Genomic DNA, 288,358 nt, shown 5'->3' on the forward strand with positions numbered 1-288,358 from the left:
CATTCTTTTTACCATAAATGTCCTGGGCAGGCATTGGGACATTGACTCAACTGCAAGAAAACAATCAGGAAGCCATTGCTTATTTCGGTCTGTTGGCCCGTGTGTATCCACCACCACATGAAAGCTCTACTAGCAGAGCTTGTGAATATTTCAACTGATTTAGTTCTATTGTCTCCTCGAATATGATGACTCCCCATAATGTGCAGATGTCAGTAATTCTCAGCTAGGTACCTTACTAATATTCAAGGAAATCTTGTTAGTTTCCCTTTTAAATATCTGTATCCATTGCTATAATCCCTGAAACCCAGCAACACTCCTTTCTCTACCTAAGGAAGGAAAATCCCATAATCTTTGACTTTTGTAGGAAAAATTATTTTTGGAAACTCCCTTAGATAATCCTGATTTAATTTTGACGGTATCCAAAAATAAAAAATGGAAAACGTTACACAGGTTATATTATCACAGATCAAACTTCACCATTAGAGTATGAGTTTCTACCAAAAGTTCAATCTGCCAAATGGCTGAATTGATCACTCTCCTCTGAGACAAGCAAGTTACACAAGTTAAAGTGCAAATATTTATACCAATAGTAGGTAAGGGTATAGGATGGGCTGTGATGTAGGTAATGCTTCAGAATCAAAGAGGCTTCCTGAACTCTGCAGAAATAACTAAAATTATTGCACCCATACCCCTCAAAAAGAAAAGCCTTGGAGAATTTCAAAAAGGTCATGCATTGCCAAAGGTAAGCCCCTGGTTCAGGAAAAGAGAGAAAGAAAGAAAGAGAGAGAGAGAAAGAGAGAAAGAGGAAGGAAGGAAGGAAGGAAGGAAGGAAGGAAAGAAAGAAAAAGAAAAGAAAGAAAGAAAGAAGAAAGAAAGAAAGGAAAGAAAGAAAGAAAAGAAAGAAAGAAAGAAAGAAAGAAAGAAAGAAAGAAAGAAAGAAAGAAAGAAAGAAAGAAAGAAAGAAAAAGAAAGAAAGAAAGAAAAAAAAAAACTTTGGCAAAAATCATAACACACACTGCTTAAAGATAATTGTGGTTCACAAAACTGTTGTCTGATCATGCAAAATGCTCTTCTTGGGTTTATAAAAAAATGCTTCATTTTCTAAAGGGTATTGCCAAGGATGTTTCCATTATATGTCTTACTTGCCAATAACATAATCCCAGGAAGACTGTAAAGATGGGACACGGACAGGAATCACTGCTTCAAAGCTCCATTATATTCCTCCAGCCCTCTTCACCCCCACAAATGGGCAAAAAGTATCTTTTGGTCATTATTTGCTTCTTCTCAGGATGCGTTGAGGCTTGTTGGCACTGGAAAGGAAGTGGTGGTGAAAAATCTGTTTGATTTTTTTTTGTTTCTGATATGGGGAAATCTAACTAGCCCATCTTTCCAGGGACAGGGCACACCTTTTACTAGGACTCTTATTAAATGAACTTTGCAAACCTTGGCTTTTATTAACAAAAAATTCACCCTCAATCTTCAGGAAAAGTAGAATAAATAAATAAAATTCTAAAACTAAGATTAACAATGCTTTCAGCGATACTCAACTTCCCTTGGCCTAAGGTATTCCATTAGCTTTATTTTAATTTATTTGTTTGTTTGTTTTAAGTAGGCTCCACGGCCAGTGTGGGGCTTGAACTCACATCCTGAGATCAAGAGTCTCCAGCTCTACTAACTGAGCCAGTCCAGGCACCCCTCATTAGCTTTAATGACAATGAAATGACTCCTTTTGGGATTCACCAGCTTTCACCTTATACATTAGTAAGAGACCACCACAGCAAAATTATTTCTAGGATTTCATATAAATGAAACCATACAAGATATACTCTTTTGTGTCAGGTTTCATTTGCTCAGGATCATGTTTTTGAGATCCATCCATGTTATTATATAAATTGGTACTGGGTAGTAATCCGTTGTTGAATATACCACAAATCTATGCACCTGTTGATAGACATTTGGGTTGCTTCCAGTTTATGGCTATTAGAAATTAAGCTGCTATGAATATTTATATTTAAGATGTTTTGTGGACCTATGTCTTTACTACTCTCAGATAAAGACCTACAAAGAAAATTGCAAGATCATGGGGTAAGTGTATTATTTATAAGGAACTACCAAGAAGTTTTCCAAAATGGTGCTATCTTTTTATACATATACCAGCAATGTATAAGAGATCCAGTTGGTAGCCTTATACATACTCACTGACACTTGGTATTGAGATTTTTTATTATATGTTAGCCTTTTGGTGGGTATGTAGTGGTACCTCATTGGAACACCTTTTTTTGCGATAATAGGCCATTTGTATATCCCTTTTCTGAAGTTTCTGCATAAAAATCTGGTCTGTTTGGGGGCACCTGGGTGGCTTAGTTGGTTAAGCGTCCGACTCTTGATTTCAGCTTAGGTCATGATCTCAGGGTTGTGAGATCAGGCTTCGGGCTGGGCATGGAGACTGCTTAAGATTCATTCTCTCCTTCTCCCTCTGCCCCACCCCCAAAATATCTGGTCTGTTTTTATTGGATTGTTTATCTTCTCATATTATATTATAAAAAGACATTATATATAAACATATATAGATAAAGACCTAAATGTAAGGCCTGAAAGTATAAAACTCTTAGAAGAAAACATAGGGGAAGAGCTTCAGAACTTTGGATTTGGTAACAGTTTCATGGCCATGACACCAAAAGCAGAGCTAACTAAAGCAAAAAGGGACTAACTTAAAAACTTATGTTCATCAAAGGGAACAATCGTCGGAATGAAATGTGAGAATGCAGAATGTGAGGAAATATTTGCACATCATATCTGACAAGGGGTTAATATCCAGAATAAATAAGGACCTTCTGCAATTCAACAACAATAAAATAACCTGATTAAAACATGAACAAAGGACTTGACTAGACAATCCTCCAGAGCAGATATATAAATGGTCAGCAAGCATATGGGAAGATGTTCAGCATCACTAATTATAAGGAAATGAAAATCAAAAACAACAAGCAGATATCACCTCCCATACATCAGGATGAGCACGAGCAGAAGAAGAGAACATAACAAGTGTTGGTGAGGCTACAGAGAAATCAGAAACCTGTGCACCATGGATGGGAACGCACACTGGTGCACACATATGTTTACTGCAGCATTAATCACAAGAGCCAAGACGTGGAAGCAACCCAAAGGTCCACAGAGAGAAAAATAGATGAAGAAAATGTGTGTGTGTGTGTGTGTATAGAATATCATGCAACTTTGAGAAACAAGGAAATCCTGTCACATGCTACTACATGGACAAATCTTGACGACATTATCCTAAGCAAAAGACGCTGTCACAAAAGGACGCATACTATATGATTCCACTCACACGAAGCATCTAAAGGAATCAGTCATATTAACAGAAAGTAGAAAAAGCGTTGCCAAGAGCTGCTGGGGGAGTTACTGCTTACTGGGTATGAAGTTTCAGTTTTGCAAGATGAAAACATTCTAGAGATCTGGTGCACAACAATATGAATATACTTAACACTACTGAAGGTACACAAAAATGATCGAAATGGTAAATTTAATGTCTTTCTCCATCTCAGTAAGAAATTAAAAACAAAACAAACAAAAACCAAAACATGAAATTCTGTACCCCACGTGAAAATGTAATCACACTTTAATACAGTCACCGACCTCACAGGACATCCTGCTGGTCAACTCTGTTGATGGTATTATTACGATAGGCCATCACGAGCAAGAAGTGGCAGACAGTCTAAACACCTTAGTAAAATAGTTACGTGCCTGGAAGATATATAACGTGGGAAAGTGTCGTCTTTCTACCCCGCTGATTTTTTGCTGGAGTCTGAGACATAGCAGAGTGCGATCTCCAAGATGAAAGTATGAGATATAAATTGTTGCACCTTGCTCCATCTCCGCTACTGCCAGTAAGGAAAGGCATCAGGCTTGAAGGACCTTTATAACGAATTTACGTTTTGCAAGGAGCATATATCACATTTGTGATGATTGTGTGTGTGTGTCTGTATACATACATACGTGTACATATATACATACACATACATACAAATATACATGTTTCTCTCTACCAGATAAGTCATAAAGCTGCCAGCTTTAATTGGCCCTGGGCATGAGAAGTCTTTTCAGCTGGTTCAGTGTAACCTTTTTCAAAATCAATGGCTGCATACCATATGCTAGGAAGGGTGTTGTAAATAGAGCACATCTGGAAGAGCAGTACAATTTGAGTCACCACCTTATTAATTTCAGAAAAATCCCTTTTTATTCTCCAAAACAAAAAACCAAGTTAAAAGGCAATTTGATAGGAAACACCACCTCTACTTATTTCACGTGTTTGAAGATGACACTAACATCTGTAATCCTTCCAGAAAAGCAATACTGCTTTGGGTTAACAATTTGATATGGAAGAACGGTTACAAATGCTTCCTCTTGGCATTTTCATTGGAATAACCTTTACTTCATAAGTTAGTGAGTCAATGCTATACCCTGCTAATTGCCAAGTATTCCTATTTAAAATCTACATTAATAAATGGAAGAGGGGCGCCTGGGTGGTGCGTAGGTTGAGCTAGCGACTTGATCTTGGCTCAGGTCGCGATCTCTGTCTGGGTCGTGAGATCTAGCCCGGAATCAGGCTCTGCACTCAAGCTTGGAGTCAGCCTAAGATTCTCTTTCCCTCTCCCTCTGCCCCTCCCTCCCCCCCTCTTTCTCTCTCTCTCTCTCTAAAATAAATAAACAAATAAATCTTTAAAAAAATAATAAATGGAGGAAATAACTAAGGTATGATTGTGGAGCCATTATGTCCACTATGAGACAGTCTCAAGCCAAAATTCCTTGTATCACCTGAGCTTCATATATTGATTTCCAATCAACTGTCCTTGGTAGAACACAGTGATAATTAAATGATAAGGCTTAGCATCAGAGTAGAGCCCAGGGATCCCTGAAAAAGTTTAGGTACACAGCAACTTCAGTAAATGGTCACAGGTCCCTTTAGTGAAGTGCAGCATAAATATCTACAAACCAAACTTTAGGCCTTATCACAGTGTCGTCCCTTAAATGCACTCTTCAGTAATGGACCTTTGGAAATTGCATGAGAAATCATATCTCCCTACTGTGATCATTCAAGTCAGACTGTTGTGTTTGCTAGATATAGGGTATTCTAGAACCTTAGATGCCCTTTTTTTTCAGTTGGATGATCCCCATTTATCCAGTAGCTATCACCAAAGTTCTCTAGAGGAAAGGTCAAAACTTTCTGATTACCATTCCTTCCCTCCTACCTACTATGATAACCATGTCTGTCTTTGCTCTGGTGATTGAGAATTGTCATTCAGCCAAAAGCCCATTCATCTCTCAGGAAAAAGAGGGGAATCATCTCTTCTTTTGAAAAGCAAGGTGCAGTGAAGCCTGGGCTCTGGGTGCTATGATTAATCTAAATTCCTCCAAATGTCTCCATTCCAATTCTCAGCTTCCCTCTCTCCCGATCAACATTCCAAATTTCATATAAAAGACCAAGAAAGCCTATGAATGAACTGCCCTTTAATGACCTAAGAATTTAAAACCCTGCACTTCACACTTCTTTCCTTAAATTTCTGTAGAAATCAGAAGAAACCACCTTGCCCTCAAGTCCTTGTATGCCCCCACATAGTGGCCCATCACAGGAACCCCAGCCCACCAAGCCTTGCCTTCAAAGGCCTTTATTCCAGGAGAAAATTTAAATAACTATTTTGCTCTTGTCATTTCCCATTTTCCATTAATAACTGGATTGTCTCTAATCATACAAATGCAGGGATCCGAAGGGGTACATGCACCCCAATGTCTAGAGCAGCAATGTCCACAATAGCCAAACTGTGGAAAGAGCCCAGATGTCCATCGACAAATGAATGGATAAAGAAGAGGTGGTATATATACACAATGGAATATTATGCAGCCATCAAAAGGAACGAGATCTTGCCATTTGCAATGGCGTGGATGGAACCAGAGAGTGTTATGCTGAGCAAAATAAGTCAATCAGAGAAAGCCATGTATTTTATGACCTCACTGATATGAGGAATTCTTAATCTCAGGAAACAAACTGAGGGTTGCTGGAATGGTGCGGGGTGGGAGGGATGGGGTGGCTGGGTGATAGACACTGGGGAGGGGATGTGCTATGGTGAGCGCTGTGAACTGTGCAAGACTGTTGAACCACAGATCTGTACCTCTGAAACAAATAATGCAATATATGTTAAGAAAAAAAAAAAGAAGATAGCAGGAGGGGAAGAATGAAGGGGGGAAATCGGAGGGGGAGATGAACCATGAGAGACGATGGACTCTGAAAAACAAACTGAGGGTTCTAGAGGGGAGGGGGTGGGGGTATGGGTTAGCTGATGATGGGTATTAAAGAGGGCACGTTCTGCATGGAGCACTGGGTGTTATACGCAAACAAGGAATCATGGAACACTACATCAAAAACTAATGATGTAATGTATGATGATTAACATAACATAATAAAAAAACAAGTTAGATAACCAAGCTAGTTTCCCATACTTCCCATTGAGTGGCCTGCAACTCTTGAAACTAACAACTGAATGAGTCAAGTTTCAACTGCAGGAAATTTAAAACCGTTCTAGCATTCATAAAGAGAAAGAGATCTAGGTGTTTAAAAATCTAAAACAAAACAACACAAAACTGAGGAGGGACCAGATAAGCACACTTCAGAGCAACGCTGCTGAACCAGCCTGCCAAACTCTTATCATCGTATAGATTGGAATCAGGGGCTGTCAGTGCAACTGTTGACTTCAAAAGCACACTGCCTACCCCAGGTTCACAGCAGCATCATTCACAGTGGCCAAGAGATAGAAGCAACACAAATGTCCATCAACGGATGAATGGCTAAAGAAAATGTGGTGCATACATATAATGGAATATTATTCAGTATTAAAAAGGAAGGAAATTCTGACACATGCCACATGGATGAATCCTGAGGACCCTATGCTAAGTGAAATAAACTAATCACAAAAAGACAAATACTGTATGCCTCGGTACGAGCTATCTAGAATAATTCAGTTCATAGAAACAGAAAATGGAATGGTGGTCAGTAGGGGCTATGGGGGCAGGAGAAACAGAGCATTGCTGTTTAGTGAGTATAAGGTTTCAGATTTGCAAGATGAAAAAGTTCTGGAGATTGGTTACACAACAATATAAGTATGTTTATCACTACTAAAGTGTATACCTAGAAATGGTTAAGATGATGAATTTTGTGTCCTGTATATTTTATAACAATTACAAATAAAAATTTTTAAAAAGCATATTGCCTTAGCTGAGACCCAGGGATGAGATTTTGACGCTGTTACTGCCATCACTGCATCTGGCCACTAACAAAGGAAGTGACTGGATACTTACTTCTGATGAAGAAAAATCCCAAGGTCTCAAGGATCGTGCTTCTTAGCAGAAAAGCTGAACAGCCGGCAGATGATCTCTGTCCCCATGGTCTTCAAACCCTGCATGACTCTTTCCAATAGCCAGCACCTCCAGCCAGCTTTCGGACACTCTTGCACAGAGTATAAGAAGGAAGGCTCACCAGAAGGAGGTTCAATGGATGCTAAGTGCTAATCTACTGTCCACCACAGAAAAATGTTGTTCTACAAAGAAAAAAATACTTAAAATACATTTTTAGGACTTCTGGTTCTACTAAGAACATGGGGAATTTAGTTCTGAAATTTCCCACTTTCCCTGAAACCTATACAGAGAAATAAGGAAGAAAAATGGAGGGGGGTGGGCAAAAAAGTCCTACAACCTACATTTTGTATAAAACTACAAAATGTAGAAACCCCCTAAACCACAGATTATGTGTAAGAGATGTTACCAAAGGCAGAGGTGGGACAACAGCAAGGCCAAAGAACAGAGTGCTAGGAAGCTAGTAGGGACAGATTTCAGAGATCTCTAGAAAATATCTATTCCCAGCAGATAGTATTGTCATGAGAAGGAGATGTGGAGAGCAGTGTGGAGATTAAACGGGGCTCAAATAATGCTCATATCCAGCCCAAGAATAGGGAGAGAGGCAGAGAAAAAAAAAAAAAAGGTGAAGACTATAGCCAAAGGAGCCTATAGATGGCAGATCTTTAAAAGATCTAGCAAAATACGCATCTGAGAGTGCATGCATTCTCAGACGGCAGTGATAGCTCTTGATGATGGTCAAGAGGAGGCTTCTGGATGGGGAGAAGGGAGATTGAGAAATCCATGAACTGGTGGCAAAAGCCCTCTTGAATCAGATATGACACTGGCTATCAGAGGAGGTGTGATTACACAGATTAAAGGCAAAGTCTTTAACTCAAGCACAGTGATTTTCAAACCTGGGCGATTTGAGCAACATCAGGAGCCATTTTGGTTGTCACACTAGAGAACCTCCTGCAATGCATAGAACAGCCCTACAAGAAAGAATTATCAAGCCCCAAATGTCAATAGTTACAAGGTTGAGAAACTGCTCTAGTAACAGAGAAGGGAGCCCTTGATCTGTGAGTTTTAGAATGCTACCTTGGGTCACCCCTTCCTCCATTGGAACCTCCTGCTAATGGTCCAGGAAAATCAAATAAATTCAAATTTTTTTTTTTTAAAGAAGCAGCACAGATCCTATGAATTATACTATTAAGGAAACAAAGAGGCTCATTTTTTTTCCATAAATAATGAAAATTCTCCTAAAAATATTGCCATTGAAAGAGGTGAAAGTTATAATCCAACTGTCCTACAGAAATTTGGAAAACTGATAGAAGACTACACAGAACATAAATACCATAACTAAGGGAGGAGACAGACAGGTGAAGGCACTGGGCAACTATGATTTGAGAATTTGAAGTGGACCTGGAGACTATAGGTTATTTAGAAAATGCAGGAGCTCAAGAAACCACTAGAACAAAGATAGAAAGTTTCTAAGATTTAGAACTATATTTTTTACAAGAGCAAAGAGGGGCACCTGGCTGGTTCAGTCGATTAAGTGTCTGATTCTTGATTTCAGCCCAGGTCATGCTCTCAGGGTCGTGAGATTGAGTCCCATGTTGGGCTTTGCGCTGGGCTTGGAACCCACTCAACATTCTGTCTCTCCCTCTTCCTCTGCCCCTCCCCCTACCGCTCTCTCTCTCCCCTTCTCATAAATAAATAAATAAATAAATAAATAAGCAAAGAGATCACATAATGAAAAACATTTATTGACAGAGAAAATAATACAAGACTAAGATCAGACATATAAATAAGTATAAACGATTATTCTCACTTATTTTTTTAGTATTTAACAACTGATTCACAAAACTGATTCAGAAAAGCTAAACATAAAAAAAAATCAGCAACGGTTAAAAAGGCAAATAAAAATCCAAATAAATTAAGAGTTAAGATATTCTGTTATACGAAGAAAGCTTTACAAGACTCTTGCAGGACACAAAGTGATCTGAATAAGTGGAAAGACGTGTTTTTTAATAGGAAATTTTAATGTTATAAATATGTGATTTTTCCCTGGTTAATTTATAAAGTCAATGAAACCCCAATTAAGTTACAAATGTTTGCAACCAAAGAAATTAATCCTGAAGTTATTCTGTAAGAATAAACTAAGTAAAAATACCTCAGAAAACTGAAAAATAGGGGCGCCTGGGTGGCTCAGTCGTTAGGCGTCTGCCTTCGGCTCAGGTCGTGATCCCAGGGTCCTGGGATCGAGCCCCACATCGGGCTCCCTGCTCAGCGGGAAGCCTGCTTCTCCCTCTCCCGCTCCCCCTGCTTGTGTTCCCTCTCTTGCTGTCTCTCTCTCTGTCAAATAAATAAATAAAATCTTTTAAAAAAAAAGAAAACTTAAAAATAAGTAAGTTCAACGCATGTCTTAATAAATAAGGTAACATGATGCTAGTGCAGGAACAGATGGACAGATCAATAGTGCAAAGTAGAAAAACCCAAAATCGACTCCAATCTGTACAGGTGTTTAGGATGTGTCAAAGGAGGTATCTTCAATTAATGGCGTAAGACAGACATGGTTTTGGAACAACTAGATAGCATTTGGCAAAAAAAAAAAAAAAAAAAAAGGCAAAGTTGAAGCTTTCCTTCATAGGATTCTATGGGATAAATTTCACATGGATTTTAAATGTAAAATAGGAAACTTCAAAGTATCCTATATAGTGAAAAAGAAGAGAAGTGAGGAGAGGAGAGGAGCGACAGAGAAAAGAAAGGAGTATAGTCACTTTCTTTTTACTGATATGGAAAGATTTCTAAGATACATTGTTAAGTGAAAATAGTAAGGTAGGGAAATGAGTACCAGTGTACTACTTTTTATATAGGGAAGAGGGAAAATAAGAATATATATGCATAACTACTAGAAGGATATATAAGAACAAATAATAACAAATAAATAACAAAGAGTGATTAGCATAGGGAATTATGTGAACTGAGGATGGGAGACAGACTTCTCTACATAAATCTTTTTATAGCGTTCTGATTTTGAAACTTGTGAATATGCCTGTTCATAAAATAAACGAAAATTGTTAAAAGAAAAGGAAAATACTCACTGGTGTCATCTACAAAACATCAACTTATACAAATCTTCCAAATGTACTCTAGATTCCAATTCACAAAAAGAAGGAAAAAAGAAGTCACGGTCACTCTCTACAAATACTCATAGTTCAGGTATTAGGAGGACTGTTTAATGTATATGCAAAGAAAACTAATATTTCAAGAGAATCCAACTGAATTTAATTTTTTAATTTTTAGTTATTTATTTAGAGAGAGAACGTGAGTGGGTGAGGGGCAGAGGGAGAGGGTGAGAGAGAATCTCAAGCAGACTCCATGCTTGTACTCCTCACAAGGGGCTCGAGCTCACGACCCTGAGATCACGACCTGAGCCAAAATCAAGAGTCGGACACTTGACCCACTGAGCCACCCAGGTGCCCCTCAGACTGAATTTATAATGATGCTCTGAGGACCTGCTGTGTGTGGTAGTCTGCTGTGAATTGTAACAGAACTAGAGGTGTGCTCTTGGTGAGGAAAGAAAATTCAATATACCAAGACATACCAAATCTCCCCTCCCACAGAAAGGCAGCAAGGGGATGGAAGTATTATGCATACTGAACAGGAATAAAAACAGTAGGCAAATTGGGCCAAGTCAAGTTAGAGACAACCATAAGTTAGTTTCATGATTAACTATGAAGGGAAACTAGAGGTCTGTGGGTCACAGATAACGCTGAGTTGGGAGTCAGGCTTCACACAGAGAAATTCACACTTCATCTACTTCACTCTTTTATCCGTGAGGTATTTGTAAGTTAAATTTGATTAAAAAGAATGATTAATAATATCAAACTTAAAAGAGAAAGAGACCTCCAAAGGGGATGATTCAGAAGGGCATCCCCCCCTCTAAGAAGGGTGGGGGACATGGACAAAGCTTTGTAAATTGGGCACTTTAAGTTTTACATGCCATTCCCATGGACATCAGTCCCTAAGGTCTTTTGTTAACACCAACTGCTCTCTCCCTTACTTTCTTCCCACCCACTGTCTGGATGGTTTCTATAGCAGCCTCACTTCCCTTGTCTAGCAAAGAGTACATGACCCTGGGCTATTGCCCTAATCTATCAAACCTTAAACACAGAGCCATCTAAGTAAATCTTCAACCTCTCATAGACCACCCTAAGAAGAAACTTACCCTTCTGGGGCATATCCATTGTTCTCTAAGGAATGGGTTAAGGTGTTTGCTGCAGCATTTTCAAATGGTTTTATGTTCTGTATAAGTCAAAACAGCATCTTGTGTATCTCAGAAATTTGGATGCCAACAATGCATATGTGAAAATGAGGCATTTTGCTGTAGGTATGTATGCTAGAGACATTATTTCCAAAGAAGGACCAGATTTTAGCATCAAGTAATTGGCTTTTACTGAGACATGGTGGCTTCTTGGACACAACTTTATGCCTGAAACTTTACAGAAATTGCAAAGATTTGTCCCCCTCAGCCTGCCACCATCGGGTTCTTCCATACTAGATCTGCCCTAGGTCTTTGGGAAGGTAATATTCTTTCTGGGTGGGGAAGGGGGTGTAACTTTATCTAGAACCATCCAGAAGTAACTTTTCACAAAGGGCCATTCAGATGCCTGCAGGGTTATATTATTAACTACATACATGTGTGAAGCAGGCCAAGTGTGAGAGAAGAATGGTAAGCTGTATGTATTTCAGAATAAGGAGGAAGACAAGAAAGTGCTCCAGGCAGGGACACAAAAGTATGAGCAAGGATCCTGGGGTAGGAAAATGTTCAATATAATGAAGGTGAGGAAAGAAGGCCAGTATGGGCTAGAGCAGGGACTGGCTAGGGATTGACTTTGCGCTATAACTGAGAGTAAGCAATTGCAAAAGAGACTGTCTGGCTTGGAAAGCCTAAAATAATTTTTATCTGGCCCTTTAGAGAGAAAGCATGCTGACTCTTTTTTTTTTTAAGATTTTATTTTACAGAGAGAGATAGAGACAATGACAGAGATAGCAAGAGAGAGAACACAAGCAGGGAGGAGAGGGAGAAGCATTCTCCCGCTGAGCAGGGACCCAATGTGGGGCTCGATGCCAGGACCCTGGGATCATGACCTGAGCCGAAGGCAGCCCCTTAACCAACTGAGCCACCCAGGTGCCCCAACATGCTGACTCTTGACATAGAGAATGGAGAGGCCGTAGCCAGGACATGGCTGGTGAACTAGAACCTGAATCATGCAAGGCCTTGAAGGCTCGAGTTAAACTATTTTGATTTTACGTTATGGGCCATGGAAAGCCACTGATGTGTTTTAAACAGAGAGTGCCATAACCAGGTAAATATTTCCAAAAGAGCACACTGGTTTTATGTATGTGAGAGGAGGACAGAGACAGAAATGGGAATGAGGAGCCTGGCTAGACAGTTATTGTGGTAATGCAGAGATGAGAGTACTTTGGGCTGGGGTGGTGTCAGTGAGTGTAGTCTAAGAAGAACTAAGTGGGGGGCACCTGAGGGGCTCAGTCGGTTAAGCATCAGCCTTCAGCTCACGTCAGGATCCCAGCATCCTGGGATCTAGCCTCACATCAGGGTCCCTGCTCAGTGGGGAGTCTGCTTCTCTCGCTCTCTGTCTGCCCCTCCCCCTCCGTTTGTGCTCTCTCTCTCTCTCTCTTTCTCTCAAAATTAATAAAATCTTTTAAAAAAGAAGAAGAAGAATGAAGGGGACTCATACATACAGAAAACAAACTGGTGGGTGCCAGAGAGGAGGGTGGGACGATGGGCGGAATAGGTGAAGGGGATTAAGAGGTACGAACTTCCAGTTATAAAATAAATGTCATGGAGAGGAAAAACACAGCATAGGGAATACAGTCAATAATATTGTAAAATGTTGCATCATAGCAAATTATAACTACTCTTACCCTGGTGAGCATTGCATAACATAGAGAAATGTCAATTCACTATGTTGTACACCTGAAAACAATGTAACAGCATATGTTGACTATACTTCAAAATTTAAGAAGGAGGAAAGGGCACCTGGCTGGCTCAATTGGAGGAGCATGCAACTTTTGATCTCAGGGTTACAAGTTCAACCCCCATGTTGGGTGTAGAGTTTACTTAAATAAATAAATAAATAAATAAACTTTAAAAAATAAAAGGTGGGATGGGGGAGAGAAGTATTAAGGGGTTAGAATACCCAGAATTTAGGGATTTATTTGCTGTGACGATGAGGGTGGGAGATACAATTTTTTTTTCTTCGCAGTTATCTTGCCTCAAGAATATCAACTGAAATTAAGAAAAACGGAATGAGAGATCCTTGAGGTCTCAGTTCCAAATGTCTTACTTCTGTAATGTTAAGTTTACACACTGATAACTTTGTTATTTCCAGTTATTTTTATTATTTTAAACTTAAAATTTAGGGTATGTTAAATATAATTATCAGTTTAAAATTATACTATTAGTCAAACATAAAATGAACATGTATCAAATATATTATTTAACTCATTAATAAATGAAGGACCAATAAAGAGTTGAAAAGAAATATCTATCTGAAATTTCACAAAGAAATGTTAGAATAAAATTGCTGCATTAGATACTAAACTGGTTATTATCTCACATCTGTGGTTATCTGTTCCACCAGACAGAAACTATTTATTTATATCTCTAATGGACAAAAATCTGTAAATTCACCTTTGCTTCTACAGAGTTGTAATATACCCCTGACAACCAAACATATCAAGCCCAGTACTACAACAAAAGAACACTCAATAATCTCTTTTCAAGTTTCATGTAACTTTTCTGGTAGGTACATTATGTTGTCTATAGTGAAATAAATGGCATGGCTCATTTCAACATAATTTAGATTTATAACAATTCCACTTCTGCTCTGATTTCTGTCATATTCAGGTCCAAGTAAGGGATAATCAAAAGACATCTTGGCCATAAGAACAATAGCAGGTGAAAAGTGAGTTTTATGTAGAATGATGGTTAGAAGACTTCTTTTGGACTTTAAGTGCAAGTTTTCCATTTCTGGAATACTCACTAAAATCTTAAGTCCAAGAGTCTAACTTTAAATACATAAACTTGAATTTGTAGTATGGGGGGGGGGAAGCTCTTCTTAAAACTGAGAGCAAAATTAATGATAACTTATTGCAGCCAAAAACAAGACTTAAGGATATTTTCCTTACTTGTTTCATATGACTTTGGCTTGCCTAGTTGGCAGTTTCATAATTTGAACATGGCCAGCTGTGAACCGAAAAGCTGACCAGAGTTTTTTGAAGAGGGTTATCAGGTTTGCAGTTTCTAGCAATTGTACTTTATGTAAGCTTCCTGTTCTTCTTATCTAATAGTCACACTTAACAGAATGATTTTCTGTCATAGGACTAATTATGAAGCATATATAACTAAATGTTTTAATACTCCATATTTATTTTATTTTATTTTTTAAAGATTTTATTTATTTGACAGAGAGAGACACAGTGAGAGGGGGAACACAAGCAGGGAGAGTGGGAGAGGGAGAAGCAGGCTTCCCTCGAGCAGGAAGCCCGATGCGGGGCTTGATCCCAGGACCCTGAGATCATGACCCGAGCCGAAGGCAGCCACTTAACCAACTGAGCCATCCAGGTGCCCCAACATATCATATTTTAAACCTATATGTTTTCTCAAAGCAAATCTTTGTGGGCAGTAACTTGTATCATTATTCAATTATTCATCTCACTTGACAGTGGGAAGTCAGAGCCATGAGAAGGAAACATCATACCTGTAATGTCCCACTAAACAATTTGGAGAAACTTAAGAATATATTTTCCTGAGAAATTGAAGGCATCCAATCATGAGGATTTAGTATTGGCCTGGAAATGTATTTTGAATGTCAAGAATAAAAATTCTGAGAAGAATAATTTTATAGAGGAATTCTAAGAATCTTTGGCTTTTTAATAGGTGGTATTCATGACTAATGAGGTGTTCTATTGTGAACTTGGATAAGCTAACTCCCAAAGGTGCTTTCATGCAATAAGGTGGGAAAGAGGCCATATCACTTGTAGTATCAGACTTGGGAAATGAAAATGGAATTGCTCCCAGGGCTACGATTTGTCTGTCATTTAGTACTAAGTAAGCTCAAAGGCCCAATTCTCTTTCTATTCTTGGTAAAACTTATGCAAGAGGCAGAAGAAAATTAACTATGTCTTACTGAATTCAGACAGTTCTAGAAATAACCCAAATGGTCAAATTATTTCTTTGGCTTGGGGCATGCATATCCTTTGCCTTCATAAGTTCATTCATTGGGTTATAGTCCTATGTCTCTTTCATTTTCCACTGGCCATTCAGGAAAACAAAATGGTGCTTTCTCACATGCGCTTGGGAGAACAGGAAATTTGGAGCAATCCCATAGTGGTGAGGAAGCATTCATGTGCTTTATACCTATCATAAAGGTAAAAAGTAGAGTTTTCAATAAAAAACGTTTTCCATTATCTAAAACAAAATTAAATTTTTCGTTCAAACATAGAAAGTATTAATTAAATAAATAAGAAGTTTTCAAAATAATTTGTTTTAAAATGTCATGGATTCTTTTTCAAAGAGTAGAAATACTTTTCATATCTAGCGAGGAAAGCTCCAAAAGCAACTTTGCTTTCTTCAACAATATCTGTAACCAGAAAGAATCTAACACATATACATAAGTATTTCACCGTTAAGGTAGGCATACATCCGGGCAACAGTCATACATGTTAACTTGACTTCATTTTCCTGGATATATTTACTAGGGAAAATTCTCTTTCTGTTCTGAAGGCTTAAGAGAATACATACTTGGATCCTTCCAAGTTTAACATGAAGCTACATCACCTATTGTGATATAGTAAAATCCTATTTATTCCCATTTTCTTCATCTTAGACAATTGTGAGGTATTACAAGAAGTGAATGGGTAATCTCAAAGAGAATGGAAACTTCCCTCAGTGGAGACTGAGGAATGACCATGGTAAAATCTGCTTTGGTATTACTTTTTTCTACTTTAATAATGGTTTGACAGTTTGATAAAAAACTGTCCTTAACACTGTGCAACTGAAGATGATGATGATGATGATGTTGATAAAAGTAATAGTAGTAACAATGACAGTAACAGTGACTAAACTTAACCAGGCACAGTACTAAGTACTTAGCATTACCTCATTTACTCTTAGCTGTTATCTTTCTGTGAGGTCGCCTACATAAAGGAACACTCAGGTAAACACAAATTATCAAAAAACCCACTGTTGGGGGATCTACAGACATACTCCAAAGTGGCTCACTATATTACAAAAATTCTTTTTATTTCCTGTTTCATCATAATCATATAGGTTAATTTTACATTCTACTTTGTAGTGTATATGCCTTTATTTTACTATTAAAGTAATATGTTTTAAAAGTTAACAATAGAAAATTTATATAAATAAGTGTTTATATAAATAGAAAATTTATATATATATTACCTATAATCAATATTGCTTACTTGATATTTGAACCTCACTTTCATTGAAGCAGTCTGTTTCATGAAGTAAAATACCATTGTAGATTTTTTTAATGATGTTAAGTCAACTTAATAAGCTAACCATTATTGGGGCACCTGGGTGGCTCAGTCGGTTAAGCGTCTGCCTTTGGCTCAGGTCATGATGCCAGGGTCCTGGGATCGACCCCTGCACCGGGCTCTCTGCTCAGCAGGACTCTGCTTCTCCCTCTCCCTCTGTGCTCTCTCTTTCTCTCTCAAATAAATAAATAAAATCTTAAAAAAAAAAATAAGCTAACCATTATTGTTAAGACAACAATGAATTAATTCACCTTATCCAAGATTTTTGCCTCTATCTTTTCTTCTACCCTTGAAGCTTTCCCCACGCCCTCAGAAACTTTTAATCAGTATCTTCCACAGCTTATTCACAGAGAGTAGCCCAAGGCTAACAAAGCAGCAAAGGATCTGAGGCCACAGTTCTCTGTCTTCTCCCAAGTACAGTTCTTCGGGTCATCCACTGCATGAATCTGTTTGGTTAGTTCCTCTCTCAGGCCCTGGAAATAAAGTCATCCTGGACATGACACAGTTTTGGTCATTCTGACATTCACCTTCAATTGCCCTCAATTTAGAGGAGCAGAAGAAAGTGAGACTATAAGACAAAGGCTGTGCACATCCTATTTTAAGGTTCATTGTCTTCATTTACAAACTCACAAAAATAAGTCTTCATGCCCACTCCACAGAGCCCAGGAAAGGAAAGATGTAGATGTGCCTGTACTAAAATTTCTTGGGAGTCTCCAACATCAGAACAGTTTTTCTTCAAACCTTTCAAAGAAAGGGACACTCCAAAAGGATTTGGCATGTTCCATTGACTTTTTGTATCCCAGCGCTTCACTGCAATGTCTTGAAGGTTCTTACAGGCCAATTAAGAAGTCTTAGACCAAATTTCGTTCAGAAAATTGTCAAAAACAGCTGCCAAGCCTGGGTCAGTTGGAAGGTAAGAGGATGTAGGTTAAAAAAAAAAAAAGGAGATACTTCAGGAGAATTCAGTGGAATAAGAGCACTTACATTGTTGACCTACCTCCTAGGACTTGGGACAAACTCAGCCACTTAACAAAATGAGGCTCTTAGAGGTGGTCTTAAAGCCTTCATCCTCTTGCGGCTAGTACGCTGTGGGTGACTATAGGAGGATCTTAGGCTATGTCGACTTGTTGTCATATGTGAACTTACTGCCTTCAGAGATGAATCAGATAATAATTAGTGAGGTGACAGCCCTGAAGTGCTTTTGAAAAGATGACTCTAGTAAAGAAGAGTGAAAGGAAAGACGGAGTGGGGTGTCTTGTAAAAGGCCCCTATATGTTCAGTCAGGGTCAGTGACCTCTCAGGTCAAAACAGAAGGAACCTAGGTGAGATGAGAACCATTACCGTTCCCCCAAGATGATTTTCCACTGTTTTGAGACTTACATAGCATTCTTGGTGGGCTAAAAAATTTCCCCGTTGCCATGGAAAGAGGGAGAAGAATGACACCAAGGAAAATAGAGGCAACGTGAGTTTAAGTCACGCTTGGTCTTTGGTCAAGTTTGTAAGCAAAGCTAGAGCAAAATATATCTTTTTCCTCAGTCTCTCCTTTCTCCTCACTCCTCCTCCCATTGACTGACAATTTTGAAGTCCACGCTCCAAGCACATTGACTGGACATCTCAGTCAAAGGATTCATTAGGACTAGTTTTGCTGGTATAATGCAATTGTCCTTGTCACTGTACGTTTGTTCTGTTACCTCTATCTTTTGAACTTTACAAATAATGAGTAAGCCCTGCATGAGATGGTTTAGAGGAAAATTAAAGAATAAACTTGTGTAGTAGAGGATTTTAAGGCACACCATCCCAGCTGAAGACATATTCCCTGTGCATCCAGAGCAATGAAAAACTGTCCTTAACACTGTGCAACTGATAAGCTTGCTTTTCAACTTCAATTCTTTTTAGAATTAACAACCACTCCAAGGTTGTTACGGAGTTATATACAACATTTTCAAAGAATTTCATTTTGTCAGGATGCAGTGACTCTACACTTCATCTATCATCGAGAGATATCTGTCTTGGGGTCAATTTTGCATGATACTCTTCATCATGTGTAGACGAGAATGCAAAGTTTTGAGGTAACTTTTTTTACATAGACTACATCTTTGAAATATTTTTCCCAATATACTATTAGTTATGAAAACACTCAGAATGTGTCCATTCTTCTGCCAGTAAGAATATTACCTCGCTGGCAGTTACTGAATATAGTCTCTTAAGAGTTCTAACTATCCTCCATAGTTATTTATCAACTTTCAAATATAATTTAATAAATGTTGTGTTGATCGAAACACTTAACACTTCACATCGAACATAGGTCAATTGGCAATTACCCATTAGGAAAGCTTCAGTTGTAAAATCAACCCACTTCTCCGGGAAATTACCAGCATGGAATTTAAACTTCCATGTCCTGTTCAAGAGCATTACAAAAACACTTAAGACTGTTGAAACTCTTTCAAGAGCTCATGATTAATTTATTGTACAGTTGTACTGCCAAAAGTAGAGAGTTAATTGATAGACCAAAGTAGTCCCTACATCAGAACCGAATTTATGGAGTTTTGCAAAAGGACAATCCCTGCATAGGGGGAAATAAACCAAGGCTTCTAAAACACACTGGAGCCGCTTAATCACTTGGTTAACTCTTCTGCACAGTGAATAAATTCTGTGACTTTCAAGATCGCACGTGCTCTTTTTGTGACTTTTATCCCCTTGCCTGCACCTGCACTTCTGTTGTGCTTGGATGACGGAGCGGATAGCTCTGATTCAAATCATCAAGAGCTCTGTGCACTGGAGTTCTCTTGTTTTCTTTTCTACTCAGTTTTGTTTGGCCTCAGTGACCCAGATGTAAGGTAACACCAGATTTAACGTATTTTATTAAAACTCAGTACAACTGAAAGAAGACCCCAGCTAGGTTTGACTCTTACAGACGTATTAAGAATTTGAATAACCTCTGATCATTGCTCACCATCCTTGAAGTTATTGTACAGAAACTATTATTTTTTAAAAATATTTTATTTATTTATTTGACAGAGGGGGAGAGAGGGAGAGAGAACACAAGCAGGGGGAGTGGTAGGCAGAGGGAGAAGCAGGCTCCCTGATGAGCAAGGAGCCCAAAGTGGGGTTCGATCCCAGGACCCCAGGATCATGACCTGAGTTGAAAGCAGATGCTTAACTGATTGAGCCACCCAGGCGCCCCTGTACAGGAACTGTTATATCCTCTGTTAGAGCACTAGCTTTCAAATCTCGTTTTAAAATACTATGCCTCCATTTATCTATCTATCATCCATCATACATTTGTTAGGCACCTCTTATGTTTAAACCATGACGTTGGGTGTTATGGGTTTTACCATAATGTAGAAGATAACCAAAGAGAGTGTGATTCTCAGCTCACAAACTCAAGTAAGCAAAATACAAAATTTTATTTCTTTATTTTATTTAAAGCCCTCATCCTGTCAACCTGGAAGGTAATTCAGCTGCGGTCGTCACTAGGTTCCCTGTGCAGTTTTATATATGCTCTGATACATCAGAGAGGTCCTGTGGCTACAGCTGGTCATTTTTTCACACTGATCACTGAAAAGACACTGAAAAGACAACAGGATTGTTGGCTTATTCTGATCCTGCTATTCTGTCCTTGGCCATGGATATTCTAGTGGCTCAAAACTGACCGCTTTCAGTGTGCTATGCATCCATTGCTTTCAGGGGCTCTCTCAGGGAGCAAGTGCTGTTCCCCTGTGCCCCACAGATCTCCATTTTCCCCCCAGGCTAGAAGGATCACTTGCTCTACTCTCCAGGACACTGTTTCCTGGCTTAAGCTTTAGGAAAACAGAGCCACAAAATGAAGCATTGAGTGGACATCTTGTGCTTTTTGCCTTATGACATCAATCACAAGGAGAGATGCCAGAATCCCCAGAAATTTTCCTGACTTTTACTCTGATGAGACCATCCTTGAAACAATCTCCATGGCCAGGCAGATGTCGTGCAGTCAGCTGGGCTGAACACAAGTTACCTGCTCTGTGGCAAAAGAGATGGAATTAGCCTGACTGACTGAGGAATTAGGATTCACCGCTGGAGCTTGGAGGTAAGCCCACCCAAAGTGAATAGCTACTACATAGTGAAGTTGGGTAAAGAGTCTTAATGTGTTTCATTACATGGTTTAACAAACTATTTTCACCCTCAAACCTTCATTATTATTTTCTGGTGACTCTGTATATAGAACCTTTAAATGCCAATTTCAACTTTGGTAGTTGTCCTAGGATACTAAATAAGTGCAGGAGACAGCAAACCAAGAAATCAAAGCTGTGATTACAAACCATTCCATTACTGACCAGGAACATTTCATTTATTTGTCATTCACTGGGCACCCTGCAGTTGCCACATTGTGTGCTGGGCACAGAAAATAAAAAGATAAAATAAATAATCCCTGCCCTCAAAGAACCCAAGGTTGCCTTCTTCTCACTGATAGCCTCATATTGAGGATACCGATTAAAAAAGATTCCCTACATACCTCTCTCTGTGAGTCTTGCACTTGAAGCAAATAAAAATGTTAAAAGGGTGGTAAATTTGAAGGCTAGAAGGGCATTTAAAAGCTTACATAACATCCCTAACGTAGTTTCTGGCAAGTGGATTTTCAAACCCCTTTATTCTCAATGCTTAAAAGCCCAACATTACAACGGCTCTGACCACTTCTTAAAAAAATTCAAATGTCTCTTTCTCAGTCTCCATCTCTGATTCTTAGGCATTTAGGTCTTTGGACCACTTGGACCTTCTTGAAATTTCTCTTGCATTGGCTTGGCTTCCAGTTCTCACCATTTAAATTTCTCCTGTTTTCACTCTTAGTCTTCTCTCCTCTTTACTGACACTTCCTCCCCACCACCACCATTGTCAACTCTGGTTCTGCCTCACATCCTGGCTTTGTACCCACTCATATCTGGGAACATCTCTCCATCTTTCTGGAACCTCCTATACTCGATGCACTCAGCTAATTGCAGGGCTTCGACCATTATTTCTTCGGATAATTCCTAAACGAATATCACATTTCCTGTTCTTTGCCTATATTCCTGGTACCTATTGCCTGGCGCCATTAGGACCCCTCCCCAGAAAAGTTTCAGTATTACCCGGACATCACTGGAGCCCAAGAGCGGATGCCAACTCTCACCACTTGATAACTTTGAATAAGTCACTCTACTATCTAGGCCTCAATATCCCTCCACTACAGTCTGAGGAGGTTGGGCCAGATGATCTCAAACATTTCATTCAATTCCAAAGACGTCATGCTAATTCATTTCCAAATCCGAATAGATGTCTACCACAAAAAGCACATTTTTAAATCTCACTTTCTAGTTTCCGTCCCATTTTACTTTTGAACTCTGTTCTGTCTTTCATATCAACTGTCGCCAATGTTTTTCTCTCTTCAAAATGTGTCTTTCTTTTGACTCCTAGTGTTCTCTCCTCTGCCACTTCAACTATGCTTTCATTTAGTCTCCTTTTTTCCCCCTTAACCCAAACCTTATTTATACCTTTCCTAAAACAATATTTTTATCATGTCATTCCCGGTGCAAAAATCCCCAATGCTTTTATTGTCAATGTCAGTCTCCATAGATAAAAATAGCGTGTGCTTACCATTTTCAAGGGATCTAGGCGCCAACTCTAAGCATTCTCTGCAAGTGCAAAAATTCTTTTAAAATATTTTAAAGTGGGTTTGTGGTTTAGTTCATTATATTTCCATGTAATAGCCATGTATGATGTAAGGATATTGGGTGTGTGGGCATTGCTGCTGAAGTGGTTAAGTGTGTGGACTCTGTAGACAGACCTGCATTTGAATCCCACTCCACTTCTTACCAGCTGGGTGACCTTGGACAGATGACAATCTCTTTGCTTCTTGATTATCCCCATCTGCCAAATGGGGATAATAACAATACCTATAATATAATTTTGTTCTGAGGATTAAGTAGTGAATGTAAAGTGCTCGGCATAGCTTCCGGCCCATGATAAACACTCAGTTTTGTGTTTGAGCTCCATACTCAACAATTAGGACTAAATTCTTTTTCCACTCCTTGCTAGTTCTATGACTCTCTGCAAGTCTCTTAACCTTTCTGAATTCCCTCATCTGGAGGTAATGGTAGTACTTACTTTGTAGAACTGCTTTATAGATAAATAATCTGAGGTGGATTTACCATGAAATGAATAAAGCTTAAGCTTCAGAGCCTCTTACTTTCCCAGGTTCCTCCCACAACCCCAATACTTAGCAGGGTGGGGGTGTGGGGGGTGGCTAGAAATCCACTTGTATGGTTATATGTGTTTATAAAATTTATAAAAATAAGATGTTGCATCCACACTTGGTTATGACTGGTGGTGCTTTCTACTCCAACTTCACCTCCATCACAGTTCCCCTCTGGGTGGGCGAGGTTGGGGTGGCCTGTGGCATTTTGGGGATGTCGCCAAGGTAAGACTGAGTTGGGGATTCATTTAGTCTAGGTTTATGGGACATTTGTCTGATTCACACAACTTTTTGTATAAAGTTACTTCTAGCTGTCCCTCTTGTAGATGGGATTTCCAGAAATACTGCCACCCAGCCTGTGGCATGACTAAACACCGCAGGGCCAGAGGTCATGGTATGAGCATGCTCTGCAGTGTCCAGTGCTGACGTATGTGGATAATGGTGGAGAAACTAGGTATGCAATGCGCAGAACCAGGAACCAATACCTGTATTTTATTTTTGATGCCTGCAGCATATTTGATAAAGTTCTAATCCATCATTTTAGCTGTAAGTTAGAAAGACACTTTGGAATATTTCAATAAAATAAGTAAAACAATTGTAGACTTTTGATTTGGTCATATCTTTTGTCATCTTTAAATCTACTATTTATTAAGGAACTAAGTGAAAATTCAGGTAAAAATTAATGAAATTCGAAGTGGAAGTGTTAAGGTAAGTGATGAAATCAATGTAAATTATTCTGCTGTTAGAAGAAAATTATAAGAAAAAATAGATTATTTCAAAGGCTGCAATTAATTAAAAGGAAGAGACAAGGTTTGAATACAACAATAAATAGGCTCTTGGATTGTTTGATAATCAATTCATGAAGAGAAGTGAATCATATACACACTAGAAAAAGATTTGTGTATTTTTTTGAAAGATTTTATTTATTTATTTCAGAGAGAGCACAAGCAAGGGGGAGGGACAGAGGGAGAAGCAGACTCCTTACTGAGCAGGGAGCCTGATGCGGGGCTCGATCCCAGGACCCAGGGACCATGATGCAAGTGATTTGCATTTCTTCATGATTGCATGTTAAATAATGGCAGTGACAGAGATCTATAAAACACTCATAACCGCCATGACAACCAAAGACAGCAATTAAAAATTGGCTAATTGTCAATTTAATGAGTGTGAACACTCCCTGCATGCACACCCACCCCTGCCACACACACAGAACTTGAAATGCCCCAAAGTCTTACAGTTTATTAAAAAAAAAAAAAAAATAGTAGGAGCCTTTACTGACCTTGACAAAAATCTGGAATATTTCTGTAACTTTACCAATAATGATCTGTGAAGCTACATAATGCTTTTGTAACCTGTTAGTAATAACAATAAATTTTAAGTAGGAGAAAATTTAAATTAGCTTCCGCTTCTCTCTGTGGAAAAGGTATCACTAAATCTTTATCATCAGAAATGCAATCAAGGGGCACCTGGGTGGCTCAGATGGTTAAGCGTCTGCTCCTTTGGCTCACCTGGGATCGAGCCCCGCATCGGGCTCCCTGCTCAGAGGGAAGCCTGCTTCTTCTTTTGCCTCTGCCTGCCCCTCTCCCTGCTTGTGCACGCTCTCTCTCTGTATCTCTGTCTCAAATGAATAAATAAAATCTTAAAAAAAAATGCAATCAAAAGGTATTGAATACACCAAAAATGAGGCAACAAAGCTATTACAGAAGTGTGTCCAACATTTATACTTCTCCCCTGGATTTCGGAATGTTTGTGGTTAGTTTTTTTTTTTTTTTTTCATTCTAAGTAAATTCTCATTTTCATACTCAATCTTGTGTCTTGATTTTTTATTCTTTTTCTTTCATGTACCAACCCCCCATCCACTCCCCCCCAAACACACACACAAACAACTGCCTAAGCATGACATCCCACAAAACCTGGATCCACTCCTGGCATTTCTTGGAGGAGTGCCTGACACACAGGAAGCTCTCAGTCAGTGTTCACTATGATTGCTGTCCCTCGTGTTTTATATTTCCGAGCTTTGGGAGAAATCACGCTCTAAGAGATCAGGGCATTCAGGTTTGTAAATGACAGTTTCACTTATCAAACTCAAATTCTTTTGCCCACTATTCAAAGCCTTCATTTTCTTGGTTCTAGACTACCTCTTATGCAAACATTTGCTGTTGTCCTCAAGTTGTATCCTTGGTTCTATTGTGACTATTTTCTGTTCATTACTGACACTTTGCCTTTGCTTCAATTGAGGGAAAAATTAAGTTGACGTGAAAATGTTGTGTATGTACTGTATATTTTAGTGAAAAAATTTCTAAACTCAAGCATACTCATAACTCTGAAATGAAAGTAAATTTACGTACAGAAAACACACATCTACACACAAGTATACTGCTGGCTGCCTCTGAATTTTACATGGTTATTATTTTATTTTTTGTATATTTCTGTAAATGCTGACTGTTCTATAGTAAACATTTATTCAGAAAAACATACTTAAAATGAAGTGAATGAAGTAGATTTTATTTAGTTATTTTTAAAGGGCAGAAAGTGTCTTGAGTAAAATGTGCCTTTATTCAGACTTTTCAATAGGCCATTCTTAGGGACCTGGTATTCTAATTGGAGCTTAAAGGCAGGAACCTGGCATTCCTGTGATCTACTCCCAGAAATGGTATTAACTTATTCAGTAGCCTTAAGCTCTTCACTTAACCTTTTAGTTTACCCCTTTATAAAGAGAGGATAATAGCCATTCTTGGCAAATTACAATGGCAAATTAGCTTAGGTTTGTAAAGGGTTTTAAAGACGAGTCTCTGTATTAAATTGCTTTGTAATTTTTGGTATCAGTCAAAGAAATAATGATGATGGTAATTAATTATCTTAAGTGTCTATGTTCCCATGGTAAAAGAAAAACAGAACTTTAAAATAATGTATTGCGTAGAAGCTTGGGATGGAGGCAAAATGGCTTGGGGAATGAAAGCAGGCAGGCTTGACAATAAAAGTCAGGCGAAAGCATCAGTGTGTGTCCTTTCTCCAGGACCCACGGAGTTGGTTCTTTATAAAATTTTATTTATTTATGTACCTTTGAGTCTGAGGGGTAGTCAGGGAATCTGGGTTGAAAGACAACATTCTTGGCAATGTTATTTTAATATATGAATAGAATGGAGGAAAAAAACTATAAAATTGAGAAATGATTTTAATGAAACCTCTTCCATGTGAGGTAGCAAACTGAGAGCATAATGTCACTTTCTTAAGCTGTTTTCTGCTGATCAAAAATAAAATTCTCCAAACCTAACTCAATCTAAACTTAACTTAATGGGGAGGGGGGGAGGGTGATGATTCTCCTGTAATTTCTGAGGTTTAAGAAATTAATGGACTAAATTGAAGTACTGATTAAAGTCAAATGGTTTTGAAATATCTTCTAGAGGCAAATGTTACCAATTTTTATTTTTATAAATCATTTGCTCATAGTAAGTCAAAAAATATTAGAGGAGAAAAAAACATGTTTTTTACATCATCAAAAGTGTAGGCAAAGAAAACAACATTATGGAGTTGGGGAGGGGGAAGGGTAGCATTTTCCCTGAGGGTGGCGGGGTCTGCTTAAATACTGACAAAAGGCCTGTTTAATTGTTTAAGAAAGTAGATTATGTCTTTGATTTCTTTTGAGGAACACAAGTTCGAAATCAGTAGTGAACATGTGGTTTGCGTTGAGTTCATGTCAATGCGATTTGTTCCAGGTCTTCTATCTCTAACTGTCCTGGTCCTATCAACACCAGACTATGAAGGAAAAAAGGTGAGTCGTGAAGCTCGATCTTTCAGAAGCAGAACGTAGTACAGGAGACATCATATGACCTTGCGCAGTGCCCTGCAGTGAGACCACATCCTCGCCTTAATCCTCATCCCTCCCACCAGTGTCGCGAGGGGACTCCCCTCCCCCAGCGCCCGTGCTGAGCTTTGCTGTGCAAGTACAAAAGCTGTCAAAGGCAATTTTTATAAAGTAAGGTGTCACCTTCCAGACCCAAACCCTAAGACTCAGCCGAAAACTGGCCCAGCAGTTTCACAGCACCCAAGGAAACGTGTCGCCCATTATAAAAGCTTAGCGGGGGTTGGTCTTGCAAGTTCTGGCTCTAATTTTGTTCTTTGAACATTATCTTAAACCTTCCAGGAGTTCCTTGCAGGTTTACAATTTTCTTGATTTTACTTGCTTTGCCGTTCTGATGAGCAGCGAGTAAAAACATAACTCAGTGCTAGGAAGTATTATTCATGGATTTGCTGAAGACGTTATTTACATTGTTCTTTTAGATGTCAGGAAAGAACACACTGTTTTAAAAGTCATGGACTTTTTGTTGTGTTGTGAAAGAAACACACATATCCAAGGGTCTCTGCCTCTGTTTCAAGTTACTCCCTGTCTGATTTTCTATCTGTAATGTCTCAATCGCTAAAATAAAAGGAAAACATAAGTATGGAAGGAAAGTTTGATTCCAAAATTTCTTATGGTTCTTGAGACTAAATGCTTTGTCTCTGGGGTACATTTTTGGTCAGTTAACTAACAAAGAGAGTCATTATTATATAAGGAATATTAATAATAGTAAAAGATTAAATGTCATAAGGTAATATTAGAGTACAGTATGATGTGTATTTTAATAACCTAACATCTTTCACAGTTTGGCATTTATACTAAAGATCTTCACCTTCTGAGATTTTGGTATTATCTTTTTCAGAATAATTTTTATGTGTTTTGCATAAACAAATAAATTTGAATAGCAATTTAAAATTGAAGTGAACTCTGGAAATTCTTCACAGTTTTCTTTAATCACTAATTTGCATTTACTAATAGACTCCTTAAGAACTCGGTTGGGAAATCAAGGAGTTAGAATGACTCAGTTGCCTGAATAGAATTCAGCAAGAGAGGACATAAAGAGCCCTTGGTTTTAACATCAACTCTCTCAGTTTAAGAGGAGAAAGCTTGCTTTTGAAGCAGGCAGGCTGGGTCTGACAACCCACGGGAGGGTCCCGTAGGACTAGCCACGAGGGTCGTGGCTTCATGCAGGATAGAAATCAAATATGAGCTGGAGAAAGTGAAAACAGAGCTTATTTAATAGCCTGAGTGACAGACAGAATAGCAGACAGAGTGCCTGGGAGACTTGGAAAGGAAAGGAGGATGAGTCTCATCATCATTTGAGGCTAGGGGTGTATATTGGAAAGGGCTCTAGGGTACGTGTTCCTTCAGGAGTCCAGGCTAAGGTCCAATCACAGGTGAGTGTCCAGTGAACAGTAAGTATTATTCTATAATTTACCCAAGGCAGTGATATTGATGCCAGCATCAGTTTTGTTTGAAGCTGAGTTTTGTTTGAAGCTAATGTCCCGGAACATGTTCGGAATCTGGGTCTTCTTAGGTGATAGCAGGTGTTTGGAGCCTTAAATAGAACTCAGAGAATGATTAACTTTCTCTCTCCCCCCTTGAGGTGGGAACATAGCTCCTTTGGCTTATTCAGGGGTAAACTATGGAATATGACTAAATGGGGCCCAGCTGAAAAACAGCAGAGATGGGGCCTTTCTAAAATGGAGTCCCTTCGGCTTCCCCATCTCACTTTCACTGGCTCGAAGATGCAATCTTTAGACTCTTCCTTCCACCTTATTAATTCCCTTAGTGTCATTACCACGTATTCATTTAGATGTAGTCCATTGGCCGTAGGTCCTAAAAAGGGCAAGAAAGTTGAGGTTCTAGGGGTTTTTATCTCATTCAGCTTCAAGAAACATCTTTTGAAGCCAAACATTAAGTATTGTGCCTTATCTATCCTGAGCACACTTGTCCAAAGGGTTGACCACAAGTTTGGAGGCCATATGCTTCTTCTAATGGTCTTCTGCCAAAGAAGGATCAGCATATGGCCATCATACTTTGATCCAAACCTAAGTAAAACTGAGCTTTCCAAGGGGAAAATACAAATTGTTGTACATTTTTCATTTTAGTTTCTTATTTACCCATGTGGTTATTAACGATTGCCCATATCTCCATTGAGTTCCACTCAGTCACACTCTAACTTTCCCTGGGTAACTTGCAGTGGACACTGTGAGTGAAACAATGGGCTACTCATGATTAAAGTCCTTGAGAGTTTTCTCAAGTAAATAATATGAATCAATTTTGAAAAGAATACAACGCTATCACAGTCATATACTCTTAATTGAAATACAAATCTTGACCACTGATTTACCTTATAGTTATAAGTGTTCCTTGGGTAACAATATTTTAGGAAATAATAAGAATAACTAGCATTTATTGAACACCTAGTACACTTAGTATATACTAAGCTCTCACTCTATGTTTCACATTCGTCATCTCAAATGCTTTCTACCACAACCTCAATAAAGAAAATTTAGGTTAAATATTTTGACATTCTACTTGATAATCAGAGTTTACTACGAAGTAAAACAATAATATGGAAACTCCAAGCAATAACAAGATAATTTAGGCAAAACACCTAATTTGTACTTTATTGAATTATGTAAATCTAGGTAAAATAAGTTATTTTCCATGTAGATGTATGTGCACACCTTTAGAAGTGTTTGGATCATTCAGGTAGTGCTCTGGTTCAATATTTTATATCTGGATAGTTTTTCTAAGTGATCTAAAAGTTTCTTGCGTTTGTTAAGATTAATGAGAAAGTCCCTGTGGGAATTCAACCAGTGTTTTACTAGTAAGTGCTCCATAAATATTAGCCTGTCTTGTTGCTATTGTTTTGTTATTCATTCATAAATTTATTCAATAGTATTTATTGAGTGACTTCTATGTATCAAATATTGTTCTAAGCAGTAAGAATACAACAGCAAGCAAAATAAACAAAAATTCCTATCTGGTCATCAATAATAAGAAAAGATTTTGTAAGATAGGACTAGGCTGGAAATGAGTTTTATAATAATAGCAACTTCTGAATAATGCTTGCTGTTATTTCTTACTATTATATCCCTCTCCTGGACATTGTGACAGTTATTGAGATGTCTGTAATTTTAGCCAATTTGACAGTCCTTTTAAAATTTTTACTTTTTTTAAAATTCATTTGGCTATACTTATAGAGTGCCTCCTATAAGATAGCTATTCCTCTGAAAACGTAACTCAGAGACATTTAGCACTGAAGCGCTACAATTTTGCATTTACCTTTCTTAAGTACAGAAAAATCGTGCATAGACACACAAGTAAAAGATACAGGAAGGGGGAAGTATCAGAATGTTAGTATCAACAATTTACAACCAAAAACGGAGACAGTGACAACTTTTCACACTTGTCACCTATCATGGGTGGGATAGTAGCGTAGGTCAGATATTTGTCCATCCAAGAATTGTTAGGAGTTGAGTAGAACTCCCGGGGAATCTGTGGTGGTGCCTTCTTTTGGACCATTGAGCAATGCCTCTTGACCCCCATCCTTCTATTCCTAAAAGAGTGAAGGTCAGAAAAGGCATCTTACAGATGTGACAAAGACTCTGAGCCTAAATACCTTGATTTATGGGTTTGTGGCCTGAGGCGCAGAAAGAGGTGCATTAGATGCAAGAAGAACTGAGGAGGGGGCTAGGAGAAGAAGGAGGGGACAGACACAGACCTACTTCCTGATGGGCATTAAGTGGTGATTGGTGGTGAAGGGGCATACCCACTGGGTGACACTTACACAGGACTGTCCCCACGTGGAAAACGGATGAAAGGAAGATTTTGGATAAATGAATTACTCATCCACTTTTTTTCTTGCAGGAGCATTTTTCTTTTGTTTAAACTCTTTGGAGGTGATAAAATTGTATCTATCATTATACTAAGACACTAAAATTCAATTTGAAATTGAATAGTTTAAAAAGAAAGTATAAAATTCAGCCATGAAAGTAGCCACCAATTAGAGAAGAGGGAGGGAAGAATCTGTTTTAAAATAAAATTTCTCATTGTTTAAAATTACAGCCAAAGTGATGTTGGGTTTCAAATATATGGAGACATTTGAGAAATTGTTTACATGCGACAGTAACTTATGTAAGGAAACATGGTATGAACTTCCTTTTAGAAGGTGTATGAAAAATATTTGAGTCTTAATCTGAATAGAAGTGCAGTATTTAAATGAGATTAGTTGGGGGGGGCTTTGTTAATGTTCTTAAATGTTAATAGATATCATACATAAATATATTGCACCAATAAGCCAGCTGCTAGCTTAGTACACAGCAGGGTCAAAAACTAATTAAAGAAGCAAATTTTCTGTTAGAGTATGCTGTTTCTCAGAGACCTCTATAATTTCCTTTATTTATGAAAAATTGTGCAACATCCATGTAAATATAAAATACTTATAATCAAAATGTTATTGGTTCATGGAAATCTATAGTAGAACTACAATAGTGATACAATGTCCACATCTCAGCAACTGTTCTAATATTAAAACAACTTGTGTGTAAAGAAGGGGATGTGGTCTGATGAATCAAGGAAACTTCAGGGTTCCAGATGGATGGATTTAAATGAGCAAGGACAAGAAGAAAAGAAAGACTTACATGACCATGAGAAGATGGATTTGAGGAAAACAAGAGAAGAAATGGCAAGTGGGTGTTGTTTAGAACCAATTACAGAAGGGCTATGCCTCCTATCATATTAATGTATGAATCTTTTGAAGTTGTTAATATTTAATATTTATAGCTACTGTTTGTAATAGTTTAATTGAAGAAGGATGGAATGAATGAGTACTTACCATTTATTGAATAAAAATGTTGATATAACGGATGAGTTCACCTTTGCAATTAATTTTCCACAAAATTCTTATACTTGAACATGTGGAAGCTGTGTTTTCCTCAGGTTCTGGGCAGTGTGTTGAATATCACTGAGTATGAAAGCAATGTACAGTTCTAGAAGACCTGTGCTTCCTAGGGTAAATAACCTAGAATGGTACACTGTGATGTGAGCCACAAGGAGAGCCCTTGGGGTGGATGTTTAGATGGACACCCATTAAGCCCTATATTTACTAAAATTGCTTCCTTTTGCCTGGAAGGAAAATGAGGAAGACTTTAGTTTTAAAGTGATAAAATCTTGTGTAAATCTGGTTTAAATGACCTAACCTAATGAATAATTTACTTCTAAAAAAAGACCTTTTATATTTGCTCACTGTAGAATCAAACATAACAAAAACTTTAATCACTGCTTTTGTGCACTATCACGCAAACACGTATCTATAAACAATTACTCTCTACAGTGTACCACTTCATTTAAGGATGAGCAATTTCTGTAGTTGAATAGTAAGAAATAGTTGACTCTTGTGTTCTTCCAGAGGGGGAGGTTACTGTTTTGTGTTTTACCACTTTTAGTAAAAAGAAAAAAAAAGTCTGAAGATGAGTAGAAGAGAAAGCAAGAAAAATTATGGGTAGCTTTACTTGTAATTAATAGAATTGGTGATCACTTTCAAGTTCTCTCTTTACAAATGCAGAATGGAAGTGAATTTTAAAGTTGTTACACATTACATATTTTGCAAGGTTTTAATTAGTAAAGAAAACCAGCCTTAAAATTGTCTTCAGTAAGCTAATTATATCATTAATTAACAACTTGAAAATAGATTTGGACAATGATCTTTAAAAGTCTAGTTGATACGTTTCATGGATCCTGTGATTTTTATAATTTAATATTAAAATACATTTATTGGAAATTCAGCAATTTGAATGAAAGGCTATGCTTTTTTTTTTTAAGATTTTATTTATTTATTTGACAGAGAGAGAAAGAGAGAGCACAAGCAGGGGGAGCTGCAGAGGGAGAGGGAGAAGCAGACTCCCTGCCGAGCAAGGAGCCTGACAACGGGCTTGGTATGGGCTTGACATGGGGACCCTTGGATCCCAGGACCCTTGGATCACAACCTGAGCTGAAGGCAGACACTTAACTGACTGAGCCACCCAGGCGCCCCAAAAGCCTATGCTTTTTTACATTTTTAGTACTTCAAGTAATGAGTGACTTTTATGCCATTTTAAAAGATCAATACATATTTATTTGGTTAGTAAAATTGAAATGCCGAGTTATATATTTATGCATGTGAGAGTATGTCTTTTATTTTTTATGAATGTCTTTGAATCCAGGGTGAACGATTTAACAAAGATAGCCTGAAGGAATACTGGAACTTTGGCCAACCAGCTGAGAGGACAGAACTTTACTTGTGTGGAGTATGGCAAGAAAGCACCTCTTAGTTTTCTGTGGGAAAGTGAGGAGTAGGGTGGGAGATGGGGTGGGGTGTGTGATGAAGGGCAGGATTCAAGGGAAGAGCTGTCCTGAGACAGAGGTTAGTTAGACCGTCGGGGTCTCCATACTTGTGGAGCCCAGCCACCTCTCTTACTGGTCTCATCTAGTCTCTCTGGCACCTCAGAATTCCTAGGGAAATTCATTTTCAGAATTGGACTATTTGATTCAGAATGTAGATTTTTTCCCCCTAGGAAACACTGGCAATCTGTGTAGGCTTCAGTAAAAGTTTCATACCACTTCCTGAATTTGACATTAGAATTTGCCTGCGTTGATACAAAGGTTGAGGGCTGTAGGAACACTGGCAGACACCAGTAGGCGTCTTGGCTAGGTTTCTCTAGGTTTAGAACTTAATGTGGATTTATTAAATCCATGATCTGAGATGGGCTTGAATGATTTAGGAAGGAGATGAAAGACAGAAACCATAGTATTCTGACAATAAGTTTATTAAAAATCCATCAATGTTACGCTTATTACGTGAGAAATGTACTTCATATTTGTTTTAAATCCACTTTCCAATCTTCATCACCAGATTAGCTCCAAAAGATATTGCATTTTACAAATTCCAAGAGATTAAAAGGGGGCAATCAACTTGGAAAAAGAAATGCAATAACTTGACACTTGTTTTTCATAGAGGATCAGATTTTCAAAAGGATTTTGTTATTAAGTATCATTAGGGTTAGCCTTAATATCAGGATCCATATAACGAGTCCATGTTACATTCACATTATGGTCTGAAAGGGCCAATATGTTTTTGAAATGTGAATAGTTTAGCTCCTATTTATTGGTAGGGCTTGATAAATAGCCCCCAATGTGCTGTAAAATCTTTCTTCTTATATTGTTTTCATGACATTCTTTTGAGTCAGGAGATTACGACCAACTGTCAATTATACTTAAGTGATGGAAGGCAAGGGTAGCAGAAAATTGTGGTACATTGTTACGACAGCCCTGGTGAACTAAAACAATGAAAGAAGAATATAAAATCAAGAAATAAAAACTTACAGATTCAGGTATCAATTTTTAGAATTCAGAGGTATCTTAGAGATTAATGGGCCCAATTACCTTGTTCTGCAACTGAAGAAACTGAGTTATAGAGAGAACTCTGTAGCTCCTAGGATGGGAATAAGACAGGCCCTTTCCATAAGGTCCTCATTCCTGGTCCTCCTGGTCTCGCAATTGCTTGCTATGCTTGGAGAGAAAGGATCTCTAACCAAAGTTCAAAAAGGCTGCAAGTAAAAGGGACCATATGGATGAATGCATCTGATGTTCAGATTACACAAACATCATTTTTCTGAGACGATCAAGGAAGGTAGCAAAGAGGAGGTAAGGGGTATATGTGTGTGTATGTGTCTGTGGTTCTGTCTGTGTTTTGTTTTAATTTTTAGGCTTGAAGGATAAGCAAATTGGAAGGCTGGGTGGTGAAAGGAGAAATTTCAGTTAAAGCGAGTAGGTGCACCCCAGGTGTAGCACTAATGCAGTGGGTGTGTTTGGACAAAGTGAGGGATCAGTTTGATTGCTGGAATTAAAAAAAAAATTAAAACGAAGGTTCCTGTGGAGGTTTAGTAGCAAATAAAACTGGAAAGGTCGCAGAGGCCACGTTGCCAAGAGTCAGCATGGGGAAGGAAGGCCATTCTGTGTGGATAGCGGCATTAGGCCTTGCTGGGTGAGGGAATTTGCTTTGATTTGGGGCCCAGGTGTCCCATCTGTCAGGATTCATTACTCTTCTCCCTGGCAGGAGGTACTTGCCGATGGGTAATTCAGATCTGATTATAACAGCATCTGGAAACTACTATAATTTTCTTCCTGCTTTTGATTTCTCAAACCTGGTCATTTGAGTAAATGCATGTGTGCTTTATATGTATAGGCACAAGAGAGGGACCCCCAGGTGAAGCCCCAAATTATTACACGTTTGTTCAGAAAGTGTCAGCCTATTCTAGCTAATCTCATGCTTCTCTGGGCATTAGAATGCCATGAAAATCCCCCACAAGAAAGTGAACCATAGCTCTTAAGGCCATATGTTTTTTGAGATAGAACGTTTGTAACTTGCACTATTCCCAAGAGGTGGAAGTGTTTCTTGAGGGGGATTAAATCTATTTATCCCTGTACATCTCTGAGGGGAAAAGTATTAAAAGAAATTTTATGTTGTGCAAATACTCATCAATAGCCATTTTTTATTACACATGCATTAAGAATTCTTGCAATGTCGATGGACAAATTTTATATTTAGTGTACTATTCTTGCAAACGTTCCTTACAAGTCATTTAGCTCATGTGGCAGTTACTGCAGAAAGATGGTACCTTATTTTTTCATATTTATATAGGTTGTCACAAGGTGAGGTGTGACTTTATGATACTTAGGTTGTTGTGTTAGGCAAATGACTAATTTTTGTATCAAGGACAAAGCAAACTCAAGGTGATACAATAATACTTAATCTTGATAAGTAACACCTCTCTCCCCCCTCCTCCCTCTGACCCCAAATGGTCAAAGATTTTACAAATATCAATTTATTCTCATTGTTTTCAGATTATTATCCTTTTTTAAAAGAAAATATATGGGTTGACTTAAACCAGTTTTTTTTTTTTTAATCTTGCATCAGTAATCGCATTTGGACATGCAGTTCTTAAGGCCAAATATTTTTTAGACGTATTATCTCCATTGCTACTTAGGCACTGGTACATTGTATTTTAAAGGTAGATTTTATTGCTCTGCGGAATTATGCACCTCTGTGCTTGCATCTAATTCAAATTAAAATAGGTCACAAATAACTAAGAATCCATTTAGTCCCAAATGTTTATTTCTGAGTTACAGATGTTTACTTTCTTCATTTTTCTATGTTAGGTGCATTAGATTCCTTTTTAACTTTATAAACGAAGTTAAATAAATAAACGTTTCCATTGGGAAAATTGGGAAAAAGAATTTCATCAGCTGCAAGCTTCACTGCATTGGTAAATTTATGTTTATTCTATAGTAAAACAATAATGCATGGCCCTGGCCTGAATTCACAGCTAAAATTTAATCTGTTTAATTGGGCAAGTTCAATCTGAGGTCCTTCTGTCCTTCATAAAACTGTACTCTGACAGTTTACGATTCTAACAAACCTCTAAGAGTGAGTTACGGTTTGGTGCTCAAACTGGGAATATCCACAGGATTATTCAGAAAGTGATATCCCATTTGGGGGCACTTTATCTTTTTACAATGGGATATTTAATTTTACTGTGCCTAGAAATATTTGTCAAAGAGGCAAAAAAAATGTTTTTTTAAAGACCTTTGGTTCTTTTCCCTCATTTTCTAAGGTAATTAGTGCAATAATGTTTTAGTTCCCTTGGGGAAAATAAAGTGTTTCAAAGCTGTCAAATGAGTTTTAAAGAGAAGTCAAGGCTGTATACAGGTTAATGAATCATGTCTGAATTTAGGCCTTGAGTTCTCTCCCATCCCCTTGGTCAAGTGTTTTTCAGATAGATTAAATATAGACTGTGAGTCCACAAATTAGGTGTACCCTTACAAAAGACTTTAAGCACCATTGTGCATGCTCTGTTGTCATTTAATGGAAAGAAAATTGGCATTTTTTGAGTACCCACTATAAACATAGTGCTCTGTGTGTTATAAACGTTAAATCATCCAAAATTCTCTCCATATATACACATATATCTCTATATACTTTATATATGTATCTATATATAGTAGTATCCCCTTTTAGTAAAAAAGGAAACTGATTTTTAGACAGATAATTTTTCCACGTGGACCTGGAAACTAAAGCATAATCTTTCAGGCTCCAAAGTCCATTCTCCTTTTAACTTCATTTTTATTTTTTAAAATTAAATGAGTACTACAAAGATCCATTCTCTTTGTAAAAAAACTAGAACACTGTGTTTAAAGCTAAAATACCTTTAAAAACCACCTCTGATCCCAGTCTCCCCTTTCCCTCCACTGAGACAGGCCATTTTATGTATTATAATGTGTGTTGTTCAGAACTTCGGTATCTTTTACTAACATATAAGTATCCGTAAAAATGTATAGCATAGTTTAGTATGTTCTGTTATTTTTACGTAAATAATACTGTGCAAAAAATTATACAGGTTGCTTTTGTTGTTCAACATTATGTATTTGAGACCCACCCATCTTGAGACACACAGATCTAGCTGATTCATTGTTAACAGCTCTATCTGTGACTATATCATATTTGAATTTATGTTTGCAATTACAGTGAATATTGTGACAACGTTCTTTTACAATTCTCCCTGAGCATATGGGCTAGTGTTTCTGTTAGAGTGGGAACTTCCCTATAAGTAGAACTGCTGAGTAAAAGAGTATGTGCATATTTAGGTTTAACACATACTACTCAATTTCTCCCCAAAGTGGATCTCACACTTTATCTTTGTACAGTGTGAGAGCACCCATTTCCCCACACCTCGCCAACTTTGGGGTCCTTGTTCAGCCTTTAGAGTTTTTGCCTCACTGGTGGGACTTAAAATGTGATCTCACTGTGGCTTCAATTTGTCTTTCCCTGAGGACTACAGCAGTTTGCCATCTTTTCAATGGCCATTTACATTTTTACTTTTATTTACTTTTTCATTTTTGCCCACTTTTCTTTTAGGTATTTGTCTTTTTCTGCCAGTATGTTGTGTTGCCTATATTGCAAATATTTTTCTTAGCCCACAGTTTGTCTTTGCACATTATAATGGTCTCTTGGTTGGGTCAGAAGTTTTACATTTTGATGTGTTCCATTGTTTCAATGTTTTACATTAAAAAAATACTCTTCAGAAGTTTTCTCCACTCCATAGTCATGGAGATATTCTTCTGTTTTTTCCTCTTGTAATTTTAAAGTTTCCATGTTTATGCATAGTTATGTTAGATGATTGAAATCTGTCCTGTCTCAAGGTTTCCAAATAGTGTAAGGCTAACAGCGGAGACAGATCTCTATGGAGAAAAAAGTTACTAATTTCTCTGAGGTCGAGTTCAAAGAGGTCCTTGGCAGAAGATACCCAGTCTGACCCCAGGTGCCAGTAAGATTAACCTGTTTTGACAGTTTTTACCAATGAGAGAAACAGGGAATTTGGAAACAAAAGATACTTGCTGGAAAGCGTTCAATATGCTTACAAGTACACTATTTTGTTCTCATTCCTAAAGGTTGGGGGTGGTGAAAGAGATGTATGTCTATAGAAATTTAAGGGTGTGCTTAAACATAAAGACTAGAGCCAGATTCTTGTCTGAAGATTTCTGAAAAGGGGCTAGCTATAGTGGTAACTCATCCTTGCTGGTCACGAAGGGAACAGATTGTAGTCTGTGAGAGTCCAAAGTTACATTCTGGAAAAACCACACTAACACCCTATTTCCTTGTGAGCCTTAGAGTATCTGGAAGTGGACTCCAAGGGTTCCCTGTGGCTTCACCTAGAAGAGCATGGAGAGTAACAAAGGGAAATTGAGGCCACGGGACTGGCCAGCTGGACCCTCGGCTGAGCTGTTGCTCTCCATATATACACATATATCTCTATATACTTTATATATGTATCTATATATAGTAGTATCCCCTAGATACTGGAGATCTCTATTGGCAGGGGAACCCCATGTGAGCGCTGCAGGGAGTAAAGTTGCCCCTCAGGAGGGAGGGGGTCGTCTGCGACAGTGGCAACTCAGGTAAAGAAGAATGTCCTTAAGAAAATCAACCTCAAAGCAGACAAATCAGAGCACAGACACATGGACCGAATTTCTGCTCCCTCTTCTCCTCATTTGCTATAGGCAAGGAGGCTATTATGAGCATTTAGAGGGGGGTGGGGAGAGAAGAGGGCTATTCAACTAGAGAAAGAAAAGGGGAGTAAGGAAGATGATCACATCCATTTTTTCCCCTCCCTGATGCCAGAAATATAAATCCAACAGCTCGGAAGTGGGTCTGTTGGGTTCAAATTCAGACAGGCCGACTTCAACATTGACCTCTTGATGACCTCTTAATGTTTCTTCGCAGGTATGATATTTGCTCCTAATTTCTGGTTTATATCCATTTTCAGATTCTGGAGATTTCTTTTGAGTTCCAATTTGCTAATAATTTTCTTTTTAAAGATTAATAGATGGGATACCTGGGTGGCTCAGTCAGTTAAGTGGCTGCCTTCGGTTCAGGTCATGATCCTGGGCTCCTGGGATCAAGTCCCGCATTGGGCTCTGCTCAGTGGGGAGTCAGCTTCTCCCTCTCCCTCTGCTGCTCCCCCTGCTTGTGCTCTCTCTCTCTCTCTGACAAAGAAATAAAATCTTAAAAAAAAAAAAAGATTAATAGACATTAGCTTTTATTTGAAAACTTCGGGGCAATTGTTAAATTATTTTTCTGTTAACATGTTAATATAGGGAATTAAAATAATAGGTTTTCTAATATTGAATCATCTTGCAGCCTACTTTAAATCTGGCATGTTGCTAGGTATTTGCTAATATATTAACATATCATTAAGGCATTTTTAATTCATGTTCAAAAGTGAAATAGAACTATTCTTTTCTTGTGGTATTATTTGTCCACTTTTTAATTCAGAATATTATAGGCTGTGAGATTAGATGACTAGATTTAATATTTTTCCAAATTATGGATCTGTTCATATAAAAGGAGGATTGTGGGCTCCCTGATCTTAAATTTGTCTTGAGCCAGGTGCCTTTTGTAAATTATCTATTGAGCTTCTGTTATTGTTGTTCTATCGGGTTTTCCATTACTTCCAGTTTGGGTGATTTGTATATTTCTAGAAAAATGATCCGATTCACGTAGAGGATGTCCGAATTCGCTGGTGCAAGATTACTGATGGTAGTAACTGAAATCTGGTAATTTTATAAAACTCTTTGAATCACTAAGGGTCCCTTTTATGGCCCAATTGTTATTAGTTGCATCCTCACATCTTTCTTGATTATAATTGCCCTTAATTTGTCTTTTTTATTAGTTTTTTTCAAATACCACTTTTTGTTTTAATCAATTTATTTATTCTTTTGTTGTTTTCTGTTTTATTAATTTATTCTCTTACCATTGTTGTATCTGCCCTCCCACTTTCTTTGGGTTTGTTTTGCTTTTTCCACTCCATTGTTTTTTGATTAAAAGATATAGTTCATTTATTTTTAATACTTCTTATTTTTTAAATAATCAAAGCTGTATATCTTTTCAATTAAGTACTACGTTGTTTATACCCTGTGGGTTTTTGTTTTGTAGGGTTTTCTTTCTTGTTGGCAAGTTCTAAGTATTTGATTATTACTCATTTTTAATTGTATTGTTCTGTTCAGTATATTCAGTCTTTGTGACATAATTTCAGTTTGTTTTTTTTTAATTAGTATACATTCTAGTCAATTTAGCTTGTGTGTCCTTGCAAGAGGGATTCTGGGAAGCTGTGCTGTAGAGGGCTATGCTTTGGCTTTTATTTTTTGAGTCCAATCAGTGACTCTATCTTGTAGTTTTTTCCTTCTTTTTAATAATTAAAAAAATTAATTGTGATAAAAACACATAAAGTTTATCATCCTGATTGTTGACAAGTCCAGTAATGTTAAGAATATTTACACTGTTGTACAACAAATCTGTTGAATTTTTTCATTTTGCAAAACGAAACCCTATACCCATTCAAAAACAACTCCCCATTTCTCCCTCCCCCTAGTCCCAGGCAACCACCTTCCGTTTCTAGAATTCAACTATTCTAGATAGGTCATATGAGTAGAATCATATAGTATCTATCTGTCTTCCTGTGACTGGCTTATTTCATTTAGCATAATGTCCTCAAGGTTCATCCATGTAGCAGTTGTCAGAATTTCCTTCTTTTTTTTAAGACCAAATGGTATTCCATTGTATGTTTATACCACAGTTTGTTTAAACAACATCTTTTGGACATCTGCATTGCTTCCACATCTTACAGATTATTTTAAACCCATTTATATTGATGGTATTTACGTCTATGTTTTGATTTTTTCTTCTTATTTTGTGTTTTCTCTTTATTATTCTTTTTTTTTTTACTTTCTCTACTTCTTCAAAAAATCTTGAAAATTTTAACACATATTCCTAACTTTTTCTCTGACAATATCTAGAGCCAATCAACCAAACTTAGGTCCAAACCTTAACATGCTTTTACTCACTTCTGCTTTCTTCTGCATCCTCTGCATATATATATATATATCTTCTTTGCCATGTCAACAATGTCTAGAATTATAGGTTTAGGTTGATATTTTAACTGATTTTTGAAGTTTTGCAATCCATAATGATGTAAATTTACTTATTTTTGTTAATCACTGTTCATTATATTATTGCCTCAACTTACTTTTATTTCTTTTCTTGCTGGATCACATCTTTCAGAGTCTTTCAGTTTTGGGGGCAATCAATGTTGTGAATCCATCTATATCTGAAAATGTCATTATTTGCTTTTAGGTTTGAATCGTAACTTGGTTGGTTATAAATTCTAGGTTCAGTTCTCCTTTCCTTCATCAGTTATGTGTTTTAAGAGTTTGATCGTTGCTTTGCTGTGTGTGATATTGCTAATGAGAGGACTCACGAGAATCTGATTCTCATTCCTTCCTGAGCCTTGTGTTCTGTTCCTTTTTTAGTATTATTTCTTCATTCATTTCCTTCTGAATTTAACTATGATGGTTTGCGGGTTCTCAGTGGGCCCTTTAGATGTGAGATTTTGTGGCATTTACAAGATCATCCTGTTAGCTACTGACAAAATCAACTCTCTTGACTCAACCTTATGCTCTTTATAATGGTCATATAAGGGAGGAGATCTTACAGCTTCCATTTAAAAATTTTAGTCATCAGACAGGTACAATAATAAAAAAAAACCCACTAGTTTATAAATAAAGAACAATTGGATCCAAATTGTGTTTCTGGCAAATGAATTAAGTTGAAGTTACCTGCTCAGATGGCTAAAGCTTTTTACTAATATTTGTGGAGACTATGATTTTCCATTTATCTAGTTTCCAAATAGCACTTCCCTCTTTTTTTCCTTCTGATGTGAACCATCTCCCTAACGTTTGCATTTCCTAGAGATGGTTCTCAGGTCCTAGAGAAGACAGTAAAAAATTTATCTCAAAGGCACAGAGAAAGGATGTTGTTTCCTCCAAGAAGGAGTTTTGGGCATATTAGCCTCTTATCTGAGGTCTGGGTAATTACTATGTAAATTTTCCTTCTTTCTTACATGCCAGACAGTTCTGTTTCCAGGGTCCTGTTCTTTTACAATATCTGCAGTCTGAATAATATCAAGGGGCTGACTCATCCACTCAACTACATTTTCTTCAATTTCCTTCTTTTGTAAGGCTGAAGATTTCCAACTAAGATGGAAATCAAAAGAGTCTTATGTTTTAGATTTAGAATTGCGTGTCTTTGAAATATTTTAAGAAATCATTCCACAAAAACTTCCGACTGTTTTCTTTCCTTCTGGGTATATAGTTCCATTTCAGCTTACAAGAGAAGCCCGCTTCCTACTCCCCCAAAATTTCCTACCAGGCTCTGAATATCAATTTCCACTTAGGCCAACTTCTAATTGTAGAGCTTCTTATAAAAAATCCTTTCAAATATCTTATTATCAAGTTTCAGTCGGGACAAACAATAAATATTCCTGATTAGCACTGACCCCCTTTTAAAAGTTCTTTTTCCCTTTATCTTTTAAAACAAAAGTATACCTACAGGTGACTCAAAATCAAAACCAATCATCTTTTTATGACTTAACCATGGATGCAAGAGACATTCCCAAAGAAGTTACAAAAGATACAGTCCTCCCTCGACCCAGGGCCACTCTCAGGGACAGCCAGAAGAAAGCAAGACAATTTCTGAACTGTTAGCAGTTGGTAGGACACAAATCTGGACAAACAGGAAAACAATAGCCATCCCTGGGAGGAAAGGAGCGATAACCACTAGGTACCCCAAAACCAAATTCAGAAGAGTCACAATTCACAGAACTAATTCTTACAAATGTTTTTCTCCTGCTATTTTGAATTCAAAAGAGAAAGGTCAAAATGAAATGTAACCCTTCTCTGTGGACTGCACCCTACAGATAGTGATCTCCAAGAGCTGACTTTGGTAAGAATTCTTATCCTTCACAGGCTTCTGCTGGTTTCCCAGGATCCCATTGTTAAACTAGTTAAACAAGGAGACCATTACACTGAGGTGGTTCCAAAGCTGTGGTGGCCTACATAAGCAAACCAAAATCTAAGTCTGTAAATGTCTCAAGCTTATGAAATCGAAACACCTAGGACAAGCAATCGTTAGCAGCCAAATGGGTTTTAAGCTATTGCCACTCAGTGATTTCCTTACTTTGTGTCCACCTTTTCTCTATGAGAAGTTTCTCTCCACCTCCTATCATTGAAGAGCTGCTCACCACTTCCCATGCGAGGCTGCCCGATTTGAATCGATTTTTGCCCAAATGAAGTCTTAATAATTTTAGTATGTTTCAGTTTATTTTTTAATACTATCCGCAGGCTTTGGACCAAGTGGGGTGTTGCAATGTGTCCCTTCCTTGTCACCAGAGTTGTAGGGGAGGAAAAATAATATCTGGGCTCTTGCCCGAGACTCCCAGTAATAAAACACAGATTAATTAAAGAAAAACAAACTGGTTTATTAACATACATATCTCATCTTTTTTTAAAATTTATTTTAATTTTTATTTATTTTTAGTTTTTTTCCAAGCCACCATCTTAAATACCATCTTCAGGCAAAGACAGAAGATGTTGAGGGAAGTGGGATGAAGCCAGTTATGCGAAGTTAGCAGGAAAAGCATGTTAAAGAGTAAGGTTCCTTATGTGGATTTTAGTCACTGCTTCTCCATAAATAAGCTTCTTGTGATTTACAATCACCCTTGTCCTCCTGGCACCTAAAGGGAGACATCTTACAAATGAAGATTTCCTCTATAAATGTAAATTTCTCCTGCAGAGGATAACTTCTCCTCTATTTTCAGAGCTTCTCCTGGGTCTGCTGTTTCTCGAAAATAATCAGCTCAAAATAATCCTTTACGCCTAAAACGCATATTTTGAGGTGGCGTATTCTGCTGCTCCTCAAGAGTAAGAAGTCAAAGGAGTCCCATCAACGCTTGAGAAACTTTTGTTATAAAGAATTAAAGAAATGACACAAGTGAGGTAGAAAACGTGCAAATATTAAGTTTATGCTCTATGCCAGCCAGTTGCTGTTTATATATAGCACGCAAGCTGCGCACTGCTCAGCCTCGGAGGGAGACATTGTCACCGACTGCGCTCTGACCGAAGCCCTTAGAGGCATGGCATGTACGACGTGATCACGCTGCGCTCCGGCACTACTTTTAAAGTGGGATGCTAGAAAAATAAGGATATAAAATGTAAGACACAACATTCTCCTTCGAAGACCTTAAAATCTGAGTAGGCAGATATGAGAAAGAACCCCCCCCAACACACACACCTAACAATATAAGATAGTTATTTTTAAGTGCCAAATTAATGAACAGACAACAAAAATATGGCTCCATAAAAGCAGGAGAGATCGCTTCCAATTTGGGGGCTCGGAGATGGTTTGATGGAAAAGATGAAACATAAATTGGACCGGGAAGGATGGTAGAAGTTAAACAAGAACTTAGGAATGAAAAGGACGTCTCAGGCGATGGAAAAAAGGTAGGCACAGCATTGAGCCAGGTGTGATAAAGTTTGAGGAAAGAGACAATAAGTGAATATGATTGAATGAGGGGTCTAAAGGAGTAGTAGTAGTTCAGGTTGGAAGGGGGAGATGGAACAGGTTGTGAACAGCCTTCTGACTGCAGGATAGGATTTTTGGACTATCTGGTTGGTGTGTGGAACTATTCAAGTTATTCAAGAAAGAGAATGTCAAGGTAATATTTAAGGAATCAGTCTAGCAATGATGTCTATAATGCATTCAAGCAAAGAAAAGCTAAAGTAGCAAAATCGAATGTAGGGCTTTGAGGGTCTAGGCCATAGATAGTGCCAGTCCTATGGGAAGAGGCAAGACAAGAATGAAATGAATCTAGGTCTAAGGCATCTATCTGTTCATCAGGGAGTCAGTATTTCAAGAACAGACACTGGCAGAACTGTTTCTAGAGTAGGAAGATCAGAGTGATTAAACATATTGAGGTCGTGTCACAAAGGTTTAAAACAAACAAAATAAATAAAGCCAGTTTGTTTTGGTTATTTAGTTATTTTAGCTATTTACTATTTGTCACTGTCTATTCTTCCTAGAATGAGTGTTTGACTCCTATGATTGCAACTAAATATATTACATGGATCAAAGAGGTTCTTTCTTAATATAGTCAATACTTAGAAATTTTTCGGATTTTACATTAGAGCTAATTGTCATATTGAATATTATTGAGATAGGAAATAGTTGTCCTTTGAAAGAAGTGATATTGGTATGAATAAATATTTTTTAAATGAATGAATAAAGCACTCTTTATTCAGTGTATTCTTTAAAATAAGTTAAAACTCTTCAAAGCTAGTTAAATTAACAATTTTTTTTTAAGTAGGCTGCATACCCAGCATGGAGCCCAGCGCAGGACTTGAATTCACAACCCTGAGATTGAGACCTGAGCTGAGATCAAGAGTCAGATGCTTAAGCAACTGAGCCACCCAACAACTTATTAATTAAATTTGCTATATTATGCTATATTTTAAATTAAATTGCTTTAATTATATTATGCTATGTAGTTAGTATAAATTTGCTATATTTTAAGTTAAATTTGCTGTATTATGGATTTTTAATGTCTTCCTTTTGGAAGTTCCACAGCTACTATATAATCATAAGCCTAAGAAATATTTTACTTACCCTGCAATCATTTTAAGTTTCCTGGGCCAAATTCTTCCCTCAGATGTACTTTTTATAACTCACACTGAAGTGAGTGGAAATTTAGCTAGACTATCTGAGGGCAAAATTTGGAATCACATTTGCAAAGATACTGACTTTTCCTGCATGTTTTATTGAGAAATTGGACATCTAAATAAGCTAGGATTATCTGTAATAACGTATTTGAACTTGATACCATTTAGACATACTGGGAAAAGGAGAAAAATAATGTTTTACTGCAAGTTGCTACTTTTCAGATTTTGACTTTCATTTCCCATGAAAAAAAAATATAAAACTGGAGAATTAAACACCTTCATATTTCTCCCTACTGAGCTGGAAAGTTAAAAAGCACTGCAATTGCCTGAGTAAAATATTTTTTATAGTGTACAATAACACTGGAGCTGCAGGAGATTGTCAGAAAAGGGGAAAGGAAATCGAAGTGTAGAAGAGGAGCGTGTATGTGCAATATTGGACCCAGGAATCCAGAATAAGTGAACCAAATAGTTTTAAGATTAACTCATATTATTTCATCTCTATGTTCTCATTGTGCAATCATTACAAAGATTTCCTATGGTTCTGGGTTTGTTTTGGGTTTTGTTTTGTTTTGTTTTGTTTTTGGTGTTGACCTTAATTATCTTGGCTAAATATTAGAGGAATGCAGTGTACCCAGATGAAACTCAGTCCTGTGCAGACAGAATTCTGCAAGGGATCTGCTTCTTGTGCCTTTGCCCACTCTGGGCACCAGACTTTTGATGGCAAAGCACAGGGAGAAGTCATTCAGTTCTACTGCTGATATTTTAATTACTTTTGGAGGAACTTTTTTAGTTCTTAATGAAAAATTTGTTTAAGATGATTGTGCCCATCCCCTTAATGAGAATGACCTACAGTTTATTCCTCACACCAATTTATAATTTGCTATGTGCACAGTTTACTACATGAACTATCTACATGTGTTGGGTGTCATTATTTGTGCCGTGTCGGCCCATTTCCCAACCTTGTGTGTAAAGAATCACTTCTGGCCCTTGTGAATCCTCTTCTGTGTCTACCTTGTTTAATATGTCCCCACAACTGTTCTTCCAGGTTAAAAATATCATATCAGGTTGTACCTTCAGGAACCTTCCTGCCGAGTTTCATATTTGCTTATGCACCTCCTCAAACATTTTGTCCATAGATATCAGTTGTCATCAATTGATGTCTAGAAGAGGCTTTACTTTTCTCCTGTGAGCTCGGCAAGATGATTTGTGTGTTTGTGCAAGACCATAGCACTCTTGTCTCTAAGGTGACTGCTCCATATTTGTGTTCCCTTCCTATTAGTAATATAAATACGAGCATGACAGAAATACTATTAAAGCCTCCTTGTAAGAAACGCTGTATTTCCCCACAAATTCACTCTGCCTCCAACTGGACAAAACCACAGATTGCATGGGACAACCTTTGAAATACATTAAATAGACTCTTTTTCTCTTCTTCCCATCCTGAAGTAGAAGTATTGGCTACTATATTATTTTCACGTGCTGTTGAATTTGCGAAGTCTCATCGCTTGTATTGCTTATTCTTTGTGCTTGACACATTATGAGTTCTATAAACACTTCTTGCAGGAGTCTACCTTGATCTCAAAGATTTATCTTTTAAATAGATAACATGTAATTTGAGTTAAAAACTGAAGACCACCTACAAAGTTTTAAGTAAATGGGGAGTATAATCAAGGACTTCAAACTGATAAAATTAATACACTTTAACTTGTGGAAGTTTTATTTCCTCCCCCATTGAGAGACACAAGTGGTCTATGAGCCCAGAGAAGAACTGTTTCCTACAAGTTCTCATTGGAAAATTTTAGTATCCTGCTGATCTCTGTGGAAGCATCGTTGTCCTCTAGCCAGCATTATGCAGGTATTAGAGACACTGTTCTTGTCCTGGAAGGATGACTGGGGGCCGCCATGTGCCACGGTGCAGATTAATAGACTCACTTCTGGGTAATTAGAGCAAAACCTAGATGGCTTGGTTCTGAAGAACACTAAAGTATAGCAATGAAACATAGTCCCAATCCATGGTAATAATAACAGTAACAACAATTTCTGTTGATTTTTAACCTATTTTGTGTCCAGGGTTCTGCAAAGTTGGCAGTGTGATCCTCACGGTAGTTGTAGAGTGGCTATTAACCTTTCCTATGGCCTCATGTTAATACTTCTCAGCTCCGTGACTCAAACTCATACTCTGATTCCCGAATCCTTGCTGTTTCCATGGCTCCCTACTACTCCAGCAGAGACTGGGAAGCACTCCTAACAGAAAGGAGTTCCCCATGGTGGAAACAAAGGAGGGAGACTATTTTGGCAGTTTGTCTGGGGAAGAGGTTTCCAGAAGCTATTTTTGTGGGTAGCCTATATAATTTACCACAGACTCTACTATGGTCTGTGTGATTTAAAAAAAAAAAAACAACAACAACTCTTTTTGCTTCCTTCTGGCCTAAGATTCCTTATGGTGAAATTTTTCAGAAACGTTCAGAACTGATGACTTGAAGAATCAGCATGATGCCAATTTTTTTTTTTCACAGCTGCATAGTGGCCTGCAATGAAGAGAGACTTATAATAACTGAATTCCTCAGACAAAGAGAACAGCAGTGCAAGGCTGGCTGGGTGATAATTCACTGAGGAAACATTTGACCCAATGGTATGAGAGGATCTGTTATTTTTGCCATACTTGATTATTTAAAATTTTTTGGTATCTTTTCTCCAGAGAATATATCTGTCACATAGCCAGAAGTCTTCCAATTTGGTTTTCTGTATGTTGACAAGTTTCTTATAATAATGGGTTTAAGTTACCTTCAGGGCAGTATTGGTAACTTTCAAAATAATATATTGTTTCTTATTTCTGTCATGTATACAACTTAAATACTTCCCAAATTAGGTTTGGATATAAAAGCTTAAGATCTATAGACCCACTTTAGCAACAGAAAATTTTGTTGGTGTGTTAGAAATAAGTGACGTTAATATACTGTGGCCTAATCATGAAGACATTTTAAAACACAGTAAAATAAAGTTAATGAACATTACTGTCTTGAACTCACCTGTGGGACTAAATAAAAAACAATATTCTTCATTCATATGTAAAATATGTTAATATAGTCCTCGGTTACAATTGGAAACAACTGAGAGAAATTTTAATATTAATGATTGACAGTGTTAACTTGCTATGATCACACACTCAGCCTGAGAGGATGGAGTTAGAAGCTTACCTTTCTCGTGATGAAATACTCTGTGAAACTTCAAGCTGTCGAACATAAGAAAGAAACGGTAGAGAGGAGGCCTTATGGAGACCTCGATTCAGTGGGAATTATATCATTGGTTGTGTATGTGCCCTTTCTTATGGAGAGGTCACCAAGACATCAGCACTCAACTGTGATGTTTATTTGAAATAACATTTTCTAAGAAAAGGATGGTTCATGCCTCTCTGTGCTAAATAATTAGTAAGACATTATTATAACAATTATTATTTTACTCTCTACATAGTTTCTAGAGAGTTTATAGAAAATGATTACTTTAAGATTTCTCCTTACTCATTTGGAATGGTATTCTATGAAGGTGCCCCCCTCCCCAGTCCCTTTAATAATAGTTCAGCTCTGAAGTCACCATTTTATTTCAATAAGGGAAAAGGGAAACCAGTAGAACAAATTGTGAGGTTCTGACAAACATGGGAGCATTGGTATTGCTTTTTGGTTAATTACTGATTCTTCTTAATATTATCACTTCTGTGGATTAGAAATATGTGGATGAGCTAGGTTGTGGTTTTAAATAGACCAAGCTTCAAAATATGTATCAGGTTCAGGAAAACTTTCTGTAAAAGCAGTGTCTTATCTTACAGTCACTCTCTGCAGAGGAAATGTCCTTGGAGAATCACAGGACTTGATCTTCTCTTTATACAGTTGATTGAACCCAACTGGAGCATCTGACAACAGAGTAAGTATTTTATGGACTTTGGCCAATCAAATTTTCTGCCCAGTTCTAGAGGAGGAGTTGGAGGGGGCATTGGGAGATGAGTTGAGAGAGGGAGAGAGAGAGAGATAAGTGGAGAGTTCCTCCTCTCCTAAAGCCTCATGGGAAGTGTAACTGGAAAGTGAACCAGACCAGAATGAGCAGGAGACAGAATCAAGGACATAGGAGTCATCAGTCCTGAGTTTGAATTACCTCCACCACTTCATAGATGTGTCAAATTGACTCATGATTGATCACTTCTCTGGGATTCAGTTTCCTGGTGTGTAAAAGGGGGCAAATAAAATTTACTTTACCAGACTGTTATGGTAGGGCTGTTAGGGTTTTAAGATAATGGATACCAAGAACCTAGTCTGGTTTCTGGTATATACTAGGCTCAGTGCGTGGAAACTATTATCCTTGGTTTCCTTCTGTTAGTTTCCTTCAGCTTCCACATGCCGCTCCATGAACAGCATTGACTTTTGGAGCCATGACCACTGATTTATCCTTTGGCTTTTCTTTTTTTCCCCAGGGCCCAAGGCATCATTTTTTTTTTATTATTATTATTATGTTATGTTAATCACCATACATTACATCATTAGTTTTTGATGTAGTGTTCCATGATTCATTGTTTGCATATAACACCCAGTGCTCCATGCAGAACGTGCCCTCTTTAATACCCATCACCAGGCCCCACCCCCCCCCAGAACCCTCAGTTTGTTTCTCAGAGTCCATAGTTTCTCCTGGTTCGTCTCCCCCTCTAATTTCCCCCCTTCATTTTTCCCTTCCCTTTGGCTTTTCTTTTTACAACATTACTCACTCTAGTCCTAATAACTTCTAGGATTTTTCATGTTTTTGTTGTTGTTGTTGTTTGTTATTTGTTTGTTTTTTGTAATCTCTACATCTATGTGGGGCTCAAACTCATGACCATGAGATTAAGAGTCGTGTGCTCTATGGACTGAGACAGCCAGGTGCCCCTAGGTATTTTCTAATTAAAGGATTTAATGATTATGTTCTGGTACCGCATATAAGTCTTTGGTATCATCACTTAAAACCAAGAGATTAAGGAAAAATAAATATGCAGACTTTTTCAGGTTTCAGGGTCATCTTTTCATGGTGCTGTTGCTATTGTAGAATCAGTGCTAAGGAGAAATGATTTTAGAGCAAGAATCCAACAACCCCACTATGGATTTTATTTTCAGAATTTTTTTTTTTTTTTTTTGAGTCACACTAAATAAATCTTTATTCTTTTCTTCTCAGGAAACTTGGTTTCATATTCATTCACTACAAAATCCTTCTGACTCTCAGGAAACTAAAGACAAATAACCCTCAGTGTTTTGTTTTGTTTTGTTTTTTTTCTATTAGGTTTTTATTCTATTATAGCAGCTGGAAACAATCAGTAATAACCAAGACACAATCAAAAGAATTCTGGTAAAATAATCAATATAGAATCATCATTCAAGTCTTTCCTTCTAATGAAAAACAAGGCCTGCACCAGCACACAAGTTTGAATTCAATAAGTAGAGTTTGCTTTAGGCATATCAATGAAAAAAATTTCCTCCAGAAGCAAATTTGAAAATAAGGAGACATGTTTTTAGAGTCATTTATCTTGCATCAGAATTTTCTAGAATAAGTAAATCAGGTGCATGGTAGTACTTAGACGTCAATATTTTGGTTTTCTTACTTATTTTTTAAAGACTGGATTTAAACTCATGATATAAAGCAGACATTTAATTTCCCGTTTTTCTAAAGATAATATTGAAAGGTCACTTTCTAGCTTTTAAAGTTCTAAGAAGTGACTCATGGTACAACTACTGTCTTTACAGGCTTCAAAATCAAATTTCCGGTCAGTATTATGCATTTTGATTTGGCAAACATGTATCCTTTTTTATGTGTTGTAATAGAGATTATTATTAAGAGCTTTTTATTACTGATTTCCATCTTTTAGGCAGATCTTCTGAACACTCCATCATATAGGTAAAAAGAACACTGTAGTCTTTGATGAAATCTACTGTTTGTGCCAGTTATAACAAAATCTCTGACAGAGATTCATAAAAGATCTGGAAAGTTTCTCATTTTATTACTTCCAGACTTATCTTTACACACATTTATTTTTTACTATTTATTGATTAATAAAGATACATACATTCAGAAAAATGAGCATTCTCAAGCTGACAACTTTGCTCCCCGAAACATAACACACAACAAAAAGGGAGATATGCCAAACAAGGGTCATCAGTGAATGAGGGTTGTGTCAGACCAAGACCAGAAAACATTTCTTTTTCTAATGACCAAAAGCTGTGGAAACTTCTGTGCCCAGAGATATGGCAGAGCATTTGACTGAAAAGCCAGTATGGCTGAGGGGCCAGAACTGAAAGGCTTGTGTCTGAAAAAGGACTGAGTGCTCTGGGGAAAATGCCATGGCCACCCTCTGCATTGTGATCTGGTTCCAGCTGGGCTCAGGGGACCTGGTGTGGCCTGGGTGTAGCACTGGTTTAAAGGACCCCAGGAAAACTGATTTAGTCCAGATTCTTTGGGGCACAAGTGAAATCTAGGCATATCATTCATTCACTAGTTTGAAAACCTGATTAGCCTCAGAATTGACTTTTAAAGATTTTATTTACTTATTTGACAGAGACAGTGAGAGAGCACAAGCAGGGGGAGCAGGAGAAGGAAAGGGAGAAGCAGGCTCCCCCCTGAGCAGGGAGCCTGATGCGGGGCTCCATCCGAGGACCGTGGGATCATGACCTGAGCCGAAGGCAGACGCCTAACCATCTGAGCCACCCAGGTGCTCCCAGAATTGACTTTTAAACAAGAAATATTTACTGAACACCTGTTATGTGTTTCAAGGCCATTTAATTTCAAATTCCATTCAAATAAACTATTGATTGATTTATTTAAATGATTGTATTTATTTATTTTAGAACGGAGACAGAAAGCCTGTGTACATGCACGAATGCAGGGGAGGAAGAGAGAGACAAGCAGACTCCACGCTGAGTGTGCTAAGTGAGGAGCCTAACGCCAGGCTTGATCTCAAGAGCCTGAGATCATGACCTGAGCTGAAACCAAGAGTCCGAAACTTAACTGATTGAGCCACCCAGGTGCCCCAAACTGTATTTATTTATTGATTCATTTCCCCTCTAAAGATTAGATAGTATCTTCAATGGTGGGTCAAAGGGATGGAAACTCAGAGAATAATTAAGACATCCTTCTTCTCACCCCTGACAAAGCTACTCTTACATTTTTCCAAAAAAGAGGATCATTTATTCTGTTCTTTAAAATCTGCAAATATTATTATATGATTTTAATAAAATGCTTCCACTTAAGAAATGAGGAACTATTTTCATTCCAAGGCTTTTCTTAATCAAGAAATAGAAATCATTTCCATGATGTGTGTTGCTAAAAACAAGACAACAGGCTCAAAATGGAGTCACTTATGCTAAGCTCCATGTTATCAAACTGAGATTCAAACTAATTACTTCTGGTTTTTGTGGAAATGTAATTTTCAACCAGTCAGTGGGGAGTTGCCTGATGAATACTAGATAGGTAATCTGCCAGATTGGTACCTGCCATCACCTAAAAGAAAGTAACCTTGCAACAGCCAATCTGCTTTTTTGTTTAGTATAATTTCCTTGTTCCTGCTTTCTTCTGCCTGTAAAAGTCTTTCATTTAGTACAGCTCCTCAAAGCTCTTTTGTTTGCCAGACTGCAGGCTGCCCCATTCATGGATTGTTGAATGCAGCCAATAAAATCTTTAAAATTTATTTAGTTGAATTTTATTTTTTAACAGTGTGCTCTTTAATGTTATTTTTAATGGTTTATAAGCAACATCAAATATGTTTAGGAACACCAAATGAATTCCAAAAGACCTCAGAATAGAAAATTATCAAGAATATCAAGAGAAATGAATACAAACCTCCTAGCTTGTCTTAAAGGAGAAAATAGCCTTTTAAAATTTCTTCTGAGAAGTACCAAACGTTATTAAAACCACTAGAACAAGGCTTCTGTTGTTTCATTGCTGTGATACAGGATTCTACTGTTTGGGCGTTCCCTCCCATCTCCCCCACCTCTCCTGCTTATGTCTGAAGATCTGACAGGTCTCGTGATTTACAAGCAAGAGAGGACTCAGGAATGGTGTATCTTGGGAAGTGTAAGAACTTCCCCTGGGTTACAGCACCATACAAGAACTAGTTTCCGCTGGATTTAAATATTAAATTGTTCGCGACAAATTTTGAATTAACTTGAAATCGATTAGTTGCAGACTGTGTACACCCCCTTTCCGTGTACGTTAATCACCATACTTACTGATCCCCTATGAATTCAAATCCCTGAAACAAGTATTAAAAAAAAAAAAAAAGACGCATAACTTAGATGTGAGAAGCACCCAAAGTTCCTAGTCCTTAGGGTTGGCTTTCAGTAGCCGGGCAATAAGCATCCTTTCAGAGTCTGGAATTCCATAAAATTGTTTGGGACGATACCCCCAGCTGTGTCATGGCCCATTTCGTTTTGCATCTAAAGACAGTAAAATTCCCCTACTAGGAATACTACTAGCTCAGCGGGGCAAAACCCAGACCTGGACAAGGGCGGGTCCGTAAGCTGTAGCGCCCGGCGCGGTGAGCAGACGGGTACTCTCCTCTCGCCGGTCTCTGGGCTTAAGGCCCCGAGGTCAGCTCCGCTCCCGGCGCCGTGCCCGGCGCGGGTCGAGCCGCCAACTTCGGGCCAATCAGCGCGCGGCGTCTCTGAGACCGCAGCGCCCCGGCCCGCGCCCCCCGCGCCCCCGCGGCAGCAATGGCAGCGGCGGCCGCGGCGGCTCCGGGCTGAGCCAGACCCGGGACTAGGAGGGGCTGAGCCGCGGGGGATCCTGGAATCGGCGGAGAGGTGGGGATTCTGGGAGGAAAACTCCATTTCCTCCTTCCCCGCCGGCCTCTCCCCTCCACCCCAGCACCCCAAATTTCGATGTGTCGCCGCCCGGGCGCAGAGCGCTGGTGCTGAGCGAGGCGGCGGCGGCCGCGGCCGGGAAAATGCTGGGCATGTACGTGCCGGACAGGTTCTCCCTGAAGTCCTCCCGGGTTCAGGACGGGATGGGGCTCTACACGGCCCGCAGAGTGAGAAAGGTGGGTGACCCGAGGGCAGCCTGCGCGCCCCTGCTCCTGCCGCGCTCTGTGCGCCTCCCGGGGTCGCCCCTCCGCCGGGGCCGGGGGCTCCGCGGGCGTCGCTGCCGTCGCCCTTAGCCGGGGTCGGCCGGAGTCCGGCGGGCAGGCCGGGGCTGGCGGGGCGGCCTTCGCCTGCCCGCGCCTCCCGAGCCGGCTGCGCCACGTAAGTGCCTGCGGGGCGCGCTCCGCTGCCGGCCGGTCCCGGGGCGGAACTGCCGCCGGCCGCCTTGCGGCAAAGATGTCTTTCCTTTCCCCTGCAGGAAGTGAGTCCGGATGGAGCCTCCCTCTTCCTCGGTTCAGGGAGTGAGCTGCGTCCCTGCGTTGGCGGAGCCGCGCGTGGGCGGGTGTCTTCATAGGCGCGCACGCAGCCCCGCCGCCGCTTTTCTTCCTTTAGGATGAGGAAATGTGGCCAGAACCGCCTCACTCTCCCTATAGGGATTGGGAGGCGGTGCCCAGGGCGCACTTCAACACAGGCCTTAGAATCTCATTCAGACAAGCGGAACTTTCCCTCCTTCCAAAATGTGTTTTGTGGATCCTGGGAGGTGCCAACTAGATAATCTTAGAATCTCTGATCTTTTTTCGCTGCTTTAGGATTTTCTCTGACTAGATCTCTCCTTCCAGAAATTTAGAGGCAAGTGAGCAAGGCAGGCACATTGCAGTGTACATACGGGAACGGCTTGGAAATGTTGGATGTTGAAAGCAAAGGCCTAGGAGGAGAGATAACTGGAAAATTCCAGACCTTTGGAGTTGATGAGACCTGTGTTATGGCCCTGTCACAGGATATGTAAAATTTGGAACCACGAAGGCACTGGTAAAGTGCTCAGGGTAATGAGAGCTACCGTTTATTGAGCAGATACTTTGGGCCAAGGCCAGTACTTGGAACTTGACCTACTTTAGTAACATCACCAGCACAACTCCCTTGAGAACAGCAATCCTCATGTAAGAGATGAAAAAACAGAAGTACTGCAAGGTTAAATTTCCTGCTGAGTTAATAAGTTAGGCTTCAAATCCATGGCTTCTGGGTCCAAAGCTCATGCTCTTTTCAGATCTGTCCCTGCCAGGTACCCCCCCCCCCCCCCGCCCGGTGCTCTCCCCTCAACAGAGATTTTGAAAAATAGAGGTTTGGGCAAGGCAGGCTTGTTTCGGAAAGGTATGCTAGCAAGGGGTTTCACAGAATGCACCCAGAGACACTAGGATGCCTTTCGTATGGGTATAAATCTCCACCCCCTCACCCGAAGAGCAGGACGGTGGACAGGTGCTTTGGGGCTTCCTTGACAGCATGACCTATAAGTATCTCCTAGGATAAGACTGGAAGAAGCAAACCCCATATTTACTTTTTCAAATGGGAGTTTGGAAGAATGCTCAAAGTTGAAAACCAGGAGTAAACCCTTTATCTGAATTCGAGATGAACTGAATAGATGTTTTTGCCAAATAGGTAAATGTCAAAGTCAACATTCTTTCAAAGCAGAAGTTGAAATTCTGCTTTTAATCTTTTCTCACAGGATGTGAAAATTCCCAAATGGGTTTTCTTGAAAGTCTCAGGTTTAAGTGTAATCACTTAAAAATTAAATACAGTTCTTATTTTGTTTATTGTTATTAATAGTTATATATTAGTTATATAAATATTAGAATTATTTCATAATCCCTAGTTTTTGTCTTATATTACTATTTAGGTGTTTAGAAACAGCTGGCGAATGTACATTCTTTTGATACTTTTATAAATTCCAACTTATTTTTCCATGTACTTGATTATTTGGAAGTTTTTTATTATTTTTGGATATAGAATGAACTACATCCAAAATCACCATATAATTATTCTATTGCAGTATTAGATAGACACTTATCTTTTCTTGGCTTTTGTAATTTCAACATGTAAAACACATTGAGATTTTCATCCAGATCACATCTAGAATGCTAATCTGTATTTCAGGTGAATATGCAGATGTTTGCATTGAATTCAAATGACACACTATTAGTGACATAATTTAGTTATGATCACAAGATACTCAGTCATAAGGTCATTGATCATGGACAGGTTCACTGATGCCAGAAATGATTCGGAGTTAGGCTTCAGCTCCTTTGCCTTCCAAAGGCCAAGGACCACACTGAAGCTGAATAGCAGATTTTAACTGAGTGGTAAGGATGAAGCTAAATGTCCATGTATCCCTTACCTGTTTGCATGTAGTTTCTTGATTCTTAAATATTTTCCAGGTTACCTTTAATAGGCCTACTGGCCTTAAATCAAGGATCAAGGGGTCTGAGAAGACAGTATTTCAGCAAAGACCTTATTTTAAAGCTTTCATGTTCTCCATTCTAAATAAATTTTTTATTGTATCACGTTATATATATATATGTTGGAAGTTACAAATTTTTGTCACACTTTTATGACACATATTCTCATATAACACTTATCTTTTAAAAACATAATTGCAATGCAAGCCATCTACTGATTTCAAATTCAGAGAATCTAATCCAGACTGGTACTGAAGTTGGGGGATCTTTCTAGATACTCCACTCCCACTATATTGATCATGTCCATTTGAGAATCACCTAATGCCCTGGCTCCACCTTAGCCCTACTAGGTTTTTCCTTGGCGGTTATCTTTTTTTTTTTTTTTTTTGCAGGCCTGCTGCCTCGTTCTTTCTCTCTCTCTTTTTTTTTTTGTAGAAAGTCTGCATGATGATAATAAAGTGAAAAGGAAAGGAAAGGACCTTCTTTCCTTTTCTTGCCATTATGGAAATTAGAGGTTAGATGAGGAGAAAGTCCTTTGGTAGCTATTTCTGTGTAAGCTATGAATTGTTCTTGGAGAAAGAATGGATTAAGACTGTTGGAAGGTCCTTGAGTAGAAAAAGGACGCCTGAGTTTCTTCATGGTTATACACATTGCGATTTGCTAATGATGAGGATAAGGTGGACACTTTTGCTTGCCAGGTGCCAGACCCTGTTCTAAGTGTCTCCTGTGTGTTACCTCATGAGCACAGTTTTAATTCTTCAATAAAGATGTGGAATTTTAGATTATAAAGTACTATGCAGATTAAAAATATTACAGGTAATACATTACATATACATACAAAAAAAGTTGAGCAAACAAATATTTTACTACATTACATTTTTTATATCGTGACCATTATTCCCCTTCACAGCTGATGAGATTCATCAGTGGATGGTGGTGGTTGACATTATGCTTGGAACCCAAAAAGTGGAAAGGTGAACCGCAAAGTTCCTTCAAGCTTTCAGATTTTATTATTTTATGGAAAGGGTTAAGGCAGGAAATACAGTACTACCAGTCTTCCTTCCCTTTAGGTCTGTTGCAGGCAGTTGGTTTTTCTTCCCCTCTGGCTTTCAGGCCTTTAGCCATTCATATGTGGCAGGCGCTATGCTAGGGTCTGGGGGTACACAGGTGAGCAAGACAGACATGTTCTTCGTCCACAAGGAGCTTGTTTTCTTGTGCGGGGAGATAGGCAGTAACCAAGTAAAAAAGTACAAATTATGAAGATTATCATAATTTGAGCCTGTTTATCTGTATTGATTTTGCTAGGTACTATATTAGGCGATGGAATTGCTGAATTAGAGTAATTTTTAGTCTGCTCAGGGAGACAGCAAAGGAAATAGTTTCCATCCGATCTGACTGCTGCTATGATATTCAACCAAACGAGGTGGTGAAACTATGGGGTAAGAGATGCTGCAAGATTTCAGAAGAAGGAGAGACACCCCCTGTCCCATCATTACAGTAAGTGATCAGAAATTCCAGGGGAATCAAAGAGGGCTTTATGGAGGAGTTGAATTTCTTGAGGGTCCTGTCAAATTATTGTTAAAATATCTTTATTGTTGAGCATTTTAACTTCACACATCTGTTGGTGTGACACCTCAAGTATTGCCTGGGTAACACAGACTAAGTGGTGGACCTGTGATACCAATTTCTGTGAGTCTGATCAGATTTTGTGCTCTTAATCCATTTGCATGGAGTTGAACAGTTTGTAGGTAGAATTGTTGGGAATAAAATGGAAGCAGTCCTTTAAGGGCTAGTAGCCCTTGTGACATACCATATTGCAGACGAAGGGAGTCGTTTAAACATTTCCACTGAAGCACCACCTTGGAGACTGTGGCAGCCTGAAAGGGTCACACAACAATCTGAAGTCTGGATTTTCTGTTTACTATGTACTTGTGTGCCTTCTCTCATTTTACTGTACGATTGTCTTTGAAGGTTTATTATTATCCCCATTTTACAGATTACATACTTGATGGATCATTACTTTTTGTCAAAATTTTTGCAGTTGTCCTTATGCTGACCTTTTAAAAGTTTTTTTCCTTTCCAGTTCATTCTTCACTAGCAGACCTTACCTGATCAGATATGTAGTTATTTTCCTTTATATCTAGAAGCCCTTTAACTTGCATAAGCTGAGCTGGGTTTGTAATTTTAAAAAAGAACCAAAGATTAACAGGAAAGCTGAAAAAAAGCTGAAAAGGAAATAACTAAATATAAATGAAATAAAATTATGTCTCTCCCAGATTTCTGGTCCCCCAGTTCCAGAAGAAGCAGTAAAGAGCATCGCTCTTTTTACACCACCTGCAGTGAATTGACCCCACTGGGGTAGCTCTGTTCCTGGCTCCCTTCCCTCTCAACCTTGTGCTGTTTTGCCCAAGTGGCTCCTAAGTAGCATCCTGTGCCCATGAACCCTAGGGCAGTGTCCCACTCTACTTTGCCTTTCTCATGGACAAACGTAGGTTCCTAGTTCAAAGTGTCAGATATCCTGGGATTTTATACACAGCTACTTTTCAGGGCAAAATGTATTAACAGTGCTGGGGTATGAGTTTCTTGTTACTGCTGTGACAAATTATCACATTTCGTGGCTTAAAGCAATACACGTTTATTACCTTATGGTTCTGGAGAATATAAATCCAAAATTAGTGGGCAGAGCTGATTCCTTCTGGAGGCCCTAGAGTCTACCTCCTTGTCTTTTGCAGTTTTCTAGAGGCTGCCCACATTCCTGTGCTCATTCCTTTACCCCAAATCATTCTGACCTCTGCTTTTGTGGTCACATTTCCTTCTCTGACTCTGACGCTTCTGGCTTCTCTTATAAGGACCCTAGTGGTTAGATTGGCCCGACCCGGGTAATTCAGGGTAATCTCCCCATCCCAAGATCCCTAATGTAATTACATCTGCACAGTCTCTTTTTATCAGATAAGGTAACATACAGATTCTGGGGATGAGGATGTAAACATTTTTGGTGGGCCATTATTATCCTACCTGGCCTCCAAAGTATAATTGTTCCTTGCCTAGATTATGTGGAACATTGTACGGTGACTAACGGGTGGGTCCTTCCCCACATACTGGTCCCGATAAAAAGTACCCATTGCAAATCTACCACGTTGATGAATATTCTGCCTCATTTTCAGTATTGATTCTGGAGAAGATCTTCAGAGTTGTCATTCATGCAAGAAAACCAGGATGAGTGGTTCCCTTATAATGAGGAGGAAAAAGTATGTTCTTAGAAGTAGAAAAAGAACTTCAGAAGTAATTGAATGTACCCATTCTTATTTTACAAATAATGACACTGGAGCCCAGAGAAGCTTTGCACAGAGCCTTGCAGCTAACAACTGTGCCTTCCATAATACCAACTCCATCTCTTTCAAATCAAGGCAAACACCTTGGTTTTCTTTGAGGGACTTGAGTAAAGATACAGTGTGGTCAAATCCCAAGTGAAGAATACCGGAAATAAAGGTTCAAATCTGAGTTTATGAAAAGAAAATAAGCGGAAAAAAAAAAAGCAAGTTGTATAGGGCTAGAAAAACATATGGGAAAGAGGTATCCTGAAAAGAAAAGTAAGTAAAAGCATAGAGGAAAAATCACCATGCATAAATGTTAATATAAGGAGACTGAATTTTGTGGAATCAAGTGTTTTGTTGATCAGCTTGGAAGGTGAATCTAGTGAAGAAACAATGGATCTTTATGCTAGGGCTAAAATTCTGCCAGTGAATGTTTGCTTAGATTTCCTGGTGGCTGATGATAACTAATTTGGAAAAATAATCAGAGGAAAAATCATCACCATTGATGCCTGCCATATGTGCTATCTCTTTTTTATGTTTACACATTTTATACTCTAGGATAGTGACTCAATGCAGCTTTGTATTTCCTGGTGTTACAGATTTTAAAATGTATAACTAATCCACTTAAACAGGTTTTCTCAGAAACTTCATATTTTGTTTTGTTGTGTGTGATAGTAACAGCGACAGTTAATTTTTTCAACAAATATTTATTGAGCATCTGAAGTTGTTAGGCACTGGGCCAGTTGCTAGTGACAGAAGGGTGAATGACTGAGACCACAGTCACTGAATGCGTCCCACAGTTCATATGCAAGTTCTTCAACAAGCCTACAAGGTGGCCATTATTATCCTCGTTTTATAAATGAGGGAACTGATTTTGAGGAAGGTTATATCAATAATAAGTGGATTAATCAGAATTTGATCTCAGATCATTCCATATATTCTTCTCACTGAAAAAAAATTTTTTTTCTCTATACTTATAAAGTGTGTCCATGCTCATATAACACAATATGGACACACATCCACTCACACACTTAAACAGTTATTTTACAAAAATGAGAAAAGAGTAAACTCCTTTCATCATCGAGCATTTCTCATTCAACAGTATCTTATGGGAATCGCTTCAAGTCATCTACTTTGGCTGTAATTTGTTATTTTTAATGACTAAATATATTTTATGCTGTCAGTGTGCCACAATTTCCATTTATTCAGATTGTGTTTTACACAGTTATTCAAGATTTATCTTCATGACCAAAATCTGTACTGGGCATTATGAATACAGTAGTGAACGAAATAGAAATTTTGGCTCTTGTGGAGTTTGCATTCCAGTGAGAAGAGACAGAAACTAAACAATGAACATATTAGATAAATTTTATACTATGTTACAATGTGGTAAGTGGTACAGAAAAAAGAAAAAGTAGGGCCAGGTATGGATGACTCGGCACAGTGCATGGATGTGGGTGTGGGGTTGTTATTATAAATAGGTGGTCCAGTGAGGCATCATGAAGCAAGGGAGGTTTGGGCAGTGACTTACAAGACGGGAGGAAAGTAGACTTCTAGGGAAAGAGCATTCTAGGCAGCAGCTAGAGTGAAGGCCCTAAGATGGGAGTTTGCTTGTTGTGTCCCAGGCCAAAGAGGCCAATGAGGCTGGAAGGGAGTGAGCAGAGGCCGAGACGAGGGGAGGAGGTCAGAGAATTAGTGAAGGGAAGTGTACTAAGAGCCACATTTCTTTCTTTCAGGCCAATGTAAAGATGTCAACTTTTCTTTGAGTGAAAACGGAGCTGCTGCTGGGTTTCGGGCAGAGGAGTGACATGATCTGACTTGAGTTTATCAAGGGTCCCTCTGACCGTTGTGTTGAGAATAGTCAGCCACAGGGCAAGTATGTAACCTGAAAGACTGGTTAGTACTCTGTTGCAGTGATCGGGCTGAGAGATGATGGTGCTTAGACCAACATGGTGGCAGTACTGGGGGTGTAGTTTGAAGATAGCAGTGACAGAATATGCTGATGAGTAAGGGGGAGAGAAAGGGAGGGATCGAAGATGAGTCCAAGAATTTTAGCCTGAAGAAGCTGGAGGGTTGGATTGCCCATCAACACCTGAGATTGGTTAGATTGTAGGTGGAGCAGGCTTGAAGGGGGGGATCAGGAATCAGATGAAGGCAAATTGATTTTGAGGGTTCTGTTTGACAACAGGGAGAGATGTCAAAGAGGAGGTGAGATACAATTGTTAAACTTGCAAATCCTCTTCCCATCCTTTATGCCATTATTTGCATCTATTTTATTTTATGTTATAAACCTATAAACCTATATGCTATAAACCTTTTTACTCTATTCCCTTTAGATCATCAGTTGACTTTTAGAGCAATTAAAAATAAGATGAATTGTCTTCATTATTTATTTATTTATTTTTGACATTTCTGGAGCTCTTAACTACTTTGTTTTGAACTAAGTTTCTGTCTGGCATCATATTCCTTATACCTGAACCATATTCTTTGAACATTTCTAATATCAAAGGTTGCTGGCAATGAATTATCTCAGCTTTTGTTTGTCTGAAAAAGTATTTTCCTATGTCCTCGAGGTTGACAGTTCATTTTTTTTTTTTTTTGCATTACACTATAGATGTTGCTTATTTATTTATTTATTTTTTTGGCTTACATAGTTTCTGACAAGAAGCCTGCTATAAGTCTTACTTTCCATACATAATATCTTTTTTCCCCTCTACTTAAAAGACTGTGGGCTGTGGCCCCCTCCCCCATCTCTGACTTTCAAAATTTTCTCTGCATTCCCTAGTTTCCAGTCCTCAGTGATGGCTCTTCTGCTAGTTTCCAGTTTATTACTGAGTCCACTGGAGAAGATGCCTCAAGCCAGTTTTTTGCCAGAACCTAAGGCTTCACTTATGTTTGGTTGGCCGTACACGCTAGTAGCAGTTGTTTTGCTCAAGAGAAGCAAGTAGCTTACGGTTGGAGTTACCAGGAAGGTGCTCTATGCAGGTCACCATATACCCAGAATCTCTTCTTCCTCACAATTCTCCTGCATTTCCCATTTCAGGTTTATTTTATAAGGGACTCATTTCATAAAGAATGATTCTGTTATGTCTTGGGCACTAGTACATTTCTTTTCCTTGACATTTGCTCTGTCAGCTGAGTGTGATAGAGACAACTACAGTAATCTAAACCTTGGGGATTAGGTTCTCTATAACAAGAAGTTGGCATGTAGGCATCTACTGCTATCAGTTCAGTGGCTTAAGATTTTGGGGTGGGAGTCTTTGCATTCTCCTGGCCTCCATATGGCTGCTTTAGCTCCAACTATCATGCTTTTATTCCGGGTGGGAAGAAAGATGTAGTGACCAAGGCCCTAGGGTATACTTGCCAGATGACTTAGGCCTCTTGCTAAGAGACTTTGTGGTAGGTTCATATAATGATTTCTGCTTGCATATGGTTAGCTCGCTTCCCTATTTAAGTGGGAAGCTGGTAAATGTAGTTCTTCTACCTACATACATTAGTGCCTTCAACAAGTTCAGCATTCTAGTACTAAGGAGTATGGTTATAGTGAGCCGATTTGTCTCTGCCCCTACAGTCATAGTAGGGAAGAAAGATTGGATATTTTTCATTCTGAACTTTTTAGTAACGCACTTTGTTGAAGGCCTACTTGTACTGTGAGAGCAACACATGCATAGTAGTTTAACATTGAAATATAATTATGTTCTAAGTGGGACCCTAGACTCCTTTTGTGAAAAATTATCATTATTTCACATATGAATAATTCAACTGCAGACTGATTCACTTTAATATAATTTATTTAATTTATATGTATATATTTTATTATTTGCTCAGCCAGTTCAAAGTAAATTACAGACATTAGGACAATTTCTTCCCTCAGTATTTCTGTAGGAGGACATTCTCCTAAATAGCCATAATATCATTTTCACATCCAACAAAAGTAACAGTAATTTCCTAACGTCTTCTAATTCCAACCCATATTCAAATTACTCCCGATTGCCTCCAAAATGTTTTTATAGCTATTTGGCTTTTGAACCAGGATCAAATCAGGGACCACCTATTACATTTGGTTATGTCTGTCAAATCTCTTAACTGTCTCCCCTTTTCTGTTCCCCTTTTTAATAACAGTGACTTTCTGAGATCAGGCTAATTGTATAGTATCTCGCAATCTGGCTTTATCTGATTGTTTTCCCAGGGCTTTATTTAATGTGTTTTTCTCTCTTCTGTATTTCTTCAAATCTGGAAGTTAGGTATAGATTATTCTACTCTTCTTCTTAGTGCACTGACACTGTATATTAAACACTTCTCCCTACCCTCAGGATACTTTTTACATTGCAATCAATAGTGCAGTTTTAGCAGTAGGCACCACAGGAAGCATCCACCTCCCTCTCCTATGTGTTTTATCGGTGTGCTCTCTTCCTAGGTAGCACGGATCTCCCCAGGTGCTGGGTGAGAGACAGGACAAGGGGGAAGAGATCCACTCACGTTCGCTTGCCCTTTCACCTCTGGAGGTGCCTGGAGAGTTCAGCAAACACCCGTCTCACGTTCCTGTGACCGACACTGGGGAATGAAGGGCTAGAATGGTTTACCTCAGACTGCGTTATAGCAGGGGGTGTATACTGTCTGGTTTTCCCACTGTTAGTAATGCCAACACTAGGGTAACGTAATTTTTCCCTTTAAGGGGACCTTATGCTTAAACCAGTAATCTGTAAGCTGATACTGTATGAATATCTATTTCACTATCAACATTTTACCTAATGGTCTTAGCATCCATTGATGACCCCTGCCTGAATCAGTTACATTTTTAGGGATTTCAAAATGGTGATTTTATTCAAATAAATAGTGCTTCTTTATTTATAAATTAGCATTCCTCTGTAAAAAAGAGCCTTTCCTCTATTTGCTGTTATCTGGCTCTCGTGAACTAGGGTATTATTGAAAAGGTAGGGTAAAATGTTAGTTCCTTCCCTCTACTAATTTTTTTTAAAAGATTTTATTTATTTACTTGAGAGAGAGAACATGGGAGTGTGAAGGGGCTGAGGGAGAGGGAGAAGCAGGCTCCCCACTGAGCTGGGAACCCAACATGGGACTCCATTTGAGTTGTCAGCTTCTCTAAAATACTTGCCGATATCTAGGAACATTAGGTTCCCATTGTGATATAGCAACATTCAGTTGCAGTAGAAGAGCTTAAGTGGGCCTGCCCTTCCAGCTTGCCTCCCAGTCCCTTCCTAATGTGTCCTTTACATGTTCATTGTTGGATGACAAATGTTGTGCTGCTTTCCTGCCTGACCTTGTAAGCATTTGAGATAGTGACCCCTTGGAGGGTGACCCCTTGATGTGAAGAATTCTAGGAAAATTCTAGGAAAATTCTTTAAATGAAGGTAACATCAATAATGTAGGCACACACGAACTGCAAGAAAATAGTACAACTGACAGTTTTCCTGCTGCTAATAGGAGATCTTCAGCAGCTTAATCACAGAGAGTAAAACCAATATGTCAGCCAAAAAATTTTGAAATTTTCAAGATTGTTTGAAATAGCAGTTTTCTTCCTGTCATTAGTTGTAAACTTCACCTTAGTGTTAATTATGCTAATGTATATGTATATATAATTTTTATTATAATGAATCATATGAAAAATTTTCATTTTGTAGGTTGAAAATGGTCAAATATTGGTAATTTCATATGGTTCAACTAAAAAAAAGTAATTACATATATCTGGGTTGTGTCCCCCAAATCTTCCTTTCACAGGTATGGTACCCAAGCAGGTTTGAAGCTCACTGAGGTAGAAGAGGCTTACTCTTTAAGTTAGAATTCCCATGGGAAATGGTTAGTGAATAAAGCAGAATTTGCAATAAAATTACAATTAGAAGAAAGTGCTGTTTGTGTAGTAGAAACAAGGACGAACAAGGAATTAGAGAAAGGGTGTATAGCGGGTGGTAGGATCCTTAGGGGAAAGCTTCAGAGTGAGAGTGGGTCCAGTGAGTACAAAATCTTCATCTCAAGTCAAATATAAATTGTTTTAATTATTGCACTGTTTCATACCATAAGCACTAAGGATAATTAAGAGTTGGCTATTTACATTTTTATAACCTTGCAGCTACAGAAACTCAAGTTTAGTTGATCATATCATGCTAATATGCTCACTGGCATACTTATAAATTTGCCTTCTCTTTGTATGTTTTCATGGCAATGTTTTTCAAACTGGATGGCAAGCCATTAATGAGTTGTGAAATCGACTTACCGGGTCAGAGCTAGTATTTTTAAAAAAGTGAAGTGAAAATGTATAAAGTGTATGAGTGTGTTGTACAGAGTAACGATGGTATTGTTTCAAGAAATTTATATTTTAGTTTTAAATGTGTGTTTCTATGTGTACATGTGAATATGCCAAGTTGAGATGCACCATGTATTTCTTACTGTGGGTTGAAGAAAAAAGTTGAAAGCCATATTATTCTAGTTTGGTATTTTGAGTTTATGGTAGAGTGCTTGTTCACTATTAATAGTGAGGCTTTAAAATCAGAGTCTGATTCTTATTTTGAATTTTCAAATCTGTAATTCTTTAATAATCTTGCTAGACATGCAACCAAACAGTCCTTTAACTGATTCCAGTGTATTTATTTAGGTTTCCATCCCTCTTCTTCAGTCCTTTGAACACTGCCGAATTGACTGATTCATTTTTTCCGCCCTCCCGATTTGTACTGCAGAGAGAAACTGCCTGGCATGGGTAGATCAGTAGCCTTGGAAAGTGTGTACTTAGATTATTACCTTCTGCAATGATTGAGAAACACTAAATATGTGGCTAAGTAGAGTGAAAAGGTGAACTACATGCATTAATACCAAATCCTCAGATTTATTACCAAAAACACACCTTATTTTTTGGTCTGTCTTCCAGATTGGGCTTTAGCAACCGTTCGTCAGTTTTGTCATTCAGTTCAACAGTCCATGTGTTGAGTGACTACTGTGAGCAAGGCATGGCCCACATAGTTGCTAAAGGTTATAGTCAATGGAAAGTGAGAAGAGAGGGGTGAGCTGCCTGGGCACTGGGTCATACAGTTGTTGTGAGGGTTTTGAGTGGTGGCATAGTGAAGCAGACAGTGCCTGAGCAGAATAAACCACTGGTTCCTAAGCTCTTCTCGGATCTTTGCTAGGTGGTTGACCTTAATCAAGCAAGTTATTTAACTGTTTGATTCTCCATGTCCTTCAGTGTTAAATGGGGAAATCCTCACATAGGGTTATTTGGAGTATGACACATATTAATTCTCCCCTCTTCTTTCATTTCTTTTTTTTTTTAGATTTATTTGTTTATTTGTTTTGAGAGAGAGAGAGAGAGAGAGCGTGTGCACGCGTGTGTGCGTGCCTGCACTAGCAGGTGTGTGTGCATGGGGGGGTGATGGAGGAGGGGTGGGGGGAGGAACAGAGAAGGGAGGGAGAGGGAGTGGGGCAGAGGGAGGGGGAAAGAATCTCAAGCTGACTCCACTCTGAGTGCAGAGCCTGACACAGGGCTCTGTCTCAGGACCCTGAGATCATGACGTGAGCCTACATGGAGAGTCGGATGCTTAACCGACTGAGCCACCTGGGCGCCCCACTTCTTGAATTTCTTATACAGCTTTTCTTAACTGCCATTAGATACTGGTAGGGTCCCATGTTGAGGTGAAAAATGATTACTTTTTAAAGGAAAGCATTTTAGGGGCTGCTGTAGCTGCCTGAGAAGTGATGCCCAGTGCCTAGTTTTGGCATGAAGCGGCTAGTGAGGCAGGGAAGGATGGAAGAAGCAGAGCTGGCTTCTAGCCTCTGAAATTTGCTTGCTAAACTTTGAATCAGTAACTCTATGTTACTATAAATAGCAGTCTTCCTGGTTCTTTCGTGTGCTTGTGCCTGAGTTATTTAGGATTATAATCTTGATTTGAGGAACCTCTGTACGTATTTTTTTTGTCCCTAAATTATCTTTAAAGAATAGGTCTTCTGGGCGCTGCCATTTTTTGCAGCTTTTCAGGACCTCTTCTCTTTATTTGTAAAATGAGGGGCTGGGCTAGTTAGCTTCAGTTCCTTTAAGCTTTAACATGTTACTATTTCCAGGAGTTGGGTTTTCTGTTGTTCATTAAGTAATTTATATCCCTCAAAACATTGCTTTTGTTGCTGGCTGTTTTTCCCTCCAACAGTGTTTATCAAAGTTCCCCTGGAGGTTTTGTTGGAATTTTCTTCCTTTTAGGAAGGGAAGGGTTCCGCTGAAGACTAGGCACAGGCGGGTTCGGAGGACTCTCACAAAGGCACGCATGGCTCTGTGTCCTCTCCGCATACTTTTTACAGATGCTCTGGCTGGACAAACCCAGCCTGGCTCCCTGGCTGTCCAGTCTCTGCTTTGGTTGCCTTTGTTGAGAAAACAATGTCTCTTACCCTGGAACCCTCCTCACAAGTAACTTGCAGGGGCCAGCCACAGGTGCCTCTCACCTGGGAACTTGTCAAAATGCAACTCCCCACTCCCAGCAATTCTGATTTTAATAAGCCCAGGATTCTGAATTTGAAACAAATGTCCTTGTTGATTCTCATGCCAGGTAGGCTCTGAAGCCTGCACTTTGAGAACCTCTGGTTTATAGTATGCTGCCTCGGCTGTTGGAAAGATGGGCAGGGGAATTTAATTTATTTATGAACAGTCTTCCTCTGAGAATGACAAGCCTACTTCTTTCTTGTTTATAATTGGGATGACTTTATGATTTTTATGGAAACCACGTGATTTTCTGCCTGGTGGGCTTGTCTCTCAAGTCAGGCAAAACTCAGTGCTTGTCATTTTAAGACCACTTGCCAGAGGCCTTGTCAGATTTGAATGTTATGCAATTTAACCCTTTTATGTTGGCTCCTGTCTTGTGGATTCAGTCTCTTAAGCTAAAAACAGATTAAGTTGGATTTTAAATATGTAAATATTTTGTGTTGTGTAAATTAGTTAATACTTTAAATGTGTCTCACTCATAGGGCATGAAGGTTTAGAGAAAAAAAATTTCCAGGAAAGAGATAAGTTTATTTTAGTAACTTGATTATTGCACTAACCCCTTTTCAATGTAATCATCACTACTCAGGGTGAAAAGTTTGGACCCTTCGCTGGAGAGAAGAGAATGCCTGAAGACTTGGATGAAAATATGGATTACAGGTTGATGTGGGAGGTGAGGATGTCATTGTTATTTTAAATATTTAATGTTTTTCTTTATACTATTTCATGCGTTTACAAGGCTAAGTTAGTACATATTGATTCCAGTCGACTATTTAAACACTGGAATGTTTCAGTTTTAAGGGACCTGAGTAGCTTGAAAGTTTAGCATTAAAAAATATACTGTTGAAATATCTTACGAGACAATTCTTCTAGAACTCAGAAGTTTATAGTTCATCGTTGAAAAAGGAGTTTTCCATGCATTAAGGATGTTTGGATTTTAAAATAAGCGTGTTCTTATACTGGATTAAGAATTCAATTTCTGTAAATGAAATTATACTTTTCCTTTAACTTTTATTTCCCAGTTGTAGTTCTGATTTCTTAGAAACAGTTCTGAGCTCTTTGTTGGAATGAAAAATACCACTTTAAAATGTACCTTACCTATATTTCAAGAACTGTGACTTTGTAGACAGTCTTTTGCAATCTGAAATTTCCCTAATGCAGGGATCTGTATATGCAAATGTACATCTGTATGAGAATTTTCATCCTAGTTTATGCCAAGTATATTTGTTGCTGAGGGATAGAAGTAGAGAAGTAAAGGCATAGAGATTGTTGCAGCAAAAACTTGGAAAAAATTCAGTTCCAAGAATTGTATTTGGTGGGTTCCATGATTAGGGTGGGAGCTGAGTTCTGTGTAGGTAGGGCTGAGAGAGGTAGGACCAGTAAATCAGGAAGCGGTAGAATAAAGGGGTAGAGAGTTACACATAAAAAGCCTCTGAATGTGTATTTATCAGTTCGAGTCTGCAGAGCAACAGAACCAATAGGATGAGATATATATATTTTTTCCAAAGAATTGGCTCACGTGATTGTTGGGGTGGCAAGTCGGAATCTGTAGGGCAGGCTTACAGGCTGGAAACTCAGAGAGGAGTTGACATTGCAGTCTTGAGGCAGAACACCTCTGGCAGTCCTCAGTTGGCAGTTAAGGCCTTTGAGGATGAGAGCCGGCCACATGCTGTATTGGCCTTAATCTCCTTTACTTACAGTCAACTGACTGTAGGTGTTAACCATATCTGCAGAATACCTTCACAGCTACACTTAGGATAATATTTGATAAATACCTGGTTACTATAGCCTAGCCAGCTCGACACAGAGAGCCATCATAGTGTATTATCTGCAAACAAAATACATTTTAATCATCATCCATATTGCTGAAACTGCTGGTAGTAGGGAACGGTGTTTGAGGAAGAGATTCTTGAAAGGTTTCTACAGTGCGGGTGATGGAAAATGGAAATTCATAATACAGTCCTCACTGGAAGTGGAAAATGTTATTGATTTGCCTAATTTAACGTGCTGTTTTGGTTGTTTATTTTATGAATGTAAACATATTTTCAGTGGCTTTCACTATTTTTCTATAAGGTCTTAATTTTCTCAGCAGTTATTTATTTATTTATTTTTTACTGTGAAGGTTTTCAGAAATCAAACATCTATGTGACAAATAAAAAGATAACCTAAATAAGTCACAAATACACAAATACCAATTATTTAAGAGGTTGTTCCTGGCTTTTGATATTTGTTCTGAAAATTTTAGTGTGGTGGGTTAATGTTTTGCACAGCTGGTTATGAGGCATTGTGAAACAGATAATGATTGTAATTTTTTTTTTAATTTTTTATTGTTATGTGAATCACCATACATTACAACATTAGTTTTTGATGTAGTGTTCCATGATTCATTGTTTGCATATAACACCCAGTGCTCCAGGCAGAACGTGCCCTCTTAAATACCCATCACCAGGCTAACCCATCCCCCCACCCCCCTCCCCTCTAGAACCCTCAGTTTGTTTCTCAGAGTCCATCGTCTCTCCTGGTTCATCTCCCCCTCCGACTTACTCCCCTTCATTCTTCCCCTCCTGCTATCTTCTGCTTCTTTTTTTTTTCTTAACATATTTCATTATTTGTTTCAGAGGTACAGATCTGATGATTGTAATTTTTATTAAAGAAAAACTTGCCTATAGGAAACGTAAGCAGGCTGTTTCTGAACTGTTCTGTAGCTGACAGTGCAGCAGCGGATCATCTAGTTTTATATGACCTATTCCCATGGGCCTTCAACGTCTTTACATTAGTACTTGTTTTCACACACCCCTACCCCCTGTCCTCTCGCTCCACGGCCCAAAGAACTATTGATTTTATGTGTTGTAGGTTCAGGTAATGTTACATTCACTTAGTGATTGCTATTCTCTATTTTATTTTACTTCTTATTTAATATCTGGGTTTTGAATAAGTAATATTCTTATTGCTTAAAAAAATACTTTTTATGCAACTCAGGAGAGTATTGATGAAGAGTCTCCCCTTGATGAGCCTGCTCTTTTCACTTAAGTCCTTTGATCCTTTAAACCCCTTAGTTCACATGTCCTTCTACTCCTTCCTCTAGTTCTTCTTCCTCATAGTCGTCTGGTTTTCAGTTTGGATTGTCAGCCAGTCTTTTCTCTGCTGTGCTGTCGGGGGCGGGGGGGGGGGGCAGTGCAGGACAGGGGAACACCTCTCTCAGTGGTTTGCCTTTTGGGGGGGATTATTTAAAAAACAATCAACACCGTTTGAATTCCAAAAGTTTGCTGCCTGCTAGCTTTAGTACTATTAAGTGTTATTATATTAAGTTAACTGAATGAGCGGCTTCCCAGCCTTGAGTTATACTAGTGAAGTCCACTTTCGTTATTTAGCTTTGGAGGTTGCAGACTCAGAAGGAGCAGAGAGAAAGGAGAAAGACTCCTTCTGCAGTCTTCCCCTCATGGAGCCCTTTGAGTCCTCTCTGAGGGAGGTAGGGAGCTGCCCCTCTCCGGTGGGTACTTTGGGGCTGGTTATTTAAGTCATTTCTAATTTGGCCCATAGCTACAAATTTAACCCCCTGCAGTTCTCAGATAGGTTGTCCTTCTCAAGCCAAGAGTTAACTTGGTCTATGTGTGATTATGGAACGTGAACCAGATCCTTAGGACAGTCTGGAAAATGGTGTCATGTGAGAGAGCATGTGGCATAGCTCTTCCTCAGTCTCTCTTTGCACTTTGCTTATGGCCAACAGCTCTGGTGGACAGGGCCAGGAACCCCTAGGTGGCCATTTCATGCCAGAGAAGTTGGAGGCACCAGTTAGGAATGAACCTACTGGTATGTGTGAGGCCCTGTGAGTTTGGGACAGGATATAAAGGGATCTGATGGGACAATTGATACTGTCTGCTGTGACCTTCTCCTCTCCCTCTAGAGGTACAGGTTGGAAATTTATTGATGCCCACTGCTTCAGAGAATTCACCAGCACCTCAGCCTTGTTCTGTGTGGGCCACCAGAATTTGAGATTCAGGTCTGAAGAGACTAGTCTCATCTGTCCTTCAGGCTTGTTGGTATCCTCAGATTTTTGCTTTTCTTTTGGAATTACGCTCATTGGTAGAAGATTCCTTTATTTCTTGGGCCTGAGGCCAATCATAAAGCTTGAGGTTGGAAACCCGTGCCTGATTGTAAATACTTCCCGTGGATAATTTAGTGGCATGAGCCCAGTTGTCTGTATTGTATTCTATTATGTAGAACAGTCTTTTTGTCTACTTTTTTCCAGGTCGTTTGGAGCTTGAGGTATATTTCCTTCTAGTCTGTACCTGCTCAAACTTGCTCTGAAACCCAAATCCATTACTGTACTGCGGCTAAAACTCTCAATCGTCCTTTGTTTTTAAATCTCCAAGAGCTTCTTTTTCTATAATACTTTCTTCAGTATTTCAAGGCACAGTTAACTCAAATTCCTCCTGTCTAGGCTCTGGGTCTTTATGCTTCCTGCACATACATACCTTTAAGTTTTGGCACCTATAGAATACAACACAGATTGTACTTTTTCCTCGCCCAGCCTATTATGCAGGTATTCCAAAGTGGCCGCTGGTGTCTGCTTGAATCCTCCAAACAGCTCTACTCTGTTTGCAGTGGGTCTTCCCTTGCTTTTCCAAGACATCCTTTTGCATCACCTGTAAGAAGTTTTTGTCTAGAAACTGGTCTGGTAAGTTGTCAAAACTTGGTATCATCCTGACATTGCCAGTGGAGTCATTCATTCCTAAACTTTACATCTATTGTGAGATCACAAAGGTCTCAATCCCATCCCTCTCTCTCTCCCGCTCATGCTGGGTCCATGTGCCTCTCCATCTTTGAACAGTTCAGCAGGTGTAGTTGGGTATTTGGTGGTGTGATCTGATGCAGGTTGAGCAGAATACCATGCTATAATTTAGTAATATCGGATGGGCCTCTGTGGACAAAATGTTCTTGCTGTCAGCTAGTTAAGAACTCACATGCAGAATCCCAAAGAACCAGGTAAAACCTGGAGAGTCAAGTGAAATATCTAAATTCTGAGTGTTGTTTTTACAGGAAAAAATAAAATCTCTCTTACTTAGATACATGTTGATTTCTTGCTATTAAACCTTAGAAGAAAAGTGTCTACAACTTTGTAGAAAAGTAATTTCTGTACATTAAGAATAAAACAACACAAGACTTAAACTTTGCTTTTTAAAAAATCCATGCTCTTAACTCTTAAGGAGCTTGTGGTCTTGTAAGGATTCCAGAACTAACACATTGTAGGGTGCATAAAGTACGATGAGAGAAATCAACTTTACCTGTATGATTGTGACTTAATGGCATTTAAAAAATCTTACATTTGTTTACTTTTTAAAATCTATTGACTTGAGGATTGATGAGCAAAAACTACATTTTTTTTTTTTTTCTTTTTACATCTGAGGCTAGTGGAATTACCAGGGCTATTAGTCATTACATTCTGCTAGGTACCTGTGTATTAAAAAATGCAAAATATCAAATAATCAGTTTTATTTATTTTTGTCAGCAGAAAAGATTCTGTACCTCTGAGTAAATAACATGCTTTCAAAAATACAGCTAGAGAAATATGATTACAAGATTTGTAGGTGTTTGTAAGAACTGTTAATCTCCTACAGTTATAGTAAATTATTATTTCAAAATAAATGTGCATAGCAGGTGAACTGGGGCCCCTTCTGTGTTGGTCTTTAAATATGGTTTGTTTTGGGGGACTTCTTTCCCAACCCCCAGACCTTACACATTGGTGATGTTTCCTGATTAATAACCCTTCTCTCTATCTCTCTTCGGTTCTAACCAAGGAAGAATAGATAGGAGCCAGTTGAAGATTAAAATATCTACCTCATTAATAAACATACAGTAACCTCTAAGTTCATGGCTCCAGAAGAGCTGGATTGTAGAATATGACCGGGGCCCACAGTCAGAGTGGGGACTTTATACTCTGCTTCTTAAATCTTGGAACATGTTGATGATAAAGAGGTTGAGGATAAAGGGAGGAGATGAAAATGGTGATGATGTAGAAGAAGGAGAAAGGCTAAATAGGAAGACAGAAAGATATATATGGGTTAACAGAATACTAATAGATTCCAACCTTCCTTTTATTTCTTAAAATTTTATGTTTTCTGGGAGCAAGTTACTGTCTCCTATTTTTTCCTTTTGTGTTCAATTGCTTTGTTTTAATGAGATTTCTTTATGTTTTTCTTCTCTTTATTATATGACTCTCTACTTATTTTATGGGAGACTATTTTGAGCAAAATATAATGGGAAAAAATGTCTATCCATTTCTGATCCAAGTTACTTGTTATCCATTTTTGTCTCAAAAATCTGAATGTACTGGTGTGGAAATAACATATCACCATGCACTGTGAGAAAGAAGAAAAATTTCCCCCTTTGCTCTGCTGGAATCTAGAGAGTGTTCATCCTTGTGCTTAAAATCCTTGACTTCTACTTCTTTCTCCAGAGGTCTAGGAGAATACACTATGTCTCTATATAAATATGGACATTTAGCATTATCATCTTCTACAAGCACTTTGCTCAATAAAAAATCTAATGAAATGGAATTATGTTAAACAGGGAAAGGATGGGTTTGAGATGTTGGGTATTTTAGTGTTAAAAAGAGAGGAGGGAGAATGGGCAGATGCAAATTTGAAAAGATAATGGCATTGAGTGGGTATTTAGACATGACTTGTCCTTGGGCATGCCTAATTAAAGTTTAACATGATACCTTTAAAATAAAATTTTATTCTAATGGTGACTTGAGTCCTGCCACTTGATGAAGAGTCATCCAAATTGTGTAAGATTTTTTTAGAATTGACACTTTCTGTTGTAATTTTGTTCCTGTTTATTTTTAAATTGTGTTTTTCTTTCATGGAGAAAGAAAGAAAATAGCTCTAAATCTAAAAGTATGTATAAGTTTCTTTGTTACAGTGAAACTAAATGTTTATAGAAAGAATTTGATGCTTTTTCCTTAAAACAGATAAATTTAAGACCTTCCAAATTTGATTTGCTTGATAAGTACTTTTGCTTTCCAAATTTGATTTGCTTAATAAGTAGTTTTGTCAAAAAAAGGCAAATAAAGATGTATTCAGATAAGCAAAACCCAACAGACCTATACCAAAGAAATGCTAGAGTAAAAGTAGCTCTTCTGGGAGAAAGAAAATGAATTCTGATGGAAACGTGGAAATGCAGAATAGAGTGAATAGCAACAGAGGGAAAGTATATGGATGGATAAATGTAAATGTTGATAGTACTAAACAATTATAGTAATGTTTTATGGGTTTTAAAAATATGTATAATTTATATAATGATAAGAATAATTGGAAAGGCAGGAGGGAAACAAAGGGAATTTAAGAGTTCCAAAGTTCTAGCATCATCAAGTAGATTTAACTAAATTTTCTAGAATAATAGTAAAAGATTGTTTAACTAACAAGTTAATTAAAGGAAAAAATTGGATAATAAAAGAATTTTCTTAATGCAAAATCAGGTAAGAAGTGAGAAAAAAGAAACAACTGGGTCATATAGAAAGTAAATACTAACATGGTAGCTATCAATCCAACTAGATCAATAATTATATTAGATTTAAATGGGCTAAATATTTCAATTAAAAGACTATTATTAATGGATTGAATGCAAAAACCAACCTGATGTTCCTTAACAGACAGTTTTAAAATATGAAGACACAGAATGCCTGGAAATAAAAGCATGAAAAAAGAGATATCAGATGTAACTTCACCAGTATTTGACAAGTAGACTTTAAGGAAGTGAACATTACTAGAAATGAAGAGGGTCAGTACACTAGAAGATATATATATTTCAAATGTGAAAGCAAAAACTGAAAGAACTAGCAATAGGCATAGACAAACACAATCCTAATGGAAGACTTAAACACATCCTACTCAACTGCTCAGAGAATAAGCAGGAAGATAAAACTGGAAAGGATAGAGAAATAATCTGATCAATGTAGTTATCAGACATGCCCTAACTGAGATATGTAGAATACTACCCAGTGATGGTTGATCAAATGCACATGGAACGTTTACCACAATTAACCATACTCATAAAGCGTAAGTCAATAGATTTCAAAAGATGCAATCCCATTAAAAATCCTAGCAAGTTTTGTTTGGTTGGTTGTTTGTTTTGGTGGAAACTGATTGTAAAATTGATGTGAAAATTCCAAAGGGATATGAATTAACCAAAGCAGCCTTGAAGTGAAAGATCAAAACTGGAGAACTTACACTATCAGATATCAAGACTTAATATAAAGGCATTCTAATTTAATACTGTAGTGTTGGCACAAGGATAAGACAAGTAGACACTGTTTTTGACAAAGATGTCATCAGTACGGTGGGGAAAGGATGGAATTTTCAATAACAGCTAGGGGTCAAAATGATATCCTTATGGAAAAAGAGTATTTAGACCCCTAACTCACGTTGTATATGCAAAATCAATTTAATATGATTATAAATGTAAACATGTCAGGGGAAAACAATCAACCTTTGGAAGAAAATGTAGGAGAATACCCTTATGATCTTAGGGTAGGTGGAGGTTTCTTAAATTAACAATAAACACTGTAAAGGGAAAAATGATACATTGGATAACAGTAAAATTAACTGTTCATCAGAACATACAATAAAGAGAATGAAAAAACACATCACAAAGGGGAGGAAATTTGTAATGCATATGTCTGAAAAAAGATTTGTATCCTGACTATATTAAGAACTACAATTTGATAAAAAAAATTAAAAGAAAAACGGGCAAACACTTGAATAGACACTTCACACAATAAGATATCCATATGGCCAATAAACATGAAGTGATGGTCAGCTTCGTTAGTCATCTGGGAAATGCAATCCAAAAGCATAATGAGATGCCATGATATATTCACCAGAATGCCTAAAATTAAAAAGATAGACAATGTCAAATATTTGCAAGGATTATCTGAAACTCATTTACACTGATGCTGGGTTTTTAAAATTAATACAGTCACTTTGGAAAACTATTTAGTGGTATGTACTAGAGCTGAATATGATACAATGTGGCCATTCTATTAGGCATATTCCCAGTAGAAGTATGTTCATATATTTACTAGAAGCTGTGTACAAGAATTTTCCTAGCAGCATGATGAGAAGTTATCCCAAACTGGAAATAACTCAAATGTCCACCTATAACTAAATGGCCGAATGCAGTGTAGTATATTATATTATTAAGCTTTGTGTTATAACTGTGCTTTACAACGTGGGTGAATCTCAAAAACATAACATGACTGAAAGAAGCTGGAGACAAAGAGTCTGCATGATTTTGTTTATATAAATTTCAAAAACAGGTAAGGCTAATTTATGAAATTATAAATCAAGATTGCTGTTACCTCATTGTGAGGATAGTGACTTGGGAGCGGGTTCCTGGAAAGTCTTCTGGGTGCTGTTTCTTGATCTGTCTGCTAGTTGTATTGGTATGTTTACTTTGGGAGATTCATTGATCTATACACTTAACGTTTCTGCATTTTCTTGGTAATTATGTTACATTTCAAAAAAAGTTTACTTTAAAAAATAGAACAGAACAGTGAGCTAAAATGCCAGCTCATGAATTTCTACTTTCTCTCTTGACCAGAGCTGTTAGGTTGTGCTGAGACCTAAACATTGAGAGCACAGCCATATGAATACCTGGATCAAGAGCCCAGGGAGGAGCAGAGATGTCAGTAAATTTGGGCTGTTCCAAGACCAGAAACAAAGCCAGCGTGGCTAGTGGTTAGTGCATGAGGGGCCAGATGTAGGGCACGGGGTTAGACAGGTAGTTATAGGTCAGATCACAAGGTTTATTCCAGCAGCTAAAGGATTGGATCAAGAGAATGATATGATCCTCTTCATGCCCTGAGAAGAACACTGTGTCTGCTGGGTGGAGAACAGGCTCCTGGAGGGAGGTGAGAGTAGAGCAGGTACACTCGGTCTGCTACTATAGTCCAGGCGTGATTTGCAGGAGGCATGGACTTGGGCCTTAGCAGTGGAGTTGGTGAGAGGTGGTGGGCTTCTGGGTGTATGTTGTTGGAGGTAACTAACACCGATAAGGCTCACTGATTGATTCTGTGTTGAAAGGGAAGAATTCAGAATGACTTTTAAGTGTTTATCCTGAACCATATGTGTGGAAGGTGGAGACGGGTGTGAGATAAGGCATGAGGCGAGTGAGAGTGTGAGGGGGTGGGGGATGGGTGGATTACTACACTGTAAACTTTGGAAGACCCGGCATTGTCCTATTGATCTGTACCCCTTAGGTCTTAGCACAGATCTAGGTCATAAATATAATCGAATAAAAGTTAAAGTCATTTAATAGTATTGAATAAATCATTCATATTCCATAAATATTTTTGTTGAGGTATAATTGATACATAACTTGATACTAGATTGAGGTGTATAACATAATGATTTGATATTTGTATAGATTGCAAAATGATTACCACAGTAAGTCTAGTTAACATCGATATTCAGTAAATATATTGAATAAATGTATACACTATTTTTACCATTGGCATTCTTAGAAAATATGTAATTTAAAGGTTAAAAAAGAAGAAACTTCTTGATTCCCCTGGTATTTTATTGTGTTGGGTTTGCCTACTTTGTAGACATCTTTTATTTATTGCTGTTGCGAAGATGGTGATTTGACTAAAATATGGTTTTTAAAGGAGCTGATTGGTTGGATATGAAACTGGACATTCTGTTTAGATGTTTTTTTCATTCTTTGCAGTTATTTTGTGATTACAGCTGTTCTGATATTTGGGAACTTGATTCAGCCCCAGCTTTCCAATGTGTTTCAGTTTTTGGGAAAAATGTTTTCAATCTTTTAAAATCTTTTATTTTTCTTTAATGTTTATGGAAGTCCTTTTAGGTGTTTGGAACAAAGAAGTCTCTTTACTAAATGTTTTTCTTTTGCAGACGATAACATTTTGTTTTAGGTTCCAAATGGAACCACTTAGCGTAGACATCAGTTGGAGGATACCACCTAGGAAGCCTTGTAGAATGCTGGGAATCCTAAAACAAATGCCATGTGCATCCCTCCTGACACTAGTCCTCTAATAAGGGATAAAGCAAAGCAATTGAATGTTACATGTCTTCTGGAAGTTCTACTTCTGGAAGTTTGTTTTGTGGTCGTCCTTTGTCTGCCCTTCGCAAGGCGGCTCCCACCTGAGCTTGGCAACCAACTTATGGCCATTCAGCCAAACCTGAGGTGTAATTAGAACAGTGTTGGGAATCTAGGCAGAGTAGTTTGGTTAAAAAAACAAAACAAAACAAAAAACAAAAACAATTCAATATCTGTATTGTTGGAGTATTTTTGCCATATTTGTGATTCTGATCAACTTAGAGCACCACAGGAATTTTATCAAATAGATACATTTGGCTACAAATAACAGCAACTCCAACTTATTTGAATAATGAGGACATTTCCTCAAATGAGAGGAAATTCAATAATTAAACAGGCTTCAGGAATGGTTGATTAATTAGATTACTGATGTTACCCAAGTTCTCTCCACCTCTTGGCTCTCTGCTTTGCTGACCTTGGTAGTGGCTTAATTCTCAAGCTGATGGCGGGTACCAAGCACGTTTCAGACAAGTAGTGTCCCTAAGGAGCAAGAACACATTTTCAAGAATCCTCTTCCTAATATGTCACATATCCATTCTTGAAATGGCAAAAATAGGATTGCTCTTACCCAGTCAGACATAACCTGGAGCTGGTATAGGTCAGCTTTTTCATAGACTTCATAGGTGAGGGTGGGCATTGGAACAAGTTTATTTAGCATTCTTTAGGGGAGGAGGGTGGACGGAATGTATACTCCCCATGAGAGTGACATTATTGGTTCATACAGCAACTCTGTCTCAATGCTTACTCTGTTCCAGATGATATATTAGGCGGTGGGTTTACCAAGAGATACAAAAAATACCTGGCAGAGAAGGTAAAGCTTAATATCTGGTAAGGAGTGCAGTATGTGTATTTTCCATTATTTCTATATTCTCCAAATGTTTTGATTAGAAAGCACCCTTAATTAAAGTCTTTGTTTATCAGGACTTTAAAGTCTTTGGTAATCAGATTAAAAGAATAATTCTAGAGTTTGAGGCAAGTATTTCAAGTAGAAAGTATAAAGGAAGGGAGAGAAAGTGTAAATGAAGAGAGATGCGTGTATCAACCAGATTATTATGTTTTCAAAATATTTATTTTTCATTACACAAGTCACATGTGATTACATGATGTAAAAAATTAGAGCAATAGACATGAAGTTAAAGTCCCACATTTTCTTTTTTCTATGTATCTTCTCTTGTAAACCATTTTGTGTGCATTTCCATACATATGTAATACCAGTAGGAATTACATGAATTTTTCATGTCTGTCTTACTTCAACATATGCAATAACAATATTGCACATCTGAGATGTGATTACCGAGAAAGCCTTGTCTCCTTCACTAACAGTTTACACATAAATGCAGGAGGCATTCGTGAATGTTTTTATAGCAGCTTTATTGAGATATAATTCACATAACATAAAATTCACCATTTAAAATATACAATCCAGTAGTTTAAAGTATGTTTATAGAATGTGGAGTCATCAGCACTATTTGATTTTAGAATATTTTCATTACCCCAAAAAGAAACCCTGTACCTATTAGCAATCATTTTGAATATTTTATGTACCCATCAGTGTCTTGTGTAAAATTACATTTTAAAGAGCCGTATTTCTCTAAATAATTTTCTGAACACTTTAAGTCCTTATAGTGAACGTCCCATTAACTTCTTAGGACTAGTTTCAGGGAAAATATTTCAGATCCTTAGAAAGATCTCTGAGCAATGATTGTATGCATTTTTGGAAGCGTAACCGTTAGCAGTCCTGGGAGTGTTATTGGGAACTGGAGTATGTTTCGGTATTTGTTGCATATATAAAAATAAAGAAATTCCATGAAATTAGTGGTAATCATAGTTCCTGTATTTTTAGATTTCTAGCTGCATAATAGAACAAGAAGACAGTTAGCAAAATAAGAGAAGATCACTTTTAAGAAAGTACAGTGTTGGGGCATTAGAGGAACTGATATTTGTTACCTCCTAACCCTATAATAGTTTATAATTCTATTTTCTTTATACTGAGAGCTAAAAAAATGAGGGCCAAGGGAGACAACCTGAGTAATGTTACTTACATTAAAATCTCTTGAAAGCTTTTAAAAGATCTTCTAAGATAACACTTTAAAAGCACTGTATTTAACCTTAAGTGTGTAGACCTCCACTGTCCAGTGTGATAACAACTGGCTACATGGCTGGGGCCATGAGCACTTGATATCTGGCTAGCATGACTGATAAACTGAATTTTTAATTTTATTTACTTTAAATAATTAAAATTTAACTTAAAAAACTAAAGCAATGTAAAATATTTTTCACTTAAATGATGCTTTATTTTTTGGTAAGACTATATTTTACTTTTCTGCTGCATGATATGAGATATCATTATACTGTGGGTGTGTGTCAGGCATGTGCATTATTTTTTAATATTTTATAGAAACATATCACCAGTTTTTTTGGTGTCAGCAGAATAATTCAAATGGTTTTCTGAAAATAAATCAAATGATTTTTTTTTTCTACACACCCATGCAACATTGTAATGTGTTTATTTGAATATTTTATGTAAACAGCATGAGTTACTTTTGAAATTGGTAACTTTATAGAAATATTTGTTATACATTATATGGTGTATGTATTTTATACTATTTATAGATGTTACAATGGTTGTTTTAATACTATATCATTACATTAGCTTTCTAGTGTAAAAACAAAGTACGGAAAAACATTTAAGCATATGAAGTATATAACTGATGCACACTTGAGTGGAGACGCAGGAACTAGAACAAGAAAAGATGGAATGAGAATGGAAGAAGATATGCCACAAATTTCACAATAAAGACAATTTTATTTTCTGTGATTGAGTAAAAAAAAGCTATTATAAATAAAAGAAACAAATTAGTAAAGATGACTATATGAAGAAATATTTTCAGCAAATACAGAATGAATTTGATGACAAGTGTCTTCTCAATATTAAAAAAAGAACTTATGAAATTGTTTGCCAGAAATCAGAATTAAATGTATAATAAAAAAATATGTTTGATTTCAACAGTATCTGAGAGTGTAATTTTGGCCACCTTGGTTCTCACCCTAAGGAAAAAAAATTTTTTTTTCAGTTGGAGAGATTATAGGAGAAATTATTTCAGTTGTGAAAATTTTTTTGGAAAATAACAAGGAAAAGCCTAAAAGTGAAAGATCAAATAATTGCCTGTAGAATACATGGTCATTCTGACAATAAAGATCAAATTGAGCCAAAGTTTGAAAAATTGCACATATTTTTCTTTGGCTTTAGATGAGTCATGGGCCATGAGGTTCTACCCAGTTAATACTTTCCACGTAGTTTGTTTCAGAGGATTTCCAAATTTACAAAGAACTATCAGTACATGGCCTAAATAAATGAACTTGGGGTGTAGACTTAAAAAAGTGGTTTTTCATGGAGGATGGTACTTCAGGTATGGTAGATCAAAATATCAAGATTTATGGAGATTTTTTTAAAAGAAAGATGAATATTTTTAATATGACCTAATTCTGCTATATGATACATATTGAAAATATTTGCATTCAGTTTTCTGAAGTAGACTCTATGAAAAGTATTATGGATTCAGTTATTAAATTCATTCATTTATGTGCAAATGATTTTAATCATTGCCAGTTTGGAATTATTAAAAACAGTAGAAGACAATGAATGTAATGATTTTGTGCTCTTTGCCAATATTCAATGGTCGAGTTATGGGTGAGTTTACAAAGGTGACTGTACTACTGACTCTTGAAAAAAGAAGACTTGAGAAATACTCAATAGTCAAAGACAAAGAACAATTTCATTGTGATTTACGTTTTTGCACCAATATCACACTGCATATAAATGAGCTAAATTTGAAGCTTCAAGGAAAAGAAAAGCATTTTATAACCTAGCTGGTTGTTGAAATTGAAAATTTCAGTGATACAAATCAATAACAATGTCTTTATATGTCTTAAAAATGAATAAATATACAGATGATTTTAATTATAATATGCAGTGTCAAGTAAAGTTGCTGCGAAAAACTACAAGAACGATTTGATGAATGTTGATAACAATAAATTTAGGCTTTTCCATTTATACAATTATACAAATCTCTGAATTCAATTTTATGAATACTTTTTTGATATAAAAACAAATTATTTTACATAACTTGGATAGCTGTAGTTTTGAAACTGATATGCGTTTTCTTCAGAGTCAATTCTTATAAAAATGTGGAACCAGTTTTGTCAATATGGTTGTGCACAGATAATTTCATTATTGGAAAAAAAAAATTTTTTTAAAGATTTTATTTATTTTTTTGACAGAGAGAATGAGATAGAGAGAGCATGAGGGGGGAGGGTCAGAGGGAGAAGCCGACTCCCCGCTGAGCAGGGAGCCCGATGGTATAATTGGATAGCAGCAGAGGTCATATTTATGGAGAAAGTTAGCTTTATTATTTTAGTTTGTGTATCCTTTACTTTAGGATATACATTTGGCACTTGATCTTAGCTTCAGCTTATTTCTTTTTCTATTTTGTGTATATTTTTTAAATTAATAGACCTTACTTTTTAGGGAAGTTTTAGATTACAGCAAAATTGTCAGGAAGGTACAGAGTTCCCATGTAGTCTCCCTTGCCCTGCCACACACAGAGTTTCCTTTATTATTTCCATCTTGCATTAGTGTGGTTCATTTGTTACAATTGATGAGCCAGTATTGATACATTATTATTGAGCTCTGTAGTTTACATTTGACTTCTTTGTGTTGTACATTCTGTAAGTGTTCTGACAAAGATTTGTATCTTTGTATTTTACATTCTTTGTGTTTTGACAAATGTATAATGACATGTGTCCACCATTACAGTGTCATATAGAATAGTGGCACTGCCTTAAAAATCCTCTGTGTTCTGCTTATTCATCCATCTGTTCCTTCCCTCAGTCATAATAGTTTTACTGTCTGAAGAGTTTTGCTTTTTCCAGAATGTCTTACAGTTTGAATCATATGGTCTGTAGCCTATTCAGACTGGCTTCCTTCATTTAATAATGTGAATTTTAAGCTTCCTTCCTGTCTTTTTGTGGCTTGATAGCTCTTTTATTTTTATCACTGAGTAGTATTCCATTGTATAGATGTACCACAGTTTATCCATTTACCTCCTGAAGGACAGCTTGCTTCCAAATTTTGGCAATTATGAATAAAGTTGCTATAAATATTTGTGTGCAGATTTTTGTGTGGACATAAATTTTTGACTCACTTGAGTAAACACCTGGTAGCATGACTCCTGATTGTATAATGAAAATGTTTAGTTTTTTTAAAAGCTCCCAAACTGTTTTCTAAAGTAGCTGTACCATTTTGCATTGCTATCAGCAATGAATGAGAGTTCCTGTTGTTCCATGTCTTCCCAGCATTTGATTTTGTCTGTTTTGGATTTTGGCCAATTCTAATAGATATGTAGTGGTATTTCATTGTTGTCTTAATTTGCAATTCCCTAATGACATATGATATTGAACATTTTTTCATATGCTTATTTGCAAATTGTACATCATCTTAAGTAGGACATCTATTGAATCTTTTGCTCATTTTGTTTTCTTATTGTTAAAGTTTTAAGAATTCTTTGTATCTCTTATATGCCAGCAAAGAATTTCTCCCAGTCTGTAGTTTATCTTTTAATTTTCTTCATAGTATCTTTTCAGAACAGAAGTTTTTTTAATTTTAATGAAGTTTAAATACTCAGATTTTCCTTTCATGGATTGATGCTTTCAGTATTGTATCTAAGAAAGCCATCACCAAACCCAAGGTCACCTGAGCTCATGACCTGGGTCGAAGGCAGATGCATAACCAACCGAGCCACCCAGGTGCCCTGCAGATTGCTTTTTAATCAAGAAGTGACTTTAATGAATTTGCTTCTTATGGAGTCATAGGTACAGTAAAGTACAGAGATAAAGTTCTATAGAAGTTAGCTGGTCAAAAATTGTGTTGCTTTTGTTGGAAAAAGAAATTGTACTACTCTATGGAATGTTTAGTTACCATTATGGGAATTACAAATAATAAGAACATAATATAATATAATATGGTTTAATATAACACAGTAATATAAATATAATTATTATAAATAAGGAATATTTGAGATTTCAAACTTACCTGAGTGACTTCACTGACAGTTTTTTTTTAAATAATTAAAAACTATTTCCTTATTTTATACTTTTGTCTTGTCATGTGGCCAGAGTTTCCTACATACTACATTTTATGATTTCCTGGGCATTAAAAATGAAGTTAGCATAAAGATAAGGCTGTTTTATTTGAAATCATTTAGACAGCCCAGAGTTAAACTTTGGTACCAGGAGTGGAAAAACAACTGAATTGCTAAATTGAAAAGTTATCCCAGGAACAGAATATGGTTATCACAGCAGCTGGCCACATAAATGACTGCAAAGCTACACAAATGTTAACTTGATTAGTTCACTGGCGATTCCAACTTGAAGGATGTGGTACATGAAAGAAGCCATGATCAGAAATTATGGGTGTTTGGGGAGAATACTATTTGCTACTTGTAAAGGTCACATGTGTTTCAGGAACAGAGTCTTCTATTTATTTGGTGCTATAAAAATATAGGTGAACTCACCTCATGCTCTCTTACTTATAAAGCTTACGATTCTGAACTCTGACTTGTTGAACCTACTTTGTCTCAGAGTTAAGATTGGAGTCATTTTCAGCAAGTAAGTCTTCGTGCTTCTCATAAAGTATATTTCATTTATAATAAATTATATGTGATATTTCTCAGATGAAATTTTTCTGGATAGGTCTTGATGACACAACTATTTTGAGTCTTACAATGAATCCCCTATAAGAGTTTATTTTGTTTGTAAGGATTCCTCTGGATTTAACTGATTCTATATGACATTATAAATTTTTCTCCGGTATTTTACTGAAGTTACATAAAGCAGAATACATCCTAGTTTCTATAGTAATAGAGAATGAAGGTGGTTTTTATTTTTCTAAAATTTTACATGCATTCCTTTGTGTCCTGGGGATTCCAAAGACTTGTTGTAAGTAGAATACTTGGACTCTTCATCAGATATATCTCCACTAAATGAAGCTTATAAAATTTTAATTTTATCCTGAAATACACATCAGACGTAGAATTTATTTCATGGTCTTAAGTGTTTTTTTCAACTTTTTTACTTTGTAGGGTTTTTATGTTTTTAGATCTTGTTTCTCTTTAGCTATTTGGCCATGTAGTCAGTCTTCCTATAATGTGATATGTATGTTACCAGAATTCAATGTGCTATGCAAAATGCTCCATAAAATCTGTGAGGCTTATGGGAAAAATGGGGTTAGGGACATGATGTGAAAAAAAATCTCCAGTGACATATAAAATAAAAGAATCTAATAAAAATGGTAGTAGTTTTACACATATTAAATGGTTAAGCAATACGTAAATACTGTAATAAATATGTCAATTTGCTTTTAAAAAGACCTGAAGAGTGTTTGTGGAGGTATATGTCAGGAGGGTTGCAACTTGTGAGTTCCAAAGAGGTAGTGGAAGGAGGGTTATCTGAAATTGGTTGGAAGGTTGTAAAACCCAAAATGGATGGGTATGTCTCATAACACATATGGTAAACTGAAGTAGGTGGTAGGTATTTGAGGTGGATGTGTTTTGTGTATTTCTGTGTGGCTCAGTTCAGCTAAGGGCAGTTTTCTTCATCCACTTAGTGTTTCTGGGAGACAAAATTTACACAGGCAGTTGCAAAATTTGTGTTATGCTGAAATTTTCCCCTACTCACATTAGAACCCAACTGACACTTTCAGAACAAACATCATAGCAGAACGAACTATATACACTTGAAATACTGATAGTTTTATAAAACATTTTCATAAAAATGTTTTAGAAATAATTTTACTTAAATTACTTATCCAACCCAACATGGTACCTACCCTTTAAACAGCTATTCCCTGCAAAAAGAAATATCTGGAAGCATTTTCTTATTGAAGGAGTAGCTACCAAAATGCTCACCCCTTTGTACTTTGCTCCTTGTCTACTACTTTTTACTGAATCTGTCACTACCTTCATTGCTCTGTCCACATCACACTTTCCCCTTGCCCTTAGATTAATCATTTCCCAAAATTTCATCGACATTTAACTTTGGCTCAGTCTTTCTATATGGTCACTTTTCTCATGGACAGTTGGGTGAGTCCCATTCTAACTTGGCTTGGCCCCCAGAAACCATGCTCAACCTTCTTAGTTGTTTTGCCTGCTGGGCACAAGTGGATGTGCGGCTTCAGGATTGCCCCTGTGAGGTACTTGAAGTGTCTTGACTGTCCGACACTGGCTGGGGAAGAAACTTCTGCCCTGTATTTCTAATTTTACATCTGGTGAAGACAACGTGGCTGCTTTATCTCCAGATCATTCTCAGCACAGTGCTCTAGGCAGCCACCGTGGATCAGAATTGGCATGCAAGCTGAAAACTTTTCCCTATTTTTGTTTCAATATGTTTTCTGGGTTTGTGTGGCACAGGCCTTGACTTCCAGGGTGGCCTGAGCCAGGGCCCTGGGCAGGTTAACAGGGAGATGCAGAAGGTTTGGCCACATGCCTTCGGTCACCAGATTTGTCATGCAGTCCACTTCGGATATCCCAGTCAGTTCATGAGGGGGGCCTCTTAACATCACCATAGGCCAAGAACACTGTCCATCCACTGCTTGCTAGAGAAGAGAGCCCGTCAACAGCCCAATGTTGTGACCTGCTGCCTAAGAGCCAGACAGATGATTATGCTGCCTGCTCCACAGGCCGCACTTAGAGCAGGAACCTTCTCCTTCCTCTTCCCTACAAGGCACTGCCATTGCCTCATGAGCAGTGGCTCTAGTCTCAGGCCCTGGGCAGTAGGAAAGACATAGAAACCTATAGCCAGGGACTAGCTTTCTCAGGTACCTATAAATGCCTCAGTACTGGACAAGAAAAAGACATTTTCAGAACAGTGTTAAATAATAGTGGTGTGATAAGAAATCTTGTCTTATTCCCGATTTTAATGTCAACATTTATGTGTTTCACCATTAAGTATATTGGCTGTGACTTAAACTCACTATTATTTTCATACTGAAATTGTTAGGAATGCGGTGACAAGTGAAACCAATCAAATGGAGTTAAGTCAGATGTTTCATTTTTAAAATCTTCTCTTGAGATTTTGAAGCAGACATCCCATTTTAAAGACAAAGAAAAGATAACATTTTACTACCTCCACTTCCTACTCCCACTTTCCAAGTTTTGTTGATCTGTGATGAAAGTCATTAGTATGGACTTCATATATTAATCTTCTGATTCAATAATAGAATTTTTTACTGTTGGATTTTTGAGTTCCTGATTTTGATCACTTGGTCGACTGGGAAAACCTTCATCAATGAAAGTAACTCCAAATTTGGATAAACATTTTATAAAGTGTAGATAGTAGCCCAAGATGCACGAGGAGCTAATAAGAAAGCACCTATTTAAATTAGTTTCTATCTGCAGTCCCAGAAAAAATAATATACTTGGTGCTGAAAGAAAAGCTGTTCTTGCAGAAACTGTTTATTAGTTTTTGAGAAGTCATGGAGAATAGGGCAAAAAAGTCCCCAGTGGGGAAAAGGTAGATTTTGGAAATGATCAAGTTCTTCAACTACAGAATTTTGGAATGAAATACCAGACACATTGCTTGAGAGTAGTTAAGTTAGGAAAGTGGCAAACGGTAGGGTATAATAGAGCTTTAGTTAGGTCAAATGTTTAATGTTTAATGGTTATGTACACCCAGAAGAGGCTTGCAAATCTGAAACTCTGTACCCATTAAACAGCTCCGCATGTCTTCCTCTCCCCAGCCCCTGGTAACTATCATTCCACTTTCTGTTTCTATGAGTTTGGTTACTTTATTTTTTTTTTTAAGATTTTATTTATTTATTTGACAGAGAGAGACACAGTGAGAGAGGGAACACAAGCAGGGGGAGTGGGAGAGGGAGAAGCAGGCTTCCCGCTGAGCAGGGAAGGCAGACGCTTAATGACTGAGCCCCTCAGGCGCCCCAAGTTTGGTTACTTTAGATACCTCTTAATAAGTAGAATCATACAGCTAACTTCTTTCAGTTTGCATAATGTTTTCAAGATTCATCCATGTTGTAGCATGGGGTGGGATTTCCTAACTTTTTAAAGCTGAATTTTGTTTCATTGTATGTATACACCATATTTTGTTTATCCATTCATCTGTTGATGGACATTTGGGTTGCTTCCACTTCTTGGTTATTGTGAATTGTTCTGTTATGAACATGGGCATGTGAACCTTTTTTTTTGAGATACTGCTTTCTGTTCTTTTGGGTGTATACCTAGAAGTAAGTTTACTGGATTCTTTTTTTTTTTTTTTTAATCTTTTTAGGAACCTCCATAGTATTTTGTACAGTGGTCGCACCGTTTTACAGTCCCACCAGTGTTGCACAAAGGTTCCAATTTTTCCACATCCTTGCCAAAACTTGTTAGTATTTTTTAAATAGCAGCCATCCTAATGGGTATGAGGGATAGATCATGTTTGAAGATATATAGTTGATATTCAAAAGCTGTTAGTAAAGTAGAGTGATGGACCAAATGCTTATGTGATGAAGTATGGCTAAATGTAAAGCCAATTTTTGAAGTCTAAGATGGGGGATACCAAACTTGATATTGACTCATATGCAAGTGTCTTAAGGGTTTACTTGATTTATATGGACATTTTGTTTAGCAGTATTACTTGGCAGCTAGATCAGAAACCCAACCTGCAATAAAAGAAGTAGAGTGTTGAGATCCTGGCAGAGAATAGTGCTATTGTACTGTGCACTGGTCAGATTGTATGAGGGGGGTCATGTCGCGTTCTGGGTGTTAGCTATGGATCCAGAAATTGGTAAACAGCTGACATTCAACAGAGAGCAGCCATACACAGAAAGGGTTTAGAAACTGTGACCTCTCAGTCAGTTGAGAGAACTGGGGTTCTTAACCTGAAGAAGACTAGAATCATACTTGTCTTCATATGATTTAACATGTTGTCATGTTATGTCATTTGGTGGTTTGGCTTTCCTGTTTGAGGACAGAGCTAAAAAGCAAAACAAAACAACACATGTGGGACTGGAGAGAAGCATGTTTCTAATGAACATGAGATAAACTTTTCTGTCAGAGGGGTAGAGTTCCCCTTTGAGGGAAGTGTTTGAGCTTAGCCTAGGAGGAGATAGAAGGGGTGCTGTTCAGGATAGTCCTCTGCTAGATGGAAACCCAGCAAGGTGGAGCTATGTAAAAACTGTTAGTGCCTTCTTCTATGAGCAAGAGACTGAGAAGTTAGGAAAAAACAGTTCCATCCACAAAAAGCCTGAAATCTAGTAGTGTCCATTTTTGCCTGCCCAGTCTGAACCCTGCCTAGAACTCTGAGCTAATAAATTTTTCCATAAAGAAGAGTCTGGACTGCCAAGAATCCACTCTGGGTTGATGGTGACCTACAGTCTTTTTCCAGTGTGCCTCGAGGTGCCATACAGATCCCAAGACCTGACCCACTGCTAACCTCTCTACACTTGTCCTCAGAGTTCCTGCTTCACACTTAACTCTTTCATTATAATTTTACAGTACTTTCCCCTCCCTGTGTGTGCGTTTGCTTCTGCTAGTCTCTACTTGGACCGTGCCCTTCTTTCACTCCATTCCTGCCCCTTATTCCTGCCAGGCTGATGTAGGGGCTTCTCCTCACTGCTTTCTGAATACTTAAGGCAGGCTCCTGTTCCTGACTTTACTGCACTGTGGGGTATCTGTCCCCACATGCTGGACTGTGGACTAATAGAAGAGTTGAGTATATGTATTTTTTTCAGTTTAGGCCATAACATTATATTGTTCTAGAAACCTTCAACCTTAATCTGGTTGAAATGTGCAGGCTGAATCTCGGAGTCGGAGGTTAGCTGAACCTCTCCCCTCCCTCCTGCTTCTCCTCTTCCTTCACTTTCTTCCCCTTTGCTCCTCCTCCTCCTCGTTCATCCTCTCCACTTCTTCCTTCCTCTTTTGTCTTTCCTTCCTCCCTCCTCTTTCTTTTTATAAAAAATGTGCAGTCTCCTTACACGGTGTTCTCCTGCAGAGTTTGGCAGGCTTTTTCTATTCCGTAATTCACTCATCCTTTAACCAAGCCTGAGTATTTCCAAGACCTCAGATGTGTAGATCCTAACAGAGATTCCAGATCACTTTTGTGTTGACATGAGGGGTTTTTTTTCTTCAATATGGAAAATGAGGTTCAAACATACCTTGTTCAATTTCTACACATTTGTCTTCTTACTTACTTGTCTTTCTAGTTTTTTTGTATTTGTGCCAGACTCCTGATGCCAACCATCTGTTGATTCTTTAATATTATAGCGATACAGGCTCTGTTTGTGTTTAGGGTAGTTTACATTTTTATGTTTGCCAAGACGTTTTGCTGTTATTATGTGGTAAATTAAACGTGAGAACAACGAGCAGGCTAGAAGTCTCTTTATGAGCAGCTTGATGGATTTGTATCTAAGTATATAAGCTGTTGTGTGGTTACTCAGTTTTTGGTCTGTTTTAGTAACAAATTGTAGCTCTAATTTATGTTTAATATAAAAAAGTAGATTTAATGAATTTTTCCTTAAGTTAGGTGTGGTATTTTCTACAAGTCAAAAACACTAGCATTCATGTAACTTCTTTGTATACAGTGGAGGCTCTCCAAACATTGTTGAAAGTTTGCATAAAATTCTACCTGAGGAATTTCATGTTTTCTTTTTATATAAAGAAGATTAATGTTCATGGACTTGAGTGAATTCCATCTAATGATTTGGCCTATAATTTCTTTACTGTATGATAAATGACTATTCTGAAAGTGCTTTGTTCTTTGAAGAATTTTTAGGACAGCTTAGATAATTAAACCTTTGATGTTCATATTTGTTACTTTTTAACTTTTGATTAACGAATCATATTTTCCCAAAATCTTCCCTTCTGTTAGGCCCTAGAGATCAGTCGAAACCCATATTCTTTTGTCCACATTTAAGATGGCTTTGTATTTTACAAATCTCATAGAAATTTCAAACCCAAAAGAGGGCTATGTTGACATATTGCCAGGACTGGCAAGTTGTCTCCAATTTGCATGTTAATAAGTAAATTGCAGGTGACCTGGAGAGGAATATATTCTTGTGTATAGAAGAGACTGTAGATCTTAGTATTATTTCCTATTTTTTATCTGTGGACGTCATTTTAAGGTCAAAGGGAGTGTGGGAGTAGTTCTCCACAAAAAAATCTGTTTTTTTTTTTTAAGATTTTATTTATTTATTTGTCAGAGAGAGAGAGAGAGAGAACACAAGCAGGGGAAGCAGCAGGCAGAGGGAGAAGCAGGCTCCCTGATGAGTAAGGAGCCCGATGTGGGACTCAGTCCCAGGACCCTGGGATCATGAAGGCAGATGCTTACCCAACTGAGCCACCCAGGAATCCCAGAAAATCTGTTTTCTTAAGAGTTGTAGTGCTCAGCAGCCCTTTTATATAAGAGTACCTGCTATCCATGCAACCATTTACAGATTTAGCACATTCAGGATCTCTGTTCCCACATTTCTTTAATTCTGTGGCATTGCATTTTCCTTTGGTACCATTGCCAGAGCACCTGTCATCACTCTAATAAATTTATCACATCTCTATAGAGAGAAAGGACTCTAATGGGTTTTCTAAGCACTCTTTTTTACTTCTAGGTTCATAGACCTTTATATGGAAATCTGAACTCCATAAAGCTCTGAAAACCGAATTCCTGAAAACCAAAGCTCTGAAAACCAAATATATATAAGATATATATCTTATTTAGCAGCAAAACCTGACTTGAACTTATGTAAGGCTGTTTGTAGCCTTTTGCTTTTATCCTATTTAGCATGATGATTCATACATTTAGTGCAGAAATACGAATGTGTCTGATTATGGGATGGTGTTCTAAACTCTGTAGAAAATGTTATGTAAACAGTATATGCACTATATTATCTTTCTAAAATAAATTTAAAAAAATCAGCTTTCAGAAACATCTGGTTAAAGAATTGTGATGTTGGGTAGGAACATTTCCAATTTCTGTTTAGGTAAAAGCTCAAGAACTGTAGGTATTTCTATGGGAGAAAACCATTAAAGGTAAGTATAATAGGCTAACAATATATGAGTAAAGTAGTAGGTTTTAGAGTCAGTAAGGGACTCTTTGTTATTGAAAAAAAAATGTTATGTATATTCGTGAGATAGAACATGATACTACCCACATGTATAAGTAGTTCTGTTTGCAGGCGTTCATTGCTTCCAACATCCTGATGTTGTGTCTCCCCCAGTGAACACGTTTGGAAGGTGATGTCATGGGTCTAGTGAGCTGATCATTAGAGTTTAATATTAGAGTTTTTGTGTATGCACAGCACAAGTTTTTCTCACTTTTGTGTTAACAGTTGCCAGGGAAGTGAGATATCTCTGGACAAAGAAGGTGTTGTTATCACTTTGTAACTTTAGGTGAGTTATCTTTAAAGGTAGTTTGTTGCAAACTTAAAAACACTTCTTCAAGGAAGGCCCTAGATTTGTAAGCACACTTTTAAAAACCTTCAACCAATATTATATAGTACCTTTTGAACATCAGTTTCCCCAACTTCTTCTCTTTATTATGTTCTACATCTGTATTTTTAATGGTTTATTATGTCTTTACGAGGTAAAAAGTAATAGAAAAATATTTATGATCATTCGTTTCCTTATGTGTTAAATTCTTGATGTGAGTTTGATATCTCTGTTACACTAGTGAAAGTATACTGGCAGCTATGTAATAAATGTAAAAAAAACCATAATTGAAGGTTTAAGATTTGGGAAAAACTGATGAAATGGGAAATGTAGAAACATTTTTTTTTTTTTAATTTTAGCAGGGGAACTGATTATGTCTGTAACCCAAGAATTAGCGTTGAAATTTATAAATAATATGTAGTAGGTCCCTTCTCTATTCTTTCCCTCCCTTCCTTCATTTAATATAAGACTAAATCTCTTACCTTAAACATTTATATTATGCTTAAAGGCATTTTCATTATTTTTATATAACTAATATTATGTAGATTGTAAATCACCACTTATCATCTCATCTGAAGTGAAAGAAGCAAGACAGTGAGGATCTCCCTTGGTCAGACAGCTTCAAGGAGCTGGAATTTGGCCAACAGCCTGAAGCAGCTTGGAAACAGATCCCTACAGAGTCTTCCCCATAAACCTTAAGCAGAGAATCCAGTCCCACCCATCAAGACTTCTGATCTACAGAACTATGAAATAAGAAATGAGTATTGTTTTAAGCTATTCTGTTTGTGGTAATTGTGGTGCAACAGTAGAAAATGAATACAGGTTTTGGTACCAGGAGTTGAGTATTAGTTTTCTACTTTTTGCCTATAACAAATCACCACACACTTTGTGGCTTAAGACAGCATTCTTTTTTAAATCTTACTGTTCTGTAGGTGAGAAGTCTGAGTGAGTTCTCTGCTTAAGGTCTTTCAAAGCCATATCAAGGTGTTGCAAGGCTGCGTTCTCATCTGGAGGTTTCAGTGATCAGTTTGCTTCAAGCTCATTCTGGTTGCTGGCTGAATTCAGTTCCTTGAGGTTATAGGACTGAGGTGTGTGTTCTGTTGCTGGCTGCTGGTCAGAGGCAGCTTTCAGTCCCTAGATCTCTTAGGGTTCCCTATCAGGCTGCCTTGTAGCCCTACCATCTCAGTAATGGAAAACCCTTCTCATGTCAAAGCCTTCTCATGCTTCCTGGCTCTCTGACTTCTCTACTTTACCAGCCAGAGGAAATTCGAGGGTTTTAAACAGCTTGTGTGATTAGTTAGGCTCCCCAAGGGTATTCTCCCTTTTGTGATATAGCATGATCAGAGGAGTGATAACTCACTGTCCTCACAGACTCCACCTACACTCAAACTGGAAGGTATTCTCAAGGGTCATGAGGAGTGATTCTTAGAATTCTGCTTACCATTTGGCAACTAGGGACCAAGGTTGTAAAGATATTGACTTAGTATAATGTGGTGGGCTCTGGAACCAAACTGTCTTGGTTTGAACACTAGTGTCAATACTTAACTAGCTGTGAAACCTTAGATAATTTATTCTGATTGTGTCTCAGTTTCCTTATCTGTTAAATGTGGTTAATACATAGCACCCACCTCATGGGGTTGTTTTGAGGAATATATTGTAAATTATGTGTAAAGGTGCTTATTAGCCAAGTGTGTGACACATAATAAACACTCAATAACTGTTAGCTGTTATTACTACTCTTATTTGTTCTTTAAAGCAGGATCCTTTTATGTTTCAGTTTTCAGAGAATGAATTTGACTAAATACAAAGCATATGTTCAGTAGAAGTAACATGATACTGATCCAAATGGGAGACTTTCATCATTGTGGAATCTGACTCACGTGAGCATCTCTCAGATGGAAGTGTGAGCGCTGTTCCCTGCTCCAGACAGGGAGTATGTGCTTTTGGACAGCCTGGGCCATGTGTGTATGGGAGTGTGCCTGTGTTTGGGTCAGTCTCAGCCTATGGATAGTAATGCTGGGCATCCTGGAGGAATGCCTGGGGGAACTCACCTGGGTCCATGCTACTTTTTGGCTAGTCTCCAGAGACATTTCCCGAACCTGGGGACAATGTTGTGGCTGGACTGGTCCTTATGGTTCTTATTATGATTGCAAGATGAACCTCAGCAACAACCATCAGGGAGCTTCAAAAAAATGTTTATTACTTGTGGGTCCTGGAAGGGTACATGGCATGCCTAGGGCCATACAGTGAGGTCCTGCGGAGAGAGAGAGAGAGTGTGTGAAAGAGCGTGGACCTGGGGTTCTGCCTTTATTGGAGTTGAGGGTGGGGTGTCTAGGGTTTTGTGGGCTCACTCTTTATGAATTTAAAACATAAGAGTGGGTTGGGATTAAAGCATGGGAAGGGAAAAACAAGTGGTCAGAACGTCAGTTATCTATGTCAACCAAAGCTCTCTTAAGAGAACTTTATGAGTGAGAAAGCCAGGTTCTTTAGCTCTGTGGCTGTCCATGTCTTCATTCAAGATGGAGATCTTTGAAGTAGATACAGAGGCAATCAATCTTAGTGTCAGGCATTTACATTACAGTCAGAAAAACTAATTGTCAGATGCTCACGCTTAGACCTCAGTGCGGTGGGAAGAGGGTAGAGTGGCTTGAGCTGAGATGAGACAAGTCAGCATGTGAAGGCCTTGTATGTCATGCTAAGGAGTTTGGACATTTGATCGGCAATGGGCAGCTTTTAAACAGGCGCTGGTATGGGGAGATGTGTGAATTACAAAGAGAACTCTGATGGCAGGGTGAAGGATGAATTTGAAGATAGATTTTGAGTCAATGTGGAAAAATAATTATGAAAATGCTATAAGAAATGTTTAGGAAGCTCTGCTGGAGGTGAGGGTGGGTCAGACAAGGGATGTCTGGACCACATGGTGGTCCTGGTGGATGCTGTTGGCCAGGAGATGTGAGCATCTGAGCCAGAAGCAGGTCCAGGTTTGAGTAAGATTTGAGTTCAAGGATAGATGAGAATCCAGGAGATTGGTCAATGAGGAGGGTCTAAATTGATGCCTAGAGAGTATAATCCACCATTCTGGTTATGCATCCCAGAGAAGTGGGACTGATGGCATGTAGAGAACCAAGGAGTTCCAGCTAGCAGGGCAGGACTGGCCTTCATCTGGCCTGGGGCAAATCCAACAGTGCAGGGCTGCAACTCTGTCAAAAGAAAGGTTGGAATTGAGGAAAAAGAATCCAGTGACTAGAAGGACTACACCGGGTATAAAGCAGGCTGGGTAGGAGCCCAGTCACTTAGGGACTAGATTGGGAATGAGAGGTTGTCCCATAGGAGGAACAAATCAAAAATGTAATTTTAGGATTTTATGATCCAGAGTCAGAGCAGGGTCGATGTCAGGGTTGAATCGGCAACGGCAGACTGAATAATTTCAGTGTCTGTCCATGTTCTTAAACAGTCCATGAACTGGACTCAGAGGAGAGGAGATTGGAGAGTGAGGACTGAGGGGCCCCAGTGGTGGAGTCAGAGGGCCCATCCAGGTGGCCCATTTAGGACCGCATCTCTGGAAGGGACCACAATTCCTGAAAGATCCCTTGGAGTGCCCAAGAGTCCTTTTCTGAAGGGCTCCCCTTCAGGATGAGTTCTTAGTTCCATCAACTCCCTGGGCCTCTGGATATATAATACCAGCTGCAAGAAAATCCGATCAAGGGAAAAGCCCCAGATTTTTTTTTTTTTTTTAATCAGAAAGCATCCTCCATTGCAATATTTGTGTCCAAGGTTTGGACAGCATTCCTTGCCAGGCCTTTGGTTGCCAGAGCAGTTACTGGTGCCAGAGGCAGCTTGGTCTGTAACGGGGAGATATTCCAATTCCACTGATCCTGCCTCCTGGCAACATGAGACTTTTGGCAGAATTCTTGAAAATGAGCTACAGTAAGAGAGAAGCATGTACAACATAGATGTGTGGCCCCTTTTGAGCCAGTTCTTCTGTTTATGTTTGGATGATAGGAAGTAAGAGCTTTAGCTAGAAATTTTGAGTGAGGAACCTAAATGTTTCAGGAGCAAGTAGAGATCAGCTTCTTGGAGAAGACTTCTTTTTCTGAACACTCCTTAACTCAGGTGGTATGCTGCAAATCACCCTTACTGATACTGTTCTGTGACATGCAGGGGCCTTCTGTGAATTATATGTGAGGGTCATATTTTGCCATCTCTCCACTGTGTCATGATATGACTCAAAGATGGAGAGTCGTGAATTGTTGGCCATCCAACCTGATGGGCTAGATGTGTGGGAGGAAGATTTGAAAATTGCCTACTTTCCTCTTTGTTACATATAGCATATATATTATTTAAATTCTGTGTTTGTATTCCTTCCTGTAATTACCTGAAATATGCCTGTCTGTATGGTTTTGTCTGCTTTGGAATCAAAGCTTCTAGAGGGATAGTTTGTCAGATTTTCTCCTTCTATACCCTATTTTTCGGATATTAGGTACCAACGTTCAGGGCTTCTAAATTAACACTTACCACTCATCTTTCATTCTCTCCTTAACTCTGGTTTTTAATTCCAAAGGACATTTCTCTTTAGGTGTCCTTTTTATATATGAAAGTTCCTGAGTTGAATGCTAGGCGTATCTCTTCCTATTTACTGTTTCCTTCATGTAGACATTGGTTTTTCAATTCCTGTTAGTATCAGTTAGACAGTCGGCAGTAATTGGGAAACATTTATTGTCTTAAGTTCATTCTTACATGAAGACAACTCATTTGGTCTGTATTAAGTTATGTACATTTTAAAGATGTGAATGAAGACAATATAATTAATTTAAGTGGATTGAGTGGATTTAATTTTAATTGCCTGTAGAAAAACTATGTACTTTAGAAAAAAATCTGAAAACAGGTTGACTATAGCAGTGGAACTGGGGTTAGAAGATTGGGATCAAAGGAAAAGTAGATTTTTTTTTCCATTTTTTTCTCCCTTTGGACTGCACTCTGCTCTTTGTTATTCAGTGTTTCCATAACCTTTGCCTAGAAGTTTCAGATACAAAGCATCTTATTCTAAAAATAGCACCAAAACTGTGATCTCTGGATCTTGGAGATTATCATTGCTTTTTATACAACCGACTATTTCCAGTGATTTCATGTTTGATTAGAATTTTGCTACTCAAATTTGCTTATTATTATTCGACACATTTTGTATACCCTTTTAATATGCCATAGGGAATGTTCTTCAGAAGCTGACTTCAAGGCTTTAAGTCTGTGTAAGTTTCAAATCTATATTAAACAATTGGGCAACACTATAGTCTCATAAAACTAATTAGATTTGAAGTTTTGTGAATTGCTTCTGATGGATCTGATGGGTGTTACCAAACTGTCAGGAGACATATTGACTTTATTAATATGGTTTTCTACTTTGTTTGTGAAATAACACTTTACTTAATAGAGAAGTCATCTGCTTATGATACTGAAAAAATCAAAAAGTAAACAAATAAGCCACTAAGTTGTCAAAATAGATGCCACAGTATTCACACACTAACCCTTCCATATCCTTTACAGAAAACCCCTAAAGCAGTGGGTATAATAAGCTAATGTCAGATGAATTTACTTTATTCTTTTTTAAAAGATTTTATTTATTTATTTACTTATTTATTTATTTACAGAGTGGGTGGGGGGAGAGGCAGGGAGGGGGGAGGAGCAGAGGGAGAGGGAGAGAGAGAATCCCAAGCAGACTCCACACCCAGGATGGAGCCCGATGCGGGACTGGATCTTAGAACCCTGACATCCTGACCTGAGCCGAAATCAAGAGTCAGATGCTCAAGCCACTGAGCCACCCAGGTGCCCCTACTTATTCTTTATGCATAAAAAACTTGTCTATCCAAAATGTCACTGAAATCTGAATATCTGAACATGTTTGTAAAACTATAGAAAGGGACTGGCTACACTGTGAAGCCTCTCTCATAAATTTACAGTGGAAAAGATGATGCACTTTTGACTGTATCTTTCAGTTATTCCTTCTTTTAAAAAAATTTTTCAATTTTCAAAATAAGGTGAAAGGCAAGGCAAGACTCAAAAAAGGAGTGCTTTTAAAAGTTTTACATTAAGTCTCTCATTACTCTCATAAAATGTTTTTGAACTTTAAAAGGAAATAAAGGCAACGGCAGTTTTGTTTTGTTTTTTTTTTAGACACACTAGCTGAGCTTTTAGTGAATAAAATGTTTATTGAGACCATCCCCAAATAAAAGGTTTCCAACTCAGAATGCTCAGTTGCCTAAGTATAGGTAGGGTTTACCTGCCTATGTAAACTTGACCGAGTTGCTCAGTTAAATTTGTCTTTGTGTCTGACTGTATCTCAAGAACGTGCTTGATATGGGTTAGTTGAATATAAAGGCAACCGCGGTTAAATGTAAGATATGGAGCCAAAAGGTCTTTGTGATTTGAAGTTGCATCAGTAGACGTGACGCCCAGATCATGGGTCATATGGCCCTTTGTATGCCGTTTCATGTCCCATGTTCAGAGAGCTTCGACAGATTCATGTGCATCCACAGAGCGCAAGGAGGATAGCGAAAGAACCTCAATCACATCAGACCAGGAAAGTGTTACTTGTCTTGTAGAAGAGAAAACAAAGAGAAGGGAGGACTCTTGCCTTCAGAAATTTGAAGGTCCATATGTGTGAGAGAAATTAAAACTACTGAAGAGGACAGACCTGGATTTGATGGCAGTTGGTCATAGGGCAACATGTACCCCTTTGGCTGAAGGATAGAGTGTCGATTCAGCTGAAATGGTTATCTGGATTTGCTACTATATTCTAAAGGCATCTGTTCTTACTTCGGGTGTTCAGGCAGAGGCTATTTGAATATGTGTTTGGATTTGAATCGTGGTAGTTAGGATGTCATTCATGTTTGTTCCTTGGAAGAAGTTAGCATTGCAGAAAAATGGTACATATGTTTTCAGCTGTGCCATTGGAAAGCAGTGTTTGTGTTGAAGGTGTCTGAGCTACCGTGAGCCTCTGTTTCCTAATACTTTGTGATTGCAGATATCCATTGGTACACAGTGCTGTCCTGCATCTTACTTCATTCGATGCTCTCACGGTTTCTGTGAGGTCGTGGAGCAGCGACTATCATCCCCCTCTCGGAGGTCGGGACATCGTGGCTCAACTCCGTGAGAGGGAATGACTCACCCGCAGTGACACAGTCAGAGCTTGCGTAACACCTCACTTTTTGATTCCTAGTCCGGCATTTTCCCCACTCCAGAATACTTTTCTGACGTTCTTTTCAGCTTGACATATTTAGGGCACTAATTATTTGTAATGAAAAACAGACTTAATTTTTCACATCAATCCTTTTAAGTTATTTAACTTCCTGTGCATTATATTCTGAATGCTGTTCAGTTAAAGAGACTGGGATCTGTAAAAATCTGTTTTCTCTCTGTCTGCTTTTCCATCTGAAGATGGGGGATTCCATGGTTGGGGTGATTAGATAGTTTGGGAGGGGGGAGATGTAAGCAGATATGCCACAGTGATATGTGTGTGTCTGTGTATGTGCGAGTGTGTGTATAAGCCCAAAGCAAGCAAGAATTTTAAACGGAATCCCTTTGGAAAATCAACAGAAAAAAAACCCCACACCCTTTGTTCAGAAACTATAAATCACTAGTTTCCTAGTGACAATCCTTGCTGATTTCTGAAAGAGTGTCTCTCTTTGGCTTAAATCTGACAAAGTGGGGTGCCTAGGTGGCTCAGTCAGTTAAGTGTCTGCCTTCAGCTCAGGTCATGATCTCAGGGTCCTGGGATTGAGCCCCACATCGGGCTCCCTGCTCAGTGGGGAGTCTGCTTCTCCCTCTCCCTCTGTGATCTCTCTTGCTCTCACTCTCTCAAATAAATACATAAAAATCTTTAAAAAAATAAATAAATCTGACAGTGTTGTGCTGTCAGAACTGATTACGTGAGCACACTTGTTTTTTTGTGCTTCCAAATATATCCTGAAATCTGTTTAATTAGACACTGAAGGCAGGGCATCTGACCTAACTTCAGTTCAAAACAATCACGGAAAAAAATGCCTGTAATTTAAATATAAAAATATGATGACATTGTATACTCTAAAGATATCCATACCTTAAATCTTAGTGCTTAAAACTAGCTTCTTTGAAAAGCCTTGTTGAAAGGTAGAAATGGAAATATATTTTATTTAATAAATCATATCACATACTGCGACTTCTCATTAAGGATATTATTACTATATATTTTGAAACTGACTGTACTTCACTGCCATTAAATTTTACCATATCTTAAATAAAATTCTACTGGTTACATTTTGCCATGTCTGGGGACAAATATGACTGATTAGCTTTGCCCTGATGTCCTATTATATAGTGAGTAAAAAATTCCATTCAGAATAATAGAGAAGGAGAATAATAGAGTAAATAACACTGTAGATACTTTTCTTGTAAAAATTAACTATCCAAATAATAAAATGCTCTTCTGTCTATAGTTGACCCAATTTAACACAGAAAATATTTAAGGAAATAATATTTGTACTGGCTACCTATTGCCAATTTTTTCCTTTTATTTATAGGTTAGGGGGCTCCTGGGTGGCTCAGTTGGTTAAGCATCTGTCTTTGGCTCAGATCATGATCCCAGGATCCTGGGATGGAGCTCCACCTCAGGCTCCCTGCTCAGTGGGGAGCCTGCTTCTCCCTCTACCCTCTCCCACTCCCCCTGCTTGTGCTCTCTCCCTCTCGCTCTCTGTCAAATAAGTAAATAAAACCTTAAAAAAAAAAAACAAGTTAGGATTTTTTTCTTATTGAGCTGAATTTTGTGTGTGTGTGTGTGATATCTTCTGTTCTTTACTGGGTGGGAAGGCAAAATCAAGTGTGACTTATATTTAGTACTACTAATCTTTGGTCTGAAAAAAGGGACAGATCCATAGTAGCACGTTCTCTTGGACACTTCAAAAGTGATGTCAGTAGCATTTAACAGAGACTAGAACCTGCCAAATTCCTACACAGTTCTAATTTACATTTAATATTAAGTGGCAAATTCATAGACATATAAACAGCTATATGGAAATGTGAATATTTTCGTTTTTATATGAGGGATTCTTTTCCCTTCCCCACCTTAGCTAATTTTTTTGTGTGTGTGTAACTGGCTTAGGAAGTCTGTGCAGATCAAACAGGGTTTGGGATTGAGATGGTTTTTACTGCAAGAGGAGAACATTCACTTCATTACAGGCCCCCAGGCATGCAGAAGACAATCCTCAGTAGGACAGTAACCAGTACACTTCATTTTCATGAAAATTCAGATAAAAGATGATGGTATTTGGAAGACCAGTTTTGACAGGGAAAAAAATACACTTGGGCTGCAGAGCTTAGTTAGATGGCTAGAACGTGATACCAAGAGGAATATCTTCTTTATTTGTTAGACTTTAAAAATGTTCAATTTATTACCTCAGGGTTCAGTATCAAATTAAAAATAGATAAATGGAGACTTTAATAGTAGCCATCTGTCTGGAGAGTTTTTACATGGTTTCTCTGGAGAGGAAGGATGGCTTAGATTATCTTTGGATGTCTCTTTTAGATATTTCATGAGGAGAATGCTGTGGTTAGGGTGGGAAGATACAAGTTATGTGTGCAGGTAATCTGAGAGTTTCAGTGAAGTGTTGAAGACTGGGAGAGGGGAATGAAGCATTTGAAAGTTGGAGAAGACAGGTAGCCTGCAAAGATTGTGAAGGAACTGAAAAGTCATTTGGGTAAAGGTGTTTAGAATAAAATAAACAGGCAGTGGGTCTGTTAATGACCAAAGAAAATTATTTCAACTATGAATATGTAAGCAACTATAGTACATGACTGCCTATGATAGTGTTGTTATGAGGCTATAAGTAAAAGTGAATCAATATATAAATTTGGATGTATTGAGGGACACCTGGGTGGCTCAGTCGGCTAAGTGTCTGCCTTCGGCTCAGGTCATGAACCCAGGGTCCTGGGATCCAGCCCCAAGTCAGGCTCCCTGCTCAGCGGGGACCCTGTTTCACCCTCTGCCTGCCACTCCCCCTGCTGTAGTCGCTCTCTCTCCTCTGACAAATAAATAAATAAATAAAAATAAGATCTTTAAAAAAATAAATTTGGATGTATTGAAAGTGACAGGTATCATCGGAATTTTAATGTGAAATTAAACTGTGCTTGTTTCTTAAGGTGTAATATGATGTGAGGTTATTGACAACCAGAGAGTGCTTACGTCTAATGGACTGGAAATGAGTCACTAATACTGAATAATTGGACATAGTTGGAGCGAAAGGGCCTGGGAGAAAGCTGAAATATACAAAGAACAAACAATGCCCCTGGTAAAATGTGCTTACTATAAATCAGGGAGAAATCTTCGTTATATTTCACATCTTTGAAGAAAGAATTCCAAATGTGAAACACATCTGATATATACTGTACTTAATACCAGGCGACAAATGTATGACTTAGAAGGGCCATTGACTAGTTTCTGTAAGTAGTGCCGTCCTCTCAAACTGAGATATGTCACTGACAGAGCCATTGGTGTTTCCCTACATAAAATTAGCTGGACTGTGTGGATTTCAACACTAGTGGTGTTACGGGTGAGAGAGAGTCTGTTGTGTGAATGGAGGTCTCAGTCCTTGGATTCCTCAGAAGATTTATGTGGTGATCTGCACTCCAATAAAGACAGCCAGAAGGAAAGTAGCAAGCACAAAGGAGTTCATTAAAGGGAATGAATACTCTCAAGGTGGGAGAGGGGGCAGATTCTGAGAGGTGGAACCTGCCCCTAGGTTGTTTTGGGATTTGGGTATTATTAGGTCTCTCTGCGTGGGGAGGAGCCATGACTTACAGTGGGGTGGTCTCTAAAGGAGGCTGCTTCCAGTCATTTGGGTAACTCCTCCCACAGGTTGGGAGGGGGAGTTCTTGACCTTACAAAGTTTGTACCAGAACGGTCAAGGCAGGCTTTGCAAGGGGGTGGGGGAAGGGATGTTGAGGTTGTACTATTAATGCAAATGCATTATAATGAGCCTAGGGGTTACCCTGGGGCAGAGGTGGAGGAAGAGAGGGCCTGCTTTGCACCTGTGGCTCTTGATCTGTCCGCCCCAAGGTCTTGGAAGCCAGAAGGTCAGGATGTCATGCCCCTGGGGCTTTTAATGTGTAGCTTATTTATCACCGTCCTTGCCTCCAGCTCCTGTCTCCGTCATTCCCCTCCAAGGATTTGGGACTCTGCCTTGGGGTATTCCTTCTACTGCTAGAGTCTAGTTTCTGCCTAACAGTTGGAGGTTTTAAATTTTGGTTCTGAAAAAATTTTCCTTCAAGTATCTAATGGCATTGCCGTTAGTTCTGTTGAATTTAGCTGTTTGTCAATAAAGCAGTTTTGTTACTGTGTCTGTGGAGGAAAGGAGACTTTATACCCAGATATTTAATATTATTTATTTACTCTGCTTAAAGAGAGGTGAGTTGATGTTCTCTTTGAGGAGAGGTATAGAGGGTCCTTTGTATCTATCAGTGGGCAGTGAGGCAGTGGGCACCGCCTTGAGGGGTAAGCAGGAACGTAGTACAATTTTCAAGTGCCTCCCAAAGGAGATCTTCTCACCATGAGGTTTTTTCAGTGAGAAGTTACAAATTCCCATAGCTTCACACCTCAACATGTGAGAGATAAATAGTAGGTGTTTATAGTCCTAAATTCTTCTTTTAGCAATTATAATATCAAATTTCAGATTTATAATTTAGCAATTATAATATCAAATAATAAATTCCTCCTCAGTGAGGTCTGGTCTGGTATCTCATTAGCGAGATTTTTAAATGATTTTTGAGGATGCTTTGGCATTGAAGAAAACAGGAATTGTTCGAGAAACATGGCAGTGAATGTATAAGGTAGTAGGAACAGGCAAACTATTTCTTCTGGACAATAGATGCTAAAATCCTGACATAAAAGTTTTTGCAGTGCGGGTAGCAGATTTTTCTATGTAAGTTTTTGGGGGTAACGTGTCCTCTGTAGATGGCTTTTCTAGTCTGTACATCAGTGTGTGACTGGGCCTGTGTAGTCTGATCTGAATGCCCCTCATTTTTTTGGTGGCTCCTTCTGTTCTACTCCCAGGGCCTTTCTCTTTGCCTTTTCTGTGCTGTTCCGTCCTCCTGGGAGCACTCTCTCCAGCCCTCCGCTGGCCACTGGCCGGTGCCTGCTTTCTTTAGAGCTCTTCTCAGGTCACCTCATCAGACGGTCTATGCCTGACCCTCTCCCCTGAGATTGCTCGGCCCTCCTCAGTCTGTTTCCTCTAGCTCTGCGTTAGTTGTCTTCACAGCTCTTCTCTTTACCTGAAGCTATATTCTATGCTTGTTTGTTCTTAAGTGCTGCGACGTTAAGCTTCATCCATCTTGTTCACTGAAAGAGTCTCAGAGCCTGAAGCTGTACCTGGCCCATGGTAGGAACTCAAGAGATTATGTCTAGGGAATGCATGATTGTCCAAATGTATCATGAAAATACATACCTTAGTAGTCTGGTTGTGCTGTGTTTTATTAAATAAGATTTTGGAAATGTAGAATTTGTTTATCCCCACCCCAAGTCTGCAAAGGTGAATTTATGTTCTTACATTTGGTGTTAGAGATCTGCAGTGCTACTCATTCCTTCTTTGCCCCTCCCCTAGATTCTAATTGAATATAAACACAGAGCGAGTTGGTTGGAGATTGATATATGCATTATTAAACTGAGCAGTGCCTGATAACCTTCAGTGTGGGGGCTTTGGAGAAGCTCCATTTGAATCAACTTGGATTCAAGAATGTCCAATGGACTACCCACTACTTTGGCAATTACCTCCCTCCCTCCAACTGAATCTTGAGTGGGTCTGACCAGGAGGCTTTATGGCATGAAACAAAAGGCAGAGGGCCCACTGTGCTCAGCAGGCCATGAACAGGCCGTGAAAAGACAAAATGGAACCTGTTTTATTCATCAACTAGTTAAAATTGTGAGAATGTGGCTCAGTGGATGTCAGCTTCCACTGGTTTCATTAGCAAGTTCTCCTCATATGGAAATGATTCAGTAAACAGGTGGAGAGAGAAATTGAAAGGATTGCTCCAGCTCCACCCCCCTCAACTGGGAACCAAGCGGTATCACCCTCTTCTGTGGAAAAAAAGGGGGCAGGTTGCAATTACGGTTATCCCCTGAGTGATTGCAGTTGCAACACATATTAAAATGTACCTACAAACAAATAATTTTAACCAGAAAAGAGCTATCAACACAGGATGTTTCTGAGAGTTGCTTGCAATTGTGAGTCATTTAGACATCTGCCAAATAAAATAGGAGGCTCTGTTTGTACGTATGTTTAAGGGGAAGAATGGATGTTAATCCAGCATCTTTTCAACACCTGTCAATAAGAAAGGCATATACTTACGAAAAAATATCATATCCTACTCTTGATATGTTTAGTATAACTAATACTGACTTCAGGTACAAACTCAGGAGCTTTTTATGTTTCAGGTTCGTGGGAGTAAGGGAGAAGTTCTATACATATTGGATGCCACTAACCCACGACACTCCAACTGGCTTCGCTTTGTTCATGAGGCACCATCTCAGGAGCAGAAGAACTTGGCTGCCATTCAAGTGAGCTTATTTGCTTCTTATTTGTACTGTGCACTGTGAGGGGAATGAACTAATTTATAACTGCACTCCCTGTTTTAAATTTATTCCCAATGACCTGCTTCAAATAACAGTAACTAACTCGTAAAGCAGAGAAATCTCATTCATTCAGCATATGCAAGAAAGGGGCAAGTTTAGTTGCAAATTGACACCAGATCACTCTCTTTATGAGAATTCTTGGGGGAATGAATTACATGGTCTGATATTGTCCTTGACAGGTCTTGTTTTCAAGTACTTCTAATTTATTCAGTGAACATTTATTGATAGTTTCTTTATTTGATGGTTTATTTGGCTCATAGTACAGTGTTCTGTGTCATTGTTTGGGAAAGGCTTCATGGAGAAGGTTTACTTGGGTATATCCCCATGACTGGATTTTGAGCTTCTCGAGGATAGTGTGTTAGTCAGGGTTTTCCAGAGAAGTAGAACCAATAGGATCTATGTACCTATGTCTATCTATATCTAAATCTAAATCTATCTATTAGAGAGAGATTTATTCTAAGGAATTGGCTTATGTGGTTATGGAGGAGGCTGGCCAAATCCAAACTCTGCAGAGCTAATGTCCCACTTTGAGTCTAGAGGCCATGGTCTGCTGTAGAACAAGGAAGAACCCGTTTCCCACTTCACATGCCATTAGGCTGGAAGAGCAGCTATTCCAGTTTGAAGGTCATCAAGCAGGAGAATGCTCATATTTGGGGGAGGGTCACCCTGTTGTTCTGTTCAGGCCTTCAACTGACTGGATGAGGCTCACCCACACTGTGAAGGGCAATTTCTTTTACTCAAGTCCTTCTATTTAAATGTTATTTTCATGCCAAAACACCATCACAGAAACACCCGGAATGATGTTTGAACAACTGTCTGGGAATCCCATTGCCCAGTCAAGTTAACACATAAAATTAACCATCCTAAGTAGGAACCATATTTTATTGAATTCTGTATCCCTCTCTCCTAGTATAGTGCTGCACTTAACATTGGGCTCTCATAGAAACTATGATTGACTTAGGTGATTCCTCAGTAGAAATTAAGCCGAGAAGAGAAAAAGTTAAGGCAGTAAGTTTTTAGAGGGGTCCTCTAATTAAAACTCTTTGATCAGGTGATTAACAGAACAAAGAAACATTGCATTCTTTTGGGAAATTGGCTGATTGCATGTGAAAACACAGCTCCTGGTTCCTAAACTGCAAAAGAAGAAGCAAAGCTATGGTTGGCAGAAGTAAGAGAGAAGGAAAAGAGTAAGGGAACTAATATTTCCTTAAGTATTTACCATGTGTCCTGTTCTAGAAGCTTCATAAATGTCATGTAATTTACTCAAATCAGAGAAACTCTCAGGTTTAAGAATTTGCTGAGTGTTGTGCTGATTTCGCTCAATTCTGAGTGTAAAACCAACAGTCTCAAGAGGGAAAATGCACAGAATTAAGTTTTAGAGTAACCAGAAAAGATCGTCATCTCGAATATTCCATTTCCTGATGTTATTTGCTAACCAATGTTTTTTTCAGTACAAATAAGTATCGGATGACCAATGTGATTACTGTCTTTTTTTGTCTGGATAAATGAGAGATGCCTCTCACCAACAGGCTAGGTTGGGCTGGAAAATGGGATCTTTGGGCAGTTAGAGATATTCAAGCCATTTTTCAGATTATCCATAACATACATTGATCCAACCACAGATGTCGGCTGATCTTTTTAAATGTGTAGACATTAACTTTTTTTCAAGTATTTTGTATTTTTTTCGTGGTTTCCTGATGTAGTCATTTCACAGCATCCCCAGTTACCTCATAATTTTAATCTACAGACTCAGTTTTAGTGTTTCCTTGTGAATGTTACTGCTATCAAAAAGCCTACAGACCCATGAAATTTAATTTAGGCAGACCCATTGTTTTGTGTTGTTTCTTTATTATTGTGTTTTAGAGAATGTTATTCTATCTAAACTAGATTCTTTTCTCCTTATGCTTAAATAATAACTTTCACCTTTGCTCAGATGCCTTTTGTTTGAGACATTTCTTCCCATTGGCTGTTATTTCTGTAGCACTGGGGTAACTCTCTCCATTTGCCCAGACTTCCAAGGTGTCTCCCGCTCAGCTTTGAGTTTTGTGTCAGGCTCTCTCAGATAAGCCTTGTTGAAGAGTTCCCTTTCACTGTACATTTTGCTTGTAATGATCCCTTTAGGTAATGGACTACTATGTCAGTAGGTGTTTATCTCCATCTTCTCTTACCCACATTTGCACCTCCCTGCCCTATTACTTTCTTTCATTATATGGGACCACCTGCATGTCTCTCTTTTCTAGTCACTGCAGTTGCTCAGACTTAGATTTCACGTTCATTTGGGTCTTCAGTACAGTACTCTTCTTCCGCTAGGTCAGCCGTGCTTCTTTCCTTGAAAGAGAGGAGGAATCTACAAGGGAGGCCTGTTGCAACTTTGATACTCCCAGAAATTATTATTTAAGAGGAGGTGAAGCGGGATGGGATTAGAAGAGGATTCATAAACTAACTAGAGGCTCTGTGAAGTTTCACCCTCGAATTTAATTAGAATCTGTTCAGAGGCCACTGGGACAGTCTTTTGGTGCACAAGTGATGACAGTGCCTTTAATTCCTTTTAACATAGTTTTGGCCTTTCTTTAGAGGGGGGTGAGTGCACTCTAACCATGTTACTTGCCACGGAGCACAGTATGGATCTTTGTTAGCTCCCTTGGTGGAACGTCTGTTTTACTTGAACGGTAGCTGGAGTAGCAGAGCGTTCAGGGTTCAAAATCACATCTGAGCTAGGGGCAGAGGACATAATAGTTGGGTCACAAGGCTGACGGTGATGTCAGCCTTCTGATTCGTTGGGATAATCTCCTGAGGGTTGCATTCCAGAAACACTGAGTTGGTAGGAGAAGATCATAATGTTTCCTGCATAACATTATGAATCACTTACATTCCAAATTGTATCTGAAATTTGGGGTATTCAGGAAATTTTTTATTTGAGCTGTATGTCCCAGGAGTGGAGTAAATGAGAAACATTTGTGGCTATGTGGCTTGCTTGGTGGAAAACGTCAATACTTGGTCCAATTTTTTTGGACAAGGGATTAAGAATTTGAGGTCTGTTTGGCAGAGGATTGGAACTCCTTTTTAGAGACTTAGTTTACTTGTAGTTTTGCAATTTATTTGATTTTGGAAAATTTGCTTTGGAAATGATGATTTAAATATATGAATTATTGAAGGATCTTGTAAGCAAAAAGTTCTTCCCACATGCACACATTTCAGAATAATTAGTTGAACTGTATGTTCAGACTTCTGAAAAATATTTCCAACTGAACCAGAAAATTCTAACCGTGAAAGATGTGGCTTAAAATGAACCAAAAGAATTCTTAGACCCTATAAAAAAATGGATGATTCTTATTAAATATTAATTTTGTTACAGCAAAGGAAAAAATGTAATATTTGAAAAAATATTTGACCTACTCAGGGTTTTACAGGATTTTAAAGATTTCTGATCTTTTCATAGAAAATTATTTATTTAGGTACAGAATTTTGTCATTCAAAGTTGAGACTCTGATTCTTGGGAAATTTCAGAGATTTATTTAAGGACATATCTCCAGGCATCCCTTCCCTGGGACTTTTTTTGCAGTTTATTATCAACATAAATGAAAAGATGGCTTGGTGTTGTAAGAAAAAGGAGCATATGGAAAAACATTTGGGTTTTGGTACACCTCGCGAGGGATGTCAGGTTGTGGGGATGGCCTAAATAAGTTGAGAGAGCACTAGGTATTGAGCCAAACTTGTGATGTCAGCACAGCTTTGTCCCAATTCTGATGTCAGTTTAGTTTTCCTGTTACCAGGAGAGCTATTTTATTACACATTATTTTCTCTCCTTCCTCTGCCTTGTGCGAGGATGGGCAGTCTTAGGCAGTCTATCCTGGAGTCTTCTGGTGACATATGATATTTCAAAATGGCAGAGCTGGGAGATCAGATGTGGATTCCCTAGGAGAGAAGCAACTTGAGTGTTTTTAAAGCACAGACAAGACTTTCTCTGTTGTCATCAAGACACCAAGATCCACAGGCGTATTAAATGGTGTTGATGCAGCATTCAAATCGCAGTGTTACCAACCTAGCAACCAAGCAAGCAAGAAAAGAAAAAAGAAAAAAAGAAATATCAAAAGGATTTTTCATTTATACCCAAAATTATAAATAGTTTTCTCTAATTCAGTGTCTTCTCTATTTCTGTTTCTTCCTATCAGATTTATATAAATGGTATTTTTAGATTTTTCTAGAATCTGTTACAGAATATTAAGGTGCAACTGTCTAATGAGTTCTTCAGTAATACCACAGAAATATCAGTTAAATAACTTGCAGATTTTTTAATGGATTGCCTTATAGCAAAGTACATACTTGTCTTTCATTAGGTAAAAGTTAAAACTGAGGTACAATTACAAGCAGTTGGTCCTAAGAAGTTTTAAATACTAGCCCTACTGTGGCCACATATTCTTGTGGGGAGTAGAGGAATTATTGTATCACTTAGCAACTTACTATTTTAATTCAGATTGTAGTTTATTGGCAGGTGAAATGAGTATTTATAGAAATACCCTTAAGTTATGTATAGTGATAACCTTGAAATATATCAGTTAATCCTTAATAATGATGATGGCGATGGTAGCTAACACTTACCGAATACTTAACTATGTGCCAATAAGTGGTAATGTGTATTATAACCTTAATACTTACCAGGATCCTCTGAGGAAGGTGCTGTAGTTGTTGCCTCCCTTTGTCAAATGAGGATGCTGATACGCAGAGTCTAAGTAACTTGCCTGAGGCCACACAGCTAGTAGGTGGCTGGACAGGAATTGAATCCAGGCTATCTGTCCCCCCTGCCCACCCTCTAAACCTCTGTGCTGGAATACCTTAGAGTTGAGATAAGTAAATGAGTAAATGTAGATTGTAAAAAACCTTCAATGTTTCTGAACTTACTATTTGCATATTTTTGAAACTACTGAACATTTGCAGAACAGTTTAATTTAAAAATGTGCATATTTTAGAGTTATTTACATCAGGTATTCCTTGGTCTTTTTTAAGTTCTCAAACTAATACCGAGTTCATTCGAAAGCACTGCACCTTTCTTAGGCAGTATCTGTCCTTGCCTCTCGTTCCCTTTGGTTCCTTTCTCCTCAGCTGTTAGCGAATGTGTTAAAAATACGTTACACTTAGCATTGAGGTCTCTTGAAATTAATAGTAGTAAAATTTCAGGATCAGAGCACGTCAATTTGGGTGTAGGGGAAAGTTTTGAGTAGGTGGGACTTCCTGAGCTTCTCAATCCAGAAACCATGCAGGTAGTTTCTGCTGCTGCCTCCACTTCTTCTTCCACCAGTTCTGCTTCCGAGTGTCCAGGTCCCACCCAGCAGCAAAACAGACTGGGCTGTTGCCTTTTGACTATGAGGATTCCGTGAGTCTCTTTTCTTAGGGTGTGACTCTTGAGTTATTCTTCAGAATGATTTCTATCTAGCCTGTCTTATCTGTGTCCTTTTGTGATTGTATTAGTTATCTATTGCTGCGTAAGAAATTTCCCCCAGATTTTAACAGTTTAAAACAGCAGATGTTCATTATTTCACACATTTTCTGAGGATCAGGAATTTGGGAGCAACTTTCCTGGGTGGTTCTGGAGTTCTTGCTCAAGGACTGTTGCAATCAAGTATCAGCTGAGGCTGTTTGAAGCCTCCAGAGACTTGATTGGGGTAGGAATTCTGCTTCCGAGATTACTCACATGGCTCCTCTACCATGTGAACCTACTTACCTAGGGCTCCTCATTACATGGCAGGTTGCTTCTCTGAGAGTGATGTTGGGAGAGAGAGAGACAGGCCATCTTTTATAAACTGATTTTGGAAATGATGTACTGTACCATTACTGCTGCGGGATGCTATTAGTCACACAGACACAGACCCCGGTACAGTGGAGGAGGGGACTACACAAGGGTGTCAATTCCAGGAGGCAGGGCATCTTTGGGGGCCATCTTTAAGGCTGACTCTGGCAGTGGTCAGTGAGGGAAATTTACTTTGTAGAAGGATGAGGAAAGGTTAGAGTCAGTGGACAAAACAAGCACTTGATATAGAATCAGAAGGAAGGCAGAACTGAGCCTAGTCTGGATACTATTAAGAAAGGCAATTTAAGCAGTAGATTCCCGGCTCGGAGCCTTGCTGGCCGAGCAGTTCACTTGATGCATTCATTCAACTAATAGCTCTCGAGCATCTGCTGTGTGCCAGGGCCCGAGCTGCACACTGGAGCTATTACAGTTCAAAAGATATCTAGTCACTGTCTCCGTGGCGGTAAAAATAATCTTGGAACTCTTCCTTTTTGTGAATAAATGATCATAATACCTACCTCACTGGATTTTGTGAAGATTAAATTAAACGAGATAACATATGCAAAACACCTGGCCCCCATGTGTGCCAATATAAGTTAGCAAGTATTTTTATCACAGCTCTGCCACGTTTATAGTTTTTGTCTCTGTAGTTTTGTTTCTGTATGAAACAGGGCAAAATCTGTTTTATTTCTTCTAAGGTCTTCTCAAGGTAGCTGGTATAAATGCAAGCGTGTAGAAGACGTGTTAGGGAATAATCACCCCTCAGGGATCAGCCTGCTACGTGGAATGACTAAATCCTAACGAGCCTGCCCCCAACGATGCCAGATGCAGCCTGGCGCCCTGCTGCTGAGCTCCTCGGTTGTTGGGGGGCACGGGGAGGTGTGTGTCCGCTTAGGCCACTTGAACACTGTTTACTGCGCCATTGTACAGGCCGTGGCTGTGTGGCCTGTTTTCTCTTTGGAAAGATTGCTAGGACTTCATAAACGTAAGAAATGTCCTGTGGGGAAGGTATCTTGTTGTGCTGTGCAGAGACCTTTATTAGGTACAGTGGTTTGGCAACCTCAGAGATAGGTTTAAGATCGTTATGACAATGCTAAGCCACTTTTCAGTGTTTGTAGAGAAGCGGGTTTTGTGCAGACCCATTGTTTCTTAGAGAACACACTGACTTTCTGCCTGCCCTCAGCTATCTTTCAGAATGCGGAATGATAGATGTGAGTAGGTAGGGTCTCTAGAAATCATTTCAGAGACTCCTGTGCTTTCATAATTTGCAAGCCAGCAAAGTCCATCTCTGTGACATCAACCAGAGAGAAGCTGGAGTGCTGGAGAATGTTTGTTTCCTGATTAATGTGGGGCCTTTGTTAACAGGATTGGTCATAGTGAAAGTATGAAGTAGAATTTAAAATAGGAATTCTGTGAAGTTATTCTTCTGGGAGGAAAAGTGCTGAGTCTTCTATTTTATATTTAATTTAAATTTATTATTACTAATTTAAAGTTAAATTCTATTTAATATTTTACTTTATAATTTTTAAAATTTGAAACAAAATTATTTAAAATGTTCCCAACCCCTCCGGAATAGAAATCCAAACTAAGTGATATATCCGTGGGCTCACTTAAAGAAATGAATATACTTCTATGTGTGTACCTGTCACTGGGCTGAGTTCCTCAAGAGCAGTCCGTATCAGCTCTCTTTGTTTTCCCACTGCCCACCCTGGCAGGGGGTGCATCCAGTTGGGGCTTAGTGAGCACTGGTTGACTTGGCCTCCTCTGTTCTCTGTCACTTCTCTCCTGATGTGGGACACCGAGCTGAAGGTGCCTTGTCAATTTGGAAGAAAGCTTATGTCTGTTTCCTCTGAAATAACAGAAGGCAAATGCTTCCACTTGAACTGTGGTCTGTAGTTTCCGTGCATGAGAGTATTGGTCTGGCAAAGCGTTACATTTTTACTCTGTGAGTGCAGAGTATGTGCTGGTGTGTGTGTACAAGTTTCAGTCTACTGTGTGAGTACTCTGTCTCAGCCAGATAACTGTGTGGCCAACAGCACCTTGTTGTTAAGTCGTAGATCTTTTTACAGTTATTACCACAGATAGTCAGAGCCTTAGATTAAGAGAACTCCATTGACTAAGAACTAGGCAGTCCAGTCTGGACTAACTCGGAAACCTGGATATAGAATAGTGAAATGGCAAACGTTCATGGGAAAGATGGTATTTGCTGCGACCTGGTAGTTTCTTTTGAATTATACTTAATACATGTAATAATGAAAGATTAGTATTTAAAAACTCATCACCGTTGCATTAAATACACTGGGATTATGCTATATCATTACAAGGTTTAGGAAGAGGTATGGTAAAGACTGAAAAGAAGAAAGTTTAAAATATTTTAGTTGCTAAAAAATACAATGAAAAGAAGAGACATTTGTGTTAGATTCAGTAAAGCAAATAACAATACCCCAATTATCAGAGGAGGAAATTAAAATTATATATATATGCATTTAAGTGTTAAATCTAAAATCTAAACAACTAAAATTAAGGATACATACCACTCGTTTCCAGGCAAGAATTTTTTTTTGTGAAGAAAAACATAAAGAAGAAAATGGCTTAGTTTTTGTTTTTTAAAATTGGAGATACATTTTATGGTGAATTTTATATTAATTTTTAAATGATTGGTATTAAAATCGTCAATAATCTGCAAAGTGAAGTTGATTTAATGCTTGTAACATAAAACACTAGAATTAGCTACATTTAGTTCTTTATGAAGGGAAGTTGGGTTTTCTAGGGAAATATTTATTCAAAGAAAAATGTGCTCCATCCAGTACATGAGTAGATTCTCATAAAAGGTTTGGCCACTACGTAGCAATACAAAAATAAAATGTGAAGTTCTATATTCCATCACTGAATTAATAAAATATTTGAAAGAAGGTGTAAAATTTGTCTTATAATTTATATATCTTTCAATAAAGATTACAATAAACAATAAAGTTATACTGTATTCAGCTAAGTATATTAAATTCTGAGAATTTGAGAAACCGGCTCACAGAATCTTAGGAAAAATGTTTCTTAGAACCTAATCTAGTTGTCATTAAGTGTCTCTTCGTCCTCTTTGGAAATCTCACATGATTCAAAAAAGCCTGCTTGGGGAAAGGAAAAAAGGAAGATTAATTATTGAGTTGTAGCCCACTGTTTGTGGTGCTTTAATTGCATCAAGAAGGTACAGAGTTGAATGAAAGAGGAGTTCTAGGATTTGAGTTCTGTCCTTCCCTTTTTTGGAGTTTAACAAGAGTCTAGGAAGTAATTAAATATATCATCATCATGGCTGACTTATGTCAAAACTATACACACTTTTTATTATACTTAATTAAATGCATAATCAATTGACTAATGTGTCTGTTACTTCTTAAGTTGGTATTTAATTGAACATTTTATTTAATTCTCAGTGGACAGAGATTAAAACACCATTTCCTGGTTTCTTTTCCTGTGGCTAACTAAGTCCTTTGATATATGGCTACGCACAGTTAATGGTGGTTTACATATCCGTCTGTTCTATGAATTTGTTTTCTTTGCTTCTTTCTTCCTTCCTTCCTTCCTCCCTCCCTCCCACTCCCTTCCTCTATTTCTCTTTCTTCCTTCCTTCCTTCCTTCCTTCCTCTCTCTCTCTCTCTTTCTCTCTCTTTCTTTCTTTTCATTCTATTAGTTTTTCAGAAAGGAAAAAGGGACAAAAAGGAGCGTGGTCATTCTTGCTGAGAATTAACCTGACTCTTCTTCGAGCAATAGCATGTAAACCAACCAGGCTTTTGAGAGTTTTCCCTAGGTGACTTAATTCCATGTACCCATTTCTAGACTTTGAAATGTAGTGTGCTTGTAAGTAGCTTTTCTTTCCTTTCCTCATTTTTTTCTTTATCATATTTAAAATGCATATTATTTGGCATTTATATGCATGTATTAAACTTCTGTAAATATATTTTGCTTTGTTTCAGTTCATGGTGTGACCAATGCCATATTGTATACAAAAGTGATATGTAATAATCCCTGAAAATATTTCACATCTTGCCATTCAATAACACATATGATTTTTAACACTCTTGACATCATCTAAAAGTCATTGGAAACCCTATCATAATTTTAACCCCTAGAAAGTCAATTAATAACTAAAAACAAAACAAAATAAGTAAAAACTGATTATCTGTATTTATGAAATGAGATTTCAAATCGCTACTTTGGCCCATTATAAAAATTTGTCACATTTTTGCATCAGCATTATCTCACTTAATTTCAACAGCCTCTCTCCCCCCAAAAGAGTAGTGTGATCCCCATTTTGCAGATGAAAAAGCTGAGCTCAAGTTTATAGAGCCTGGAAGGAGTGGAGCAGGGCTTCTCATCCATTGTGAAGCACTCTCTTCCTTTGGCTTTTCTGAAAGCATCTTGTAGCCACTCATTTTCATTCCGTTTTTGCAGCTTATACTCTTTTTTACCCAGCTACCAAATGTCCCAGTTCTTTCCACTTGCTCTGCACATGCATTTTCCCTTTTCCCTTTGTTACATTCCTCTGTTTGTGTTCTTCAAATCTGAGCTAAGTCATCACATTGCCAGGAAACCATCCTTGAACTCCAGATGAGATTAGCTCTCTCCATTACATACTCTGGTAGCACCATGTTCCTCGCTGTCCTTGCGTTCGTCAGGTTCTTTTCCGTTTCTCTGGTGGTTGACTAAAGGCATACACCTAGTCTATAAGTTCTTTGAGGGTGGACTCTCTGTCTGCTTTATTTCACTGTGGTATACTTAGTCCTAGCATAGTTCTTGGCATATACAGGCTCATTTTTTTTTTTCTCAAATGAATTACTTATCTCTATCAGAAGTGTTTCTATCTTCATTAAAATGAAAAGAAGTAGAATTAAAAACTATTGATAATTGAAAGATTATTGCTCTGAAATGATCTGTAGGTTATTTAATGTTACATTTTTGTCTAGGTTAATATGTTTTCTTTGACTAGAAGTTACATCAAATGTACTTTAGTTTTTTATCAGATAGATTCTATTGTAGCAATATAAAAAACATCTTAAATTTTAAGTTTGATTGTATAAGGCAGGGTTCTCCAGAAAGACAGAATCAATAGGATATCTGTGTGTGTATTTGTGTATGTATGTGTGTGTAAAGAGACTTGTTGTAAGAATTGACTCACATGATTATGGAGGATGACAAGTCCCAAGATTGCTGGGTGAGCCAGCAAGCTGGAGACCAAGGGGAGCTGATGTTGTAATAGTCTGAGTCTAAAGGCCTAAGAACCAGGAGAACTGAGGGTGTAGTTTAAGTCCAAAGACCCTCAGGCTTGAGACACATCCAGTGTTTCAGCTCAGGTCCAAAGGCAGGAGAGAGCTAATGTTTGGAGGCAGTCAGGCAGGAGGAATTCTCTTTTACTTAGGGAAGGGTCAGCCTTGTTCTGTTCAGGCCTTCAACTGGAAGCCCTTCCATGTTGCAGACGGCAAGCTCCTATACTCAGTCTGTGAATTCACCTGTTAATCTCATCTGAAAATACTCTCACAGATACACTCAGAATAATGTTTGACCAAATATCTGGACACCCTGTGGTCCAGTCAAGTTGATACATAAAAGATACCATCATATTGATCAAATGAGCAAAATTTCTTAAAGGTTTCTACTTTTCATTCCTTTTTTTTTTTTTCTGTCTCATTAGTGTGAAATGGTTGCCTTACAATTTTCTTCAAATGCTGCAATTCACAGAGCATGTTTAATCTGTGCCTGACTTCTCGGTCACTGCACACATCAAAGCCACTTTTTCAGTCAACTTCTCTGCAACTTTTCTGCAATACCCGGTGTTAGCAGCTAGGTTTGTTGCTTGCCATAACTAGACTACCCTCTGCAAGTGCTGTGACTTTGCCAACGTTGTTTTCCCTATTTTAATAGGCCCACTCCCTCTTGATCTTATCTTGTCCAAAATTTAACCAGCTTACAAGGTTCAGAGTGAACTTCAAACGCTGTTGTGAAACTGCCTCTAAAAGTCCCGGAGATGCTCTCTGTACAACTGTCTTGCCTTTTTGCTCTTTCTGGTAATTTAACCAGTTTCTATTCTATTTCCACCGAGAGCCTGTAAAGTCCTGTAGAGCAGGAACTGGCGTGGGCATTCTTGTGAGTGTGGGTATTTTGTGGTACTGTGTGCATTATGTGCAGCAAAAAATGCGTTGAATGAACATTCAGTTTCTCTCCTGGTTTTTGAGTAGACTTCTGGTATGTTGTGTGGGGTGTGCTCGGCCTGATTCTGGTTCTCACTCCAGGAAGCATATCTGCTTGTCTACTGCTTGTCTAATCTGTTCCCTCATTTCCAGTTGGTTAAAACACTCTCAATTGTTGGCTAACTTTTGAGTTCTTAAGAATTCACTGGGAATGGGAAGTTAATTCCCCAACCCTTTTTGCAAGTTCCACTTTCCTGAATGACACTCTTGCCTTTATGGTTTTATTAATTCAAAAGGAAATGACAATTATTTCTCCCTTACTTAGTTCAGTTCAGTGGATCCTTTGTGGATAACCTTCAAAGAGCAAGGTGTTGAGTCAGGTACTGAGATTTCTACATAGATGAATATGATGTAGGGCCTGCCCCCAGGGAGCAAGCTGTCTTTGGGGAAGGGGGGAGGCAAGGGGAAGGAGAGGCCTGTGTTTAGCTAATTCTCATGCCATTTAGAATTATAAGTATTTTTGGAATAATAATTTATATATAATTTGAGGTTATAATCCCTTCCCCCCATGGAGTTAATAGCCCAGTTGGGGGATGCAGCTAAATAAATACAGATCAGGGTGGTAAATACTTTGACAGGGATAGCATAGACCTTTAGGGAGGCATGTATGGGGACCCTATTGCTCAGACTTGGTTATATGATAATTTGGTTGAAATTCTCTTTTCTGATAAGATGTGGACCAGTACTTGGTCAGGTAATAGAAAAAGTTTGTGCTAGTAGGGATCATAGAATTACTATTTCAACCATTTTATTTTAACTGAAGTTTTATAAGTATACTTTGATTCTTTAATTTTTTTGATTTATGACCAAAGCCTTCTTGATTCTGAGTACAGGTTTTCTCACTAGAGTTTGCTACCATATTTTTTTCATAACTACTCCTTATAGTATTGTTTTGCTTTTTTAAAAGTCATGCGAGTAAAGCCTCTTTCTTGTAAAGCAACCTGAGTGCTGAATCCTTCCAGATTTATAATTTTCCCCCATCTTTTAGAATTGCTTTGCCTTCTGTATCTTGACAATTTTTTTTTTTTACAGACTTACCTTTGAGTCTTTTCAAAACATACAACTGATTTTCTTAGAAACAATGGCATTTCTTCTTACTCATATCTTTGGTTTATGTAACGTTTAGTTAAGTTACTAATTAAAATAACTTGTACCAGTGACATAAACATGTATGGGAACAAACACGTTGGACTCGGGACGCAAGTACACAAGTCAAGTGGCAAGGACAGAGGTGTGTGGGCAAAGCAGGGAGCAGGCTGCTCCCTGATAAGACTTTGTTTTGGGCATCATTTGGTAGATTTGATGCAAGGTGTCAGGGAAATCTGGGAATGAGTTAAGTGGAGGTCAGTTAAGAGCTTCTGATGTAAAATAGAGCAAATATGCTGTGGGAACACAATATGCTCTCTAATTACTTGTATATAAAATAGCCACTCTGTTCCTGGCAGCATTATTTTAAAGTGTTTTGGCCTGTCAATATTGATAACTTATATCTAAGTAAAATAGCCAAGGTATAGGTTTTTTTCAATGAAGAGCCTTCATTTCCCAGGATCAAATCATGCATTTTCTATGTAGCAAATTTTTCTTTTTATGCTTCTCGTCTTTTCTGTTGACTTCTTTCTCTATGATGTCAGATTTGTTTTGTAAGATGCTTCAAAGATTACTATCTTTGCTTGAGCCCCTCAGAGAAAGATGGCATATATGTTAGTGATTTGTGATTGTTGTTTTTTATTTATGGACTTGTTTTTTTTTTTTTTTTTTGTCTAATATAGTATCTCATTCCTGGGAATTAAACTGTTTCTTTGCTTTGTGGCTGATTATGAGCTGTAATTAGAAAAGAGACCAATTTAGGGGCGCCTGGGTGTCTCAGTTGGTTTAAGCTCTGGTAATGATCTCATGGGTGGTGGGATGGAGCCCTGTGTAGGGCTCTGTACTCAGCGGGGAGTCTGCTTCTCTCCTTCTCCCTCTCCCTCTGCCCCTCCATGTGCTTGCTCCCTCTCTCTCAAATAAATGAATAAATCTTAAAAAAAAAAAAAGACCATTTTATTTACATTTGTTTGAAACTTCATTTTTCTTACAGGACCTGATTAATGTACCATAAACATGAAATTAACTTACTTTGCACAGTTCACCCTTTAAAATACCCCTGTCATTTTCCTGCTTCATGTGATTTTCCTTGATCTCAAGACGTTTTCGTTTTACTCACCAAGAAAATAATTTAAAAAGTACTTTTTTGCTTAAGTCATTGTATCAGTCAACTTTGCCAAGAAGACTGCTCTAACAAGTAACCTTAAAGTCTTAGTGGTTTGTAGCAACAAAGATTTAATTTTTGTCCACACAAGTACGGGCTCCGGAGGCTGTGACTCCTTCCAGCATTCAGCTCCACCTGATGTCTATAGGAGCAACCCTTAGCAGAGACTTGCATTTTTCTGGCAAAGGGAAAGAGCAGTCACCCAAACGTGATGACTCTTTTAAAGCTTTCTCTTAGACATGGTTCACCTTGCTGCCAGTCACGTTTCTTGGGTTGATACAAGTCACCTGGTCAAGCCTGATCCAGTACACACCTCCCACAGCCACCACTCTGGGACTCTAAGCTCCATCGCAACTTGGTACAGTCCTCTTCCTGGGATGGGAGTGAATAAAAAGGAGTGTGATGTTCTATTACAGTTAGGTCTTTTTAAAAGATTTTTTGTTTTATTGTTAGGTGAGTATTAATAGATGTATTTTGTGAATTTCACCGTGGAAATGATTTTTTCCTGATATTTTTCAACTTTGTATGTTGAGCTCTGTAGAAATGATGTTGATGTACAGGTTGAGGCAGAATTAGGGTTTTTGTAAAGAAGAATTAAGTGAGAGGATATTAAATATGGAATTCTTCCTGTTTCATTACATTTTCTCCTTTCCACCTTTGTCGCTTGTCTCCTACTTCTATTGATAATCAAGTAGGAGTCCAAACTTTTTTTTCATCCACACTGGTATGGTTTCAATTTGTAACCTCAGGAATTTGGTAGATGATTTCCTATTGTGTTGATTAGTCATTAGTCATTTTGGCTGGGGAATCTGAATTCTCACTACTTACTACCTTTTCAGTACAATGAATTGTGTCTTTGCCAATTTCACAATCATGGTTTTTTTCTTACATCATGCACATGTGGAGAACAGTCTGCCAACAAGTAAACAGAAACCAAGTTAAGTCACAGACAGGCGCAGCTGAGATACCAAGTCACCCATGGCCTCTTCTAGAGTTATATTTATTTGCACACAGTGGGGATTATATTTCCTTACAAAACAAGAGACAGTTACTTTTCCTGTTTCGAAATAGCAGAACTGAACCTCAAATGCATGAGTTCATGAAATCTGTCCTAATGGGGCATGGTACTTGAGAAGGGACAGTGGGCAAATTGTCAAAGAAAGCTGAGGTTTTTCAGTGATGCTGGATGTCGGAAGGAGATAGGGAATTTGAAAAGTAGGTACATCTAGATATCCAGGAGTTTTATGATAGTGATAGATATCCAATGTTTTATGATAGTGATAGAATCAGGAAGAATTAGACTGGAAGGCATTGTGAGTTTCTTTGGTTCTAGCTATTGCCACAATACAGAAGCAGTCACATTGATAAAATCTTATCAAGTGGTGACTTACGTTATCCTGTGTAATTTGAGAGAAGCCCCCTCTCCCAGTCTTACAGGGTTGTGTGCCAAGCTTTTTTTTCACTGACATCCTCCTTAAGTGTCTCTTAATTCCATACCAACCTTCCTTTTCATAGGGTGAAGTCTGAGAGGGGTAGCAATGATCACATCATCCTGTAGGCATGCTTTTCTCTTTAGCTTCGTTAAAATAGCCCTTCAGAAAGATGTTATTTCACTTGTGATTGAATCTAGCTCTGGAAGGGATGAGATAATAAAGTCTATCTCCATCCTTTTACAGACGAAGTAAAAGAGTTTCAAAGATGATAAGAGACTTGCCCAAGGTGAGAGGGCCTGAGTGGGAAAGCCAAAGCCAGAAGAACAATCTTGACTCCTAATTAAGTGTTCTTACTTTGTATATGACATATAAGTGGTTATTTTAATAGATATTAATATCAGATCTACATAACAGAATATAAGTTTTTCCTGTGCATGAGGTTAAGGCAACATAGTAAATAATAGGTGTCTGACCAAAGAAAGGAAATGATTTTGTGAGTCATTGAAAAGTAAGCAGAGGGGCGCCTGGGTGGCTCAGTCGGTTAAGTGGCTGCCTTCAGCTCAGGTCATGATCCCAGGGTCCTGGGATCAAGTCCCACATTGGGCTTCTTGCTCAGTGGGGAGCCCACTTCTCCCTCTGCTTATACGTGCTCTCTCTGGCAAATAAATAAATAATAAAATCTTAAAAAAAAAGTAAGCAGAAAAAAATAAAAAAAAATTATATGAGGACAAATCCCCTTTAGGCCATAAATGCATTGGGTTATTGAGACTCCTTTAGGAAATATTTTATCCAGTAAAATTGAAATCGTAGCTGTATAGATTAACTAAGTCTACTTCACTTCTGACCTCATTATGCCAGTTCTTCTCAACAGTTCTAGTTCTAGACTGGCTCTGAGATTTATTAAGTGTGAGCTTTACAATTTATTTATCATCTCTGAACCTCAAGTTTCCCATTTGTAAAATGTGCACTGGTTGGAGGAGTTCTTCTGGGAGATGGACCCTGATGCTGGTTCTAAAGCCCTAAAGTCTAAAGACTGCCTCCTCGTGTTCCTCTCTAGACCTGAGTTTTACTCTGGCATAGGGACTGATTCCATCACCCCTGGACTCATTCCCGTGATGGAACTTCCCAACCAGTGCACTAAGACACCCTAGTGAGCTAAGAGTGGGCTACTAGTATGGAAAGAGATAATGACATTGATGATAGTATTTGTTTTTAGGACCATACACCTACAGTTAGTCATTCAAACTTCATGACAGTTGATATAACAGTATTTATATGGCTACCCTGCTATATACTTTATGAATTCAGAAATGGATTTTGGTAGAGCACCTGCCTCAAGAGGGCGTTCTGTAGCAACTCTACCACATGGCACTTTCCTGTTGAATCATCCCTGCCAGGTTACTACTTTTTTCTGGATTTGTTTATCTTCATTACCTAAGTTTGTTTTGAAAACCCTGACAATTAAGATGTTCAGAGAAGCTCTTGTGTGTGTAAATTTGCCTCCAAATCTGAATTCCATATGTGATGTTACCAAAATGATGAATCTAATAAAATCTAAGCCACCATTATTTTTTTCAGTGTCATTCGGAGAGACAGATCAGCATTCTCCTGTACTTTACATATCTGAATGGTTGTCTGTCCAAAGGAAGAGCTTTGCAAGTAGCTTATGACCTAAAATATTTCTTTTTTTCGATTGGGGATTATGAATGACTCTTACTTTGCAGATTTGTTGAGGAATAGTAATTAACTTTAAAAATGGCTGCATTGGGGGCGCCTGGGTGGCTCAGTCGGTTAAGCATATGCCTTTGGCTCAGGTCATGATTCCAGGGTCCTGGGATCGAGCCCTATGTCAGACTCTCTGCTCAGCGGGGAGCCTGCTTCTCCCTCTCCCTCTGCCCCCCCCCCCCTGCAGTTCTTGCTTGTTCTCTCTCACTTTTTCTGTATCTCAAAAACTAAAGAAAATCTTTAAAACATGGCTGAATTGGGTAGTATTCTTGGGCACCTGAGTGAAGGACCACATGAAAATATATTTACATATACAAAGAAGACACAGGTTCAAAGCAAAAATCTGAAGTTGGTGTTTTATTTTGAACCTTAAGAAGCATTGTTATTAAATAGAGAAACATCTGTGAATGCTTGAGGGAAAACTGTAACAGCCCAGACTCATCCTCGACCCTTCTGCTCTCACACTGCATGTACATTGTCAGGAAATAGCATCTGCTTTCTCTTCAGATCATACTTAATACTTCTCAACATTTCCATTTTTTCCCTGCCATAACCCTCCCATGTCACCACTATCTGTGACCTGGTTTATTGTAATAGTCTACCACCAAAGGCAAATCAAGGAAAGTATCTGTAAACTTTTTACTAATAAGTGCTTTTCTTCTACAGACACAAGCATTTTAGTATTCTTTTTTACTATCCATTATTTGTAAAGTGTTGAGCAACTGTTATGAGTACAGCTTATGCTGTGGGCAACACATGGTAATTCCTTGTTGGCTGCCTTGAGGAAATTATCTTTGGGAAGACAAGATCAACACATACTAGAATTTCACTGATCATATGAATTAAATGACAAAAACCACAGAAAGAAATTATAACTGCCCAGTAAAGTTAAGGCATTTTTATGTAGAGAAACCCCTTGGAACCTACATGCATTTAGTAGATTAGAGAAGATTTCATGGAGAAGGATGAAAATGAGCTGTGCCTCAGATGATGCTGAGGAGTTGTAACAGGGAGGCCAGGTGGCATCTTTGCAATTATACTAAGGCAGGAATGAGGCCAGTGTCTTCTGAGAAGAAGTATACCAGCTGGACTGAAGAATAGGAGGCAGGTTCGTTTGAAGGATAGTTGAAGATGAGAGGACAAAGTGGGTTCAGATTATGGGAGTCTATTTGATAAGGCTTTGGAGCCATATTTGGGGATATGACTGGTTCTATATGTTGAAAACCCTGAGCGGGGGCTGGAGATTGGGAGATGGACCCAGTCAGTATTATTGGTAGGAAATCTTAAGTAGAGTTTAGAATGTGGTTTTGGAGAACATGATGGGTGAAGGTACGGTGACCAACTGTCCTGGTTTGCCCAGGACTTTTCAGTTTAGCTGTGAAGGCCCCATGTCCTGGGAAACCCCTCAGTTGCAAGCAAAGCAGATGGCCGGTCACATTAGGAATAGTTCAGACAAGTGACTGAGATCGGAGATCCAAACCAGAGTGACACATTAGTATGTTAACAAGAGAACAGAGCGTGACAACCAGAAATCCAAAGCAATTCAGAGTTCTGGTAGGCAGTCAGTGGAATTGAATTATATTTTGACCGAGAGCAATTTGACCAAATGAAATTCAGTCAAAAGCATCATTGTCATAGCAACTTTATGTGGCAGTTGGGTTGAAATAAATTTTGAAAAAAAGGAATATTGTAAGCACTGGTTTTCAAGTTTTATATCATGATAATAATAGTAACAGCAACAACAATAATAATAATAGCAGCAGCTACCATTCATGAATGCTTATCATATGCCAGGCACTTTACCAGATTTTACAGATATTCTCACTTTTAATTGTTACAACCAGCCTGTGAGATAAGCAATGTTATTTTCTTCATCTTGCAAATGAAGAAACGGGTGGTGTGGGAGATTAAGCTGTTGGCACAGTTACACAGCCAATCAACCGCAGAAAGAGACTTTGAACCCCGGCCAGTCCAAAGCCTGTGCTGTTTAGTCACTATGTGGTACCACTTCTGGGTATCAAGAACCAGGTCTGTTTATTATTTATTGTTTTCTTTTACTACAAAAATAACCCCTGTTAATTCTAGAAAAATTGTAAGGTATGATCTAGCAGAAGACTCTGCAAAATACTTAGAATTACCTCTACTTAGAAGTAAGCTCTGTTAACATGCTTGTTGGTATCTTTTTCTTTGTGGGGCACATTGGTATGTGTGTATATATATATATATATATATATACACACACACACATATATATATACACACACACACATACATATATGACATATATTTTTTTCCTATAAAAATTACATCTGGTAAATTTTAAAACCAATTGCTAGGTATTTAATTTATTCCAACTTCTGTTGTTGGACATTTATGCTACTGCAGCTTTTTGATGCTACAAACAGCTTGCAGTAGAAATAATTAGCTGAAAATGATATACAAATAAAGCAAAATGAAACAAGACTAAGAGACAACAAATTCAGAATGATGGACAGTAATGTAAGAGTTGGATAACAGTTGTAAAACCATTCACTCTCTATTGTATCCTGATTACCAACACAATGAAAACCACTGGCTGAGGACTATTTGCTTTTGGGGCGCCTGGGTGGCTCAGTTTGTAAAGTGTGGGACTCTTGCTTTCGGCTCATGTCATGATCTCAGGTTGTGAGATCAGCTCCCCCTCCCGTGGGGCTGTGAGCTCAGCGTGAAGTCTGCTTGAAAACCCCCCTCCCCCACTCTCTGCTCCTCCCCCAACTTGTGCTACTGCACCCTCTCTCTCTCCCTCCCTCTAAAATAAATAAATAAATCTTAAAAAAAAAAGAATATTTGCTTTTGAACAGATCATCATGTTGAATAGCCTTCTTTCAGCCAAAGCATTTTTTTTCAAAGATTTTATTTATTTATTTGAGAGAGGGAGCATGAGCAGGGGGAAGAGCAGAGGAGGAGGGAAAGGGACAAGCAGACTCTATGCTGGGCGCAAAGCCTGACCTGGGGGCTCAATCCCAGACCCCCAGATTGTGACCTGAGTGGAAACCCAAGAGTCTGATGCTCAACCGTCTGAGCCACCCGGTGCCCCCAACGCAAGCATTTTCAGGAAAATCACCAGGAGCCCATAACAGGAACCAAAAACAGGGCCCCAGACCCCAGGCAGAGTCCAGGAAGGTGCTAAACCCTAACATGTAAATATAAAGAGTGATTTTCTTATGGAGGGAACTGTGTTCAGGGGAATAAGCCACAAACCTGATGACCAGAAATGATGGCTTTAATAAGAAGTAAATTTCAGAATCAAAATATTAGAACAGTCATCAAAGCTGGAACACAAGGTCAGAGCCAGGCTAAGGACAACAAGGAGTTGATGCTGAGTCCCAGGACTTTGGGTCAACACCCTTTAAATTCTTCTTGCCAAAGGGCACAGAATTGGGCCCGGGGGTGAGCCTACAGGTGAGGAATATTGCCCCAAGAGCTCAAGAGAGCTCCAGAGATTAGGAATCTGGCAGGTTCTGGCAATGGGAAGTTTTGAAGGAGAACAATATAATGAAGAGTTGTTATGTGATTAAATTAGTGAAGTGTAGGGAAGGAAGCAATTTAAGAGGATACTTCTTAAAACTACTGTGGTAGCAAATGAAAGGAAGAGACTCTTGGTCTGGGTAGTGGTAGGAATTATATGTCGAAAGGTATCTATATATTTCTATTAAATAAATAGATTGGAGTAATACCTGTAATGACATTCCTCTTTGTACCATATATTGGCATACAGGCAAAACATGTAGTTGGCCCTTGGCGGCTATCATGCTATTACTTTTATTAAATTGAGGTTTTAACTGGTATATGAAATTTTTTTTTATTATGAAGTCCCTAAATAGGCATGCTGTGTCTTATGATTGCAGTTTAAGTTAATGATATCATGCTTTAAAATTAAAAATTATCTTTTCTTGGTGCTGTGGAGGCCATCACAAAATTGATGATTAATATTCTGGAAAGACGTTTCAGTTAAATTTCTTGGATGTTGATCAGATAAGTGCTAAGATTTATGATTGTATTCTGAAATCTTCATTAGGTGAGTCCTTTGTTGCTTTGGGTAACTCTTGGCGAGTGGTTTCCAAACCCTGGAAATTACCACTTCTGGGTTAATTTAAAAAGAGACCACTCCTTTGCTGAGTGTCTACATTGTTTTTTGTTTATTTCTGTTGCACAAAGAGTAACAATTGTGTAGAAGTTAACTGTGTTCTTAATTAAAAATAACTCTGTATAGTTTCTGGAGGTTTGAAATTCGAAAAACTTCCAAGGATGCTCTAAATATTATAGAAACATCCTTTAATCAACTGTAGCTGATGGTTAGATTTGTTCAATGCTTTGAGCTTTTGCATCAAGCCTTTCTTGACCAGAAATGACAAATATGATCATCATTTCTGTCTCTTGCATGGTATTTTCTAATGTATATTGTTTTAAAAATTACAAAGATTCTGTTCATTGTAAAAACCAAAACAAAAAAACCTAAAACGGTATTGAATATAGACTACTTTTCCTCCCAGCCTCCAAATGATAACTGTATAACAGTTTGATGCATATTTTTCCAGCTTTTCCCAAGGGTTCTGCTTGTGTATACATATCTACACACACACGTAGACCCGTTACATGTCCCTCTTCCTCCCCTCGCCCTTCTCCCACTCACCTTACCTATTGCCCCTCGTCCTCTGTCTCTTCCTCCTTAACAAGAGTGTGGTGATAATGCCAATGGAGAGAAGGCTTTGTTCTGTGTTCTCTCCCTTATTGAATTTCACTCCTTGGTGGAGCTTATTCTTCTTGTCCTTCCCTCCCCTTGCCTACCACCAAGGTTCAAAAAATTCAGGCTATGCTTTGCTTCTTTTTATCCTCAGCAGCCAAACTAGGAGCCCTCCCAGAACAAATCCTCAACTATGTAAAAGACAGCAATTCTGGGTGTTTCTCCTGGGCACAGCGAGCTAAGCAGCCCCAGTTCTGGCCTCCCTGGTGATTGGCCGAAGGCCCAGAGGGGCTTTTTGTACCAGTTCATTCCAAGTGTGAAGTTTCTCTGGAGTTTCCTTGGGAAGTAGGTTCTTCTTTGTAACTTTTTTCTTGTGTCTTTTATGGGTTGGAATTTCTTCTGCAGTAGTTATCTATCATTTCGACCCTGATTTCTAATCTTCCAGAATTTTCCAAAAAAATTTTGATGTGTTGATAGTGGAACTTCCTTTCTTCTCTGTTCTCCTGTCATTTTAGTGGAATTTAGATACACATGATGATTCAGTCAATTTTTTGAACCTCTCAGGTGCCTGGTCTTTTTTCTATTTTTGGTCCAGGTTTTTGGAAATTCTTTTAGGGTTCGTTTGCTGTTCCTCTGACTTTTGTTATAACTTGAAAGCTTTTTTTTCTTCCAGTTTTGGATTTAATATTAATTGTAATTAGGTCACTGATAGCACACTGTTCTCTGGGTGCAGAAATGACACCATTACTTAACAAATTTCTTTTTACTGCATTTACGGGCCTCCACAGGTGTTACTGCATTAGGCAAATTAACAATGTGAAATTCACTTCTAGAAATATAAATAACTAGTCTTTCATTTGATATATATAAATGTCACTATCTGTAATATATATATATTTGTATTTTATTTGCCAGGTGACTGAATATTGTCAGTTTCCTTTTTCAGTATCTAGATCAGTGAGAGCTATGAAAAAGAAAAAAAACAGACGAATAGTCTTTCAATGGGCACATGGGACTCAATGTATCTTAAAATGTCATTACTATTAGAAATGAATGGTTCAACGTTTTTTAAATCATTGAGTTATATTTGTCATACAACAGCATATTTTTTAATTTTGTCTCAGGAAGGAGAAAACATTTTCTATTTGGCAATTGAAGATATAGAAACAGATACAGAGCTGCTGATTGGCTACCTGGACAGTGACATGGAGGCCGATGAGGAAGAACAGCAAATTATGACAATGGTCCAAGAAGGGGGAGTTAAAAATTCTAAAGGACAATCAACAGCTGGCAGAAAAGGTATTGCCTCTAACTGGTGATCTGAGAGAAGGGAAGTTGTAGGAGAAATACAGTTTGAACAGCTGGTGCATTATAGTTGCGTTATCATAGGGGGTTGTCAAAATAGTTGTGGTCAAAACGACTATCAGAGGCTATCCAGCTGTAAGCCCACTTTTCTTCCAGCAGGAGGAGAATGCTGGGTGTGGGTGATAGATGTACCCTGTAGGACTGCCAAGGTCAGCACCAGCTCCTGGCTCGCACTGCTATCCCTGGTACAGTGGGGTGGCGAGCGTGAGGAATTTTGTACTCCAGCCCTGGATCTGCCACTAGTCAGTCTTGGAACCGAGCAGGTCACTAACTCTTGGAGACGTTACGTTCTCATCTGCACAAGGGGAAGGGCGAGTGCAGAGGTGTCCAGAGGGTGCTGCTGGATGCTGGGCCTCTCTCTTGTTAGAGATCCTTGGAGACTCTGGAACTTCTGGAAATCTCTTTCTGTTCTGATTGTAGAGGCCTGCAGGACTGTTAGGTTGTTTCAGTTGGGTAACCAAAAACAGTGTGTTGGCTGTAGGTCTGACCTGCTTGGAGCAGTCCTGCAATCCGGAGATGTCGCTTGTTTGCCATCTGCTGGGGAATAATCGATTATTAGTGGGACTTGTTTCTGTTACGTTGTGTTTTATTCCTGATGGGGTTTGAAAGAAATATGAATGATGTTATAAGTATTCACATTTTGTAATAGGCTGAAATTTACCATAGGGTAGTTTTTCATTTTGTTTATTAGCAAAGCCATTTCAGAAGTGACACTAGCTTCTTTAGCCACCATAGTAGTAATGTCTTTCATAGGAATTTCCTATTCTAACTGTACGTTACTGGCTGAGAAAGTGTAAGTGTTCCGAGCATTGCCAGCTTATTGCTTCTGTTTCTTTATTTGAGTTGGATTATTTAAGGGGAAGATGAGGGCAGGCTTTCTGTTCTATCTTTCAAATATGCATTTTGCTGTTTTGCATTTCAGACTTTGGGTGACAGGGATTATTTCTGTATTATTCTGTGTTTTCTTTTTGAGGGGTATGTATTTATGTGAATTACAGTATTACTGACTGCATTCCCTATGATGTACTTTTTGTATTTATTTATTTATTTTTTTAATGTCACCACCCCTCTCCCCCCGAGCATGTTATTATTGTGTCCACTATTTTAGCTAAAAAATGAGTCTCCTGCTTATTATTATCACCCTGATTTTTCTTTAGTTAAAAAATATCAAATTCACTTCGATCAGATTTACTTTTGTAAAAATAATCAACAGAAACTTAAATAGATTTTTAAAACACATGTATCAGGTACTTACATTATTAACATTATTGCTATTTTTACTTTAGAAATCAGTTTTTATTTAATAAAACCATCCCCCAATAAAAACCCAAAACACGGAATAACAAACCCACAACACAAAAGAAACAAACAATCCACTCCAATGTCAAACAATGGGGAGTTTAGTTAAATAAATATGGAACCTTATTTTTTTAATAGAGAAAATGTTGAATGAAAAAAAAAGAGCAGCAGAAGAAATTGCATAAGAAGTATGATCATAAATATAGTTATTCTTAGACTGTGCATAAAATGTGAATGGACAAAAGACAAATCAGACTTGAAAATATATTATTAAGCGGTTGTCTCTTCCTTTTGGGATTATTGGTCATTTTTATTTTCTTTATATTTTCTAAATTTTCTAAATCTCATCTTATTTAGTAATCAGAAAAAAATCTGTAACGTAGGTAGTGTACTTTGAGAAATTTGGGTGGAGCTGTGACCGTCCATAGGAACTGACAAGCCAGAGACGCAGTGGAGCCTCACTGCACCTGCCGTAATGATTGCTGTTTTTTTGACCTTGGTCTTTTCCACATATATGTGAAATTCCCCTTGGTGATTCCATATTGTTTGCCTTGGTTGGATTTTTTTTCTCTTTGTGCACTCAGTGAACTCAAAATGACCCATTTCAGGGAAAACTTTTGCTTTCTCATTCAACATTTGTAATAACTCTTTGATGTGAAAAGTGAACATTGTAGGATAAATTAAAAATTGGTTTTGATTTTGTATTAATTTGCTGAAACAAGAGAAAGGAATTAAAAGACAATGTATTTCTCTCTAGTAACACTTCCTGTTATTTTTCGTGGACATTATTAATATTCATAGAAGTAATAAGCGTTTACTCTTCTGATACTATTAAACAGAATTAATTTTGATTTTAAAATGAAGATAAAACTGAGCAGTTCTTGGCTGTTAATTTTTGTCTTCTAAATCTGTTTCCTTGTAAATGTGCAGATTGCCTTGGCCGTAAAGAGGACCATGCTTGTCCCCAGTGTGACTCAAGTTTTACCAGCGAGGAAATTCTTGCTGAGCATCTTCAGACATTGCACCAAAAACCTACCGAGGAGAAAGAATTTAAGTGCAAGAACTGTGGGAAGAAATTCCCAGTTAAACAGGCTTTGCAAAGACAGTACGTACAGCAAAGAATATCTAAAATTATAAGCTAACACTTTTTTAACTATTCCATTTGATTTGTTTTACAGTTTTTAACTTGTGCATGTGTGCATGTGTGCGTGTGTGTGTGTGTGTGTGTGTGTGTGTGTGACAGAGATAGGATGGGAGGAAGATAGTAAACGTTCTATGTTGTCATTGTCATTAACTTATCTTTTCTTAGTATAATATGTTGATTTTGAAACATTCTGATTATGAACTAAAACAAGTGAGCATTGTTTATGCTAATAAGTCTGTCCATTTAATTACTTGCCATTAAATATCAAGCTCATTGGTTTACTAAGCTGAAATTCAGTTATGCATAATTTAGTTAGTGCTCTGAGGTCACAGATCAAGTTTCAGTTGTCTACATTTGATACTCTCTCTGAAATCAGTAAAAGAAAAGTTTAAGAAATGGAGAGAGTTGAGAGTATAAAGAAAACAGGGACATTTTAGAAAAGAAGCACTGTTTATTTCATAACAATTTAGAAGGAACAATTTAATGATGAATAGGTATAGGATATGACATTAAGATGAATTAAATGATCCCACACATTGCTCTGCACCCTTTATTATTTTGACTTTATATTAACAAGCATATAAAGTTATCTTTTTACTTAAATATTTTACACTCATTATTAAAAGTGAGAACGTAGATACATATATTTTTATTTTAAGAATGTCACCTGTATATGAGCAAGAAATCTTTAAGAGACTTAATATTTCATTTTTTACTCATTAAAGTAAAATTCTGAAACATTCTATATTTTACATTAAGACAATTTTCACATATTATATGCATCCAACTTTGCTTACAAAATTTGAGATGAAAAATTTCTGCTTAAAAAAAAAACTTTTATAATAGCAAGAGAGTAAACACTTAGAAATTCTGTTATAGGCTCTTGAAAAAAAAGCAAGGGCTGTATACTTTTTAGTGAAAAGACTTTTAAAACTGCAGTCTAGTCAGCTTTTATTGAATCTACACCAAAGATACTTTTGCTGAGCTGGGTCTTACAGTTAAATTAGGTACTATTAAAATTTTAAAGGGCAAAGACAGAATGAAAACAGAGATCACAAACATGATTTTATTTAAAGTAGAGAGATTTTCTTAAGTTTTTGTATTACGCTTCCAGTTTTTATTTCTTTTTGTTTCTTTTTTTCTATTTCTCCTCAGTGTTCTTCAGTGCACGGCAAAAAGCAGTCTGAAGGATTCTTCACGAAGTTTTCAGTGCTCTGTTTGCAGTTCTTCCTTCAGTTCAGCATCAAGGTTGTGTTTCTGAGTTCTCAGATGGCTGTTATCTAATTGTGGGTCATTTTTAGCATGCGTGCTTTCCACGCTTTGTAGTGACTTAGTATCACAAGGCTGTTGTGGGAATTTAAGTACTTTCCTTTTTCCTGCCCAGGTAATGCATGAAATGACCTAGAAACGGGGCTAGAGAGCTTGCATTGCAAAAGCTTGCCGCGATGTAAGAATTATTTAGGTATGGCTTCACCGTCTCTTCTCCCTTTTCCCCTTGCCTGGTTGTCTTGCAGTTTTGAGCAGCACCAGGAGACCTGCCGGGGAGATGCCAGGTTTGTGTGCAAGGCCGACAGCTGTGGGAAGAGGCTGAAGAGCAGGGATGCCCTCAGAAGACACCAGGAAAACGTCCATGCTGGTGAGAAGTCCCTGCAGGGTCGTTTCTAAAGGGGCCTCCTCTCCCCGGGCTGCAGTGATCTGTTTTTAATTCTTGCTCCCAAGGAGAGAGCTTGCTTTTCCATCGGACTCATACAGATGTGGAGCTCTGGCAGTGGACTTTTTTCTTTCACCAAACACTATTTCTTTTGCAAGTTGATTTCAGCAGTATTTGTCATTTTTCGTATGTCTAAAGTAATCTTAGCTGGAAACCTAAGCTAGAACCTACTGGAGCTTGGTAGGCAGGTGTATTAAGAATTAATATTTTCAAATAAAAATTTAAAGGTGAAATACGAAATTTCTCTTTATGGAGATAGATTTTAAAACTGTTACATGATGCTCTCGTGCCTTAGTATTTTTACAGTAAAATTCCATTTTTTAAAATTTATATTTCTTCTATATTGGAGAAAATTACTTACTGCATTTTGACATGGGAATTGAATGTATTTGGGTTAATAGAGCAGATACTATTTGAATGCCTTCTAATGGCCAGCTAAACAATAAAACAAATACAACATTTGACGGTCACTTAGATCGTATCTGTTTAGCACATGGTAAATGTATTTTGGCTTAGGGATTGAATCTCTTGCACTGAGTTGAACAGATGGCTGTATTGTCAGAGTTAACTTTTCACTTCCTCAGTGTCTTTTCCTTAAAGGAGGCCGACATTCGTGGAACTCCTCACAGCCGCCTGTATCTATACTTGTCTCACGTGTTTACATTTGCCCTTGGCTTCTGGGAAATGTGTGGAAAGATGTCTTTCTGGATGTGGGGAATGTGGATTTCTCTTCTCCCGTCTTGTTTATTCTCACATGCGTGAGAACAGGATGATCACTACTCAGCTTCTGTATCCTCTCTTTGTTCATTGTCCAAAAAGTATCTCCTTTAATGTTAAAGTTATATAGAAGCGAGTATGAGTGTGACTTACTGGCTCCCACTTGGCATCTCTGTTTGGGCCTCAGATTAAGTTAGAGCTCTGTTTGAAAGCTCTAGGTGGTAGAAAGTATGGCCTTGGAAAATACAGCTTCAGGATGAGATCAACAGGACTTTCCAGTATTCTAACTTCTTTTTTTCCGTTTGAAGAATATATGGCTGATTTAGGGAAGATGGCATTTTTCTGAATTCATTATACTGGGCCTTCCCTATGCTTACAAAAGGCAAGCATAACTTTTTGATAGTTTTTTGTAGTTTTTTTTTTTTTTGAAGCTGTTATGTTTAAAATGCTGTTCTTAATTTTCTCCATCTTTGTCTGCAATGTATTACAACAAATCTTTCATGTCATTTTTAAAGTTAACTTTGCTGAACTAAGTAAAAAAGCAGATGCATACTGAAACTCTGGAAACTTGCATTCTTGTTATTGGGCATGTGGTCTTCAGGCTGTGCTATAAGCATAATTTCTTTGAGGCTTCTTGTAATTGGCCTTGGATATTATAATATTACTGATTCTGGAAATCATTTTGACTTCGTAGGAAATAATTTATAAGAGGAATTTTTTTATATTTCTATGTTGTGGAAACATACAAAATATGGAACATACTATATTAGAGGTTACTATATGTACCTTTTGTTGGGATCGGTACACAATCAGTCTCTCATTCATAGCCCCTCTTTTGCTTCTCCCCTTTCTTCTATGAGATACACAGGCATTTGGAGAGAGATATTCCACATTCAGAATAGCATAGCAAAGCAGTGTTCACACACTTGATTGTAGAATGCTTGGAAGCATACTTAAGCCACATTGTACTGAAAATCACAGTACTTAGGTGACTGTGTATTCAGTACAGCTGTATTAATTTCTCATATATCTCCTACCATCATAAAAAATGTGTTCCCGAATTTTTTGAAAGTTGAATCTGAAAGTAAAAAATCAAACTTAACTGAATATAGCAAAACTAAAATAGTAAAAAGTCTAGTTATGGCTTTGTATGTGCTGTTGTCCTTCAGCCTAGGGAAGCCAGTAGAGTGGTAAGGACCTTCACAGTTACCCAAGAGGAAACAGAGAAAGTGAAGGGGCTGGACTTTCTTAACCCACTTCCATTTTTTTCTTTTGTTTAGAGTCTGTGGGTACTAAAACCAAGAGGTTTTGTATTTATGGGAGATAACATTCGTCTGTACTCTCAGGCAAATTGTCATAACCTTTTAAAATATATATATTTTTTTTCTCAAAAGAGCTAGGATTTCAGTCCAAGGATGACGAATAGAAGACATGAGGAGGAGAGGAGAGGTTGAAGAGTAAGGATGGGGGTATGGTATACTGCCTATGATTCCAGCTGGAGGGACAGTGGCAGGAAGATGAAGCTAAAGTAACAGGTGTGGTTGGGAATGTCTCACTTCTTTCTGTTCTTTCCCTCAGGCTCTGACCTACCTTTTTGGAAGGTTAGGGTCTAGTCTCAAGGAGCAGCTGGTATGAGGGATAAGATCGAGCAATAAAAGTTTATGGATTGAAGGAGGGAAATGCCTGCTAGTGGGAGCTGAAAAGAAGGAATATTCTTTCTCAGTGGCCCCTCATGTATTCAGTCTATATGTACAAAGATACTTATTTTGTTTGGGAGAATTTTCTCCTTCAGTAGCCAAATTACTTGTCAATCACTAAGAAAAATTTTCTTGGCTATAATATTCGGCATGCTAAAAACAGTGCATCATATGAAATAAGTAACTTGAAGGATAAGACAAAAATTCATATTTTTCTTTTTCTAAAAGTGTTTTTCTTTCATAAACACAGTCCTATGATAAAATCATTTTGGAAAACTTCTTTTTAACTTGGTTTGTTTTCAAAATAATGGATAAATGGGGGAGGAGATGGGGTTGAGGTTAAGGCAGGAATAGCCATGGATTTGTCATTGTTGGGGCCAGGTGATGGATACATGGTGGTTCCTCATATTATTTGTTTACTTTTTGTATATTTGAAATTAACTAATTAAAAATTGAAAAAAAACCACTCCAGTTATTTATGGTAGTGCAGATGGTGCTATTATTACATCATATTTGAAAAATGTTTTATTGAGTCTTCATTTCTACAACCACTGTGAAATTTGAAATATGAAATGAGCTACTATGATCACTATGTAGGAAGACAAAATTGGGCTTGTTTTGATTTGTATATTAATATGAATGTCAATATAATGTTTTATTGTACTTGATTTTTTTATTGTTTTATAATATTAATATGAGAAAGTATATGTTCATAGATTTTGCAGGAATCTAGTGATGGAAAGAATAATCTATGAATTCCATCTTAAAAAACCCAGAATGAGTTTTAAATATTTATATAATACTTATATGTTTATATATAAAAATGGTATAATATATTAATAATATAATATTAAATGAAATATTCTGTTAAAATTTAAAGTAGCAAAATCAGCTTGAGTTAATAAATCTAATTTTTATAAACACATTTGATTAATTTCAAGTAAAATTTTTCATGTAAGTGCTTTTTAAAAATTTTACATTAGTTTATGGAAAGGTGAAAGACCTATTTTATTTATGTAGAAATGTTATATCATGCTGAATATTTTTCATATTTAAAAAGAAAGGGTTTAAAATGCAGTTTAATGGATATAACTATAACACTGAAAGTTTTGGAATTCTAAGTTAAGAAATATGTGTTTAGAAACATTGTATCTGATATCCTTCTAATATTCTCATTTAAATCATGTTGGCATTTTATTTTCATTTTAGGAGATCCTAAGAAAAAGCTCATATGTTCAGTGTGCAATAAAAAGTGTTCTTCAGCCTCAAGCCTGCAGGAACATAGAAAGGTCAGTAAGATGAAGATTAATGCTCATCAGAGTATAAGATCTTTTAGTCATTTATAGTGTCTGCCATGAAAATTTTTAGTTGATTTTTTATATTTATACAGACAGAGCTTTGTCATTAATTTATATGCTAACATATTCTAAAATGCAAGACTGATATGCAGAAAAGTAAGTTCTTGCAAAAATGTATTTTGAATTGTTTATCACTCAGAATTAATAGAAATATTTCTCCATTGCAAAGTGTTACATCTAACTGAGCCTTTCACGGCAACACCACACCATGGTTTCAAGCTTTGTCAGTTGCTGTTTGCTCAGGAAATACCATACATTTGATGAAAACTTAACAGTTTTGTGTATTTATAATGTGCTCTGCAGTGGCACCTAGCTATTAAAAATAGATGCATATGATGTTTAAGTCTGGCAAAACAAAGACAAGAGCTCCATTATTTTGAAGAACTAAAAATAATGTTCAAGTATGTCAAAGTGTTGTTGGCAGGAACAAATGATTATATTTACAGAAAATAAATTAAGTATATTTTGTAATAAGCATAAAGCTTACTAAGTTACTATTTTATGTGGAAATTTAACCTGAAAAATATACAGTAGTTATTAACCCTAACAACAGTGGTACTAGTTAATAGAATTTACAATAGAATAGAACTAAAGTAGAATTTCACAATTTTTGTTCTTATTATAGCAAAGTCTAGAAAAATTCATATTATATAATATTACCTTATATTGTAATAACAAAGATGAACGATTATTTTTAAATTTCACATATTGTTTTGTCAGAATATCTAGGAGCATATAATATTTTCTTTTAGTAATTTAGTATTGAACAAGAGAAGAGATGGTACTAGTGAATGTAAGATTTTACTTTTCTTGTGGTTTAAAAAATTAATTTATCTTTTTATTTGTATATTGATATATTCCAAAATAATCTGACAGACTTTAAAATTCGTATGATATTCAGTCTGATGGCTCTAACCACGTGTCATGGATTAATCTCCAAACACATGAGATAGTTAGATGGCAAAGATGTCTGAGGTTATATTTTATAAGTTGGGTGATTGAGATCCTCAGGGAGAAATAATGGAACAAGCAGTGGACTGAGAGTGAGGACAGTGGGTGTCATCTTCTGTCCCTAACACTCCATGTAACATTGGGTCTCTGTTCTCTGTTTTATTACATGTGACTTGGAACTGATTCATGCCTTTTAATTTTTTTTCTGTAAGTGCAATGAAACTTTTTTTTTCTAGTTTCCAAATGGTTTTCTTATTAGGATTGTTGAAAAAATATAGAACACTTGAAGAATTCGTATATAATTCTTGTGCACGGACCATGCTAATCTTCACTGTATCATTCCGATTTTAGTACTTGCACTGATCACTTCACTGGCATTGCTTCTGAAGAAGAACCTAGTCTGAGACAAAAACATTGTAACCGGGTGATGGGTATTAAGGAGGGCACGCGTTGTGATGAGCACTGGGTGTTACACAGAACAAATGAATCGTTGAACACTATGTCAAAAACTAATGATGTACTTTATGTTGGCTAACTCAACATTAAAAAAAATTATTAAAAAAAGATTAAATCCAATTGAATAGATGTTTTCTAAATATCTTTGTACTTGTATGTATTTCTCATCTCTTTAAATCGTAAGAAGTTGAAGTTTAAGATATTTTACCAAGTTAAACATTTTACCAAGTAGAATGTTTCAGGAAAGCTGCTTGTGGGGCATATTTCTGAAAAGCGTTCTATTTTCCATTTATTTATTTATTTTTTTCATAATATAAGAACCTTTTCCCGAAGGAATATCTTGGCAGATCTAAATACTACCTGGTGATGGTAGAACACAGCACCGAAGTTATCTCTGCAAAATACTCATAACTTATTAGCTCGGTGCAGCACTTCCTTCATTATAGCATAGCTCCTCTAACTTAGCTTTGCTGAATCCATAGGCAGCTTTTACTGACTCCCAATTTTGACTCTATTCTTATAGTTAGTTGGATATGTTGAATGTCTAGTAGAGTTTGGTTGCAGTATTTACTCTTGCCAGTAGAGGGTGCTTTATAAATATGCCAAATTACATTATGGTCTAGAATGGTATCTTACGTTACTATATACTATCCCATGTTACAATAAGACATATTATGGTCCTTCTTGAGAATGACCTAATTAGGGACTTCAAATTGTAAGTTATTACCCTCCATATCAATTAGTAAGCTGGACATTTTGAAAATTGTGCTTTATTTAGCATTAGGCATAGATAAATGGTTTTACCTGTCATTTTCATTTGAAATCTGATTGTTTTATCACGCTTTTTTTGGATTTTTAAAAATAGCTTGGGCCTCAACTTTCCACTGTAAGTATGGTATTCAATGCAAAAATGCTTGCATGTACAGTGAAAATTCTATTTTGTAATTATGGAAAATCAATTCAATTGAACCTTTAAAAATAATTCGTGTTTCAGGAGCCACTAGAGTTAAGTGAACAAGTATGGGTACTATGCTACAGTAGTTTATTTAACAGTTAACATTTTATATTTGGTTGAATAATTTTAAAAATTTAATATGTTAATATAAATTTCATATTAAAATGAAAATTAAATATGTTTTCATTTATGTATGGTTCAGAAGGCATATCATCTTTTTAAGAGGTATATTGTTATTATAAAACATACTGTTATTATAAAAGGCATATATTACAGAAACACAGAGTTTAAGAATATAAATGTCTTCATACTGTCTTTAAATAAATATTACGCATAATATCACTGCTCCTTAAACATAGTTGTTCGACCAAAGCCACGGTGAGGGTCTTGGATGATTGAAGAGGCTGTCTTTAAAATGGCTCAGGCTGAAAGTTTTTCTCTGTACTGCGTACTACTTGCTTTCTGAGTACTTGTGCAGATTCCCACCTTGTTTTCTGAGGAGTCATAGAACTCTTTGGACTCCATGTATTCACTGATTGAGATGAGGTAGCACTGTATGGAAGCAGAGATGTAAGTCAGACTCTAGTGGAATGACACCGTTCTGCTTCTGCCTTGTTTATCTACCTTTTCTCTGCTTTTCCCAGAGGAGTTTACTCATCAGGGTCTGACAGAATCAGGTCTGACAGAAGCAGAAGGTGGCTAGGCAGCCTCAGACCTGCCATCGGGTTGGGTGTAGCATTAAGGCACAGACCGCAGACCTGGGATCTGTTAACTTTCCTAGCTTTTGTTTCCCTGCCTTCCCCGCTTTTCACTCTCTCGGTCTTGAGTTCTTCCATGGCCACTTAGATCAAGGGAGCCGTTCATGAGAATATAACCCAAGCCCCTCTTTACTCACTGCTGTACCAGTTCATGGTCCTCTGCCTTGACTTCTCTCTGCAGTGGCCCTAGTTATTCTGCAGGGATAAGCATAGTATCTGGCTTTCCAAGGAAGGGCCTTTGCTTGTCTGGTGCTTAGTATTGTGAGCTCTACCTTTCATGAGGTTGAAACAAAAACTTAACTTCACCATTTTTGAATCTTCGGCAAAATGCTGTGATGTTTTTTCTTGTAGTACATTCCTCTTAGAACTTTGTGCATTGTTTCTGATCATAAACTGGGCTTCTACTTTTCATACCACCTATTCAATTACTCTGAGTTAGTGTCTGGAAGGGAAAGAGCTAAACTTAATATCTAGTTGTAATAATTATTTAGCCAGTTGTTTGCTAAAGTTATGCTCCACCTCTTCTTATTATGGTTTTTGAGCTTTTCTTTTTGTTGTGATCTTCCTATCATGTAAGAATTTTCACTGTGAGCTAAATGTTTTTCAGAATCATGTATCTTCTTGTCTTTCATGATAATTAATGCTTTGTTCTGTAGTATATACATTTAAATTTAAAATAGTTTGACTACTGTAAAGGGAATCTTATTACCTATAAGATTACATATTTTCAAACCTAAATTTGTGCATAACAAAGAATTAATGTAAATTAGGTATAACTCTTTACAGAGTGTAGAAATTTAATACTCACTAAATAGTCAGCTGCATCACATATTTAAATACTGTGCTGCAATCTTGTATTTTCTTTCCTTTTTAAATTTTATTTGTTAGAGAGAGAGAGAGAGAGAGAGAGAGAGTGGGGAGGGAGAGTGAGAGGAAGAAGCAGACTCCTCGCTGAGCAGGGAGCCTGACGTGAGGCTCCATCCCAGGACCCTGGGATCATGACCTGAGCTGAAGGCAGCCGCTTGACCAACTGAGCCACCCAGGCACCCTTCCAATCTTGTATTTTCTTTTAATGATAAGATTTTACTAGGTAACATGTTCACTGCATTTTCAATTTATATAAGACAGTGTGAATAAATTAGGGCTGAATTATAATACATAGATATTGCAGTAGCAGCTGTCTACATGTTTATACTTTTACTTTTGCTCTAATTTATTTGGCTTTGACAGTTGACTTAACTATCCACTTAACCTTTTGCAGATTCATGAGATATTTGATTGTCAAGAATGTATGAAGAAATTTATTTCAGCTAACCAGCTAAAACGTCACATGATCACTCACTCAGGTAAAATATATGTTTTTCCATTTATATTGAAATCACTATGAAAGATTCACTTTGTCATTTTTAGGAGCTCCAAGAGTAGTAATCGGGAAGCCTGGCTCTTAGTTCGAGTTTGGCCATTAACTAGTCATGTGATTTTGAACAAGTCACTTAGCCTCTCTAGACCTGTTTATAAAGCCAAGGTGGTTGGACTAAATGATATCAAAGATCTTCAGAGTCACCATTTAATTTGTAATCTACTCCTCTTGGAGCCTTAGATTCTGTTCTTTATCTGTGAAAAGGTATCCTACCTTTCAAAATTTCTGTGAAGTTTAAATGAGATCATTATGTATTGTGCTAGCATAATGTCTGACTTTTAGGAGGGATTCAGCAATTAGAATTTCTACCTTTCTAGATACTTTCACATTCTAACTAAGGTACTAATAAATGTTAGTGAGAAATTTATAAATACATTTTGAGAATATAAGTTTTTAAAGCCGTAGTTTCATTTTAGGCAAGTTTGACTAATAGGGCTGTTAAACAGATTTTTCAAAAATAAGGTCTGAGAATAAATTTTGCTTTATGAAGTCTCCTTCTAGAGTTTAGAACATCTATCATTGGAGGCCACTGAAGTCAGAATTTTTTTGAATATCCACTTTGCTTGGAGACAGATATAGATATTTTGACAAATGGAAATAGGAGATCAGACACTGGTGGACTGTTGAGATATGCTTTGTTTGAAACAAGCAGTATTTTTTAAATCTAGTGGTCAACATTACATGAACATTGCATAAATAGGGATTTTATACAATAACCTAGGTGTGTTGTTTCTGCTGAGGATTGAAGCTGTGCCCATATGGGGTCCACTTGTTTGAGTAGGAGGCAGGTCTGTCATTTACCTTTATCACTGTCAGACCACTCTTGGCATTTGGGGTTGTGACCCTGGTTTAAACTCACACCTATCAGCAGATTTTTCATCTGGAAGTAGGATTTTTTTCCTTGAATTTAAATTTCATCCTTACATCTAAGCTGCTTTATACACATAGTTTACAGCATAGGTCTATAAAAGAACTAGCTTACATTTCTTTTGTGAATAGGCTCACGTATCTAACAGAAATGGATTGGTAAGTAGATTTTTTTCTCAGTTGTTTCAATCATGTTTCAGTTGACTTATCCATAAGAAGTAATATAAGGTAAGGCTATTTCCATTTTTATCCTTTACCTTTATATAGATGTGAGATTGTCTCCACTCATTTTTCACAGAAAAACGACCCTATAATTGTGAGATTTGTAATAAATCTTTCAAGAGGCTCGATCAAGTGGGCGCCCACAAAGTAATACACAGCGAAGATAAGCCTTACAAATGCAAGCTTTGTGGAAAGGGATTTGCCCACAGAAATGTTTACAAGAATCACAAGAAGGTAAAACCTTATTCATGTTATTATTACTGTTTTTGCTGATTTGTTGATTTGATTTCTAATTGTTTTTTTTTAAAGAGGTTTTTGTATATCTGGACATGCTGTACATGTGGACTAACTAGAGGACAATTTTGCTTATATGTTCTACTCCCCCACTCAGGCCATAACCCCACCTGGCCTTATTTCCTGTTTTCCCTCCTCTGTTGAAACTGTTCTTGTAAGCAAAGTGTCATCCACTGTTTCCCAGTGTTGTACTAATTGCAAAGTCTTTTCTTCTTTTCCTTTTTTCTCTAAAATTTGACACTCTTGTTCATGGTAGCTTTTTTGAAATTCTCTTCATCTTTGATGTGTAATTGGCTAGGTGTTCCACCAATTTCTCTGGACACTTTCATCTCTCCTCGCCCAGGAGGTTATCCTGGATGCGTTGGCTATGGACCTCTTTTAGATTCTCTGCATCAGCTACATCCATGACTTCTGCCATCAACTCTATACCAGCAAATCCCAAATGATTTCTTTCTTTAACCCAGGCTTCAGACTCACATTTATTTTTCTTTATTTGATACAAAACTGTATATCTTTTTGACCTAATGAATTTAGCATGTCCCAGAATGACCTTTTTATTCTTTATGCCCCAGATAACCTCTCTTTTGGAGTTTCTTCTTTTTGTTAATGACAGAAGCATATATTTATTCCTGTCTGTTTCTTTAGTCTTAAGACCCTTTTTAAAATTAGAAGCCAGTTCTTTTTTAAAATTATTTTAATTTTATTTATTTATTTATTTATTTATTTATTTATTTTGAGAGAGAGAGAGAGAGAGAGAAAGAGAGTGAGCAGGGGAAGGGACAAAGGGAGAGGGAGAGAGAGAATCTTAAGCAGGCTCCATCCCCAGTGCGGAGCCTGACATGGGGCTTGATCTCACAACCCTGAGATTATGACCTGAGCTGAAATCAAGAGTTGGAAGCCCAACTGACTGAGCTACCCAGGCACCCCTAGAAGTCAATTCTTAAAGATTCTACCCTCTACATTGGCTCATCACCCTCATTCCTTTACCATCCTATATCCTGATTATTGCTCATCTTCATTACTTTAATACCCATCTAATCAGATTCTTATTACTTGTCACTTTCCACTTACCCATCCTCCTAGATAAATGGTTCCACAGTGCAACTCTGTCACTCTTGTACTCTAATATTATGAGTAGATTTCCAATGCCTATGTAAGTTACGGTATATGCATGTTACCCTGTCATTCAGAGTTCTCTGCTCATGACCTCAGCTTTTCTAGATTTCTAGCCTTTTCTCTGCATTAGTCATACCTAAGACAACTTGGCATTTGCTTTCAGTCAGCATGACCTAACTTCCCCTTCTTCTTTTCTTTAAATTTTTAATTTAATTTTATTTTTAGCTAAACTCTACACCCAATGTGGGGATTGAACTCATAACCTGAGATTAAGAGTCATCATGCTCTACTGACTGAGTCAGCCAGGTGCCCTACCCCTTCCTCTTTTCTGATAGGACTCCAAGTTATGATCTCTTAGTCTTCTTAATTTTTGTTTGCATTTCCTGTGCTTTACCTTTACTCTGGTTCTTGTTTCAGAATGTATTAGTTTTATTTATCTACTCTGCGTTGATAATAAATAATGTTTGAGTTGAATTCAGAATATTTGTCCAAAGACATTCAACATCTAAATAATGCATATTAAGATGTATTTATGATGTGATAATTATTGATTTTTTAAGAAAGGTTTTATTGAAGTATAAATGGCATACAGTATTATTAGTTTAGTGTATACAAATAGTGATTTAACATTTATGTACATTGTAAACTGATTACCACAGTAAGTCTACCATCTGTCATTGTACAAAGTTAATACAATGTTATTGACTGTATTCCTTATGCTGTACATTGTATCCCCATCACCTATTCATTTTATAACTGGAAATTTGTGTCTCTTGATTCCCTTCACCCATACCACCCCCTTAGCCCCCTCACCTTTTGGCAACCACCACCCAGTTCTCTATCTATGAATCTGGATTTTGTTTTGTTCTATGTTAGTTAGTTGTCTTTTTTTTTGGCTTCCATTTAATAAGTGAAATTATGAAGTATTTGTCTTTCTCTGTTTGACTTATCTCATTAGCCTAATACCCTCAAGGTCCATCCATGTTTTCACAAATGACAAGATTTCATTCTTTTCTGTGGCTGAATAATATTCCATTGTATACACATGTACTGCCGGTTCTTTATATATTTATCTATCGATGGACACTTAGGTTGTTTCCATATCTTGACTATTGTAAATAATCATGCAATGAATGTAGGGGTTCATATATATTTTTTTAATTAGTGTTTTGTTTACTTTGGATAGATACCCATATGTGGAATTGCTGGATAATATGGTAGTTTTTAATTTTTTGAAGAAAATTTAGTACTGTTTTCCATAGTGGTTGCACCAGTTTACATTCACACCAACAGTGTATGGGTTTTTTTTTTTTTTTTCTACATCCTTGCCAACACTCGTTATTTCTTATCATTCTGATGATAGCTATTCTGATAGGTGTGAGGTAGTATCTCCCTGTGACTTTGATTTCCCTGATGATTAGTGATGTTGAGCATCTTTTCCTGTTGGCCATCTGTATGTCTTCTTTGGAAAAATGTCTATTTAGATCCTTTGCCTATTTTTTAATGGGATTTTGTTGTTATTGAGTTGTGTGTGTTTATTATATATTTTGGATATTAACCTTTTATCAAATATATGATTTGCATATATCTTCCCCTCTTCAGTAGGTTGTTCATTTTGTTGATGGTTTTCTTTGCTGTGCAGATGTTCTTTAGTTTGATGTAGTCGTATTTGTTTATTTTTGCTTCTGTTGCCCTTGTCTTTGGAGCCATATCCAAAAAACATTGCTAAGACCGATGTCAAGGAGCTTACTGCTTATGTTTTCTTTTAGGAGTTTTATGGTTTCAGGTCTTACATTCAAGTCTTCAATCCATTTAAAATTAATTTTTGAATATTGGGTAAGATAGCGGTCTAATTTCATCCTTTTGTACGTGGCTGTCCAGTTTTCCCACTACTATTGATTGGACAGACTGTTCTTTTCCCATTGTATATGCTTGCCTCCCCTGTCATAAATTAATTGCATAAATATATGCATGGGTTTATTTCTGGACTGTCTATTCTGTTCCGTTGATCTATGTGTCTATTGTTTTGTTAATATATTGTTATGATTATATAGCTTTGTAGTATAGTTTGAAATTTGGGAATGTGATACCTCTAACTTTGTTCTTCTTTATCCAGATTGCTTTGGCTATTTGAAGTCTGTAGTTCCATAAAATTTTAGAATTATTGTTTCTACTTCTGTGAAAAATGCCATTGGAATTTTGGTAGGGATTGTATTGAACCTATAGATTGCTTTGGGTAGTATGGACATTTTAGCAGTATTAATTCTTCCAATCCATGAGCATGGCATATCTTTCCATTTATTTGTGTCTTCAGCTTTTTTCATCAAAGTGTTAATAGTTTTCCGAGTATAGGCCTTTTACCTCTTTGGTTAAATTTACTCCTAGGAATTACATTCTTTTTTTTTTTTTTTTAATTTTTTTAATTGTTATGTTAATCACCATATATTACATCATTAGTTTTTGGTGCAGTGTTCCATGATTCATTGTTTGTTCATAACACCCAGTGCTCCATGCAGAACGTGCCCTCCTCAATACCCATCACCAGGCTAACCCATCCCCCTACCCCCCTCCCCTCTAGAACCCTCAGTTTGTTTTTCAGAGTCCATCATCTCTCATGGTTCATCTCCCCCTCTGACATACTCCCCTTTTCTTCCTCTCCTGTTATCTTCTTCTTTTTCTTTTTTCTTAAAATATGTTGCGTTATTTGTTTCAGAAGTACAGAACTGTGATTCAACAGTCTTGCACAATTCACAGCGCTCACCGTAGCACATACCCTCCCCAATGTCTATCACCCAGCCACCCCATCCCTCCCACCCCCAACCACTCCAGCAACACTCAGTTTCTTTCCTGAGATTAAGAATTCCTCATATCAGTGAGGTCATGTGATACATGTCTTTCTCTGATTGACTTATTTCACTCAGCATAACACCCTCCAGTTCCATCCACGTCGTTGCAAATGGCAAGATCTCATTCCTTTTGATGGCTGCATAATATTCCATTGTGTATATATACCACATCATTCTTTTTGATGCAGTTGTAAATGGGATTGTTTTCTTGATTTCTCTTTCTTATAGTTTCTTATTAGTGTGTGAAAATGCAGTGGAATTTTGAGTGTTAATGTATCTTGAAACTTTATTGAATTCATTTCTTAGTTCTAACAGCTTTACTGGTGAAGTCTTTGGCGTTTTCTATATATAGTATCATGTCATCTACAAATAATGACAGATTTACTTCTTCCTTTCAATCTGGATGCCTTTTAGTTCTCTTTCTTACTAAATTGCTTTGGCTAGGACTTCCAATATTATGTTGAATAAAAGCAGAGAGAGTAGACATCCTTGTCTTGTTCCTGATTTTAAAGGAAAACTTTCAGCTTTTCATCACTGAGTTTGATATTAGCTGTGGACTAGTTATATATGGGCTTTATTATGTTGAGCTACATTCCTTCTATACCCACTTTGTTGAGAATTTTTATCATAAGTAAATGTTGAATTTTGTCAAATGCTTTTCTTCATCTCTTTGAGATGAGCATGTAATTTTTATCCTTCATTTTGTTAATGTGGTTTATCATGTTGATTGATTTGTGAATATTGAAACCATCCTTGCATCTCTGGAGTAAATCCACTTGATCATGGTATATGACCTTCTTAATGTGTTGTTGAATTCAGTTTGCTAATATTTTGTTGAGGATTTTTTCATCTATTTTTTTTCTGTTATATTGGCTCATATTTTTTTTTTCTCTCTTCCTCCTACACTTCCTTCTCTTCTTCTTTTTTTTGTGGTGTCCTTGTCTAGTTTGGGTATCAGGGTAATATTGTCTTTGTAAATGGGTTTGGAAGCATTCCCTCCTCTTCAATTTTTTTTTTTTTTTTTTTTTGGAAGAGTTTGAGAATGATAGGTATTAAATCTTTGAATGTTTGGTAGAATTCACCAGTGATGCCATCTTGTCCTGGACTTCTGTTTGTTGAGAAGTTTTGATTACCGATTCAGTCTTCTTACTGTAATTGGTCTATTTAGATTTTTTATTCATGATTTGGTCTTTTTTAAAAGTTTATTTATGGGAATTTATCTATGTCTTCTAGATTATCCAATTTTTTGACATGTAATTCTTTTTGTAGTTGTATGATGATTTGCATTTCTGTGGTATCAGTTTTAACTTCTCCTCTTTCTGATTTTATTTCTAAGAATCTTCTTAGCCTCTATTTCACTGACTTCCATTCTGATCTTTATTATTTCCTTTCTTCTACTAGCTTTAGGTTTCATTTTTTCTTCTGTTTTTGGTGTTTTTTTTCTTTTTCTAATGGTTGGGAAAGTTGCTTGATATGATTTCAGTCTTTCTGAAGTTTTTGAGACTTGCTTTGTGGCCTAACATGGGATCGATCTATCCTGGAGAATATTCTCTGTGCACCTGAGAAGAATGCACAGAGTGCAAATTTATCTGCTTTTGGATGAAAGGTTCTGTATTTATCTATTAAGTTTATCTGGTGTAATATGTTCCCTTATAGACTTTCTGTCTACGTGATTTCTACTTTCTGTCTGTCTGATTTATCCATTCACATAAATGTGGTGTTAAAAAACACTACTGTTATTTTTTTTTATGTTCTTGATGTCACATTTCACATCTTTTATGTATTCCTAATTATTTAATTTTATTACTTTTGTCTTTTAACCTTTATATTAACTTTATAAATGGTTAATCCACTGTTTTTACTAAATATTTACCTTTTTTAGTGAGATTTTTACTTTCGTATGTTTTCTTATTATTAATTAGTGCCCTTTCTTTTCAGCTTAAAGAAGTCCCTTTAACATTCCTTTTAGGTCTGGTTTAGTGGTGATGAACTCCTTTGCTTTTGCTTATCTGGAAAATGCTTTATCTCTCCTTCTATTATGAATGATAACCTTACCATGTAGAATATTCTTGGTTGGAAGTTTTTTCCTTTCGAACTTTGAATACTTCATGCCACTGTCTCCTGGCTTGCAGAGTTTCTGCTGAAAACTCTGGGGATAGCTTTATAGGATTTTCTTTGTACATAACACATTATTTTTCTGTTGCTGTTTTTAAGATTCTCTCTTTAACTTTTGGCATTTTAATTATAATGTGGGTTGGTGTGGATATCTCCCTGGGCTTCCTGGACCTACATGTTTGTTTCGTTTCTCAGATTAGTAAAATTATCAGTTATTATTTCTTCAAAAAGTTTCCTGTCACTTTCTTTTTCTTCTCCTTCTAAGATCTCTATAATGTGGATGATATTCTGCTTCATGATGTTCCATATGTCACTTATGCTGTCCTTACTTTTTGAAATTCCTTTTTCTTTTTGCTGCTCTGTCAGGGTGAGTATTGTTGCTTTTGTCTTTGAGCTTGCTAATCCATTCTTCTGCTTCATTCAGTCTTCTGTTGAGCCCCTCTAGTGTATTTTTCAGTTCAGTTATTATATTCTTCAGTTCTGTGACTTCTGTTTGGTTCTTTCTTATATTTTCTATCTCGTTTTTGGAGTTTTCATTCAGCTTTATAATCATTACTTTATTTTCATGTTTTCACTTCTGATTTTATTTGTTTTCTCTCTCTCCCTCCTTTTTTTGTAATGAGTCTGACCAAAAGTTCATCAATTTTGTTAATTTTTTCAAAGAACCAGCTCCTGGTTTCATTGATCTCTTCTATTGTTTGTTTATTTTACTCTTTATTTCATTAATTTCTCCTTTAGTCTTTATTATTTTCTTCCTTGTACTGGCTTTGGGCTTTGTTTATTTTTTCTTTTTCTAGCTCCTTTAGGTGGAAGATTGTTTGCTTATTTGGGATTTTTCTTGCTTCTTGAGGTAGGCCTGTACTGCTATAACTCATGGGCCCAGAAGTGTAATCCCCGTGGTCATGAGATTATCCCCTGCCCCAGACATTCAAGAGGTGTACCCTTTGTGGGCTTTGTGTGCTCACTGGCTGTGGTGGAATTGCAGCTGAAGCTTGGGGACTTGGAGTGCTTGCCCAGTTGGCTGTGGTACTGCTTGCTTATTGATTTTGGTTAATACATTTTAGCATGCTGTTAAGTAATATGTATATAATATCTTTTAAAATAACTTGTTAATTATTTTTCTCTTAGACTATTCCATTGGAGTTATAGTTATTTCAATATTTATTGAGACTTCAAAGCATCATTCTTTCTCTTTTAAAATCTTTTAAAAAGTTATGACATCATTTTAGCTTTAGCCTAGAAAGAAAAAAACAAAAGTTAGATTTACCAGAGAATAAAAAGAGTTGATTGATGGTGTCCCAAATTGTCTCTTTCTAATTTCTTGCTGACTGTTCTTAGGTTTAATTCAAGCATTAAATGATCAGGGGCAGGACCACATTCATTACTTCTGCTTTGGAATTGCATGACTGTAAAAAATTATCTGGCTAGTTTCCTGCTCAGTCTCTGGAACTCTCTTGCTCCATTCTTTGATGAAACTGATCTACCCACATTTACGAGTTTTTCAGTTTGGCTTATGTTATATGCCATATGGGAATTTGGCACAGGATCTTTGCACCATCTCTCATACATTCAGCCATAAATCATATGAAAGTAATAATGAGGTCTTGGGAAGGATAGAAACAATGATGCCTATAATTTCTAAAGTGGAAAGCACATTCAGTCCTTCTGCTATAGACAAATGTGCTTCTCACTGTTATGATCCTAGCATGTATTTGGTATGGTTAAGTGAAAAAGTCTGAAATATTCTCCATGAGTTATGTGAAAAAAGCAAATAAACTTTTTCTTCTATCATTATTCATTAATGGCCAGTTAGGAAACTGAAAAATAAGGATATGCAAGGAAATTAGAAAAAAAATTTGAATCAAACTGATCTCCATCATATAGCATGACCAAAGGTTGTTATTTTAAATAAATAAATTATTCTTCTGGTTTCTTTGGTGATGTAACTTTTGCATTTTTATTATACTTACTTTATTCATTTTGGGGTCCGTTCTCTTAACATTTGGATTTTCTTGAAAAGAAAATACTGTCTTTCAGTGTGATTATGGCAGTATCAGACTTTGAAGGGGTGATTTTTTGTTTCTAAAACTTAATTACTTATTTCATCATTTTGCCAGTATATAGGCTCAATAGGTCAAAATTAGTTTTTCCTCTCTCTAATCCTTTCTGACAATTATTTGACTCGATTACTAGTTGAATTTTTTGGATCTAGTTAAAATAATGATTGTTTATCTGGATCTAACTAGATCTATAAATCACAACTGGACACACACTTCAGAACTACAGGTGGCAGAAACTAGTCTTTACACCCTCCATTTGCTTCCTTATCAAATTTATTGAAAAGCAAAATTGAGATAAGGTGTATAGTGCTTCCCTCCTGCTATAGGCAGGACATCTAGATGGACTCAGTTATCCTGGATCATGAAGCTGGTACTACAAGCTTGATGATGGAAATGAATACAGAGAGGTTTTGTCCTGATGAAGTCATAGACAAGCTTCTGGGGACAAAGGTATGTCTATTCAAATAATAGACTTTTTTCTGACCCTTTACATATCCCTCCAGAGATGAACTTAGAGGCCTATGAGGAACTCTGGTCACACCCTTTCCTGGAATAATTCCATTGGGCCTTCTATATTAATATCTCATCCAATGATTTCCAAGCTCTGGGCCATGGCCACTTTGTGTCTTGAAATCAATTTACTGGGTCATGAATCGCCATTAAAAAATAGAACAGAAAACAGAAGAATACGGGCAATTTATTTATTTATTTATTTATTTATTTATTTTTATTTTTATTTTTTTTTAAGATTTTATTTATTTTTCAACAGAGGGAGAGACAGCGAGAGAGGGAACACAGCAGGGGGAGTGGGAGAGGGAGAAGCAGGCTTCCTGCAGAGCAGGGGGCCTTTGTTGTATTCATTCTACACTAATTGAGTTTACACACTCCGAGATACCTAAGTATTACTCTTTAAACCTTTAATTTGAACTATTGTAATTTTGAGATAAATACTTGACTTGGAGTTCATTTACTTCCAAATCAGTGATTCCCCTTTATTCTCAGACTTTAATAGGGAAACCTCCATCCAGCTTTATTCTACTCTCTCCACTCTCCCCACCCCTAAATATTAACTTAGGAGTCATCGACTGGAGACCATACCTCCTAGTGTTTGCCAGAACCACATCATTGCTCATTGCCCTTCAGAGCTTCCTTCATCCCTGCTCCTCTGGGCACAGGGCACCTTGCCTCCCAAACTTCTGGCCTCCAAGTCTTGTCTCAGCCTTTAAGTTTCGACTAATGCTTACCTCCTGAGCTCATCTTAAGTGGGATATCAGCTTTACTCTCTGCTCTGCTTTTTACCAGCCTAGCCCAACCCAGTCTAGGGTTTTGAACTCCTTTCACTTGACCTGTCTGATCAAGTACACATCCCTAACCCTCTTAAATCCACAAAGCTGGAAATATTGAAAGAGAGGAAGGTGTCTTGTTTTTGTTTTTGTTTTTTTTTAATTTGATTAAATTTTTTTTCTTTTGGTAACAGGTATCTTAAAAGTAAAATCTCAAAACACACATAGTGTATGGGTACTCAGTTATGCAATTTAGGTTGTAATCCCTGACAGCACCTACCTTCCCTGGTCCCCCACAATTCCAGTCCCCTCCCCAGTGGATACTTTTTGGGACTTTCTTAAATATATTAAAAACTGTACACATTATGTGCACAAACTGTTAATTATGACCCCATCTACTACTGTATTCAGGCTAGTGATCCTAATAGTTAGAGGATATTTTATACACAGTAAAATAGAATCGTTATTTATCTTCAGTATAATGCCTTTGACATACCTTCTCACTGTTTAAAATCGGTTAGAGTGTGGGAAATTAGAAATGAGAAGGTGAGAGTTGTTTGTGTTTGTGTAGCAGAATTGGAAAGATAGGCTAGGAACTGTGAAAAGCGGCTATTGGAAAGAGATTCCACAGTGTTAGATTAGATGTGAATTTTTCAAGTGCTGTGCATACCAGCCATCTCCTTCATCTCTCTAGTCAGATCTTCAGTAACTTCCACATGTCACACTGATGTTTTTGTATAAGAGAACGTTCTTCTGGATGGAACTTGGAGAAAAGCACAAGGTTTTAGCTGCCCATCTGGGAGATAAGTATATTTACATGTAAATGGTATTAGGACATAGATGTCATTCTGGAACTTACTTTTTTGCCTTAACATTATGATTTGGAGAGTTTTTCAGGTAGGATCATATAAAGCTACTCATTTTTTGTCACTATAACTATTCTACATAAAACTTTATAACTATGTCAAGAGCATTAGTGCAAATAGTCCTTAGTTATGAAATTTATGAAATAATAATAGTTTTCTTTACTAAAAAATTATGTTTCTTTAATAGAATAGGAAGTTTTGCTCCTGCCCAACTGCCTTCTGAAAAAGCTCTTTCATTTGGCAGTGATTGAAGTGCCCCTTTATCTGTACAATTAACATTTGATTTTGTCAGTCTTTATTTTTCAGTCTGAGAATTGAAAAGTGATATTTCATTCCATTTAAGCAATGGTTAGTGAAATTATGTTCTTTTTATAAGTTTATGTTCCATTTACATTACTTTTGAGAAATGCTTGTATGTACTCTTTATCCACTTTTCTATTGAACTATTTGGCTGTTTTCTCATTGGTTTCTAGGAACTCTATAGATACTATGAATGTTAATCCTTTGTTATTTTTGTTTCTAATATTTGTCCCCATCTATCAACTTGTATCTTTTGAATGAAGAAGTTTTACATTTTTATCTTTTGAAGTATGACATGGATTATGAGTTTTATGGCTTCTGAGTATATACAGCTTCTGAGTTGTATGTCTTAGTTAGAAAACCTTCTTATTCCAACACTATGCAAGCATTTATTAATGACTTTAGAAGTTATATTAGTTTCTTTTTTGTTACCATCTTAGTGCATGAAGAATTTGTTTTTAGGTATGGAATGAGCTCCTCATTTATTTTATTTATTAATTTTTAAAAGATTTATTTATTTATTTGAGAGTGAGCGAGCTAGGGGAGAGGCAGAGAGAGAGAGAGGAAGAGAGAATAAAACAGACTCCCAGTCAGTGCAGTCTGTTGCGGGGCTTGATTCCACACCCCTGAGATCATGACCTGAGTCGAAATCAAGAGTCAGCCGCCCAACCACCTGAGCCACCCAGGCACCTCTGAGATCCTGATTTATAACCACTGCTATTACATTGTTGAATGCTTCTTATATAAAACTGTTTGGATGTTGTTCTTTTCCATTTAATCTCTGTTCTCTTATAATATCATAGTATTTTAATAATTGTACTTTATAGTATGTTTTAACATCTGTTGGGTAAGGGCTTCTTTTAGTTTTTCTTTTATGAAATTCTTTTACGTGGTGCTTTGGGAAGATGGATGTTAATAAGCAGATTTCTTTCCACTGCTTCCTTTTTATCTTCTTGTAGATCAATGTCATATATTAAAAATAGCTCCTTTTCACAGAAAGTCTTCATATATATACTTGCCCTTGTGAATAATTTGGATCAGAAATGTTTTATTCTTCCCCTTTTTGGTAAAAAGAACAGGAAACAAAAACATAGCTTATTTTCCTGTATAATTATAAATTAATTCTCCTCTACTGCTAAGTTTCATGTTTTTCATGTATTAAAACATGTTATTTAGTCATAACATGGAGATCCTTTCTTTCTCACTTTAACTTTTACTTTATCTGAGATTCTACCAAGTTCAATTGACTCATTTCCTAGCCCACAGGACCTATTAGAAGGTTAAGTGAAGGATGAATTAAAAAGCAAAAACAAAAACAAAACTTAGGTTAGCAATAGCCAGAAGATGTGGTAATGGCTTGTTACAGCAAGAGAAGACAAAAACTTTGGAAAGTAAACTCAGTGACTCATGGAACATGACATACAGTGGAAATTTATCATGAAGGCAAGAAGTATACCTATATGAACCCTCAATACACACACAGGGTAATGAATTTTTGAATGATATAAACAATTTTGGTGGGCAGGTAATATAAATTTGGAAGCTAAGTTAAATTAAATGGAAAATTGTATATTTTTGAAAAATAGATGCTCTTCCCATATAACATTTTGTACCATAATAGCCAAGATATGAGGCAATCCAAGTGTCTATCGATAGATGAATGGATAAAGATGTGGTATATACACAACGGAATATTACTCAGCCACAAAAAAGAACAAGATCTTGCCATTTGCAACAACGTGGCTAGACTTAGAGCGTATTATGCTAAGTGAAATAAGTCAGACAAAGACAAATACCATATGACTTCACTTATATGTGGAATCTGAAAAACAAAACAAATGAGCAAAGAATTTGTGTTATACCAGAAAATGCTGTAAACCTGAATCAATGAAAACTAAAAAGGCACAAATGAGAACTGTATGTTATAATTAAAATATGCTGAAATGCAGTATTTTCAGTAGAAAATAGGCTTTGAACCTAATACCCCATCTTGGATATTTTATATTTAAAATTAGAAACTGACTCTAAACTGTGATCTTTTGAATTTAGTTTATATCTGTATTAGGTTGAAAAATAGATTAATTTTTATGAGGGTTTCATTGAGAATATGCCCTCTGGTGATGTTGACACTTAGATAATTGGATGGTGGCTTAAACACACATATACAAAACACACATACATTTTACTATCTGTCTATCTATCTATCTTGTCTGGCCAAGTATTTGAATCCTATTAGCATCTGTTAGTTTTTATCCTATTGCTGATAATACATATCCTATTATATGTTAATTTCTAGGGATTTATATTTTAAGAAAACTTTCTTATTCAACAACTGGTAGTAATTTTTAGAGAGCGTAATTTTATATAGGATTAGAATCCTATAAAATCCAACAATCCCTTGTTGTTTTATTTGTCTGTTTGTACTTTAGGTATCTGCACTTGTTTATTTTTGGATGGCACATAAAGTTCAATGCAGAATTACCAATTTATTTAGCCATTTTGCATAGCAAACGAATCATCCACTAGAGGAGCTGGTATAATTGCTGAGTTGTTCCACGTGAGTTATAAAAATTAGGATGTCTGATTTTTATTTTATTCAGAAAATTCTGCTTTACAATTCCTGTGATGTATCTGAAAGCCATATTTTCATGAGTGAAGCTACAGGTGTCTGGTTATCACAACAGTTTGTGAAGGGACATGGTTGCTGTTTCCATATACTTGTGGAAGAGAGAGTAAACTTGTTCCGTATGACTCTAGGCTCACTGTAATAAATGGTGGCCATTGTAGAGGCAGAAGTTTTAAATTAATGGTCAGATCAGCTAGCCTGAAGGGTCATATTGTTTGAAGCAGTGTTTGTTAAAAGCATCTTGATTAGAAATATGGGATGCTATGTTTTAGTAGTGTTGTAGAGGGAAAAATTCCCTGAGTGGTAGTCTAAATTGCTGCCCTTCAAGGAAGACTTCTGCAAGTCTATGGTTATTCCTTCTTTTAGCAAATTCCCTTTGCCCTGATCAGGGTATAAACTTGAGGCCTTTACTAGTTGGCTCCATGGAGTTACAGCTTTGTACTAATGAAATTGTGGCTTTTCAAGCAGTGGAAAGGTTGGGCTTGGCCATGAAAGGCTATGCTTCTGGAAGAGTCTTAACTTAATCTGTGTGAAATGAGCTACCTTTTCCTGTGCTGAGTTGATTTCTTTGATATCTCTCTAGTTTCCATTCATTTTTGTGAGGACGAGGCCCTTTAAGGAAGCCAGTTATAAAGCTGACAGTAAAAATTTAATCCACAGACCTTGTAAACAGCCAGATGACACACATTCTATGCAGCTTTAGGTTTATTATGTGACCCAGTGGGATAGTAATATGCTTATGATATGCAGACTTGAGACTTCAATAACAAAAGTCTTTTTTTTTTTTTTTTTTAAGAGAAAAGAATAGTTCTGACATGTATATCTCAGGGATATTTTCTTCAAATTTATTTTAGCTCTTGTTATTTCTCTGAATTTTAAGATAGTTTTCTTGCTTTGCGCATGACCCAAAGAAAAAATATCATTTCTAGGGTGCCTGGGTGGCTTATTTGGTTAAGCGACTGCCTTCGGCTCAGATCATGATCCTGGAGTCCCGGGATCGAGTCCCGCATCAGGCTCCCTGCTCAGCAGGGAGTCTGCTTCTCCCTGTGACCTTCCTCCCTCTCATGCTCTCTCTCTACCATTCTCTCTTAATAAATAAATAAATAAAAATCTTTAAAAAAAAAAGAAAAAATATCATTTCTAGTAATACTGTTACTACAGAGCAATATATACTGGTGATAGTCATGGTCATAATTTTTAATTGTGATTGGGCCTGATGAAAATTTTATTCTGTTCTCACGAAATTAATATTTGGTTTGTATAGCTAGAAATATGCTAATTTGGTGATTATTGTATAAAAATTATGTTGAAAACCTGAAGCATTCTTGAGACATTTTATTAGGCGTTATAAAGAGTGGAACACATTTTTTTATGTGTTTTCTACATCTGCAACAACGATCAGACTTGGTGCATAAAAAGATATATGATATGATACATAAAATATATATGTATAGTTCATGGACGAGTTCATTTGTTATTACCAGCAGATATTGGTGTCATTGGTGACTTGGCATTTAAGTGGGGGAATGTTCTATAGCTGAAGGATAATGTAATTAATAAGTCTGAGCAGTTTGGCACCCTGTAGAAATGAAAAACTGAAGCATAAGCACCCTTTAAAAAGCTGAATTTTATCTGGTACTTGTAAAGTATATTATGCCGAGACTTTGACAAGTCATGCCATCACAACTCCTTTGGTGATATTGGAATCTTTGACAAAAATATTTATTCACCGGCCTATGCACTAACAGCTTATTACTTAAAATAGCTCTTGACTTCAGGCTGTATCTAGATGTTGTGGCTTTGGTTTGGTTAACATAGGCGTGAGGCTTCATGCTGTCCCAAGTTATTTCATCATCAAGCTGCTAAATCATAGCCACACGTTGTATTGTCCTGGATTTGGAAAAAGAGAAAGAATTGGTTAGGGTGGAATATCATATTTTTGGAAGACTAAAAGCAACCCTTTGTTCCAATATGGGTGCTCTAAAAACAAAAGAGTTTCTTTCTTTTTGTAATAATATAATCTACTCTTTGTAGAAAACTAAAACATCAAAGAAAGGTGTAAAGAAGAAAGCAAAAGCTCTGTCAGATACCACTCTCCACTTTACTATAAGAAACCTCCTCAGCATTTCGTAGGACATCTTCCTACATCCCATTCTACATGTGTGTATGTATGCAGCAAATGGTATTCTATCTATAATGGTTTGCATTGTGCTTTTGACACTCAAAATATGGTATAGTGGGTTTTCCATACCAAAATAAATATACAGTAGCCACTCAAATTTAGTTATCAGGTTTATATCTGCCAGTGGGCATTTAGGAGGTTTTTTAAAAAAGTTTTTGTTTATGTAAATAATTGCCAGATCTGTGTCTGTCAAGGGAGTTGGTTAGTCAAAGAGTATGTGCATTTGTCAATTTGGTCAATAGAGCCATACTGCCACTCAGAAAATGTACATTCCCGGTTATAAGATATAGGATTGCTTGATCTTACCTTTTTGTCGACAATGAGTAATATCCATTCTCCTCACTTTTGCTGATCTGATATACCACAGAGAGTTTTTTTTTTTTTTTTAACTTTTATTCTCTCATTGTACTCCTGGCTTTAAATACTAACAATATATAATCTGACATCCCCAAATATTCTACACTATAATGCAGACTTGAAAGGTTCCACTGTCTACTAAACATCTTTGATTAGTCATTTGAACCCACCCAAAACTGAACCCCTCTTATCTTTCACCAGACTTGTTTCTTGCTTGCTCTTTCATGTGTTAGTTAATGGCTGATCCAGCCTACCATCACTCTGGTCACAATCTTAGATCTTCTTTTCTGTGTCTCATGCTTCAAATTCAAGGCTCTCCACAAAACCTGTTGACTTGCCTCATATATCCAGAAATCTACCACTTCTCTTTACAGTGGTAGCTACCACTCTGATATAGGCCTTAATTATCTCTTGTTTGGTTTATTGCTGTTCTTCTCCAGTTTCTCTGCTTTGCCTTGTTCCCCTCTCTCCTTTTCTCAGCACAGCCACCTTAGTATCCTATTAAATGTCAAGTGAATCATGCCACTCATATGCTCAAAACTCATTTGAGATTTTTTATCTTTTTCAGTAAAAGACAAAATTCCTACAGCGGCCAGCCAGGCTCTACGTGATTCACTTCTCCTTCCCATTCTTTGCCCATTTTTTTTCTGGCCTCATCTCCCCACTTCTGTGTTTCTTCCACATGTACTCCAGCCACACTGGCCTCCATAGTGTTTCCTGCCCAGCTGCCTCTGAGGGAGACATGCCCTTGCTCCCTCACTTCCATCAGTTCTTCTCTCAAGTCACCTTCTCAGTTAGAATTTCTGTTTAAAATTGATACCCCATTCTTTGAAACTTTTGCTATCCCCTTTCCCTTCCTTTTTTTTCTCTATAGAATGTATTTCATATTTTATCATTTGTTCTTTGTCTTTCTCTCTTTGCCAGTGTGAGAGCTCTGTGACAGCAGGGACTTAGTCTTCTGTTTTTACTACTATATCCCCAGTGTGTACAACAGGACTGACACATAAGGGCATGCAGTGCATAGCATGGACTGGGTACAAAATAAGTAATGAAGGATATTGCAAGAGTGCTACTTGGAGAAGTCTTTTTGCCCCTTTTCTTTGGAGTTTTCATTTTTTTCCTGTTAATGTGCCATAACTCCTTATATTAGCAGCTTAAAATTTTTATTTCATGTTGCAAATATTTTCTTTGTCACCAAACATTTTTGCCTTGCAGTTTTAAATTTAATGCCTTCTCTCATCTGCATATCTGAGTTTCTGCCATGCTTAGAAAGCCTTTTCCTGCTCAAAAAGTATTTAACAATTCACTCATATTTTCTTCTAGTATATTTACAGTTTATTCTTCACATTTGCAAAAAAGGCTGAATTGAAATGGGATTTATTTAAAGGGGTGAATGAATAATAGATCCAGTTTAATTTTTTCCTAAATGTCTATACAGTTGCCTCAAAACCATTCACTAAACAGTCCACTGTTCTACCAATTTGAAGGACCATATTTTCCTATACTAAGTGTCCATATATTTTATGTAATGAAAGAAACTTACTCTCTGTTCTATTTTATTCCCAGCTATCATGTTCATTTATGTGGCTAAATAACACATTTGAATATGTGTAGTGGTTTATCCCAAGTTTTAAATATTTGGTCCCCTCATCCTTTATACTTTTTACAACTGAAAACAGGCAGGATAATCCCTTTTTCACCAACATTATGTTAATAGGTAATACTTATATCTTGAATTTTATAACGTACATTAAGAAAATGTTTAAATCTTTATGCTGTGAATAAAGTGCTTTATTTATTCCCTTTATTTTTATACCACATGTATCATAAAAACTAATGAATTACATGATTTGTTTTATTATCATAAGAGAAAATAGTTCAATTTTTGGTATTTTAGCATTTATGAGCATTGTTATCTTGCCATCCATGGTAGAATAGGATTTTATACACTGACTTGTGCCAAACAGGTTAATACTGATGTGCAATAAAAAAAGTGAAGTTAACAAGCATACTATTTTGTTGTTTGTATTGTTCTTATTTCTGGTTTTCTGTTTATTGTTTCTCAGTGTATTTTTGTTTGTTGTGTGTTTAAAGGTGCTTGCTGCACCTACATTGTTTGATCTCAGGGAAGTTACTGAAATTCTTTGAGCCTTAGTTTTTTCATCTGTAAAATGGGGACAGTAATAGTATGTTGTCCATCCAATTACTGTTAGAATTAATTAAAAAAATTCATGTAAAGTGTTGAGTGCAGCAGTGACACAAAATAAATATTTAATGAATATTACCTGGTTTAAGTATGAGTAAATGTTCTAGTTTAATTTAGGAGGAAAATGGTATCTAGGACTAAAAATTATTGGAACTTATTCAATCAAGTTGAGGATAGTAGGTGGAAACTGTCTCCTTTTACCAGTTTCCTTTGATTATGTTGAAAATGTTGTAGTAGCATAGTAAAAGCCTGTCCAGTAAAAAAGAAGTTTTAGTCTTCAGAGAAATTACAAATCATTTTACTCTGCAGAGTAAATCCTGAGAAATCTGTGTATATTCAGATTAGCATTTTGAGATTATAGGGACAATTTCCTTTATTACTTATCAAATTTATAATTAACGTGAGAACTTAAAAATACAGTTGTTTTGCATATTTGTGTCCACGGTTTTATAGTGAAAGAACATCATCAGAAGAAACAAGATATTGTCTACCTTCCCATTCCTCTCCCACATCATGAATACAAGCTCCAGTTATTGTCATGATCAGATGATTCTAGATCCTCCTGATTCACAGTTTCTTTCATCTGCAGACCCATTCTGAAGAGAGACCATTCCAGTGTGAGGAATGTAAAGCTTTGTTCCGAACCCCATTTTCTTTGCAGAGACACCTGCTCATACATAACAGTAAGTCACAATACAAGCAGTTGAGGACAAAGTGAATTATCTCAAACTTCGTTCTTACAACTTTTGAGAATGTAGGCATCACAGAAGTGGACCTATATGTGGTTATGTGATCTGCTTTTGAACATAAACAGGGCTGATAATCCTGCTTTTCACCTTTTCTTCCTTTATCCTTGCTTTATTTTCCCACATTAAGATAAATCATTTTATGAGACATTTTATTTTATATCATTTCTTTGTACTATTTAAGGTTTGTATATAAAATCTTCTCTTATATTCAGTAAGGTACCTTTGAAATTTGTTCTGAAATAGACATTTTTGTTCCCTTTTAAATATAATGATTAAGGAAACATGTCTGACCCTTTAAAACATGCAGATGTCTGGCATGGTTTTATTAGCTCATAGACTTTTAAAGTTGGAAAAGATCAGAGTACATATCTAATAACTTCTAATATCTACATATCTAATAACTTCTTACTTCTTTTGGCAGGAGCACTTCTTTTTCTTTTGAGAGAAGTTACACACAAACACAGCATGCAAATTTGTAAGGCAGATACACTCAGAGCTGTGTTTAGAATATAGCACCTTATACCCACATCGCTGAAAGACCACTTTACATCACTTTATTTCAGAGAAAATGCTATTGCTAAGCTGAGTTTTAAAGTGGGTTCAGATATCAAAGTAACTGGACATTTGCTGCATTACTGTATCTAAAAGTAAAGAAAAATGGCATAACGTAGGTAATCTTTGTATTGATTGCTTTTGAATTGTTTAGTCAGTGGAACATCTTCTGAAACAAAGTTCCTACTGCTGATTAAACTTTTAATATTTCTGAGGAAAGCAAAACAATTAATCATTTGTGACAAGCGTATGGATAAGATAGTGTCTTGGAAGAAATTTTCTCCGGTCAAATAGAAGTGTCTAAAACTCAAAATACCGAAGATATTAAAGTTTTTAAAAATACCGAGCAGTAATGATCATGACGAAATGCCTCTTTTCCTACATAAGAGGTAGTGTTAAGGTCTCGTGCCATTCTGCATCTGACCTTACAGCTTTGGAGAATTGGTCAACACCACTTTCTCTTTCTTTATTAAGGACAGCCATGCATTTAAGAAATAAAATTTGTCATGTAACAGCAGGAATTTCCATCCCATTTCGCTCTCATTTGATTAAGAAAGACAATCATTATGAGATGAGTGGATTTTAGAGTAGGGATTTGGGACTAGTGAACCTCATTAATACTATTAAGACTTCTGTGGCCAAATTTGGCCTGATGCTCAGGAAATTTTTCTTTAGACAGATGAAAATTTAATTTCAATAGCGACAAGGAATATTTATTATAAGGAATCTGCTACTTTTGATTTCTGCTGATTGGTTCTCATATACTTGAGACAGAGGATTGAAGCAGTGGTGTAGACTCTGCTTGCACACTCTGTATTTAATATAATGTCGATCAGTACATTAATCACAGGCTTTATGAAGCTGCACCGACATTTGCCTGGAAAATCAGCTTTGTAGTTGACTGAGTAAGTGGGTTATTGAAGGTAAAGTTAAACATCAGATAAGGCGAGTCAGCTAAAAGGATGGGAAAAACCAGAAGTAGACAGAATAAGACAAAATACTAGATGTTATCTTACACAATATGAAAATTAAAACCTGTTTAACTTCAAAACATGCAGGCTGTTTTAGAAACTTCTATCAGCATTCTGGCTCAAAATATGAAGAATAGCTTGTCATAATTACTTTGGGAATTACTGCTATTTTCTAACACACTGAAAACCAAAAGGCAGGTTACTAAATAGCTTCTTGGTTTTAAGATAGGAAAAATCCTATCTTTAATCCTATGTTTATTTCTTTAAGGCAAAGAAATCTGATAACATCAGATTAAATCTCATCAGAGTTAAAAAATTCTGATAAGCTTAAAACAAAGAAATCTGGAATTAAAATATGAAAGAAGAAAGATAAGGCCTCCCTTGGTATAGCTTGAAGAGGTCTTTGTATAGGAATCAATATTTTGATTCATGTGGTAGTTTAATAGAAATGCTTTAATAGGAGAAATCTTGGAGGTTTACTTTTTTGTTTTGTTTTTGTTTTTTGTTTACTTAATTGTAAAGATTTACTCATTTATTTTGAGAGGGGGGTTGGGGAGGAGCAGAGGAAGAAGGAGAGGGAGGGAATCCTAAGCAGACACCCTGCTGAGCACAGAGCCCTAAGACACAGGGCTGGACCCCTGGCCCTGAGATCATGACCTGAGCTGAAACTAAGAGTTTGACCCTTAACCGACTGAGCCACCCAGGCACCCCTTGTTTTTGTTTTTTAATTTCTCTTTGTTCCTGAGTTGCTTTGGTATTATTTATAGTCTTATATCATTGATACTTTCTTTTACTCTCACTGGTTATACATTTTATACAAATAAAGTATTTAAATAAATCTAAAAAGATATGTAAAGACAAACTAGTAATAGCACCCAGCAACAAAAATGCACAAAGGCAACGTACAAACATAGCTCTCAGAATCTCCACAGTTCTTGCATGGTTTGGGTGTCACTTTGTTCCAAGCATCAGATTTCAACAGGGCTCTCAGAGATTTTACGTTAAAGAGCCATAATTCTGTTTGAAAAGGGTCATTTGTCTTTTTCTTTTTTTCTTTTTTCCTTCTTTTTGTCCTTCCTTCTTTAAATTTGGTATGAAGAAATAATAAGATCTTCACATTTCTAAATCTATGCTAGTTCTAATGGAGGGAAATAAGATGAGTTTGGTTGAAATTGAGGTAATCTCTTATTTCAGTGTAGAAAGTTATCTGTATATTTTGTCTTATAATGAATATAATATGTGAATCTGTACTAATATAATTGTTCTTTAAAAAGGGAAAATATGTTCAAATATTAGTCTGTCTAGGGGCGCCTGGGTGGCTCAGTCGGTTAAGCGTCTGCCTTGGGCTCAGGTCATGATCCCAGGGCCCTGGGATCGAGCCCTGCATCGGGCTCGCTGCTCAGCAGGGAGCCTGCTTCTCCCTCTCTCTCTGCCTGCCACTCTGCCTACTTGTGTTCCCTCTCTCTGTCAAATAAATAAAATCTTAAAAAAAAAAACAAACAAATACTAGTCTGTCTAATTTATATAATTGTGTTAAAATTCCTGAGAGGTAAAACTGCCTTCTAATTGTGCACATGCATCGCTTAAATGTATTTAATGTATTTAAATAGACCACTAAAAGGTAGACGTGTTTGTTAAGAAGACCTACAAGGATAGCATTATATGAAAGTTTAAAAAGTACCATACCATACAACCCCTAAACATAGTTTGTGGAGTTGCTTTCCCTGTGGGTCTAGGCTATAGAATGAGAACAAGGTGAAAACCCTCAAAGGTACCCCGGGGCTTTTGGGTAGAAAAGGATAATTGTCCCAATCCAACTGCCTCTCTGAGAGGCAGCCCCCTAACCTGTCTGAGGAGAGCCTGGGAGCTGCACCCCTTCCCTGGCTAATGAATTAATTAGCAGACCAAGGACCATGTTAGGGTGCCTCTAGTCCAAGTTCCTGAGATAGTGCTGAGGAAGTAAAGGGGTGTTGTAGCCCTCTCCTGTCCTAGAAGGGGGCTGGCTCTGACCTATTTCTGTGTGCCCCCAGGGGCTTCCCTCCCCACTGTGCTACCCATGACCCTATTCTGCTTGTGCCCTGTCCCTTAAAGGCCATAAAGGTTGTGGAGTGAGGGGAGTTTAGGAGGGACCCCAAAAGCCACTAACTCTGCTTGACAGAAGCCTTTTGTCACAAGAATCTACTTACTTCAAACCTGAGCCCCTGCCCTAGAAAGACTTACTTTCTTAAAGAAAGTTCATGGTTCCTTTAGAAAATTAGCTAACTGAGTCTCCACCTTTTCCAATAAAGGAGGCTGAGAACATAAGGTTAAAGTACTTCCCACTGGTCACATAATGAATGAACAAATATGGAATTGAAAGATGTGAAAAATTACCTTTTCTGGTTATGATAAATTGTTAGTAATAAAGCTAACTTTTTGGAGAAAAGAACACTATGTCTGGAACCTATGAGGGAGAGTTAACATCACCCTGCTATTGCATCTGATCTTTCTCTTATTTGACTTTTTCATTTCTCAGGTGAGAGGACTTTCAAGTGCCATCACTGTGACGCTACCTTTAAAAGGAAGGATACCTTAAATGTTCACGTCCAGGTGGTCCATGAAAGACACAAGAAATACAGATGTGAGCTATGTAATAAGGCATTTGTTACACCTTCAGTGCTTAGAAGTCATAAGAAAGTAAGTAGAAGCCTTCTGTGAGTTTAAATGGATTACATACTTCAGCAATATAGGCATGCATGCTAATTATGTGATAATCAATTTTATATTAATTGATCAACATATTTCCTCAAAATGACAAGGGATGCATGGTTTATATGAGCTCTTCAAAAAATGTCTGCTCTTTACTTTTTCAGAAGAGATATATAATTTGGATGAAGGTGAACCTAGTTTTAGGTATGGATTCTGCATAACACTGAGCTATGGTGATAGATGGGTCAAAGTATTTGATGAGTGGGAGCTTGTCAATTTTTGTACATTTTTGAATTATTGTGGGTTTTTATCTAAAAAATGATTAGTGCCTTAATTTTATTTTTCAGAACTAAAAATTCAGGTGTTTATTGACAAGTTATTAGATTGAGCTCTTTTCTAGGATTGGAATGGTCCTTCTTCATCTTGCATCTCTAGGGCCTAGGGAGGTTCCTGGCACAGAAGAGGGACTTGATAAGTATTTGCTTAACTCAAATAAAATGAGGTTCTTACTTACGGTGATTTGGAGATTATCTTTTTTGTGTTATGCTAATTACTGTAGGCAAATCAAGAGGTTATTTTTATTTGTTTTGTAAGTACATTTTAAGTGTATTTTCAAAAATAGCAAAATTCATAGTGTAACAAACACCATTATAAGTTTTACTGTTGACTCTAGAAATGACTAAGAAGTAACAGATTCGGCTACTTGGTGTGTACTGCTGAGTGAATGTGAGGAAGTGATTCCTGCTTCAGTGTGACTTTTATTTTGGTACCTGTCCTTAGTATGGCTGTGTCAAAGGACTGAATTGAACGTTCTTTTCCTGTTTCTTTAATGTTCAGTAATAATGATATTGTCTTCTTTTTTCAAATTTCTGGATAAGACAGTCTTTCAACTGTCTTTGCTTGAATTACTTTTTTGCATGAATTTAATAAACTTGTGTCATGTTTTAATCAATGTGGGAAAAAATAGCGAGTTTTCAAGAGAGATAATCGTTGTTTGTCCACAATCACAGATTGTCGTATAGTACATTTTGCAGAGCATTGTTCATTTTTGTCTCATACATTTATCCAGTATTGTCAGAGTGATCTGTTTCCATGCTTTCTTATCTATATTTAAGATATTTTAGTATTGTACCTTAAATGACTTTTAAAACCAATTAACCAAATTCCATTATCTAATAGGATGATACATTTTTGAATTAAACTAAAGAAGCATTTTAATTCTTTTCATTAATGTTGACTTAAAGTTGTTCAGTTTGAAACTTATGCCACTGAAAAGTAACTTAGGTCATGTAGGTGAGCAATGAAATACTTATGTAGCAGCAAAAGAAATGCTGTGGATTTTATATGGATACTATAAATAAATTGATAGCTGCCTCTTTGGAATAATCCAGTGTTGTAATAATAGATATATACAATTTCTAAACAACCGTACACTAATCAAGAAAGAATTATTGTATTTTGCCCCTTCTGTCAGGGAATGAGAAGAAAATAGGTCTGCTATATGTTAAAATGTTATACCATTTCCTTTAAAATGAGCCATAATGGGGACCATGGGAATAACGGCTCTTACAGTAAAGAATGTATAACTGTTTTGTATAAAAACTTAGAGTGAAAATGGAAAGTTAAGTTCCTGCCAAATGCAGAATCAAGGAGATGTCTGTTGTAGCCAGTGTCATTGGCTAGCGTGGCAGTTGGTTAGACTCTATTTCTCAAACTTGAATATAATGTAAATCATTTTCAATGGAAAAATATTTAAAAGGACACTGATGTTGACTAAGGTATTTAGTTTATAACTCTTTTAAAAACTACAAATACAATAGTGTCTATCCAAATGCACATTATAATTCAAATGTGAAAATTTTCAAATTAAATACCAATAAGGCTATGAAACTAATTATATTAAAGTTAGCAATTAATATAGAGAATGTTTTGCTACATTGGTGGTTTTCTGAGATGAGGTAACTGCCCCACCCCCCTCCCCCCCTTCACTCAGTCCCGGCCAATGCGTCCCTCCTGGGAACACATCATTTAAAGAAAAAATAAATAAATAAATAAAACTTTCCTATTCTTTTTACATTAGCCCATGGCTATGCCAGTAATTTGCACAAACCTAATGCAAACACAGGCCCTGGAAACTCTGCGTTCTGGTGGTAACACAGATGATCCACTGTATGCTTTCATTGATGTGTAGGTCATCATTGAAATGAAAAAAAAAATTTTTTAAAAAGTGTCACTGAGAATGTGCAGATATCCAGAGTAATTTCCTTCTCCCTTCTTTTCCCCTTCTCCTAAGTTTGAAAAACAATGGGACTTGAAAAGTAGCTCTGACCCCCTCATTTATTGGAATGACCTATTTTGATGCTGGTAGAATAACTGGTCTCCTGATGAGATTGTGAGACAAGTTTAAAAATCTCCATCTGCCTCCTCTTTTTGGGAGAGCTTACTCTTTTCTTTGAACTCTCTAACATTCCGGCAAAATTCACTTTTGATGATACATATTCACCTTTCCTTGTTATTTTATGCTGAGTTTAAAGGTGTGTGGAGGGCAAGGATGTTCTTTCAAATTGACTGCTCAATTAACACTGCTGATTTTAAAGATCAAATCGGATTTATATTTCTTTTTGCTTTGCCGTAAAATCAATCCAGTCAGGCAAACATAATGCAAATAATAGATTACTTTATTGAGATTAATTCTGTACTCAAGAGTTAAATACACACAAAGAATGTGAAAAATGCTTCTAAGGAAGTGTTTCTTGGCAGCAGTAAAGGGCAGCTTTAACCCCATTTTGATTATGCGGTTTTGCCAGCATATACTGGTTTTGTATAACTTAATCGCTTTTACTTGGGGGCTCCATAAAGGCTTAAAAAGTAAACTGCAGAATTATTTTCAAATTAGCACTAATGCATGATTCTAAGGTTTGTGTTTTTATTTTATTTTATTTTATTTTTTTGAATCAGTGGGAATACTCATGATAAATTGTTTAAAATCTCATTGTGATATTAAATCATCTTAATGAAACATAATCCTGGAAAAAAAAGATTTACCATTGTCAGAGGCACTTAATCATTTTAACCTAATTCTTTATATTTATCCTCAACCCTTTTTATTTCTTTCCTATTAGACCCATACAGGAGAAAAGGAGAAAATCTGCCCATATTGTGGCCAGAAATTTGCCAGCAGTGGTACACTGAGAGTTCATATCCGTAGCCACACAGGTATGTAAACTGTAATTGGTGATAAAAACAACTTAAAGAAATCAAGTTCCTTTAAGACAAGGAATATAATAATCTTACAAAATATCTCCCAGATTAAGAATTAATCTTGGCTGTTTTCTCTTCCTTAAAATTTTATGGAATCCAGTTCCTTACTTTAGAAAAATCTTAAATAAGTTTACTTTCCCAAACTAAGTTAAATGTCTGAAATGGAAATAATTTGGCTAATGTTTTGTTGTGATATAATTGTGATTTACTGTATATTCTGTTCTAATGGAGGAATAGGGAATGGCAGTTTCACTTTTTATAGAAGGCTAAGGGCCTCCTCTTAAAATTCCTTCCTATAACTGACATCAAATGTGGCTTTTTTAAAGTTAGAAAGTTCTTGGAATACTGCCTGGATGCTGTAGGATTTTATTGGCTATGAGGGTGATGGAACCGTAATGTCCCGTATGCCATGGATTGCTTCCTAAAGGGGTCGTCCCTTGATTTCTTATGACTTTTTGTGCAGTTTCTCCCATGAAGGAGGGCTGTGCCCTTGTGAAGGCTGAATAAACAACTAAATTATTCTTTTTTAAAATTTTAACTGAAGTATAGTTGACATAGAATATTTGTTTCGGGTATACAACATAGTGATCTGATAATTATATATGTTATAAAAAGCTCACCATGGTAAGTCTAGGATAAGTCTAATTACCACCTGTCACCATACGCAGTTATTACAGTATTATTGAGTATATTCCCTATGCTGCACTTTTCAACCCCATGACTTATTTTGTGACTGAAGTTTGTTCCCTTATCTTCTTCACCTATTTCACCCATCCCCCCACTGCCTTCCCCTCTGGCAATCACTAGTTAGTTCTCTATTATTTATGAGTCTAATTCTCTTTTTGTTGTTGGTGGTGGTATTTGTTTATTTGTTCATTTATTTTTTAGATTCCACATATAAGTGAAATCATACAGCATTTGTCTTCCTCTGACTTACTTAGCATAATATCCTCTAGGTCCATCCACACTCTTGTGAATGGCAAGATATCGTTCTTTTTTCTGGTGAAATCATATTCCATCATATATATATATACCACATTTTCCTTATCCATTTATCTGTCAATAGATACTTACATTGCATTGCCTCCATATCTTGGCTCTTGTAAATAATGCTGCAGTAAACATAGAGGTGCGTACATCTTTTTGAATTAGTATTTTCATTTTCTTTTGGTAAATACCCAGAAATGCAATTACTGGATGGTATGGTACTTCCAATTTTAGGGTTTTTTTTGAGCACCCTCAAACTGTTTTCCAGAGCGGCTGCATCAATTTAAATTCCCACCAGCAGTATATGAGGGTTACCCTTTCTCCACAGTCTCACCACCACTTGTTATTTCTAGTCTTTTTGATACTAGCCATTCTGATTGGTGTGAGATGTTATCTCATTGTGGTTTTGATTTGCATTTTCCTGATGATGAGTGATGTTGCACATCTTTTCATGTGTCTATTGGCCATCTCTATGTCTTTTTTGGAAATTGCCTCTTTAGGTCTTCTGCACATTTTTTCGTTGGATTATTTGTTGTTTTGGTCTTGAGTTGTATGAGTTCTTTACATATTTTGGATATTAATCCCTTACTGGATATATCTTTTGCAAATATCTTTAAACAATTAAATATTCTTGACAGGACCTTGTCTGGATTTTATCTATCGTGTAGAGAAATACTTGAGAAGACTTGAGAAAATACTCTGAATATTGATAGCCAGATCATTTTACCTGAATCTTAATGGTTTTCAGTAGCTGGACTGTATGTGGTAAAATGTAACTAGATTACATTGCTGAGGCTTCCTATTCAAGAGCCAGAATATTTGACTTTATCATTGTAGCCCCAGTACCTCATGCAGTAGACGTCTAGCATAGTAACTATTTTGTGGATGAGGAAATGTTAACTTAACATAGACCAAAGAATCAATAGCACAACTATTACACATAGGTGGGGGAAAGGACAGCTGTGGAACATAATTTCTTATTCTGGAATTTTTTTGGCTAAAGCTAAAAGACAATGTCAAAATAGTATTTGTAATCTTAGAGTGGTCTCTTAAAATACTTTTAAACTAAACCTATAACCAAGAACATATCAAACATTATACATGATGGATGTAGAATAATGGGTGCCCTAAAGAGAGAAAGGAGGTCTTATTGCTTAGAAGTATCCAGGGAAAGTGAAGTTTTGAGAACCAAAACAGAAGCAGAGAACAACAAAAAGAAAAGAAGCAAAAGGAAAAGAGCGGTAGAGAGCCATGTGGATGGAGGGTGGGTGGACTTAAAATCGTGCCAGAGTCTTAGCACTGTGTCCTGATTGTACAGAAGAAACAAGTGATTGATATAATTTCTTATATTATTCTTTTCTCCTTTTCTTAGGTTTTTCCTTCTTACAGATACCATCCTGAGAATTTTATGTTCAATATCTTTCCCTTTCCTTTCTTTCAAGTTTATCAAGATCCTAAGTCGTTGAATATGCTGAAACTTTAATAATTTATAGACATAATCTTGATTGACTATTGATAAGGAGCTAATTTACTATCACGTTGTCTGGCATTTTTTTTTTAATGTATTACCCTTGGAAAAATGCATTTTTGATGGAAAAAATGCATTTAGGTGGCTGTGTTCCTGATTAACCTGACCTTTTTGTTTAATAAGTGTTGAAAGGAGAACTTGGTTGGAAAAATTATTTTTAGTGTTGTTTTAAATTCTGAGCTATGTGTTTTTAACTAACTTCTTTCTTAAAATTAAACTGTAATGATCTCCAAGATAATCTATCAAAAATTTAATTTACCTTGTCACATCAAAAGTTGTCCTTGGCTTTTTAAATTATTACTATCTTCCTTATTAGACATAAACTCAAAGTATGCTTGATTTCTAAGTCCAAAAAGAGATCATAGGCAGTAAAATTTGTTTAAAAAAAAAGAACAATCTCCTGTTCCTTGAAGAGCTATTGATAATAGGGGGAAAAAAATGGAAATAGAGCCTTTAGTTTAGAAGATTGGTTAAGTAAATTATGGTCTATCTATAAATTGGAATATTCTGTGAGCAATACCATATATTAGTAATCATATATTTGTTAACATGAAAAGAAATGTGTTATAAAAACAAAATGATATATTTTTGTAAGGATAATATATTTATATATAAAGGCCTTAGAGGTCAAATACTGAGTTATTAATTGTGGTTATTTCTTTGTATTATAAATATGGACAATTTGAATTTTCTTGATGATTTTCTGTGCTTTCATATGTTTCTTGTCTAATAAAATATTTAAAATATATTAACATTATGATTATGCAGGTAACTGCTATTATTAGGTTTATGCTAAATTACTTAGGTGTGACATGTTTCTGCATCTGATTCTCAAATGGAGCAGCAAAAAGAAGTGCAAAAAATATATTTAAAAAAAGGAGAAATGAGAATGAGAAAGCAAATACGGTGACATTAAACCCAAGTGAGGGTATATGTGGCTTATTGTACTATTTTTCCAATTTTTCTGCCTGTTTGAAAATTTTCATAATTAAAAGTGGGAGTGTTCTATTCCAGTGAGAACAATTGAATGGATGCAGATGCTAACTAAGTGCCGCTAAGAGCTGTTTCCTGAACATCCAGCTTCACAGCTTACATCTTGTTCGCATCTCTCTCAAAACCTAGTTCTTTCAACAGGAAGACTTCTATTCTTTAAATATAAACAGACTTTTTATTGTTTTATTTTGTCGCTTACAGTCATACCACTCAGAGAGAAAACTCAGATTCTTCTGAAGAAGCAGAACTTCATTACTGCATGCTTAGTCATCTTCTTGAAAAAGGAATTCCATGAAATTTGCTATTGGCATAGTCTTTAGAAGTTTTTTTTTTAAATATATTGTAAAGTATATCTATTTTTTACAAAAGAAGGTTTAAAGAGTTGGTAAGGCTTACCCAGTCATGCTGTTATCCTACTATAAATCTCGCAGTGGTTTCCCCTTGCTTTCTGCAAAATGACTGTCCCTTACCTATCACGAGACTCATCAACTACCAATTCCTCTCACAGTTGACATTCCAGGCTCAGTTATTAGGCTTCTTTTGCTTTCCCCCAGTCTCCAAGTAAATGTAACTTTCTCCACAATATGTCACGTGACCATCCCTTCTTCCCACCACATTTGTGCTTCTCTCAACACCGCATGCTTCCAAGTGCTCATACTTCTTCAGTCATCTGTAAGTTCTCTGTTCCTTTAGAGCTGTGCCTATATCTGATAACTTACTTGTTTACTATTCAGAGAACTGACTGGCATGGAGAAAGAACCTAGAGAATGCTTCTTGAATAAATAAAAGAATCTACAAATACATTACCATACCTGTGGGATAGTGGAAAGAATGCTGGCTTCATAGCAAGAAGTCCTGGATTTGAGTCTAAATTTAATTGACCACAAAATCATTTTTTCATAAATTATACAATCATGGAATTCACTTTGAGAAATGTTAGAATCAAAGAATAAAATTACTGAACTCCCCAATCTATTAGCCAGTCCCACCTCAATATAAAGTTGGGCCCTTTGCTCTCCTTTCCATTCTTTACCTCACTGCTTTATCATGCTGTTGGTTGGAAACAATTGTATAACAGATAATAATTAACAGCATGGTTTAAGATTTAGCTCACCAATATATATAAAATCATAGTGCTTAAATGAAGGAATAAAGAGCAACATCTGGCCAACCAGTATTAAAAACTTACCATGACTCTTTTTAACTTGGAATTGGCTAGTTTTTAAAATTCTTATTAGAAAAAAGGTAGAGGAAATTGGTCCTGACAAATGCCCTATCCATTTTGTTTGACAAAGTCCACTCTACAGGAACTGGAATAATTACAAACAATTGTGTAGTATATTATAGTCTCTTGCTCTTCATAGCCTCTCATCTAGTAGAGATTTGGGGCTCCCCTTGCTTACTATATATAAACATCTCTTTTCAATTATGATATTATACTTACTTTGCATTATCTGCTCCATGACTAGATTCTGAGCTGAAGGGCAGGGCAGATCAGGCTCAGGTTTTTAATCAAGTTTATCGAAGGAGAAAAGTTTTTTCAAATATTATCTGAGTTAATCCTTCCACAGTTAGTGTGATAGGTTTCTAAGACCATTCTCATTTTCTAGATGAGGAAGCTGAGATTCAGAGAAACAAATGACCTATCCAGTTAAAGTAGTAAGATCCAAATCTTTTGACTTCAAGTTCTGTCTTATTTTTGTGTTATCTCTTCTTTTTTGCTACACAGATGCTATGTAGTTATAATTAAAAGATTTACACACATCATGTAAGTTCTCCAATATAAAAGATGAGGAATGGAATTCTAAAATTCACATTATTTTAGTAGTGTGAAAATTTTATCTTTTAGAATGAAATGGAAAGTGTGTGTGTGTGTGTGTGTGTGTGTGTGTGTGTGTGTATGTATTTAGGATTACATGCTCATTTTCTTCCTGAGTCACCTTTATAGTGGGCAATGACATACAGAGAAAATGATGACTAAATTTAACTTTCCAGATTTTTATTTTAAGATTTTATTTATTTATTTGTCAGAGAGAGTATAAGCAAGGGGAGAGGCAGAAGCAGAGGGAGAAGCAGACTCCCCGCTGAGCAGAGAGCCCAATGCGGGACTTGATCCCAGGACCCTGGGATCATGACCTGAGCTGAAGGCAGACCCTTAACCGACTGAGCCACCTAGGCATCCCTGCCTTTATTTTTTAGAGTAGTTTTAGGTTCACAATGAAATGAGGGGAAGATCCAGAGATTTTCCCTCCTACCCCCTCCCTCCACTATGTATACCCTCCTCTGTTATCAACATCCCCAATCTAAGTGGTATGTGTTACAATTGATGAACTCACATTGACACATTATAGTCACCCAAAGTCTATAGCTTACATTATAGTTCACTCTTGGTGTTGTACATTCTGTGGGTTTGGACAAATGTGTAATGTGTGTTCATCAATATGATATCATACAGAGTACTTCCACTGCCCTAAAAATCCTCTGTGCTTTGTCTGTTTATCCCCTAACTCTCAATGCCTGGCAGCCACTGATCTTCTTACTGTCTCCATAGCTTTGTTTTCCAGAAGAACATTTGACATTTATATAGTTTGACATTTTTCAGAATGTCATATAGTTCGACAGATTACTTTTTTTATTTCTAGGAAATGATTATTGATAGTTGGGCTTTTTAGTGGGATGGATGTACATTTGAATACACTGCAATGTGGTAAGATTTTTATAGAGGTAATAGTCTTTCCATGGTTTTCCCATTATGTTGAAGGAGTCAATTTCATTTCATTTTTGTAGCATTCAAACTGTCCATCAATATTTTGGGAAGCTAATTCTCTTTTTTATAACATCAAATAACATTAAGTTTTATGAAGAGAAAACAGGACTCCTGTCTATGTTTCTTCCTTCCACCTTGCCAACTGGTTATCTTTCATCATTTCCTATTTAGTATAATGATGGTATTGCTTTGTGGAGTATTAAAGGCACTTTCCTTCATATTAATTTTCTTAAAACAGGTCTTATTTTATTGGCTCATGACTAATGGTCATTCTATAAGACAGTGATAACTTAGCTATTGGATTACTACCTGTTAGTTCTGGGAAGAGTCTCAGTATTTATGTCTCTATTGTAATTTTTTGTTAATAGTGCTTTAAAAAAATTTTAAAAACTTCTCCAATTCACATTTTGATTGGTTTTATCCTTTACTACCTTAAGTAACCAACCAGTTGTATCCTTGCTTCACCTTCTTTTCCCCTCCTTCTCCCTCCCCTTCCCATTACCGCCATTTTGTACTGCTAAGGTGAAGTCTGACAAAACTTTGTGGTTTTTTTTCCATTAACTTTGAAAATGTTATTTTTTACAAACCCTGTATCCACCTTCTGAAGTCCATTCATTCTTCATAATTGAGTGATTAGAATAAGAACATGCACAGCAAGTGTGCACAAGTCATTTGCTTTTAAAGATTATTAAAATACAATACCCTTCACTTTTAGAATAGACGGAATTTCATAAATTTTGTAGTTCAAGTCTCTTAACTGAACCCATGCCCCACAAAATACAGTGAATTGCTAAGGTTACACTACTCGTATATTGTTCCTCTAGAGCTAAACTAAGGCTTAAATTTTGTTCAGTGTACACTTTGCTGGTATTTTTAGTTCTTATTCTAAGTTTTACTGTTACCCTGAAACTTACTGTAGAATTACATATATCCCTTCCATGATGTTTGATGATAGTATCTTGTTGACATATCAACCAATTGAGGTTAATAATCTCTACTTAGAAGCTTGAGGGTCTGTAGTTCGTTACTTAATTCCACTTACGGAGAAATTTTCCCACCACAAAGTCATCTATCTCCACTTCTTGTTATTTAATACCTAGTTCATATCCGAAGTATGGATCGTGGAGTCATATGACAGGCTTTCAAACTCCATTTTATTCATTTCCTCCCTGCGTGAGCTTTATAGTAAGTTGCTTAGTTTCCTCATTTAAAGGACTTGGGTAAGAACAGTTCCAACGGGGATGCCTGGGTGGCTCAGTTGTTAAGCATCTGCCGTCGGCTCAGGTCATGATCCCAGGGTCCTGGGATCGAGCCCCACATCGGGCTCCCTGCTCAGTGGAGAGTCTGCTTCGCCCTCTCCATCTGCCTGCTGCTCCCCCCTGCTTGTGCTCTTTCACTGTCAAATAAATAAATAAAAGAAATTGAGGAAGACACAAAGAAATGGAAAAACGTTCCATGCTCATGGATTGGAAGAAGAAACATTGTGAAGATGTCAATGCTACCTAGAGCAATCTACACATTTAATGCAATCCCTATCAAAATACCATCCACTTTTTTCAAAGAAATGGAACAAATAATCCTAAAATTTGTATGGAACCAGAAAAGACCCCCAATAGCCAGAGGAATGTTGAAGAAGAAAAGCAAATCTGGCAGCATCACAATTCTGGACTTCCAGCTCTATTACAAAGCTGTCATCATCAAGACAGTAGGGTACTGGCACAAAAACAGACACATCGATCAATGGAACAGAATAGAGAGCCCAGAAATGGACCCTCAACTCTAGGGTCAGCTAATGGTGACCATTTCCCAAATGGTGTTGGGAAAATTGGACAGCCACATGCAGAATAATGAAACTGGACCATTTCCTTACACCACACACAAAAACAGACTCAAAATGGTTGAAAGACCTGAATGTGAGACAGGAGTCCATCAAAATCCGAAAGGAGAACACAGGCAGCAATAAAAATCTTAAAAAAAAGAACAGTCCCAATGTCCTGGCATTGTTTTGAGGAGCAAATGAAAAGTCTGTGTCGGGAACCTTGCACGGTGCCTAGCACAGTGTGCGCATGCGGTATGTGAGCTGCTGCCGCCACGTCTTCATAATTTTGCTCTGTCTTTGCTCTGTCTTCATAATTCCTGCCTGTATTTAACCACAGTTATGCAACCTCCCTTGATATACGGTCTGACCTTTTGTTCCCAGTGTCATCATCATCATCTTTTTATAACCTTTAGCAGCAGAATACAGATCATCTGTAGAACATAGACGAGGGTTTGCTGTCAGACAGGGCTGGTCTGGGGTGAGTGAGGGTGCATGTACTGTGTGTCACCATCAGCGTCAGGGAAGGTGAAATGTTTAGGTCTGTGCCTGGCGGCTCTGTAATTTACCATCCGGTTTCCTATGCTACAGTGACAGGGATGGCACTCTGTGGGTCAGCCGAAATAGTAGAGCACATTCTTCTGTTGGTTTATAGCTTCTTAGGGTCGGTGAGAGCTGGGGCTAATTCCGCAAGGGAATCCACGGACTGTGACAAGAAATCCATCAGTTGTTCATAAATTATGAAAGAAATTCTAGGAACTGCTTTTGGGGTTTTAAAGCTCTGGGCCAGAAGGTTAATTACTTGCCTACAGTTCCAACCAACTTTTCGTGTTAATAGATACCGGCTGTGTTGGCCCTTCTGTTCTAGGCTTGCTTGCACACTGTTGTATGAATGTAGTAATAAATCATTGTCTTAGGAACCAGTTAATTTTTTTTTAGTAAATACCTGTGATCAGCTTAGAAATAAAGGATCAGTATAATTTGGTTATACTTGGATTTTAGCCATTGTTTTTCTGATTCTTTCTCTAAAAGAATTTATTCATTCTTTTTAGAATATTTGTTCAAAATTACAAAAATGGTAGCTATAATTACAAACAACAATAAGACAATATGGCAATTATTAATAAATAAAAATAGACAATTAGCAAAGTCATTATGAACACAAATGAAAATTTAAGGCATGTTTTTCACATTTTTATAAGAATTAGATAACTTGCCTGTGTTGAGAGGAAGCTTATTTTGCTATATTTATTTTCTAAGTGGTTAATTACTAACATTAGGTCATATTGAATGTTCTCTTACCTGCAGGTAAACTAAGAGTTCACAGAACAGTTCAGTGTAGAATCTGCACAGAAGTAAATGATATTCTCAGCATCACATTTTGGGAGCCTTAGATTTTCCCTAAGAAGTCATTCGTAAAGTCTTGAACTACATGATTTTTGTTCTCCGTGTTATTTTGACACTTAAGATCATTTTTGAACACTGACCACATTAGTGGAATGTAGTGTTTCTTTCCTTTTTTTTTTTTCTTTCTGTACTTCGCTCCTCCCGTTTGATTCTGAGTTAGTGACAAGTGCATATAACAACTTAAAAGAGAGATATGGAGAAACATCCATTTTGATTTTCATTGATAGTATTATTATCTATTTTTAAATATTTTTTCAAACAATATCAAAGGCCCTAGTTTCTAATGCAAAAGCTATAATGCTTATGTCAGGGTTTGTCAAGGACGGATAGAGGCACAGTGGGAAGGGTGAGGGAGTGGCATTGGTCTTGGGATGTAGCATCATGAACCAGATGAAGTAGTAATATAGTCACAGAGTCTAACAAGAGGGATCATTTAAAATATATCATTGTTTAGTAACTCTCTTTTTATCTCTTCTTCATTTTTTTTTTTTTTTTGATACACTGAGATCCTCAAAGATGGAAGTGGTCCAGGCAACAGTTTTCATCACCTGTATCTCAGCAACTTTATCTGTTAGTCCATTTCTACGTAATATTATGAATAGCTACCTCTGTTAAATTTGGTGTTCCAAATTTAACTACAAGAGATTGGGTTTCCTCTGATACTTGCTTCCTCTTGCCATTACTACCACTTTCTCCCCTGAGGACAACTTCTCTGGCTGTTGTTTTCCCACGACTCCGAAGTATGCTTCAGGGCTGGGGAAGGTTTTATCCCTTTTCTAGTTTGGGGGGTAAGGAGAATCATTTTCAGGGTTTCATGCTGCTCAAAGTTATATAGTCTTGATTCTTCCTTGCTGGCACTGTTAGCAGGAAGCCCCTCCATTTGCAGCTCCTGAGGTTTAACTACTTCATCACCCCAGGACCACTGTTCACAAACTATGCTCATAAATATGAGGCTAAATAAAACTTTTGGTAGAAATTCCTAAACACGGGAAACTGCTGGGTGAAAGGATTAGTTTTCCCACTGAAGTCTGACTCCCTACCAACAAAACCAAATCAGTAATTACCTTCCCTTTCTCTACTTACCTATCTTAAAGTGTCCCTTAACAGTAGCGGGGAGAATTCATGTAGTTTTTCTTTCTTGGTCAGAACCTTGAAAACTTTGCCAGTGTCTGGATCATTCAGATGTTTCTCCTGTTTGTGAAGCAAACCCCTTTGCTTTTGTTGGCGCACATATGAAGGAGTCGTACTCCCTCAGACAAATTGCATGTGATGGGTGTCATTTATACACCTGGTCGACTGAAGCCTTGAGTAAGGAGTCTGACTTTCTCTTCCTAGCTAATTATATATTTTTAACTATTCATTAACTCTTGTACTTTTTTTATTCTGCATCATGTATTCTATTTTGTTTGCATCTGTAAAACTCATTTTTTATTTTGCCGTCAACCCAAAAATAGTTGTGGCTCTTTATTTGAGATTAGAAAATTAGTGAGCACATGACTCTCCTATTTTTCTGCTTCCCTGTGAACCTCACCTCATTTGACTTGGCAAATCTCTTCAGAAATGAGGGATGGATACTGTTAACTGTAAGATTCTTAAGGAGAAGAATGCATCTTTTACTTTTTTTTTTTTTTTTGTAGCTCCATTCATAGAACCTGGCATTTAAAAAAAGACTTGATTTGTTTTGATTCAGGTGGCCAAAGTATTTTGAGAAGTAAAGATCTCCGCATTTAGTAAATTTTGATTTTTGTATTTTACTGCCCATTTCCTTCTAATAGTAAACTCTTTACACTTTTAAAAGTAGAGCATCTCTGTAAATACTCAAGGAGAAAATGTCAAGTTCAGACTTTTGTTGTCTTTCTTTCAAAGAGGGTGTCCTTGGGCTCAACTTCTTCAGATCAAGTGAGATTTTTGCAGGATTTGATTAATAGGAGCATTCCAAGAGTAACAGTGTGGGGTTCAGTGAGGTCAGTGGGGTTTCATGGCTTTTTTTGTTCCTGGAGAAAAAAATAAGTATTTCAAATCATAGAAAATTGTCAAGAATGAACTTGAGCTACTCCCATCTGTCAGGGTAGCATTTCACTTCTCTCTGTGGTGTACTTTTAGTTTATTAGATGCTCCATAAATTGAGGGGATTGGAATGGTGAAATTGGAAAAGTGGGCGGTGCTTGCCCCATTACATTTTTTGTTTAATTTTTATTTAGAATGAGTCACTTTGATGTCTTATAACAATTTCCTTAGTTCACAAAAGCAAAACAAGCCAGTCCCATGATATTTGTGGAAAACAAATTTAGAGTTCTAAAGAATTCCCATATAGAATAGCTTTTATTTTGAAGTCCAACCACATGGAACCATCTTATTTTTCATGAAACACACACTTTCAAGGTTTGCTTGTTCATTTGAAAGTTGCCCTCTCCAAAACTGATTTTCATTGAAAAACTCAAAAAGTAAAACTGTGGCTCCAAAATCTTTAAACCTTATTTAATTTAATTATTTAAACATTATTTAATTTGGAGTCACTGTAAGTGGGAGTTTAATTTTATTCCATCTTAAATTACATTTTCTGTGTGTATACATCTTTTCATCTTTTTAGAAAATTATGAGAGCTCTCTGAAATCTCATCCTTTTTTTTTTTTAAAGATGTTATTTATTTATTTGACAGAGAGAGACACAGCGAGAGAGAGAACACAAGCAGGGGGAGTGCGAGAGGAGGAAGCAGGCTTCCTGTGGAACAGGGAGCCTGATGTGGGGCTTGAACCCAGGACCCTGGGATCATGACCTGACCGAAGGCAGACGCTTAATGACTGAGCCACCCAGGCACCCTGAAATCTCATAGGTTTTAAAAATATACTGACAAAATAAAAGTTAAAATTATTAAACTGTTTTCTGAAAATAATCTATTTTTATTTTAGTCAAAATCTCTTAAATTGTATACATTATATTATTAAGCTTTTCTGCTTCTTTAAAATCTTTCAAAGCATAGGGCTCATTGGCATTACACATCTCTTTTTGTTTTTTAATTTAATTTTATTATATTATGTTAATCACAATACATTACATCATTAGTTTTTGATGTAGTGTTCCATGATTCATTGTTTGCATATAACCCCCAATGCTCCATTCAATACGTGCCCTCTTTTAATACCCATCACCGGGCTAACCCTTCCCCCACCCCCCTCCCCTCTAGAACCCTCAGTTTGTTTCTCAGAGTTCATAGTCTCTCATGGTTCGTCTCCCCCTCCAATTTCCCCCACTTCATTTTTCCCTTCCTACTATCTTCTTTTTTTTATTAACATATAATATATTATTTGTTTCAGAGATACAGGTCTGTGATGCAACAGTCTTACACAATTCACAGCGCTCACCATAGCACATACCCTCCCCAATGTCCATCACCCAGCCACCCCATCCCTCCCACCCTCCACCACTCCAGCAACCCTCACATCTCTTTTTAAATTGTGGTAAAATATACAGAACATAAAATTTATCATTTTAACCCCTTGTCATTTTAACACTTTTTAATTTTCAAGGTTGATCATGGTCATTATTGCTAAATTTGTTGAAGTCAATGTGTTTAGGAGCTTGAAATAAAATTTTATCTCTGATTCCTTTTATAGAGTGGCCAAGTTTATTTCTTAAATCCAGGGGCTAATTTAAGAATATCAAGGTTTGCAAGATTTTGTTTTGTTAATTTCATATTACATAAACATAGATCTTAAGAAAAGATTTGTGTCAAGTTGTTGGACGTTGAGTTAGTTTGGAGCCATAGATGGATAGTCAGTGATACTGTGGCTTTAGTATCCTTTTATCATGGAGATGCATGCCAACATGCATTCCCTTCACCCATTTTAAGATTCTGTTTTAATATTAATATGTTAATCCTTTGATGAGGGTTGGAGTTCTTTCTGATGAATTAAAGTTACATTGCATAAAACAATGGTAACGTCAATAAATCGTCATTCTAATGGCATATATTTACCTAGAATCTGACTTTTTCCAATTGTTTTTAGCCATATTTACCAGTGGATGGTTATTGTTGTAGTGCCTTTTCTTCTTCAAAGACTCAAGGCAACGTGTTTGAGGGCCAGGCTAGACTCTGTAAGGTGTTCCATGTGGCATCCAGATGTCCCCTCTTGTTACCACTAGCTGCATCTAGAAGGCCATCCCCAATTTTTTGGAGCTCTTCTCTGAACATCCTCCACACTCCTCCTCACACATTTCAAATACTTTTAGGCTACTTCCATATCAGGTATGCCAGCAGTGAGAATTTGGAGGCACTTATTTCAAGCCCAGTAAGCTTAAATAATTCTGATTCAAATATGAAGAGTTAAAAAAAAAAAGTGTGCCTCAATCATGTGAAATTGGCATCAAGGATTGGCATTGGCATTCATTCGCTTCTTCTGCCTTTTGTAACAACTTTAGCTCAGTCCTTCAGCTCACTCCCACAGAGATCTTCCTTAAACCTATCTCCTTGTTTTATTTTCTTCATGTAGTTTATCAGTATCTGAAACTATCTTGGGGTCTTTCTCTACTTTTTCTTGTCTTTCTCATTACACTAGCAAAATTGAAAGGCAGTGACTTTGTGAATCTTTTTGCAACTGCATTCCCAAAGCCCAGGACAGTAATGAGAAGAGGGTATGTGCTCAAAAAATATTTAATGCATGACTAAAGTAGCTTCATGGAGTATCCACTTTGTGGTACCTTTGGAAATCAACTTAAAATCAACCTTCTACAGGGCGCCTGGGTGGCTCAGATGGTTAAGCGTCTGCCTTCGGCTCAGGTCATGATCCCAGACTCCTGGGATCGGGTCCCGCATCAGGCTCCCTGCTCCTTGGGAGCCTGCTTCTCCCTCTGCCTCTCTCTCTCTCTCTCTGTCTCTGTCTCTCATGAATAAATAAATAAAATCTTTAAAAAATATATCCTTGACTTGTTTCCTGAGATATAAAAAAAAAAAAAAAAATCAACCTTCTACAATTGCCATCAGTGTTTCTGTTTGTTCCTTGATATGTTTGAAGAAAACACAAGTGGATTTTAATGCTTAGTGTCAGAACATAATTTAAAGAAAGAAGCATTGCAAAGAACTCATCCATTTTCCTTAGTTAAGTGAAAAATATTTTGCCATTATGTACACATCAATATTATTTGAGCTACTGTGGTCATTAAATTTGACTACTGATAGTTAAATCTCATAGATATTTGCCAGTATTGTGTTTACCTTCTAAATTTTGAAGGTGGTTACCTATAGAGAGTTCTCAATGCACAGCTTTATATTATGTTAGTATTTGCATTCACTTGGGACCTGCTTTGAGACATAACACACATTCCTAACCTGCCCCCTACTTTTTCCTGAAGAGCTTTGATAAGTAAAAGAATGCTTGAATTTACCAGCCAAAAAGATCTGGTTAATGTTAACTGCTATTACAAGAAGCTGAGTTTCTGTCAGAAACTTTAGAAAGGCTAACCTCATTTACACAAAATACTAGCTGTATTATTAATTTATGTAATGGCGTAAGAGTTAAGGGTTAAAATTCTGATTCCACCACTTAATAGCTGTGTCATCCTGAGCAAAGTACTTACCCTTTCAGTGGCTTACTTTCCTCATTTGTAACTAGGGATAGAATACCTAGATCATAAGGTTGCAAGAATTGAAATTGTTAATATACGTTAGGCATTCTGAACAGAACAGAGGTTCTATATGTTTAAGCTATTATTATTTCCATTTAGATTGTGGTTTTTAGCTATTTTTTAGCTAATTACTAGATTAATTAATATTCAGGTTAGTTAAAATTTGAACATTTTAATTAGCCTGAGCAAAATGAAGACAATGTCTAAATCTATCAGAGATATTAAAAAAATAGTAGTTCTTGGGGCACCTGGGTGGCTCAGTTGGTTAAACGTCTGACTCTTGGTTTTAGCTCAGGTCATGATCTTAGGGTCCTGAGATCGAGCCCCCATGTTGGGCTCCTTGCTCAGCAGAGAGCCTGCTTTTCCCTTTCCCTGTGCCCCTCCCCCCACTCATGCACTCTCTCTCTCAAATAAATGCATAAATAAAATCTCTAAAAAAATGGTAGTTCCTTGGATTTGCTTCATATTGTGCATCAGAACCTATGTACTGGCAGTGTTCAAGTAAGAAAGAAAGATTTATATTCTCAGGGTTAACTCACATTGAAGATTGGTTCCTGTTTGCTCCAGAATAATTTTATGTGTAGACAAATGTATTTCCTAGAGACATATTTATCACAATAATTTGAAATAATGAAGGAAGATACCATATGCATAATGTGAAAAAACTAAGAATAACGGCTTCCTTTAGTATGAAAATTAGGAAAATGACTTTAATAGTTATTAGCATGTTGACTTATACAGGTAACCTTCAGCTTCAGATTATGTGGGACCACAAATGGCTTTGTCCTCAGAGTCTTAAGGGCAGGATTCCTGCAAAGATGCTCCAACCAAACAGGTAGAGAAGGTAGCAATTTAATGTACAGTCTGGGCTGATTTGCAAACCACACACTCTAGATTTCAAATGAATTTTGTTTATCAAAGCCATTTACCCAGGGGGCACCTGGGTGGCTCAGTTGGTTGATCGACTGCCTTCGGCTCAGGTCATGATCCTGGAGTCCCGGGATCGAGTCCCACATCAGGCTCCCTGCTGAGCAGGGAGTCTGCTTCTCCCTCTGAACCTCTTGCCTCTCATGCTCTCTATCTCTCATTCTCTCTCTCTCTCAAATAAATAGATAAAATCTTAAAAAAAAAAAAAAAGCCATTTACCCAGTGACATTCTTTAAAACTGGAGTTATATTCTGGGAGAGTAGAATGAATAAGTAGAGTTAGACTTACTCAAGTTTCCCAAACATACCAGCTCAGTATCACTGGATTTCAGTGTTGGAGTAGGGATGGGGCAGCAATTCAGTCCTCTAGAGATACCAGTTTCTCTCCTGGGCAGTTTACAGCAGCGTCATGGGCAGCAGAGAGATAGACATCATTGAAAATAATAATTGCCAACACTGTGAGTCAGGTGACTGTATTAGTTTGCTAGGACTGCTGTAATAAAGTACCACAAACTGTGTGGCTTAAACAGTGATTTGTTGTCTCACGGTTCTGAAGGCTAGAAGTATGAGATCAAGGTGTCGGCAGGGTCACATGCCCTCTGAAGGCACTAGGGAAGAATCTGTTTTAGGTCCTGGCTTCTGGTGGTTCTTTGCCTTGTGGCAGCATCTCTGTGCTCTTTGCATGGGGTTCTCCCTGTGTGTCTCTGTCTTCGTATAACCATCTTCCTATAAGGATACCAGTCAGATTAGATTAGGGATCCACACTACTCAAAGAACATTTCCAAGGACACATTTTGAGGTACTGGAGTGGGAGGGTTAGGACTTCAACATATGAATTAGAGGTGTGTGGGGGGGGTACAGTTCAAACCATAATAGTTAATTGGGTATTTTTATTGTCCTAATTGGGACACTGGTGAAAGTGAAGGGAGTACTGTTAATCATTGTTCTGGGATAACCAGCATAAACTGAGACTGCCTTAGGCAAACCTGAATATATGGTCACTGTCCCTATGAGATAGATAACAATTTATCCCATTTTTCAGAGGTTCAGTGAGGTTGAATAACTTCCCCAGAGTTATAACTAGAAAGAGGACAAGTATTATTCAAATTCAGGACAATCAGATTCTAAAAAAAGGAGAAAATCTATGCTTCTAACAAAAGAAAAGTTAACGTTTTCATGTCTATAGAGAAAATTTCTATATTATGACACTAGGTAAGGTAGGGAATGAATTTGTTATGCTGCATTCTCTAAAATTCCTTAACTATATCTTTTTCCTTGCTTAATCACTTTAGCTATTATGAAAGAAAATAATAACCTGGTGTATTATATTAGGCTTAATTAACATACAATTTACCTGATGACTGCGAGTCTTTGATTTTTGTTTGCTGGCTAGTCTATTGGTATTTGGAGAGCAAGACAACACCCAAAGCTACACAAAGAGAATAGCCATGAATATTAAATTATTTTAGGCTTGCTAGAAAATTTTTGAAATGACTTTTTGTAAGTGTAAACCACCTTACTATTTTTATCATGCTTTATTTGTAATCCAGATTTGATTTTTGATTGACTTGTTAATAAACATTTTAGCATTCCTCATTATCTATCGCTAAAGTAAGATAAACTTTGAAAATCTTAAAGTTTACTTTGCTTTTCATACTTTATGAAGAAGGAAATAAAAAATTATCTGGAATTCTACGATGCAGGTGTTACCACCATTAGATTAGCGTTTTGCTGTATTCTTCAGTTCTTTTTTTGCAAGGGGGCTATGCATGGGAAAGGTTAGATGGTCAAGAACTCAATAAATGGTAGTTGTTGCTACTACTCCTTCTACTGCCAATGCTGTTGCTGCTGCTACTGCTATTAATATTATTTTCATTTTTGTCCCCATCATCAAGGAGAATTCTAGAAATATCAGAGAAGGGCAATCAGTACGACTTAGAGACTGGATGCAGGGGGCAGTGAGTAAGAGGAAGTACGTTGGAGGGCTAAGTTTCTTATTTGGTAACTGGGTGAGCGTGGTATAACTAGTCAGGACAGGATTTGCAGGATACCCAGGATCAGAAGTTGAAGACATGAATTCAGAACGCTGTATTTGACTTGTCCATGGGCTATCCAAATGAAGATACCTGGTGGCTGTCTCAAGACCAGGTCTCAACAGAGAGATCTGGAATTACGATAAATATATATTATCAACTTAGTATTAAAATAAGATTATACTTTCATAGTTTTTCAAATAAGTTGGACTCTACACCTTTAGTCTTCTGACAATAAAGACACCCGTAGGGTCATGATTATAATAAGGCCAAAAATTCCAGGTCCACTTATCTAGTACAAAGGTTGACTTTTATCTCACAGAAGAAGTTGGCAAGTGTAGATAGTTCTGTAAAGAGTCCTGCTTCTGTTTGTACTGCCATTGTTACTTTATTGTTTATTCATTTCCATTCTGGATGGTTGTCATCATTTTACAGTGCCCAGTTCAAGGGGAGAGTCCTGGGTGCTCCTTCTCAGGGAGAGGCTGGGAAAATGCGGCTGTGCTGGGGGCTCTGCTATATTCGCCCCCCTGTGATGTTACTGCTGAAAACACTCAGTTCATAGACAGAGCAAGGCCCCTCAAGAATGTCGCTGTCATCTCATGACTAGGGAGAGGTCCAGGAAGACCGTGATGGCAAGTGACCATTGGAGCAGCAAGGACTTCATTGTTGACCTGATAGGGGAGTTTGCTGGAATAAGGCGAGTGATACCCGGATTGAACGAGAATGAGAATCAAATGGGACACGGGGGAGTAAAGGACTAATTGTGCTGCTTGTGAAAAGCCCTGTCCCTGAGGGAAAGGAAAGACAGATAGGACGTTTTACATTTGCAGAAGGCAAACATTATACTGTGTCCATCTTTGGTTGCAGGGTCTAGCATCCTCCCGTGTAAGTGCATTGTTAAATGAGACAATAAAGAAGAAATACTGATTTTGAGTGACTGTTTTTTCTAAATAATTAGGCTTTGACTAGAGGGCAGCTTCAGATTCCTCCTGGAGACTAAATTTTGTCACATTTTTGTCATTTCACAGTAGAATTTTTTTTTTTAATGTGATGTGTACGTTTACTTGTAAGTTTTTTAAAAAAAATGACTTGGCTCTTTTCTAAATAATAACCTCTAGATGCAAGATACTCAGTTATAGCAGCAAGTATGGATCAATTATTAAACTACCAGTGGTTCTGTTTAACCTGTACCAATGTGTGAAATTCTTTTGAAACTCATCACCCCAACTGAGACAGAATATGAAGTCTTTGTTAAAACAAAGAATCAATAAATCAATTAAAGACCCCTATAATGAGTAGTACAGTGACAGAATGAATGGATTAATATAAAGTCCTTTTAAGAGATTCTTAAAATCAGAAGATTTAATTTGGGCTCAAGTGGTAAAAGGAATATGCCGGGGCACCTGGGTAGCTCAGTCGGTTAAGGGTCTGCCGTTGGCTCAGGTCATGATCCCAGGGTCCTGGGATCAAGCCCCATGTCAAGCTCCCTGCTCAGCAGGGGAGTCTGCTTCTCCCTCTGCCTCTCCCTCTGCCCCTGCTCATGTGTCCTCTCTCGCTCGCTCACTCTCAAATAAATAAAATCTTTTAAAAAATAAAAATAAATAAAAGGAATATGCAAGAAGCCTGCTGCTGGCCAATGTTGAAATGTTGGAAGTGCTCTGGGCTCAGTCCCTCTCCACAGGAGGGGAAGGCACAGTCCTTTGCCCTGCAGCGCCCATGGTGCGTCAGCCCAGCTGTGCAGGGAGCCTCTTTTTGGCAGTGCAAAGAGCATATGTGGTGATTAGGATATGAGTTGGGGGAGTGATGGCAGTGCTTGCTTTGCTAGTTTACTTTTTTCTGACCTGGAGACTTCCTTTGCAGGTGAGCGTCCCTATCAATGCCCTTACTGTGAAAAAGGATTCAGTAAAAATGATGGACTGAAGATGCATATTCGTACTCACACCAGGGTAAGATTATATTCTGTCTCATTAATATTTATTATAAAACTATACTTAGTTTTTTTTTAAAGATATTTAACTTGGCATGAGAAAGTAAAAGTGATGTATCTAAAATTATATGTTCATATTTAGGATGGACATTTGGGGATTAATTAAAAAAAAGACAAAACAATGAAAGAAACAAAAGTCCAAATTCCAAAAGGATCCCCATTCTTTCAGTTAGGAATAAGTGCTCAGGAGTAATAAGAATTATCAATGGCAAACTGCCAAATAAATAGATCACAACATTTTAGGACTAAAAAGTATAAAAGATGGTGCCTTGCAGGGCATTTGCCAGTAATAGGAACATTTTTGAAGAGAGGCGTGTCTGTAAGCATGTGAACACCAATTAATACACATGAGCAAATACATTTGCAAGAAAGATGTTGAAAATAATGTAAGTTATCGGAAGGGACAGAAAACAGGAAAGGACAACTCACTGCTTCACAGGGTGCTGCCTGGTACTGCCTTCCATTCTTTTCCAAGGGTGCCCTGTGTTTTTTAGCTTGTCAACACTTGTCACTGCACTCTAGTCATCCTGTTACATACGGCTTTCCCAAACTCAAGCATCTGCCTCACCTGCTATATAAAAACCCGTGAGCAGCTCACCCTCCATCCAGCTACATTTCTTAACCCACTATTCTGTTTAGGGCACAATTAGATACTTTATATGAACTTTCCACTTGGAAATTTGATGTTTTAAATAGTTCTTGAATTTGCTTTACCTGTCTTTCCACTGTATTATCTCTCACACAGTTCCTTTTCAGTCTGGCCTTTTAAAGGTGCTTATGATCTGTACATAAATGACATGTTTTTCCAGCTTTGAAGAGACCTGCTTAATCCCTCAAGAGCAATTCTAATTTCGGCCTTTCCTGGGTTTCACTTTTTTACCTTAGCTATAAAATACAAGCTTTAGAGAAAACACATAATAATAATATCCTTTCCAGTATAATAATATTCTAGCCTTCCACGTCAGTTCTGTAGGCCATAAAAAATACCCTCGGAGGTCCTGTTAAGAAAATCACTCTTCTTATCTTTCTGGTGGAGGACAGAGGCAGTTTCTCTACTCATTAAAGCAAATCCATAGCAGGTTTCTCCTTCTGGTTTATAACATCATATTTATATTATATGGATATTAGTAATTGGAGTACTTACTGAATATAAAATTACTTCATAAACAATAAAGGATTAGACAAATATGACTGCCTGTAATGATATGACTTAAATATTTATTTCACCTTGAGCATTATTAAAGAGATTTAAGTTAGTTTTAGTTCAGCCTAAGAAGTTATCTTATGTGTGCAGTCTTCATAGTGCTGTTAATAATGCATTTTAAAGCTGCCAGCATACAAGGAACCTGGTTCCTCTCAGTGAAACTAGTGATATTAACCAAAATCTGGGCATGATGGGTACATAACTATATTATTGCACTTGATTGCAGATGATAGACATGATTATACCACAGAAGAAAATCACTGCAGGAAAAAAAATACCTTTTGGGTCCCCTCAAGAAAGTGATATTTCCAATTCGATTAGTTTTTTACTTTGTTTTAATATAAAATTTATTAATGAGACCGATACAAATAGTTATAATTACAAAGACCACTATCCCATGCCAGGTCTGGGCCTTCATATTTATTCATTTAAGAAGCCTTACAAAATTTAGGTCTCATAACAACTTGTTAATGAATTTAAAAATTCTTTTAGGCCCCTATAAGGTAGATATTATTATGATCCCTTTTTTAAAAAATGAGAAACTGAGGCCTAAGCCAGTAAGGAGCAAAAATGAGATGGGAACCCAAGCAGATTGGCTGCAGAGCCGACCCCCTTACCTAGTACATGCATCTGCCTTTTATTTACTTGAATATTTTGACTCTACCAACTGATGTACTTTCTTGTATATTTTTAAACTAAACAAACTGCAGTAACGACCCCAAATTTAAAAGTCTCATGTTCATTTGAATATTTGAGCCTTGACTTGAGGATCCTGGAACTGCCTTTAGGTGTCCAGGTGCAGGTGGTACCTTTTAGCAGCTCTCGAGCACTCACTGCAGGAAAAGAAAACAAATCCCAGCCTTTGATTAAGGGAGCACCCAACAGGGTCTCAACTAGAAGCACCCAGCATTTTAGACAGAATCCCATACAATTAGTGGAGTACTCTAGAGGAACAGGGTAAGTAGATCTAAGCCTCTCAGGTTTTGCCTCAAACTCTAATTCTTTTTCATGCATTATTTGTATTTTATCATAGACAGCTTTAGTTTTGAAATTATATTTCCTAAGCATTGAATGGATACAGATATTCTTTGCTTATTAGTGCAACTTTCCAAAAGCTAATTATCAGCTAATGCAATCTAATTAACGTCAAGAACCAAAAGAGACTTTTAAAAAAAGTTCTAGAGGAACAATCTCTGCAAATTCATATTTTCCCCAATATTATTGGGTTTTATAGGACCAAATACAAAAACGATATCATTACATTTGGACCATAACACATTTCAGTTTCAGTTTTGTATTCACATTACGTTTAGTATTTAGATCATTCTAATTCCGGGCGATTTTGCCCTATCTCGAAAGATCATTTTAATTCTGTTACAACAACAACAAAAACCACACTATTCAGCAACTTACATCTTTGAGAAGTTTTGGTTAGTCTACACAAAATGCCATGCCATGCCTGCACCCTCAGATTCACATTCTATGGTTACTGCATGGATGCCTTAGCGAGGGAACACAACATCGTTTCATCCTGGTTATCGTTTATGTGGTCCAGTAAGGGCTGCAAATGTGGGAGACAATTTTGCTAGAATCCACATTTTACTAAAAGGCTAAACAGTCATTGGTCTTTTATGGAGAGGCCATGGCTTAAGTCCAAGGCTTAATTTCCTTTTATCCATTTCCTTCGATGTATTATATATTCTCCTTATTTTTGGTTTTCAACACTGTTGTGCTAGATGTGTTTTTCTTTGTATCCATCCTGCTTGTATTGACAGTTTGTTATTAATAGCTATATTTTGGAAAATTCTCAGCTGTGTTTTAGAAATTATTTCTTTGGTCCCTTCCTTTCCTTCTTTTTCTTAAGGGATGTCGAGTACATGTGTTAGATTGTTTGATGTCGTTCCATAGCTCTTGGTAGTTCTCTTCTGGTTTCGTTTTGCTTTGGCAGCTTTTTGACTTTTAACCACAGTGTTTTTCTTCTTGTTGTTTGTGTTTCTAATTTCCATTCATATATTTTCAGTTTCACTGAATCGTTCCTCTTTTGTTCCCAGTCTGCCTATTGAAGGAGTTCATCTTCGATACCATGTTTCTCACTTCTAATATTTCCATTTGGCTTTAAAAAAAAAAATCACTTCCATGTCTGTTAAGATTACCCATTTGTTCGTGCATGTTGTCCACTTTTTCACTGGATTCTTTAAGATATTAATTATAGTTACTTGAAGTTGTCTGATAGTTTCACCATCTGGGCCATCCTTTGATCTTTTTGTGTTGTCTGTTCTGTCTGTTGATACTGGGCTTGGGGGAGTTGCTTTTTGTGTGTCAGACAGAATTTTTATTCAATGCCTATTACATGTGTGAAAGAATAGTAGACATCAAGGTAAATGTTACGTATACCTGGAAATAGATACACCTTTTTCTGCCAGGCCATTAATGTGAGGGGTTGAGCCAATCTGGTCAATAGTTGAACTATCTTTGGGTTTTGTTGTTGCTATAGGTACCATAGGCTTTAAGCTTCTCCCATGGTGGGCTGCTATTTCCATGTTCTTATTGGGAAGTCTGGGTGGTCAGGGGTTTTCTGCAGTAATTCTCCTCTACCAAACAGACCCTGTTACTCAGCATGAGATGTGAGTGGGGCAGAGGGTTCTCTTGGTTCTCCTGTTCGAGCAATAGGGGGAGGCAAGTGCTATGTACCTGAGTCTCTAAAGTGGAACTTTCTCAGCATTCCTACTCTGAGCCTGTGGCGGGCAACTTCTGCCTCTGCCTTAGTACAGGTCTAGAGCGGCAGTGTCCTAGGCACAAGCTACATGTGGTTATTTAAAATGTAATTGTAATTAATTATAATTACAAGTGTTTGGAATTTAATTACAATTAAGGCTGATTCATAGAACATGCAGCTTGTGGCTCCTGTATTGGACAGCACAGTTATAAAACATTTCTGTCATCGCAGAAAATTCCACAGCACAGGTCTAGAAGGGCAGGTGGCTGAACTTGGCCTTGTGTCAGTGGAGAGTTTGGGGTATAAGTGAGGTTGTCACTCCTCTTCTGGCAGCAGCAGACCTCTTCTACACGTCAGTGTGGGTCTTGGGCAAAAGCAGGTCCGAGAGCACCTCCCCTTTGAGTCTCTGCAGGGTGCGGGGTGTGGGCAAGCTTCTGTCCTTCCCCAGAGGCACAGTCCTTCACCTGGGACCAGTGTGTGCACGGGGTTCCTGCCTCACCCCCAGCAGGTTATGGCTTTTGCCTCCTGACGGAGATAAGATACAAGACAAGGCAGAGACTGAAGGCATTTGTTTCCTGTGTCAGGAGGGTCTGTGGCCTTGTGCTTGTTCCCTGGCAGTGGCCAGTCACCGCCTCATGGTCACGCAGGGCCTGTTCCACCCTGAAACCTCGTCAGGCCCCATAGCCTGCGTCGTGACTCTCCAGTCTCCAGTCCTCCCTGCCTGCCCCTCATCTTTCTCACCAGCACCTGGTGGAGCCGAAGGAAAAGAAGCTATGAATGGTGTGGACTTCCAGTGTGCTTGGGTCCCCCCGATTCTACTCTGAACCATCCTCATAGCCCACAAAGGACCTTGAAGAATCCTTTAAAGTTTTACTTGTTTTCTTCCCACCCACTGACCCGACAGCTGCCTCATCCTCTGTGCTGTGACCAAGAGGAAACAGTTCTTGTGTTCCATCTCTGTGGCATTCAGTTCACCTGCTTGTCTGGGGACTCACAAAACATCCCATGACCTTAGGTTCAAAACAATGATGTAGATTATCCAGCAGGTTTTTTTTGTTTTGTTTTTTTTTTGTTTGTTTGTTTTTTGGTTTTGTTTTTTTTTTCTGTTTAGTGTGAAGGTGATGTTCTTTGTGTTTTTTTCACATTTTAAAAGCAGTAATTTATCTTAGCTATTTAGGTTTGTTAGGATAGCTTCTTGTACTTAATTAATGTCTCTAGATAAGATTTTCTGCTTCTATCTGCTTTCCAAGCAGAAAATTAAAGTCTTACACTCCATGACCAGTCAACACCTCCATTTAGTTAGGGAAGCATCCCCATTTACAGGCGCATGTAGTTTAGGCCATTGTGTTAGGTTTGGACAAAGGGGTTCTGTTTCCCAGGATGTGGAGAGGTCAGTCAGCCTCAGGGCAGGGCTTGGCAGGCCTCCCACAGGGCAATGCATTATGAACCATTTCTCATCTCTGTCTAGGTTCTCTCCTATCTACCTTCTCTCCTTCCCATTCATGGGCTCGTTTCTTTGCTTGGGTGTTGGAGGAGACAGCTTTTCGTGGGGATGAAGACTTCTCTTGCACGTGGGTGGGAGGGATTCTTTAGTTTGGACACTGTGGATTCAAACCAAACCTTTTAAATGAAACAACCTCAAAAGGCAGTGTTTATTTTCCCAGGGGTTTTAAGCCTGGAGATGCTCCAGGCACCCTGGCAGACCCTCCCCTCCTTATCTCTGTAGTCCTTTTGTCTGAAAGGTCTTCTTGAGCACCCTAAATTATATCCAAGGTAGATATCTTTATGTGTAATGTCTCAAGTCCCAAATTAGTACATTACACTTAGGAACAAAAATCATCTGGAAATTATGGACCTTGGGTTTTTATTGTGTTAGACACATTGAGCCAAAACACTCTCACTGAAACGGGGCACATGCTCATAAATATCCATTTTGTAAACATTAGGTTCAAAAGGAATTGTTTTTATAATTATTTACTACAGAAGGCTTCACATCTTACTTAATCACTTTTGAATTTCAACATGGAAAGCACCTGGACCAATTAGAAAGTTATTTCAGAGAGTCTGCCTTTTGAACACCACTTAGAAACCCAATTAGCTTACATAAGTTTCAAGATCACAGCTGTCTCTCCAGCCTTGTTTGTGGGAAGAGCCAGATTAGTTCTTACAAATATGAAGATGCAAGTAATTGCCAGTGGTTCAAAGTAACAGCAAGTCTTTTATGTTGTTTTTTATTTTGTTAATTTTCTTTCATGAAACTTCCTGTCCCTGAGTCCCAGGTAGTTCAGGTTTTCGGTGGGTTAAACAAACATGTGCACTTTGCACTTTTTTTCTGACACCATGCAGTGACCCTGGGTCTCTGAGGCTAGCCCGGAGTAGTATGTCTCAGAGTCCTGGGCATCAGGCACAGCTGAATTTATCTGGAGGCTGTGGGGGTGGTATGCCATTGTAACAATTGGAAAACTATACAAAAATATCTGACTAGAGCACCCATAGGGTGCACCATGTGGATGCAATGTAAGCATGATGTTGAAGGAAAGAGAAGAGTTAATTCATTGTGGGTGAAGATGCTGGAGGAGAAGTGAGAAGTGGATACTAAGAGGAAGAAGAGGCAAGAAGAATTTTCCCAGCTACAGGAACATTGTAGAGGATTTTTGTAGCCTTGGTTGAGAACAGAAAGCGGTCTTTTAAGGGTAAGAATTGGCTTGCAATCTTCATGAACACATTATGAGGCATTCCTAAAAAACCTAGAGACAGATGCAGAAGCGAGCCTGTTGTATCAGGAAGGGGGTGGGTGAATTCATTCCAGGAAACGCTAGAGAGAGAGGGTGGTATTTGAGTTGAGCTTTGAGGAATAGGGAGGAGGGCATGCTGGGCAGATGTAACCGCTGGGGCAAAGAGAGAGAGGTAGTAGCTCCAGATCCCGTAGGGTGGCCTCTCCACTGTTAAGTCTGAGGATGCATGTTGGAGTCCAGCTGTAGTTGTGACAGACCAGGATGCAGGAGTTGGTATGAATCCTGGAAGTGTGTTGTTTTGTGTGATGTGTTTTATTTTGAGTAGAGGGATGACATGATTAACTCTCTTTTAGAAAGGCTTCTCTGAAGATATCCTCAAGTGTGAATGAAAGGAGGCCGTCCTGGAGGTAGGGAGACCCAGTCAGGAGGCCTGAGGCAGCCAGCTGCGCTAGACAGAGAGCCCACACCAGGTGGCCAGTAGACTTGAAAGTAGGAACGTATATGAGAGACGCCTTTGAAACAGTATTGAAAAGGTGTAGACATGTACTGCCTGTAGGTAGTGAAGACTAGGGAGGAGTCCCTGATGAACCTGAGATGCTTAGAAGGGGCACTTCAGCATATGGTGATGTTCCACGTAGAGACAGGAAGTGTAGCTAGTAGGTTTAGAAATTTAGATTTAGAGTGTTTTTATATCTAGAAAAGAGGAAGAGATTAAAAACAAATTTAATAAACTTTTAAAAGTTTAGTATATGTGCTGCCGAAGCGAGCACTAATAAACTTTTAAAAGTTTATTATGACTTGAGAGAAAACACTGAAATGTGTTTTTATTTTGGATTTTTCTAAATTTCACCAGCTTTTGTGCTTGTGGGGACAAAAGGGTATGGCTCATTGCCACTATTTGAAAACATCTTTAATTTGGTTTTGGAATTAATACATCTTCGTTTCCACACATAGTTCTTGGGGAATTTTAGATGCCTTACACATGAATCATTTAAGATAAATGGCTTTGAGATACTGTTGTGTTTTATTTGGCTCAGAAAATACACCTGCATGAAATTGAACATTCTTATTCTAACACAGTAAGCTGCCTTTCCTTTGTAAAAGGGAAAATCAGGCCATTTGAAAAATAACTCCCCTTTCAGGGACTGACAGCATCATTTTCTCTCTTTCTTTTTCCCTTTTTCTTTTCTGTGAAAATTCTTTTTGATGGTCATCGACCCACTTGGCAGAGCACCTCCTTTTTTAATTCTCTGTGCAGCTAGGCTCATGAGCTAGTCAGCTCTCTTAAAATCACCAGCAAAGAAACTTTTGGTTCCCTGGTTTAGGGATACTTTTCTGGCACATCAAATGATGTTCCCAGTTTAAAATAGGACTTCTGGTCCAGGCATTCTAGAATGTGATAATTGGTTCCCTGAATTTCTGTAGGCTTTGATAGTAAGAGATGAAAACTTAAAATAAATTGGATTTCATACTTTTGACAAATTTATTGGGTAGGTAAATTATCCTATGGAAAATGGACAAAAGTCTTTTGTGGAGTTAAGTTCTCTTTACTGTGTTTAGGGTTACAAGGGCAGAGTTATATTGATGTGAAGGATTGAACTGGTCCCAGGCATCATATGTGATTTTTATGCAGATTTTTTTAATTTTACTTTAAAGTTTTTTAATTTTAATTTTCAATTTTTACTTTTTTTTTACTTTTAATTTGATTTTTTTAATGGTACTTACATTATCATTCAGTATTTCTTTAGTTAACTTGATATTTTGGAAACAAACAAACCTAGAACCATTCGCCTGAAACATAATGTGTGTTAGTGTGGTAATGGTGTCTTCAAGATGGTTGCCATCACTTTTTTTCCCTTCTTGCACGTACATGCTGCTCTTTACATCCACAGGTAGAATCTAACTTCCCTTCCTTTGAATGTGGGCTGGCCAGAGTGACTTGCTTGACCAATAATAGAATGCAGCAGAGTTAATATTGTAGGAGCTCAGAGGCTCCATCCTAAGAAAGCTTGTAACTTTTGCCTGTGTCTCTTGGAACCATGCTGTGAAGACCACAAGTCCTGTGGTGACATCACAGATAGGCACTCCACACAGCAGCCAACATGAACTGCCAGCCATGTGAGTAAGCCATTTTGGACACCTGGCCTGTTTGAACCTTCAAATGACTTTATCTATAGCCAACTGACTGCAGTTATAAGAGAGACTGAGAACTGATGTCTCTGTAACAGTCAGCTCTTAAAATCATGTCAGTCTGCATTCAGTCCACAAAACCATGAGAAATAACTATTTACTTTATGTCACTAGGTTTGGGGATGGTTTATTACGCATGGGTCGGTAACTGGAACAAGTGCTAAATATTGCACAATGCTGAATAAGTACGATTTTAATTGTATAATATGCTTTTGCATTTTCAAGTGGTTGACATTTCTGGACAAAGTGCTAAAGTAAGCACATACAATTATGTTCCTAAGCATAAGTTAGCTGTTGGATCATGATAGCATCATTTAGCAATGGGAACTATGTTTTGTAATTGGAAAATATAATTTTTAAAATATAGTTTAAAAAATAGTACTAACAGTTGTTTATAAAGGGATATGCTGCTCTGAAAAGGATTTTAGAGACCAAGAAATGTGTGACCTTTAAGACTCTCATGATACTTATATACTACTTAAGTACTTTGGATTCAAAGTCTAATGGTAAATCTGCTTATATAATACTGAAATTTATATAAATGAGCTAAATTAAGAGCTTTCCTTTAAATAGTTGGCCTTGTAATTGGTGGGATATCGGGATGGCTAAAGTGAATAGGCTCATCACCATCCTAACATTTTCTCTGGGATATGTTTGAGAAAGTTAAATGACAACTAAAGAGTCTGAAACAGGTTACCTGGCAGTGTTATGATCAGGAATGCTATATGTTTGGGGGCCTCTGGTGTGTAATTCTTGCCTTTGGGGCTAGTCCTCTGGCAAACACAATTACTAGGGTAGTCTCCGCTCACATGTCATGATCATGAATAGACAGTTGGGACATCCCTGTTTAGGACTTTCTTCCTGATTAGGACACTTTCTGACTGAAGCTGTTTAAAGTACACAAACCTCAGTTTTTGAATTTAACAAACTTACTGTTATAATTTGTTCATGTGTTTCTCTTGTTTAGACCTTGACTTCCATGTGGACAGAAATCTTCCAGCTCTTTTTCCTTAGCACCTGTGGGCTTGTCTTCTAGTAGTTATCAGACTTTTGAATGAATGAAGTAAAATGATATCAGAAGTGAACTATATTAATCTACCAACAAATCTATAGCTAAATAAGATATATGAATTCATTCACTCATTTATTCAGCAAACATTTGTTGAAGGACTACAGGGTGCTAAAACTGAGAATACGGCAATAAACAATTCGACCATTATCCCTACCCTCAGTGAGTTTGGAGCCTGTTTATGATAAGAAGTGTAATTCTTGCTTAATCAGCCATTCCTTCTCATACTCAAAAGGTATGAGAAGACAAGAGCATGTGCATTTAGCAGATATTTGTGATAGTGCCCACTTTGTGCCAGAAACTGTCGTGTCACAAGCCCTGCCTTGTGTCCGTCAAGAAAGATGAGCATATGATCTCACTGATGTGAGGAATTCTTAATCTCAGGAAACAAACTGAGGGTTGCTGGAGCGGTGGTGGGTGGGAGGGATGGGGTGGCTGGGTGATAGACATTGGGGAGGGTATGTGCTATGGTGAGCACTGTGAATTGTGTAAGACTGTTGAATCACAGACCTGTACCTCTGAAACAAATAATACATTATATGTTAAAAAAAAAAAAAAGAAGACGATAGCAGGAAGGGAAAAATGAAGGGGGAGAATCGGAGGGGGAGACGAACCATGAGAGACTATTGACTCTGAGAAACAAACTGAGGGTTCTAGAGGGGAGGGGGGGTGGGGGGATGGGTTAGCCTGGTGATGGGTATTAAAGAGGGCACGTACTGAATGGAGCACTGGGTGTTATACACAAACAATGAATCATAGAACACTACATCAAAAACTAATGATGTATGGTGATAAACATAACAATAAAATAAAATTAAAAAAAGAAAGATGAACAATAAGGGCATTATTTTAAGTCATAAACAATAACAGCTGTGCAAAGTGATGGAGTGGGAAAATAGCAGGTCCCAAGTGTATAACCGGTACCAAGCCTAGTCCTGAGGTCCTGGAGCCGTTGTCATGGCCCTCTCCTGTGTCTCACTGGACCTTCTTTGTTGTGTTAGTGTCTGCCGTTACATCAGCATCTCTGCCTTCCCCTAGGTTACAGTGAGTGGGAGGCAGTTCTTTCTGTCTAGGTAGCAACGGATGACTATAGACCTGTTGCTCTGTGCTTCATGTACTGTGTTGATGTACACTGGGCCAGCATTTCCCTGGTTGGCCTCTGGGGCCGTTCTTGTTATCTGGCTCTAAAGACTTTGTTCTTAGAGGTCTGTTTGCTGAAGAGGGAAGCTGGAAGTCTATGGTCCTCTGATGGAGCCATACTCCTCCGTTTACCTACCCTGACATACCTGGCAGATGAAGTTCAGGTGGGCCGTGCACCTCAGGCTACAGCATAGACCATGTACAGTCCTTCAAGGTGCAGCCTCATTTCACTCTGCTCACTGCTCATTTAGGACAGCATTTGGATGGAGATGAATATGAACAGTCTTATTAGGGAATAACATTAAAACCCAACTCATTTGCAGAAAAGAAACTAAATATGCAAAGTTTAGTACTTTGTTAGTAATGAGATATCATTTTACAAATAAAATATATCACTGTGCCAAGGAATTGAGACTGTGACCATTGATCTAAAAGTTGTCTCTTTTAAGGAAAGTCGGAAAGAACTCAAATACATGGAGGCTAAAGAGCATCCTACTAAAGAATGAAAGGGTCAACCAGGAAATTAAAGAAGAATTAAAAAAATTCATGGAAACCAGTGAAAATGAAAACACAACTGTCCAAAATCTTTGGGATGCACCAAAGGCAGTCCTAAGAGGAAAGTATATAGCAATACAAGCCTTTCTCAAGAAACAAGAAAGGTCTCAAATACACAACCTAACCCTACACCTAAAGGAGCTGGGGAAAGAAGAGCAAATAAAGCCTAAACCCAGCAGGAGAAGAGAAATAATAGATCAGAGCCAGAAATCAATGGAATAGAAGCCAAAAGAACAGTAGAACAGATCAACGAAACTAGGAGCTTTTTCTTTCAAAGAATTAACAAGATTGATAAACCCTTGGCCAGACTTATCAAAAAGAAAAGAGAAAGGACCCAAATAAATAAAATCATGAATGAAAGAGGAGAGATCACAACCAACACCAAAGAAATACAAACAATTATAAGAACATATGAGCAACTGTATGCCAGCAAATTAGATAATCTGGAAGAAATGGATGCATTCCTAGAGATGTATCAACTACCAAAACTGAACCAGGAAGTAATGGAAAACCTGAACAGACCTATAACCACTAAGGAAATTGAAGCAGTCATCAAAAATCTCCCAAAAAACAAGAGCCCAGGACCAGATGGCTTCCCAGGGGAATTCTACCAGCATTTAAAGAAGAATTAATACCTATTCTTCTGAAACTGTTCCAAAAAATAGAAATGGAAGGAAAACTTCCAAACTCATTTTATGAGGCCACTATTACCTTGATCCCCAAACCAAAGGCCCCATCAAAAAGGAGAATTACAGACCAATATCCTTGATGAACATGGATGCAAAAATTCTCACCAAAATACTAGCCAATAGGATCCAACAGTACATTAAAAGGATTATTCACCATGACCACGTGGGATTTATCCCTGGGCTGCAAGGTTGGTTCAACATCTGCAAATCAATCAACGTGATACAATATATTAACAAAAGAAAGAACAAAAATCATATGATCCTCTCAATAGATGCAGAGAAAGCATTTGACAAAGTACAGCATCCTTTCTTGATCAAAACTCTTCAGAGTATAGGGATAGAGGGTACCTACCTCAATATCATAAAAGCCATCTATGAAAAACCTACAGCGAATATCATTCTCAATGGGGAAAAACTGAGAGCTCTGCCCCTAAGGTCAGGAACATGGCAGGGATGTCCACTATCACCAATGCTATTCAACATAGTACTAGAAGGCCTAGCCACAGCAATTAGACAACAAAAAGAAATAAAAGGCATCCGATTTGGCAAAGAAGAAGTCAAACTCTCACTCTTTGCAGATGATATGATACTTTATGTGGAAAACCCAAAAGACTCCACTCCAAAACTGCTAGAACTCATACAGGATTTCAGTAAATGGCAGGATATAAAATCAATGCACAGAAATCAGTGGCATTCCTATACACTGATAACAAGACAAAAGAAAGAGAAATGAAGGAGTCGATCCCATTTACAGTTGCACCCAAAACCATAAGATACCTAGGAATAAATCTAACCAAAGAGGCAAAGAATCTGTACTCAGAAAACTATAAAATACTCATGAAAGAAATTGAGGAAGACACAAAGAAATGGAAAAACGTTCCATGCTCATGGATTGGAAGAAAAATATTGTGAAGATGTCAATGCTACCTAGAGCAATCTACACATTCAGTGCAATCCCTATCAAAATACCATCAACTTTTTTTCAAAGAAATGGACAAATAATCCTAAAATTTGTATGGACCCAGAAAAGACCCCGAATAGCCAGAGGAATGTTGAAAAAGAAAAGCAAAGCTGGTGGCATCACAATTCCAGACTTCAAGCTCTATTACAAAGCTGTAATCATCAAGATAGTATGTTACTGGCACAAAAACAGACACATAGATCAGTGGAACAGAATAGAGAGCCCAGAAATGGACCCTCAACTCTATGGTCAACTAATCTTTGACAAAGCAGGAAAAAATACGCATTGGAAAAAAGAGTCTCTTCAATAAGTAGTGCTGGGAAAATTGGACAGCCATGTGCAGAAGAATGAAACTGGACCATTTCCTTACACGACACACAAAAATAGCCTCAAAATGGATGAAAGACCTAAATGTGAGACAGGAATCCATGAAAATCATAGAGGAGAACACAAGCAGCAACCTCTTTGACCTCAGCCACAGCAACTTCTTCCTAGACACATCGCCAAAGGCAAGGGAAGCAAGGGCAAAAATGAACAATTGGGATTTCATCAAGATAAAATGCTTTTGCACAGCAAAGGAAACAATAAAACCAAAAGACAACTGACAGAATGGGAGAAGATATTTGCTAATGACATATCAGATAAAGGGCTAGTATCCAAAATCTATAAAGAACTTACCAAACTCAACATCCAAAGAACAAATGATCCAATCAGGAAATGGATAGAAGCCATGAACAGACATTTTTCTAAAGAAGACATCCAAATGGCCAACAGACACATGAAAAAGTGCTCAACATCACTCGGCATCAGGGAAATCCAAATCAAAACCTCAGTGAGATATCACCTCACACCAGTCAGAATGGCTAAAATTAACAAGTCTGGAAACAACAGATGTTGGCGAGGATGCAGAGAAAGGGGAACCCTCCTACACTGTTGGTGGGAATGCAAGCTGGTGCAGCCACTCTGGAAAACAGTATGGAGGTTCCTCAGAAAGTTGAAAATAGAGCTGCCCTATGACCCAGCAATTGCACTACTGGGTATTTACCCCAGAGATACAAATACAGTGATCCAAAGGGATATGTGCACCCCAATGTTTAGAGCAGCAATGTCCACAATAGCCAAACTATGGAAAGAGCCATGATGTCCATCAACAGATGAATGGATAAAGATGAAGTGGTATATATACACAATGGAATATTATGCAGCCATTAAAAAAACGAAATCTCGCCATTTGAACGATGTGGATGGAACTAGAGTGTATTATGCTAAGTGAAATAAGTCAATCAGAGAAAGACTAGTATCATATGATCTCACTGATATGAGGAATTCTTAATCTTGGGAAACAAACCAAGGGTTGCTGGAGTGGTGGGGGGTGGGAGGGATGGGGTGGCTGGGTGATGGACATTGGGGAGGGTATGTGCTATGGTGAGCGCTGTGAATTGTGTAAGACTGATGAATCACAGACCTGTACCTCTGAAACAAGTAATACATTATGTTTAAAAAAAAAAAAAGTAGGAAGGGAAAAATGAAGGGGGGGAAATTGTAGGGGGAGACAAACCATGAGAGACTATGGACTCTGAGAAACAAACTGAGGGTTCTAGAGGGGAGGGGGTGGGGGGATGGGTTATCCTGGTGATGGGTATTAAAGAGGGCACATACTGAATGGAGCACTGGGTGTTATATGCAAACAATGAATCATGGAACACTACATCAAAAACTAATGATTTAATGTATGGTACTAACATAATAAAATAAAATTAATAAAAAAAAAGTTGTCTCTTTTAGATCCCAGGATGTAGGAAAACTTATTTCTGCTACCAGTATTTCTTATGCATGCTGTGTGCCAGAGTTGTGCTAGGTACCAGGGATACATGGTTGAATCTATAGTACAAGGTGCCTGGGAGTTTCAGGTATTTTATGTGATGGATTATGGCATATATAATAATAATATTAATAATAATAATAGAGGCTTCCAGGGTGAGTAAAGGAGACAGATAAAGAGGGCCACTGAGAAGCCCTAGAAGGTCTGTGGCCTCAGAATTTTGGCTTTGAAAAATTCTGCTAAATACTTTGTTTCTAGCTGATTACTGGCCAGTACCAGCCCCATTCTGATTATCAAATTACTTTGTCCTTAAATCTTAGAGATCTCTTTGTTCTCTGATTCAGTGATCCTTTGGACTCACCTCAGCTTGCCAGTAAGTTTTGATTATTCTGCCCAGGGAGTTTTGGGTAGGGATAAGGGAGTGTTGCAGGAAAATACTCCCAGGCTAACCATCACTGGAGAAATAGCAAATCCTTTTCTAAGTAGGTTTTTCCTAGGATCCATTTGGTCTCTCTTCTTTTTCCCACTGCTTTAGAGCAAGGAATAAAATAACTGTGCCTAAAATCAAAAAGCCTTATTTCCCATCCTCCTCCCCTGACAGGAGAGCTCTTCTCAGCATTTTAAGTGAGCAACTCTTTCCTGCCCCAATAGGGTACACAAAGACAGATGTGCCTTTTTTTTTCATCTGTCACATAAATTTCAGTTTGGGACTATTCCCACAGCTGGGATGATATTTTAACGGAGGTATTGATGAAGCAAAGCTTACGGGTAATGTAAAATTCGGACAGATTTTCATTTGAAGGGGTTATTTATGAAATATTTGGTTAACTGACTGATATTACCGTTATCCTGAATGATGGGAATAAAATCAGATCCCTGTGTTGTAAAGTTGAAAATACTTGTGATGACGTATGGCCTTTCTTGATTATCTCACATAAAGTCTTAAAAATTAAGAACAAAAAGAATTTATCATAGAATTTATCGGTGGTGGAGCCCATAGATAGTTTCATTTTAACTTCAAATATTTGTTGCATATATAGAGAACTCCTAATTAGAGAAACTTCCTTTGACCAGTGTGGGACGTTTCTAATTGCAACTCTTTAAGCTTTAGGAGAACATATGTTTAGTCTCAGTTGGCCAACTAAATTTTAATGAGCCAACTTCTGTGTTATGTGCTGTGTATTCAAGGAAGGGTTAAGAAAAAGTCCTAGCCCTGAAGGACTCTGGGCAGAGCATCTAAAGGAGATGATGCTCGAGCAAGGCAGGGCCAGTGATAGAAGTATCCCCAGGGTACACAGGAGAGGCACCTGCCTCACTCTAGGAGAAGAGTGCAGGCCAAGAAAGGTGTCAGGAAACACATGGGCGTTTAGTCTGTGGGAGTAGAGAGATCATTCATGAAGTCCCCATGGAATGAAAGGAACATGGCTGAGCAGCAGAACATCTTTCAAAAGGAAACCGAGGAAGAACAGCCAAAGAAGCTGAAGGAGAACCAGGAAAAAAGAGATGGCATTAAAGCCAAGGGAGAGGAAGTTGTAGCCATATGTGCGATCTTTCTCTTATAATTCTGTCATCTCCACAAGCATATTACAGGTTCTGGGAAGCCCCCCGCCCACTTCTCCCTGTGGAGATCTAAGCTTCCTAAAGCTCCTGGTCAGGCACCACTTTCTATCCAGCTTTCTCTGCCTCCTCTGCCATGGACATACTTTACAGATACATTAATTATACTACATTCATTCATTTTTTTTTCAGTTTTAGAGCCTAGTTTTCCTTTTCTTTTTTCCTTAGAGCTTATTTCATTTATTTAATCATTCAACAATATAATTTTATGTCTTGTAATTTTATAGTTAACCTTATTAGTATTTATATATCTTTTCTGTGAAAATGGACTTTCTAAATAGGTCTTCCTTAGTGGTGAAGAGACACACTTTCTAAGACTTGTTCTCAGCTACCAGGAGTTTTCTGCATACCCTGGGGGGAGACAGACTCTCACATTATTAAAATGGATCTTCTTTCAGAGAGAGGATCCATGTGTATCGGGAGTCTTGGTACGTGGAAAATATAGCAGCTCACTTTGCCCAGGGGAGACCAGATAGAGTTCACTGAAGAAGTCAGAATTGGGTCAGAAAACAGGAGAATGAGCTTTCTAGGGAAAGGAGCAGAATTGGGGGTAGGGCATGCCTAATCAACAGAGTGCTGTGTGCAGTCATGAAGTTGTGCTTTGTGAGTTGGTGAGAAGATTGGTGGTGGAGCCCATGGTGTATGTTGGAGAGAACTGAGCATAAGGTGCGGGACTAGGCTAGTTCCACAAGACCATGAGGAGATTTCTGTGCTGGGACAGGAAAATTCGATTGATTCTGTAGGCAGCAATGAGTCAACACAGGCTTTTGTTTCTCAGTGAGGGCGTGAAGGAAGAAGAGAAGCAAGAATCCTAGGTGTGTTCTGCTTACAAATACAAAACTGTGAGATAAAGAAAAGTGTTCCCTCCAAGCAACTCTAGCCCCTAAACTAACATTTTTTTCATCTTTTATGTCAAAATTTTTATACAAAAACTTTCATATTAAGACTAATAAAATTCTAACTCAATTGCTAAGGCTGTAGTTATTACTGTTCCTACTGTGAGAACAAAATATAGGACACAACTTGTCTCTTCATTCCCCACGGCGTCCTCAGTGGAAAGCCCACATATTGGGGTCTTGGGGTTGCTCTCTCCAGTTGAACTTGTTCCTATAATGGCTGGGGCAGAGTGGTGTCAGAGAAAAACTTCATCTCCTCGGCTTGAGCAGCCCCTTTTACAGTAATAATGTCGTTGTTTTGGAGACGTCTACTCAGTTCCTTTGTGAACGTGCTGTATCAACAAAGAGTATATGCACAGCAGTTTGCAGATTTAGCTAAAATAAAATTCTATAAATATTTAACATTTCAGCTAAATGATGATGGCTGCCTTGCTATTATTATATTATCCTTAGACTTTAATAATATACTTCAGGATTTAAAGGAAAGTACATGCTGTGTGAAGTGCAAAAAGAGAATTTTTCTCTGTTTTTGAGATAGGCAATATATAATTAATTTTAAAAGAAATGGGACCAATATTCTTAGAAAAGTAATACATTTTCTATACTCTTTTCTCTCTGAAACAGAATTTTATATTCATCTGCACTCTATTCAGGGACTTTAATTACTAAAGTATCATAGGAATCTTGAAATAGAGGACTATCTATTTATATGAGTTTCCATTAACGGATTTCAAGAACAATGCTATATTGAGATTCATACATAATTTCCTTTCTTCACAAAAATCACCCCAGCTATATCTTCATAATTTGTGTGCCTTTTTCAATTTTGAATTACATTATTTATGTGTATATTTTGATAATACATAGAAGAAAGCAGGTTAATATAATATATAAAATACCCTTTTTGAATTCTCATTATGAGCCAAGCATTGCGATAAGTAAAATCCAATGATACAGCTATAAAATCTCATGTTACAAATGAAGGAAGTAAGGTTTAGAGAGGTTAAGTAGCTTGTCCAGTCAAACGGCTAGTGGGCAGGACAAAGATTGGAAATTAGATGCCTTTATCACTAAAATCTTTATTCTTTATTACTACATATATAGAGTTATCAAGATGTTTTAAAGGATTACCTTCCGTATTGTATGAACCCATCTTTTACAAATACTCCAAGAAAACTGGTGCTGACTTCTTACTCAGTTCAAAAACAACTTGTTGCTGCTAAGTACTTTTTAAGTCCACTGCTCTCCTCCTTCCCCGTTGCAAGGTCCCCAAGGTTTGTGCCGTGAGAATGCGCCAAGAGGACTGTCACAAGGACACTCCTCATCAAAAATTATTCCACGGTACTGGTATGACCTCTGCAGGCATTTTCCCTTCACTTGCACGTCTTAAGCTATTTTCAGTAAAATATTGTTAATATTTTGAAAGCCATCAGGGAGGGATGTTTCATGCCCCTTGTAATCCATTTTAATAAGTGCAATTTCAGTGTAGGGAGATTTACTCCTCACGTTTTACCTAAATTCCTCATTTGCAGTTTCCCTGCATCGTTGGAAATTAAAACAGCATTTTCAGTGTAAGAACCTTTCAGATCTTTGAAGATCGATTTTCAGCATAATATTTAAGACTATTTTAGATATATTCCTCCAGGAAGATATGTCTAGGCCAGGAATGACTCCCAGTAGGACACATGGTAAGTTGATATCAAGACCAGTGGTCAGGTTGAGTGAATTACGGTTTTGAGGGACCTATTGGGCCTCTCATCCATACTGCCTTCATCCCGAGGAGGTTGTGAATATTTTTAAATGCTTTGATTTCAGTAATTCTAGGTATTAGGGTGAAATTTATTTTTAAGTTCATGAAGGAAGCAAGGGGCCTTTAGGATGTCATTTATTTTGGTTTCAGTTTAAATTATAGTGATGGATATACCCCTTTTCTCCATAAAAGAGGCATTACTCTTTGATTTCTTTATTTTTCACTATAATCTATGAGGTGGTTAGTGGTTCCAACAACATGTATATCATTATGGTCTGACCCAAACCATTCTTATATTGAAGTGAAAATCTGCTTTCTCTGATAAACATTCAAGCTCTGGCTATCTCTTTCTCTTTATGCTTCGGACTAAATCCTCATTCTCTGTATCAGTTGTGATTCAGTAGAGAGAAAATTGCCTCCTTCTGGGGTGTGAGAGTCATAGCTGCTAGGCAGGCTTTAGCCACACTGCTCCTGAGGAATATTTAAGTGTGCTGCTTGTAAAATCCCATTTTCCTTCAGTTCTCGTCTCAACTTCAGTTCTCAGTTTTAAATGATCTTTTTTGGGGTCACAGACTTGGGTGTTTTCCAGTGAAATGATACTTGTGTATATTTTCTATGTAGTTAGTGTCTTCATTTTAGGAAATCTGTAATGCAGGTTTTATCCTTTCTTGTGACTTCTGTTCTTTCTATAGAGTATTTAAGTATGAATATTAAAAAGTTAATACTATGGGGGAGCCTGGGTGGTTCAGTAGGTTAAGCATCCAACTCTTGGTTTGGGCTCAGGTCATGTTGGAGCCCCACTGTCAGGCTCCACACTGGGCTCCACACTATGCTTGGAGCCTCCTTAAGATTCTCTCTCTCCGTCTCCTTCTACCCCTCTGCCCCTGCATGCACCCGCTCTCTCTCTAAAAAAAAAAAAAGTTAAGGGGTTTATAGCAGCAGTGTCCACAATAGCCAAACTATGGAAAGAGCCCAGATGTCCATCAACAGATGAATGGATAGAGAAGATGTGGTGTATATATACAATGGGATACTACTCAGCCATCAAAAAGATGAAACCTTGCCATTTGCAACAACATGGTTGGAACTAGAAGGTATTATGCTAAGCAAAATAAGTCAATCAGAGAAAGACAACTATCATATGATTTCAGTCATATGTGGGATTTAAGAAACAAAACAGATGATCGTAGGGGAAGAGAGGAAAAAATAAAACAAAACAAAATCAGAGAGGAAGACAAACTATAAGAAACTCTTAATCATAGGAAAGAAACTGAGGGTTGCTGGAGGGTGGGGGGGCGGTGAAGGGATGAGGTAACTGGGTGATGGACATTAAAAGGGGGCACGTGATGTAATGAGCACTGGGTATTATATAAGACTGATGACTCATTGACCTCTACCTCTGAAACTAGTAATGCATTCTATGTTAATTAATTGGATTTAAATAAAAAATTAAATTAAAAAAAACAAATCAGCCAACTAGTTAACAAATAAACAAAAATAAAGTTAATACCATGATGCTAATGCCACACAGGCAGAATATGCAGGAGGGCTGGGTGTTGTTTGCTGGAAAAGTGAAAGATAAGAGTTTCTACAAAAGAAATGAGTATAGCAAATTCTATGATGTCACGTGCTTACAAAACAAAAACAATTCATTTAAAGAATAAACCAATTGGTCTTTTTCTTTTTGTGAATATTTGGATACTACTAGTGTAACTAAATGTTCTCTGAAATCATCATTGCATGGAGTCAGAATATATATTCTGGTTCTTTTACATATAGCAAATATATGTAAAATAAATATATATATATAATGTTTATAATTTTATAAATATATGAAAATATACTTTTATAATTTTACAAATATGTAAATAAAATATAAATATATATGATTTTTTTAACTTAGTTCCCTATATGATTATATGTTCGAGATTATAGATAGAAATAATAGGAACCAAAATTGAGAACAATTTTTCAATGAATTTTTCTCATGAACTGTTATTTATTTGTACTTTTTTTATTATTATTTTTCAAATTTATCTGTACTTTAAAGACCTATCAAACAGAGGTATTGTTTTTTCTAAAGTTTTTCTTTTGCTTCATAAAAAAACTCTTTACAGTGATTGTGATGGTGCTGTTTGTGGTCTTGATGCCAGATTATAAAAGATTCATGGGGCAGATTACTAAATTTGAGATTTGGTGTTCTGGAAATCGTGAGGCAGAAGGAAATGGGCAGGAGACTCTGGAGGCTGGTCATCAGACCTGCAGCCCTTCACTCCAGGGTTAGTGGTTGTGCTAGAGTAAAGATGTGAGTGATAGAAGCCACTCGTCCAAGGACTGATTCTTACCATGGCAGAAAACGGATGGTCTGAGGTTCTTCAGTGGTACTTTCAGAGTGGAAAGTGCCTTCCACCTTACCAGTAACAGACACTTGAGAACCTCCTTGAGCTTGATGACTACTCTTGAGGCTCCCGGACTGCCCAGCTGCCCAGCCCTACAGCCCTAAAGCCTGGACTTATTCCAGGTCTCAGACATCCCAGAGCCTTCATGCCAGATGCAGGCCGGATCCCAGCGCCAAACTCAGCACATCAGTGGGGACAATTCTGGTGGTTTTCCTAGGACTAGTCTCAAGATACATTACATTGAATTCATTTGAATTAATTCTATTTAACTCAAACCTTTGTCATTATCACGTAAATCGTATCTATACCTATCTCTACATAACTATACATATTATATATATGCATATATACATACACCTTTCTTATGTATGTGGCTGGCTATTTCAGCTCCTCCTATTCAGTGAATGAATACATTTGGTTTACTCTTCCAGTACAATTTAAAAGCAACATTTTTGCTGGAATGTGGTGTGCATGAGTGCTTTAGATCTATTATATATATATTTGGCTTTGGAGAAGCAACAGAAGTGAAGGAACAAAAATTAACATGTGTTTTTAGACATATAAGTAGCATACCAAGTCATTGCCAAAGAAATGACATTCCATCGACAATATAGTCTTTAACATGAGGGACAGTTTATCACCAAGTAATATACGACTTAATGGCTAAATTTTGAATTTTCAAAATATTAAATTGTTTACATTTCCCCATTGGCAGGACATGAGTTAGTTCTCCAACATCTGTCTCGTTAAGAGCTGTTGCCAGAGCCGTGGCTGCCGCGTGCTCAGTGTCTGTTCCTTTTCATGCAATCCTGAGCCTAAAGCCCGAGAGGCCTGCCCTACTGCCCATCCCCACCCTCATTTTTGTGTCTTGAGATGACCAGTGTATGTTCTTTCACCCCTGTTTGGAGAGAGGTCTTTGGAGATTGGTTCTGTACTTAATTTGAGAGGTAAGACGTGCACTCACTGACCTCTCTCTGGGCCTCTTTGTGGTTTAGCTCCTTTGTGTGCATAATAAAAATTGTGTTAATTGAATCTTCCACCAAATGTATTACTTACATTGATTTGATTTTGAGGATATCTGGCTACTAGTAGGAAACTAATGCCACTGCAAGTATAAGGAGAACAAATGTCTAGGAGATCATACTGGCAATTCTTTTCTTACATGTTAGCATCCTCTGAGTGGACCAGTATATGTAAACCAAGGAACAAATGTAAAGAATGAAAACATTAAAGAAGATCATCTCAGTATGCAAAAGAATGGGTCAGAATTGAGATCTGCAATTCTATCAGGCTTTCTGTATCTTGGAATTTAGTAAAAACAAGGAAATTGTCTCAATTCAAAGTCTTTTCTTTTACCTAATATGTTCTGAGAGAATGAGTTGGATGATTTCTGAGTAACTCTCATAGCTCATAAGCAGCTCTCTCTGTCAAAATGTTCTTCTTTTAAACAAAACAACAAAGCAAAAACCACCTTCTTGAGGGGGAAAAAGCATTTTGGTTGGCCCAAGCAAAAATTTGGCACTTCACCCTGAAATACTGGTCTTCCTTCCTCTCAGCCATCCTTCATCCTTCATCCTCCAGCATCTTGACTTATGCCGGCTGGGATAAGAAGCCAGTCTTCTTAGTGGGGACAGTCAGTATTTGTCCTGAGTAACTGAGTTCATCCTGCCAATGAGGTGACAGACTCTATTTGTACTTGGGGTGAGAGAACAGGGGAGAGATCAAGGAGTAGTGTAGGCAGGCCTTGTGTTACAGAATCTCTCCTGCTTAGTATATTGTCTATCAAGTGACAGCTGAGCACATTTATAGGGATGATGCCTATAGTCCCTCGATGATATATAAATGCAGAGTTACAACAGGCCGTTATTCCTAAATTCAGGTGGTGCTGTTTCATATAGAAACTGAGTTGGCATCATCTTGCTTTTGCCCACACTGAGGAGATTCCGGAGATGTGGGACTTTTAGGGCTGAAACCGGGCTCGTCCCGGGTAAATGGGGACAGTTGGTCATACTAGTCAGAGTTCTTAAAATAAATTGAGAAATATCTTCTCAAGGAACATACTGAAGCCCAAACAATCAGAAATTAGTGAGTGAAATCACCACTATGTTTAAAAAAAAAAAAAAAGGCAAAATCTGATTTGTTACTGGTTACTTTTGACAGTAAGTCATTTTGTTTTGGGGGTAAAAATGGTGTTTTGCAGAAGGTAGGAAGTATATATCAGCCTTTGGAGTCTGTGTAGTACCACCAGAGATAACAAAAAGTTTTCACAAGATACTCACCCATTTGTGAAAGAAGACTGAGCTCAAATTTACCTGCAGAACAAAACCATTCAGATGGAGTGAAGTAATTTTATGAGGAAAAATAATGTTCTGTGGTTGCCTTTGGGTTAAAAATGTTTATGATATTTAAATTTGGAAAACAAAAACGTTCCCATTTATTACAATAATCCTATTCTTCCTTTTTCTTCCTTCTTTCCCTCCCTCCCTCCTTCCTTCCTTTCTTCCCTCCTTCCCTCCTTCTTCTCCTTCCTCTCCTCTCTCTCTCTCTCTCTCTCTCTCTCTCCCCCCTCAACCTTATAGGCTGACTGACTTTTTGTCAAAACGTTGTATGACTTGAGCACATTCAAATCTAGCAAGATCTTTGCCAGGACAGCCATGGAATCCTCACCTGTGCAAATAGACAGACTGTTTTTTTCAGCCTTTTTGAGGTTTGAAAGGGGCAGGTTTATGCTACTAGCTCACTGCCATCTGTGGAGGGTGTTGATTCAGAGACGTAATTTATATTGACGATATGATTTCCTTTGACTTCTGCCTGTGCCTTGATGGTTGTGTTTCACCTGTTGACATGAACTTGGCTGAAATGAATGCTCCGTTGGCCATGGGCGAATTAGTTGCATGTGTGATAGCACCTTTCTGCTGTGTTCTTATTATTTTCAAATTTGTGTAATGGGATCAGTATGTTATTCCTTTAGAATTAGATATCCCGTTTCTAGGGCTTTCATTTACATAATTCCTTTCTCCTACAGACCTCTGAATAAACTTTATAGTTTTATTCAAAGATGGATTACACTTGCCACCATCACATATGTCAGAAAGCATGCTTGTTATTTTTGCAAGTAGGCAAGTTGAATTAAATCAATTCTCTGTGGACTAATTGGATCTGCTTCTTAAATGTGAGAGTCTGTGACTATATTGTGTTCTCATTTTACATTGTTCTTTGTAGCCCGTACAACTATATTATGGCCCCTAAATTGACCGGGATATTTGGTATTTGCCACATATTATATTTCATATTGTATGGCCACAAAAATTGAAGGTTGATGGACACGTAAACCTCAACTCCATCTACTCCATCTCCCCTTTTTGCAAACCTGTTAAACTCTTCTTGAGGATAAGGATCATGTCTCAAAGCTTGTGTCCCCCACAATTCCTAACACTGTGTCTGGCTCAGTACGCAATGGAGACTTTTGCTGATGAATTTACCCTCAATTATAATCAAATCATGGGGGTTATCTTGATTGCTGTCAGAGCTAGAAACATTTAAATTAACTGGTAGGTAAGCTTAAAGTACTAGTCTAAATATAGAAAAGGACGTTTTTAAAGGAAGTAGTTAATATTTTTCTTCCTAAGTTTGCCTTTGGTGGTGCATTATTGTGTCTTGAGACCAAATTTTTCAGAAATATCCCATATGTAAATGAAGCAACCTAGAACATTAAAAAAAAAAATGAGGCTGTTTTAAACTTCTAAGACTTACTTTGATTTTCATTAGCAAAGTTTTAGGATACAACAAACAAAAATGTTGAAGACAATATGTAACAAAAGACTAAGGCAGGCGCATTAGCGTCCTATGCTGTCACAGCTCTAACAGCTTGTCTTCATGATGGACTTCATTTCTTTTTTTAAGATTTTTTTTTTTATTTATTTGAGAGAGAATGAGAGAGAGGGAGCATGAGCAGGGTGAGGGGCAGAGGGAGAAGCAGACTCCCCACTGAGCAGGGAGCCTGATGCGGGGCTCAATCCCAATCCGGGGACTCCTGGATCGTGACCTGAGCCAAAGACAGATGCCTAACCTCCTGAGCCATCCAGGCGCCCCTGCTTGGCTTCATTTCTGATTGTTATATGAAACTCAACATTTTTGGACACTATATGTTTATCAAAACATATAAACATAGATACACATACCTGTTTATCTTTTCCATATATCCTTTATATTTTTATATTTATTTCCCTTCTACTCCCGTCTACTTCTTTCCCTTATATATATTTTTGTTATATTTTGCATTTATATTTCAGAGTTTGATTTATAATTTTGTAAGATGGTGAGAATAACTTTTTCCTTACTATAAAATTTTCGTGTTCACAAGATCAGTCTTTTGTAAGATTTTTGAGGAAAAAAATCTAAATAATTAGTCATTATGCAGGGAAAGGAATCCTTTCCCTTTAGATAATTTAAATAATAACACTTTCACTTAACCAGCATTCCTTTCTCTCAAGGAGTACAAAGAACGCCCTTTACAATGCACAGATCTCACATTGTTCTCAGAATTCTTATCAGCAAATACATTTTCAGCGGCTTTCTAACTTTCTCCATGTGTATCAGAAAAGTGCTGCTGTCCGAAAGGACACTCAACTGCCATTTTTAGAGCTGAGGCTCGTAGACTGGGTTGTGCCTCGTCGTTTTTAAGAGCCAGCTTTTAACAAGATGATAGTGCTTCATCTGCAAGTGACTTTGAGTTTTTGATTGATTGGTGTAGTGTTTTACTTCCGTCTGAGCCAGAAGTTTCTCCGTCACTAGCATAGAGCCGTTGGAATATGGCGTGATGGTGAGAAAGACAGAGACAGCAGAATACGTTCATTCCTAAGTAACCAAAAGCCCCACCGACAGGGTCGTAGATGATAAAGGTATTTCGTAAGTCCCTTAACAAGAATTCAGAGGCAGGGCCGTCTCGTGGTTGGGTAAGACGGGGCTCCACAAGGTCTTCCGCGGCTCAGGTTCCTCTCGTGTCCTGCCGTCCTCAGCCAGCTCCTCACGTGCTACCGCGGGGCTGCAGTAGCCCGCGCATCATGGCCATACGTGGTCGGCTGCAACAGGCAGGAGGAGCCTTTCCCAGAATCCCCCTATCGACGTGCTGCTCAGGAAGCACTGTCGTGTGACAGGCCCCGATCTAAACCCGTCCCTGGAAAGGAAATGGAATTGCCATCTTTGGCTTAGCCCAGCGCTTCCCAAATGTGTGTCCATGTTAGAGTCGCCTCCGAGCCTTTAAAAATGCCAGAGCTCAGGCCACACCCCCGAGCAATGAAATCACACTCTCTGGGGGCTGGGTCCCGGGCATCAAGATTGTTGGAAGCTCCCAGGTGATTCCATGGGCAGGCAGCTTAGCCTCATCAAGATTCTCTCTGGTGGCTGGGCTTGGTAGCCTCCTCTTCCGCTGTGCTTGACCGGGAGGCAGGGGTTTGACGGGGAGGAGGCCCCAACACAAGGAGGTCACTACGACACTGGGCCTGAAGTAAGCATGCTGTATTTTGAGTTTTGCCCTCTCTACCCGATGATGTAACCTTGGCCGTATTTTAAAGCTGATAGTGCTTCATTTGCAAGTGAGAATATGCATGTCAAATTTGCAGCACTGCTTAACAATTAAATGGAAAAAAAAAATCCTTAGAAGTTCCTAGCACTTTACCAGCCAACGGGAAATAGACATTCTGTTAACAATACACAATAGTGCCTTGGTAGGAGGAAATCATAGGAAGAGGAGGAGAAATAGAAGTTATCGTTGCTAGGTTGTTGTGTTTATTCGTAGTAGTACCGTTATTATTTGAGAGGATGGTGGATCAGATTAGAAGTTCTCACTTCTGGTTGCCTGTTAGAAGCACCTGGGGAGCTTTAATAAAGGCCCTCTCCTGGCCACATCCAGGCCAGCTAAGTCAGGCTCTCTGGGAATGGAGCCCAGGCATCAGTGTTTTTAAAAAGATTCCCTGGGTGATTCAGGTGTGCAGGCAGCCACAATCCATAGGCTAGAGACTGGGAGAGTCTGAGGGAGAAAGGTAGTTAGGTCAGTTTGCCTCATTATTCCAGATGACCAGTCCGAGACACCAGTGTAGCCCCAGGGAAACAAGGTTTTCCAGCTAGTCTGGATGATTCTTTGCTTGCTTAATGCCAGACAAGCTCTTCTGTCACCTCTATGCAAGTGATAGGACTTTTTCTAGCCATTTAACTTACAGACATTATTCTGTAGGCCTCGGGAGTGGATTAAAAAGGGACTGAGTGCCTTCTTGTTTCTATTTAAAGTTTGTATACAACAGTTTAATATAAGAATTATATTCTATTTATATTCTAATTATATTCTATTGTGCTTATTTTTAGTTTTCTATATGTGAATTGTGCAATCATTTTCCTAGTTTATAGAAAGTATGTTTTCCATTAGCTATAATGCAAAACCAATTATGGATGTGTTATGTAGAAACCTGCTTTAAATATTCTCCTAGCTTTCTGTAGGCTTCCCGAAGAGTTATAATTTTTAGGTGCATTGTTTACTAGGCCATGAGCATGTTTTGTCATATGTTGAAAGATCACACCAGCTATAAAAATAAGATGGTGAATAAAAAGCCACAAGAGCTATAAACATCTGTAAAAGAAGTTTTCTAGCCAAGGCTGCTTGTTAGAGGGAAACTCGGTGCATTTTGATTGTGTGCAGCTGGTGGCACATGAACTTTCAGAAACGGGGCCATTAAGAGGAGCTGTTAGATATATGGCAGCCGCACTGTGGGCCGTAGATCTGTCCCCTCAGCTGTGTGTAATAGCAGCCCGTGGGGCCCCACTCGCAAACCCCCTCTAAATTCCACCTGCGACTCTGCCGTGAGTTGGATATTTTATGGAATTGGGTAGTCCTCTTTTGGTCGCTAAACCGGTCTTACCAAGAGAATTAGCTGGCTCCTAGTAAAGTGGAAAAATCTGAAAATATCAGCATGGGCTTCACAGTTTCTGCCACCCTGAAGAGCGTGTGTCAAGGCTGACCTCTGGTCCGTGTCAGGGCCACTGCAGGATTCTGCCTGGAGCTCTCATTTATTATTCTTGGAGGATCTCTCATGCGAAATACCACATAAAGTATGATGTTGACCCAATTAAACAGATGATCCCATTATACAAGAGCAGAAGAGACCCCCTGCTCTGGACACATATCTGGGTGAACGGCCTGGGCGTGCTGGGCTCAGGGGGAGAGGGGCTGGGTGTTGGGAATCTACTCACCAGAATGCTTTTTTGTGGCTGGCAATGGGACCAGTCACTGGAGCACTGGGTCTTCTCTGAGCAGGCTTTCCTGAGGCAGCATTTCTGACTTCTGAGATGATTAAATGTTTATGGGATCCATCTTCGTGATACCAGAAACAGTTTCCCTAAAAAAAAAAAAAAAAAAAAAAAAAAAAAAGACAAGATCTTTGAAACAGAAGGAGAATGGTGATGTTTTAAGTTTTAGAATAAAATGAAAGCCATTTTTTATAAAATTTCCTTTAACTTTTTATAAGGAAAATTTTAAACCCACAGAAACAGAGGGAATAGGGGAATGAATCTCCATGGAACCTCACTCAGATTCAACAAATATTAATTTTTTTTCCATTTATAACCTCCCCGCAACCCCAACCATAAAATTCAGAATTTTTATATGTAATATTAAAATGATATTTAATTCAAGGTTTAGATGTAATTCTGTTGGTAGTTACCTTTTATGTAAGGTGTATGATATAATTTGTTCACTTAGATGATGATATGACTGAATCATAGGCATTTGTGATCAGACATTTTTGTTCTAGACCCGTGCTAGCCAAAGTGTGGCTTGAAGACCAGTACCAGCCCACAAACTCTTTGTTTCTGGTCCGTGATGAGATAGGTACAGAAATTGTGAGGAACTATTTAGGACTTATGTAACATTTTGGCATTGTTGCACCTCTAAGTGCATGATCATTTTTTTAGTAATTCATTTTCATCCTACTTTGAGAAAGTATCAATCAGCAACACACTGAGAAAAACACAATCTTTCACTGCAGATAATTCAGGAAGTACTCTTCTGTATGGCACTTATGTGATTTTTGCCCCCAGGGGACGTTTGGCAATGTCTGGAGCTATTTTGAGTTGGCACAATTGGGGAATAAACTTGGAAGGGAGAGGTATGTGCTACTGACATCTAGTGGGTACACAGGACGGCTCCCTAAAACAAAGCATTATCTGACCCTACGTATCAGTGATACTGAGGTTGAGAAACCATGCTCTAGACCACAGTGGAGAGCTTAGGCTGTCTGTGCCTTGCCTAAGAAAGGTTTGGCAAATGGGTCTTACCAGGGTGCAGGCTGACAAGAGTCTAAGTCTGTTTGTATGTGACCTGCCCTTACACAAGAGTCTCCACATTCTACTTTGGCAATTAGCGAGACCTCTTGCAGATGGAAGAGTTTGATGGTTAAATGACTTTGCCCCAAATGATATAAAAATATGATGCTTTAATATTTAGTCACAGGTTGCCTGTTTCGTCTCTGCCAGAGTTTATAATGTGCCCAACAGGAGAAAGTCAGCCATTGCTGCAACAGCTGAGAAAATAGGGAATGAGAAATTTATAAAATTTGTGTTTATTTAGAAATTTCATATTTAAGAAAGTTACACCAACTCCCTGCTTAATGAGGTTTTTAATATTTTCTTTTAAATTTAGAAATAGGAAATCATCTGACAAAAGTCATCATTTTTCTGAACTCTAATAGAGGAACTATTAATAGCTAGAAATATTTAGTCTAGAAAAGATCAAATGAAATTAATTTGGAATAAAAGATAACTTATATCCTAGCATACTTGTGTGTGTGTGTGTGTGTGTGTGTGTGAGAGAGAGAGAGAGAGAGAGAGAGAGCAAGAGAGAGAGATAAAAAGACTTACTTCCACATCTGATTCCTCTTCAGTGAGTTTCTTCTCTCAAATTCTATTTGATGTCCAAGTTGCTCACATGGAAGTTATTTCATTAACAGCATGGACACTCTGGCCTTGGTATAGCTTTGAGCAAGACAAATAGGGGAAAGGTTTGTCCATCAAGTATATCATATACTATATAACAACCAAGAAGCCAGTGTTTTGCTTATAGGTTGAACCCTGTCATAAGCCAACTGTGTTTATATGTGTTCAGAATACCACAGGCTCTGCCAGTCCTCACCATCCTCACTAGTATGCCTGTTTTAATTGCTTACTAATTTTTCTCAATTTTATTAGAGTCAAGCTACCACTGTCACAAAAGAACATTTATTAACCATCATTCTATGACTTCCTTACACCATTTACCTTGACCTCTGACTACAAGGGAAAAACCTCACTTGTTATATTTTCTGTTTCTATTTGATTGGTCCTAACATAAAAACAACCAAGGTAATATTCAGAATACCCACCTATGGCATGCAGATAATCTACCCATGATCCATTCTTGTCTTTGGAGTCTGTGTAGTGGAGGGCATGCTTCTTTACCTCCTGGCAAGTAATCCTTAGCTAAACTAAGAGGAAACCGCCAATAAATTTCTATTTTAAAGAACTTCAACATTCACATCCCTCCAAGATTTATTAAAAATGTGACTTTGTTTCTAAAATGATTTTGAGATTTATTAATTCAGTTCTTGTTGGGAAAAAATATAACATTTGGAGTTTTTTTTTTATATAGATGGTCATTAGCAATATAAAAATAAGACTTATTATTAGCTACATAACAAGGTATAGGGTGTAGAGCTCTATAACTCCTACCTTCTGAATGAATTCTGCCAAGTGCTGTTTGATTAAAGAGAACTGATTAGACTACTGATTAATTCTGCTTTTGACAGATTACATAGTTTAACTGACAAATAGATTGCCTCCATTTAGTAATGATTCCCCAGTTATGATGACAAAGGACAGGCTATTTGTCACTTAAACTGTGTAATCATTCAGAAACAGAACTAATCAAGGACCTAATCATTTTGTCTCCGGTTAAATCCAGCTAATGAGTTAAAATGTGTAATTTATACTACATATTCCCCTCGGAAACAGTGCTACAATTTCCATGATATTTTATTGAATCGGATTTTGTGCCCATATTAAAGATTTTTGTAATGGAGGAAGAGTTGGTGGAAGAGAAGTAGTAGAGTTATGAGATGATTAACGTTAAAATGATGCTACTGTATGAGTTCTTCGTGGGGGAGGAGCAATGAGGCCTTTGGAAGTCCAGCGGTATCCAAACTTGCTTAAACACGTCAGCCACACCAGCCTGCAGGTGTTCTCCGGTGTGTACTTGGGAAGGTAGCAGATAGCTCAGCCTCACCTCTGCTGCCTAACCTGACAATAAGAACTCAGAGATTTCCTAAGCTTTCTGTATCACATGGTCTCTTGCTGTATCAACCACTGTGTAGTTGCCTAACCACTGTCATCCTCAGTGAACCTTATGGTGAGAGCAGGCAGCGAAGATTAGAAATTGAAGTTCTCCTTCCTTGCACAGAAGTGTGGATTCTTCTGGACTCGGAAGTTAGGGCTAGGAATACTTAGGAATGCTCTAGAGGTGACATAGATTTTTTTCACAGTTTCCAGAGAAAAAGAGAGGGGAAGCACAGGTGTAGGTGTCTTTGTACCACTCAGCTTACTCTTTGTGCCCAACTACATTTACCACGTGAGAGGTGGTATTTCTTTCATATGGCGGACTAGGAATAATTGAGAAGAAATTAGTAAATAAGGGGGATGAGGGTTTTGTTTCTTTTTTCTGAAAAATAAAATCACTTTTTTTCTTCCTATTTCAGTTCATTTGGTTTTCTAAAATTTGAGATGAGTGACCTGTGATCTTCTGGCTCTGCCTCTGGTATAAAAGCTATTTATTGGAGCAGGAATTCTCTCACACTTGCTTTGGCATCATTCTCTGTAAATTGGAATGTTTTCAGGGGTACCTGGGTGGCTCAGTCGGTTAAGCGTCTGACTCCTGATTTTGCCTCGGGTCCTGATGTCAGGGTTATGGGACTGAGCCCTGCGTCAGGATCCACACTCAGCACAGAGTCTGCTTGGAATTCTGTTCCTCCCTCTCCTTCTGCCCCTCCCCCCACTTGCTTGCAAGCAGTGGCATGCATGCATACTCTCTCTCTAAGTAAATAAAATCTTTAAAAAAAAAAAAAGATGGAATCTTTTCAAGGGTGGGCATTAAAGTTCTTTCCAAGGAGCACTATATGGCATTCTAACCAAATCTGTCAGGAATTATATCCTTCCTTGCAATATCTTCAGGAAAATTGTAGATTGTTTAAGACTTAGGGTTAAAAGAGATGGACAGACTTATGAAAGGCAAACATGGCTTCTTCTTACTATACTTTGCTATGGCCTAAGGTTTTAGAGAACCTTTCTTTCTAGACTGACATAAAAGTGGATTGTAGAGTCCTTTGTGAGCTAATAATCTTAGGACAAAACCCCAGGGAATCCTCAGCTTTAAATGGTTCTTGGTAGAAAAGAGGGAATCTAGGCAGATACAGAACTACTGCATCAAATGGGTCCCTTTTCCAACTGTTTTTCTCAAATTTTTTAAATTGGAGTAACCTTTCTAACATAAATTTCAATCCTAACTTCCCTGCCAACACACACATAGAAACACACGATGGTTGTTGTACTTTTAATGTCTTTTTTTAAATAAAAATAAACATTTTTATTTTATGGCTGTTTTGGAAATGCAGAATTATTACAAAAGTTCAGAGAGTTTCTGTGTACCTCACATCCAGTCTCCCCTATTTTTTTCAGCTATTCTTAATTCTTTTTTTCATTGCCTTTTTTAAAAATTTTTTTATTATATTATGTTAATCACCATACATTACATCATTAGTTTTTGATGTGGTGTTCCATGATTCATTGTTTGCGTATAACACCCAGTGCTCCATGCAGTATGTGCCCTCTTTAATGTCTTTTATAGGAAAAAATGAATAAGTGAAGGTAGTATAATTTCAGTGACATTTGTAAATAAAGTGTGTTGAAGTAATCTCCAATAGTACTTATAAACATTTGAAAAATACCAATATATGACTGGGTGAATGTGTGTGTGTGTGTGTGTGTGTGTGTGTGTGTGTGTGTGTGTGTAAAACATTATTTATTCAATCCAAGCCAATGCATAATACATATTTGGGTTTTTGAAAACTCTTGTGATAACTGCAAAACCCCTGTGCCTTGCCGGAATCTCCATACACTGGCTTGGAACCTTTCTCAGTATCCATGGGGCACTGTAGGATGCTTCCCTAGACAGGACCTGCTAAGAAGAAATTTAAGAATGAATGAGAAGGGTGTTCTTAATCAGTGATGCTCAGACCTTGTTTTTCACTGCCTTTTCCTCCTGGAAACTTCCCATCACTCTCTTAGGATGTCATCCAGATAACTGGTCCTGTCTTAGGTTGTTCCCTGCCAGACACTTACCTGTCATTGCAGCTGCCACAGTGATGTGCATCTTACTTCTTTACAAGATCTGGTTTCGTAGATAAATTGTAGGGAGAAGAGCTTTCCTTTTTTTTCTTTTTGTATACATCGTATTGATATATCTTTATATGTTTTTAAAATACAAGTTTAGGTAAAATGTTTGGATATCGTAAAAGTTCCAGCAACTCCAAGAAATTTCTGATTTAAATACAACTACATTTTCAAGTTTTGTTTGTTTGTTTTTTTTAAAGAACTGGGCAATATTTGAAGAAGTAATAGGCACCAAAGACCATGCAATATGTGAAAAGAGATTGTGTTTAGACTAAATGAACACAGTAAACATATTTTTTGGACTGCCAAGAAAATGCAGTGTTTTTCTGTTAACTTTGAACAGTCATTTAAAATAAAGAGGCCCTATACAAAACACCTATTCACGCTGGATATAATAAAGTAAATAGCAAATATCTGAACTTGTGAATAAAAAAAAGTAACAGTAATCCCCGGGATCCAGCAAAGCAAACTGCAGCCAAATGCCAGAGTTGAGAATGAGAACACTTTCAGGGTGTTTGCCAGTATCTGTAAATTCAAGGTGGTTTTTAATGGTGATGGAAAGGGAGGCAAGCTCTGGGCTTAGGTTATAGGGCAAGATGGAACCACATCCCACCACAATGCGGGGACCCTAGAAAAGCGATACTCAAAATGAAATCAGGAACTGGAAATAATCTACCTTTGGCAAATGGAGGTGCTTGGGACATTTAACTGTCTCAGAGTAATTGCTGGCTAGAGAAAAAGAGTTCTCCCTAGAGTTTGTAACCACAGTCTTTCCCTCAAGTGTGTTTAGAGTTCAGACTTAAAATGCTTCCCTGACCAGAAAACCCTAAGGCAAGAAATAAACTTAAAATGGTCTTTGATTGATAGCATCCCAGAATGCCTGGCAGAAGCAAACACAAATGCTGTCTGGAGGGACTGACCCTCAACCTAGGGGTCACAGAATTTTAACAGATAAAGACCACCAAACATGAGCCCATGATTCCAAATTCCAGAAACATCCAAGGAAACAAGAGCCATGAGCAGGAGACAGGAGAAACCACAAATAGCAGAATTAGTTTTCCAAAAACTTAATGATTTATCAGATGAGGTAAATTATACAAATGTCTAGAATATTTTTTAAATAGACATAAGCAACATGAGTAAAAAATAAGATTTTATCAAAAATTAAGCATAATTGAAAAGAACCAAATAACTTACAAAAATTTAAAATATAATGGAAATTAAAGTGATCCTATTAACAAGTTATTCCTACTGGAAGATAATTGATCAACTGAGTCTAAAGAAATTACATATGGTGCAATACAAGGAGATGGAAATGGTTAAGAGATGTGAAAAATAGAGTTTGTTATACATCTAATTGGATTTGTAGACTTTCACTTAATAACAAATGAGAAACAAAGTCATTTTCAAACAAATAAAAACAGAATTTACCATCATCAGATCCTCTGAAGGTCAGATAAGAAAGCATGAAAAGTAAAGAGATTGTTAAGTGTGTATAAAACTGAACTGCACTGTTGTATAAAGTAATAATGATTCCATATCGGGCATTAAAAATCAGTAAAATACTGTTACACATAACGTGTAAGACGGGAACATTCTTCAGGACTTGTTATTCAGTAGGAGGGAAAACATACAGATACATTTTAGATTGTGTTAAATGTACATGGTAGAATTGTTAAGGATAACCACTAAGAGAAATAGTGTTCATAACTTCTATGATAATATGGGGGGGAAATCATCAATCCAAAACATACAAGAAAATATAGGGGAAAAAAACCTGAGAAGATAAGCAAGATAAAAGCAATGCACAAAATAAAATGTTAGAAATATATTCAAGTATATTTTTAATAACAAATATTAATAGATAAATATACCTAATGTATTTATTATAACAGTAATTATATTATAAATGAAATGAATAATAATGAATATTAAGAGGCAAAACTTGCTACCTTAAAAAAAATGATATAAGCATAGGTTAAAAAAATCCAGTTGGATACTGTTTATGGAGACACTTCTCATACCTAAGGATATAGACTGTTTGACAGTTAAAAGATGAATATACCAGGCAAACACTAATTTTACTTTATTTTTTTGCCTCTTTCTTTTAAACTAAGGTATAATTGATGTATAACATTATATACATTCAGAGGATGCAAGGTATTGATTTGATACATTTATATATTGCAATACGATTACCACCATAGTGTTAGCTAAACCTCCATCATGTCTCGTAATTACCTTTGTGTGTGTGCGTGTGTACAGAGATGGTGAGAACATTTAGGTTCTAGTCTCTTGGCAACTTTAAAATACATCCTATGGTATTGTTCACTATAAATCACAATTCTGTGCATTAGGTCTCCAGAACTTCTAACTGCAAATTTGTACCCTTTGACCAACATCTCCCCAATTTCCCTACCGCCCATCAAATACTAATTTTAAAAAGCTTTTACAGGTATATTAAGACCAAATTAATTTTAAAGTAAAAAGAATTATTACAGATAAAGAAGATTACTTCAAAATGATAAAAGATCCTATTTTCTAGGAACATAAGAGTTTTAAACTTATATATACTCATCATGTTCCTCATGAGTCTCAAAATTTGCAAAATACAGTGATAGAATTATAAGAATATACTGGAATGTTGGAGTGTAAAATGGTTTATCCACTCTGTAGAGTTTGGCCATTCCTAGAAAAGTTGAAGGTGCAATCCCACTTCTAGCTAAAATACCACAGGGGATTACATTTCTGCATTCAAGTATACATGTACAAAAAAAATCCAGAGCAATGTTATTTCTAAGAGTGAAAAATTGGAAAAACATGAACTACTCATCACTCGACAATGTATATAAGCAAATTGGGGTATAGCCATTGAATGTAATATGGTATTAAAAATGAATGATTAGGAACAACATGTGTTCACAAAATGAAATTGGGGACTAGAAGCTCATAAAGATAATGTTGAACAAAAATAAGTCAATTTCAAAAGAACTCACAGAGTTTACATATAGTATGTATGTAAATAGTATCTATTTAAATAAGTTTAAAAGGCAAAATAATACTATGTCTTACTTAGAGATCCTTCTATACATGTGCAGTAAAAAATGTAGAGAAAAGCAAGGGAATGTTAAGCAACATGTCCAGCACAGTGGTCACCTCTGAGGACATGGACCAGTGCTGCAGTCAAGTAGTGGGGGTACAGGTGCGTTGAGAGGCATGTACTGGTAATGTTTGATTCCTTAAGAGCTAGCTGGTAGACACACACATGTTGGTTTGGTTTTGTAGGTCTGAAAATGTTTATAATACTCTTTTAAATACTAAGGAGAAAATATGCATGGAACTTGTCCACATAACAGGAAATTAAATACACACACACTACCTCAATTTAAAAAAAAAAAAACTATAACATTTTTGAAGATGTATTTGGGAAAAAATCTCATTGCAAGTCTACTTTAAACAAATCTTATTATTTTCCTCAAATATTTTTATTTATGCACTGTTTCATAATGACCAGCTGTTTTTATTTTATTTTTTTTCACGAGCTGTTTTAATGGAACAATGTTAATTTATTTTGCAGTTCTCTCCAAGTGAAAAGAATGGTGATATAAGTACCTGGTATCAAAGGTGGCTAAGGAATGTGGACATTTTTTTCTTTTCCTGTGGAGATGTTATTTTTCCTTATGAGTCTGTGACAAACAATTAAAAATGCCTCATTTAAAAAAGTAACAGATTTTATAAAAGAATATTCTACCTAGGAAAGAAAGATTGAGCAATAGAAATGAAAATACTTAAATCACAGTTGAGCTATAGTTTTTTAAACTCACCCCCAAAATCTGATGACAATTTTTTTCTGAAGTTTTCATTCCCAGGAATTCCTCTGAGATAGTAAACAATTTGCACCATCTAGATCAGGGGTCCCAAACTCTCTTGGTCCATGATGCCCTTAGTATCTCAGTAAATTTTTGCAACCCGCCAAGACCAAAAGAAAACCTAAGGGTTCAGTTCTTTTAGTAGTTAGATCATGTCTATCATTCAGAACCCAGCCTTGCAAAGGTATGACATAATTAAAAGAACTGTTGTACAATCTAATGTTGGAACTGAACTGCCATGAGCCAAGTAGTTCAATTTGTCCAGCAGATGTTGAGTAGTGCTATTTCTCCTGAACATTTAAAATAACTCATGGCACCTCTCTGGATTTGCTGCGGCACCCTACAGAACTAGATAAAATACCACCCCCCCCCCCATACACCTTAGTAAGGAGGGCTCTAAGTTCACTCAAATTCATGGCACTCTCTTTCCATTGACTGCAGGAGAAGCCATACAAGTGCTCAGAGTGCAGCAAAGCCTTCAGCCAGAAGCGAGGCCTGGATGAGCACAAGAGGACGCACACTGGAGAAAAGCCTTTTCAGTGTGATGTGAGTTTGGTTTCTCTTTTCTTTCCCCAGTGTCCTCCAGTAACAGACATGCTGGAAGTGTGTGTGTGTGTCTGTGTCTGTGCATCTATGTGTGTATGTATGAGTGTGTGTTTGCGTTTTGCAGTGCTGGTCTTTCTATTAATGTCTTGTGCTGCTTGTATCTTGTGATTGAATAATCCATGTAACCACTTTGTAGTAATTTGGTTCATCCTAGTTTGCTGGCAGCAAATAAACTCTGATTTTCTTCAAGGCACGCTTGTACCCTTTTTTAATGCAATTGAGTTCTTTCAAGGTATAGGTGCATGATGATTCAAGGCAGCTTTCATGTGTCTACCCATATCTTTGACAGGTTAATGACACTTAAACCAGAGATTTAACTGGTCGTAGATATTATTTATTTTGTTACAGCCTAACCATGAATTTCTAAAACAGGAACAAACTCCTTTGTTTAAATAATATTGCTAATTGTTTAGATTTTCTGCTTATGACATTTGAATTGAAATGAAATTATCAACATAGTTGTTTACACTATTTATGAAAGGAAAAATACTACCACTGTCAGTAAAATTAATCTGAGCATTAATCAATTAAGGAAAAAAACTGGTTTCTTGATGCACAGTCTCAGGATTCTGTGCAAGATTGACAGTCGACAGAAGATTGACACAGGCTTTAGGGAAAACACTTGGATGCTTATTTCTAACATAAGAATAGCAAGAAGAGTATTAATGTAGCTCAGTAGAAGAAGAAGAAGCATTAAAGTTGTAGTGTGTGAAATTGCACAGTGGAGAATTCTCTTTAAATGTGGAGGGAAACTCGAGGACTTCGTCCCATTGGCATATCCCAACGGATAAAGTATGGGGTAAGCAGTCCACATGAAAGGAACCTCACAAACACAAGATGTTTTGCTTGTCCTTCCCTGAAACTTTTGGTGGTAAGGTTAAGGCAACAATGTACTCCCATTGGGCCTACTCATAAAAATACCTATATGAACAGTGAACTTCTTTAAGGCAAGAAGTACTTGTAGAGAAAGAAATCTACACATGTAGAGCTCTATCCTGAAACAGAGGTACAGCCTTAGCTTCATAATTTCATTTGGTTTAATTCATTGGTGCTTAAATTGGAAACATTTTCATATAGGCAAAACCTGTTTAGATTACTTAATTGTACAGCTACACAAACAACTGATGGGGCACAGAAATTAAATATTAACTGTGAAGGACACCTCCCTACTATCACATTCAACTCATCTTTCATTTATGCTAAATATTTTTGTTGACTACTTCCTAAGCTAAACTGGACCATGATGTTATTTAAAAAAAAACTGTAATGTTACAAGCATGATTTTTTTCTATTTACTTCTATCTCATCTATTTCTATCCTATTTTCAAAACTCTCTGATCCTTATCTGTGGCTCAAACCGGTCCATTGAGTAGAGATCCACTGCCTCCGAAACCTCTCTGAAATGCAGCCTGCTCAGTAGAGAGAACTGGTTGTTTTTGTTCCAAAATCTTACCCTTTTATAACCTGCTCATTCTGGAAAGAAGTTATCCTTTCTCATGCATTCCCAGTCTTTCTCCTTCCTAAATAACACTCAAATCTATTACTTCCTCTCGGTTTCTAGTCCCACTAGCAGTGCATAGCCTGCACCCTCCCTGTGTTCTATTACATTCCATCTCCAGTGTATGTGTTCTCCACCCTGCCAAGATAATGGTTTTTATTTTTTAATTGAGATGAAATTCACATAACATAAAATCAGTCATTTTAAAGTGAACAATTCACTGGCATTGAGTACATTAACAACGTTGTACAACTATCACCTCTATCTCGTGCTCAGACATTAATGTCCCAAAATAAAATTCCATACCCATTAAGGAGTTATTCCCTACTCTCCACAGACCCTGACAACTACCAATCTTCTTTCATTTCAATAGATTTACCTATTCTGGATATTTCATGTAAATGAATCATATAGGATGCGACCTTTGTAACTGGCTTCTTTTACTTAGCATAATGTTTTCAGGGTTTATCTACATCATAGCATGTATCAGTACATCATTCCCTTTTATGCTGAATGATATTCCATTGTATGTATATACCACAGTTTGTTTATCTATTCATAATTGATGCACATTTGGGTTGTTTCTCCCTTTTGGCTATTGTGAATTGCTCTGAGACAAACATGTGCATACAGGTATTTAATTACCTGTTTTAAATTCTTTGGGGCATATACCTAGGAGGAGAATTGCTGTGTCATATGTTGATTCTGTTTGATTTTTCAAGGAACTGCTGTATTGCTTTTCATAGTAGCTGCACCATTTTATATTCCCACTAGCAATGCCCAAGAATACAAATTTTTCCACATCTTTGTCAACGCTTGTAATTTTTGTTCTTAAAATTATAGTCACCTTAGGGCATGTGAAGTGATATCTCATTGTGGCTTTGATTTAAAGTTCCCAGAGGATTAATAGTATTGAGCATCTTTCTATCTACTTGTTTGTTGGCATTTGTATCTTCTCTGGAGAAGTATCTATTCAAGTCTTCTTCCCATTTTAAAATTTTGTTGTCTTTTTGTTGTTGAATTTAAGAGTTCTTTGGATATTCTAGATACTAGACATCTTCTTACATTCCATAAGTTATCTTTTCACTTTTTTAGTAATATCCTTTGATGCACAAAACCTTTCAGTGTTGGGGGTGCCTGGCTGGCTCAGTCAGTAGAGCATGCGACTCTTGATCTGGTGGTTATGAGTTTGAGCCCTACTTTGGATGCAGAGATTACTTAAAAAAATAAAATCTTAAAAAAAAAAGTTTCAATGTTGAAGTCCAATTTATCTGGTGTTTTTTTTTTTCTTTCCCTTTTCTCAACATGCTTTTGGTGTCAGATCCAAGAACTGTCAATTTCAAGGTCATGAAGATTTACTCTCCTGTTTTTTTTTAAGAGTTTGATAGTTTTAGCTCTTACATTTAGGTCTTTGATCTGTTTTAATTTCTTGAATATAGTGTGAAGTGTAGGGGTCCATTTTTTTGCATTATTTTTCAGTTTTTCACCATTCAATGTGATGTTAGCTTTGAGTTTTTTATAAATGCCCTTTATTATGTTGAGGAGGCTCCCTTCTATCCTAGTTTTCAGTATTTTTATCAAGACAGGGTGTTGGATTTTGTCAAAGGCTTTCCTTCATCAACTGAGATGATAATTTTTTTTTATCTTTTGTTCTGTTAATGTGATGTATTACATTGTTTGATTTTCTTATGTTGAACTACCATTACAGTCTGGATAAATCTCATTTGGTCATGACTTGTAATCCTTTTAATATGCCTTTGAATTTGGCTAATTAGAGTTTTTGTTTTTTGTTTGAAGATTTTTGCATCTATATTCAAAGGGGATATTGGCCTAGAGTTTTCTTGTAATATTTTTGTCTGGCTCTGGTATTAAGATAATGCTGGCCTCACAGAATAAATTAGGAAGTATTCCCTCTTCTTTGTTTTTTTGGGAGAATTTGAGGGGATTAGTGTTAATTCATCTTTAAATGTTTGGTGGAATTTAAAAGTCTGGTTTCAGACTTTTCTTTGTTGGGAAGTTTTGTGTGTGTGTGTGTGTGTGTGTGTGTGTGTGTGTCTGTTTTGTTTTGTTTTTATACAATCTCTCGTTCCTGGTCTCTGGAGTTTTTCTATTTCTTCTTGAATCAGTTTTAGTTATTTGTGTGCTTTAGGAACTTGTTCATTTCATCTATGTAATCTAATTCATTGGCATACAGTTCATAGTATTCTCTTAAAATCCTTTTAAATTCTCAGGGGTCAGTAGTAACATCCCAGTGTGATTGTCTCAAAGTAAACCTAATCATGTGCTTCTCTGTGATAGTGTCTCACAACCCATAGGGTAAAATCTACCTTCTTACTTGACTGAAAAGTTATTCTGGTTTTTGTCAATTCTTATTATTAAAATCTTAATAATCTCTTATCTGTCAGTACTCTGCATTTTATTTGTACCAACACTGAGTTTCCTAAAGCATTGATGCCGTTCTGCATCTCTGTCCCTTGTTCCGTGTGGCTCCATGCACTAATCCTCTGCCTGGAAAGTCTTCTCTATCTCTTGTTCACACTGCCTGGCATTCTCACACATACACACACACATACACACCCACACACACACACACACACACGGATGATGTTTGAGTTGTGTTTGAGCGAAATTGTGAAGAAAAAACTGATATATGTTTATCTCAGTTCTTTATAATTTTGCTCAAATGCCACTTCACTCATCAACACTAGCCCCTTCAGCGCAGTCATTCCATGCCATGCAGTTCCCCTGGCATGCCATAGCTATTGAGCTTCTAGTATCTTTGCTACTATCCCTATGATGATGACTTCCAAATCTCTCTTTCTGCTGCCTAGATTTCTCTTTTGAACTCTCTGCAGATATTTTGAAGCTGCCTGTAAGACTTCTCTCCTATATTCGAGACTGAAATCAGTATCTCTCCAGCCTTCTCAGTCACTCAGCATGTTCCCTTTACCTATACATCTCTCTGAGGGTTCCACCATCTCCGAATAACCCAAACCAAAGCTCTGAGCCTTGTGCCAGACACTTTTTCTATGACCAATAGCATCATCTAGTTGAGCTTCTATTGTGGGAAAGACACAGTGACCCAGTTTATATATATTCTCTCTGATCTTCACTACACCCCAGAAATACCCAGGTATTATTTCCACCTCTATGAAGCAACTGAGGCTCATGGAAATTGAGTGACTTGCCTCTTCTCTACCGCTTATAACTGGCCAAGTCAGGATTCTAGGGTTCGAACCCAAGTAGCTCTCATTCAGTCCCAGTAATTCCTGACAGTCTTTCCTTCTGTATATTTCTCAAACTTATTATCTTCTCTAAATTTCCACTGCCACCTTTACTCCTCTCTTTTTCTCACTCCTGACCTCCAACCCAGTAGCAAATCTGATTGGCTCTACATTTAAAATAAGTTGAGAATCTGAACACTTTTCACATCTCCCCAGCTACCATCTTAGTCTCCTGCAGTAATGCAGTCATTCTTAATTTATCTGTCTTTGGTCTTTGTTCCTCCCAGTCCTAGGCTTGCCACCCAGAGTTATCTTTCTAGAACCTGAGTCAGATTTTATATATTTTAGGTGTAGATTGTATATGTATTATATTTCACTCATTTGCTGAAACCCTCCAATGACTGTGCATCCCATTTAGAGTGAAAACCAAGGTTTTACCACGGTCTGAAAGTCCATAGAGATCTGTACCCCCACCCTCCTACCCCACCTGCTCTCTCTGACTTCACCACCACCATCCACCTCACTCTGGCTATATCATTTCCTTGATGTTTCTCAGACACACTAAGTATATTCCAGTAAATAGGTCTTTTTGTTTGGGGGCGGGGGGGGGCAGTGCCTGCTTCCCTGGCCTGGGACACCATTCTCAAGTATCTTTATGGCCTTCTCCTGTACTTATTTCAATTCTCTGCTTGAGTTCTTCTCTATCTTATTTCCGTTACTTTCTTAACCCTCACCCCGTATTCTTCTCCTTCTTGCATCCACTTGAAATATTGTTTGTTTGTTTAATTATTTATCATCGATTCTAAGTTCCATGACAACAGAGCTTTTTTTTCTTTATTGTTCATTGCTGTGTCCCCAGGCCTAGAACATCCAAAATAAGAAATATTTAGTGAATATTTTTAAAAGCATGAATTGATGAATCAATAAGTGCTGTCTTAGTTCATATCCAAATCATTTCTGGCTTAGAGTGGAATAATAGTATTGGCTATGCTGACTCCAGTTTCATACTCTTGAGCTTGGTGACTAAATGATATTTTAGTTTTAGTCTCTATTTAGAATCCTTTAATGAATCCCCACCACTTGCAGAAGATACTTCCAGTGTCTTATTATGATTACGAGGATCTCCAGGGCTTGGCTCCAGCCTTCAACTCTAACTTCTTTGTGAAGTTATTTCTCTTATTTATTTATGTCAATTTATTGCTCTAATAATCTATTTCTTCAGCCTTAGTGAACTGTTTTCACCTCCCCACGTGAGCCTTGCTCGTCACACCCCTGTACCTTTGCACGTTCTCTTCCCTCTCCCTGGGATATCATTCCCCACCTTACAACATGACAGCATCCATACACCTGGGAAGACTTGACTGTGCTCTCCTCTGTTGCTTCTCCTAGCGTTATGTTCATGGCATCGAAAATATTTCTCTTTAGGACTGTGGGCTCCACAGGGCAGGACAGAGTGCTCTTTGTTATTCTGTTTCTAACTGAAGTGGCACAAGGCACATTGTATGTGATTGATAAATATTAACTGAAGATGTTTGTATAGAATTTTAATATTATCTCTCAAGGTACTGCAGTAAATGTGTTTTTTCACTTCACTTTAAAACAAAATCGGTTTATTGCTAGCCTAGAAAAATAATAAATATTTTCCTATTCTTTGGCAGGTGAATTAATACTAATTTGGAGTAGGTGGAAGGGTTGGCTAAGAACTTCAGGTGGAAATAAAGAAAAGCATCCCTGTTGCACTATTTGAATTCTTTCTTGCTCTCCCTTAATTTTAAAATGACCATGAATGTCCTTGCATTTTACTGATTTATAGAGAACATCAGTTTGAAGTCTCTTAATGACTACATTTAAGTTCATGAAAACATAGCTTTTAACATGTAGGTAGTCACTTCCACAACTGTGACATCAGCTACCCTCTACTGACATTTAATCCTCTACCTGGCCCTCATTCAAAAATCCGTTGGGATGTTCTCCTCCCAGCTCCTATGTGGAGCTTCTAGGAACTCCTTAATTCAGAGCCATTATCAATGACTTCAGCATCTTGCTCAACTTCCTTTTCATTTCTCCAGCTTGCTGCTGCTATAATTTTCCCATGGTAACCATGTAAATGAACTTGACTTGTAGCCCTCACAACACACTGGTAAACTGAACTGTCTGAGAATCTCCTTTATTTTTTTTCAAAGAGGTTTTTATTCCTTAAAAATGGTATCAGTCAGGCAAATGGAAAAAGTACAGTCAGCTCACACATCTTTGAAGTTTGAGCCTTTAATAATAGTCTGTCCTTGGGGTTGTAAAGACTCTAAACCCAGACTGCATGGGTTTAAATCCTGGAAATCACTTCCTAGTTCTGTGACCTTGTACAACCTGCTTGAGACACTGAAGTGAATGTGTCAGTTTCCTTCTGTAAAATGGGGCTCAGAGTACTAGTATCTACCTAAAAGGGTGAGGTGAGGATTGCACAAGTTAATGTTTATGAATTTCAAAGAATGGTTCCTGGCACATAATGAAAGCTGTTAGCCCTTCAACCTAGTCCCTGTGCCAAGCACTGAAATGAGACAGTGAACAAGGCACTATGTCCCCTGTGCTCACAGAACTCACATTCCTGTGAGGTATAGACGTTGAGCAAATAAACCTATATTGCATTCTATGATGAAGACTGAGAACAATTTTAAAAAGGAGGAGGGAGAGGCATAAAAGAATACTTAAAGAAGAAGTGTCTGAGAAGGTAACTCTAAGTAACCTAAAAGATGAGAAAGAGTCAGCCATGGGGAAGAGAACATTCCAGGCTCAGGGAACAGTATAAATCAAGGCCTGTAGGTGGGAATGAGTCTGGGTATTAGGGGAGGTAAGAAGGCAGGTGGAGCTGGAGCATCGTGAGAAAGAAGGGATGCAAGTGAAGTTGGAGAGCAAATTGATGGGCCTTTAAACCATGGTAAGGAATTTATTCTGAATCTACTTTCAGTGGGAAGCCAGTGAAGAATTTGGTATCTATTCATTACGTGGGGTTTAGAGAAGGAGCCAGGGAAATAGAAAATAGGGGATACATTATAATTCTATGTTATGATAACAAATTTTGATTATACTTATAAAGACAATTTGGAAACTTAGAGTTTCTTTTACTTGAAAATAATCTCTATGGTTACCTTCTTTGATTTCTCTGGAATTATTCTGCAGCCTTTGGTGTACTTATATTGCTCAAAAGACTTCTACCTAGCTATCAAATATCTTATCTACCTTTCTTTAAGTCAACAAATATTTATGGAATGACTACTCTTGCCCTAATGTTTCTTAGACCGGTAAGGAGACAGTCATAAAGAAAATCACCTAATAATTAATTACATTCAGGGTAAGTGTTATAAAGGAAAAGTAAAAGCTACTATGAAAGCAATTAACAGAGGACTTCTGGCAGACAGATCATATAGGCTTCCCCAAGGAGTTAGTAAGAGGAAGCTACATCAAGGGAATTGGGCAAGTACTGAGGCAGATGTAAGGAAAACCTTACATCTTCTGTGGTAATATAATATTTTTAATTATTGGACTGTTAACGTCTGTTGGGCCAGGTGGCAATGTGGCAGAGCTTATATGAAGTAAACATTGGATGCCTTAGTTAAATGAGCGTATATAATAAGAAATAAAGAATTGGAATTGTGGGTAAAAAACTTCCACTTAGGATGCTTAAAGCAGTGTTAACCTTTTACTTCATAAATGGGACTAAATTGAAGGGATCACTGGTGAGACATGTCTTGTGCTATTTATGTCATATGGAGAGATGCCCTCTGGGCCATTAGGCATTTTGTTTAAGAGGTTTAATATAAAATTGTCAATACACTCCATCATGGGAAGAAAGATACTGTTCCCCAGGAGTTGTTTCTCTAGACATGTTTAAATACAGTAGTGGGGGGGAAGGAGGGTGGCTAGGGTGTAAAGGACACACACATTAAATGCAAACAGCTTTTGGGAACTATAATTAATTTTCTTTACCCTTAAGTTGGGATGTTAAATTCCATTTATTTCAAGCAATTTTTGTTCTTATGCCCATCCATATATACTTGATAATAGGACTATGCATAATGTATATTGTATAAATGATAAATTGGCATATCTTCAGGTTTTTCAGTATAATATGATTGGTATCTTTGGGTCTTTTCTAGGTTTGTGACTTGGCTTTTAGCCTAAAGAAAATGCTGATCCGACACAAGATGACTCACAATCCCAATCGTCCACTGGCAGAATGCCAGTTTTGCCATAAGAAGTTTACAAGGAATGACTACCTCAAAGTGCACATGGACAATATCCACGCTGAAGCTGACAGCTAATGGTAGCTGTAAAGGAATTAAACCATTTAGAAGGGCTCCTAATATGAAACCCAGATTTCTCTCACCTGATTAGCATAGCAGAAGCAGCTAAAAGTAATTCACTGGTCTCATAGTTCTTATTTGCCTACCTTTAGAGTTTGTAGATGCTTATGCAAAAAAAAAAAAAAAAAAAGAAAGAAAGAAAGAGAGAAAGAAAGAAAGTCCTACTTCTACCAAAAAAAATGGTGCAAATGGAAAAGAAGTTTGTAGCCTTGCAAAATACTACTTGTGGTCTGTTTTATAAAATGGAAAAAGGAGTCATGACTTTCCTCCTTGGCCACCTCTCTGTAATGAAGTTTATTAACATACTCTTTATTAGGCCTTTTTATTTCATTGTCATCTCTTTGTGTGTGCATGCGTGCACATGCTGGTTATTACAACTGACTACTACTACCAGAAAGATATTAATATACCAAAATATTTCATTGCAGATGAGGATAAGGTTAAGAGTTTTTAAAGTATCAAGCATGGTAACAGGATAAAACTTGCTATTTTGTGAAACAGACCAAAAATTGATCTTACTTATAGCTCCCTACAACAGTTCATTTAAATAAAGAGGTATTTAAGAACTAAAGCATCTATTGAATTATTCTCATTTTAGACAATTCTTAAGGGACATTATTTCCTTTAATCATTTAGATGCAGATATTCATGGTCTGCAATACTTTCATAAGATCTGTATAAGACCATACACTTAAATGTATATCTAACTGATCCTCCTGAGTTTATACTAGTTATCTTTAGAAATTAATAATATTCAAATACATATAACTAAAAATTGAAACAAAATAGGTTCTCAGTATTTGCTGACTGACAGAGTGTCAGCACATAGTGGCATTACAATAGTAGCTATGATGAACCTAGCCCATTACCTTCTCATTCCATAAAAGTGCACAGAACGTGTTGGTGCAGATATAATAGAGTCCTCAGAGCATTAACATTCTGTTTTGCAAAAGACATTTTCCAGAATCTTGGCAGTAGGTGATTCTGAAACACTTTGAATTACCCTCAATTGTCCTATATAATTGGGAATCCAGAATAAAAAATACAAATCTGGCAATTGTTATGATTGAACTTATCACTGATGCTTAAGGAAAATTGAAGCAAGAAGCTCAATTTCTTCAAGTTATATTTCAATAACATACTTGAAAGCAACATACAATGAGCAACTTGTTTTGAGAAAAGGTATGATAAAATATAATAGTGATGTCAAAATAGCAGAAAGGAATCCAAAAACCAGAAGAAAATCAAAATGAAGTCCAAATCATGAATTTTTCTACTCGCTGCTCAGTCAAAAAGAGGAAGTATAATTTTAAGGAAATTGGTTCTAATGATTTAAGGAGAAAGGTTATCTGAAGACACAGTTCTTTGAAGTCAGGAATCTTGTTTTAGAATTATATTTTTGCTCAGTTCCAGTTTTAAAAAGAAACATAAAGGTTCAATATAGAGATTTAAACTCTATAAAAATACTAAGTTTGAAATTCACCAGAGATAACTTTAAAAAATATAAATCTCAGATTATAATTTAGAAGATATCTAAGTATGGTTGTATGTAGCATTTTTGTATCTGAAATTATAGACTGTATTTTATAAAAATAGATTTTGGTCTTGTTTCTCACTATGTCATTTATTTCAACAGTATATTTTTAGATCTAAAATGTTTTCAACTTAACATGACAGTGTGCTTAATATCATTTGAATATAAAAGGACAGCTGTAAAATTGGGTAGTGTGTATTATTTAAGCACGTTCCTTCCTTTGGATGCTACTTCCTCTGTATGGGATGCTTCATATCCCAATTATGTGATGAATGTGAAACTTGAAGAGAAGCCAAATCCCATTTTGTATAATCTCAATGACTCACAATTTACAGATCTGGTGTAATTGGAAATTACCCTTGAAACCATGTTGTCGCCATGTTGCAGAATAAAACTGATGCGGAAGAGGTGCTGGGCCTTATCAGGCTGAAGGTTCCTAGTCAAGGAAACTTGAGAAAATGGTGTGGAAAGACTACTGGTCCACAATCGTTACTTTTCAAAGCCCTGAAACCAAAACAAGTCCTTAGAAGACTGTGTGCTGTTACCTTTATCTAAAAGATGATTATATATAGGCATTTCAGATATATTAGTATTCATGCCCTGCAACTTTTAAATGATTTAGCAATATCAAAAAGATGAGAATTGATTTTATTTTTAGGTTTGATTGAGAAATTAAGAACATAAATAGTCACGGAGGAAAAGTCTTACTGGCAAATTGGAGTACAGGTACCCACTTGGAAGTGTCTTTCTCTGCTTCTCTGCTACAAAAGATTATGGCTTAAGTACTTTCTTGGAAACAGGCCAAACTCTCAGGTACCCATGAAGTCAGGGCTACATAATATGAGAGCTATTCAATAGTATGGGTGGGTTCAGATATCTTCTTATAATGATTATCTTTGTGTATTAACATTCAAGATATTTACATATCTTGAGTTCCTTCTTGTTTCACAATCACTAGCTTGTATTATTTTCCATCTTGTTCCTTTTTTTTTTTTCCTGGTTGTTTTTGGCTAGATGGGAGACTTTATTGATTAATCATGATCAACAGTTACAGTGTGAAAGTATTCATTGGTGATTCATTCTTAGGGTTTTACAGGATAGTTAAAATGCTACTTTTAAGAAACATGTTTCTTATATTATGGGTGTATGTGCGTCTGCAGAGGATCACTTTTTTTTAATTTTATTTATTTGAGAGAGAATGAGAGACAGCATGAGAGGGAAGAGGGTCAGAGGGAGAAGCAGACCCCCCGCTGAGCAGGGAGCCCGATGTGGGACTCGATCCCGGGACTCCAGGATCATCACCTGAGCCGAAGGCGGTCGCTTAACCAACTGAGCCACCCAGGCGCCCCAGAGGATCACTTTTATTCAGTGTTTTACAATGCAAGTACATTGCTTTGCTCAAAATTCTTCTGACCTATTGCAGCCAACTCGTTGGATATATGTGAATATGGATCATAGGTCTTACAAACCTTAATTTGCGCATGACATTCTATGTGCTTTTGTGTCTCCCAAAGCTGGAAAGGAAGAAAGGAAAGAGGTTAGGTGTTGGAAATACTCATTTTTCTCCTTCATAAATCTAAACATTGCTTATGAAAACTTATGGTTGTGAATATATGGAAATGGGTGGGTAGGAGGAAATGTGCCTCTTTAAAACCATAAGATTTTATCATTAATATTGAGGTGTATTTGCGTGTATATAAACGTACCATTGTAAATATAGCAAAACTTCCATAGCATTTTTATTTTTTTATAATCTGTAATAAATCTGTATAAATCACTGCCACAGTTGGTCTTAGCATTGTATTTTACTATAAAACTAACTAGCACAGTTCTATAGTAAAATGCAAATGAACATTTTAAATTTGGTTTTGATGAAAGAAGAAAATATAATTGTTCTTACTCCCAGTCCCCCTGCTTTTATAGTTTACTTCTAAGCATTTCTAAATCGGGAAAATATCTGTACATTTAAGCCGAGTTGGTCTCAGGGCAATAAGAGAAAACAACTTCCTTACATCTCATCTCATTGTTGGTCATACATAAACAACATGTAAAAAGGAACATCACTGCAAACAAAAGAAACTTGATTTATAGAACCATCTCTGAGCAAAAATAGTCTGAAGTTCACAAATATAATGTAAGGGTGATAAAAGTTATAGCTAATGTTTTAGGTATTCCTTTTTTCAAAAGCAGTGTTTCATTATCTTGGTGTTGCCCCAATCTTGTGAGTCTTACCTGATAACAAAAAGAAATCATCACCATCATCAGCATCATCATCATCATCATCATCATCATCATCATATGTCTCCAAGGAGTGGATTTGGAGATGATGCATTCATTTAAATTTGAATTTCTCAGAATCTGCGAGACAGTAGTTCTTTGGAGCTGACTCTCATAGCTTTGACTACCTTGGGCTCAAAACTGTGTTATCACCGCAGGTTGTTAATTTGTTGTATGACAAAATAGAAAACTAACTCTGGAGTGCTCAGCATGGGCCATGTCAGAATATTCTAAATTCCCTAGGCTCGTGAAACAGTACAGAGTGCAACAGCTAGCTATCTTATACTAATGGTATTGCTGATCCAATGTCCAAGTTTGTTTTCTTCCTTTAAAAAGATGCTTAACACAATACTATAAAACAAATGTTTATATTTGTTACAAAACAGTCTCCCTAAATATTTGGTGGCATATTTAACTGACTAATCCTGTAAACATTTAGGCAATTAGAATAAGATTTTATTCCTTGGGCCCATGCCACTCTGGCATATTACATAGAAGGAAACTAAGATTTTGAGTAATGTTGATAATTTATGTGTTGAAAATTGAGAAAGGTTGTGGGACCACTGAGACTTGATGATCTAAATTAATGTAAAGGAATTCATATGAAATATCACTGTTTCTGATAAGAAGCACTATAAACTTACTAGGAATTAATTCCACTTAGAAAGCACACACAAAAAAATCCATTTGCCTTGACAAAATAGTATAAAAATGAAAAGAATTCCAGCTCACAGGAGACACTTGAAACATTCCATTACTTCATTTTTAAATTTTGTCTTCTTGGAGAATATCAAGTAATGCTCTTTTCTTTAAAGTTAATTTTGTCTGACATCTTTTGCATAATGTTTGACTGGTATACCTCCCCCCCACCCTTTTCTTCTACTGAAAACTGTTCTGTGAGTATATGTAAATTTTAGATGTGTTTCTAATAAACAACCTATGGTAAGATTTCACATTTTTATCCTGTCTGACAATGCTGTGTGCTTTTCAGGCTGTGATGATGAATTTTCCCTGCTTTTCCCACAGTCTCATGCAGCCTCCATTCAGATGCCTGACTGGGCTTGTATCGGAGTCTGTACTCAGAGAGAAATATGTTCCTGACACCCAACATACGAAATTCATCATCACCAACGTGTAAATCTGATAAAAGCCTGACACTGTAGACATAATCATAGACCCTCCTTTGTATGGTTCTCGTTGACCCAAGGTAGCTACTGATGCACAGCTTAAAGCAAAAGAGATTCCTTAAAAAAGTATTCCAGGGCCTTTGATAGCATAGATGCAAGTATAATTGCTGAAATCTGAACTAATACACTACCATTATTGGGATTTAGTTGTTGAAACAATGTATCCTCTCTTTGTTCTTTAGTATTTGATAAAGCAACCCATAAAAAAGGGAAGCGCATTGGCTTCCAAGTCTCTCTCTCTCTCTCTCTCTCTATATATATATATATATATATTTTTTCCTTTCTAAAGTAAGTATTAGCCAGCATCTGGAAAGCTAAAATTGCCTTTGATGTAAAGAGGGCCTGAAATTAACTCCTATGAAATCAAAGCAAAATATATAGTTCCTATGCTAAGTAGGAATATAAAAGTATGGAGACAGGGAGATACCACATTTATTTGATTCTAAAACTTTTATTGAAATTGGCAAACTGATGAGTCTTCTGTGGAATACTACATATAGTAAATAAGACTTCTGAAATACTGAATTTTGTGGAAATTAACCAGTCACTACTTTTGACAGCCTTAAGTCTGGTTTTATTATTGAAATCTAAGAAATCCTCTCCTGACCTCACATTTTTGGTAATCAGGTTTATCACACTAGTGAAAGAACTAACCATTTTCAGCTCATCTTCTGCCTGGCAAATAGAGCACACAGCGTTCTCCAGAGCATGAAATAAAATAGAGCAGTGTCAAGTGTAACACACTAAGTGTCGCCTTCAGCTTTTCCTGCTCTTTTTATTTCTTGTGCTGTTCAGCTGCTGCATAACTTCAGTGTTCTCTCCAGTTTCACCTTCAGTTGGGCTTTGAGGGTGACAAGTTGGTATTGTTCCCAGACTCAAATTATGATATTTAGGATATTAAGTTGTATCCTTTCTGCTCTGACCATAAAGTGTGAAATTGGGGCAGATGAATTTAGTTGATTAAGGTATTATTAGACTAATTTGTGAGTTGAGCCAATTGGCTTTATACTGATAAAAACTATTTCATACCCGTAATCATGGGGATTCAGTAAAGGGCATGGAGCTTATGGCTTACTACAGATCCTAAGCGAGAGGATGGCACAAAGTCATAAGGATTAAAAGAAGAATTCAAAATGTATGTCTTATAGACAGGAATACAATACTCTTCTAAAACCGGATATGTTGGAATTAAAATTTCAGGTAAGAGTATTACAGTATAGGAATTCAGATGTCTTTCCTAAAGCATATATGTTATACAGCATTGAGATTAAACCCCCATCCCCTGACTTCTTTTTCTCTCTTCTCTTACTGGAGATCAATCACATCACACTTATAACAACACCAAATCTGAGTCTGAATTTGATATATGTTAATTTCCTTAACAGTGAAATGTATTTAATAACATCTACCAGTTGGCTTTGTTGTAAGAAATAAATCAGAAAATGCATTCTGCAAAGGATGCCTGGCACATAACTGGGGTTCAAGAAATAATAATGCCCTAGTGTTCCTCCAAGTAATTCCCTTGTCATCTTGTATATGCTATCAGAAACTTCCACTACGGGGCGCCTGGGTGGCTCAGTCGTTAAGTGTCTGCCTTTGGCTCAGGTCATGATCCCAGGGTCCTGGGATCGAGCCCCACATTGAGCCCCGCATTGGGATCCCTGCTCGCCGGGAAGACTGCTTCTCCCTCTCCCACTACCCCTGCTTGTGTTCCCTCTCTCGCTGTGTCTCGCTGTGTCTCTCTGTGTCAAATAAATAAATAAAATCTTAAAAAAAAAAAAAAAACTTCCACTACTCTGCAACATTCCAGCTCATGCCTGGAAGCAAACTTGTCACAAGCCAAATTAGATAAAACTTAAATTGTATATCATTGGTATAATTACAGTAATAGAAGCATTTCATTTGAGAATTTTTTGAAAATTCTTAACATACTGTATCAATTTAGCACATTATGCTTTAACAAAATTACCTATTCTTTTAACTCAAGCATATAAATAAGATATTTTTGTTAATGCCTAGATTATCAGGGTGTTTTATTATTGTGCTAAAATTACATCTTGCTCTTATCTTAAAACATAATCTAATCAATAATTCTGATTTTATACTTGAGCTACCTCTTCACTAAAAAGTAGTAGTACCCAAATGTTCAAATAGGGAACAACAACCTTACTCTGTTATTCATATTTTAAATGGCATAATTCAAATGAAGCTCTGCTAACAAAAACAAAAACTGGGTGTTAAAAGTAATTTAATTGCATCAAAAACCATGAATTAAATCAAGTATGTGCAAATGAACATGAATACATCTTTCCCCTTTAAACACACTGAAAGAGAAGGAAGGCATTTTCTGAGAAGATTAAAAAAACAGAAACGAGTAATTCATTTATGGCTAAGTTCAGCTATTTGGAAAAAAGGTAAAAGTATATAACGAGGTGAAAAATAAGGTCAGATTTTTTTAAAAAAATGGTATAATTCAAATCTTGTTATTCATACAATGATCCTTTATTCATACAATGATCCTGAGATAATTTTTGAATACTGATTTTCTTAAGCAAATGAACAGTAGTGAAATATCCTAGAATTAAGGATATCTTATTATACAGAATCAATAGAGTTTATAGAGAAATTGTTGCAAATAAAGATTCTGAAATGTATTGGTAAAAGACAAAATAATTTTCTCCACTTGTTTTTATACCACCAATATAATTAATATTTCAATTATTTAATTGCACAGTGTGTTAGACATGAGTACTGTTGCAAATTAGACGAACCACAACAGTGAAACATCAAGGAAAAATGCCTCACTGTGGCTGATAAAGGGAGCCCAGACAACTAGAAATGATAAGAAACATGAAAATCTTAAAGACATGACTTTTCCATAACTTTCAAATTTGCATTTTGATAGCCTTTTCAGGCTCTGAATCCTACAATATATTAGGGTCTCTGGCAAAAAAACAAACTGGTTTTTCATGTTCTCTTTGGCATTACTGTCATTAGACGTTCCAGGAGCAATGGATTTGCTTTCCTCATCATTCATTTGGGTCTCAAACTTTGTAAATTGGATATGTGCATGGAACTGGTCAGAGTATATTCCTCTCTGTTGTCCAGTCAGAGTATATCCCTCTCTCTTGTTGACAAGGGTGTTATTATCTTACAGAAAATGTTTTATCAATTAAAATACTTCGTCTTCTATAAAGGGAAATATTGAATGCTTTGGAACTGATATAAAAGGACCTGCTAAATGTTGAGGCTCACAGGACCTAAAGTTTTTTGTTGCTAATTGTTGCAATGTATTTTCAGAAGGAATTTTCTGGACTAAAACATCAAGTGCTAACTGCTCTTTCTCCACACAAATCCCTGTGGTAGGTTGTTACATGAGTGAGTCCTGGTGAATCATGACTCTTGGCATCCGTGACCTTGTGAGGTCTCTTCCCACATTGACTCCGGCTCGGCCTATCACATACTTTGGCTGATGGGAAATATACAAACATAATCAAAAAGCTATGTCTCACTTATTGGGAATGTTGCCAACCTCTATCATGTAAAGAAAGACAGGTCAGCATCTTTAAGGATGAGAGAACACATGAAGAGAGAGACCTAGCCATTCTGTCTAAGCCAGATCTTAGTCAACCTCGCTGAACACAGTCACATATCACTGTGTGGGAGCATAGTCAAGACCAGTGGAAGAACCCCTCACCCAACCTACTGAATCATGAGAAATAATTATTGTTTGAAATTCTAGCATTTTAAGGTGGGTTGTTTTAAAGTAACAGGTAACACATTCAGAAATTAGTATATATTAGTATGAAGAGGGTTTTTACTTTAAGAAAAACCTATAATATATGACTTAGGCTTTGAGACTAGGCAGTCGATATATATGCTGGTAAAAAGTGGCAAGTAAGCTGCTCACCGAAGCTGGAGGAATGGCAGACAAATTTTAATGGATGCTGAAAAAATGTTGGGGAAACTGCTATTGGAAGCTTGAAAAATAGTGATCTGTGTCTTTTCATCATAAAACAATTTCATGACCATCCCTGTAGTAAAATGGAAGTTAGAAAATTTGTACCTAATGAAGTTGTGGATCTAGCTTAAGGAGATTTCCAACAGAATGATGGAGTTGACTTCTTTGTGTGTGATAAGATAGGAAAAGAGAAGAATTAAGAAAGGATATTAAGGTTTACAAACAAAAGTTAGAAGAAATATGTATCCAAGTCTTGCTGAGTTGAGGAACATAGAAAGGTTTTACCTTTCTGATCTCTCCAGCCAGGGCTTTTTTCTTTAGCCAACAAATTCTCAAAGTAAGAAACAGTCTTAGCGAGAAAATCAAATCAGAGGTGTTGTCTATAAAAGCCTTCATTAAGAGCTCAGAAAGATTGAAGGTGGTGCCTAGTAGGCCCCCAGTTCAACTAGACAAAAAATATTTCTAGGAATGTTAAGGGTGTTGTTCCATGGCACTTTGTCATTCCATGCAAAGTACAGAAACATATGTCTGAAAAAGAATTATTGATGTGGCATTGGGGACGTGGAGTAAGTTTCAGTTAGATTCATAGAATACCCAAAGAGCATCAGCTTGGACTAAAAGGGACTGAGTCAGTTCAAAATGAAAAAGCATCTGGACACCAACATTCTATGGGAAGGAAGCAGACTGGAAAAACTATTCAGTTATTCAAAAAATTTCAAACACAGGCCATTTCCTATGGAAAAGGAAAGACCTCCCTGAGGATAGAACCAAAGAGGAGAACGATTGATGAGAACCACTCCTATAGAAGAGCCCCAGGCTCTAATCCAGAAAAGTCCATGGGCCCTGAATGGAAGCTCTGACAGCATGTGTCCAGTGGGATTTCAGAATTTTCAAGTACTTGCTGTGTGCCTCTCATTCCAAATTTGTCATCTGTAAATAGAGACAGTTTTATTTTCTTATAAGACTATTCAAGTTATCTATTTCATCTTGGGTGAGTTTTAGTTGTTTGTGGGTTTTGAATAATTGGTCAATTGGACAATTTTGTCTAAGTTGTCAAATTTATGTGCATAGATTGTTGACAGCATTCTTTTATAATTGTTTTTCTATCTTGAGGTGGTAATGATATCTTCTTCATTCCTAATATTGGTAATTAGTTTATTTTTTCTTCTTTTTCTTGGTTAGTCTTGCTTAAAGGGTTATCAATCATATTGATTTTTTTTCAAAGAACCATCTTCTTGGTTTGTTTTTGTTTGTTTGTTTGTTTGTTTGTTTGTTTTTGATGTCTGTATTCTATTTCATTGACTTCTGCTCTTACCCTTATTGTTTTCTTCCTTTGGCTTGCTCTGGAAGAACTGTTCTTCTTTTTCTAGTTGCTTCTGGTAGAAGCTTAAAATACTGATTAGAGACATTTTTTTCCCTAAAAAAGCATTTAATGCTGTAAATTTCCCTCTACATTCCACAAATTTTGATATGTTACATTTTTATTCAGTTCAAAATATTTGCTAATTTTCCTTGAGACTTTTGGTACATGGGTTATTTAGAAGTATATCAATTAATTTCCAAGTAGTTGAAGACTTCCTGTTACCTTTCTATTGTTGATTTCTTGTTTAATTCCATTATGGCCAGAAAAATACTTTGTATGATTTTAACTTTTAAAAATTTGTAATGTTTGTTTTATGATCTAAGGTATGATATGTCTTAAAGTATGTTCCATGTACACTTTAAAAGATGTATTCTGTTGTTGGTGGAGTGAGCGCTGTAGAGTCTATAGTTAGATTATTTGGTTAAAGGTGTTAAATCTCGGGCACCTGGGTGGCTCAGTTGTTAAGCATCTGCCTTAGGCTCAGGTCAGGATCCCAGGGTCCTGGGATCGAGCCCCACATCGGGCTCCCTGCTCCACAGGAGGCCTGCTTCTCCCTCTCCCACTCCCCCTGCTTGTGTTCCCTCTCTTGCTATGTCTCTCTCTGTCAAATAAATAAATAAATAAAACCTTTTTAAAAAAAATAAAGGTGTTAAATCTCTTGTAGCCTTGCTGATTTTTTTTTCTGTGCTAGTTCTATTTATTACTCTCTATTATGAGAGAGAAGTGTTGATGTCTCCAATTATTATTGTGGATTTGTCTATTCTTTCAGTTCTATCAGTTCTTGCTTTATGTATTTTGCCATTCTATTTGTTGGGTGCATACTCATTTAGGAATGTTATGGGTTTTGTGTGTGTGTGTGTGTGAATTGACCTTTTTATTCATATGTAATATTCCTCTTTATCGCTTAGAACTACACCATCAGATTTTTTTGGTCTCCAATTTACAGGCAACAGATTGTCAGACTTCTCAGCCTCTATAACTGATGAGTCAATATCTTATAATACATCTTTTATACTAGATAGTGAGAGAGTGGAAGAGAGAGAGAGAGAGAATAGGAGAATGAAGTTTCATCTTGATTCTGTTTCTCTGGAGAGCCCCATTTAGTACAATATTCTCTTTCTTTGCTGAGCATTTCTATTTTCCCTTTGTTTTCAGGAGTGCTCACAACTGCTTGCTGTAAGATTATTCCAACATCTGTGTCATGTTGGCATTGCATCAGTTCATTTTCTTTTTCCGTACGAGTTGAGTTTTCCTGGTTATTTGTTTTGTAATTTTGCATTGTATCCTGGACATTTTGAATATTATGAGACTTTGGGTCTTGTTTAAATCCTATGGAGAATGTTGATATTTTTGTTTAAGCAGGCAGTTGAATTGGTTGAGTTCAGGTCACAAGTCCCAATCTTCCTTCCATAAGCTATAGTTCCAATGTCAGTTCCAAATCAGTTTTCAAATTCTTTGCAGTGTTTTTGCAGTGCTATTTGGATCTACCTCATATGTGTGCCACCCTGTAGTCAGTCTAGGACCTGTGTAGTAGCATATCATTATTTCAGCTCCTAAAATTTTTGGCATGTGAAATAGGATCAGATCAGATTCACAGCTTAGAAGTGGACCCTAGAGTTCATAATCAACTTTATGAGGTTGCTTTTCTGAGTTCTTCCCTTTCCACAATCTTTCTGGTCTTTCCAGTTCCCTAGAGCTCCTCATTTTGGTCCTCCAACTCCGTATTGCCCTGCTCTTCTGTATACTTCAGCAACTTCATCTGCATCCACAGTCAATTCTCAGGACAAAAGAAAAAACAGTGAGAGGAGAATTGGACACTACTCTTGTTATGGAAGCATCCACTGAACAGGAGCACATTTTTATTCACTCAGGGTTTTGGCTCCTGTAGTTCCCTTTTTCGGGCTGTGTCTCATCACCATGGGATGACTTAAGGGATGCAGTGTGAGAGAACAGAAGAAAAACAAAAGGAAATAAGGGAATTTCCATACTCTCTCTGAGTCTTATATGTTTCTTTTCCTGCTTTGTGCACCAGAACTAGAGGGCTTCTATTTGCCCTCTAATGCCCACTTCATTTTTTCAGGGATACCATGAGGGAAAAGGTACTATACCCACCATAGATTTATTCAGACTGGAATTCTGATCTTCTTTCCTAATCCACTTGCTATCATTTACGTTTCACATTTCTCAAATAACTTTTCTATACAGTCTGTCCAGGTTTGATAGTTATAGTCAGTGAAAGAGGAACTCCCATTCAATTTTATCCCAGAAAAAGAACCCCATTCCTCTCTTTGAAGGGGACTATCTATTGTAGTCATCCATCCCTATCTCACTACTACATATTGGGTTAATAGATAACTTGTCTTTTTGTTCAGATCTCTGGATAAAGAAGAGTTGCATGTGGGGATCCTCAATCACACCTGCACCAGATCATGAAATTATAGACTCAAAGACCAATACCATGTTTGGATGAGACTTTGGAGTCTGGATAGAAATTAAATGTATTTTGAATATGGAAGGTACATGGATCTCTGGGGGTTGTGGTAGCCATGAATATGTACTACTCAGAGCTTCTGCTGTGGGGGAGCATAGCTAAATGATGACTTCAGGGATTGCCCCTTTGGGTCCTCCACTGCTTTCATGCTGAGGCCATGCTTCTGAGGCTGACTTCAGGAGTAATAATGGAGGCCCATTCCAGTGAGCCTCGGGACACCTCTATGTACAATTGTGGCTCAAAGTCTCCCCATTGGCCTGGATGAAACTTTCTTAGACTCACCTAAGAGTCTGAGGCTCCTACTACCCCATCCTCTTTCTTAATTCTTTCACAGAGGAAGGAGTGACCTGGATCACAATCTGAAGGTGCTCCATGCCTTCTCTGGCTATCTCCTCTATCTTTTGCATTTTCTCTAATAAAGCTAATGCCTGTCTAATCCCATCTTGGAAACTGCTTATTGGAAGACAGGAAATAACACAGAACCCAAGGACAAATAGCAGTAGATTGTTACTTGATATAGCGTGATTGTTACCTGATGTATCATGCCTCTCAGTATTCCTCCTGTGTGTCATCCCCCACAGTAGTCAGGGTTCTTCAGAAAAACAGACCAAAAGGGTATATATTTTAAGGATGTAAAATTTGCAGAGGTACCGCTGGACTACATTCTGGAGGTATGTCTTCTAATTGTGCATTGAGTGTGTGTGTATGTGTGTGTGCACATGCATACACATGGTAAGCTTTATAAAGAAATGTCCTAAGAGAGTTTTAGGCAATTCTAATAAATTTCCTTAGATTTTAATCCCTGGAAAAATTATAATGATCTCAAAATGAATTTTATTTACTGTATTTCAGAGAACCAAGGGTTTAAGAGTATCTTTTAAAAGAGCTGACAAGATCCAGCCTATAGACATTGGCCCAAATTATTATTATTTTTTAAAGATTTTATTTATTTATTTGAGAGAGACAGCATGAGCAGGGAGAGGGGTAGAGGGAGAGGGAGAAGCAGGCTCCCCACAGAGCAGAGAGACCCTGAAATCATGACCTGAGCCAAAGGCAGACACTTAACCGACTGAACGACCCAGGGCACCCTGAAAATTGCAATTTGTAAAGTCATTTTTTTTACTTAATGTAGCATTTAATTAGTTAAAAGAAAGCTGATAAAGGAGTCATTGGCTTCTAATACTGAGGTTCTATAGAAAACAAAACATACTAAGTTCTAGAGCAACTAGCATTACTAGAAGTAATCTTTTTTTAATCTTACATTTTTTATTTTATTATGTTAATCACCATACATTACATCATTAGTTTTTGATGTAGTGCTCCATGATTCATTGTTTGCGTGTAACACCCAGTACTCCATGCAGAATGTGTCCTCTTTAATACCCATCACCAGGCTAACCCATCCCCCCACCCCCTCCCCTTACTAGAAGTAATCTTGCCAGTGTGTTGAGCAATTGCAACTGTTGGTAGCCCCATTTCCAGAAGGCAACCTTCAGCACATACCTGTCCAAGATTTCCTACTGAACCATCAACTTGAATATATACATACTACTAACTTCTGTGATATTTCATTTGATAATTTTTATAGTTTTTAAACAATAGCTATTTAATTAGTGTCAACTAATCTAAAAGATATTTGCAAATATGACTGGCAATTTGGGGATAACCTGCAGGATAACCTGCACTTTGGAGAAGTCAAGGAATCCAAAATAGTCTGTCAGCCCTGGAGTCTTTGTCTATTGTGGTGGAGCTATGATGTATGCTGCTCCAATTGCTTCCCATCTGCAGGTGGCATTTAATTGTGAAATGGATTATACTCGTTAGTTCTTATCATACTTCTCTTGTTCTGCTGACCACTATATGCCAAAGTCATGGCTGTAACCAAAATGGAAGCTAAACTAGTCCATTTTTTCCAGTCTAGCATATTAACTCCTCAAGTATGATTTGAATATATCTTTCAGATAGAAGTGCAAATGAGCGTAAGTATATTATTGATCATATAGCTACCCAGTGTTAACTCAGCAATTAGAGAGAGCAGTGGCAGAGGTTTCCAGAATACAATAATTCAAAAGACCTTTACATTTGTAATGTGATTTCTATCTTTGGATACAATTAGATATAGCAAAATTGACCTCAGTGGGAATGGAAAAGGTTAGAACAACCCACTAAAGTAGGGAGGTCAGTAATGGGAGAGGCAGAGAGGGGGATGATACAGAGAAGTTTCCAACAGGTATACTATACCATTCTGAGTGTCTGGCAATAAATGCTCAGGCCACTCATGTTGTGGTACAGGTTGGAAGCAGCATAAGTGACATGAATACTATGCAGATGGGCAGACCCAGTGACAAGAGTCTGGGAACGGATTGGAAAACAACTGGCTTCATGGAATTGTGCTGACCTGCAAGGAGCAGACTCCCAGATGCTGAGTTAAGGTTCAGGGATGGGATGTCAGCAGCTAAGGCAGTGAAGATTGGCCAGAGTTTATGTAGATAGTGTCCTGCTAAAATGAGACAGAAACCATTTAGTAATTCATATTCAACAGATGCCATATAAGACTCTTGAGTCTCTGTGGCCATCTCTCGCCTATGCCATGCCACATGTCGAAGTCTCTGGGACCTGTGTCATCCAAAGAACCTGAACGTAGGAGACCAGTGTCTGAACTGTTGTTCAGAACATGCAGGAGTCAGATATTGCAAATATTTGCAGTTGCTGTGACTGATTTCATATAAAGGATGATTCTGTTAGTTCTTGGATTCTCATCCATCTAAGTCATGCACTTTCAGTCAATGTTCAAGGTGTAAGTTTCCCAATAGTCTAAATGCTCTATCATATTTTCATCCCCATAATGTTCTGAATCATCTTGTTCCTAATGCAAATCACACCTTTCACCATCAACCACCCTGAGGACCTGCAGTGTACCCTCACCCTTCTATATCTTCTGAAACTGTCTCTCTGTTGTCGGCAAGCTCTCCTCTAGCTTTCAGTTTTTTTCTGATTTTGTGCTTCATCTTCCAACTTGGCTGATATGTATCCGCTTGAGTTGGTGGATGCTTTTTCTCTCATGTCTCACAAACCTTAGAGTCAGTAGATGGGATTGGTGCCAAGGAAAGCAAGGTTGGTTTAATATTTGAAAATCAATGTAATTCACCATGTTAGCAAAGAAAAAAATAAAAAATGAAACTATCATCTCAATAGACCCAGAAAAAGCATTTGACAAAATTCAACATCAATATCTGACAAAATTATTGGCAAACTAGGAATAGAATGGGCTTTCTCAACCTGATATAGACCACAAGCCAAAATCAATAGCTAGCATCATACTTCATGGTGAGAGACTGAATGTTTTTCTCCTGAGATCAGCAATAAGATAGGATGTCTGAACTTAACCGCTTCTTTTTTTTTTTTAACCACTTCTTTTTCAATACTGTGTTGAAGGTCCTACTCAGTGTCACTCATAGACAATAGGATCATCTATACGGGAAATCTAATGGAATCTACAAAAAGCAATTCACTAATAAGTGTGTTTAGCCTGTTTGTAGAATACAAGATCATTATACAAAAATAAATTCTATCTCCATATACTAGGAATAATCAGAAATTGAAATTAAAAAAATGAAATTGAAAACAGCATTAAAATACAAAATACTTTGGGATAAATCTAATAAAAGATGTGCAAGATCAGAAAACTACAAAATATTACTGAAAGAAATTTTAAAAGACCTAAGTAAGTGAAGAGATATGCTTTGTTCATGGATTGGAAGACTCAATATTGCCAAAATGACAATTCTTCCCAAATTGATCTATAGATTCAAGATAATCCAGACAAAAACTTTAGTAGGCCATTTTTTTAAATTAATAAAGTGATTCTAAAATTCATATAGAAGTGCAGGTGATTGGGGCACTTCGGCAGCTCAGTTGGTTAAGTGCCCAACTCTTGATTTTGGCTTAGGTCATGATCTCAGGGTCCTGAAATTGAGCCCCGTGTCAGACTCTGCACTGAGCATGGAGCCTGCTTGAGATGCTCTCTCTCTCCCTCCCTCTTCCTCTGCCCCTCCCCTTCTCTGCTCAAACTCTTATCTCTCCCTAAAAAACAAACAAAACTTTAAAAATAAATAAATAAATAGAAATGCAGATGATCAAGAATAACCAAAACAGTTTTGAAAAAGAAGATTAAAATGGAGGACTTTAATTTCAAGTCAAAGGAGTTAAGAAAATACAGTATTGACATAAGTATTAGACAAATAAATCAACAGAACAAAAGAGAAAGTCCAGAAATAGACCCACACATATATTAATGATTGATTTTCAATAAAGGTGCAAAGGAAATTCAGTGGAGATAGTGTTGTCTTTTCACCATGTTGTGCTGGAACAATTGCATATCCATATAGAATCATGTGAGTGAAACAGCTCCAATGTAGACTGATCCATGTGGCTCGACTGGGGATGGAAAGGCCATGGGCAGCATTGCCATCTTCAGTATGATTTTGAGAAATGATGAGCGATTCTTGGAAAACTTCCAAACACGTGAAGAGCAAAACAAAACAAGGCAGCTGTCTCTCAAATGGTAGTTATGTTCCTAGAAAAGTTAGTATATGTTAAAACTATGCAAAATGATTTATGTTTATATATAAGATGAAATCAGGCTTAGATAACTAGAATAGTGGCTGGTGCATAATGTACATTCCATAAAGGTTACTGAACAAATTAAAGAAAGGCTGCTTCTGACTTCAACTTCTTGCGAGACCCCTTCCACTTTAATTTTAAACTTTCTCAAAAGCTGTGAAAAATAATGGCGAGATGTTTCAGATCTTAATCATTTATTTAGGAATGTATTTTACTCTGGGAAATCCAACTCTCCAGACTTACCTTTCCTACAATATATAAGCTGTAGGCGCAGGGACTGCTGATCCTGAGCCATAGCTCTGAGTTAATATCCCTGCAGAAAAATCTGCCCTTTATCCTGCAGGGAGACACCATTCCTCCCTTCCACTTAAAGACAGTACATTTCAAAATAATAGGAAACCTACTTAAGAGTAAGATGTAGAACTTTATTAAATCTGATATATTCGTTTTCATTGTAATCAACTTACATGTTGTCTAGAGTGTCCTCAGCCTTTTCCTGCTACAAGCCCATGGTCAGTTGCAATTTGTTCAGCTGAACTCCTGCAGGAAGTTAATCAGATTCATTAACAAACCTGAGTGTTTCATATAAAATTTCCCCTTGAATATCAACATATCAACTTTCATATTAACTATAGTTATTTTGATGATCTTAGTCCCCAACCTAAAAAATGTTTGAGGACTAATTTCACTATTTCTGCACAACTACCAAATTTGGTAAAAAACGAAATACACAAAAATCCAGAAAAATAAGTTTATCGTTGAGCAGTGCATTTGTTGCATCTTAGGAGGGCACCAGCAATTCTGAAAATATCACAAGCCCCTAGTGAAACCTGGAAGCTCCCAACAACATGAAGTAATCTACACTCCAGGTGTGGAGAAGTGCCGGGGAGCTCTGGATGTACACTTTGGCAAGAGTAAACATTGAGACAAGGTTGTAAAACATAATATCTTTTTTTCTTTTTTTCCCCAGTTTTATTTAGAAATAATTGACATATATCACCATGTAAGTTTAAGGCATACAGCAATGATGGTTTGATTTACATATATTGTGAAATGATTACTAAAATAGGGCCAGGTAACATCCATCTTCTCATTAGATAAGAAAATAAAGGAAAAAAAGGAAAACATTTTTTCTCCTTGTAATGACAACTCATAGAATTTATTCTCTTCACTTTCCTGTATATGATACAGAAGTGTTAATTACAGTCATCATGTTGTACATTAGATCCCTAGTACTTATTAATCTTATAACTGGAAGTTTGTACCTTTGGTCACCTTCCTCCAATTTCCCCTCCCCACATGCTCCACCCCAGGTAACCATAAGTCTGATATTTTTTTCTATTAAATTAAATTTGTTTTCTTTTAGATTCCACATATTTGTGAAAACATACAGTATTTGTCTTTTTCTGTGTGATTTATTTCATTTAGCATAATGCCTTCAAGATCCATCTATGTCACAAATGATAAGATTTCCTCATTTTTCTATGGCTGAATAATATTCTGTTTTATGTATACATACCACATCTTCTTTATTCATTCATCCACTGATGGGCACTTAGGTTGTTTCCATGTTTTAACTATTATGATTAGTGCTGTTATGAACATGGGTGTGCAGATATCTTTTTGAGTTAGTGTCTTCATTTCCTTTGGATACATTCTTTGCAGTGGAATTGCTGGATCATATAGTAGTTCTGTTTTTAACTTTTTGAAGATTATCCTTACTGCTTTCCATAATGGCTGTACCAATATATAGTCCCACAGCTGTGTCCAAGAGGCCCTTTTTCTCCATATCCATGTCAGCATTTGTTATCTCTTGTCTTTTTCATGATGGTCATACTAACAGGTGTAAGGTGATATCTCATTGTGGCTTTAATTTGCATTTCCTAAATGACTAGTGATGCTGAGCATCTTTTTTATGAACCTGTTGGCCTCTCCTGTAAATATCTACTTTTTAATTGTGTTAATTGGGTGTTTTTCTTTCCTTTTTTTTTTTTTGCTATTGAGTTGTATGAATTCTTTATATATTTTGGATATTTTATATATTTTGGAAATGTCTACTTTTTAATTGGGTTAATTGGGTTTTTTTCCTTTCCTTTTTCTTTTTTTTTGCTATTGAGTTGTATGAGTTCTTTATATATTTTGGATATCTTATTAGAGATGTTGTTTGCAAATATTTTTTCCCATTCCACAGGTTGTCTTTTCACTTTGCTGGTGTTTTTTGTTTGTTTTTATTTTTGTTTTTGTTTTGCTATGCAGAAGTTTTTAGTTTGCTGTAGTCCCACTTTTTATTTAAATTTTGTTTCTTGTGTTTTAGGTATCCAAAAAATCATTACCAGGACCTATGTCAAGGAGTTTTATTCCTATGTTTTCTTCTAGGAGTTTCATGATATCAGGTTTTAATTTAAGTCTTTAATCCATGTTGAGTTAATTTTTGTGAGGGTGCAAGATAGGTGTCCAGTTTCATTCCTTTACATGTAAATTCCAAGTAGCTCAACACCATTTATTGAAAGACTGTCTTTTCTCCATTGAGTACTCTTAACTCCCTTGTCAAATATTAGTTGAACGTATATATTTGTTTTATTTCTGAGTTCTCCATTATGTTCTTTTGGTCTATGTGTCTGTCTTTATGCCAGTACCATACTGTTTTGATGACTACAGCTTTATAGTATAGTTTGAAATTAGGAGGTATGATGCCTCCTGCTTTGTTCTTCTTTCTCAGGATTCCTTTGGTTATTTGGTGATTTTGTGGTTCCATATGAATGTTAGGAGTGTTTTTTCTACTTCTGTAAAATATGCCATTGAAATCTTTATAGGGATTATATAGATGGTTTTTGGTAACATTGACATTTAACATTAATTCTTCCAGTCAATTACCATGGGATACCTTTCTATTTATTTGTGTCTTTGTCAATTTCTTTCATCAGTATCTTGCAGTTTTCAGAGTAGAGATCTTTCATCTCCTTAACTAAATTTATTCCTAAGTATATTTTTTTGTTCTTCATGCTATTGTAAATGTGATCAACTTCTTTATTTCTTTTTCAGAAAATTTGTCCTTAGTGTATGGAAACACTACTGATATTTGCATGTTAATTTTGTATCCTGCAACTTCACTGAATTTATTAATTAGGTCTAAAAGTGTTCAACCTTTTATCATTGAGCATTATGTTATCTGTGAGTTTGTCATATGTGGCTTTTATTATGTTGAAATATGTTCCTTCTGTACCAAATTTGTTAAGAGTTTTTATCACAAATAGATGTTGAATTTTATCAAATGTTTTTTCTGTATCTATTGAGATGATCATATGATTATTTTCTTTCATTCTATTAATATGATGTATTACATTGATTTGCTCCTGTATATTGAACCATGCTTGTTCCCCAAATCCCACTTGATCATGATGTATGATCCTTTTAAGTACTGTTGAATTCAGTTTGCTAGGATTTATTGAGGTTTTTGTTTTGTTTTGTTTAATCTATATTCATCAGGAATATTGGCCTGTATTTTTCTTTTTTAGTAGTATTTTTTTTTTCTGGTTTGGTATCAGGATAATGTTGGCCTTATAAAAGGAGCTTGGTTATGTTCCCTCCTCTTAGATTTTTTGGAAGAATATGAAAAGGATTGGTGTTAATTTTTTAAATGTTGGTAAAATTCATCCATGAAGCTCTCTGGTCCTGGGCTTTTCTTTGTTGAGAGATTTTTTTTTTTATTACTGACTTAATCTCCTTACTAGTAATTCATCTATTCATAATTTGTATTGCTTCCTGATTAAGTCCTGATAAGTTGCATGTTTCTAAGAATTTTTCCATTTTTTTTATGTTGTTCCATCTTAGGGCATATAGTTGTTCATAGTGGCCTCTTATGATACTTTATATTTCTGTGGTATCAGTTATAATGTCTCCTTTTTCATTTATAATTCTGTGAATTTTCATCCTTGCTATTTTTTCCTTGGTTAGTCTAACTAGGGGTTTGTCACTTTGTTTATATTTTCAAAGAAACAATTGTTAGTTTGGTTAAAATTTCTATTGTTTTTCTGTTATTTCATTTATTTCTGCTCTAATATTTATTATTTTCTTTCTTCTAACTTTGGGATCAGTTTGTTCTTTTTTTCTAGTTCATTAAGGTGTAGAGTTGGGTTGGTTATTTGACATTTTTCTTGCTTCTAAAATATAGGTTGTTTATTGCTATGAACTTCCCTCTTAGAACTGTTTTTATGGCATCCCCCAAGTTCTGATATGTTTGTTTCCATTTTTGCTTATCTCAATAAACTTTTTTTTAATTTCCCCTTTAATTTCTTCTTTGACCTATTGGTTGTTCAGGAGACTGTTGTTTAATTTCCATGTGTTTGGGATTTTCCATTCTTCTTCTTGTTACTAATTTCTAGTTTTATGCCATTGTGGTCAGAAAAAATACTTGGTATGATTTCAATCTTTTTGAATTGCTAAGACTTGTTCTGTGTCCTAACATATGGTCTATCCTAGAAAATGTTCCAAGTGTACTTGAGGAGAATGTGCATTCTTACTATTGTTGGATAGAATGTTCTATATATGTTTTTAGGTCCATTTGGTTTACAGTGTTATTCAAATCTGTTGTTTTCTTATGGATTCTCTGTCTGGATGATCTATCCGTTGTTGAGAGCAGACTATTAATGTCCCCAACTACTGCATTACCGGGGTTTTTTGTTTGTTTTTGTTTTGTTCTGTTTAGTTCGGTTAGTGTTTGCTTTATATATTTAGGTGCTCCAAAGTTGGGCACATAAATATTTACAATTGTTATATCTTCTTGATGTATTGACAATTTTATCATTATATAATGACCTTCTTTGTCTCTTTTTACCATTTTTAAAGTCTATTTCACCTAAGCATAGCTACCCCTTCTGTTTTTTGTTGTTATTGGTGTTACTATTTGCTTGAAATGTATTTTTACATTCTATTACTCTCAGTCTATGTGTGTCTTTAAGGCTAAAATGAGTCTCTTGTAGGCAGCATATTGTTGGATTTTATTTTTTTTAATCAATTCAGCGATTCTTTGTCTTTTAACTGGAGCATTTAATCTGTTTATATTTAAAGCAGTTATTGATAGGTTAGGACTTACTATTGCAGTTCTGTTGTTTTCTGGTTGTTTTTTACATCTGTTTTTCTTTATTTCTTATCCTGCTGTCTTCTGTTGTGTGTTTTAATGTCTTTTGGTATCAGTCTGCTTTGACTTCTCTATTGTGTTCTTTTGTGTAATTTTTATAGGATTTTCCCTTGTGGTTATCATCAGGCTTACATAAAATATCTTAAACTTATAATTCCCTATTTTAAACTGATAACAACTTAATTTCTATAGAATTCCTAACTTTACACTTTTACTTCCCTTCCCTCTCACATTTTAGGTTCTTGCTGTTACACACACACACACACATTTTATATATATGTGTAACTAATAACAGGTTATTGTAGTTCTGGTTATTTTTACTAATTTCATGTTTTTTTTTAAAAACTAGAATTTTAAGTGAGTTATGCACTACTGTTGCTACATTGCAATGTTGTGTTTTCTTGTAATTGACTAAATTTCCTTAAGATCATTATTCTGAATTCTTTGTCTGATAGTTCATAGATCACCATTTCTTTAGGTCAATTGCTGGAGTTTTATTAGTTTCTTTTGATGGTATCATATTTACCTGATCTTTTTTGTGATCCTTGATTCCTGATGTTGGTATCTGTACATTTGAGTAATGGGGCTCCTTTTCCAGACTTTATAGGTTTCATTTGGCAGAGACAGTTCTTCACCAGTCAGCTCATTTTGCCAGTGTGTCTGCTGGTAATTCAGGTGGGGCCTGCTCTTATGCTCTGTTTGGGAGCAAGGCCACTGTTCAAACTCTAAGGATAGGGTTGGGGGCAGGGTGTGTGTGAGGTGTATGAGGTGTGTGCCACTGGCTGTGAACAGTTGCACAGGGTTTGCTGACTTGGTTTTCTTCCCAAGTGAGGCTGTAGGGTGGGCTCCATGGTTGCCTGGATTTCCTGATCAGGCTTACTAGATGGTCAGGACTGGGTTACTATATTTAGTAGTACATAGGGCTATTCATTAGCATGCCTTCCTAGGCAAGGCAACAGGATAGGACCCAGAGCCTGTACAACTCATTGCTTGGGAACTCAAATCAGGCCAAAATGTGCACTGAATTCCCTGGTCAAGTGAGCCCACCAATTGTGTTCTGCAGATGGGGGAAAGCTTGGGCTATGCTCTATAGACTCTGAAGCTTCCTTTGTGCTCAGGTTTGGCTCCCCAGTTGGACAGGCTGAAGGCTGTATTCAGTGATGAGCAGGGCTACAAATTAGATTCCCTACCTCATCATAGAGGGAGAAGCATCTCTAAAGCCAGTAAAGCTCTTTGTTGTCTTAACTCAAGCTGATCTGCACCCCAAGTTTCCTGACTGAACAGGGCCTTTGGTTTTGTTCTGCAAACTATCAGCTGAAGCATATTATGTTATTTATTTTTTTATAAACCTTCCATTTTCCAACAAGGATTTAGGTAGCTTAGAAAGGATTTTATTTGTGGAAATGTTTGATGGAAGTTAGTTAAGAGTATTAAGTGACTGGAAATCTCAAAAATCCTGGGGTAGACAATAATTCTCCATGCATTATCTGCTGGGTAATGTGGGATTTTCTTGTTTCAAAAAAATAGAAATAAAAAAGGTTCCATTCTAACAGGCTTCACATTAGAGAAAAACTTCCATTATTCTCCATGTATCAATTTTTAATTCCCACTAATGTTTATATATTGTTTGGTCAATCAGTTGCCAGTTTATTTTTAGAGGTAAAGCAATCTACATGTTTCTGATTCTGGTGGGTACGGGACTCAATGTTACATATAAATCAGTTTGGGCTAGTAGATCTTTGCATTTTACACATTACTGAAGAGAATAGAAGGTAATTAGGTCTCCCTTTTATATGTGTTGCAGCTTGTCTCTTTACTAAATCATTGTTTTTGCTACTCACTTATGTCATTATTTCTACCATCTTCATTGTTTCTTTCCAACCCAGAGTGAGACATTTACTCTAGCTTTGATGAAATACAAGAAGTGGAACTTGTTGGTCAACATGTTAGACAAAACAGATGGGGAAGCAAAGAAGTGTGTGACATAAGACATGCAGAAATTTGGATCTCTCCAATTAATCATGGTTCACAGCTGACAAAAAGGTGACAATAATTGATGTAACCCTTTGAGAAACAATCTGGAACTTCAGCACCCTGGGAAATCTTGTTCAGCTTTGCTCAGCTACTACTGAATTAATGTGTATTATAAGTTGCTCCTCAGAGGGGCACTTCATAAAATAGGAATTTCTGGAACAAATCCCACACCATGAGACATCCCAGAAATCATCCATTTTTTTTTCTGGCTTCTCACCACTCAGCGTTATGTCACTACTGTACCAAGCACAGTCCACAGATAAAAGATGGAAGGGCCAGTTGTCGTTGTCTGCAGTGCATTTTGCCAATGGAGGTAGTCTCCATAACTCAATTCAATCCGTAGGAGGGTTACATGTTAGGTTGAAGTGTCTAAACTAGTTGTGTATTTGGTAACATGCAATGCTACATGCATGGATTGACTAGCTCTGCAGCTATAGGACATACAACCCCCACTCTTTTAGATGTAACCTCAGTCTAAGAGACTTCCCCTCAAAAGATGATGTAACTATTGGGCAGGCATTTTTTGTCCTTGTAAAAGGTGGGCGCTTACACATAAGCAATACTTCCAAATTCCACAGCCGAATAAGGTAGTGTAACACAGATCTCCGGAGCAAGCACAAATGTATGAAACATGAACCACTGGAGTTGCAAGAATATATGATTTTTATTCATAGTTGATTTTTAACTAGAAAAAAGAAAAAGCCTCATTATTTTTCAACACAGAAATAGACACTAGTCTCTTTACTGAGTCCATATATTAAGAAGGTCACAGGGCACATAAAGCAAATGAAGAAATGAAGTAAGAGTTCCACCATGTGGAGAGATTGCCTGTGACATTCTCCCTCACTCAGTGCTTTCAGCATCTTGATAGGCATTGTAGTTGAACAGACTGATGGATTGTTACCGAGTTTGGATCACCATACTTCACAAAATAAACATGTGCTTTAAAAAAAATCTCTTTAAGTAAACCATGGATGACCAATACTACCAACAATGCAAGTAAAAGCAACCAAGAAGGAAATGGTAATACTGACAACTATTCCTAGTATCATCTCTTTGTAGACTACATCACAAGATAAGAACAATGATTATCTAATCAGATCTTCAGAGATAATGGCCACAGTAATTTGAAATGATCTAGGAAACTATTTGAAATCAGGATTTATATCTGCTGTTATTAACTATAGTTAATCGATTAAAGCTCAAATACTGTATTTCAGATTTAACTCTGAGATTCATAGTTTTATATAATTTATAAAGTATGAAATAGTATATAAGATACGTATTTTTTTGTGAATGAATGTATATTTATTGAGGATACACAGTCAGAAATTTAAGAGATCAGGGCGCCTGGGTGGCTCAGTCGTTAAGCGTCTGCCTTCGGCTCAGGTCATGGTCCTGGGGTCCTGGGATCGAGCCCCGCATCGGGCTCCCTGCTCCACGGGAAGCCTGCTTCTCCCTCTCCCACTCCCTCTGCTTGTGTTCCCTCTCTGGCTGTGTCTCTCTCTGTCAAACAAATAAATGAAATCTTTAAAAAAAATTTAAGAGATCAACTGCATATTCAAATATAAACAATTTTTTAATATTCAAAATAAATAAAGTGTAGCCAAGCATGAAGGATTGTTGAGATTTTAAGTATTCAAGGTGTTTAGTTCTAAAGTTATATTTATTTCAGGGCACCTGGGTGGCTCAGTCGGTTTAGCATCTGCCTTCGGCACAGGTCATGGTCCCAGGGTCCTGGGATCCAGCCCCACTTTGGGCTCCCTGCCCAGTGGGGAGCCTGCTTCTCCCTCTCCCTCTGCCTGTTGCTCACTTGCTTGTGCTCTCTCTCTCTCTTTCTCTCTCTCTTGCTGTCAAATAAATAAATAAAATCTCTAAAAAACAAATAATAAAATTATATTTATTTCAATAAAAATTCAAACAACTTCAATAATCACATGGGTTTTCTTTCTTTCTATCTTGAAAACCTAAAAGGCCATATAAGTAGCCAAATAAGAGTCATAATCAAATGAAACAAATTATATTCACAGGTGAAGGGTCTTAACATTAACTTAATAACTTGTCTTAGATTAGAGAGAACACTCCCAAATCCCATGTAGAAACCTCATACTATCTTCAAGCCAAAATCAACCTAAAAATTATACCAACAGAATATTAAAACCAAGGCTATTTTATTATGAACTTGGGTGAATATAATCTAAGAACAGACTGGTATACATTGCAGAGTGGTGCACATTGGATCAAACCATCACTGCAACCATCATCACTAGGAAATGACAATGCCATCACCTGCAAGCAGGCCATGAAATGAAGGTAAGTAACAGCTGTAACCTCTACCTCCTGGATAATTTGTATGTGCTAAAGCTCATTTTACCCTCACATCAGACAATGAAGTGACTATTATTATGTACCTTATACAGATGAGGAAACAGGTTTAAAGTATTAGAGTGATTTCACAAATCACTAAGCTGACAAATGCCAGCTCTGATATTGGAGTCCATACTAGAAGTCTGGTTCTGTCAGAAACAAGATCAGATGTGAAATTGAGAGAAACAAATGTTTCTTCAATATGATAAAGAGTTCCAAAGAATTTGGTCTGTGGGGTGCTTCTAGGAAATGGCTTCTCTCTTTCCGGAGATAATGATGGAGTTATTGGGTAATTTCTAGTCAGTGATTTACAGAGAGAGATTCAGATGTTGCCTGGGGCTTGAGAATATATGTTCTCTTTCACTATCCTCCTCTATGATACCATGATTTTATCCCACTAAACCTATCTTGAGGTTTCAAAGTTTTCTGAGGCTAAGGGGGATTATGTTTACTATTATAATGCTTATTATTATCTTCACTTACACCAATATACCACATCATTTTTAAGCCAAGCAAAAAATCCTAGGAGTTAAAATTATTATGGTTTTGTTAATGTACAATTTAAAGGGATACTTACTTGCTAAGTAATTCTGAGGAAAAGGTCCATTGTTTCTTTCTTTTTGAAGCTCAGGAACTAGTTATTGCCATGAAATTGGTAATAAGTGTATCTACAGAAGGTAAATAAATTTTTAAAAGGATTAAATGTGATTCTGAGTTGTATCTTTATAAAAAGCTCATGCAAAAGTATGCACTTTTTTTCAAGTGATGAACATGCAGTTCTCATATTACAAAAAATTAAACATGTTTTTTGTAAGCACACATATATAACAATATGGATTTATTATTATAATAGCGCACAGAGATAGATAATATGTATGCACACACACATTCAAACATGTAACATATATGCCTTTAGAAAATGATAAGGACTGAAAACTATGTTAAGAACTTTGAAGGGTCTGAAATTTTACCCTACTTACAAGGTAACAAATTAACCTACTGGTTTCAGGGATGCTAGCAGAAGACCTGAGACTCCTGGGTCAGAGACAAAAGACAGTTTATTACTCATAGCAATAGTCAGAGTATCATTGTTTTTGCACCACTTCCCCCAAGTCGTATGGGATATTGTGAAGAAGACCAGGTAACACCTGCATGTGCACCAAATTGAGTAAGAAAAAAGGAACCTTGAGCTTAGGGAACCAAAGCTTTTATAATGAGCAGTAAGTCTACCTGCCTTAACTCCAAAGGGAGACATTGTTTTTATTATACTGTACGATAATCAAACCTGCTCTTTCCTCTGGAGAGAACATGATTTCTCTCTTCTAAGGCTGTTTGCTAAACTAATACCCTTGAAAAGATATTCCTGAACAAAGGGAGTCAGTGCCTGTGTCTAAGGCATGCAGAAATGCAGGAAACTCATGGAGAATTGTCTCCCAACACCACCAGAAATATTTCTTGTCAGCATTTGGCTTGGAAAGGGGGACATGGCACAGCACTTGTGAAAGTCATCTGGACTTTGATCCCGTAATAGTCAAACACAACATTAAGACATGTTGAACGTATGGATTTTTCCCACCATATTTCCTGGAAAGCACATGTTTCCTATTCAGGGGTCAGTCTGACACATTTGGTCCTGGAGACCAGCACAACTAGACTTGTGTCTGCATCACTTGCTGCCTGGGATCTGTTCTGCCAACCTGCCTTCTGGGACCCTGCAGAGGGGTGAGTAATGGAGCATTAAATACCAACAATCTGGCTATCACACGGACTTAATCTCTTTAAGCCCCACAGGGATCTGGGTGCACATCAAAATAAGCACACCAAATGTGACGTCCATTGACTCCTTAGGCAGAAGAGCCTAAAACACCAGTGAAAGCATATGAAACTCAGATTGTTTGTCTTATAAATGGCATATTAAGACATCTTCCTCTAAGGCAGCAACATCTAAGGGAGAGTCAATGCCACATTCCCCAGCAGGGCACCAGCAAACAGGGACATTGAATGGAAATAAAGTTTGAAAATCCCACGTTCAGCGAATTTATCCAGGACTTAGAAACACAGATCCAGAATGGAAGTATTTTAAATTTCAGCTTACAATGTAACCTTGTGATTTTTTTTTTTTTAAATACTGTTGTACTCTGAATTACATGTTATGATGGTGGTTGGGTGCTGTTGGGCATAATTATTCTTTTAGTTCCGATGGTCTGATTATGACCCAGAGTCCTATAGAGAGAGCGTAAGATCTGATCTGTCCCGGGTTTGAATCCTGATTCTAGGCAAATTATCCTTTATGAACCTCAGTTTTCTCATTCGTAAGCATAGATAATTATTTATTCATATAGGACTGTTGTGGAGATTTTTTTTAAAAGGTGCGTTTAAAACAATGTAGAATGTAACACATAGCAGATACTTAAGATAGCCTTGTGTGGCAGCCCAATACCCAAAGCCTGCCTTTTGTTTGAGTTTGAGCCACTCATTCTGTGGAGCTATAGGATTTTATGTCATGGGCCATCCAGCTAAATACACAAGATTGCCGGCTTCAGACTAAGCTCAGGGAAAACAATAGTTGATAAAAACTGCCAGACTCGCTTCCTCTCCTGGAATTATAAACTTCTGTTCAAGTGCTGTGTTTATGTTGTAATCTTCTGTGTAGTGAGTGGTGGGAGGAGGAGACATTTGAGAAGAGCTGCAGCAGCCCTTTAGGTAGGAGATACACACAGAGAAAAATGTGATGATGAACTGAAATCCGTGAGGTTTCCCTTGGAGTCAGCTGTACCCCATCAGCAGCAAAGATGTGTGCGTGTGTGTGATTAGCAAAAGTGCTTTAATGTGGATATAATTACCATATGCCCCACAGATGAAATAATGTTTCTAGCCTACATTATCTACCCACGTTTACAGTATGAACTAAACAGTGTTAAGTAATGTGGTTTATTTCATCAGCACAGGCCCTTCTTGTCTCTTCGAACACAGAGCCAGTTCTGGCTCTTCACTGGGTGAATGGAGTTTGTAAACTCTTCTTGTACGGCCCCATGCTGTCTTCAACGTTAAGAATTTGGCTTTGTTTGCACAATTCCTATTCTTTGTATTTTATTCTAAATCCCCATGTGGAAGAAATATGTTTAAATACAGCTTATTGGACATGTTTTCTAAGGATGCATTAATAAGAAAAATGTGATTCAAATGTGTCAGGGAAGGCTTATTTGGAGGATGGTTCCCATTAACATAAGTACAGTATCCTACATATGACATGTGGCATGATAATGTAAAATATAAAGTAAAATATTTAAAGAAATGGGTGATGAACATTACCTATTTTACAATATTGATATTTCTTCAATAATCACCTCTGATGGTATATTTAAAATGTCTATTTTCAAATTTATTGACACATTCTTCACCTAAAACCAATACAGCTGAATCAAAATAAGAAATATTTTCTCTATGTATTTTCTCTATTATATAGCCATACATGTTTCAATGACTTGCACTGTCTGTGCTCAAAAAAACGAGTCAATAAATGAGCATCCAGAATAATGGTTAATATTCTATTACTGTCTACCATCTGACTTATGCTATATATAACCCAACATAATATGGGACATTTCTCTAGAACTTCCTGCAATTTTTGTTGTCGGAAATGTAACTAAATTTTCATGATATCCCTACATCATTTTGCTTCATCTTTTTCCTTTCCTCCTCCCTGTTTTCTTATTTCCTTTTTCATTTACTCTTCCATCTTTCCCCAGTTCAATCCCTCTTTTACTCTCCTTCCTCTCTACCCCATTCTCTGTCATCATTCTTCATTACTTCCCCTTCACCTCTCTTTTTATTTATGAATTCCTTTAGGGCAAAGAATTAGTTAAGAATCCAAGAACTCATATTTATATCTTACTGATTAAAACTACAAGTGTTGACTATGGTTTTATATTATCCATTTGTCTATTAATTCCAATTATCCTCAGTAATAACATATTGACAGAATGGGCTATGGTTTTAAACCTTGCCTAGGACAAATTAAGAAAATAGGTGAAAAGTTAGGTATTTTAATTTTTATATTCTGTTAGTGGATTTGAAAAATAAGAAAATCTCTTGGCAGGAACAAATAAATCAACAATACCTCCTTGGGCTAAAACGCAAATCTCTCCAAAGCCCAAAGCCATGAAAGAATATCCTTGTGCATAAGTTTTACTACTTAGCATGAATGTTGAACACTGCATTTATGCTGTTGAAGGGAGTACTAGCCCTGGTTGCACATGATCTTTCCTTGAACATGGAGCAGACTCAATTAGGTAATACTATTGATGTAATTGCATTTTTTTGAGTAAAAACATGAATGTTATCTCTACTTTCTTACCCTTATTCCTGAGATCCATCACATAGATTGTTCAGCAATAATAACACCAAGTTGAAATCATCTATAAAGAATGGCAGGTTATGCCCTACCACCACTACCAGAACTCATATTTTCTTTTATAATAAATTTGATAGAGTTCATTTAGCTTCAATATTTTGATTTGACTGTGAATTTTCCTTATATGGCTTTTTAAAAGTGTTTTTAAGGAATAGACTGCCAAGTAAATTCATTTCAATTTAGTAAATACTTACCGAGAAAATTTTCATGGGTGGAGAGGTTCTGGAAGTGACACTGGAAGCAAAATGATGGACTAGGAAGCTTCAGGCCCTTATTCCCCTACAGAGACACTGACATAACAATATACAGACTAGAATATGTTTGTGAGAACTGTAGAGACCAGTTGAAACTAGAACATTCAGTTCAATGTAATCCCAAGAAAGGATGCCAGTGATGGGGCATTGTAACTTCCATTTTGGTCTCTTGGATCCTTAGCTCCAGGGAAATTTAGCCACCATATTTCAGGACACTCAAGCAACCCTGTGGACAGGTCTAGGAAGAAAGGAACTGAGGTCTGCTGCCAAGAACCATGTGGGTGAGTCACCATGAAAGTGGATCCTTCAGCCCCAGTCAAGCCTTCAGATGACTGCAGCAATGCTTGATACCTGATTGCCAACTAATGAGAGCTCTTAAGCCAAACTATCGAGTCCGGGTGATCCCAGTCTTCTGACTCACAGAAACCACAGGAGTTAATACATAATGTATTCAAGACACTAAGTTTTAGAGTAATTTGTTATATAACAGTAAATAATTGTTATGGCTGAATTATATCCTTCCCAAATTCATTTGTTGAAGTCCTAACCCTGCACCTCAATTTATGACTTTATTTTGAGCTAGGTCTTTACAGAGATAATAAAGTTAAAATTAGGTCATTAGAGTAGGTCTTAGTCCAATAAGATTGATCTCCTTATAGAAGGGAAATCTGGAGACAAACATATTTACATGGAGAATGCGTGTGTAGATGTAGACAGAGGTTAAGGTGATACTTTTACAAGCCAAGGAACACCAAAGATATTCAGCAAACCATGAGAAGTGAGGTGAGAAGCATGAACAGATTCTCTCTCACAGGCCTCAGAAGGAAGCAACTCTGCCAACACCTTGATTTCAGGTTTTTGACCTCCAGAACTGTGAGGCAACACATTTCTGTTGTTTAATAATTAAAAAAAAAAAAGTGACACTAGGTTAAATATTTTGTGTTGATACATCCTCATCTTTTATAATCCTCCTCATACTGAAAATGATACATAACCCTAAACTCTTTCCTAGATCCCTTGCAAGCAGTTTCCATAAGTTTTTGACAATGAGAGGCACTCACAGAGGTTGTAGAGCAGATAAAAAGGATGAGGCATGCCTTTCCAAGTGGTTGCTGTAGTCAGGTGCAGGAAATTCAGCATATGGGCTAGGTAGGTGCGTGGCATTTTGGTGTCTTCCTGAGAATTGCCCACTCTGTTGTTATAGGACGTTGAGGTCATTGTTGGTAGCTTCCCTGTGATCTCTGCAGTTTTGAATTTGCTGAAAGTGGCCTCCCTGACCTTCACTCCCCAAGTCTCTCAAACCCCTAGGTTGTACAAGCCTCTGTATCTCTTTATCACTTCCTGTTGAATCCATTTAGTGTGGACCAGTTTCTCTGACCAGCCCATGATTGACTGATATAGGCACTGCTATTGTCCTTTAAGATAAGTGTTCTATATGTTTATGTATATGTGTGTATAGTGAGTTGTTGAGAGAGGTAGTTTTTAATCCATTAAAATATTTCAACTTACCATTTTATTTTTAGTTCTTCTACCAAACACATGAAATATTTTACTATTTGTCATAAAAGCAATGTTATGGCACATGCACTCAGATTTGATACACTGTTTTTTGAGAAGGTTGAAATCTAGTACTCTAAATCTTAAATATTTCAGAAACTTTAAACAACAGCTTAGTCAGGAAGGCTGAGGCATTTTTTAAATATATTATGTGCTCTATATTACCCCTTAAGAAACAGACTTTCTGGGTAATGGCTATAATACTTGACTCTGTTATATGTCACAGTAAGACTAATAATTGAAGGTGAAGGAAACTGACCCTAGATATAACAGAGACAAATTAGACAGAGTATATTGATTTCTGATGTAACAGATGGCCACCTGATGGAACTTTTTATTGAAAGTGAAGCCAAAGTAGTTTTCAGAGGTACTTTTTAATGATCCAACTATTAGGAGAACAAAGTTTTTAAAAATTCAAAGCAAGTGTTACTAATCATTTGGAGTTTGGATATCACAGTTCACAGGGTCACTTCTAAAACTTATGTTCAGCACTGGGCCTTACATGCAACTAATGAATCATTGAACACCACATCAAAAACTAATGATGTTCTATATGTTGGCTAATTGAACATAATAAAAAAATAAAGTAAAAAGTAAAACTTATATTCAGCCTTCTGATCAATGCATGTTGGCTCTGTATGTTTGGATGAAAAGAATGCAGTGTGGCAGAATCATAGACATTCTCCAACCTCAAAAGAATTTATTAAAACAGATTATTAAATATTATACATATTTTTTCTTCTCACTTTTAGATGTAGTTGGAAAACACCAATATGTTCTAAGTGATAATTTCCCAGATTTAAGGTTATATCTAATTGTTCAGGGAAAGTTAGAAATCCAGATTTCCTATATGTAGGTATTCTTATTTTGAAAAACCATCTACCTTTTTATATATTTTATAGCACTTCTTGTGCCAAGAAAGACATACCTATGGGTTGGACATAGCCTGTGTGACCTGCCAGTTCATAACTATTTTTTAAAGTATCTCAAACCAGAATGAATAACAAAGACATAAGCACTCTTCTAGTCACCTAAGGTCTCATTTAATAATAAAAGTCTATTTTAAATGTTTTTGAAATCACATGCAAATATAATGGGTAACACATCTTAGATTATGAAATCTGAGGGATGTCATTTAGGCTTTACCACTCAACTATGTGACCATGGAAAGGTTACTTAGGAAATGCAAACTTCCTAAGGAATTTCTTTAAGGAATAAATAAGATTACGTGTAAGTGCCAGCACCTGGCACATAGTAAGCACTTAATATGTGTTAGTGATTTTAGTTTTCAGAGTAACTAAAACAAAAAATGGTTAAGATGTAGAAGTCTTGCAAAAGAAAACATTTTATTTAACAAGGTTGTTTTTTTTAAACCATTTTAAAATAGAGAACAAATTATTTTCTGTTCTCTTTCTTCTCACTGTAGTCTGTTTTCTGATACATATCCTGGGGCTGCTTTAGAAACTGATGTAAACTCTTCAACATAAATTTCCAGCTGGCAGTCTCCTTGATGTGATGTAGGTTGATGGAGTAGTGTGATTCATGATGCCTGAATGGTATAACAAGTTATGTGAGAAAATGAGTAACGTGTTGCTATTACAGCGATCTCAAGCACCAAGGGTAATGTGTTAATATGTTTATCTGTGAATGGACAATCAATGAATGAGAAGCATACATATTCTTCTGTTTTACTCTTGAAGATCACAAAAGATTATTTCTCATCTCAAACTAAATTCCATGTAAATTGAATGGTATTTGGAAAATGGTGGTTTGGCTTTCTGTAAAGAGAAGTTTACTCCAACTTGATCTGCTGGAAATCCAACCACCAATCCAAGGTAAGTAAAGCCTGAACAGCCATGTTTAGGTATCTCATGTAGTTTTAGAAGTGAAACAACAACAACAACAACAACAAAAACTGACTGGAAGGTACAAGAAAGATGAGATAACACTATGTAATCCAGAATAATATTGGGCATTCACATAAAGGAATGAAAAACCACCCGGATAATATTTGCTGTTTTCTTTCATCCCACCTCGCCAAGGAATTTGGGTTAAATATTCTCTATCACATGTGCCAGAAGCACACAGGGATTCTCCTCTGATATTCACTATGAAGACTTGGTAGAGTCATAGAAGGTAAAATTTATAAAAATGTGGGACCCTTCTATGACTGGGTCCCCCTGGAGTTCTCAGACTTGCTCACACTGAGCCTCTAGAAACTTACTAGTTACAGTTCAGGTTTCCCTACCTGAACACTGGTTCCTGTAGAGTTTTCAACTGATGGGATTCTGCTCTGATAAATCGTGATTCTCTATGTCTGCTTGTCTGTCTCTCCAATTTGGGGGACAGTGATTGGTCCTGTGAACTCACTTCTGTGGCAGATTTAAGAAGAGTTGATGATTTTTCATTTTGTTCAGCTTCTTATTTGTTGTTAGGATGGAGTGGCAACTTCTAAACTCCTTCCCTACTGGACCAGAAACTAAGTCTACGTAATATTTTTGATCTTTGTTGAGTAATCAATAGCTGAATTATCAGTGTCTGAAATAATTTCAGAATTTCTGGTTAGAATTTTTTAGCATAAGAAAAGATTATTCCTCACTATGCCTATGTGGGAGTAAATTATAATTGTATTATTAGTATTCATTGAATTCAAGAAATTGACATTTTTCATGGTCAGGGGAGCTGGGCAGCAAACCGTTTTAAAATGGAAACAAAAAACCCAAAATTGTGCTGGTTCAGGTGCAACATGTACACATAAGCTGCACAGAGTGGTGCAGACCCCCATTTCACCCATTACTGCTGCACCAAAAACTCTGCCTCAGCTCATTTGTATGGCTCAGCAGATGTGCCTATGACTAACTGAAGGAGGAGGGAAAAGCCCAAGATTGGTTGACCAATGATGTGTATATATATATATAATACATAGCATATGGAGGCAAATGAAAAATGGAATCCTGTACAGACTGGTCAAGGAGAGACTGGGGTAAAGGGACGTCCCCCAAATGGCAGTGCTTTGAACAATGCAGCTGTTCAACCACTTTGTTTTGTGAGAGAAGTGGTTGGATAATAGACATATATACCAACTCATAGGCAGTTTCAGTTGGCTTAGCTGGTTGGTCAATGGTCTGGATGCACCAAGATTGGAATATTGCAGATAAGAAAGTCTGGGGAGATACATGTAGACCTATGTGTCTATGGAAGTGGCCACAAGGTATGGTATTTCTCTTTCATATTAGTGTTCACTGCAGAAGAGCCATTAGTGACAAAAAGATAAGATTAATCTGTCAGAGATGTCAACCAGTCTCTGCTCACAATGGACTGATGAACAGAACAGAGTAATCACAGGAGAAGAGGAAGAGCTTATGCATGGACACAGCAGCATGGACACCACTTTACCAAGGCTGATCTAGCTACTGCTGTCGCCAATTGCCAAGTCTCCTGGCAGTGGAAACCAACTTTAAACCCCTGATATAATATGACTGCTCAGGGAAATTAGTTACTTGATGACAAGTTGATTATAAAGGACCCTTTCCACCCTGGGAAGGGCAATTATTCAATCTAACTTGGATATGTGTGTGTGTGTGTGTGTGTGTGTGTGTATTTCAGATATGGGTTTGCTTTTTTTAACCACAATAACTCTGCCAGAACTACCACTCAGAGGGTCACAGATTGTCTCATCTACCAACATGGAATCACATATAACATTGTCTCTGGTCAAAGGAGGTCAGGTGGTGGGTACAAAACCATGGGCTCCACTGATCCCACCACACTGCACTAAACAGAAGCTTTCAGCCTGAGAAAAAAATAGGACAGTTTCTAAAGGGGCAGCTGATAGAAACTTAGAGATGATACCATACAGAAATGAGGTATTGTTCTTTAATTGCAGTATGCTCCTTAAGCCAATGATCATTATATGATCTTGTGTCTCCAACAGGTAGAACACGGGAGTACAAGAACCAAGAGGCATATATAGCTGTGAACTCATTTGCCAGTAATCTCAGTGAGCAACTTGGGCAATCCGTGCCATCTGTGCCTATAACTTTAGGCTGTCTGAGTCTGAAAGCCCTGGTTCCCAGGTTGTGGGGGTGGGGATACTTACACCAGAGAACATAATAGTGAATAGTCCAGTAAATGTAAAGCTACAGTTGCCACCTGGTCACACTGGCCTCTTTATGCTAGGAAGCCAACAGGCAGAGAAAGGAGTTACCATGTTGGCAAGGGAATATGAACTAATTATCATAATGAGGTAGGACTGCTGCTGTATAAATGGGGCATAGAGGAATGTGTTTAGCACTCAGGTATTCCACAGAGGCACCTTTGCATTTACTCTGCCTTTTTAACTGTAAAAAGGCAAGTAGAGTGACCACATCCTAATGAGGACATCATGACCTGGGGCTTAGACTCCATGCCAATGAAGGTCTGGATTACCCCGCTAGATAAACCACCTAGACCAGCAGAAGTGCTAGTCAGGAGGGAGGGGAAATTAGAATGAGTAGTAGTGATGAAGATGGAGATGAAAAGTAGCAGTTAAATTTCCATACCAAGTGCAAGGACTGTAGTTGGAACTTAGGATGAACCTGAATCCTAAAGAAGTTATGCTAATGGATAGAAATGAGTAGATCTGTGTTGTGCATGGGTAGATTGTGGAGGACACCGCTGTGATGTGGCCCAGTCTCCCTTTCTTGGGCCAAAGAAAGCACCCGACTTGCATTTAGTGTTGGCAGCTAAAACTCACGGTTGCCTTTTTGCCAGAGAATTGTCTTTTGCCATTAGGCTGCTGCTTTGCATGGGAGGTTCCATGCCCCTTATGCCCTTATGTCCCTCCGTGGGGAAACCTAAAACCAATGACTAGTTCATGTAGAAATAAATCAGCCCCTTGACTAAAGAAGGGAGCAAATATGAAGTGCAAGGAATGTTCCAGAGCTCCCTTTGGAATCCGAGTGCTGAGAACATACCCTTGTATAATTTGTTGCCTATCTCATTGTGTTTCTCCCACTCCATTTCTATTGAGAGTACTCTTTCAATAAATCACATATACACAGATACTTATATAGGGCTCTGATTGTTATCTGAGTGAACAAGATGAAGAGAAAGGGAGAGAAAGAGCCAGAGAGAAAGAGAGAGAGAATGAATCAAACATGATACCAAGAAATCTGGTTTGGGCAGCTGTAAGATTGCTTAATAAAATGAGAAGGACTGAAAGAACAGATATGGAACCAGTAGAAGTCAAACCTTAGGTTTGACACATGTTATATTTTATATGTATTTGGATTATCAAGTAGTTTGATACATAGATCTAGAGTTTAGAAGACATGTTTGGGCTAGAGATACAAAATTGAAGTCTTCGGTATATAAATGGTATTTAGAGATAATTTCCTTGCAAAAAACATATGTAACAAAGAGGGATTTCATCACGTAAAGTTAGAAGTTAGGTAGAGGAGGTTTTTAAAAGTCTGAGATAGAACAGTTACAGAGGTAGAAAGAAAGTGAAAAGGGTGTTTTATCTTACAAGCCAAAGGAGAAACACTGAAAAAAAAGAGAGACATTTGCAAATTGTCATGCTGCCAGCATGTTAAATTAAGTATGATGAGTACAGAATAAGGTGCCTTGACTTTTGAAATATATAAGTTTTTGATGACTGTGAAAGAGAACTTTCAGTGAAGTATTAGGGGATAGAAATGAGGTTGCAGCAGCTTGAAGCAGGTATGAGGGGAGAGCATGAGTGAATCATGTTTGTTGACAGCCCTATTGGGAAGTTGGGTTGTAAAGTGTGGCAGAGAAAAAGGACTACAGCTGGGATGATTTGTGGGGTCATGTGAGGTGATTTTTTAGGAGTGGAAATCGTACATTAATAATAATTAATAGCCATAGATTTTCTACTATGACATTTAATTCTCACAACAACACCGTAAGGTACATTGCATTATTATCCCACTTGTAAGTGAGGGAGTTTAAATAACTAAGGAATGGTGAATCCGAGATTTGAAGCTGGGCAAAGCCCATGCTCTAACCATCACGTTGTACTCAAATATTAGAGAATGTTTGTATATTGATGGGGATGACCTAGTAGGGAGGGAGAGATTGATGATGGAAGAAATGTATGGATGATCAAAAATATGTATGTAGGAATGTAGGAGATGGGCCCCAGAATATGTCTATAGAGGGTGTTAGAGTAGAATGAAGGACCTGTACAAAGTTTTAATAAGAGGAACAAAGAAGATGGGTGTAGATAATAAGTAGGTTGTAGTTTTGGTGATGGAAAACAGTCTAATGAATTCTATTTTCTCAGATCATAAACTGAGATTAAAGGTCAGAGGAGGAATGAATGGAGCTTTCTTGAAAATGGGAGGATGCAAGAAAAGGTTTTAATTAGCTGTAACAAAGGATGGGAAAGTGGTGAATGTATTACCTTAACATGGAAGAAAGAGATTTGCAGATGTGGTTAATTAAGGGTCTTGAGATGGGAAGAGTTCCCTAAATTATCTGGGTGGGTACGAAATGTAACCACAAAGGGCCTTATGCAGGAGGCAAGAGGTCAAAGGTGGAAAGAGCAGATGGGATAATGGAGGCAAACGTTGGAGTGACGTGGTCTGAGGATGGCAGAAGGGAACATGAGCCAACAAATATAGGTGACCTTAGAGGTTAGAAAAGGTAAGGAAACAGATTCTGCCCTAGAACTTCCAGAAAGAATGCTGACCTCATCCCAGTGGAATTGATTTTGGATTTCTATCCTGAACTCTAAAATAATGAATCTGGGGATGCCTGGGTTGCTCAGTCGGTTAGGCATCTGCCTTCGGCTTGAGTCATGATCCCAGTGTCCTGGGATCCAGTCCTACATCGGGCTCCTTGTCCAGCAGGGAGCCTGCTTCTCCCTCTGCCTGCCGCTCCCCCTGTGTTCTCTCTCTTTCTCTCTGACAAATAAATAAATAAAATCTTTAAAAAATAAATAAAATAAAATACAATATTAAACCTCCAATTTTGTGGTAATTTCTTCCAGCAGCAATGGAAAATGAATATATCAATATAGCCTCAGAAGTTACTGAGTGCCATTTTTGTACATTATTTTTTGGTTATAAATGAATCAGAAGCCTCCAGATTCAAGGGTAATAAATAAAGACCCCCACCTCTTGATGGAAGGAATTCTCAAGAACTTGCAACTATGTTTTACACTGATATTATTAAAAATAATACAACCATGAAAAACATAGACCTTAGACTATCAACCTGATTATCATCATACAAGTATTATTAGATATTAGGAATTAGAAATATTAATAATAAAAATGTGGAGCCTGCTTAAGATTCTCTCTTTTCTTCTGCCCCTCCCCTTGTTTGTGCTCTCTCCCTCTCTCTCTTAAAAAAAACGAATGGGCAGACGAACCTGTCATCTCTCCATCTCTTTTTAATGTGCATATCCAGCATCTGTTTGGGGCAAGGCATCAATCCAGAACTCTAAGTGCTTGTGTTCTAGAAAATAGAGAATGCAGAGCAAATGACTTTTCCAGTATGAAAGCCACCATAATTAGGGAGAGGGGGTGGGAGTGTGTTATGTCATCTTTTGCTTGGTGGTTTCATGCTATTTTTAAACACCAAAGGTTGTGTGATCTTTTCTATAGTGGAACTTAGCACTGTACTTCTACTGTTTTCAAAGTCCGCAGAGGGGAGCATAATTACCTAATGATTCACGTGTTGCCTGTAGGTAACACTAGAGTTGGCTGAAAGTAGAAACCTATTCGCTTGGGATTTGACCTCTCTGATGTCTGGTGCTGTGTCTATGATGTCTACCCACTCACACACAACCTCTGTTTGTTAGATTCGGGTCAGCCTATGACTCACCATTCTTTAGAGTAATATTGTTGCTGAAGGAAATGGCAGAGAGGTTGGAAAAATCCATCAGAGTTTCCATTACTTAATTTAAATGTTCTAGTGAATCTGCTCCCCTAAGGAGATTGAATACTTACTGGTACCTAAACTGATGGAGATTTTTAGATGCTGGTGTTATTCCTTTAATACCAGGTCTTACTTGGTGAAGCCTCTAATCCAGTGTCAATATTTCACTCCCTTTTACCCTCTAGTCATTCTAACAGGACGCCACCTGTAAATTTATTATCATCTACTACCGAGTATCAGAGCTAAGCTGGAAGCTGGACTCATTTCTCTGACCTGCAACTGCAATGTGATTGCTGCTTAGTGGCTTTAAAAATCAGTTCACAAAAGGGACAGCTAACACGTTGTTCGGCAAAGACCCATCTTTTCAACATGGACACACTTACTCCTCTCTTCTAGGTGATTTTTTTTTTAAATATAAAGGGCAATTTGAAAATTTTTTGAGGCAGAAGGGAAAACACTTCAGAATTTATATGCAATGCACTAAAACTTTGATCTATTCAATTAATGATTGTAATATAATAATGATAATGATAATGCCAGGTAACATTTACAGAGCACTTCATATAGATAACCATATTATGCATATAACTTTATATTCATTATTTCTAGAATGAAGGTTGTGGCATCCTCAGATTCTTGTTTGTGAATAGAGTGTGTGTGTGTGTGTGTGTGTGTGTGTGTGTGTGTTTTCCTGTGTGATTGAGCATGTATCTTTAAGAGTACATGAAAAATAGATTTACATTTTAGAAATAGTTATGAAATGAACTCCCACATAATTACTATCCAGGACAAAAAGTAGAATATTGCCACTGCCATTGCTCTCTCTTATTATTGATACCCCTTCACAGAGTTAAAGGATGATAATTCCCTTGCTTTTCAAAAAAACCCATCTATACATACCTTCCCCCATGATGCTTAGTTTGCCCATTTTTGAACTTCATATCAATAGAATCATACTGCAGGGTTTGGGTTTTTTTGGTATCTTTTTTCAAATTTGCATTTGTGAGATATAGCCATGTTTTGTATGAAGCTAAACTTCCTTTATTCTTTGTAAATAATATTTCATTATATAATTATGCCACGGTTCATAATGTGTCTTCACTATTGATTAAATTTGGGTTGTTTCTAATCTGAGATCTTGAATACTAATACAATGAACATTTTTGAGCATGCTTCTGGGGATATGTTTGTCTAGAGCAGTGTTTTTCAAATTTTAGCCTCAGAATCATTCATGTTTTTAACAAGTTCCCTGGTGATATTAATGCTAGTGGTCCTGGAGGCCACCCTGGAACCTCTGATCTAGGGTGTATAACAAACACTAGAATTGCTAGGTCAGTGGAGAGAAGTATCATCAATTTTATAAAATTATCCCAGTTTTCCAAAGTGGCTAGACCAATTTCTATTCCGTCAGGAGAGAATGTGCAATGCCATTACAGCCACCTAAGAGCGATGTGTCTGCTGCCTTGTTTTTGCTTATATGGTGGGTTTGTAATAGTATCTTACTGTGATTTTTATTTTGTTTTTATTGTTGAGGAAGTTGAGTACATTTTAATATATTCGTTGGCCATTTGAATTTTTTTATTATGTTATGTTAATCACGATACATTACATCATTAGTTTTTGATGTAGTGTTCCATGATTCATTGTTTACATATAACACCCACTGCTCCATTCAGTAGGTGCCCTCTTTAATACCCATCACCAGGCTAACCCATCCCCCCGACCCCCTCCCCTCCAGAATCCTCAGTCTGTTTCTCAGAGTCCATAGTCTCTCATGGTTCATCTCCCCCTCCGATTTCCCCCCCCTTCATTTTTCCCTTCCTACTATCTTCTTTTTTTTTTTTTAACATATAATGTATTATTTGTTTCAGAGGTACAGGTCTGTGATTCAACAGTCTTACACAATTCACAGCGCTCACCATAGCACATACCCTACCCAATGTCTATCACCCAGCCACCCCATCCCTCCCACCCCCCACCACTCCAGCAACCCTCAGTTTGTTTCCTGAGATTAAGAATTCCTCATATCAGTGAGGTCATATGATACATGTCTTTCTCTTATTGACTTATTTCGCTTAGCATAATACCCTCCAGCTTCCATACATGTCGTTGCAAATGGCAAGATTGCATTCCTTTTGATGTCTGCATAATAGTCCATTGTATATATATATATATATATATATATACCACATCTTCTTTATCCATTCATCTGTCAATGGATATCTTAGGGTTGAAAGACCTAAATGTGAGACAGGAGTCCATCAAAATCCTAAAGGAGAACACAGGCAGCAACCTCTTCAACCTCAGCTGCAGCAACTTCTTCCTAGAAATATTGCCAAAGGCAAGGGAAACAAGGGCAAAAATGAACTATTGGGACTTCATCAAGATAAAAAGCTTTTGCACAGCAAAAGAAACAGTCAACAAAACCAAAAGACAACAGACAGAATGGGAGAAGATATTTGCAAATGACATATCAGATAAAGGGCTAATATCCAAAATCGATAAAGAACTTATCAAACTCAACACCCAAAGAGCAAAGGATCCAATCAAGAAATGGGCAGAAGACATGAACAGACATTTTTCCAAAGAAGACATCCAAATGGCCAACAGACATGTGAAAAAGTGCTCAACATCACTCGGCATCAGGGAAATCCAAATCAAAACTTCAATGAGATACCACCTGACACCAGTCAGAATGGCTAAAATTAACAAGTCAGGAAATGACAGATGTTGGCGGGGATGTGGAGAAAGGGGAACCCTCCTACACTGTTGGTGGGAATGCAAGCTGGTGCAACCACTCTGGAAAACAGTATGGAGGTTCCTCAAACAGTTGAAAATAGAGTTACCATATGACCCAGCAGTGGCCATTTGAATTTATCTTTTGTCAAGTGCCTGCTCAATTCTCTTCCCTAGTTTTCCAATTTTTTTTTTTTTTTACCTACTGCTTTGTAGGAATTCTTTATTTATTCTAACAGTAGTCTTTATTAGTTACCTGTGTTACAAATATCTTTTCCTTCTCTGTGGTTAGTCTTTTAATTTACTTTACAATGTACCTTCATAACTTGAAATCTTGCATTTTAATGTCATAATTTTATCAGTCTTTATATTGGTGCTTTTGTGTCTTAAGAAATCTTTCTTCATTCAAGGTTCTAAGGATATTTTCTTATATTACCTCCTGAATCTTTAGAGTTCAAATTACTTGTAAGTGATTCCATTTTTTTTTCTTTTTCCTTTTTTCTTTTGATATAGATAACCAATTATCTAGGGACTATATATTGAAAAATCTATCTTTTCTTCACAGATCTGTGATATCAACTCTGTCATATAACAGGAGTCCATATATGTGTGGATAAATCCTGGGATCTCCATTCTGTCAATTGGCCTACTTTTCTATCTCTTTACCAATAACACAGATTACTCATTACTGTGGTTCAGGGATTGGTGAACTTTATTCTGTAAAGTCCAAACAGAATATATTTTAGGCCCTATGGGCCTTATAAGACATATATAGTCTGTCTTTTTTTTTTCTTTAACAATCCTTTAAGATGTAAACAGCATTATTAGTTCAAGGGCTGTACTATATACTAAAACAGACCATGGGCCACACTTGGCCTGCAGCTATAGTTTGCTGAACCTTGTTAAAGCCTTATTTTAAATTTTTGTATCTGTATCAGTTTGTCATTGCCACAAAAACACAATGGATTAAAACAGTAAGAATTATTTTTTTTTCTCACGAACCCCTAAGTCAGGTCTGCTGTAGGTTGCATAGGCATTTTTAGTGATTTGGGTTGGTTTCTGTCAGTGGATATTAGGTTGTTTTGGAAGTATCCAGGTGACACAGTTAGTCTCAGTCTCCTTCAGGTTACTCTGGGCTTCTTCACAGGACAGCTGCACGTCTCTGAGCAGAGATGAAAGCATGCTAAGTGTCTTGAGGCCTAGGCTCAGAACTGTCCGATAGTCACTTTCATTGCATTCTACTGTGCAAAATAAGTAAAAAATCCAGCCCGGATTCAAGGAGTGAAAACCTAGACTCTACTTCTTGTTGAGAGAATCTGCAAAGTCATATTGCAAAGGGTGAGAAGATATAGTATATTGCAATTTATCTACAAAATAGCTGGTTGAGAAAATCTCCTATTGTGTCCTTTATTGTCATGAAGTCATTTGAGTTGAGTCTTGAAGTATGAACAGGAGTTTGTCATGCAGAAAAAAGGAGGAAAATCATTCTGGTAGATGGAAAAGCTTTTCCAAGGTACTCAACTGCTAAAGGATCTTTCATGTGCAAGGAATGCCAAGCAGCTGTACAAGTTGGTGAAGAGTCCAAGAATCATAGGGACCAAAGATAAATTTAGAAAGGTAGTTTGGGGCTGATTTTTAAGGGGTTCAATCTTATAAGAAATGAGCAGTCATAAGGTTTTATTTATTTATTTATTTTAAAGATTTTACTTATTTATTTGATAGAGAGTGACCACAAACAGGGGGAGTGGCAGGCAGAGGGAGAGGGAGAAGCAGGCTCCACGTAGAGCAGGGAGCCCGATGGGGGGCTCAATCCCAGGACCCCAGGATCATGACCTGAGCTGAAGGCAGAGGCTCAACTGACTGAGCCATACAGGTGCCCCATAAGGTTTTATTTTTATGGCTTAATCAAATGACATAATCAGACTTATGTTCTGGAAATTTCTCCAGAGGAAGGCAAGATGGAAGAAAAGTTGACTAGTTATTTTTATAGGAATAAGGCAGCTGGGAAATAATAGAGACCTGAACTAAAACAATAGTAGCAGAAACTGGAGTAGAGGAAGATTCAAGAGATATTTTCAAAGTACAATGAATGAGAAATAGTGAATTATCAGATATGAAGGATAGGGAGAAGCAAGAACCCATGACACATGTTAAGTTTTCTTCCTCATGTGCTATTAGTGGTAAAGCTATTCACCAAGATAGAGGACGTAATAGAGAAAAATTGGGGGGTGGGGACAAGAATAGTAAATTCATTTTTTACACACTGAGGTTAGGCTTGACAGATTTATGAGGTAGATAGAAATCTTTGAGACAGCTTGCTGATTGAATATATGAATTTGGGTCATTGGAATTGATATCACTCTCATAAATAGATTGGAAAATTTACCAAGGATCATTTCTGGGGAACAGCAACATCATCACATCATGGTGGCATATTTCAATTTATCCTTTCACCATTCAAACCTTATATTTTGGAATTCTCTTTGTAATTTGTAATGCCATGTGAAAGTATTGTAGCGTCAGAGGAATGCTTCTCAAATTTTAATGTGGACAGGTGTGACTGCTGATCTTGAAAATTGCAGATTTCAATGTACTTAGTCAGAGGTGGGACTGAAATTCTGCTTTTTTAATGAATTCTCAGATGGTGCTGTTAATGCTGGTCTACGGACTACACTCTGAGTAGCTGCACTCTGAGTAGCAAGTTTATATACAGCATTTTTAGTTCATGGTGTTTTTCATTAAGTGGCATTTACTATTGTTCGTAACAGACAGTAGCTAAGTTCAACCACACAAATAAAAAGCCTCTTTAAAAGTATCTATACCTTAATAACATCCAGGTTATGTATCCTACCATAAGGATGAGCAAAGAAATAAATCCTGAGTAGCCTTGACCCTTGCTCTAAAAGTACAGAGCACGAATTCTCTCAGACAGGCCAAGGTGTACGTGTCCACATGTGTTAGGTGTCTTGACCCAACAGCTGTCAGTAAGTCCATCCAATGCTCAGGAAACAGCGGGGTAAGTGGTTGAATAGTGAACAAGGCTAAAAGTTAGGCGTAGATACAGAAATTGATGTAGAGTGATTTTTGCCACTGGAACTTAAACTGGCTGTGTATTCCTCTCCTCTAATCAGAAGCAGCTTCCCTTCCAGCTGTACCGGATATTCTGTTTATTCACTTTGTACTTTAGTAGCAAGTGTCCTTTAGTGAAAACTTCATTTCCCAGCATATCTTCAGGGATCTCCATTAGACTGGTAACAGATTATCACCATCTGTTGGTGATTATTTCCACCATGTAACAGCCTGATCTCAGAGACGTGTCCTCTTTCACCCAGAGCAACACCTTAGGACAACTAGGTCAGTCTCCAGAGGAGAAGCAAGAATTGCAGCTGGGTGTAGATAATCAATATTAAAACAGCCTGTGGGTTTCTACATTTATTCTACACATTTCTTTTTGCAAGTTGGGAACTATAGAATCTTTTTCACGTTTCTGTTTCTGGAATCTGAAACAGATTCAAGAACGAAACAGAACCAATGCCATTATTTTATAAAAGAATTAACAACCACATCATTTATTTTGTTTCCATTTTAACACTATCAGATTTTTTAAAAATGACATATTTATTGCTCCAGGTAGCTTATGATGAGTGGAAATTCACAAAACACAAATATAAACATATTAAAATATAAAATATGAATTAATTAACCAGCAAAAGCGCATTTGGGGGCATATACACTACTGATAACATTTGAAACATGATTGTCGATTAAATAAGAAATAATTTATATGACATCTGAATAACTGCACAAGAACCATCTATCTATATTGACTCATTAAAACTACGTATGTTGAGTTTCCGGTGATAGGCATGGAGGCTTTTGAAAGCATGAAGGTAAATAACGGAAATTCCTGTCTTCATGTAGCCAATGTTGTAATTATGGAAGGCAGACAAGCTATCAAATAAAATTTAATACGTCAGTGATAAATGCCATGGAGAAAGAAATAAGAGATTGTGTTAAGGAGTGCTAATTATGAAGGAGGACTTGTTATTTTAAATAGGGTGAAGTATATCTTTGGACACTCATCCTTTACCCCAAATATAAAGTTACTTAAGAAATATTTCAAAGTTATCATTTTGGATATGGAAAAGATAATTTCAAGTGATATGGTAACACCTTGTTTTTTCAGTGCAAGAATGGAAAGGAATAGAATTTTTCATTCCCTAGAACAATGTTAACACGCATAGTGGCCTAAGCTACAAACAACACTTTGGGGAGATGTCCAAGGTACTGAGCTCATGGTAATTTCTAGAAGAGGCAACCTCCAACAGCTCTTGTCAGTCAAATAATGAGACTGCCTAAGTCACTCAGCTTTATCCTGTCTCTGGGGTGGAAACTTCTAGAAACAACAGTTAAGCAATTCTTTTTGCAAATTTTTTTTTTAAAAACTTTGAAAAAAATTGCTTAAGTGGTGGCTGGGTGATAGACATTGGGGATGCTATGTGCTCTGGTGAGCACTGTGAATTGTGTAAGACTGTTGAATCACAGACCTGTACCTCTGAAACAAATAATACATTATATGTTAAAAAAAAAGAAGAAGAAGAAGAAGATAGCAGGAGGGAAAGAATGAA

General features: G+C 37.3%; 1 protein-coding gene and 1 pseudogene across 4 annotated transcripts; one reads left to right on the forward strand and one right to left on the reverse strand.

The window, feature by feature from the left end:
• The first annotated feature begins 55,137 nt into the window (after nt 1–55,137).
• On the forward strand, nt 55,138–239,890 carry PRDM5 (PR/SET domain 5). Of its 4 annotated transcripts, XM_028102296.2 has the most exons (16): nt 55,138–55,230; nt 69,875–69,958; nt 108,334–108,456; nt 131,809–131,983; nt 134,279–134,453; nt 135,648–135,740; nt 136,007–136,128; nt 139,827–139,906; nt 144,357–144,441; nt 145,681–145,838; nt 164,445–164,538; nt 168,643–168,803; nt 171,938–172,031; nt 192,016–192,101; nt 230,661–230,765; nt 239,699–239,890. In XM_028102296.2, exons 1-16 carry the CDS (start codon nt 55,138–55,140, stop codon nt 239,861–239,863), a joined length of 1,893 nt encoding a protein of 630 aa, XP_027958097.1. In that variant the 3' UTR covers nt 239,864–239,890. The 4 variants fall into 4 exon arrangements, with proteins under 4 accessions (XP_027958097.1, XP_027958098.1, XP_087876088.1 ...); XM_028102297.2 differs by lacking the exon at nt 135,648–135,740; XM_088019962.1 differs by lacking the exons at nt 135,648–135,740; nt 230,661–230,765.
• LOC114208311 (U6 spliceosomal RNA) lies at nt 141,195–141,293 on the reverse strand (annotated as a pseudogene).
• Nucleotides 239,891–288,358: the final 48,468 nt, after the last annotated feature.

The sequence above is a fragment of the Eumetopias jubatus genome, unplaced genomic scaffold (assembly GCF_037043125.1).
Source record: "Eumetopias jubatus isolate StellerSeaLion01/CBP00866 unplaced genomic scaffold, mEumJub1_p1.0 scaffold_2, whole genome shotgun sequence".
In the NCBI taxonomy this organism is placed as follows: Eukaryota; Metazoa; Chordata; class Mammalia; order Carnivora; family Otariidae; genus Eumetopias; species Eumetopias jubatus.

What these genes read in the sequence shown, in the direction of transcription:
- PRDM5 (XM_028102296.2), top strand. Translation starts at nt 55,138, where the DNA reads ATGCTGGGCATGTACGTGCCGGACAGGTTCTCCCTGAAGTCCTCCCGG. An exon ending in TCCTTCAGTTCAGCATCAAG is followed by an intron (nt 135,741 to 136,006) that starts GTTGTGTTTCTG and finishes GTTGTCTTGCAG; the next exon opens with TTTTGAGCAGCACCAGGAGA. An exon ending in TCACATGATCACTCACTCAG is followed by an intron (nt 144,442 to 145,680) that starts GTAAAATATATG and finishes CATTTTTCACAG; the next exon opens with AAAAACGACCCTATAATTGT.